The following is a 282,757-nucleotide window of genomic DNA, read 5'->3' as shown; positions in this document are numbered from 1 at the left end:
GTCTGCACCGGTTCAGAGGGGATGAAGCGTTCGGTCACTCTGGCTGCCCAGGTATCGGCAGCGGTGTGCCGGGTTGAGAGAACACAGAGCCCGCTCCGCGGACCAGGTCTGGGCCATTTGGCTCGGTTCCCTGGGCCAGGGCCTCCGCCTGGCCAGCGCCTGTTGGTTTTGGGGGCTTTGTTTCCCCCGTCAGGACCTGGACCACCGTTCTGTGAGCCAGGTCTGGGGTCTCTGTTCCTTCCGTGGGGGCCAGGGCCCCCCTGCAAATGGTGTTTGGGGTCTCAGTGGCCCCTCTCTGCTGCTTTTTCAAAAGAAAAAAAAAAAAATATTAACTAAAAAGAGTTGAAAGAGCTAGCAGCTCAAAATTTTTGCAAGCCTGTTTCAGGACAAAAAGGGACTTTCAGCAATGTCAAAGAGGAACGTCTTCAGTTTGGACTTTTTCCTGAAACTCAGCTGTTTGGACTTGAAGCAATGAACTTCCCTTGGACTGTTTTTGCATTTTCTTCTATTTTAAGATTGTTTTGGTGATGTGATGGGAATTTGGTGTTCTGCAGGTGAAGAATTTCCCTGATGGTTCCACACCAGCATTTGATTGATATTTTGATTGGCAACACATAGCCTCTCAGGTGCTTGTTCTTTTCTGCTTGGTCCAGCAGATGAAATTGCAAACATTTTTCTTTTTAATTTATTTAAAATAAAAAGGGTGAGATGTCACCGACATGCTTTATGAAAAATCCTTTCCTTAGGATTTTTCCCCTCCTGAGAAGCTGAGAGGCCTCAGGAACAAACTGTAAACAATTCTTATCTGCTGCTGTGGAATGCAACGGGGGGATCTGTGATTGGCCTCCTCAGGATGTTTCCAATTAAGAGCCAATCACAGTTCACCTGTCCAGCCGGTCTCGGTCTGAGAGAAGACCTTTGTTGATTCATTCCATTCTATTCTTAGCTTAGCCTTGTAGTGAAATCCTTCTCTCTATTCTTTTAGTATAGTTTTAATATATTATATATCATATAATAATAAATCAAGCCTTCTGATACATGGAGTCAACTTTCTCGTCTCTTCCCTCATCCTGGAACCCCTGTGAACGAGGTAACAAGGAGACATGCAAATTTCCCCCAAACCCAGACTACCTTGGGACAGGACCTTTACCAAATTCTGGAAAATACCCCAAAAGAGGCGAGCCGAAGCAGAATTGAGAGGTCAGGATGATGTCTGGACAGCAGGGCCGAGCTCCGAAGCCGGCAGAGACACTTGAAAACCTCGGTCGCTCCTCGCCCCAACTACAAACGATGCCAGTCGGAGCCAGGACCCTCTGGACTGACGACCTCAAGTGAAACCTGGGGTATACCCCTCTGCCTTGAAAGGACAGGGCTCACGGCTCTGCACCCTTGGGGACAGAGCTACAAATCCCCCTCTTCTGATTCACTGCTGGGAGCGGCGGCAGAACTCCACAGAGCTGCCAAAGCCCCCATTTTTGAGCTGATCACTTTAATAAAGGCATTATAAGGAGGAAAATCTCCTGCCCCTGTTTATTTCAGGAAAGAAGAACAAAAATTATCTGAAGGAAATTACCTTCTGCTGTGTCCTATACTAATATCTGTTGAATAACTAATGCCCACTGTATTGATATGTTCTGCTTGCCTTGCCTATAGGAGACATGAGGGCAATATTTTTTCTATGAATTATGGAATTCATTCTTTGCATAACTATTTTCTTTATTCCAGACAACTACTCCAATCCATACACAATGAGCAGCGAAGAGAGATTTGGAACTTGACAGGGAAAGATTCTTGAAGCTAGAAGGTATTTTTGCATTGACAGTTTCTCTTCAAGTAAATGGAGAATAAAGAAGGATGTGGTGAGGTTCTCTGCTGTGCTTCTGCATTTGCAGCAGGTGTTACACAACAGCCCCGTGTGCATCATACAGGCATAGTACTTTGAATCTTTACTAAATTTTCTTCTACTAGTACTATCTGCCAGTATTATTTAATTTGCTTCCATTAAAACAAATTGAAACAAGATATTACTTTGTTACAACTCAAAGTGCACTCAAATCGAGCTACTTTTGTTTTCTTTGCCAGTTTGCATTTACATTTATTATGCATTACTAGCCGGGTAATTTTCTTTTTTTTTTTTTTGGTGTTAAATACAGCTGAGAAATCAACAGGTTTGCATTAAACTACATCCTCAGGTGGTTTTTTTCTTCCTCATCAGAGGAAATCTAGTAAGACTGGGTTTTGCTTGCCTGTCTGCATTATTTTAACTTTCTGAGTGAAGAATCAACATATATTTGTTATGTTGTTACAGCGAGTACTTTCTGACCAGGGGAAAGTGGATCAATGTCCTGGTTTAGGACAAATTTGGGAGAAAACCTCTAAAGGGGTTACTCTAGAAAGAAATTTCAAGCGGCCCCTACCCCAACTGGTTCAGGAAAATATTTCTTTGGAGGAAAGTGGAAAAAACCTGTTTATTTAACAGGCAAAGCATTCACCAGCACAAAAAAAAAAAAAAAAATAACAATATAAAACAATAAAACCTCTTGCTTCTCCAAGGAGATGACAAACTCAGAAAGTACCTCCATGGGCTGTAGCTCAGCTCACTCAGTCTCTTATCAGTCCCTCCAGTGCTGGAAATGCAGAGGCCCAGGCCCGGCCTGGTGGCCACAGGTGGTGCTCTGGTGGGTGTCCAGTCCAGAGCAGGTTCAAATAGTTCCAAGAAAAAGAAGTCCAGGGAACTTCTTTGCCTCAGCTAGCTAAAAGTAACTAAAAGCAAAGGAGAGCTCTGTCCTGCTGTCTGTTCGTCTGCAGACCACACAGTCCAGGAGCGGGAATGTGGAGGAGTGAGTGCAGTGTCTGAAAACAAACTGCACACTTCTTCTCTTCCCCCTTCACTCTCTGGAACAAGTCTTAAAGGTGCAAAACTTATTATTCAGCAGAACAAGACGACTGGGGATACAAGCTTCATATAGCCAGCCCGGGACAATCAAGAAAGCACAGATACGAACAGACCTGCAATGTGACTGCTGTACTTTGGGCTGGTTGCCTTGGCGATGGAGCTGGGTTACCATGACGGCTGTAGAGGTGAAAAGCAGTATTTCTCAGCTGTGGCACATGTGTTTGTGTAGCTTTTCTGCAGGATCTGACATGGCCTGCTGGCACCTCTGGCAAAACTCCTGTTATGGCTGGACCCCCTCTTAGCAGAGTAGCCCTCAGAAGCATGCAGGTTATTCCTTGTTCTCTATGAACCTCCATTTTCCCTGGCATGACTGAAAATCTACATTGCAAATGTATACTCAAACACAGTTGTGGCCAGAAAGGGAAGAGGTTATATGGAGGGGTGTGAAAGGAGCATTTGCCACTGTGGGTCTGTACTGCCTGCTCTTGCAGCCAGCCCAGGAGCACCTTCTGTGTGGAACACCCTGGTGCTAATGTCCCGCACAGCTGGGCTGAGTCCCGGGAGCCCTAGCTCCAGCCCTCTCTTGGTCACAGCTGGCTGTCACCCTGCAAGGGCTGTGTCACTGTCTGAGGGCAGTGCCTGCCCTGCAAGGCTGGGAGCTCCCTTTGGATGCTGTTCCCTTCCCAGATAGGTGAACACTCATGGCTTATCTTCTGTAGAGAAATCAGTCGGTGGCTTCTTTCTTCCTGTGTATGAACCCCTCCCTGGGCTCAGCAAGAGCTTTGAGGTGATCCTGGCAGCTGGAAAGTGTCTTCTGAATAATGAGGCTGAATGTTTCTCTCTCTGTATTTTTACTTTTATTATTTTACTTTTCATGTTTTCTTTCCACTCCGAGAACTGTGCATTCTGTGCTGCTCTGATTATATTTATTTTTTCTTTTTTTCAAACCCTCAGTGAAATAGCAATACTGACCCGTTTTAAGCTTTTAAAAGCAGTGGGTTATTACCATTTGCAATTGCTCAAGTTTAAGGGCATATTTATTTATAAATATTTACCCAAATGATAATGAGACAAGGAGCTGAGAACGTTTTCCCCAATCCCCTATGGTACCTGGTCATGTGGTACCATTTAGCAGATTTACAGCAATTTTCCAGCTCTGTGAACTCTCCTAGGTAAGAAAGCTGCCAACAAACAGCTCCAAGATTTCCCTTCAGCCTATAAATACACTGGGGAAAATTGAAAGGTATGAAGCATCCTGAAAATTTCTGGGTGCCTATATTGGTTATTCTAACCTGTGGTGTAGCTTTATCCTCACTTACTTTGCTCAGCATAAGCTGCACCTAGCTGAAAGTGTGATCTGAGGACTGGATCAGTAAGATTAAATAGTAATTGTGGTTTCATTGCGTTAACAAATTATACACTATATTGCAAGAGTATAGAAAGTAGATCATGTAAATGCCAGCAGACGTCCTTTTTGCAAAATTAATGAACTTTAAAATGGTTGTGCTTTACCGACTCTGAGTTAAAACAGTCCTGTCTGCAACATAACCTCTTCTGGAGTACATAAAGGAGAGTTGAGTTAGGTTTCTATTTTTTTTTAGAAATCTAAAAGAAATTGTCATCTGCAAAGCATCCCGTTATTTTTACAGCAACAGAGGACTGTTGGATTTTGCAATCTCAGAAGTTGCTATATTGGCCTGTATTTTGCCCTGTTGTTTTTCACCCCCCTTCCTAGAGGGTGACTCAAACCACAGAATGCTGGGATGCATTTGAGGAACACAGTGAAGTTTTAAATTCATGGTGAACAATGCAGAAGAAAGTGCACTGTACTAACTCATGCAGTGCCTTGACCTGCATCACTTTTTGGAGAAGTAGAGATTGTTTTCTGTCTTTTGTCTCATGTCTTTGTCATTAATTAGCAACGGTTTACATGCTCAGGAACTTCTTTTCCTTAAGATACATGGAACTTTAAAAGTTTTAAGCCATCAATGTAATTACCTTGAGCTTCCTGCTTAATTCACTTGAGGGTTTTAAATAGGTATACTTTTTTAAAACAACCCTTTCACAAAGCAGACTCAAATGCATGTGAAATTATCATAATCTACAGCCTAGTTCAATTCAACCTGGGGAGTGTGATAATAGCATTTTGTGCTCTTTGGAATTTGGAATATTAGAGAGAGAGATTGCGAGCTTCAATGATTCTGTTTCTGTAACCATTTTGAGGCTAAATTCTCTCTAGGTAGAGATATCCATTTGTGTTGTTTACTTTACCACAGTCAGCCTTTGCTCAGTCATTACCAGGCTGAGTTTTCATCAGCTCCTGGATAAACTGAGTTTCTTTTCTGCTAGTTCCTTAGTTACTCCAATGCCATTTTCAGGGCTGCACAAGGCACTCTCCATTTCCTAGACATGCATTTTCCCATGGATTTTGTGAACTACTGAAACATTACTTTTGCTCCTATTGCCTTTTTTAATTTTTCCTAACCAGATTTTAGTCAGTAGTTGAATGTGCATTTGCTCAAGAAATGTTGCGAGTGCTCAAGATGCAAGACAAAAAACATTACAAGGTAACTAGTGTTTGATGCTTAATTGCTGCCCTTTTGGAATGTCATGTTCAGAGCCACTAGAAAATGTGGTGATGGTAAATCTTTTTTTTTTTTTTTTTTTTTTTTTTTTTTTTTTTTTTTTTTTTTGTTATTTCCTGCCTTGGTTTTTGCTGGGAGCGGGCTGGGATGTCCATGGGCAATAGTATCTATAAATGGATACTAAAGGACAGTTGGTTTGGGCTTATCTAACATGAGGAAGGAGACAGTGCAAAGAAGGGAAATTACAATGACCTAAGAGGTGAAGCTACAGTTAGGGGATCCCTTGATACAAACAGTAAGAGAGCAATTAGAACAAAAGCAAACCTGTCTTCAGCCAGCAGGTAGTGACCACCTGGAACTGGCTTCCATGGGGGGAGGGCTATGAGGATGGGCCAGTCACTGTGTCCAAGTAAATTCATGGACAACAGATCCACAAAGAGATGCTGAAAAGTATGGAGATGCTCTAAAATCCCTATTGTAATAGGTGTGAATGCAGAACCACTGTGAGGGGTACAGAGCAAGAAAACAGATTTTTGTGCTTTCCCTACCTGTTTACTTCACCACCACTGGAGACTGAGTGCAGGACTGAGAAAAGGCAGTACTCTGCCCCACTGTCACATTTTCTGTGCTCTTAAAAGTTTTATTTATTGCTCATACCACCATAAAATTAGGGCTTAAAAAAGCATTTACCCTTGAAAACTCTACAAGTAAGGGACTTGTATGTGTGCAAGATTTTACTAGACTCAGACCCTATACTTTATTTGGTTAGAGGACCACGAATATTCACACAGCTGTATAAATAATCACATCCAGTTAGTCCTGTCAGCTGAGCCAAAAGAGAGATTTTAAGTGCCACGGACTTCGACCCAGGGTAAAATTAGAAAGAGATGTTCTAAGTATGTTTAGAAGATGAAGCATAGATAAAATCAGATAAGCAAAATTATTTAGTATCCTGTCACTTGTAAAATGTTTATCAGTTAAAAATAAAAGAAATGAGAAAAATAAGTTAATCTTTTACAAGAAACAAAACCACATATAATGGCTGGGTTAGGAGCCTGTGTTTAATAAGCAGCAGGGGATGATGACAAACAGTCCACAGCAGCTGCTGACAGACATCCTGTTTTTGGCAGTTTGTGTTCAGCTGGCCAAGAGATGCTACCTGCAGAGGTAGAAAATCTCAATGTGTTGTCTTAGTTGGAGGTAATTAGCTGGAAGATGGGTAGAAAAACATGAATGACTCAGCTGGATACTGGAGCTGTTTGGAAGTGTTCCAGCTGATTGGTTTTCTGATAGAAAAGGCTGATTCTTTCAAAGGATAACATCTTGCTAGGATATGCAATCTCAGTAAGAATGTCTTTTGTGCTGTGCCCAGACTATTCCTACATTTTGCCAGGCTCTCTGGCAGTCACCAGGCAGGTGGTACAGAGGTGAGCACTTCCCAGCTTCCTCTGCTGGATTTTTTGTGGCTCCTGGCTGGACTTGCAGCCAGTGACCATATCTGTCCTTCCAGCCACATCAGCTGACTCTGTTGGCTGTCCAAGTCTACCATTGCAGATGATATTTTTTCATATGTTTGAAATATTTTGCAGGCTGCATAGAAAATCTTCCAGGCAGCTGCATTAATATACAAAGAGCCTGAAGGCAAGAGAAGCCCTTAAGGAAAATACAGCAGATTTTTTTTTCTCCTGCAAGAAAAATGTCAGTAGGTTCTTGTTTATTGATTTGGACATCAAGAGGGATTTTCAGTGTTTTTCTGAAATATTGCCAGCTGACCTTGGATTATTCCTGCCCTTAGCAGTGCACTAATATCTAATGGTGTATGCTAAGCTTTACCCTTATTTTGTTTATGAAACAGGACTTGTGGTACAAAAGATGCTGAGGAAGGTGCCTATACAAAAAATCTATTTGTGAGTTTCATAGCTTATGGCAAATATCAAATCTAATTATACATGCTGCTTGTGGGGAAACGGGCAGAAAAGCATCAGGAGCCATCTGAGAAGGGGAAAAAGCACTACCGTGGCACCTCAGGTGGGAAGAGGGCAAACAGGGATGTGCCAGGAAGGCACCTTGCAATACCAGGCTGCTGCATTTCCTCTTTTCCAAATCTGCTAATCTCTTTCAATACTTCATTTTTTGTCAAACCCTCCCCTTAAAAATACATGGGATTGTGCCTAAAGGCACATCATAAATTTGGATGATTTAGAGTGTTTTCTGAACCTAAAATGTCACTTTAGCTGAGTGTTTTACTGCTTTTGTAGCCATGAGTATCACTGGAATGACAGGGCAGGAACAAATGACTATGTGTTCTTCACTGGGAAACAGTTCCTTATTTTAGTTATAACATTTGTAACTTTTTTGGCTCCGAGGTATACAGGTTCTCCATCTGAGAGATTTATTTTGTGCTTGGTAATTTATATCTTTGTGTCATGGATGTCAAAACTTTGCAGCATATGAGGCAATGAAAATGTTGAGATCAGCAAGTCATATTCCTGGAAAAAGATTGAAGGAATGTCAGCCATGGACTTTCCATTCCTGGAAGGCAAGGCAAGATGTTACCTACAGAAGAAACAAAGAAGTCAGTTATGTGTGTTTATCACAGTGTAAGGACTAATTTACTCAAAGAGTGGAAAGTTTGGATTCTCTTTGTCTTTTCCGTATGAAAACTACTGTCCTAATATGGAAGGAAGAAGAAAAATGGGGCAATTGCTTGACAATTAATTTTTGCAAAAGAGAAAAAATATGTTTACAGAACCATGTTTCTATTATGGTACGGAACAACTATTTGTGACTTCAAACATGAGCCATTTCAGTCTCTGGAAATCCCAGATGTTCCTGCTGGAAGAGGCCAGCTCAGCCTCACTCCCTGTGCATCCGAAAGAGGGATGTATAGGGCTGGAGTTTCACCTGAAAGCTAAACACATCAAATGGTGATTTGTTTCTGCAGGGGGTGGTCTTGCTTCTCTGGGTCTGACCTTCATGTAGCCTCTGGATGTGATCTGTCCTCTGGCTACTCCATTGCCAAACTGGTGCTCTTGTCCCTTTCCCAGTCACTGCATCTGACCTGAGAGGAATAATGAGAATAGGGTTCAGGGTAAAGCTCCTGTGAGTGCATCTTTATGTCCTGCACTGCCTTTGCTGGATGACATTATGCCCTAAGAAATGTAAAGATTACTCCTGTGCAAATTCCTTGCCTGGAGTTTGGGACACCTACAAATTATATTTTGAGGGGCAGACATTTAGAAGGAAAAACAGGTATTTTGTTGATCAAGTGACTTATCCTTTTTGGTGATAATCGATGCAATAAGAATGAAGCCAGTTTTCAGAAGTGTGTTTTGTAACAATGAAAAACAGAGTTGGGTGGAAAGATTTGAAGTGGCCCCATGGCACAATGTTTAGCCTGCATCTGGAATCATGACTTTTCCCTTTGTTTTCCTTGGGACTCTGTAATTATTAAAAGAAAAAAGAAGTCCAACATTGCATCTGGATTAAGGAAAACATTTAAAAAAACTTCTCTGCTCTGTGAAACATTTCCTTTTAACCCTGATGGACACTGGAGAAGCTGGTTATTATTTCTTTCCTTTACAAGCAGAAAACACCAGTATTTCCATATTTCTGATCAGCAAATTTCACCATGGATACAGATGACATAAAATACTCTTTTTTATTATTATTATGTGCACCATTAAAATACACTTGGCACAGTTCAGAGTACTTGTGAGATGGCCAGGTTTTAACTTTCAAATAAAAAAAATGCCTGTGTTTCTGATTTATTTGTTCTATTTATTGACTTTTTTTTTTCCAAGATAACAAACTAGCTCTTGGGAATATAGCAACAGGTCAGAAGTGCTGTGGCAGGAATCCCAGTGCAGTGCAGCCTACACAAATGTTCCAAGAGCAGCTGTCAGCCTCAGCTGGGGCTGAGCAGAGGGGTCAGCACAGGCAGGCAACAGCACTGCTTAGAAGGTTCCTGGCTGGCCAGCAAAGCTGCCAGAGCAGGTGGTGGTGGTGTCCTCAGCTGCATTTTATTAAGAGATGGAGCTGGGGAGAGGGGCTGTAAATATTATTGAAGGACATGGCATGGCCCAAAGGCTTGGCTAACAGGGTTCGATATGAAAGGAATGTTTTTGTGTGTGTGCTATATGGGCTGCGCACTACAGACAGGATTGCAGGTACATTTCAGAAAGCAGGGGTTCCACAGCACATCCCATCTCTGGTGCAGGGTTTGAGCTTGTCATGGGTCCTGCTGTGGTTAGGCTGCACTGGCAGTGGCTTAGTTTTAGTGCTGGTTTATTATACACAGGGCACAGCAAGTTGTATTTGGGGGACTTGTTAAAAATAAAAGCAATCCACTTGTGTAGTAAAGATTTCAGTTCTGAAGCTCTCACATTCCTGCAGTCCCTGGGAAGGAATAGGAGAGGCACAAGCTCCAAGAGGCACATACATCTTACATGTTTAGAAGATACTTTGGAGAACATTAGTATTATTTTGGTCGCATACATTCCAAAATCCAGAAGAGATAAGGAGTCTCAGTGCAGGAAGATGCTAAAATAATCCAATCTCATATTTAAAAAGTGAAAAACAAACTTCTCAGTATGATATTTAAAGGCTCTTTGGGCTGCTTAAATTAAATGTTCCTGTCTCTTGCAGTGCAGTATCGAAAGGATTGACCACAGGAAGATTTAAAATAGCAGAAAAAGGAAGGCAGCCAGAGCTCCTTTTCCAGCAAAGTTTCTTCTTGCAAGTTTGATGGGAAAGAAGCAAGAAATAATAAAAAGAGTGTTGCCTTAGCTCCTTTTCTTCAAATATATTCTAAGAATGACCTGAAAAATATTCCTGCTCTATCCAAGCAGTGAGGGTGCTCTTGCATCTCCAGGCTTGCTCTAACAATGTGAGAATTGCTACAACTGGAATAAGATCAGCTCCTTGTCTGGGCTTTTTTAAACTAGAAATTCCTCATTAGAAGAAAAACTTGACACCAAATTCACAACCCAGTATTTTGAGGAAGTGTGGGATGTGTGTAAAAGTTGTAAGAATATGATCTGTCCTCTAGAATTATTGCTTCCTAATTTTAATAAGGCAGCAACTGCCTCAGAAGGTATCAACAACTACCTGCAAATATTCATGCAGGAAAGTTTTCAGTGCCTGCAAGAGTGTAAACAATCAGTGAAACTGACTATATTTTAGTTTGGCTTTGGTGGTATAAAGATGGGAGTTTTGGTTGGTTTGCTGTAAATGGATATCATGGGGATGCTGAAAATTCAAAAATGCACTGTTTCTGTCATGTGTCCTTTTCTTCTCATTGTGTAGGATCGCTAACAGTCAAACCTATTATGCTGTACAGCTTTGCTGCTTAGAGTTATTACATATTAGTGGCAAAGTTGCTTAAGGAATCCAGGAGGGTCTTCTCCTAACAGGAGCCAACCTCAATGACCAGATTTCCAGTTCTCAGGAAAAGATAACTGTTGTCTTATTTCCGAAACATTTGTCTTCCATTTCACCTATGATTGTGTGGTACTTCTGACAGTATAAGGATAAATGTTTCTGAAATCATGGGATATTCAGGGGAGTTGGAAAAAGGTTGGGCCTGGTAGGCCCTAGGAAAATGTTAGGCTTTACTGGATCATGCAAAACTGAACCTGTAGTATAATCATTTAATGACTATGATAAATGATCTGATTGTTAAATGCGATGATTATTTGGTAATTGGATATAATTATTGTTTAATCATAACAAGAATTATGAGAAATTAGGTTTAGGGGGTTTGATGGAAATTACAAAATCGATGCTCAGATGAAATCAATGTGTAAAATAGAACAATATAATATTAAAAATTAATATGTAGTTATATAACAATAAGGTTATAAAAACATATTCATCCTGCACCCATGTCGGAGTCAGATTTGGATCTGTACCCCTGACACCCAGAGCTCTTCAATAAAAGCACCTGTATATAATCATTCCATGATTATGTGTTCCTGAACCCCTCTAGGATACTTTCTGTGTCCTGAATCTCCGCTCTTCTCATAACCAGACAGAAGAGGCTTTATAAAACCCTCTTCCAGTGAGATGTTTTTTGAATAACAGTCCTCTGATACTGGAGTAAAGTTAAAGACTAAAAGCATTGTTTAGTTTAGCTTATTTTTGGGTAGTTGTTTAAGATGGGAAGATAATACACTTTTGTGCAAAATCACGGTGTTGACCAGAAGATTTAAGAAGTCCCCACTTAACATCTGTATAGTTTGTCTGTAAACAGGGGAAGCAAAGGAAAAATTATGCGGAGTCATTGGCTTAGTTTTCTTCATGCGGCTCTAGGCTCAGTGTCAGAGACATCTTCCTTTCTGAATCCCAGGGAAGGCTTTTTGGACATGAAGAGCATCATGGAGCCTGTTTGGAGAGAAGAAAATTCTTTTGTATAAGCTCAGAAAATTCAGAAGTGCCAGATACGCAAGAGAAGAGGACACACTTGGACTGTGTTAAAAAACCAAAAAGCCAAAACCCCCCACACCATCAATAAGCCAGATTCAAAGAACTGACCCTCAAGGAAAGGAAATTTTTAAAAACCAAACAAAAAACCCTAACAAGACTTCCAAAACCCCACAGAAACATAAAAAAAAAATCCCCTAAACCCCAAACCCCCCAAAACAACCAAGAAAAGGACAGAATGGTTTGCAGGCAGGAGTTGCTCTTCTGTTCTGGAAGAGGGTGGAAAGAGTGGGTGAGGTAGAAATTATTCTTCTGTCTTCATGAGAGCAAATATTCACAATTTATCATTGTCTAGGGGAAAAACTGCTTGTGCACCTAGTGACAAATAAAAGCATATTTAAAGATTATATTAATAATAAGCAAGGTGGGCTTTGTTATTTTCCAAGAACAGCCTCTCAGGCATGACCCCACCACTTTGGCTGGGGATTTCAAAACTTCTACAGTCCAGAGGCCCAGAGGCAGCTGCTCCTAAGCTGGAGGGGCCATTCCCCTGCTGGAGTGTCTCAGGGAGGTTCTCTTACCTGCCAATATTTGTAAACATTTCCTTACTCCCTGTGGATTGAATATAAAGCCCTCATGAATAATCATTGCCATAGAGATACTGAGCCGCAAAATGCAACCTGTTCACAAGTATTGTTGATGACTATAAGGAACTAATTCCAGGAAGACGATATTGTTACAGCCCTCTGTTTGTTGTCTAATTTCCCATTACCCTGTGGTCAGAAAAGCATTTTGCTTAGTCTTCTAACACTCAGAGAATGAGTCAGAGGACTTGTTTAGCCCATAAAATATAACAACTTTTTCCTGTTTGTGATTTCCCAGGTTTATCTTGGTTATCATGGTGTAAATATTAGCTATTATTTCCAGGTAAACTTCTCTGATAAATGTTACATTGCATAAAATTAATATTTTTCATTATTAATCAAAATGTTTATTTAATCCTCAGTTCATAGGGATGAGACTAGGAATCTTACACAGAAGGATGCATTCAAGGTCTGAGTGACCTCCTCTAGCATGTGTGACTAGCTTTACTAGCAAACTCATGACAAAAACATGGAACTGCTGCAGTCCTGTCAAAGTCTGGGGAAAACGTCCTTAAAATGCAGCTGAAGAGCAGAGACCTCATTCTCTGGATGAATACAGCAGTTCTTGCCTTCAGCTGTCTGCAGGGATGAGAACTCAGCTGCCAGCACCTGAGATTCTATCAAGATGCACAGCATATCAGGTCAAGATAAACTAAAATTGCTGGCTTAGCCTGTGAGGTTTTAGCAGTTGTTTCATTATCAGCTGAGTAATCCCTGCAATAGGAAAGGAAAGCTGAAAGAATAAGTTAAGTCGTGGGACACAAAATGGTCCTTCTTCTAATAGGGGAAGGATAAAATTTGGAGGTAATTTATTTGAGAACATAACTGCAAGACAGCAGAATGGTAGCAGCAAAATGTAAGAGGTAGAAAAAGGAAAAGAGACGTTGAGAAGATCAGGAAGGATGCTGGTTAAAATGTGGGCTGCAGAGTGCCATAACTTCTTGTTTTCAAGTGTGTGTATGTTTAGAGTGGAATAGGAACTGGGATGCTGGTTTTGGACAAGTAAATTTGGCAAGCAGTTCCTTTGAGGATGAATTGATTAGTTTTATAATGCTGTGCTTACAGCCAGGGTTTGCTGCAGAGTTTTGAGCTGTACATATACAGGAGGGCTGTAGGGCTTATGTAGCAATGTATCTGAACAACTCAGACTACAGGGTGCACCAGCCATTTCACTTGTAACTGTTCTTATCAGAATTTTCTCAGGGCTCTCTGGAATTCATCAAGGTTATTAAGACATAAACTGTGCTAAAGTAAGAAAGAAGCTGAGAAACTGAATTCCAAGATCACAAGGAGATAACAGAGTGCTCTGAGCCACCTGGACTGTAACCAATCACATATTCTGAGAAGTGCATACAGAATGCGTGGACAAGAAAGGCTGCAATAAGAAATGTGTGATCAGTGTGTGCAGTAGGCTTAGAATGTATAAGTAAGTGCGTAATGTAAACAATAAACAGCTTCTGCTTAATCATATTGGTCAGTCGTACAGGAGTCCTGATTTCTCACAGGCTTAGTGTGCTCTTGCAAAGGAATTTCTTTTTTCTCCACAGAAACATTTTCCCTTCCTTTTGTGATCTAAAAGGGAACTTAAGAAATAGGGGCAGTATTTGTGGATTGCAAAAATACTATAAATTCTACAGATACTGAAGATAAGCAGGAGAAAGTATACACAATTCTGTTTGTCCATTTCCATGGAGCTCAGACTGTAGGTGAGACAGTTCCTTTGTGTAGGACACTCCTGAGCTGAGCAGAAATTGCAATAAATCTTAAAAAGCTACACAAACTGAATGTACTGAACCACACAATTTATGAAAATTAGTGTTATCTCATGTTCTCTTGTAAGTTCAGACTGTTTCTTAGCCTGATGCCAGAATTTAATCAACAAGGCGTATTTTACAGACTAATTGGATTTGGAAAGAAAATATTTTCATGGGCATCAGATGCACTTTTTGTTCCAGCCCCTTTCTTAAACTGATATTGAGGATGTACTACTATTACTGGAAATTAATACATCACTTTTAGACAAAACTATATTACTATTTGGCAAGACATACTGTAGCAGCCATGTGTGATGTGAAAATCACAGCAGCTCCTTAAAATTGCTTTTTTACCAGCCAGTATTGACTCAGCCATGTGCATACTTGTCAGTTACCTGCTAAACTCCACTTTTTTGGCAAAGGACTGCTCCTGCTGAAATGATTTCTTGTGCTACCATAGGGATTTAGTTATCTGTTGTTAGCTTGGGGAGGTTTATGTTTCACTCTGCCTCCCCAAAAGCCTCCAACTTTGTGTATGAGCATGTAAGGAAATGGCTGGAATTCAGGAGAGAGCAGAGTGACCAAATATCTAATTAAAACCTTGTGCAATTGTGATTCCTGCCTCTAAACCAAAACACGTTGGAGCAAATCAAATATGGTCATACAACTATAAACACAGACAAGAATCTAAGTTTTGGTAGCTGGTTTTTGGAGAAGTTTGGCACAGTTTTCTTGAAGTGAAATGTATGAGCCATTGCTACTTGATGGATTCTCCAGGCAGGAATTGTGATGGCTGTCCTGGGATGAAATTTGTATAAAGAAAACAAGGACAGGCTCAGATCATCACATTTTAATCTCCTGCTCTGTATGGTCTCTGGACTGAGAAGGAATTTGGCCAGGGCTTTCCACAGGTCCATCTTTACTGAAAATTTTTGCTGAATTAATTGGCAGGCTCTGTAATGCTTTCCTACTTTTGCTGATAGTGATTACAAGTCAGCAGAGAAGTTTCTATTGCAAAGATTTGCCTACAAATCTTTGCAATAGAAACCTACAGATTCCTAGATATTGCTCAGCTGCTTTATAAGAAGAGCAGAGAGCTGTTTTCCTGGAGAGAGAGACTGCAAGCAGGAAGTTCTCCTTTAGGTAATGGTCCCTACCGGAAGGGCTAGTTTAGGTTTCTCTAGTATTTCAAGCTCGTTGTTATGTCAAGGGTCTTGCAAACCCAAGTTTAACACCATGTTTTCTTGTCACACCAAGGATATGTACTTGTAAATGAAATGCAGTTCTTCAAGCTAGACAGAAATAAATGTTGGAGAACACCATAGACAGGAAATACCAGGAAAAATATGCCAGAACCTTGTGAGGATGTGGTGACATCCAAAATTAGCTGTACAGGTAGTTTGAGTAAGGGTAGCCCAATTTGAAACAAGTAGCAGTTCCTGCCCCACAGCAGGTGGGGTTAAACAGCTCATTTAGCAGCTGCTGCTGCTCACAGTCTTCATTCCCCATCAATTTTGGACTGTCCTAAATGGTAAACAGGTGATTTGATAACTGCTAATTTAGCAATTAACTGCTGTTATATAAAGATGCTGAAGTTAGAGGAGGGTTTGTGTGGTGGATGTATTTGGAAAATAAGAAATTAATGTAAAGGGTTTATTTAAGCCCTTGATATAAAATATATAGTAGAGTGTTTTAAAATTTGAAACCTATGCTGAGTTACTTTTCTAATTCACTAAAAGGATATTTGCATCAAATCATCTGAGCAGCTGAGCCTAAAGCATTCCTACAGGAAGCTTCTCCAGTACAGAAGGCTAGGTATAAAATCTGCAGGTGAGTTCCATTGAATTCTAGTGCCATGGTTTTAAGTAAATATGTTGAGTAGGAAAATACAATTTAAGTAAATAGCTAAAGTAGGTGATTAATTGAATAATCTTTCAGAAGTTCCCTACAGTGTGGACTTGAACCCCTTCAGGGAGAAGAAAAAACAGAACCTGCATTGTTTCATACATCCTGGGTGGATGTCATGTCCCTCAACCCTGAGGGAAGCTGTACTTATAATAAAGCTTGTGAAGCCAGTTCAGCCCATTGGAGGTTCAGAGGAGCAAAGTCTAGGGAGCACTGAGGTGACATTGGTGTGGATATTTCAGCACCTAGAAAACCAGCAGTGGTGGCAGGCAGAAACCACCTGGCTGTGCCAATGTGCTGAGCTGTTGACAAAGGGCCTTACACAGACCCCTTGGGTACATGGGGTCTGGGGCTGCTGCAGGGCCATGAGTCTGTCTTTAGCTGTTGCTTTATAACTTGTACATCTTCTAGCACAGGCAAGAACTAGTGTCTGCTTTGGTAATGAGCCAGTCTATGGGGTTCGGCTGTTCGTCTCTGCTCCCACACACGCTTAGGATGGTTCTTGCATGCTGGGCCTCAAAAGACAAGTCTGGACTCTGGGTTTTTTCGGTCTTCAGAATTGTTTATTGTTTCTTATCTACAAAGTCCCTTCTCTGCCTGACCGGGATCTGACCAGCACAGCAGCCAAAGGCACTCTGACCACCCCCAAGGCAGGCACATCTTTTATAACAAAAACTACATATATCATATTTACTTTTTATCCCCAATACCTGTCACCCTCGTCACCAAGTACACCCTCACCCCAGACCAATCCTCAAGTGCCAACACCACAGCAGAAGATGGACGACAAGAAGAAGAGAGTCTTGTGACATGCCCCATTTCCTCCATCTTGTCTCCACAACCCCCCGTAACAAAACCCCAAAATCTGTGATTTACCCTATAACTACGTCTTCCCTTCACCATCCACACCTGAGTGATTCCCACAGGTTCCATCTCCTCATACATCAGTGGCACATCCCTAGACGGATCAAAATCAAGCCACCAAGTGCTTTTGGCAACATTCCAAGGCCCCCACGCCCCCCCCAGGGGTTCTCTCGGTAGCTCTGGACATCAGGAGTGATGTGCTGAGTTCCCACACCAGTCAAGCTTATTTTTGCTTGCAAAGTACTCTAAGGTTCAATACTGAAGGCTCAGTACAATCTGTAGGCTCAATAGAAGGCTAAGTTATGTCCAGCCAGAGCATGCAAAAGATTTGTCTTATCAGTTCTGTTTCCTTTCTGCATCTCTATTCACTTTTAATAAAGCTTTAATTGCAATGCTTCCCATAACCACTGAGAAATTAACTTGGTGGGCAGGGGTATGGATTTGAGCTACTACCTGGGAGACAGGAGGTACTCACTGCTCAGTAACTTATTAAAGATAATTAATAAGTTAATTAGCTAATTGAGCTCAGGTGGTTTTACAAAGCTGATGCTTTGAGTCTGGCTAGCAGCATTTTCCAGCACTACAGGGACCTGTTTAAAACTTGTCTTTGTGCTGTTTCTGGGGAAAGAGCTTTCAGCCAAGTTCTACATGTGCTGCCTTCTGCTGTGTGCCCTGCACCCAGGGATGCTCAGCAGAAGACAATGACACCAGATCTGAGCCCAGACCTGCTCTGAAAGCTCCCAGAAATGGCCCTTTGCTCCTTGGCTTTTAGAGAGCTGCACTGGTGCTTACCTGTGGAAGGCCTTATGTTCCTGAAGCTGTTTACCTGGACTCTGTCAAAACCAGAAATAACAGAAAATAAAGCCAGGGAAAGGGTTAGTTCTTCACTTTTATCATCTAATATGCTTTCGAAATCCAATCCAGAATCTGGAAGGGTCTCACTTAAGAGCTGCAGCATTTTGATTGTATCATAGTCTACATGAAATGATTTCTAACAGAAAATGCAACACCTGCTTTAGACTCAGTTAGGGATGGGTTTGCTACAGGTACCACTGAATTCATCACAAGACAGTGGGAATTTTATGTCATTGTGTGAGCTGTTATTTCTCCAACTACTTTGCACAGTAGGAGCATCTGCCTTTAGGAAGAATGCCATTAATATTCTTGTTACTTATATTTTCCGCTCTGCTTTCCAGGCTTGATTGTCTTCAAATTTTTTGCATCACAACAGATAAGTCAGGTTTTCCACTGAAATAAGTTTCATTTATTCAAAAAGTGCACCGCCTGCCAATGTGAACAAGCCATGTTATATGTTCTTTATTTCTGTCCTCCTTTGTGTGTTTAGTTTTTGAATTTTTTTGCCATAAATAAGGAGAAGGGGAGAAGAAAAAGAGAGAAGGTTACACCACATATTTTCTTGCATAAAAATTGGGGTTTGAGTGACTTTAAAAATGCTTTCAAAGATTACATGGTAAAAAAAAGTCATTGGGTTATGCCTTTTAGAAGTATGAGGGCCTTTAGTTGTGGACAATCACCAATGAAAATGCTGAAATTTTTTACACTAAGATTTTTCTTGAAGAAAATTAATGTTGGGGCACATTTCTGTACTTTAATCTGAAGCATTATATTGGAAAGAATTATAGAAAGGGGATGTAAAGAAAATGTTTTTTGATACTGGAAATGTATACAAAAGAAGGTTGTGGTTTAGTTTTATGTCACAGAATCATAGCTTGGCTTATCATTAACCTTCTTTGAGGGAATTTGGCACTTGTTTCATTAGTTAAGGTTGTGCATAGTTATGTGTTTTGGTATATTGCTACCATGTTGCAAAAAAGAATATCTGTGAAGAAAAACAAGGCAAACAAGTAAGTGCCACAGAGGATTGATGTCATGGTCATAAATCTGCAAGCAAATTTGATTTTTTTCTAAACTATTTTGTACTTCTGGCATTGGCAAAAAAATAATGTTGGTAAGCTGGAGCAAGTTTTGTGTTTGTGAGATTTTTTTTTTTGTTGCATGTGTTACATCTGGCAAGATCTCTGTGGTACAGCTTCTGCTTGTCAGAACCAGGTTACTGAGAAGCCAATTGCTGCATTTTCTCTCCTTCTGGAGACTAGTCTTGGTATTCCCATCCTGTTCTCTGTGTGTGGATTTGTGTGAAAGTTCTCTCATAAGCTGCCTTTAATTTCTTTGTTTACAACATAAACCCAAAGTATCCTTAATCTGCCAGGAGTCTGGAAGGATTTAGATCAGTAGTTGCTGTTAGTGTCCTGGGTCAAGGTGGCTAAAACCTATTTATCTCTTAATTATGTCTTTCTGAATGGTATCACTCACCCTTTCAAACAAATCTTCCTTTTCTAAAATATATTCAAATATTTTTTTTTTAAGTCTTTCTTTTCAGAAGCTAGAAGGGAAACATGGTTTTAAATGTAACCAAAATCAATTGATTGCAGGGGAAACCCCCAACTCTTTTCTTATTTCAATTTTACAGTGGTTTTGGTGTCTTAATCTGACACACATTGTAGCTTGGGCAGAGTAGTCAAGGCCCTGTCTTTCCCAGCTCCTGCTCCTTCTGGAGTACCTCTGGCCAGGAAGGTGAGGTGGATGTCTCTCATTCAGGGGGCTTTATCTGCCTTAGGGCCATGAGCTGCAGCTGGGCTGCTGGGATCTTTCACAGGGGAAAATGGGCAAAAATTTACACAGCAGTTTTTCCTCTGGAAGCAATGCTGGTGCAGAGGGGGGTGTAATTTTTACATCATTACTCCTGTGTTGTTTTACATCTTATTGCAGAAGCTATCAGGCTCTTGTTCCTTTCCCTAGTAAGAGGTTTTCTGCATGGCCAAGCCTGTTGGGTCTCCCCAGGTAGCAAGTGTTCTTTCTCTTGCAGTCCAGGCTTCAGGGGAGGCAAAAAGAAGCCAAACAGAAAACCTGAGAGGGATCACATGAATGGTGTTCTGAAGAAACCATTGAATAAATGTTTGTGACAGAGTTCTCCAAATGTGCAGTGCTTTTCCAAGTATCCTGGGAGGAAGCATGCCTCGTTGACTGGGGACATTCATGGCTCTATTGAAAGATGGGAGAATGAATAAACAACGCTTTATTTAAACAAACAAAACAAGAAAAAAGCAAAACTCACCTCCTGGGAACTAGGAAGCAATGGTGTTTGCTTTGATCCTTTATTTGCACAGTGGGTAGACATTTTAATCTCTCTTATTCCAATTACAGTGGCAAGTACATGCTGCCCATTTCACTTTTGTTGTTGGGTTTTCTGTTCCAAGTATTGTAATTCATGTAGGATTGCCTGGAAATGCAAAGTTTGTTCTTGATTAAACTAACTTTGCTCTCAGTTGCTTTTGGGTAGGGCTTTGGCCTGTATCTGACGGAAGGGACAGAAGGGCCCTGTGGTGTGCTGTGCATGATGAAGACCTAACTGGCGTAATCTTTACATCTCATCTAAAGCCTCTGAAGGATTCATGTGGTTCAGCATCACAGACGTTAAACTTGGATTTATTTCAATTACACCTGTAATATGACCTGTGCTTCTAAATGAGCATGATGATTCTGTATAGTAATGGTGCTCTTATTTTCCCCTACTTTGAGGGGCATGGTGATTTGAAGCTTGACGTAAAGGAGTTGAAGCTTAGCATCAGACTGTTCACCAGATCCACATGATAAGTAATGGAACAACTTACTATGGGCAAATAACTCTTGGAGATATGTGGCAGTCAGAGATGTACCTGATGAACCTCAGCTTTCTTGCCTTTCCTTCCCTCCTCGGTCTCTCACCCTGCTAATAAGCAAGATCAATAAGTTTGGTTTCCTGTGTTATTCTGATTCTCTGGCATAAATGTATCCACAAACCAAAGGCAACATTTCCATGGATGTCTTTATTACTTGCTTGCTTTCTTATCAGAAATTAAAGTCTTTGCTCAGCTGAGACGTTCAGTTGCCCTGGCTACAGGCACTTTCTATATTAATGCTTTCTCTTTATCAGAAGCTGTTGGTAGCTTTCTTTTGAAAGACGGAAATGGCAATTTCACTAGTCTTATTGGTTTTGATAAAAATCAGTGGTATCTGAGCTGCTGCTGGTGAAGATTTTTTAGCTCTTGTGGTGAAATTGTTTTCCAGAGTTGAAAGCAAAACACTTTTAAAGCCTGTTGCCTGGACATTGAGTGGCTTGACCCCCCAAAGTTCTCAATTTGTTTTTCAGAGGTCTGTCTAAAATAACAGATTCCTGACTGTCTCATCTCCCTTCTGTTCAGCTGTGTGTAACCAAATTTAACAGGGACTTTTTCTTGCACACAGCAGCTGTGGATGAAACCATCATTTCCCCAAGGTTTTGTTGGGATCTGGAAGCTCCCTGTGGCATAACCCAAAGCTGTGTATTGTGGGGATTTAAGACATCAACCTCTGGCTTTGAATGAACACAGGATGAACTGGTAGCTTGTTATTTATTGTGATTGGCTCCTGGAAACACAAGTGGGCATCCAAAACTGATGGATGTCATTCCCAGCCTGTACTCAACCTCAATTAGCACTGTTTCAGTATTTTTAAATGCTTTCGTAATGAAATTTGGCTATTAGTGATTGCACCTCATGAGATCACCTGGAGAGCTTGTTCTTGCAGGAGAAATCTTTCTGCCACTGACAAGGGGATTACAGGGCTCATCGTGGATGAAAGGGGGGGGTGTTTGCATCAGTCTTGGGGTTGAGAGGGGCTGGAGGAAATTGCTGGGGAGTTTGAGGGCCTTCCAGAGGTGAGCCCTGGATGCGATGCAGCTGAAATTAAGCACAGCCTCAGCCACTGCCAGCATCCTGAGCAACATGGATTTTATCTTATTTTGAAAAAGGTGATCATTTTTGGGGGCTACAGAAAAACTCTGCTTTGTAAATGCTAACTTGTTTTTCTGATGCTAATAATCCTGGATCTGTCTTGGATTACTGCCTAATAGACCACAACTTTGGAGCCAGTGTATCATAACAAATTAATTGAGACATCTGCTTTGTAACAGTCACATTTTCTTTCTTGGATTGATGAGCCAGCACTATGCAATTTCAATTTATTTGAGGATATATTGCCATTTAGTACTTTGATAACTTGCCAAAGGTTAGGTGACTGAGTTTTCAGCAGCATTAGCATGTGAAACTCTGAATTCCTTGGTTTTGTTCCTTTGAACTGTTATTCCATGTCACTGGCACATTGAGTTAGCTGATACACTGCAGCTATTTGGTAATATTCCTGAAATATGGTATAAAACAGTTTATTCTGAGAAGTTACAAACTAACAGTGACATATTCTCACTCTGCAGTCCTACTTCTCTTACTCATTACAGCTTATTCCAGCTGGCACCAGACACCACATGCTTTTTGTTCATTTTTTTTCCCTGGGAAGTTTCTGGTGAAATGTGTCAATTCTCCAACCTGTGGTAATAGCACAACTCTCAGGAGGTGCCATCAAGAGCCCCTGCACAGTTTCATGAGAAAATCTGCTCTGTTCAGACATCTGCATGAGGAAAGGGATCTTTGATGACAGTGGAGAAAAGGTTAACCTTCTCAAAAATAGCACACACTAGAGCCAGGGATGAAAAATGAGATTTACAAGACTGTGGGTGCATTAGAAGAAAAGCAAAACATTTCAAATATAGAAAAGTCCACTGTATTTACTGACAGAACTCCCAGTGATGTGTGGAGACACCAATAAGGAATGCATTTAGTTTTACAAAGCATATTTTGGCTGAGTTTTTATCCTGTCCCTGCTTCCTGTGAGCAATGCAAGAGTGACTGACTATGCGAAAAGCTATGGAGTGGGAATTCCTGGGATGAAAATTGTTTGGTGGCAACAACTTTTGCCAAATTAGACCCCTCAGTTTTTTATATACCCTCTAAAGGGATATGCAAATGCCTCTCTTTAAATCATAACCAGCATATTGTGGCAGTGAAAGGCATTATTTTAGGATCAGCTAGTTCTAACCCTGTGTGCTTTTTGGAAGACATGTAACTTCTGGGAGGGAAAGGATTACTTCTGAAAACACCTCCAAGGCTACTATCAGGACAGAAAAATGCTTCCGGGCTCCTTACCAAGCCCTGGGGCTGCATCTGTCCTTTTAGAGTATGTTTTGTTAATGCTAGGGAGATGGTGTGCTCTTGTATGTGTTGTCTCTTCTAACTGGAGTAAAACAAGTGACCTTTCGAAGGATAACTAATTGCATTTTCCTTCTGGTTTTGTTTGTTAGTTTCCTACTGACCCTAAGCTGTAAGTGCAAATATCTGCTGGTTCTGTCAAACTGTACCTTCAGCTTTTCAAGGCAGCAAATTACAAATTTATAGGCTATAATATCAATTGATAATAAATGAAGGACTAAGTGAGAAGTTATTTTTCCAAAATACCTAGGTATCATGCACTTGTGGAGAAGTTCTGAGTAATAAACAAACTTATAATTGCAGAATTTCTGTACCCAGTATATAATCAGGCAATAGCAAAATCTGAGGGCTCATTTTCAGGTCATTTTAATGTGGGATATTTTTTTCTTCCTTGTTTATTCTGGCAGCAATGGATGGAACTGGGGCGAGGTCAGGAATTCAGGTTCTATTCCAGGCACTAAAATACGCTTTCCCATATGACGATGGAGCAAGCTGACTTTTGTAGCAGGTAATTGGAGCACTTAGGAGAGCAGGCAACTAGTGGTGTGAGTGCTCAGAGGAGCTGGGAATTGTCAGAGGAGCTCTGCCACCACTGTTAGCAGGAGGAGTGACCAGGTGAGAAGGGCTGGAATATCTGGGTCAGAAACATGGTAGAGCTTGGTGGGGAAGGAAATGGGCACAAGTGCCATGCAAGGAATAACTGGAAGAAAAAATCCACAGAATATTCAGCTGACAAGTGATCCAAATGGAAATTATAATGGTCATGGAAAGAAGGCCCTATACATCTAGGGAACTTGCATGGGAATTTTGAAAAGTTTACTTCCAAGTTTGTTCCTTCAAACATGGGCCCTAACTTGTCTTAATATGCTGTCGTGGTTTGAGAGGAAGTGAGTTTTTGAGAAGTGAGGGATGCTGTGGTCAAACCAATGGGTGCTCAGATTTGAATATTGGCACCTGGTATGGCCACTGAGGACATAGATACGCCTCTGGGAACACAGGGGATTAAAAGCTGAGAACTCCCAGGGGGAAGCTCTCTCTTGGTTCCGGTGGGTGAAAGAGATCAGACCTCCTCTGCCTGGCTCTGGGCTGGGCAGGGGAGAGGAAGCCACGAAGCCTGAGTTGAGGTAGGCCAGGCCTGGGGCAGAGAAGGGAGGTGAAGGCCCCTGCAAGATGTAAGGGTGGAGGAGCACTGAGAGGCTTTGGGCAGCCCCCCCAGGAGAGAGAGAGAGAGCTGGTGTCTGTGCCTGGCGCCACCTTGAAATTTGATAGCACGGCAGGAGTGAAGGAGAAGGGGGGGTTTCAGTGCTGGCAGGGCAGACTTGGGAGTTCTTGACAGGCAGACCCTGAGACTTTTAACCCTTCTCTTGGAAGATGGAACCTTACAAATGCTGATTCCTCCTGGAGTTGAATGAGAAGAGAGATAGAGATAAGAGGAAATGGGCCAGGAGAGAAATTACGAAGAATCCTAGGTGGGAGGAGGTGATAGAGTGGCCTTTGGCTGGACTTTTCTTGTATAGCCATGGACAGAACCATTTTTTTTCCTGTGACACAGAGACTGCATTTAGGGGAGGGGCAAAGGCTTGGAGCCAAGAGAGTGCAGTGATGTGATGTGAAAGAATTTGTGGACAGAGACGATGGGTGAGGAGGGTGGTGGTGGGCCCTCCATCTTCAGGGAAGAAGAAGAAGAAGATCTCTGTTCTTGAGACCCCTCATCCCCAGGGGGTTAATTTGGGGGGGGGGATAGGTGCCGCAAAAGTGAGAGACTGTGCTCTTTTTTTGGAACTGGGCAAAGCACCCTTTAAAAAAGAAAACCCTAGAAGCAGCTCTGGTCCATGCACAGTGGTGAGAGCACTGGACATAGAAGGAAGCTGTCACAATGGCAAAATGATCTCTGGTGGTGCCAAGTGTGATATGGACACACAAGAGGTTCCAACTGTGTTTCCTGGGGAAGCCTATGATACAAGAGGGACTCCTCTCTCCTTGATGAACTGAGAATTGATTATCTAAAGGGTGGTGATAGACTGAGAGTTGGTGATCTAGGGGTGGATGTATTGGAAATTTGGTGGGGGGGGGGGGGAGGAGGAATGTTTTTGGAAGGTTTTCATCCTGAGTTCTGTGTGTTTCTGTTAGAGTTGTAGGTTAATAAAGTTTTTTTCCTTTTATTCCTAAGCTGGAGCCTGCTTTGCTTTATTTCTGATCACATCTCACAGCAGACACCAAGGAGAAAGTATTTTCATGGGGGCACTGGCATTGCACCAGGGTCAAACCATGACATATGCTCATCATTTTTCAGTGTTATTTCCTTTTGATGATGCCATTTTCTGTATGACTTCTCAGTTTCTTCAGAGAGTCAAGGAAATGTATCAATGGAGGAGCAGAATTTCAGTCTGTGTTTATAGAAAATTTCAATATATGCCATTTAGACACAACACTACTCTGACTCTTACTGAGCTTCCTTCATGTTTGAACTTAAAAGTTTTTAACTTTTGCGCATACATATCTGTATTAATACATTTATTTGAGTAATAGCTTGGCAAGTTTCCAACATGTAGAAGTGTCTGAAGAAACCTTATGCAGACCTACATTTTCTACAGTGCCTGGGAAGGCAGAGATAAGCTGCACTTCTGATAACAACACCTTTTCAAGGAATTACTAAAAGAAAACACAAGTGACACATCTTTGTATTTACTTGTGTTAGAACTGAGTGAGGTGCTTGATTGGCTGCTGAGCATTCTGCAATGTGTACCCATTAGGGCTTTGGCAGCGTCAGCTGTGAGCTACGTCACCTTCCTCTTGCTGAACAAACTCTCTACAATCTTCTCAAAGGGTAAGGTAAACACAAGTTTCATTCCAAACAGGTTGGTTTGACTGCCTTTTATGGATTAAACTGTGACAAAACCAAGAACAAGCTGAGCTTTTGGCAGTATTACAGTCTAAGAGGGAATGAGGAAAAAAAAGAAATTGTCTTATAAGAGTTTTAGGAGTCCATTATCAATTACTGGAAAGAATTTCTATAAGGAAGTTGTGGAGGTTTAACAGATTTTAGGTCTCCAATGAGAGTCTATGGGCAAGTCTAAGAATTAGACTTGGATGATTGCTTGGAGAGTATCTCTAAACATTTTTGGCTTGGTTCATTAACTGAGCCCTGCACAGTCCTCCAACTTCAATTAAAAGAGACAAACGTGCCTAAAATATTTGAAGACTTCTGCCATGCAGAATATTACGTAGAACAAAATGCAGACCATTCCCTGTGCTTTTCTTGCTTAACATAAATATTTGTGTGGTTGCTGTAGAACACATGTATAAATGTTAAGCATGTTAAAAATCAGTCTTACTAACAGCATGCCTAACAGCTTTAATTCATGCTTTGAAGACTGACAGTTAATTGTCTATTATTTAAGCAGCAGTTGAACCATCTTAGCATGCTGAGGCCTTCTTATGTGGTACATATTTGTAATAACAAATAAAGCTGCACTGATTTTCAAAGCAGGTGGCAGGGATAAATGGTCTCTCTTGAAATTTGAACACTGTAATAAAATACCAGATACTTCTCCAGGCAGGTAAAAGTAATTTTAAAAAACTAAGGCAAAATGAGTGACTATTTGGGTTGAGAATCTAGGGAGGCATGCACAGGAACAAAACAGTGTCAATCAGCTTGAATTAGCTGGACTATTCAGGACTTTTTTTTCTGAAGACAGATGCTTTTAATGGTGGGGAGTAGAAAAATCAAACCAGGAAACAAAAACCTTCCCTTAGGTCATTTAGAATGTACTGGTGGCTGGAGATGTTGATGCAGTAAGAATTTGAAAGGTAAAGGAAGTGTGTGAGCTTACTGATTCTCTTTTTGGTTTTGTTCTGATTTTTTTTTTGTCCACATACAGTACCTATTATACATTCCCACTCTGGACACAGTTCTGGGAATGCTTTGACATTATCTTCATTAGATGGAATTGTTTTCTTGCTTTATTATGTTATGTTACTCACAGGAGGAGGCAAAAATGTTACAGCAGCAGGTTGTGCAGGTGTGGTCTGGTTATAAAGATACAGCTATACGTGAAGTGAAACTTCTCCCATGGAAGATGCTGGATTTGAGAACTAAATTAGGAGTTGTAATTAAATAAGGAATGTTGCATATCTTTAAATGTTATTTTCAACATGGAATGAGAAGAGAAACAAGAAAATTGAGTTGAAATAAGTACAGAATTGGTTTAACAAATAACTGTTTAAGATAACGGCATCTTTTTATATACCAAAAAGGCTGTGATTTTTGTCAATGCTCTTGGTGAAGTTACTCATTTTGGAGTCCAGTTGGGGTTTTTGTGTGTGTGTGAAATTAGCCACATGTTCCCTGGGAACTGCTGTGGCAGCTGTAGCCCTGCTTTAAGCAGTGCTGCGTAATTTCTTTCTGGGAGCTAGTGAGGCCTTCCAAGTGCCTTTGAGGATGTTCAAACAGATTTTTGCCAGTACTGTTACTTTTAAAAGCATGGATTAGAAAGGGAGGGAGGGAAGCACAAGACCCACAGCTCTGTGACAGAAGTCGTGAGCTGGGTCCAGCTGTTGGCTTTCCCTTCTCTCTGGGCAGTTTGGGCTGAACAGCAATGACTACAATGGCTTTCAACTGGACTTAATGTTAAAGCAACTGAGAGATGTAACTGATCATTTTTGCATGTTGCAATCAATGCAGCTTTGCAGGGGCTGGAAAGGAGAAGTGTGAAAGGGAATAACTTGCCTGTTTCCTGATCTTTTCCCTAAGTGCTGTTCTCTTTGTGAAGCTGTCTTTGAAATCTTGCTTCTGTATCTCTGTATTCTTTTGCTCCACCATTCCATGTCCAGGCACAACTTCTTGTCCATGCCCTTCCTGATCAGTATGGATCAGTACCAGTGCAGGACTGATACAAGAATAAAATATAGATGTATGAATCATAAAATTGCTACAATATATAAAATCACTGAAGACAAGTCTGCTCTGCCTGTGCAGGCAGGTCTGCTTTGTACATCTATCAACAGAGCCGTTTGGCGAAGGAAAAGAAAGAAGAATGGTGCTTCAAACAGACTAAAAATAGCAACAGTGGAAAACAGACCAAAAGCAATTTTACTTCATTTAAAACCAAAGGAATGCTGAGTTTCTATAATGGTATTTTCCATTGGATTAAAATTGCCCCCTTTACAGCATTGGTCATAAATAATGTTTTCATTGCTTCAGTGATATTATTGTACATCTGGACTAAAGGTGATCATTCTTGGATATTACTGGTGCAATGTGTGGAATGGACTGTGCACAACCTAGGGGGGGAAGCAAACTTCTTCTATCTTCCATATGTGGTAGTTTTTAAATTGTTTGACAAAGTTTTGTGTTAGGCTAAATGGGATGCCAGATCTTTTTATAGTTTTGTTTCTTTGCTTTCTTAGCTCTTATTTCTGGTCTTGCAGGAGTGGTGTTCTAATTAAAACATTCTGCCTTCTGAAGCCTGTTGAACATATGTCAATTGTGTTTTTAAATGAAAAAATGGTCAAATAAAATGGAATGAGGAAAGTCTGTTGGAACCTTTAAATTGCTGCTTTATGTTTAGATGTTTCGTGCAGTTTGCATCTCTAAATGCCTCTGTATGATTAAATGATTTAACTGTTTTATGGGTTTTTAAACTGTACACATTAAAAATATTTTTTTAGTATAAAAATACAGAGTTATGTACTCTTACTGAAATAGAAACTATAATTAAGATGATTTGATGTGGTAATGTGCATATTCTGTCTTCAGATGGAAATCTTAGAAGAATCTGTCTTAATAAAGAGCTTTATTCATGTGTCCTAATTGTTAACCTTGTTTGTTTGAACATTAACAATTACCATTAATGTCATGGGAGTAACCCCTCAAGCTTTCCTGATGGATTCACTAAGTGCAAGACTCCATTGCCCTTTCTCGTGGGTGCCGTGTTTGTCTGGTTGGTGGTAGCAGGTAAAGAGCCCCAAACTGCTGTGGTGACTTTTCCGTTTCCACCGCCTTGTGAGTGCTGATGGCAACTGATCCAGGTGTCCTGCAGCTCCTGGATATCTGGAGGGACTCAAGTGTTTGTTGTGGCTTGGAGTGTGCTGTCTAAAGGTGTAGCCCTGGCCAAAAAGGAAGGTGGAGGGGGGATGGTCAGGTAGGGGTGAGCTGGCCCTCACCCTGACTTTTCTGCTGTTTATTTGGGGCAGTGTTCCCCTAGTAAACCTGAAATGCTCCTGTGTCTCATTGCTTACCTCTTCTGACTCTTCTACATGTAGGTTTTTGTTGGTTGGTTTGTTTGTTTTTAAAGCAGCATGTACTAATGCCCTGGGGCTTTCCATGTTAATGCTTTTACCAGCATTAACATTATGTAAATACATGACAGTCAAGTCCACTCTGACCAGAAATCCTTTTAAGTTACATCACTGCTAAAGTGTGACAGCCTCAGAATTGTGAGTGCTTTAATCAAAGCAGCTGCTCCCCAATGGTTGTAAACTTGTGCTAGTGGGGTCAGATAGCTCTTGGCGCTGGAAATGATCTTTCTTCTGCTTATGTGAAGTGCAGGTGGAGTAGATGAATACCTTACTACAAGTGTGGGTGTACTCCAGCTGGCTGGCTTTGCTTGCAAACCACTGGATGCTGGGTAGAAAAGCTCATTTTTTAGCCAAAATGGCTGGCAGACCCAGTGCAGGTGTGAAAATTGGAAGAAAACTTTCAAGATCTGTGAAAGAACTACTATCTGGATCATTTAGACAATGAGCTTCATGCACCACTGCACAATAAACAGTAATTCCAGGCTAAGCTGCTAAAGGCAAAATTATTAGTATAATCTGTTAAACATTTGCCTATTGAAACAGATAAAGTCCTTGCTAGAATTCATCTTCACTGCTTGATCGCCTAAAATAACTCCCTGAAGATTTTGCAATGCCATACTTTGCAAGTTTATTAGAGAAGCAGAGCTAGACAGAGCATAATTGACACTAGAGGTAGATTTCTCCCACTCTACGCTTAGCAATGTAAAATACCTGGTTTAAATGTCAGTGAAATGATATTTAAGTGTACTGCAATTGCAAAGACAACACAGGTTTATCATCCTCTGAGCAATTTTATTCTGCTCTAGCACAAATTGTGCTGAAGGGAAGTAATTGCCATACTGAAGTAGCACCAGCAGAAGTTTCACCAGAGTTGCCCCACTGTAATTTGGTTGGAGAAGCTGTGGAACTGAGAGTTTTGCTGCGCACTGTTTTAGTGGTGCTTTGGGACACGTTACCCAGCCTGATTATGACAAAAATGTGGTGATGTTGGAAGGATCTGTAGGGATAGAATGGAGAGAGGTCTTTAAAGTAGCATCAGGTTACTCCTGAGAGAGTATGAACTCATACAAAAGAGCTGTGATAGATGTTCGTCTGTAACGTATGCCACGTGGTTCCAGAGTTATTTAAAACAAACATCAAAGCCTTTAAAATCCTGAAATAGGTGACTGTTAAATATGCTTTAAAAAAGGATGTAAAAAATACAGAAGACAGATAGAAAGGGAAAGAATTTGCAGAGATACTGAGATAAATATATAAAGAAAATATGTTCTAGGAAACGAGCAGGGTGCCTGCCAGCAGAAACTGTTGCAAAGGTACAGCTAAAATGAAAAACAATGAGAGTGTGAAGAAGGTAATGAGGAATAAATAAGTAATGTCTGCAGTGGCATTTGAACTGAAATGAGATTACATGTCTTACTTATAAAATCCTCTTTCATTATTAAAAAGATCATTTCAGCAACATACACAATTATGAGTAAAGAAAACATGGGCAATGTTTCACAGGCTAGGTATTTCCTCCTTTTGAAGTTTTTTCATTAAATGTGGAGTTTTTTGAATTATTATATTAAAAACTAAGCAGGTATTCACTGGTAAAGTAATTAATAGAAAATGTGAATGGTTACTGCTGTTGAGAATGAATATATTCTGCCATGGTCCTGAAAGACTCATTAAGAACTGACTGGGCCATGTATTGTGAATGATAAATCTTTAAGAATTGCAAATGTCTGAAAACTGCTTTTACAAATTTTGGGAATTCTTTCCTTGAAGTTTATGCAAGTAAAGTTACAGCCCTGTTCCCTTTTCCTTTTCAAAGGCAAAGTAGAGCATAGGAAGGAAATAACTCAATGAAATAGTTGAGTACATAACAATTTCTTCAGGGGTCGGGGTGGTGTGTGGAAATCTCATTCTTGTTTACTCACCTGTTCGTTTCTGAGGTGATTACTGGAATCAACACTTGCACGTGAGGAGTGTGGGAGGAAAAACTATTTGCCATGGCTGGTGCTGTGTGTAGTGACAGCCCTTGTGATGGATGTTCTGGGCAAGTTTTGATGTAGCAGCCTGAGACTAGAGAGACAGGCAAGCCAGGACACAATTCAAGGGTAGCAAACTAATTCTGTGAGGAGCTGAACGCCATGTTCCTTCAGGAGCTAGCAGATGCAGAGGCAGTTTGCATTTCACAAGTGCCAGGAATGCCAGTAATCAGAAATGCAGTCTCCTGCTGGGGTTTGGTGTTGTAGCTTAGGCCTGGCACCATGCTCTCCCTGCCATGGCAGAGCTGGGCAGGAAGGCAGTGCTCACACCAAGCCTTTGGTACCCTCTTTTAGGGTTTAGCTTCTGCGTTGTTTCACACTGAGAAGTACAGGCTATGCATCTGTGGGATCCTACAACTTACGGGGGGTGGGGTTGTGGAAGAGGAGCTGCAGCCTTGTTCCTGGCCTTATGTAAAGCCTCAGGATTCCCCCTTATCCTTGGGTCTGTATACCCAATGCAGAAATCGAGAAAGGACATGGCATTGGAGAACTGTAGCTGGGAAGGATGGTTGTACCTCTTTGGAGGTTTGCCATGGCTGAAACCCCCTGTTTGTGTGATCTCCACACTGAGGACCTACCCCACTTCCCAATTTTGTGAGGTGCATGTCCTTACAGTGAGGAGTGGCTCCTAGTCCCTGCATAGTTGTGTCATATTTTGAGTTGAGTGAAATCTGAGGAACAGGAATCTTGACATAATTGTCATGGCAGTTCTGGAGAGAAAAAGAAGTTTATAGATGAACCATTTCTTGAAAGGCTGTTGTAAGATGCCAGTGGTAGGTAAAGGCTGGCAAATGTGAAACCTTCAGCTGACAGATTTAAGAAGCAGGCTTGATTCAGTTGTGTGAGCACAGGCCTCTGGTGCTACAGAGATCTCTAGAACCTCTTGTCTCTTGTGGCATCTACTTACTGGCAGGGCATGGACGGGATGTCCACTGACCTGTGGCAGATGTCCTGGTCCCAGGAGAAGCCCCGCACATCCCAAGGGGTTCACACACTATGAAGGGTTAGTGCAGCTCAGCCAAGGCAGAATGTGTGTGCTCGTAATGCTGAGCCAGCTGCAGAGCACAACATCCCATTTCACGTCATGGCTCTCAGAAGGACATGCAGGCCCATAAAATTCAACAGAAAGGCACTGCCTGGGATCCAGAATATGACATGATTGTACTCTTAATAATTTGCATTCCTTTCTGAAGAACCCATTGCACAACTTGGCTGCAAGTAGCTGAGTTCTTGTTTTGGGTATAATGAGAATTCACAGTTCATAGAATCTGTGTACGTATGATGTGTAGTATCTCAAAGAATGCTGGACTGCATTATTTGCTACCTAAATACATAGTTTGCACCTCTTGCATCTTTTTAACTTTCTTTGTTTCACCCATTTATTATTTCCTTTTTGATTAAAAAAAGTTGGAATCTTTTGTGTATTCTAATCAGACCCTAATTTGGGTCTGCTATTTTAAATTTGAATTTAAGTTTATATTTTCTAAAGCCTTTTTAAATTTTGAGATTAAGATTTTAATAACAAAGCTTATTAAAACTACTGACATAAATTAAATGGTTAATTCTGTTGAGATGACCACCTCTGTGAGGCTGCATTATAGGAGACTGTAGGTAAACCTGTGTCAGGATGCAGTCTTTGCCCAAAACCAGCTATGTTCTGTAGCCATGGGTTCCAGCTAATCAGCACATGCAGCAAAATGTTCTTTTTGGAGGACTTCTTCCATTGCTCTCTGCTTAGTGAACATAGATCAAGTGTTGGTTTCTGAAGGGCCCTGTGATTGCAACAGTACTGTACATTTGGTAATACTTGAAAATGCTGCAGTCATTTCCCTTTCCTGTGAAGATGTAAGTTCCCAAACATCCTTATCTGGCCTGTAATTGGTGATAAACATCACTATTTACAATTTGTTTAGATTGCTTGTCTACTGTACCAAGTTCTGTTTAATGGCTCATTGCTGCACTTAGAGACTGCCTAACATTCATTTCTTGGGAGTTGAAAAAAGGGATATCTAGAGTGAGTATGGAAGTACAAAAATAATGCGGAGAACTTGAGAGAAAATCCTCCCAACAACTTATTCTCTGAAGTTATTTTATGGGGAGACATTTTATGTTGTCATTTACTACCCATCTGTACCCAAAAAAATAGGCTATGTTATTTCTGAAGTTTTATTTTGGGTGACTGTAATTATAAGCAGATTTTTACTTTGTTTTAAAGACCTGATCTACAATCTGCATTTTTAATTCTACACTTAATCATCTATACACAAAGAGTTGATGTAAAATTCATGAAATAACAGTATAACGATAGATTATAAATTTCACACCTGTTATTGAGAAAGTAGGCCAACATAGCTCATATTTACAAAGGAAAAGAGGTCTAATTGTCAGGTCTTTTGAAAATGAAACACAAAAAAGCCCTAGACCATCTGTCCAATATGGATTGTTTTTTATGATTTTCTTAAGGGAGCCTCCATAGGTCAACAGTTTCCAAGGTTGAATACAATTGCTGTAGTGGTTTTATTAATCTGCATTTTAATTTTGCCAAATTTATTATTTGAAGAATCACCCTGTGATTTTTTTTTTCAATCTGAAATATATGAGGGAAGACGGAGAATTCTACCAATTTAGCTATTTTCAAGTAGTTTATCTTTTTTAACAGTAGCTTTGAATGATGTGAACAAATGCCTTTTAGGTTTGTCTGCCAGTGGAAAAATATACCTGAGCTCGTTCAAGTGCTGTTAATGAATATTACAAAAGCAGTGATTTGTTATTGCAGCTACCATTAGTTACTGTTTTATAAATCATATGACCTGATTAAATACTGTCTTATTGCCCTGCATCTGGTAACCCGAAAGGAAAGTCAAGCAAGAGAAAGATCTCTAGCAGTTAACAACAAATCTATTTTAGGGAAAAGACCCTCTTTTTTATCCAGCCGGGGAATGTTGAATAAACATGGGGGAGAGGAAACCAAGCCCCAAACCCCAACTTTTTATTTATTTCTACAAGGAAATATAAAATTAATAAGCCTACCAAGAATAAGAGTTGGTAGATTCATGATCTGTAAAATACCTACTAAACATTTTGTGCCATAAAAACATGTTTGTGCATCCCTCTGTGATTTCCCTCAGTATTTTCTGTGGGTAGGTTTTTTCTTCCTTCTGGATAATCTCCCTTCTGCAGGGAGGAAGGGTCTCTCTATCAGCCTAGGACCTGAGCAGCCCTTTGATTGACCCCTTTGGAAGGCTGCGCATGCTGAACATGTTTGGGTATGCAGAGTTGTTATTCTTGGTCACCACAAGGCTCTTCCACTTTGACCCAAACATGAAGGTCTTCTCAATTTCTAAGTCAAACAGAAGTGGGAAGATTTTTCTTAATGTGATCCTTGGTTTATTTACTGTGTGTATTTTGTTGAGTTTTTTTTTACTTCAGCTCAGTCTGGCTTTTGTCACCTATTTACTTTCCTGAAGGAGTTGCTTTTTTTATGAGATCCTATAATTTTTTTCTTTGCAGTGGCATCTTGCAGGCCTAATCAAACTGAAGTCAAATACTCTGTATACCCATTAGGAATTAACAGCAGCAAAAGGTATGTTATCCCCAGCTGGATTTCCTGGGGAGTCTTTTCTTGCTGAGTGGTTTTATGAGCTGTATAATCTCATATTTATATGATAATCCTTTTATATGGGGTCACTGCAAAAGGAAAGGATTATCTGTTATGGTAGCACTCCCTTTTCTTACAACACTAAATTCTCTTAAAGCGTTCTGTTCTGGTGGAGGTTATGCTCAGACTGGCTTTGAATTCTGCTATGGACATATATATGAATCCTAGCTTGAGAATTCAATAAAAAATGAAGAATGAAAAGAATTTTTGAGGCCTTAGATAACTGATAAGTTAAACATGTCCACTTCCATCACATGTTGTCATTGCCATGTTGTCATTAGGGCCCACATATAATTACAATTTACCAATATAACTTCCCACAAAACCAGACATCATATCGTACATTTGGTATTTATTGATCAGCATACTTACCTGTCATCAGTAAATCACTGTGTCTCTCTGCAGGAGTAGCCTGTGCTGTGCACCACAATAACAGTGCTGCTTAGAGTCCAATTTTAATGAGGCTTGAAATTATCAAAATGGCTATTAATGTAAACCTGTCTGGCATTCATGTTCTCTGAACAGAGAGACATAATTCTCTCTCTCAGGGTTTTTTCCTAAAGAAGCAGAGAGAGAAGAAGATAAAAACAATTCTTATCTCTATTCTCTACTCCTATTATTTTACACATGTCTGTGTTGCAGGAGGATGTTCAAGGGTCAGGCTTGCTTGAATCTAATTCTCAGGGAGTCTGAAGGAAAAGTGATGTGTTTGTGTGTCCATACCCAGAAAAACAAGCCAAAATACCAATGCATTTTATCTCTGAAGAAAAACCCAGAAGACGCTGGTATTATTTTAGTATACTGTAGATCAAGTGCCTTCATAGCACATGTTTTACATAATAATCAGCATAAACTTGACCCTACACCAATGAATACACATGAATACTATAATCCATAGTTTAGGCAAATAGCTGTATTTTATATTTATCTTTTTTACTTTGTAAAACTGTAAGACTAAAACAGCAGCAAATGCAGCTGTTTTCATCTCAGCCTCTTTCATCTGCAGCAATGCAGATGGTTTTTTCTCCTGTAATGCATAGTCAAATAAACATTTATTTCCCAACAGCAAAATGCTTTTTAAAAAATATTCTTAGTTTTCCCTAAACCCCAGTTTTTAGGGTTTTATTGTGGGGCAAGGAAAACAAAACAAGGAGACTTCCTTGGGGAGGGGGAAGATAGTGCCTTGTGAATTCTAACATCAACAGAACAGTTAAACACTTTAATAATAGTATTCCTCTGCTGCCTGATTTCTCCTGTCTTCTTTAAATCTTAAACACTTGGGTGTCAGAAGAAACCCTTTTACATTTTCAATTATTCTTTTCAATTTCCCATTGAATTGTTGCCATTAGTTTGAAGACTGTGTTTGAGCTTTTGGTAGAACTGTGATTCAAGAAATCCTGGGTAGGAATCTCTTTCCATGTGCCTGTAGAGTATTCTTTGTGCATCATCAAATTAGGACTGTGTTGGCTCTTGAACATTCCTCATACTTGCTTTCCTTGCAGGACTGTCAATGTTTATCTGAAACAAAAGCAGGACAGCCAGTTCAGTCCTGACTACTGTGGTTAGTGGAGATCAAGAGCAGCAGTGGAGTCTGTGCTGCTGGGCCTGTATGCAGAATATTGCTACAAATGTGAGCGAGTTTAGCAGGATGAGTTTGGTTTTCTCACTACTTCTAGGAAGAATAAGAGAACAGGGAAACTTCAGGCAGGAGTTGTCCTGTCAACGTGGTTTGGATGGATTGGCTGCAGTGAAAGGAATAGCTGAAAATTGCTGGTATCCAACCCTGCTTTCCTCGGCTAAGAATTGTTCCTAGAGCTACAATTAGGTTCCAGAAAAAAACTGATGAGTCCAAGTGCCTGGAGGTGCACAGTACCAGTGAGAGGAAAAAAAAAGACAAAAAGTGTTATGGCCTGAGATAAAATTGAGCCTATATATCAACCATTTTTAGGAAAAGTTTTTGGTCCTTGAGTTTTCCTGCTGTAATTCATTGTTTGTAGCAGATAAACTGAAGCTCTGCAGGTGTGTAACAGCAGAAAGGTTTAGTAGTCAGCATGAGCACCAGATAAAAGGAACCCTCTGAAAATCCATCAGCTTATGATGAGTTCCATTGGTTCAGCTGGTGTTCAGCTTGACCTTGTTTGTTAGGGTGGAGAGGAGACCTCTAAAGATTTGGTTGGTGCTGATGTCTTTCATGGGTTGAGATCTTCCTCCTCCAGAGGAGTCATTTGAGTGTCCCCTTTTTAAATACTACTGTAATTTGAATATAAGATGTGTTTCATATCCTCATGAGCATGTAGTTTTTAGAGTGGTATGTAGTTCTTGTGTTAATAGCGAATATCAAGAAAATGGGAAACTGTCCTGAAGCGCTAGAAACCACACAGCCAATAGAAAGATTCAAATACACACTATTTTATAAAAAATTGCACAGCTAATTTATAATTGTCTTGATTTAAGCGCTTACATTTGATTAATGAATTTGTGGTTGGCAATATGGACATTTCTCCTTTTGTAAGTGAAAATGTGTTTCTGAGTTTCCTATAGCTGCACATACTAACAAAAAAAAAAACTGAGAAAAAAGGACAAGAATGCATTGTTGTGCCACTTGGTATTTAAAATCAACAGAGGGAACTTTGAAATTTGCTCAAGATTTGGATTAGAGGGAGTGGTTTAGTCACTTAAAGCAGCTGTTCCTCTCAGCCAACATTTGGAAATCCAGCTGATTTGGCTTTGGCTTCTCCTCCAGTGCCAGCAGGGAGGCTGCATTTTGAGACTCTATAATAATTTCATTGTTACACATAAGCCAGAAAATAATGTAGCACGAATTTTTAGTTATGTCAGCCTGCCAGAGGCAGTGGCAGTAAAAGCCAATGTTGGCTTAGTTTTGCAAGGAGAGTCATAAGCAGGAATGTTTAAAGGTCATAGAGCATGTTTGGCTGAGCAGGAATTATTTTTTTCTATAGCCATTTGTCAGGGGAAAAAACCCAGATACTTTACATACAAATTTGCTGTTTTCCTTAAAAAAAAAAAAAAAGAAAGAAAGAAAAAAAAAAGTAATGTGTCTTGAAATCTTTCTTTTCACACATTTTGCAAAGGGGACAGCACTGGGTAGAGCGTTCACTTTGCTCAGTTATATTTACTCTTGCAAAGACCAGAATGAGATATGGATATGGATATATGTAACAATGGAATAATCCAAAATATAGTGAAGTGGTATCAATGGCCTCTGGATCTGATGTTAAAAAGAAAAAAAAAAAAGGGGAAGAGAACAGATCCATTAATTTGGTTCTTAACTGAGTTGTGCATTTTGCTTGTGTTCTTGGTGGATGTAGTTGAAAGATTTGCCTGTAGATGAGATGTGGATTCAAATATTAAAATTCTGTATTTGTCCTGGTTCAGGGCAAATTTGGGAGAGAACTCCCAAAGGGTTCCTCTAGGAAATCGGATTCTACCTCCCCTCCCCCACCCGGTCCGGGAGAAAATACCTCTGTGGAGAAAAGTGGAAAAAAACTGTTTATTAAACAAGAAAACCTAAACAATATTAAACAATAAAACCCCTTGCTTCTCCAAAAGAGATGACAAACCCAGAAAGTCCCCTCCCCAGATTCCAGTTCAGCTCACTCAGTCCTTTATCAGTCCCTCTGGCGCTGGAAATGCCATGGCCCAAGCCCGGCCCAGTGGCCACCGATGCGAGCTGCTGGTGCTCTTATGGTTGTTCAGTCCAGAGCAGGTGTGAACAGGTCCAAAGAAGGGGAAAGAAGGAAAAAAACCACAGTCCAGGGAACTTCTTTGCCTCAGCTAGCTAAACTAACTAAAAGCAAAAAAACAGAGAGCCCTGTCCCGCCATCTGTCCATCTGCAGACAACGCAGTACAGGAGCAGGAATGTGTAGGAATGAGTTCAGTGTCTGAGCACAAACTGCGCGCCTCCTCTCCCCCCTCAATCCTTGGAGCAAGTCTTAAAGGTGCAAAACTTACTATTCAGCATAAACGGAACGAGACGATTGGGGATAAAAGCATCATATAGTCAACCTAGGACAGTGTGGAAAAGAGTTTGAGGGGAGGATGGATAGAACTTTTCACTCCCTTTGGTGCAAGAGGAGCTATAGGCATTTGTTGTTGGTCTGCTGTGTGACACTTCAGGCATTTCTATGAAATAAAGACCTCGTGATCTTGTAGTCACTTCGTTGGGAGCCTGGGGTTGGATGTAACTTGTAAAGAGCTTCTTGGCCATGGAAATCCTTTTCCTCTATGATTTTATCTTCTCATAAGTTTCACAGACAAGCCAGAATTCTATGTTTTCATCACTGTGTTCTGTCTTCAAGTAGGTCTTATAGATTATAGACAAATCTGTAAATATTTCAGAACCCAAATTCATATTGCCTGTCTACATGCATTACCTTTAGAGTGCTTTGGAGGTAATAGGGACACTTCTAAAGTTGTGTCTCGGCCCTACAGTTCAACCTTGCATTTTCCTGCACATGCAGGGTTCCCTAGCAAATCTAATCCCACAGTAAATCTAAGGTAAGCGCACGCTTTGCCCACATTTCCTGAAGAGCTGCAAATGCACTGGGTTTAGAGTATCTGGCTTTTTATGTGAGTCCACCTTTCCATTTGGGGTGTCATAAAGCTTTTAAATTAATTAAAATTCACTGAGTCGTGTTTTTAAGTGCAGTGAAGGAGGCATTTTAAGAAGGGCATCATTCTGATTACTGCTGGAAGCTTAAAGTGTTTTTATTTAAAGCAAACTTTGTTGCTGGTGCAGAATTCTGGCCTTTCAAATTTCTGAAGATGTTGAGCACATCTGTCCAAGGGGGTGATCACATGTGTGCCTGCTGCTCCTGCTGTCATTTTGTCTCTTTGAACAGTTTTCTGTTGAGGAATTTTTTCCTGTGCTGTAACATACTAGGTTAAGATTTTAATGGCAAAATCTTTTAAATTACAAATGCTGTTAATCTTCATGCTCTGTAATTTTTCTGCAGTTTGAAAATAATGCCAGTCCTCAGGAGTAATTTTTAGAGGCTTTTGCTGTGACTTTTTCATCACTATTTTAAAAATGTAATTCAGCAGTGATGTTCTGGACTTGTGCCCATATGAGAAATCTGGGAGAGCTCTGAGCCCTATATGAAGGAGAGGGGGATGGAGCGGGAAAGTTCAGAATTCCTGCTGCGTCTACAGTTCTTCCCATCCCTGATAATTGGAACTGCCTTCCATGGCATTTCCCTGAATTGATAGGCCATTATCTGGTCTCTTTGGTGCATGCAGGATTTCCCAAGTGAACTTTGTCGCTTTTCTGCTAATAGAAGGTGCTCTTCAGTACTCTGAGTGGGGATGTGGCAGACAAACCATGCCCTCATTATGTGTTTTTACAGAAATGACACATGATTGCAGAAATGGCAAGTTTGGGAAAGCATTTGCAGCATGCTATGTTTATTTCCAGTGTGATGTGTGCTAGGCATGTCACAAAGTTGTTTTTCATTAGTTGTGTATAAGGCAGCATATATTATGCAGCATGAGTTACTGATTTTGCTTTGTGGGAACTATTCTCAGCAATCCATCTAGGTCACAAACATACAATTACTTACATTTGCTCTTTACCATATTTTCAAAAGACTGGGACCACTGTAGCACTTCCTCCAAAGGTATCCTTTAGTAGAAAAAAGGAGGTCATTATTGCAGGGTTAGTTGTGGCTCAAAGTATAAAAAACCTAATTACCTTGTTGAAAATCTCCCCCCTAATTTAAATATGAGGTTTATGAATCTTACATTTTAAAAGGCTTTCTTGCATCTTCCAGATTTTGAGCTTACTATGCTGAGACAAATGTTTTTCTTGCTGTAAAAAATGCAGTTCCATTTCAAGGAGCTCCATGTAATTCCTCCAGAAACGGCATTCACTTATTTAAACTGTGCTTGGGAGAAACAGAAAAAAAGTGCTGCCTTTCTAGACAGCAACTTCTTTGGAGTCAGGAATCATCATAGAATTCAGGTAATATTGATGTTTGTATTTAGTAGCCAAGTCTTTGGGGGGACAAGATCTTATTGTAATATTTCAAAGCCTTTAATATCAAAGTTGACTTATCATCTGAGAGCTGAATATAAGCTTCATGAATAAGGTAAATAATGAAAGGTTCATGCAATCTTAGCTGGAAGAGACTTCCACCTCTCACCAGTTGTTTACAATGCAGTGTGACACATTTTTACTAATCTGCACAGCCCTTGGAAGTGGCTAGAATCAGATTTTACTTTCATGTTTGCCATTCTTAAACAGTAAGTTTATAAACTTGTGGGAGTCTCATGCCTGATTCTGAGAAAGAGCATGGAAGTAGTGAGGTGAGAGACTAAACAATTTAAGGAAAAATATATGTTTGAGGGCAGTATCTCCATTTTAGTGCATGTAGTTCCATTTACACCAATATATTTTCAAGCATTGAAGTTTTAGGACACCAATGCTGGTAACTTGGAAGAGATGCTTATACTTATGTTAGTAAAAGAAAGGACAAGGGATGTATTCCAGTGGGTGCTTTTCATTATGTGTCAGCCAAATTTGGAGCATGATCCCCTCTCATTGAGTATTTGCTTTTCATGGCAGCTACAATTTTGTCAAAAAACTGTTTAGTATTACAGGGCTTTTTAAAATTTAAATCAAAATTGGCTTTGATATGAGTGCTGCATGATGCTTTATAGATTTCTGCTGCAGAACAGCCATTACCTGCTCTGTAGCTTTTTTAATTGGTAATGATTTATAATTTATTTATAATTTGATACAATTCCCTCTTTCTCTGAAAAAATACATAACTAGGTGATTATTTTCTCAGGCTTTTGATCAGTCTGACATAGTCGAAGAAATATAGAGCAAGAGAAATACTGACACCACTGTTCAATAGTGGTAGCAACTCTCTAGTAACTTTCCACTAAAAGATTTTTTTTCCTTCTTGTGAGCTATTAGCCTTCTCTCTGTAAAAACTCATAAAGCTTGTGGTTATGGGGAGTGGGACTCTCTAGTTCTTTTAATGATTTTTTTTTCTCCTTACAAACTACTTCTGAGTCATATTTGCTGTTCCTGATGCAGATAATTTTTCACCTGTCTGCAACTGCACTTGTATAGAATGAGTGACAATCTTGTCTGTCTCACTGAACATCATCAGGAGAGCCGTCTTATTTCCATTTCTGATTATTTGTCTTTAGCATTAATCTGTAAAGCAGAAAAAGCTCTGCCTGATGGGGAAGCTGACACAGAAGAAAACCTTTTTACCTTTTTACTTTCCTTTAACAATCAGGAAAATATGAAGGGCAGTAAGGGAATAGGTTATGATGATCTGTATTAATGCCTTTTTAGTAGCTGTTGTTCTGATAGTAAAGGTCTTGCTGCACTGATTTGCAATATGATTGGATTTGCTGAAGCACATCTATTACACTGAAAAAAAACCAACAACCTTTCCAAAAATAACTAAGGCTTTATAGCTGGGATTCAAAAAGTGAAATTGTAGTGTCCTGTGGGAGCTATTTCATACTTATCCTACACTCTCCACTGTGAGTGGCTCCCCTCACCACCATGGTTCAGAAATCCTCATCCAGTAGTTGGAAACACTGTCTGGATTTCTACTCCTGACTTTCACTGAAATGGCAGTTTCAGGGGTCGTCAGGTGCTCCTTAGTATTGCCGTGGGGGATGTGTCCCAAGAAATCAGTTCTGTGTCTGATCTGATACCAGCAGAAGGCATTTCGGATGGAAGCACGCCATCACCCCAATGGGACATATCCCCAAATTCCTGGCAGTGCTTGGCCCCCACAGAGCCTGGTGGCACCTGAGGACTTGCAGGAGCCACTTGGCCATGTCTCTTATGCTCTTCATGAATATTCACCCTTTGCCAACAGCCTGAATTCTTTTAAAAGATGGACCAAATATTTGGCTTTCTAATTCTTCCTAGGTCCAAATCTGTACTTAATCCAGGGGTGAGTTTGGGCTATGCCTGTGTAACATGGAGGGAGGTCCCGGTGGGACATGCCAGCATACATCCGTGCGCTGTTGAGGAAGGAGCTGCCAGAAGCTGCTTGGCTGGGGCAGCTGTGAAGGTGTTGCCCTCTTTTGCATAATCCTGAGCTTGCAATGAAAACCTCCACTGTGAATTTTGGGGGGTTTATTTCTCTACTCAACTGCGTGGACTGCAGAACATAAGATTCTTATCCTTACTTATTTAGAACTGATCCCAGTTTCTTCTGGTCTGAATGTCTTGCAAAGCCAGCAAGTATTTGGACTCATTCTCCTAAACATAGAAAATACGTGAGTTTTGAATCTGCTGTGCTGAGCTGTGGCTTTCTTAAATAAAAACGTATAATTTATACATATGGCAGTGCAATCAGTTCTAACAGTATTCTTATTTTGTACATCTGATCTTTATCTATGAGTCATTTCTGAAGCATTTGACCAAAATATATTTTGTAAAATATGAGAACTTAAAAAAGGCAAATTACCAGGCAGTCCAATGGATGATTCTCAGGGAAGAATAGAAATGTTAATAATTTTCCCTCTTTGCTTCTCCAGTTATGAAAGGAGATTGAAGGTTGAGCCTGACCCAAAGCAGAATGAAACTAGAAGTCTTTTTTTCCCCTGAAAGCTCAGGGTGACCAGGATCAAAGATCAGAGCTCAATGTAAACTGGACAATGCTGAATAAGTTGCTAAGTGTCTGAGATTAACATGGATATTTGTCCAGCATGCATCTCAAAGTCAATAAAAGGCATATAAAACTTGCCTTTATATGGATATGATATCCATAAGGGAGGGTGTAGTTTATTAGGATGAGGCAGTTGTAAATGTTTGTCTGTAAAAGACAAAATAAAAAAATCGGTTGTGACAAGGGGTATGTTTAGTGCTTCTTCTTTGGCTTCAAGCAATGGCAAATGCTGAATTTACATTGGACTGTAAGTTTGTATAGGCCTGCCTGAAATCAAAATAGCCTTATTTATTTAAACTTGGAGTTTCTTTCAGATTCGGGATTGACCGGCACTTATTATAACTGTGACCAATTTTTTCCTTCCAAATGAAGCGCACAGTAAAACACAGGACAAGGTTCTATCTCCCAGCTTTCTGAAGCTGTGATTTGCTTCCTTTGCCTTGAGTGCTGTTTTCCTTGTTTACCTGAGGTCTATATTCAATATTATATCAAATTAGGGTCTTGCCTAGTACATTTCCTGCAGGGTATTGAAACGTCATAACTTTGCCCAACTGCTACACTGCAACTCCTGCTCACATTCTCTGCAGCCCTGTGGGGCTGCCAGTGGCTGCTGCCTGCTTCAGAATTCTCTCAACTATGTTCTCTGATAGGTCTCTGTGACTTTTGAATTGTTCTACTAGAATTTACTCATCTCACCCTCTGCCTAAAAGTAACTGTCTAAAACTACACAATATTCCATATTTAAGATGAAATTATGCATTAAATTTCATTTATGGTTATTATTTGTCACCTTATTTTGGGCTATATTCTAGGCTATATCCAATGCCCTCTATTTTGAGTGCTTTCATGTTGCAATCATTCATTTTCTATCCACCGAGATGTAAATGAAATGCAGTCTTTGTGGCTTTTTTGAAACCTGGAGAAATTAATGTAGGCTTCTTGCTATACAGAGATTCTCAAGAAATATTAGATGAAGCAATATTAAGTAATCTAGTTCAGCTACTTCCATCTGAATTTGAAGTGCCAATTATTAATTTTTTCTTCAGGTGACGGCTGCATGAAGCGACTTTTGTGTAAGGAAATGTTATTGTTCTGAGGAGCCATTTTAATTTGAGTTAGAGGCTTTAAACTTGTTGAGAACACACATTTTCCAAGCATACACATTCAGGGCTTTGTGGTTCTCTCTTCTTTGTAAGTCCAACTCATTTCCTAAAAGACCAAGGAAGAGGGCATGCTGATTTTTATCTTTACCAGTGCTGATTCGGACCATCTTTCCACTGAGGCATAGTCTATGTTTCATTAGTCTGACACTGTGTTTCTGCTGACAATGGTCTTAACCCTAGAACAAGAAAGGAGCAGTACAAAAGCTACAGCACACCCTGGAGCAGGGTGCTAGTTTTGGATCATTGAACTCCCACATGTGCAGCCTGTTACCTGTCACAGTGTCCTGTTAGTGCTTTGTCATCTGTTGTAAATGGTAAACTACATCTTAACTACTTAACTACTACTGAGTCTCCAGTTTTGCAGTGTTCACATGACTTGGATCATGGAACTCTTCTCACCCAATATTTATGAAGCATAGTGTCCTTCCTCCTTGCTTGTTCTAACGAATTATTGCAACAAGGCCACAAGCTCTTTAATGTGTAGGAGCTCTGTGTTGCCTGCAGGACTGGTAATCAAACAAAAAGCCACATGGCTACAACTCTTTTGCAGAAGGAGTTGCCTGACTGATGAGAAATTAATCTAAGTGCTGAAGTTATTAATGTCTGTAAAAGATATAAGCAGTGCTGATCTGGAAATGACTGTTTAACTGTTTTATACTTTTTATTGGAGAAATATAAGGAAAACTGGTTTGGTATAGTAAAAAAAAAAAGTCTATTTAGCTTTCATATTACAATACACATTTTGATTTCTGACCACCCTTATTCTGTGACAATGATTCTGTAAACTACCAAATGCCACAGCTTTTAGTGCACAGCATAACTTTCATCAGAGAGATACTGCTATATAAAAGTTCTAACTGATTGCCCATGTAGTGTTCACACAGAATTCCCAGAATCACTGGGTTGGAAGAGATCTTCAAGATCATAGAGTCCAGCCCATGCCCTAACACCTCAACTAAACCATGGCACTGAGTGCCACATCCAGGCTTGTTTTAAACATCCCCAGGGATGGCGACTCCACCATTTCCCTGGGCAGACCATTCCAGACTTTAGGTCCTTCCGTGAAAAACTTTTTTCTGATATCCAACCTATATTTCCCTTGATGCAGCTCGAGGCTGTGGCCTCTGGTTCTGTCAGTGCTACCTGGAGGAAGAGCCCAGCCCCAGCTGAGCACAGCTACCTTTCAGGAGCTGTAGAGAGTGATAAGGTCATGCCTGAGTCTCCTTTTCTCCAGGGTAAACAGCCACAGCTCCCCCAGTGGTTACTCACAGGGTTTGTGTTCCCAGCCCATCTCCAACCTTGCTGCCTCCTCTGAGTGTCTCGAAGTCCTTCCCAAACCGAGGGCCCAGAATTGGACACAGCACTCAAGGTGCAGCCTCACTAGTTATTCAGATTATTTTGCACTGACTACTACACAAAATATTCACCTATATAGGGTCAAATCTGGGTATACAACAGAAACATTTCTAATGTGAATGCCTTTGCTATGCTGAGAACTTTACATGCCAAGAGAAAAAACTGGTGTTTCCCCCACCTATGCTACATTTTCCTGATAATATTTCAAAGTGCAAAATCTCATACTTACAGAAACTTCTTTTGGGTTATTTCCTTTGATTAAAAAGCTTCATTTAGTAGTTGCATTTGCAAGGGTATGTTTTCAAATTTCTTGACTTGCTTTTTTGTTTTGTTATTTTCTCTTAGTGTGAATGGTCTTAGTACCCACTGTCTGTGCTGCTCATAATAGTGCTTGACTCCTCTTTTATACATATCACAGGCAAACGCTGGCTGTGGTTTCCATCAGAAAAAGCTCCTTTGCGTTCCAATGCTCCACTGATAGAGCCTGTTTACATTGAAATTATCTTGGTATCTCTACTGCTCAGTTGTAATGACATGAAGCTGTACATTACTTCATTGGAATCTTGCATATATTGTCCAAGTCCTGTGACCAATTTTTCCATTCCTTTATCAAAGTTCTTTTTACGAAATCTGCAGTCCATGTTGAAATGAGACAAAGAGCATGAGTACCCTTGTACTGAAACCAGCTTTCTTCTTACAGGCAGCATAATGACAGCACTTTGAAGTGCTCTGGGAAGAACCTTTTTCTGCTCAGACCCATCAGTGTCAGGCTTTTATCTGCTCCCACCTGGCCAACCTGCTACCTCACAGCATCTAAGGAGTGTTAAAACTTTTTAAACTTCTGTGAGGTCCTCTGTCATTTTTCTTATAGCTGTTGCCCAGGTTATGGCTTTATTTTCAGTTGGGACACATTTATGCTTTGGTCGTCCTTCTCTAGCCAAGTGTTTGAAAGGAGCCATGCAGTGCAATAGCACAGAAGTTGCTGTTTGTCAGTGGAAGACTGATGCTGACTGATAAGATTTACAGTGGTGCTGGGGCTTTGAGAGTAAGCACTGGCTCAGCTGCTTGCTGCAAATTAGTCACAGCAGGGGATCTTTCTGGAGGGCTTTCTGTCCTTCCTGGAGTGGTTGTGACTTGGGATCTCTGGGAATTTGCCATTGCCTACAAGGCACAGAGTGACCCTGTTGGGAGGGTAAGGTTGGTCATGTCCCTGCTCCCTCTGACAGCCCAGCTCTGTGCTGTGATATCTTGCAGTCTTATCTCTCTGCTCTAGCTCATTTTTCTTTCCTCTTACAGAGCCTCCCAGGCAGAGCACAACCCATGTAAGATTGGAACTTAAGCTGAGGTTTGAGCCTCCAACAATGCAGTACACTCATTTATTTTATTGCAGCTCACCCTGCTGGTACACAGGCTTTGTGTATGAGTTGTGTATCCCTTTTCTCACAGCACTGCTTCTGCTGGGGAGGAAATGTGTGTGGTGTGCTCACTTCCAGCAGGACCTGGTGGCAGAGCAGGGCAGCATCACATGAGACCTTGGCCTGTGCTTAGGGAAGGGCAAATATCACAGTGATCTATTTTCTATTGACTGCTATTTCATTAAATCTCATTTTATATTCATTGCAACTCTACACAGGATTTTGGAGTATTTTGTTCCATTTCTCTAATGGGAATGGGCAGGAGCAAATTAACTTGAGCTGATTGTTCATATAATCACAACAGTGAGATGTTTCAAATTTGTTCTGTGCCTCCTTATACTTCTAATGCTTCATATGCAGGCAATTATATACTAAAGTATCTGAGGGCCAGAACTTGACATATTAAAATATGTCTATAAAGAATTTTATTTGTAGAACTCCTTAAATTTAAAATAAGAAAAAAACACCTTGTTAATAATTGTGACTCTGGAAAAGTTACAGAATGAAAATCTCAATTATGTCAATAATCTCTCATTATTTGCACCAGTATTTAACTATTTGAGATATATATTTATATATTTAAAGAAACCTTACATGGGCTTGTGCACATTGTTTTGCAAAAGCATAATTACATCTTATTTTTTACTCTAAACTTTATTTGCATTAAAGGAAAGTTCATCTAAAAATCTCATTTTAAAATGAACAATAATGAACTATTTAGGGTTTTTTTCCTATCAGCTGATGTTCAGGGGACCACATATGAGATCATATTTTTTTGAAGTTAAATTGTGTAGTGACTGATTGTCCTAGGGTGACGTTATGATGTTTCTATCCCCATTCGTCTGTTCTGTTTATGCTGGATATTATGTTCTGTGCCTTCAAGACTGGCTCTGAAGAGCAAATGGTTTGGTTTGGTTTGGTTTGGTTTGGTTTGGTTTGGTTTGGTTTGGTTTGGTTTGGTTTGGTTTGGTTTGGTTTTGTTATCAGCCTGCTCCCTCATGGCTGGCAGGACACAGAGATAGGGCAGTACATAGTGCTGCTTTCGCTTCTTGCTTGGCTTTTTGTTTTGCTCTTGCTCCTGCTTTTAGCTCCAGCTCATTAGTTAGTTTAGCTAAGCAGTCTGAATTTTTCCCTGGACTGTTTGTTCTTTCCCTTTTTTGGACCCACTCAAACCTGCTCCAGACTGGGGCCTGGGAAACACCGAGAGTTTGCACCTTGTGGCTGCAGCAGCTGCCCCAGCACCAGAGGGACTGATAACAGAGCGACCACCCCCAAGAGAGACTTTCTGAATTTCTCATCTTTTTTCAGAGCGGTGAAAGAGTGTTGTCACCCAGTATTGTTCATTTTGTGTGCTGGGGGTGCTGTGCCTGTTAAATAAACAGGTACTTTCCACTTCTCTCCGAGGAATCCTTCCTGAACCGGCTGGGGAGAGGCTGTGTGGGTTTGCTTTCTGGAGGGGCCCCCTTTTGGAGGTTTCCTCCCAAATCTCCCCTAAACCAGGACATTGAGAATCAGTAACCAATGACTCTGTGTTCAAACATTTTCTTTTCTGTATTACAGGCATTAAAAAGTGCTGTAATACTGCTTAAAATTGAAATAAACTCATCCTGGGGTTTTCTCCCTAAGTTTGTTTTTGCTATTAAACTGAAGAAAATGCTTCTGCAAACCTCTGGTGCCTTGTACATGGTGGGTATTTAGATGCAGGATTTGGTGCAATTTTTACGTTTTGTTGTATCCTTGACCGTGCTCTAAAAAAAAATTTGAAAATTAATGGGTTGCAAAACCGATTTAGCAATGTGTTTCTCTGTGTCAGCTCTTTCCACTACGATCACTTATAGCTTGATACCCAGAAAGTTACCCATCCACTTCCCTTTACAGAACATTTGCAGCCCATAAGAGTGGATAGTTTAGTTTTTAACCAGGTGTGCTGCTATGCTGTAAAGTTACACAATTTAACATAAGTCCCACCCTTCCTAGTATTGCATACAAATTCCACTAGATGTCATCAGGTGCCACACTGAAGGAGAAGGTTTGAACACCGTGCCTTGGGGAGGGTCGCTGTGGGTGCAGGCTCTGGGCGGGGACACTGAAGTGGCACCTTTACAAATGGTCCCTTTTAGCATGAAAGACTCCTGGTGAGACTCTGAGATCTGCAGGTAACTTCTGATTGGGGCCTTTTCCTTTGGATTCCTTGTGCTGCCAGGAGTAGAGCACAGAACAGCCCTAGGATCATGAAGGGATGTACTACACAGGAATCAATTATTGCTTGATTTATTCAGTAGTTGAGCTGGATGTGCTTTCCAGAAAGAAAATAAGGGAAATGGAGAAGTATCAAAACTGAGAAAATGCTTTCTTGCTATATATTTGAAAATAACCACATAAAAAGTTAGGTTCTCTGTGCAAGAAAGTTTTGCTCAGGGATGCAGGGAACATCTTCAGTCTTTACAGTAGGTCAAAACAACCAATAAGTTGTCTGCAGATATAGGGATAATGAAGTGATTTTTGTTTCTGGGTAGAAGTTGGCATTGCCTGCTAATAGTCACTGCCTGAGGAATTTGAATAATTTCTATACTCATGGCTTTTGGCTTTATAAATAAGGCTGGACAAATCTGATATTGTGACCCATTTCTGTAATCTCTGTTAACCATTGTCCTGCTGAGTGAGAGCAGACTGGAGTCTAGATAGCGCTTTTGGAAACCTGACCTCAGTTGTACTCTGTGACCTTTCTGTTCCTTTTTTTGTTCCTAAAAACTGTCAAACTGTCTTGTCATTGTGTGAGCCTGATGGTCTGTGGCCATCTCAGTAGAAGAGGAAATCATGCCATGAGAAGCTTGGTGTAGTTTTTACAGGAATTTTCACCGTACCCCTTCAGTCAGGCTTCTCGGAGGTGTGCTGTGGCTTGAATACAAAGCACTGTGTGCCGTGAGACTTTGCATTCACACGTCCACCACAGCTCAGCAGTGAACAGGGCTTCTTACCCACCCCTGCAGGTGCGTCCTTCTTTGGAAGATGCCAGTTCTTCATCTTGTCATAGTTCAGTGACAAGATTCATTATTGTCGTGGTTTAAGAGAAAATGAGGGGTTTTTTGGGATGGTGTGGTCACGCCAATCGGTGTTCAGATTTTAATATTGGCACCTGGTTTGTCCACTGAGGGCATGGATACGCCTCTGAGAACAGAGGGGGTTAAAAGCTGTGAACGTCCAGGGGAAACTCTCTTTGGGTTCCGGTCTTGGAAGAGAGCAGACCTTCCCCTGCCCGGCTCCAAGCTGGGCGGGGAGGGGAGCCATGCGGCCAGAGCGAGGTAGGCCAGGCCTGAGCCGAAGGGTGGAGAAGCACTGCAAGGCTTCAGGCAGCCATCCCCCATTCCCCCCCCCGGAGGGAGAGAGAGAGAGAGAGAGAGAGAGCAGCCTGTGCCTGTGATAGCGCAGCCAGCGTGAAGGAGAAGGGGGGGGTGCCTAGCAGGGCAGCCAGGCGTGGGAGTTCATGAACCAAACTGGCAGAGCCTGGGACTTTTAACCCTTCTTGGGATGATGGAAACCTTGCAAATGCTGATTCTTCCTGAAGGTGATGAGATAGAGTGGGATAGCAAGAAAATGGGCAAGTGAAAGACATTGAGAGAAGTTAAGAAGAATTCTGGGTGGGAGGAGATGATGGAGTGGCCTTTGGCTAGACTTTTTCTTAAATAGCCATGACAGAACCCTTGAGTTCCTGTGACACAGAGACTGCATTCTAGGGGGAGGCAATGGCTCAGAGCCAGGAGAGTTCAGTGATGTGAAAGTGTGTGAACAGAGATGACAGGTGAGGAGGGTGGTGGTGGTGCCCTCTGTCTTCGAAGAAGAAGAAGAAGAAGAGGAACATGATCTCTGTTCAAGAGACCCCTCAGCCCCAGGGGGTGAAATCTGGGGAGGACAAGTGTCCCAAAAGGAGAGGGACTGTGCTCTTTTTGGAACTGGACAAAGCATCCTTGAAGGGAAAAATCCTAGAAGCAGCTCTGGTCCATGTGCAGTGGTGAGAGCACTGGGCATGGAAGGAAGAAGTCACGATGGCAAATGTTCTCCAGGTGGTGCCACACGTGACACGGAAACACGAGAAGTTTCGACTGCTTCCTGGGGAAGTCTGTGGTGCAAGAGGAACTCCTCTCTTCTCGAGGAATTGAGAACTGAATATCTAAAGGGTGGTGATGGACTGAGAGCGAGTGATCTAAAGGGTGGTAACGGAATTAGAAATTTGGTGCGGGGAGGAGGAGGAAATTTGGAAGGTTTTCATCCTGTGTTCTGTGTGTTTTTCCTTGTAGTTTTAGGTGAATAAAGTTTTTTTTTCTTTCAATCTTAAGATGGAGCCTGCTCGTCTCTGTCTCTGATCACATCTCACAGTAGATACCAGGGAAAGAGGTATTCTCATGGGGGCACTGGCATTGTGCCAGGCTCAAACCATGACAATTATCATTATTCATTATAGTGTGGGGCAAGTCAAAAGGTTTGCCTGTGTTAGTCCAGGGCTCCCCTTTCCTCCAAATGTTTGCTCCAATGCCTGGAGAGTTCCTGGCTGGACTTTGGGCTTTGTTTGAACACCCAGAGTGTGTCCACAGTTTCCTTTAGACTGGCATAAACAACGAACATGTTCCCAAACTCATGGTTGGTCAAATTCTGTTCAGTATTTAGTCCCTTCTCTGTATCTAATGCTGCCTTCGTGTCAATTGTGGTTGACAAACCATTTACCACAGTAAATACATTACAGACTTTTCCCATACGTAGTACAGAAATTGTGGGTTACTGAGTTATTAGTGTTATGCAGAGAGTTGTTTTATTTTTAAAGTTAGCCCTCTAATAGCAGAAGCCTTCTGGCCACAGTGACTTAATAAAAACCCCAAACCTGTTGTGACTCCAGTGACAATGAGTTTGTAGGCAGCTGTTGCTGACACTTTAGTACTTTGGCTGTGTCACAGACTTTGAAGAGAAGGATTGCTAATCTGCTGTTTCTTTCTCTCTCCAAACACAAGACTAGAGTGGGCCTGAAAGGTTTACATTTCTGCATTTCATGCTCTACTCAAGATATTTTTAATTTCATTAGTGAAAGGAACCATGTCACTTTCACAGGGCAGATCACTGAAGTAGTTTAGATAAGTGCTTTAAGGCAGTGTGGTGCTTAGGCTGTGTGGTGCTTGAAGAAATCGAAGGGAAGTGCTCAGCAAAATGTAAATGTTGATCATCTTTGGGGTTTTTCAAGAGGGTAATTTCTGGGGATGTTTTGGGAAAAGAGGGGGGAATGAGTTTATTTTCAAAATAGGCACATTGGTTCTTGATTGATTTAAATCCCCTTTTAATGATCCTCCCCTTTGAGGCTCTATCTACCTAAGCAAAGCCAGAAGATAAACTGAAGTCCCCTCTGACTTTGCTTCTGAGCATCCAAGGCAATTTTTAATCATCCAATGAATATTAAGCAAGAACTTGTTTTTTGATTTCTGCTGTTTAATGACTAAAGATTTAATTTCATAAAGCTTCATCTGTAGACATTACATGCTCTGATAAAAAAACCTCATTTCTACGAAAGGAAGATGAGAGCATCTAATTTTGTCATGTTCTACTATCTATTTTTTCTTTTCAAACACATTTCACAACCATAAAGAAGGTGACATGTGAAAAGCCTGTTGCTTCAGTGTGGGTAGCGATGGGTGGCACTGAGGAGTCTGTGGTGGTGAATTTGAACTGTTCATCACGATCTCAGCTTTAATTTCCTTCCTGTTTCACTGTTCATAATAATGCAATGTTTCCATGGGTGGCCTGTTCAATATATGGGAAAGATTTATACTATGCTATACCATATTTTTATTTAGGTTAATATTAAAAATATCTGCTTCAGGTATTTAAGTCTTCCAAATTGGAGAGTTCAAAGCTAGTCTGTTAAATACACATTCAGGGTCTGCTGGACTCTTGAGTCCTTCCATAAAGCAAACTGAAACAGAGAGAGGGTAATTCACTTCAAAAGTGTACCTGAAGATTGATTTTTTCCACTGAAACATTAACAAACAATGAATATGTTTTTTCAGGAGTAAGATAGAACACTTAAAGAAAAGTCTGAGTCACTACTGTCAAATTGTAAAGCTTTCCATGTACTTCATCCTGTTTTCCTGCACTGCTCTGTAGCTGATGGACAACCTGATTCAACCATTTCTTTTAGAGACAGTGAACGAACAGCAAATTTCCATTCTCTCATGGTATATCTTTTCCAAAGAGGGAAAGTGAGATCTAGTTTAAGAAAAAGGCCCAACCCACACCTGTGAAACCAATGTGTGATCTTGGGGCTGTTCCTGAGCATGAGTGGAGGGATATGAGTGCACCCACCTTGTACATGAGCCAAGGATGACAGAAAGCTCTGAGTCCTTTGATCTGTGTGTTCTGAGTCATCCACATCCCTCAGACCTTGCAAAAACAACCACTTTGGACAGGTCTGCCATAGAAACAGACATATAATCCTGGGCTTCCAGCATCCCAGAGCCAGGCCTGAATTTCTGTTGTTACTTTTTTGGTGAAATGTGGTGATGTTGTCAGGAGTGCTCAAGTGGGCTTGAATATCTCTACAGTTAACAATCTGGGCAATTGACTTTTGCTGTTGCTATTAGGTTTGTATTGCCAATAAGGTGAGAGACTTGAAAATAGCCAAGGTTGTTGGGTTGTGCAGAGTGAAATAGTTTCTTTTTGAAGAAGAAAAATACCTTTCTCCTCTCTCACTCTACCAAATTATGAAGTAGGGACAGATGCTTGTGGAAGAAAGTCAAAAGTCTGTTCTTCCCTCCTCAGAAACTCTGGTCTATCCTAACTATGTAAAACACAGAGGTGCAATTGTGATGACAGTCTCTTCTCCTAGCAACAAGCCATTCAAAAATAAATAAAAATCCTAACTATCCATGCTATGGAATATTATTTTAGTCAGAAATTTCATATGGACGTTTGGCTAAACCGAAGCTGTGAACCACAGCGAGGGAGCAAAGGAAGATCCGGGAACATAATGATTTGAGGGATTTACAGTCAAAAGAATAAAGTTATTTGAATGCAGTGTCTGTTAAGAGGGTAGCTGATATTTCAAAGGTCTCTTTTATCTTCCATGAGCTTGAAGTTCTGCAAACAGAGACATTTGGTCCATGTAAACTGTGTTAGAACAAACATGGTTATGCACCTTGGGGGGGAGGCAGTGTTGTTATTCCTACTTCACAGCAATTAGATTTATTCCTAGTGATCCTGGAAAATTAAATCATTTAAGAGTGCCAACTGGAGACTGGTTCATGTTTTTACAGCATCCAGGTTTTGCAGTCAGACTCTCAGGACCACATAACTTAAAAATAATACAGTGAGACTGGGGTCTTTTCTTCTGCATTTATTAGTTTTGAAAGGAAGATGTAATTTCCAATGACTTACATCTACTACAGTAGGTGATAGTGGAGGCTGGCACTTTTCTGTGTTCCTTCCAGCTGTTTTGCATCTGACACAGATTTTGGTTCTCCTCTGGAGGTCCAGAGTCCCCAGGGGGTGGCAATAAGAACATGGTCTGTTCTGGCCAGGAGGTGACGTCTCTGAATTTGTAGCTTCTCCTTTTGGTACAGAACAGAGTGGAGCACACAAAGCTCATGTTATTCTGGAAAAATGGAGAATTTGCATGGGTGAGATAAAATCTTGTGTTGCCAACCATGCAATACCAGTGTCTCATGATGGGAATTCATAAAACCAAGGCATTCTTTGACTTATTTTTCTTATAAGCTCTAATGTCACAAGGTCCCCAGCACTAGAGTTTTGGGAGTGCTGTTCTTCTTAGTTACATATTTCAACCATAATCACAACTTTTCTTTTTTGGGGGTTGTGAGGATGCGTCTGTGTAAGTCAGTATCAGCTGCTGAGAGAAGTGGTGAAGGTAAAATTAGTATTTGAATATGGAGATGAGAAGTAGTAGCACAGTGAGATTGAAGGGAATTGTGTGCTTCAATATATCAGTAACTACAATGGAAAAATCACTTCAAATAAAATGTAAAACCACTATACATCTTTATTTTAACTATATTTTAATGAAGAGTTACTTATTATTTTTCAATAAATTAAACAGCAAAGATGCTACATACATACCTGTTGAATACCAACTTAATAAAAATAAAGCTTATACAAATCTTATATAATTTAAACCATATAGATTTTAAGACACATCAATTTAGACTATATTTACATAGAACAACAGCACTGTGGAACTCACACCTACTAACACTTCACAGATTTTTAAAAGAGGTGTCATTGTCTTGGCATTTTCTTGTTATGCCGAAAATTGTCAGTCATCCTAGCTTTTCTTCTGAACTTGATAATCTTTTCCCGATGCTCGGCTCACAAGTCTTGCACTACCTAACAATCAGCAGTTCTTTGGATCTAAGACATGGTTCAGTGTTCATAGTGCAGGTCAAACCTTGGTTTCCACATCCTGCCTTCACTCCATGGCATGTGCGAGAAGGGTATTTTCTCACTGTGCTGCTCCTACCCTTATGACAGCCTCACCAGCTTTTATCCTGCATCCTGTTGCCTGTGGAGCTGTTTGCCTATCCCTCATACCCCTCTTGACAACACAGGGATTTTCCTTGGCAAGATCCAACCATTGTGGAGGATCTCTTCACAGCATATTTGACAGAGTCTACTTGGCTCTTCATGCCTCAGACACTTTATTTTGAATTGTTGGTTTGCAGCTGGTTCAAAAGGTTCAGGTAGGATTTGGATTTTAAAAATCTGGGATACGAATCTCTTTCCATAAGGATGTACACTGTTTTCTGGGCTTCATCAAAACTTGTGTGAGTTGGGTCTTGAGCCTTTTTGGCTGTTGCTTCCCTCATCTGATAGTCAATATTGATCTGGAATAGAAAAAAAAAATGTGGTTTAAAACTTAACTTTGAATGTAGTCTTTTCTATATCTCTTTGTCACTACATGCATTTGCAGCCTTAGAACTCTATGAGAGCTCAATGACAGAATAATTGTAAATTGGGGGATATCAAATACCTGTATCCTCGTTAGGCACAAAAGTTGTTGTTCATTATAGAAATGTAGTTTGTTCTGGAGTCAGAATTAATACAGCTCAACTTTGAGGAACAACCTCCAGTTACTAAAAGAAATCCTGTGTTGAATTTCTCCAGTTCAGATATTATCAACATACAGAACTTTAATTTTTCCAGAAGGTCAGCACATTTTAAAAGACAATAATTATTCTGTGGTGCTTCCATTCGCAAACACAAAGAATCTCCAAATACCATCAACAACTCAAACTGGACTGGCTCAGTGAAGAGCATCATGTGCTGAGGCCTTTGCTGAGCTTCTCTCAGTACTGGGGGCTCTCCCAGGTATGGGCTTGCTGCCTGCGCCTGTGAGGTTTGATAATGTTACACTGCAGGTAGCTGTGATTCAAGAAGAGACCTGAAAGTGTGTCTGTGTCTTCTAATGCCGCTGTGTGAGTGAGTGTGTGAGCATCTCAGCGGAGCCATACTTCTCCCTTCTAATTCTGCACAGGCTGGCTTTATACATACCTGCTTAATGGCGTCTGACTGAACAAACTCCTCGTAAATCCTCTCTGCTTTGTCATGTAAGCGATCAGACTTGGTTTTCTTGTAATCCTCACAAGCCAACCAGAACTCGATGTTTTCCTCGCTGAACTCTGACTTCAGGAACTCCCGAAAGACACCTTGACCACCTAAAGCCAACACAAATAATTAATAATTTGCTGTATGATACTTGTGACCAGGGGGGAGAAAATAAATAGCAGGGCTTGTATTGAAATCTGATGTAAAATCTTGCCAAAATACACTTGTCTTCTTCAACACACAACAGATAATAGAATAAGGCTGATGGGAGTCTTCCTAATTATGTTCAGTGTTTTTAGATCTAGAGTCTGGTCCTGATCCTATAACAATGGATCCTATAACAAAAGATTGTAGTCCTTCCTAAATAAATTGTCTTAGGGTATAAGTGGAGAGAAAATTCCAGATTAAACTGATTGTCCTAAATTGATTAACCTGATTATCCAAGGATTGAAGACTGATCAAAAAAAGCTATTTGGGGGTTAATAGCTATACTGAAAATTGAAAAAGTCCCCAAAACCCAACTTGGAAGCCAAGCTGTAGCAGTGTGCAAGTTACACTAGAGCTGCAAAAAACTGAAGTGTACCTGCCCATTGTCTGACCCTATACAATGCTACAGCTTTGCCTGTTTGGTGAGATTAGATAAAACTTTGTCCTCAAAGTAAGAACCAAGTCATACTGAGGTAACAGACTTACTTTGGCTGGCCAAGAGCTTTTCCAAAGACTGTGACCACTGAATAACTTCCTCTGCAGAAAGCCTAAGGTGACAAGAAAAAGAAAAGGCTTTAGGAAAGAAACCATGGGGTTTTGTTTGTATGTCTGAAGGAGACAAAGTTTATAATATAAATGCCAGGTATTTTACTAAATGTATGGTTTTGTCATAATCTGAGATCCTGGAGACAGGCCACGTCAAGAAAAATAATCAGAGGTGGAAAAAATATGGAATTATGGTGTTCTCTTGAATTCTATTCTCAGGAAAATAGTCTTTTACTGTAACTATGATAAAATTCTTTTGTACCTGTACTTCTGTTTCCATATTTTTGCAATAAGAATGGTAATACCCCTACACCTCATTTAAGTGAAAAGTGGGTTTTTTTGTAAAACTTTAGAGAATAGCTACCATGTTCCTCTGATAAAAATGGATTTAAGTGTCTTCTCCCTCACTGTTTAATGCAAACATATCAAATCACTAATTAAAAATCCTTAACTCCATGAGTATTTTCTAATTACTAATGTTCACCTCTCTTGTATTTTGGAAATTCTAGATGCTTTTACAATATTTGTTGTTCTAGAAGTAGTTTAGAAATGAAGTCATGTACTATGCAGTAATCTAGCTATGATTGTATTTTATAACTTGGTGGGTTTCTGTACATACATGAAATTTCTGGAGCTGGAGGTCTTGATCCCAGATTCAATATGTGGCACCATGCACTTCAAATAACTTTTGAGATCTGCACCACTGAAACAATGAACAGACAAATTTTAATCCATTAGAATTGCAGTAGCACTTAACTGCTATTTAAAATTTCTTCAGACTTTCAGAGACAGCTCCATTCTATGACTGAAGTGTGGGAAGTTACATATCCAAGTAATTTTTAAAAAAAGACTGAGGGCCACCACTGTATCCAAATTCTGTTTTGGATTACTTAAAGTAAACAATTAGTTGGTATGCCTCAGCTCAAGTTTTTAAAATGATGTTGAAGTCCTGGGCTTTCAGCAGGTTTTGTTCATTTAGCCTGAACCACAGTGCTAATTCTTAATTTCTGAGATTAGTAGATTTTTATTTGCACTTCTAATATATTAAGTTTTATACTAAGCTATATATACTTACAAAGCCTTTTGCTTCTTTTTATGCACTTTGCCTTTTGCAAGCTTGCAGTCTTCTTTTCCATTTAATTCAGTCATGTTGTTGTGGGAGAAAAAGAATCCAGGCATTTTCCTTGGCTCTAATGTGAAGCACCCCTGGCCATGAGGATCCTCCAGTCCCAAGTGACAGCTCCCTGCCTCTGCTGCTGCCTTTTATTGACGCAGGCAGCCCTGCAAGCTGGGGTGAGCAGAGCTGTTTATCATCTGTCTTCATCACAAACTCTGGAAGTTCCCCTTTCAGTGCTCAGTGACATGAGTCTTTTTTGAGAAAGAAAACAGACAGCAGTGTCTCGTGGTTGAGGTTATACCAGATGAGGCTGAATTGCTTTGAGGTTGTTATGTGTCACTGTGTGTCTGATACCAAAAAAAAACAAAAACCCACCAACAAAACCCTCTAGAATTTTGAATTCTTGTCCCTCTCTGATGGGTACTTGCAAGTCAGAAGTATTTTTTTGTTTGATCAACAGAACTACAGATACTGCAGGTTTTTTTTGGCAAAATTCACTTGTTGCATGCCTGTGTCCTGCAATTTCATACTTGTCAGTTGGTTAGGTGGGCTCAGCAGAAGACAAGGGGAAGGTACTTTAACATACCCCAGTAATAAAGTTCTATATGCAACAATCTATTTGAAAGTCCCCTGCTGCTCTTCAAACTAGAACATTACCTTAGACCGGTTTGGTTGGACGAGCTGTGTGAAAATATTTTGACATGTTTTTCTCAGGAAGACGGTTTTGAAGCAGCAAGAACTTATTTGGTTTAATTTTTGCAAGTCAGGTTCTTAGGAAGCACAATGCCATATTTCAGGAATACCTCCCTAATTTTAAGTGACTTGGCATGTATAAATATTAATTAGGTTAGAGCTTTTTTTGTAAACACACTGTGAATATTACAAGCTGCTTGAGGGAGGTGTGAGTTGTTTGTACTTACTTAAGCTCCACTGCATAAAAGCAGCCATGGATATAAAGTAAGACAAAGAATTAAGCATAACTCTCTATCTGTCCAGGATGGTGATTTAGATGTTGAAATACTTAATCTAGCCCCTGAGCATCTAAATTTCTGCTAGTTTGCTTGGGTTCTTTTTTTCTGTGATGTTTAAAGGTTTTTTTGGTTTTTTTTTTCCTTTTTGTTGGATTTTTTTGTTTGTTTGTTTTGTTTTGTTTTGTTTTTTCGTTTTTTTTAAACTAAATAACGTGGGCAACTTTGATTGCTCATGAATAGTTTGTGAATGATGTGTGCAGGGCTGCACATGACGGTGATAACTGCTGACACATCCCCGGCTTCCTCGGGAGCTGCGGTGCGAAGGGCTGGGAGCCTGAGAGCTGCCTGCAGACAGATGTGCCAGGACAGACTGTCAGCCTCGGGCTGGTTTTAACCACAGCGGCCGCCGGTCCACTGAGTACTGGCAGTGACACAAATGTGTCTGCAGGAAATATTTATCTCCAGGTGAGCACTGCCCTTTGTGCAGGGGTAGAGGTGTTTACTGACTGCTCTTACCCCCCTGAACAGGGTGCAAAAGGAAGGAAGGAAGAGATGTTATCAGCGTCGGGTTTGTTTTCACATCTAACCTGCTCGGTTTTGACGTTCTGCCCCCCTCATCGTCTCATCCTCAGTTAGGAGCTGTTCTCGGTGGGAGGTTCCATCGCTGGCAAGGTCAGAGGGATGATGCATCCAAACCCTTCTCAGAGGAGGGCAACAAAAGGGTAAAAAATGCCAGGGGAAATAATTTCCCATCTCATCTCCCAGAGCTCTGTAGCCTCAGGCTAAAAATAGGACAATGTCTTGAACTTATAGTAGCTGATAATTAAAAGTAATCCTGATATTTATAAGTGAAGTTCTGTGAGAGTGAGGGTACAGGATGGCTTGCTTTTTTGCACCTGTTATCAAGGATGGGCTGTTGAGAGTTCACTTACTGGACGAGGAATATCTTTTCTCCATTTAAAATGAAATTACCGTCTTTAACTTTGGGATTTGCTAAACATATCAGTGAATACAACAGGTGTTGAGTCAGACCTTCCTGTAGAAAGGAATTCTCATGCTACTGAGAATCATTGCACTTCACCTTCTTGCAATAAATATTGTCTTGAATAAAGAAAAAACAGCATTCTTGTAATTTACATCAGGATAATGCTGCTGTCCCACAGCATTTGAATTGCTTTCCAGGTCACACAATACTTGAATTACTTTCCAGGTACTTTATTTGTTGGAGGAGACCAGTGGTAGTATGGGATAACTCTTAGGTGACTTGTTGCTTGCAGAGATACCACACCATTGGACTCTAGGGAAGGTGGTAACCTTTGCTTTGCAGTCTTGATGCGACTGGACTCAAATACAATCAAAAGTGAAGTAGGAATAGGTTGAAAACTATACTGTGAATGAGGAAAAAGTTGTGCCTGCCAAGCAGACCTCCTGGAATTAGCTGATGTCCTTATGTTCTGCTGTTCTCATATCCTGAATTAACAGTGCTCTTAACACACTGGCGAGTCCTCTCCAGTATTCCACATCACTAAACCCCAATCTCTGCATTGCTACTTGCTTTCCTTATCCCTGGGGAAATTCATTAAGAAAAAATCAGTGCTGCCTCTCTGGTTCAACCTAAGCCAGATCTATTTGTAAACTTGTGTAATGATTCATCCAAGAGTACATGTAGAAATGTCCAAATGAAGAAAGAAGACTGGGAGTTGTGAGTGTATGCTTTGGAGAAAGGATGAACATTTGCCACATAAACTCCTAACTTAGGGTCCTAGAAAGTATAAAGACAATGTAAAGCCCCAATGTCCTCCTGTCTTCCTGTAAATGCTGCTCAAACTCTGCAAAACCAAAGCCTATTGCATCCATTAGCAGACATATCAATGTGGGACTATGATTATCAGTCCCTTTTTTCCTATATTGTGGACAAATCCTTTCTTCCTCTGAGTAACTTTGATCTTCAGGCATCCTTTTTTTTCTCAATGGAATATTTTACTGACTCTGATTCACTCTTTCTATGCAAAACTACTCACCTAAGGTTTTACTTGTAAAGCCCACTGCAAATTTCCCAATCTCAACAATGGGAAAAAAAAACTGTGTACAAGACTTAGGTACCTGTACAACTGAAGTGAGAGGGAAAAGAGGAACTGTAAGATTCATAGGGCTGGCAAGAATTTTTTTAAAGCTGGGGCAACATTCTACTTCTACAGACTACAGAAAAACTAGGGAGAGACCTGCATGGAGTTTCCTAAGTGAAAAATTCTTTGCTAACTCTGACTTTGGTTATTGTAAGTGGTTCTGCTTTCTGAAAGAGTTGGACTAGGTCGCACAGGTGGATTAGATGTTGACTCCCTACAGTTTTCATGATTCTATTGTCCTTAATATTCTGACTTGACATTTCCAGTGACGAAAGTGCTGCTTATTTGAACTTTAAACTTTAAAAACACAATGCTTCATCCATATTGAATATTGGGTCACTACCCTTGTTTTCCTGTAGACAAAAATGTCTGGTGGGATTTAACATGATACCAAAAGGAATAGTCATGATCTGACACAGCAGAAAGCTTTTCATGTAACTTCTTCACTCCTAATTTTCTGGATTTCTTTCAGTTTCATCATGGGATGGTTGATAACAGACCTGCCTTTTTCATCTCCCACAAACTTAATCTACAAATACACTTTTCTCTATTTCATGCATTATAGCCGAATGCTGCTTGAAATACTTTCTCCCTTAATCACTGTTCTCTTTTCCTATTATTACAGGAAATTGCAAAAATATTTTAGGCCTTACAGTTTTAAGGTTTATTAGAATAATCCCATTATTTGATACAAAAGCCTCTTTGTCTTAAGGTTGGCATTGTCTTAGTTGTTTCTGTCCAGTAAAAGGACAAAGGAAAACTTCTTGCAGTAACAGCACCATAACTGGCTGTCACCAGCTGGTTTCTCTTTTCCAGATTTCTTGTAGGTTTGTGATGAGTAATTACTCCAATTTTATGTGCACAGAAGATGCTTACAAATATTTGCTAATATTCAGCCTGTTTCTGTGCATTGTTTTCTATTCTTTCTGGAGACTCCTTGGTAGAGATAAAGTGAAAAAAATGTGAGAAAATTTCCAAGGTTCAACACTGGACAGGTTCAGTTAAAGCAAAGTGGACAAAAAGTTCTGTGAACTCCAAGTCCCATTTGCTGGTCAAAATTATTTCTAGCTTCTGCTTCTCACTTCTTTATTTTTGTTTCTTTTTGGTCACTCTTGTCTGGCCTTACCTTCACTCATTCTCCATTTCAGCCCCACTTTGTTTCTGAATGTTCTGTTTTGGCTTAGGCAAGTTCTTGTCTTCCATGTGTGGCCAATTTTCAGCTTTGCTGCACTCTTGCTATTGAGCACAAACTTCCCTGGAGTTAATCTGACCATCTGTGCTGAGCTTGAGTGCCCAGTCAGGCAGTGCTGCCCCACTGCAGAACTGCCCTTGCCCATCACGTAGCTGAGCGTTAGATTAGCTGTGAAAACAAGTGATTTCTCTGAAATGTGTCTCTTATGTTACCTAAAGAAATCAGCTACTGATAATCCATCTGTCTAGCACTTAAGGGAAATAGAAACTAGTTTCTGTGGGAGAGGAAATAGTGTGCATTAGAAAAAAAAAAAGGGTGGTGGGTCCTTTTGAGCTGCAGTGATATTATTTTGAAGTGTTAACATTTTCTCTCATATTATGTCGTCAGTCCATAACAGAGTAGCATGGTAGCCATCATGAATTATTTTTAGAATTAATTTCTTCTACAAGCAAAAGTTTTCTGGAAAGAAATCCTGAAGCCACCAAGATCAAAATCTTGTTACTGGTTTTAGCAGACTCACTTTTGGTGTTTGAATGATTTGATTGAGAATTGGGTCTTTTTGAGGGCTATTTGTTTGGGGGTTTTTTTGAAGTTAAGATGTTCCCCATGTTAGATTTTGTTCCTGATTAATTCAATGAGTTCTAATTTTGCATCCAGTAAGGCATGAGTAGGGCTGAATGGCATCAGACTCCTCAAAATACAGGAAGAGTACTGGATTTGAAAAATAAGTGGAGCCTAATGCCAACATGCATCAGGGAAACCACAAGCTAAACTCTGAGTAATTATCTAGCACTACAGAGAGTCTTGAGGCATTGGGTCTATGAGAGACCTGACTCTGAAGGACAAGGGACCAGAGCTTTCCTGAAATCTGTTTTTAGGCTCTTTCACTTCCTCACTATAAAATGGCAATGAAGGAACATTCCTGCAAAATTCCAGTTCAGCCCAAAATTGCCCCATCTGTCTCTGAAGTATCTGTAGAATGCTTTTAGGGGATTTTTTTTTCTGGTAGGATTTCCCCTAGCTTCTGAGGGAACCTTGTGGAGTTTTGGGGTTTTTTTTTCTGTACTGGGACAGTGAAGGAGAAACATGGCAGGAGCCAAGTCACTGTGGAGAGCACACAATGATGTTTTCCCTGTTTTTATGAATCATATGGGGATTAAAATAGAGTCCAATCCCCACATCCTCTCTCGTAGGCCTACTCGCTCTGTAAAGAGATGACAACAGGTCTTTCCATTGTCCGTCTCAACCTCTAAATGTCTCCATGGGTGCTGTGTTCTCAGCTTTTGTGACTTTAGTTACGTCCCCAACCTCTCTGACTGCTTCACATGGCTGTTGTAAATCACCATTACCTGCTGGAAGCCTTTGATTTGAAACTTTGTTGAATAAAATTGTTCTTATGGTTATTATTTTTTCTATGGCATCTTTGCAAACTTCCATGACTTGACTTTACAGAAAAATATTATCAATATTTTATGATAAATGATGTTGGCACTTGGGTTGTGTTTATATGACAGTCAGTGCAAGGAAATAGATGTGTATTTCCTCACCATACTAAAGCACATTTCACTGACATGGGTATCCAGTAATTCCCTCTTTTTTATGACCATTTCTTATTAGACTGTAGCAAGCTCACACAGTTTATCAGAATCCTGATCCTTTTCTTTCTGGGGTTTTCTACCTGAAATAAATTAACTGTTGAATTTCTGTGAAATCAGGGGACTTTTGGTTCTCAGCCAGGCTGACTGACACCTGGATGAAGAAAGGAAAAAAAAAAGGAGAGAAGAATCTGCAGTACAGCGACTTCTGGGTGCTGAGGGTGATGCTTCCTGTATCTGCTGTTGGGTAGGGCAGGAAGTGTTCATCGTTCACCATCTGGGAAATGCACACATTTCTCATTATCTCCTCACGTTTTCATGAGTCCTACACTGCACTGAACCAGCACTTGTTTCTCATGTCTTATTAAGCAAAACAGGCTGAGAACAGGGCCTGTGGCACTGGGGTGTGAAGCAGTTTGCTGAGTTTCCACTGTCAGCATGGAAATGTGATATGTGATCATTCAGTATTACAATAAACTTTTTGATTGAACACAGCAAGCTGACACTCAAGGTATCACTTAAGGAATGTTTTTAAGAACTTTTAAACAGTAGAAATATTACTTGAAGCTTTTAGTGGAGTTATGCTGATAAAGAATTCTCTGAAGAATTGCACTTTAAAGTGTCTGTTTTATACTTGGTGTTATGAATTTCCTGGTTGAATTTTCACTTCAGTGCCAGCCCAGATATGGCTCTCTTTAACAAAAAAATAAAACCACCATCACAAGGCTGGATTAATCCAAAGATTGCCTTTTTACTGTTCAAGACACAAGGAGGATCTTTCCTGATACTCAGGAGAACATGCAGATGCATCAGGGGACTATCTTGGCAAAGCAAGGAACTCACGATGGTGCTCAGATGTAAAAAAAACCCCAACCAACAACAACAAAAAAAACCCTCAAACAAACAGACAAACAAAAAAAAGCACCATAAAACCATGCAAATTTACAAAATCACCACAAAAAAAAAAAAAAAAAAACAAAAAACCAACCAAAAAAAACCCCCATAAAACAAAAAACTCCACCCAACAACAACACCAAAAACCCCCCAAAACAAAAAAATAGCCCAAATAAAAAAAAAATCCTACTCAAACACCATTCAAAAATCATCTTCCCCCTTCAGGGCAGTGGAGCAGGCAGCCTGCAGTGCTGGGTTGTCTCTGTCCTTGAAGTTTTTCCAGACCAGACTGGATAAAGCTGTGAGCAATATGATCCAAGCTCATAGCTGATCCTGCTTAAAGCAGGGAGGGTTGGACTAGAAACCTCCTAATTTTGTTCCCAACATGAATTATCCTGAGATTCTATGTCTAATTAATGAATAATGGCTAGCATATAGAAGGTTAATTCAGTTAGAAGAAAACTACTTGGGAAAGAATGGTAATTGTAGAAATTATTGCAAGTTTCCAGGTTGACTTTTTTGAATGAGAACTATACACTGAAAGTGCAATATTGAAACCACCATTTCTTCTGTCTCCCTCTGAAAAGACTTGCCTGGTATATAGGTGAAATAGCAGAAAGTTGCTTCAAGAAACAGGAAAACTGAAGATAGGTACAAGGTCTCAATTTAAATCTATAAAGATTTAAAAGCTACATGTTTTCCATTATGATCTCTGAGAACTAGTTCTTCCTGTGATGAACCAGGAAAGCTAGAGAGTTTAGCTGTATTTCCAGTCATTTACTTTAAATCTCACCTGCTTAATTTCAGGTTTATGGAATTGGAATGTTGGCAACAGAAAGACTTGAATTTCTGTACATTTATTGTATTTGCAGTTTTCTGTTATGTCACAGGGACAGACCCTATCCATCCTACTGGGGAACCTCCTTCCCTTCCATATGACTTGCACATGACACCCCCTGAAACACTGGGACCTCTGGAAACGCTCAAGTTCAGGCTGAGCAGGGCTCTGAGGTACCTGGTCCAGTTGAGGGTGTCTCTGCTTATTGGCAGGGATCTGGACCAGGTGGCCTTTCAAGGTCCCTTCCAACCCAAGCCACTTTAGGATTTTATGCAATGCCTGCACTGGACTGGCTGCTCCTGGTGAGCTGCCTGCACCTCCGTGCATTTGGGGACATTCCAGCAGCTAGCTTATCGTTCCTGGGAAGAATGGGGGCAAAGGCTTGTTATTAAAATGCAATTCTACTGTAGTTCTTTGAAAACAAAACTCCTCCTGGATCATATACCATTTAGTTAAAGACAATTTGTAGTAAGAAACAAATGTTTGTTTGTGTTTGTCAAACAAACAAATCTGTAACAGTACAAATGTTACTGAATGTTCCACCCCTGTCACTAGTGCCTGTGCTTGGCACCTGGGTTCAAGAATGAGTGCATGCTTAACAAAGCCTTTAGTGTCTGAGTTTTATTGAGAGCAGCCTGATCCTTCACACACCTTCTCCTGACAGGGTTAGGAACAGAGGTTATATACGTGCCCACAGTTTTCCTAAAATAAATATATGTACTTCTTTGTGTCCCTGCATGTCTGTCTCCTCTATAAAGTATGTAGGAACTGATTCTGCTCTAATTTACATGTCAATTGCACGACATTGGCCCTTGTAATTCAGAACTGCTGCTCAGTTCCTTGTTAATTATCTATCTGGAAGCCCACAGACCTTGGCTGACAAAAGTACTGAATATAACCTTGTGCAAAAGAGGAGCTGTCATATACACAGAATGGATTTTCCTAATATGTGTCATTATGAAAAACCAAACTCCCATGTCCCACCAGTTCCCCACCTGTGGTGAAAACCCCTTATTTCAGCCTTGTTTCTCCGATCTCCACAGACAATTAGAACTGCCATTCCTGCAGTGTGGGCTGCCTGGTTTGGAATTCCCCACCAACTGCATTCTGTACATGTCAGTAAACCAGGTGAGCTTTGATAGATGCAACCACTTCCCTTTAATTTTGAAATGAATTTGAAGACGAACACAAAAAAAAAAAAATTCAGTGTGCAAAGCAAGATAACCAAATCTGGAGGGAAGGTTTTCTATGAGCAGCAGGAAACAGAACCCACTGAGTTTCATGACAATAATAGTTCTGAGTTACTCTGAAAGAGTCATCAGACACTGATGTACATGTTCTCCTAACCTCAGCTGTGGGGCCTGGAAACCACAGGCTAACAAACATTTAGAGAACTACCTGTTCTGCTGGCTGGCACTGCGCAGACAAGTGCTAAAAGGAAGCAAGAAAAGACCTCTAAAAATATTTTTCTTTTTTTAAGAGTGTAGATACTTGTAAAAACACATGTGGATATTGATATGTGTATATAGAACTTGACATAATCTCCAGCATCCCTTGAAACATAATATTAGAATGGTTTTTCTCTTTCCACATGTGATATATAACACCAGAATGCTTGTACCAGATCTGATAAATAAATACTTGTTAGGAAGTATCTGCAGATATTGACATGTTTTATCAATATTAAAAGCCACTTTGTAACTTCCAAATCACAAAGATTCCTCTCAAACACAGTTTATTCTTGGTTTTCATTTAAACCATTTCATGTTTTACACTCAGGCACTGAATTGGAACACCCTGTGCTCAGTGACGGACAGAAGGACAAAACTTGTTGATGTTAAAAAATAAAATACAATAAAATTATTATTATTCTGTATAGAAACACAGGTGTAATTTTCTTAGAATTGTTTAGAGTGTTATTGCACCCTTCAGTTTACCATGAACTCACATAATGTAGGAATAGCCACAGCAAGTGAAGGAAAGGGAAGATAACTTAGGTTTTCTGGTGTCACATTCTCATTTTCACATGGGTGTTAATGCTTTTAAAGTCCTAATGCTCACTGTATTTGGTTGGGAGTTTTTTAAACTGAAGAATAACACACCCCCCCCCCCCCAGCTATTTACTCCTAATGAAAAATTAAGTTGGGTAATGATGCAGTTTGAATTAAAGTCAGGGAGCTGGACTGATTGCTGCCAAATTGCCCCCTTAATTGTGATGGTAAGAGACACTTCCCTCAGCTTGGAAGCTCTTTCTAGTTGTTATTTCTTTCCTGTCACTGCTGTTATTCAAACAGAGGAAACTCAAATTTATATTGTGAAGTTTTTTTGTTCTGTTAAACTTTGTGTGGGAAAGATGTGTTCTAGACTTAATATTCAGGTTAGGATCTATGACCAAAATAAGTAAAGACAATGGTAAGAAATAAGAAAGCTCCGTTCTGAGCTGAATAAGACTTCACTTGCCCCAGGACACAGATAAATAGTGGAAAATTAATTATAAAATCTCTCCTATCAATACAAAATGGGCTTTGCCTTCTTTGTTTGTCTTTTTCTAGTGAATTGGCATGCCCTGCCACTTATTTCTCATGTAATAATCAGTTATGAATTATTAGCTTATTTCTACTGGGAAAAATTTTCCCATAGTAATGTTTTTGTTCAGTTACATTTTGCTTAAATCTTGCATGTGGCAGCTCCTCCCTCACATAAAAAAATATTGCTGCTTGGAAAATGACAAAATAAGGATGTTTAATGACTACTGGGCAGGGGTGAAATGTATAAAATGACGTTCTGCATAATGGGACCATTCTAACTTTGGCCCTCTATGAGAGTATGAGCAGAACACACTAAACAGAAAGCTACAATGAACCTTGATGAGCATTTAAAACATCATTCTGTGTTCTTATGGCTCATGCAAGTAACCCTGTAAAGTTGGCTGCTAATAAAACAGAGACCTGACAACACCAACTTGCGTCATTTGAAACTCAGAATACTGTTTGCATAGTTCTTTTTATAACTTGCTTTGTCTGCTATTGTAGCAAGATTTGAATTTTATAAGTCAACCTCCTTTTGACTCCTCTTACGTTCATTGAATAACCAGGACCACTTTCACTTGTCATCTGGTTTAGTCTCTCTGTGGGTTGCTATGGAGCATTCCAAATATTAGGGAACTGCGGAACTGTATAGCCCAAGGCTCCATGTGCTTTCCAGTCACAGAGCAAAACAACTGGAAAATTATGATTCCTGAACCCAAGAGTCTAAAACTGGCCCAAGGCGTCACAACACTACAACACATGGATTGCATATTTTATGAAGTTTATGGTTTATGATGGAATAGGATGCTGTTTACCTGACCTGCCCATTGACAGGTTCAGGTCAAGACCAAACATGTTTTCAGACCATTCTGCTATTTCTGCAAATGTAATTTCAGTGAATTTTGCTTTCTTGCTTTCAGTGGCTTGTACTGACACCTGTTTTCTTTTTGCCTAACTTGTACTATGCCTTGGACTCACAAAGAAGTAGGGATTTCTTGCCTGATTTCCCAGTACTGTATATGCTGCTTGTATTTTCAAGGAAAAAAAGTGAGGGCTGATGTGAAGAAAAAGAATAATTGTCTAAAACCTGTATATTCTTATGCATCACCTTGGACTTGTAGTCTATCTGGATTCTTGTCCCCTTAGACCATCAACTTTGGCTTTTCATTCTCTTCTTTCTATGAAACATCTCTTCAGTGCTCGAGACTATTCAGCTCAGCCTCTCTCTAAATGTCAAGATGATGGCAGTGTTAAGAAGGGCAGTGGGGGAGGTCAGGCTGAGAGGGACTGAAACAATGGAGATGATAAAAAAGAAAAAAGCAAAGGATTGAAAGACTGAGAGGGCACTTTTCCCATACAAGCTGCTACTGTGCTGTGGAATGAGTCCCAACCCTGTACTTTCACAAGGCAGTAATAAAAAAAAAGCTCTCACATTGATTTTTCTCCCTAACTTTTTTTCTCCCTAACATGAAGCTTGAAGCTTCATGTTCTGTGAAAATAGCAATGAAAGCTCAGTACTGTCCCAAATGGAAATCTTTCCAAGGTTGTGTGAAGTGAGGTTTTATAATATATATAAAAAACCTCTCAGTTTGAAACTCCTCAGTCTCCTTAGCAGAGTAGTGAGATCTCGTTCCCAAGGCCTGGCTCCAGGAGTGGTACAGACACCCCAGCCTGCAGAAAGCTGTTTGTTCCAGGATTCATGCCAGAGCTTTAAGGCACTCCTCTCGTGCATGGTGCTCTCAGAAACACCTGGAGTAGCTGTGGCCACCAGAGCATCCGAGTTGCTCTCCCCAGGGGCTGGCAAAAAGAAGCCACTTCAGAATGAGTGGTTTTCCTCTATCTGGGCAATGTTTATCAGCCTTTTACAAAGGTAGATGATTTCTTTGCTACAATGGCTGACAAGATGTGGTAGGGAGGGCATACCTAAGGTTTAGGACAAGCCCACTGCCAGGATTCTTTGGAATAAATTTGAAAATCTGTCACATACACACAGTGCCTGTCTAGCAGTGTCACATTCCCCTTCTTTACTTCCTTCTACATAAACGAGTCTGCCTGTCTTTGGTAGGGTCCTTGCTGAGTATTTGTTTATTGCAGAATACATTGCAGAGGCAGATGAGGAAGTTTTATGCAGCATTCACAGAACTGTAGGGTGCTCTATACGTACAAATAAGTGACTGTTGTGAGCTTACCCTGACAATAAAAAACACTGATCTTATTTCAAAGCCAAATAAAAGGATCTCTAAGAAATCTCTGATACTGCTGCAGTAGCATTAGGAAGTTTACTTATCATTCTTACTAGACAGATGTGGAGTTTTACAGCGTATTTAATTAAAAAGCTCTAATTTAAAAACAATACTTGAGTTGTACCTGTATTAATGAGGAAACTCTCTCAAAATAATTTTAGATAAATTTTCTGGTTCAATATCAAAACTCCAGCTCAGTAATTCCATAATCACTGTAGAACCTGTCTAATGGTGGTTTTTCTCTTAAACAGGAACAATTTGGAGTAATACCATGCAAGCATTCTTATTTTAACAGGCTATCCAGCCTGTTTGCCAAGGGTATAATTTATTTAACACAGAGTTCTTGTTAGTTGTTGGCTATTTATATAGAGGTATATTCTGCATAACAGAGATTTTTATTTCTTTTAATTTTGCTGGAGTTTTACGCAAAAAATAAAAAAATCCCAACACTAACAAAATTACAGCCAAGCAGTCTGGACACTCTGTTCTGGGGTATATTGATCTTGAGTCCCAACTTGTATACCACCGTACATTTGCAATGTAAAATGTGCTTTGTATATTCTTGGGACAACTGTTGAGCGTAACACAGGACATGCCTGGCGCCACTGATACAGGTTTAAAAAAAAAAAAAAAAACTAACTAAAAATGGTAGATGGTGCTATATTCTTTGGGCCTTGGGCCTGAAAAAGTTGAACCCATTTGCTTTTAAATTGTAATCTGTTTGAAGTTTTGTGAAGAACAAGTATCCAAAAGGGGAGATTCTTACACAAACTGCCTTGGGAACCTGACTGAATATCAAAGCACATTTGTAAATTGAATATTAAAGACATTTGTAATTGGTGACAAAGCAGCCTTGTGCAGACATGAGAGAAGAAAGCAGGCCAGCTTGCTCCCTCAAAATAATAAAAGGATTGGAAAATTGTGTATTTTGAATTCAAATCCATTTTGTCTGGTTTTATTTGTAAGCTAGAGTTTCCTGCTTTCTGCTGGCCCCATTTTCCCTGCCAGAGAGCACACTGCATGTGTGATGCTGCAGAATTACATTGGCAGACAGGAAACCTAGAGCTCCAAAGGGGCTGAATCAGTGTGCTGGTCGCACATCAGCATTATTTACTGATACAGCAGTGAGAACAGGACATGACACAGAACAGAACATGAGGGATTAGATCAACTGTTGGGTACAAAAATAGCTGAGAAGTGGTGTTGAAGTGATTAGAAGATAGAGTGTGGGGCTTTCGGTGTTAGAGCATATGTGTAAAACAACTGCAGTTTCTCACCACCAGAAAGGGATGATCTGCTTAAACTAGTTTCATTGCAGCAGTACCAGAGGTCACATGTTTCTGGGCTGAAACTTGAGTGAGCTGGGTCTAATTCCTCTGGCTACCATGGATTTCCTGTGTGAGTTAGAGCAAAAGTTGCTCTTGCTGGGTTCTCATCAGTCACTGGGGCAGGGTGTCTGGAAAGTCTGGGCTCACTGGCAAGTGTGACCTAGTACCTGGGGCAGCCCTGTGCTCTTCTGAAGTGCTGAGTGAAGATCCTGCGCTACATGAGAGGTGTCAGGTGTCAATACACCACTGTGTGGGCCATGGAATGGAGTCTTTGATCTTTTTTTGACTCCTGTAAAATGAGGGAAGGAGAGGTTGCTTCTTGTTCTGTTTAATTTCTCTCCTCCCTACTGAGATTGTTAAATAAGCTGTCCAGAGGCTATAGAAGATATAAAGGGACTGTGTGAACTGAATAGTAGTCTTCCAGTAGTCTTTTTCTGAGAATTCACAAAAATAATTCAGTCTCTCAAGTAATAGCAGAGAGGAAAAAAAAAATAAACAACAACCAGCCAATGCTGTCATGGTTAGTAGAAGTTTTAAAAATAGAATAGTGATGTTATATTAGGCAACATTAAATTTAGAGTAGCATGGTGTAAGCATGGGTTGCCATTTTATTCACTTACAGGGGAGGGGGTTTTAAGCTCTTCAACAACTATCAATTTTTATTGGTGGCATAAAAAGGAACCAATAGTGGGTAACAATTTGCCATCCTTGGCCAATACAGAGAGAGGTTTGGCCCTGTTTCCATACACCTTAGACACTGGAGAGCTCCTTTCACAAGCATGGAATGTTACCCCTGTGAGCCATGGAGGAACTTGTCTTCCCACCTTGTGTCTCGGAATGGAGGCCCAGCCCTAGATGCTGTACACCACTGCAAGGAAGGCAGAACCTGGCATCATTTGTATACAGGAATGAAAAGCTAGAAAGTGCTTACACCTGTACTGGCTATCCATAAGCTAAGGGGCAAGAACAGAAATTGGAGGAAAACGTTTTGTGTGGGGTTTAGCAGCTGTGCTGCAGGTAGTAGAACAATGAAGATCCAACAAAAAACTTATTAAGGAGAAAATGTGAAATGAACCTTGGCATAGTTTAATGTAAGCAAAGACCAATTTTGAGTTTTACTATCAGCATATTTGGATGTCTGCATTTCACAAAACCCCCAGGCTCTGAGTCGGTTTTGTTCAGGATATAGATGTCTAGCCTGTTTTAGGCTAGACATCTTTATGCTGAGCTTAAAAGACTAGTAATTCAACTTAATGTGGATCTGAAATTAATTAATAAGTTTTGTGAGGTTGCCAAAGGTACTTGGCCTGGGTTTGACTGGATGTTTCGAAGACTTCAGGCAGCCTCAGGCGGACAGACCCTGCATCACAGCTCACTGTCCATTCCTGTACCTTAATTTTGGGGAATACCTTTTAAAGTGTGTTTTCTCTCTTTGCTTTATTGCTCCTTAGATAATTCAAAACACAAAAGTATTATTTTTCTTTCCTTCCTTGTTTCCTTTTCTAACTTAAAACATGACTATAGCTGTTGCTTTCCCTAATTTACACCCTCTCCTGCCTTATTCAAGAGGTGAATGTGGGGGGCCTGTGCTTCCTCCATGCCATTGACATGTCCCATCAGTAAAGTAGAACATCAGAGAGCTCCTGGAGCTCTTCTGCCTGCAGAGCTTTTTTATAAATCTCACCACCAGGTTACAAGCATCGAGTGCAATGAGTAAGAGCAGTCCCTGGCTGATTAGTCAGCCTTCTAAAACGAAAGCAGACAGCTTCCACCCAGCCTCATTGCAGGGGGCAGGAAAAAGGAAACTGGGGAGCAGAAGTCTGAGGCAGTGCATTGGAGGCACACGTCCCACAGAAGCACATGCTACTGCCAGACAGAGGCAGCCTGTGCTACACACTGCCGCTCCCTCTTGTGACCAAACCAGTCAAACTATTTATTTATCTAATGGACTGCATCAAATAAATCCATTTATTTATTAAATCAATATTTATAAACCACTTCCTTTTACATGAATAAAGTGACAGCATACGTCCACACCAATAGACCTTCATAAGACCAAAAGATGTAATCTTTTCTTCAAAGTCATTTTCCAAAGGGGGTAAAATAATTCTTAGGTTTATTATTAGTGTGGTGGACTGTAGTTCATGCTAGATACTAAACCAATAAGAGTGTGTATTTTCAGTATGTGTAATTCGATTTTTAATGACTGACTTTAACAAATATTACAGCAGCTAATCCTGAAAAAAAGGTTCTAAGATATCTTAAAGACTTGGTCTACTAAATTTCTACCTCACTTATTCTAGTGTTTGAATCTGAGGATGAAGTAGATGTTAGTCCTCACTCTGAAGGAAAGATCTTTATTATATTTAAATGACGTTTCTTTAAAATGCATCAATTATGGTATTATGACTATAAGCCCAAGCTCAATCATGTAATTGTGATTCATGAACACAAAAGACAATTTCTCAAAGAAAGTAGGACTGATCAATTTTTGATTTAAACTTCTGTGATTCCCATTTAGTTGTGCAGTGTGATGTGACTTGTGTCTGTTTGGACTGTGGAGAGGGTGAGGAGGGTTATGTTTATTTGGTTTGGTTTTTTTACCTGACTGATATTTGCCAAAAAAAAAATCATGAAGTCCGCCTAACACCACCCAGTGTGGGAACAAATGTTTTGGAAAGTGAAGCATTTTAATAAAAATAGTTAATGAAAAAACAAAGAAAATCTGTAGACAAAGGATTAAGGGGATTTTCCTCCTATCAAAAATGAAGCAAATATTTGCCACTGCCCCACAAAGGCTTCCATTTACAGAGCCCTCTCTACTTCCACCTACACTTTTTTCTGGGAAAAGTGGCATCTTTTGGAGAATATTTATACAAGACTAAAAAAGGAAATATTTTAGACTGGTCAATACATTTTGAGTGTTCACACAAATCAGTAATTCCAAGAAAGAGATAATTAGACCAAAACACTGCAGTATCAGTTCTTGGACTTTGAAAGCTAATGCCTCCCTCCTAAGTTTCTGGTGTCTCCCTCCCCACAGAATTATGGAAAGGTTAAAAAATACATATTCACCAAGTCACAGAGGCCTTGGAATTTCTCTGCTTCCCCTCTCTGTAATGTTTGCCACACACCAAACTCCAGGGAAGAGAATAAAGCATTTGCTATGGGCAGACTTGCAGAATTACCTGTGAAACATCTACCTCTGGTAATACCAGTGGCTGAGAAAAAAGTTGCTCAGTGCACTAAACTGACACAGGTTTTAGTCTTATAAATATGTGTAGACACAATCAGGTTTATTAAATTTTGCCTTGGACAAGACTACACAAAAGTTTAAAGGAAATGCTAGTCATTATTGATATTTGTGGCTTGGGGTTTTTAAATTAGACACAACGGGGACACACTGTCCTGGTTCAGAGAGCTATGACTCCAGTTGTAAGTGAACTTGTAAAATTTAAATGCATTCATATGTGTTCCCTTCCATTTTAAATGCATCATAACCTGGTCATCTTTCTGGACTTTGATATTAATGTTGTAGTTCAATTTCACACTTCTGATAATAAGGGCAAGATAAGATGAAGTCTCCAAGAAATAAAATCCCCTGGTTCAGGGTCTGTAGTTGTTCAGCCCTCAGACCTTCAACTGACTTCACTGGGATCTGCAAAAACACTCCCAAGAAATGTTTCCTAACCAAGGCCATTGATCATTGCCATGATTTTCATGTTCTTACAAATCCTGCTGACAGTGAAACAATACAGCTGCCAGAAGCTTAAGACTGTTTCTGGCTGTTAATAGCAACCAGTACATATCATAGAATGAATGTCCAACAGCCAGGGTGTTCTGTGTTCTCTCTTTTTGAGCATTATTTGATTAATTTTGGTACATTCAGCTTGCATGAAGAAAGAGATACTCAGGGGAAAACAGATGACAGGCACAATGCTGCAACTTAATGTACCTTGCGAATAGCAATAAATCAGCAACTGGTTCTGCTGGTGCTGAAGTCCATGTGAGATTCATGGGATTTATAGTACAGTGAGACTAGATGTCAGATCACAGAAGTGTTGAGAAGAGTAAAGGGCTAAAAAATACTTACAAAATAAATTCATATAGTAGATTCAAAGGTTTTTAAACTCCTAAAAGACCTAGATGACCTAGTTTGAGATGCTGCAAAATCAATGCTTTACAACTGTGTGCAAGTAAAACATTCTTTAGAATGCTATCCAATTTGTATTTAAAGCTTAGTACCAGTCTACTGTGTCTTAACATGGTCTTGTCATTAAACAGTGTCTCATTCTAGTTTGAACTGGTCCTGGTTTTGTTTTTCTATTATAGGCTATGATCACATCATTTGTTGATCTGTTCCATGACAAATTAAATTGATTTAATTTCTTTGTTTCTTTATTGGTAAGGAGATTACTGGGCCCCAATTCTGGTTCTTTTAAATTTGGAATTGATGGTTTTAACACATGGAGATCAAAACTAGGGATGGTATTTATGTCCCACTTGATATGCAAGGATGTTAATGCCCCTCTGCATGAATAATCAAAGTACAAAAATGAATTCCATGATCACATTTGGAGTGCACATGCATATGCTATATTGCATTTTGGGATGTTCTCATTAATTTCTCCAAATTTTGAGATTTTTACAGAGTAGTTATTGTTTTTTAACAAAGTTAAAATGTCTTATTGAGAGTGTTTCAGAAAGGATGCTCCTTATTTGCCAAGGTTGAAAAGAAGAACCCTTGATTTCCCCATGTCTTTTCAAGAAGAAATCTCGTGTCCTGATTTTTAAAGACACAATAGAGTTTTTGTTAATTTGTGATGGGGGACTATGTAAATGTTGTCATTCCTTGGTGATCAAGTGTCATTAAGTCTTCTGGAATATGAAGTCATGGAAAAGGAGAGCTATGATCAAAAATTACTGTGTGCCTTTCAAAATTTCTTCCTCATCCCAAGAGCCAGAGAGTGTGAGGCAGCTGCCTAAATATAGGTTCATACTGTCAGTGCCAAGTGCCCTAAAATTTTGAAGGTACAGGGTTGTCAGCTGTGACATTGAAATTGCAGTTTCTGCCCTTCTGAAATAGCAACTAAGGGCAAGTAGGAACCCATTCAGAATGTAAAATAGCACTAAGTAGCTTTAGTAAATAAAAAATAATTCTCCTCCTGGATACTTTTGGTGAAGTAAAATAGTGTGTTGTGTTTCTAATCCAAGATTGGGCCTTGTGATCCATACTCCAGGTCTTTATTGTTGTTATCCCACAGTTCTGGCTGAATTTGAGCCCAGCACTGAAGGCAAACAGGATTAAGAACTGAGGCTTTCAGTATCTAGATGATGTAACAGCTGTGCCAAGTGGACGGCTCCATCATTTCTCAAGAGGTTTTTGCTCCTGGAGCACATTTATGTACACTCTTGACTCGTTCCTCTTTGGAAGCCTTTGCCTAAGGATATCTGAACACTGACCAGTCACTTCTCCCAGAGCAGAGAAGCAAATCAGTCTCTCTGCGTGTATAAAACCTTGCTGTCCTCTGCTGGTAACTAATACAAACAGTTAAGTTTTTGAAAAAACCTTTAGGCTTGTTTGAGCCTACATTTCTGCAAACTACTGTTTGTTGTATCCCTTTAAACCTTGGTAAATTTGGTGTTTGTTTTATTTTTGTGCCTGTGCTTGAGTGACTTGGGTCAATGAGGCCCCAGTGTGTCTCTGACTCTCCTGCTGCTGTTGCCTTGCCAGAGGTCTGCAGGCAGCAGGGAGAGAAGGTGTGAAGGAGAAGGGTTGTGGGTGCAAGGAATGGAACCTTATGTAAGGGTGAGGTGGTGGGTGGAAGCAGGGCGAGACTTTGTTGTGCTAAGAATAGACGACACCAATTTCCATAGATAAAAGAGGCTGCCCTGGCCTCTGGGTTCTCACATCAGCTTGTTAAAAAGGGTGTTGCAAATGCTGTAGTTAGATATTTACTCCTAGACTGGGAAGGAGATGTCTTTGAGCAGCAAAGGCGATTGTGTCCCTGCCTGGGCCAGGATGGGCAGGTGAGGAGTGGTGAGGAGGAGAACACTCCAGGATGACTTAGGCCTGCAGAACAGCTGGGCATGTTGGCAGAAACTTTCCATGCAAGTCACCACCTTCTTTCTGGTTTTTTGAGATGGCCCTGAAACCCTACAGTTGTGGAAATATCACAAGTATACATCTATATATAGATGGAGAAGCTCAAGTGTGGGCCAGAGTGCTATCTCCATCACCCTACCCCATGGCAGACAAACCAAAAAAAGCACATGAGACCACAAGTCCACCCCCAGGCTAAGTAACACTCAGCCTCTGTGGGCAGAGCCAGGCATGGGATCGCATCACCAGGACCTCAAAAACCAAAGCGCTCCAAATCAAGGAAAAAGGCAAGAGGGGGTAATGGGAAGTTGGGGGACAAAGAGTTTGGTGTAAAAAAACCCCAAAGCTAGAAATGAAAGTGTGTTCACAGAGGAAGCCACAGCACTCAGACAGGCACCCATTAGTCACAAGATAAGCAGTAGCTGGAGTGAGGAAGACTTGAGATAGCTGTCCTGGGCTCTGTTGCACCTCTACACATCCCAGCTTAGCTTGTTATCTCTGGTTATTTCCAAAAGAGGGAGGAAATATTGCAGTCATGACGAAAATAATTTTTATTCTTGCTCTTTCCTCTCCAACCTTGCCCTGAAAAAAATCTCAGGACAGCCCTTTTGTAACATACACTTTAAAATTGTTTTTTTAAGAAGTCTAGGGGTTCACTCATAGTTTTCCCATCAAAAAGCTTTTGTTGAAAAATCCTGGCCTTGACATATAGGAACAGAATTTTTTTCAGACTGTTAATTTTTATTCCAGGGTCTGAACTTATCGAGGTCTTGCTGATGAATGAGGTATAAATAAGTTAAGAGCAAAAAATATTCTCTATTACAGCAATATCTGATGAAAGCCTCCTCCAGCTCTGCATCCCTGCCACCTTTCTATGTCCCACTTTTCAAGTGGTTTGTGCTTAGTGTTTTACAGCTTCCTTATCCAACCTACTGAGACAGTATTCAGCCCAGTCTGTAGCATGGGAAAAAGCCAACCCAAAAATGCTGTGTTTTCTCAAAATGTTCTCTCTCTTCATCAGGCTTTTTCAGTGAGGACTTGACTTTCTGCTCAGCAGCTGGGAGGTGAGCACATGTTTAAACACTTTCTGAATTGGCTTTCTTTCCTGAGGAGAGGACAAGTGACGTGGTCTGTTGCAAGTACAGAGTGATAAATGGGTACTTAGTGTGTAGAGGTTAAAGAAACTGTGTAAGAAACCTTCCTTTAATTAGCTCTATATATCTTCCCTTTCTGCTGCCTCTCTTGCCATGAGTTATGAGTTATTTAATGTATCATCAAGGCACAGGCTTGTAGTTCCCATAAATGATGGATATTTTGGGAGATTATTTGACAGGTCACAATTAACATTGCCTTATAGAGTACACAGGAGCGTTTGAAAACCACGAGTTCCCAGGTACGTGAGTGCCTCCTTAGCAGAGAAATGTTTTACTGCTGTAACAGGCTGGGACACTGGGAACACAGTGGTGTGAGCCTTCAAAGGGCAGCTTTTAAAAGTGAGAGAAATAGTCAAAAAGTACAAATCTGATTATTCTGGCAGGAGCCAGCATCCATCTGGGTGCTTCAGGAGAAAGGAGGTTTACTCCTCTAATGGGCACCTTTGCACTCTTTTGTGATCTCTTTAAATATGAGGCAGAGAGGTAACACAGGCACGGGGCTGGAGAGATTAGAAAGTGTGACAGGAAGGTACCTACACAGAGAATGTTCTTTAAAGGATATAAGAGCTTTTGTTCACTTCTTCTCTTACTTTGTATTTTAGTCTCATGCTGTACCCAAACCCATAACCATTTTGTATTTTCACATTTCATCACTAACCTTAATCAATAGCTGCAATGCACAATGCTAGTGCTTCTCCCTTGGGAGTTCAGCTGGGAATGGAAAATCAGGATGCTGGAGAACCAGCTCTCACAGAGACAAAAGTCTTTGCTTCAAATTTGGTCATTTATGCCTGATTTCTGTGCTAGTTTTAGGGGTTTTTTACACAAAATTTGTGCTTACTGTTGTGAATGAAACAGAAGCACACCTGAGTTTAAACTCGGATGTGGCAAGCTGCTTCATATTTGAAGCATTAATTTGAAAAGACACAGAGCTTCCCTGTACACATAATAAACAGCTTGTGAATTCCTGTTTTCAAACACAAGAAGTTCTCCTTCCTGCTCTGTGTTTTCAAATAAGTCAAAGCTGTAAGAGATGAATTTGTCCCTAAACTTCAATACCCTGAGACAGTCTTCAACCAAAGCACAAAGTGTAAACAGATGGTTCATCTTGTTTAAGGGAAGAAATCTCATTTCCTGCAGTGCTGTATAAAAGAAGGCTAAAGATGGCTGTGGGAGGGGCAACCCAAAAGGTCCTGGAAACAGTATTGTTTGTTATACTTTGGAGTCTCTAAAAGGATGCAAAAGTAGGAGAGTACAGGTGAGCTAATGAGGTGCTGGCTCAGCTAGGCCAGCTAAAATAAATGCTTTTTCTGCCTGGTGCCTCCAGTTCGTTTAGCAGTATCTGGATTTCTGTGTTTTGCTTTCCAAAAGATCGTATTTACCATGGAAGCTCAGTTACACATCTGTTCACCTTCCAGAGCTTTCCATGCCATCCTCTAATCTTCATCATGAGAGCAGAAGCTGCTGTCTTGCTTGTGTCCTCCCTCTGTACCTCATACTGGCTTCCTTCTCCTTGCAAATCTGTGAGACTGTAGGGGCAACGTGGGCTCTGTTGGTTGCCTCTTGTGTTGCTGATACCTGCAGTCTCTCAGCAGCTTCCTGAGCTGTCAGTCCTACCTGACAGACAAGCCTGGTGTCTTCTCCCACCGTGGTGCCTCAATGTCTCTATAAATTTTTTAAATAGTGTTGGAACATTGATATCCAGCACTCACTGGAATACATTTAACATTTTCTTCAAATGTCAGGTGTTCTAATTAACGGAAGGATGGAGATGGTTCAGAACACAGCTCAAAACTTTAATGAGACCAAATGCTAACTGTTCTAATTGAATTCCAAGAAGTCATTCAGTCTTAATGCCAACAGAACTATCTGTAAAGCTGCCACAAGGTGGTACCACAGTATTTTATAAGATTTTGACATTTTTGTATTAAAACAACTATTTTCTTAGTAGAGGTGCAATGTAGAAGAGATGAGGATGCAAAAAGATACCTTTTCTTTGAAGATAATTCCCCTTTAGTGCTGCAAAGGGGCTCTCTGCAGAACTTGGCACTGTAGAGGCACCAGCAATTGTCTGTCTGACAGCACCAATTTAACTGGGCACCAATGTTTGCAATGTGCTCTCCTGCCATCATTATGCAAGATGGATTTTTTAGGTGTTGAAATTTAAGTAGATTAATGTTTTCCTAACAATGATATCTGCCTAAATAAGTAAATTATGATGTCTGTCCTGATTTTTCCCCTTTCTTCTCCCACATGTTAGCCGCTCTAAGGTTCTCCAGTTTTTCAGTTAAGGACAGCTGTGCCTGGATTGAGCAAAGACATTCCCCTGAAAATGCCCGGATGTTTAAGTGCCAAGGGAACAAGAAACCTCAATTGTTACATGATTTTCTGGGGTCCCAGGATGAGGGAAGAGACGAGACAGTTGACTCCATGCATCAGAAGGCATGATTTATTATGATATGATATATAAGATATAAAAACTATACTAAAAGAATAAAGCTAGAGATTTCTCTACCAAGGCTATCCTAAGAATAGAAAAGAATGTGTAAACGAAAAGTCTTCTCAGCCCGAGACACTGGACAGGTGTCCTGTGATAGGCCCCTAACTGGAAACAGTCCGACGGGGCCAATCACAGACCTTCCCGTCGCATTCCACAGCAGCAGATAAGAATTGTTTACAGTTTGTTCCTGAGACCTCTCAGCTCTCAGGAGAGAAAAATTCCTAAGTAAAGGATTTTTCATAAACTATGTCGGTGACACTCAATAATTCTGGTGTCTGGGAATAAAGGACCAACTTGGTGTCCATGTCAGGTGGGGTCAGTGTCCACTGGAGTACAGGCAAAAGGGAATTATTTTGTGGTGGAAGTCCAGCAGCTGTGCCAGTGAGGATTACTCCTCTGGTCCATATCTGAGTGTCCAGTCTCAGGGGAATTCTGTCCTTTCCCTTGGAACCAACACTGACAATCTTTACAAAGCTTCAGAATGTATTGTGTAGCTGTGAGCCCATTCCTCCAGTCCCTTGAATCACCTTCCATGTGACAAGACACATCCTGTCCTTTGGGTTTAAGCTACTTTAAAATTCATGCTTCACATCTCCTTGACTGAGACACCATATTTATGCTCTTCTCTTTAAAGTTTCTTCAAAAATCAAATCTCTATAGCTCTAATTACCCAGTCACTGACTTCCTGCATCTCTCAGATAACTGAGGTGCCTCCAATTTAAAAATGCCAATGTATGGAAATATTAGATAGCAGCAGTTCTCTTCCTGTTGCATGCTGACAGGATTTTGAAAAAGAAATGAGCCCTAAATAGTTCCAAACTGCATCATTCTAGAAGTGTATTGAATTCTGGGACTCTGTGTGGGTCTGTATGTGCAGATCCATCTGAACTGCTTTCATCCTTGACGAGAAGTTCAGTGGGTTGTTCTTCATGCAAGGCCATGTCCCTGTAATTGGATTTCTGGAGTCTGTGCTCTCATTGAAACCAAAAGGGGCATTGTATTAAGGTTGTCTATACGCTCAGATTGATGGCTTTGGTGGGAGTTAATACAAACATGTGAATAAACAAGGTCCTGCACCAAGGCACACAATGTCTTTCAAGAACATTGCTATGAGCTAACACCTGCCCAAGGGCTGCATTCCAAGCTCTTTCCTCAGTTATATTGGCTTAATATTTATAAAGCATTATCAAGCACTCATATTTCTCTGTCATTATCCTGCTGCCACTACGCAGCTTCTCTGCAATTACATTGTACCCACCTCCCTTTTATTCGCCAGCAGCTTCAATTTGCATATGAATTTCCCTCGCTTTTATATAATTGAAGAATTTAAGAGATCTCTAGTGGGCTGTAATTCCTTTTGTCATTTCTCTATTGTTCATATGGTCTGCCAACAAAAGAGCAATCCCTCAGTTAATTTTAAATACACAATTTTTAAAAAAAATTAGTAGTAATACAAAATAATATTGAAATGCATTACAAAAAAAAGACATGAGATACAATTTTCTTGTACAATAAAAACAGAAAATTTTGTAGCACAGGCTGCAATGTTTTGTAACACTTTGTGAACACTTTTGCTCTGTAAACACTTCAGTAAGAAACAGCCCTTTGGAAATTAAAGCTCATCAGACAATTCCTATGCATAAAGCCCTGCTTATACAGAGGACAGCAAAGTGTGAATTAATTAATATTTCCACCCATTCTAAAAGGAAACAAACCAAACTGCTCCCTTTAAGAAAGAAGCAAAAGGGTTTATTTTTGCAATTATTAAACCCATAGGTACCGTTGCCCTGTAAAATGCATTTTTAGGTTTTAAAGTAATAATGGTGGTAGGCATGTGTATTTATTAATTTGCTTCACAGAAACCTGGAGAGATTTTTATGAGCTTTTTTAAGAACCAGAATCTTCCATTTGTGCCCTTCTTTACCATTCCTCTAATTCTAATTTTGGTCCAGTTAACAGACTCATTACCTAACCATGCATGGCAAACAAAACCCAGGTTTAGTCCTAATAAAAATGGGAGAACAAGCTTGGAGGATTACCATTAACAGGCGGCTGCAACCAGCAAGGATATTTTTAAAACATCAAATTATTCTCTATTTAAAATGTATGCCAAAATGCAATATTGCTATGAAAACCAATGTCTTTGTGACAAAAAAGACATTGTCATTGCAGAGGGATCCACATAAAGGGTGAGAAAACTGGAAAAAGGGATAAATATCAGGAAGTATAAAGTATGATCCAAGTACAGTTTGTTCTGGTAATTCCTGTCTCAGAAGATATAATTTCCAATACTGAGTCACTATCAACAGTGAAAAACATTTGGGGCTGTAAAAGGTGTCAGCATTAATGAGTCTGTCTAATTTGGAATATGTTGTACTTTGCCATTTGACATGAAAAGATACCATGTCACAAAAAAACCCTTTTATGCCATTTATCAAGCTGCAATTTTCATTTTATTCCCCTAAAAATCTCAGCTCTGGCAAGAAATTCAATAAGTACAAGAGATTTTTGCTAGTGCCGTTTTATCCTATGACAACAGGCAAAATGACTGCACAGAGATCAAAATCCAGTCTATTTGTTCTGGAAATTAAATTCTAAATCAATTTGAAGCTATTCCCATCGTACAGTTGCTGATGACACTTCAAGACAATGTAGTAGCACTGTGCAAATTCAGAATGGGGTTGAAGTGAGATCAGTCCCTTCATGGTGAGGAGCCTGGGTAAGAGACCAGGAAAACAAAGCTCAGAACTCAGGAAATGCTGGTGTTACAAGCAGCAGTGTCCTACTACCAGGTAAAATGCCATGGGCTGACATCTCCTCATTCGTGTGATGTCACTTTACAGTGTCAAGAGCATTTCTTAGGTTCTCTGTTGTCTACCCATTCAGCCTGCATTTGCCTATGCATCTTTTCTCTTGAATATAATGTTTTACATAACAAACTAGTTCAGCCTTTCAAAGGAGCATGCCCTGTTCTGTGATGTGAAGAATGAGCTTTCTTGAGTTTGTGATGTTTCTACTTCTTCGTCTTCTTTCTATTTTATATAATCAATCTAGAAGTAAATGCCCCTGGAACCCTGGGTATTTCCCAAGGTTGATGGCAGAAATATCTATAAGCAGATGAGAATAACTACTAATAACATTGTTTATGAGTGGTGGGGCCTTAAAGACCAAGGCCTCTGTAGCCTGTAGTTAATGCAGTGCAGGTATTCTATATTTTGGCAGGATAAAACATAATGCATTTTAATAAAAGTCTTTTGCTGCTGGAATTTTGTTAAGAATTGAAAGGTGAATCCACTGCAGCTCAGCCTTTGAGTGATTAACCAGTGTGGGAGACTGGGCTGGGAAATCTCCCTGTATCCTGTCTTGTTGTATTCCCCATGCAGTTGGAGTCATGGAGGGGTTTCTTCAACACATTTTTTTGTCCAAAATACCAAATCATTTAACTTCATTATTTCTTCTATTCTCGCCATGAAAACATGACATTTAGAAGCACAGCAAACTTGAAATTATTCAAGAAACATTTTTATTATGGATTGCACTCCTCCTCTCTTCCCTGGTTTATGAGCCTGTAAGCTGTAACCACTGTATTAGGAAAAAAAATGTTTCCCTGCAGTTTTTACTGAGTACTTGCTTTTGTTTGTCTTTCCAGGACTGTTATGCATAGTAGGGAAACTAGTCATAGAAGTAAAAATAACTTCCATGCAAACCTAAATGGAAAGAGATATGGATTGAGAGACAAATCCAGCTCTACTCATTTTATATGCAAATAACCTAACCCATGCAATACAGGAAAAAAAATTAAAAGGCAATGTCTCTTTTAGTACAGAGAAATTATGACATTGCAGCTAGAAACCATAGCAACAATATAAAAAAAAATAAAGTAGGGAAGCATTTGATCAAGTATTGACTCATTTTTCTTACTAAAGATCAAAGCATCCAGGGCCTTCTTTGTAATATGTAATAATACATTGAGTCGAATTTCCAGGGTCTAATATTATAGAAGTTGAAAAGTTGGGGAAAAAATGGAAAAGAAACTTTGCTGGGAAGTGTTTTTTTCTCAAAATGAACAGCTTAAGAATACTTAAAGTAGAGCTTTTAGTGATAATTTTAGTGCCACTTTTCAGTTCAACAAAACACTTTCTGTTACTAAATAAGTATTTCAAATAAAATTCAGAATTACCATATCAAACAATTGCCACTCCTAGGCAGCACATATTTACTGAATGAAGGTGAATATGCATGAGGATCTCTTTTTCATTACTCTGTTTTTTGTCTTAACGAGCAGGGGCGCTTCTTGAGTTACATGAGACCTTTAATTGGTGTCAGCAACTGTGACAATGCCTCTCTTTTCAGTAAACCAAAAGGCAGAAAACATGCTTCAATTTCAGATACATAATGTGCTTTAAAATTCCACCAGCACTGCAGGGTGTAATTATCCTCCAGAAATAAAGATATCACAGTGATTTCATTAATTTAATTCCCCTGCCTTGCCTTTGCAGGAGTCAAATTACAAATGGTAGGTTTCCCTTTCTAAGACATAGCAGTAAAGTCTAGATGTAGCACCTGCTCTCCTCAAAATCCAGGGAGTTTTTAAATCAAAAACGGTTAATTTTGGCATGTAGTCTTCAGGATTCCTGGAACTTTTAAATATCTAGTTCAGGCTGGATTTTATTGTCTTGTGTCCGATATAACCCCCACAGAGGTGAGCAGGGGCCCTTCCCCTGGCTCATGGGCATCGTTCACACGATTCCTCACAAGGTGGAGCATCTCTAAAGCTGTGTGGTGCAGAGAGAAGATAAAAAACAGGACATGCACATGTAGGGAAGTTGTCAAATGGAACATTTTGTAACTGCTGCTCGCTGGAATGGTTTGGCCACACCGGTGTCATTCGTGTTTGGATAAATTGCAGCCATTGCTGAAGCTGTTTCTGCCTCTTTCTGTGGCTGAGGTTCATTTCAAAAGATGAATCCTTCAGAAGAGGCGGACAGGGTCAAGAATCAGCCGCCAACACCTCACCAAGAGAGAGCTTTACGTACAGAAAGTGAGGGCAGTGTGAGAAGGACACTGTTTTCCCGGTGGAGAGCTCAGGGAGGAAGAGGATGAGCAGGGTGTGGATGAACCAGGGGACAGGGTCCTGGGCTCTGACATCAGTCCAAATGCCTCAGGAGAGCCTTGCACTGAAAATGGCTCGCTGAAAATCCTCCTCCTAGGTTAGGAGCTTAGGTTCTTAGAGTGAGGGTTGTCTTGCTTAGAAGCAGATACTGCTCCAGGAATTCCACCTCCTGATCATTTTTGTTTGGATCAGGATCCAAACAAAAGCCTAAGAGGTTCTCGTGCAAAGCCTGTAATTATGTGTGGCTGTTCAAGTACGCTTTTGCATTACAGTGTTAGTAGAGAATTTTCTGGCAAAGAGGAAATACTGAGTTTTCTTCTCCAAAATTTACAGAAATGTGTTGAATTTAACAAACCTTTGACAAGACATACCAAGGAGTGTTATATAATCCTGTCTGCAGCTGAAAATATACCTGCCTGCCTTTAATCTGTGGTCCTGAGCTTCAGAACAATCCTGATATTCATCCCATGTTGAGGACTAATTTGCATTTATTATTTTATGTACATGCCTATTATTTTTATATAAATATAAATATAAATATAAATATAAATATAAATATAAATATAAATATAAATATAAATATAAATATAAATATAAATATAAATATAAATATACATATATTGAGGGAATGAAAACATAGACTATGTGCCTTGAAAGTTAAATCTGGGACAGTCCTGTCGTGATGGAAGTATGATGGATGTGGTGGGATCTCTGAGTCTAGATGCTGTTGGAGCTTCAGGATTGGCACTGCATGAAGAAATTGGGATTTATTTTTTTTTTAAATATGTGGTTTTCACTTTGCATTTTTTACTCTCATTTATATTTGGTAGGATTTTTTGCTAAACCTGCCTTTTTGTGCTGACCAAGATTGAGTCTTTTGGGCAAAGTTCAATCTAAATCCTCTAAATCACACTTCTGTTCTTGGCCTTTCTTAAGTCAAATTATCAGAACTTGAATGATAAGCTGTGACCTTTTTTTGGTGATGTTGGAGTATGAAGCAGCAGTTTTAAAGCTAGGAAATAAAGAGAAGCAAATACTACTGCCTTCCATTTGCTTTCACAGCTGGGTGTTTTCAAATACCTTCTGAAATAGATCTTTTATAATGTTTACATGATAAGTTGCATTACAGAAGTTTTCAGAAATTTGATTGCTAAAATCCAAACCATTTCAATATGCTGTACGTGTTTCTGTGTAATTGCATATGATATAGGCAGATAGTTCTCTGTGAGTTTGAAAAATTACTTCTGAATGGCAATCAAATTTCCTTTAGATATATATGAATTTATAGTGATAATTTCTTTAAATTCTCCAAGTTTCATCTCATGTTTAGCATCTGGAAGAGATTAATAAAAATGTTGTGAGGCTTGATCAACAGCAAAAATTTCATTAACTTGGTGAATTAGAAGTACCAAAGTTTTCATTAAGAGGTTATGAAAGAATTAGTACTGTTAATTCACTCTTGAGTCAGGGATATACCCCCTAGAAGTGCCATTTCTTTACATTTCTCATAAAAACATTATAAATTAATTGAAAATTTGTTAACATTATTCATGGTTCTTCACAGTGCAATTATTAAAATAATGTCATATGTGAAAATGTCAAGGATTATCACCTCTTTTGACGATAATGGTGTTGTTGATAACAGCATTAGCCAGACATAGTGTGGACATCATGCTTTGTGATACTGTTCATGCAGTTATCAGAATAATGGCACATGTTATTTTTATCATGTTTGGCTATTTTATATATGCTTGTAACTTCTCCTTAAGCTGTGTTTTCAAATGGTCAGGAGCTGGAGCTCCCTGGCAGCCATCATTCTGGTACTTTCTATCTCTCCTGGGGTAGAGGCAGAAGTGGGAGGGTTTATAGGGGCACAGAGAGAATTGTGAGATTTCATGACCACCCATTTGTTTTCAAGCACTTTTTTATCCTCAGCTTCCAAAAGATTGGTAGCACAGAAATTTTGAGCTTCTACTTGCTTGACCTTGACCTACTACGAAAAGTGGTATGATCCCACCTCTTCCTTTCTGTGGGAGTTTTCTGTTCTGAAAACGTGAATGGGGTTTGTAGGAAGGGAAGATGACTTGCTACACTTTTGAGTAAATGCCATAATTTGGGCCCCCCTGGCTGATGCCTGCGCTGTGACTCCAGGCAGCAGAAAGGGCCCCGAGGCTGCAGCACAGGCAGGAGGAGTGATTGTCCCCAGAAATGTCACTGTGAGATCAGAGGCAGCTGTGACATGGCCAGAGGAGCCCACATCCTCCTTGCAGCTTAACCTCAGCCTTCCTATTCGTTTCTCTACTAACCACCAGTACTGGGGAAAAATGAAGAGAAAAAGAAATGCAGACAGCAAAAATTAAAACTAGGTGATAGACTAGAAGTTGGGTATCAAAGAATAGATATTTTTCAAGCTGTCTGCTTAAGATGTGGCAGCATTTTAACCTCAGTTCATAACCTGAGGAGTGTATTCAGGCTACTTAATATTCTTTATTGTGTAAATGACTTGGTTCCTTAATGCAGTTTGATAAAGTGGGATATTTTGCATGGAGGACTGCTCTGGTTCAGGGCAAATTTGGGAGAGAGCCCCCAAAGGGGTTCCTCTAGAAAAGCAGATTTAATTGGCCCCTCTCCCAGCTGGTTCAGGAAAAACACTTCTTTGGAGAAAAGTGGAAAAACCTGTTTATTAAACAATAAAACCCCTTGCTGCCCCAAAAGAGATGACAAACTGAGAAAAGTCCCCTCCCTGGGTTGCAGTTCAGCTCACTCAGTCTCTTATCAGTGCCTCTGTGCTGGAAATGCCGCTGCCCAGGCCCAGCCCCGTGGCCACAGGTGGAGCTGCCAGTGCTCTGCTGGTGTTCAGTACAGAGCAGGGTTAAACAGCTCCAAAGAAAAGGGGAGAAAACCCCACAGTCCAGGGAACTTCTTTGCCTCAGCTAGCTAAAACTAACTAAAACAAAGGAGAGCTCTGTCCTGCTGCCTGTCCATCTGCAGACAACAACAGTCGAGGAGCAGGAATGTGAAGGAGTGCAGTGTCTGAAAACAAACACTTGTTCTCTGGAACAAGTCCTAAAGGTGCAAAACTTATTATTCAGCATAAACAGAACAGATGATTGGGGATAAAAGCATCATATAGTCAACCTACGACAAGGATGTGGTGGTGTGTAGAAGGTATGAGCAGAGCTCCAAAGAGGGCAAGATTCCTGGAGATTTATAGCACCTCAAAAGCTTCTAAGTAAAATTAAAGATTTTTTTTTCCTTCTTGAAAATTCTTATTGCTGTCTCTTGTATTTAGAATTTTTTTCCATAGCAAAGATTGTTTCTTTAAAATATTTTTTCTTCAATACCATGACACAACTGTCCTCCTTTCATCTAAATATGTGCAATAAATCCTCCAAGAGCAGTGAATTTGATCAGTATGTGCATCTGTAAACACCTGAAGATTGCAGGTTCCAATCATATCTTGCTGCTTTGAAAGATAACACAGTGATTAAATCTTGATTTACATGTTTACTTTACAACCTAAAACTGTTTCTTATGCCTACTTTTCTGCTTATCTGTATTTTATTGAAATGAAATTAGTAAATGAATTTCATTGGTAGCAATTAATTAAATTATTTCATCATATGCGGGGGGACAGTACCACCAATATATCTGGAAAAGCAAAGAAAATTAATTCATTGAAAATGTACTAAGGAAGATTTACTCAGTTGTGGTTTTCTTCCCAAATGCCTATGCCATTAATAAAAGAGACTTTTCAATAAAAAATTAAATTAACACAAAGAAACTTGAAGACCTTCTTATTGAAGACAGCTGTATTGTGAAATATTAATTTGCTCTGAATGCCAAGAACATTTATTATAAAGCAGCTGCTTATTTATTAAATATTATCATAGTGTTTTATCGACCATATTTCTACATCTCCTGCTTTGAATTAGCATAAAACAAGTTTAAAAGAGGACTGAAAAATTTTTGCAAGCTTCAGATAAGGTGACAAATGAAGGAGTAAATGTATTCAAGTCTTCTGAAAGGGATTTACTTTGGAGGCTGTACTTCTAAAGAGGAATCAACAGCAAACAAGAAAACCAAAACATTATGCTTAAAAATGTTAAATCTCTTTGAAAATCAATGACGCAAACACTGGAAAAAAAAAACAACAATGGCAAATTCTTTTATTAGGAAGGTAGCTCAAGTGTCTAGCATATTCCATCCTGCTTCTTGAATATTTCTCTACTTTTATTAGAAAGCATCACATGCAATTTGTACTTAAAAACAAGCTGGCACAGGTGATTCTTGAAAGTGGCTTCTGCAATCACTTTAATAATAAATAATTATCTGTACTGAATTGCAGTGGGAGACATTATCAATTCCTAAAAGCCTCAGTGTTTTTCCTCACAGAAATGGGAGCCATCTTTTCTGATTTCTGTCCTGGTACTTCTTCACTAGTTCCTTGTACACTTCTGACCTCAGAAACCTGGGAAAAGAGTCCTTTGCCATGAGACAGTAGATTGAGCTCTGAGCAGCATCAAAGCAGCTGAGGGTGGGCTCAGAGATGTTCTGGGAGATGTTGTTTTTGGTATGGAAGTCAATATTAATCTGTAGGAAAAAAGGAGCACGAAAGCAGTGTCAGTTTGCTCAGAAAGCTGAGGTCTGTTTGTGTCCAGGACACAAGCTGCATTTGAATTTCCTCCCAAATAACCTGACTGGTGCAAATAAACAGGAAGCTCATCTCATCCTTTTCTAGAAGACTGAATACTTAATTTTATTTGGCTCTTAAAAAGATGGCATCACTGAAAAAAAGAAGGGAAAAACTTGCTTTTCCTTCTCATCTTTCTGCCAAACCAAATCCTATGAAGGACTGATTACCAAAGTGTAAATTAGAAGCAAAGGGACTCAGCATCATTTTAGACTTTGGCCCTATGTATTTTTAAAGGATTTTTTGTTTTTAACAATAATAAGATGCATTTCAATCATATGTAAGACATGGGAATGTTTAAAGCACTCTTGCTAGCAAAGGCAAAAACATCAGTGTAAATGTTTACGGTGCAGAAAGTGAATAATGATTAATAAGCAATTTGTTCTTCCACAGTAAGCCTTTTTGAAATAATTATAAAATTGAATTCTGTGATGGAAATTTTTGCATTCTCATCATGTCAAAAATACCTACACAAAACAAAAAATGAAATCATAAACATACTAATGTTCTGGTACATTTAATACAGAAGAGATGGTGCTTACTGCATTACAAAAAATGCTTAGAGAAAACAAATTATATTGAGCATAAACTTCCTTAAAACTTCTGGCAGAAATTTCAGAAGATGAGGTAAACTTATTCCCAATGGGAAGAATGTAAAGAACGTGAAGTGTAAACCATAACATCTTTGCTTCACAGAGTTGCACAGGGTATTTATGTGGTAAAAAATGGATATTAAAGTGGGAGTTACAGCCAGGCTGAATTGTATTTTCGGTCATTCTTTGAGGTCTGGATCTGAACTTTACACTTCATCCCTATCCTCAGAACCCAAAGCACACACAGAAAAGAATCTTTACCTCCTTTGGAGCATCAGCTTGTATAAAGTCAGAATAAATCTTCTGGGCTTTCAAAGCGATCTTGGTGGAGGATTTGGTTTTCTTGAAGTCCTCGCAGGCCAGCCAGAACTCCACATTCTCCTCACTGAACTCAGACTTCAAAAATGTCCGAAAAGCTGCCAGGCCCTCTGGGGAAAATGCATCAGATAGTGGATGGAGGAAAATTGAAAGGCCAGTGCAATATATGAGTGTGCATATTCACACATGTGTGTTTGTGTGTGTGTGTATATAGTGTGGTGGGGGGTTTTTTTTGTGTTGTTTTGTTTGTTTGTTTGTTTGTTTTTACAGTATGTGTATAGTGTAACCTATGTACCTGCCCCTCTTTTACATGTCAGCCAGCAATCAGGTTTGAGAAGCTGCTGCAGGGAAATAAATAGGAGATTAAATTACAGTGCTGATAAGGGGTCTACTAAGAGAGTTTTTCGGTGAGTTGCCAACCAAGGATTGCTCCTGACAGCTCCCTGCTGTGGTTTGGTCTCTTTAGCACTGGTACATTTGTTAAAAGGGGATCCTAGAGGTTTTGGTTTCAAAAGGATTTGTAGTGGCTGAGAAATCAGAGATTTGAGGCTGACTCCTAGGCTGAGAAGCAAATAGAAATGTAGGTCACACTGTGCTAGTGTGCTTCCCCCACGGCTGAGGTTCCCTGCCCAAATGGGGCTTCCATCTCCTTGCAAGGAAAGATTAAGACCTGGATAAAAGATGGACTGCTTGTTACTTTTGTTACTTCTTTGTTCCTTTTTTTTTTTTTCACTTTAAAGGAGAAAAAATGAAACAAATAAAGGTTTGTTTGGAATAAATGGTTTTAAAAATTAATCCAAATCAAAAGCTCTGAGTAAAGAAAGCTGACAGTACCCAAACATAGTTGTGTTAGTCAAGTTAATGCTATCCAGGAACAGTGTGGAGGCATCCTAGGGTCCAGGCCACAATATTACTGCTGGGAAATGGGGCAGGGGCAAGGAAATTTCCAAGTTGCATGTGGTTTGTGGTGTCAGGTCTATAGAAATGGCATTTCCAGAAGAACTGACTTTAGATATGTCATTTTTTGTTTGACTGGAAGTCACTGCACAATGCACATATTTCTCAGGAATACCTATCAAATAGGTTTGTGGTTTTTTGTGAAATAAATTATGAAAAATGAAACCACTGCAAGGGGAATTTAGAAGTTACTTTAATAAAAACTATTTCATAGCATTTCTGCCTGCCCTTGAGCCCTGACCAGAAGGTATATTGTGTTTGCAGCTTGGACAAACCTCACAGGATAGCAGCTCCCCCACATCCAACAGCAGCTCTGGTCAGTTCAGTGCATGTGGGGAGCTGAATGGAGAGCAGTGTGAAAACCTGGCAGAAATGTTTGGCAAATGGAATGACAAATGTTTTAAAAGCACATATGTTTTTCCATCACTTCTTACCTTTATTGGATAGTACTGTATCCACAGATTCAGACCAGGCCATGGTTTCCCCAGCATTTGACCTGTGGAAACAACATCTACCCTTGAAAATAGCATTGTGGTCTCTGCCCTGTGCAGCCTGGGGTGGCTGAGAGCCTATGGTGTGGGTGGCTGCTTGAGAGAGGGGCTCAGCCTCTCCTCCTACCCTACACACAGCAAAACAGGGATATTGGCGCTGCTGACTTTATTGTTCATCCTGGAAATACTTGTAATGCTTGCAGCTGGTGGAGCTCTAATAAAGCACAGGAGAGGTAGGAATGTTCTAGAGAGTGCACTGAATTTCTTCTTGAGTTCAAAAGGATTAGGCATTAATTTATATGGCACTTTTTGCTTGTAATGACAGGAATTATCTAAAAAAATTACCAAGCTAACACTAATAAGAAACATGGGCCTCATACGAGCTTCTCAGTGGCATAAATAATTGAGTAAATTCATAGTTTTGACTCTTCCCCTGCAACTTGCTGTAGGCTTCTGCTAGATATGAGGGCAAACACTTTCTTCTGTATAAAATAGTGCCAGTTTTCTGAAAACAAACAAACAAACCCCACAAAAAACCAACCAACCAAAAAAAAAAAAAAAAAAAAAAAAAAAAAGCCAACAACTCAGCATTTTAAAACAATCACAAGTACTCTCAAGCTCTGTAAAAAACAATTGATGTTCCTAAGGGGGCTCTGAGAGCTCAGCTCTCAAAATCCTGCTCTCTGAATTACAGAGGTTGGTTTGAGAGCTGTGTTGCACAGCCACTTCTCAGCATTATCAGTAATGGTATTTTCTAATTGCAAATTTATAAAGAGATCATTTAACAGTCTCAGGATATTATGTGGCTGTAGTTATAATTATTACAAGGGATGGCGACAGTGACACCTTAAACAAGCAAGCTTTTTTGTAGCTCTCCACTTATTTGTATCCAGAGTGCAAAAATTATATTGAAGCAAGAAAAAAATTGTGCATATTTATAAGTATATATAAAGACATACATTATGGAAGCTGGATTGCAAATATAGTAAGTCTGGGAAAACACAAATGGAAACCAAACATAGCATTAGGTTGTACTTTGTGAGACATCATGTGATGATGGCATTAATCAGCAGAGAATTTGTTTTAGCAACAGTAAGAAACTTTTATCAAATATATGATAAATTTTCAAGATTTTTATTAAATGTTTACTAGCTTTCTTGTCAAGCAAAAAAGGAAAAAGAAAGACCAGGATAAACCAGACAGTTTTGCTTCTTGTTCTTCTGGGTAATATTAGTTGTTTTAATATTAACTCACCACTCAGAATGATCTCACTGACCGTATGGGACTTACTTGAATAGGAATGGCAAGCAGAATTGACAACAAGGAATCAGAATAGTCATATCCCCTTCAAAGGGGGAAGGAAAATAAAGCTGTACAGATTATTCAGACTTGGTCATCCCATCACATAAATCTCCTACCATTAAAATAGCCATAAACAGCAACTCACTTCACTGGCATTTTTTGTTCCACTGTCTGACTGTCTCAGGGAAAGCAGAGTTTCCTTTTCTGAGTGATCTTCAAGCTGCAGGTACTGCAGGAACAACAGTTAGCATGTGAATAACCAAACAGGACAATGCACACTGACAAACCTTCTCAACATTTTCTTTAAAACTATTTCTGGCAGAAGTGTGGCCTATTTTTAAGCAGTGCCATTCTCACCTAATAGTGGCCATAATACAAAAGGAATGGGGCAATGGCAACACATTCCTGCCCAGGGTCACGTGTGGTGGAGCAAGTCCAGAGAAGGGCAGCAGGTGGTGAAGGGGCTGGAGCACAGGTCCAGTGAGGAGCAGCTGAGGGAGCTGGGGTGTTTAGCCTGGAGAAAAGCCCCAGAGGGGACCTTATTGCCCCCTAGAACTGGCTGAGAAGAGATTGTAGTCAGCTGCTGGTCTATGTAATTTGTCTCACTCTTGATAATTATTCTTTCATCCCCAGCTCTTTGCTTCTTCTGTATAACCCTTACTGTCCCTCACTCTCCTGAACAAGCAGGCTTACTTATTGATTTCTTGCCCCCCTCCAAATCTTCTCCTGAGGCCAAATCCTTTACTCAGATTACCCATATTCCTGGTTCTCAATGTCTCCACTTAGAATAAACTTCCAGTGGTTCAGGAACTGGGATCCCAGCTCTCCCAACTTGCTGACTTAGCGATTTTTGTCTTCTCAGTTAAAATATTTTACACCTAAGAAATATTTTACACCAGAGCAGTCTTAGGAGTTTAAGTCCCATTTGATTTTCCTCTGTGGTAAAGTCATGAGCAAAGCTGTCTCCTGCCTGCCTGAGAACATCTTTCTTATTTTAGCCATGTCCACCTTCTAAGAGCAGAAAGAAAAACCCAAGCACCACATGCCATGTTTCACCCTTAGCAATGTTAAGAGGTTATTCCTTATCCTTACCCTTTTGTAGATCTGTAAAAGAAGTTTCAGGCCAATCTATTTGATGAACTTCACATGGGACAAAAAAAAAAACAGTGAATCTGGTCAATTGTGCTCCAGGAAGATGAAATCAGATGGAAGCAGACATGGGGAAATGCATTACTGGGACAAGCAGGAGAATTGAACTCTCTGGCAGGAGAAGAAGGAAAGACCAGTTTGTCTCTAAGATGAAAGCAGAGAGGAGCTATGATTGCCCTCTGAATACAGAGAGGTAACCTGGTGAGAAAAAATAATTATTTTAGCATAATTGACAAAAGCAAAAATGTATAGAAGCAGCCAGTGAACAAATTCAGACTGAAAACCAGAATAAGGCTTCACAAACTGTTGTTTTTTGCAGTCTCCTAGTAGAATTTTTTGCCCTCTCTATTATTCTGTACTTTGAAGATAGAGCTTCATATATTTATGAGATTATTTTAAATTATTGTCTTCATTAATAGAACACTAGAAATTATGACCTAAGATGCCCTTTTAGTCCTACATATTATTAAAAAGTATTCTTGGCAGCAAAATACTAATACTTTCTGTAATTCCTTAGCTTTGCATCTGCTTGCTTCGAAACATTATAGCAGAATAACAGAAATGTTAACTGGTAATTTTTTCTTATTTAGAGAACATCTTGTGTGCCAGAGTGGACCAAGGCACTGTTCTCACTGTGCTCATGAGACTAATTTCAGCATTGTGCTCATGAGACTAATTTCAGCATCTTTACAGCTGGGGAGAAAACTTTCAGCATCTGCATTGAGATCAAATCCTTTGTGCCTGATTCAGTCTCAGGCTTGAGCTTTGGCAGAAGGAAATAAACATCATACGAAATCCAACCGATATTTATCAGTGGAGCTTCTGGCAGGGCAGAGCGTAAACAGCTACAACTTGAATTTTTTAACAGTGTAATGCCAGAAAAGTCAGTCCAGTTGGGAGGACAGAAGTGACACTAAACTAGGCAACTCATAATTTATGGGTGGGTCTGTTAATTTTTCAGTGTTTACCCTGTGTTTAATCCCAATGGTTCTTCTATTTACCCACCTTAGAACTGTGACCATAAATTGATTTATTTTGCATTATTAAAGGCGGTTTTATCATTGTTATATCATAGTTCCATTAAGTTCAGTGAAACTATGAGAGAGAAGGTTGAGGACCTGTGCCTATTTTTTCTTAAAATCATCAGATGATATACATTTATTTAAAAATAAAATTCCAGATGGTGCCACGCATGCATTTTTAAAATTTCTACCTGATAGCTTGTTATCTCAATGAAGCAGACATGAACATATCTTCAAGATTTTTCCGGAATGATGGATATTTTTGAAGTCAGTCTTAGCAGCCACAGAACTATGCTAAAACACAGGAATATGCTACACACACAATAAATGGATGGATGCAGTCAGATTGCTTTTGCTTTTTATGGGGTGCTGATCACAATCCACAAAACCATAAAGAAGCTGTGAGGGATTGTCATCACTGTACAACATTCTGAGCAGTTAGTGATTGCTCAGTCTATGTAAACTGAAAATATTTCAGGCACACAGCAATAGAATTGTTATGATATTTGTACTGGGGCAATGAAAATAAGTTCACTAACCAAAGTTAGGCACAGCCACTTCTTCCCATAGAAACCAGCTGGTTGTATTTCTCTGTACTTCCTCTGCTTGGAACTTAATAGTGTCTGGAAGGAAACTCTGATATTTCACTGAAATGTCATAGGACAAAAAGTGATCTTAGTATTAAAACAAATGCATCAGCTGCTTGTGCAAGTGTGTTGGCTATTCATAATAAACAGCATCAAGCAAACAAAATTAAATATGTAGTAGAGATGGGATGGAAATTGCACATAGAATCAGTGCTAAACTTTTTGTGAATCTGGACCCAGATGACACACAGAGTTATAGCTGCAGTTCAGTCCTAGCTGGGACTGGACCTCCAGAGTTACTCAGGCCCTTATTTGCTCAGCTAATTTGCAGGGTATTTTTCTCTTTATCTGTCAGGCCTGTGGCTTAACCTTCCAGTACTCTGAGGACTAGGCTACGGATTTCTGAGTCCTCTGCCTTTGATGACATGGGAGAGCTGAAACTCTAGAAAAGGGAATGTAGATCTGACTGAATGTTCCCAACTTTGCCAATATTACTTGCCAAGGACCCACATTTATTAAATATTTAAATCCCTAGAACTTTTAGGCTCACAGCTTGACTTCTACTGATGTTCACCTTTTGTTCTTTAACTGTCTTTAAGGATTAGTTTTGCTAAATTAACTTCCTTTGTGAAAAGCTATTGGCTGTTGTGGGCCATAAGACCTGTAATTTTTTGTTCATCTGACCTAGACACTAATCACAATAGACAGTCTAAAGCAATACTACATATTCAAACCATTGCTTTATTAACCTAAGTAATCATTTCCATTGACATATGTTCCCAAAAGAGCTGCCTTGTACTCACCTAAGCACAAAATGAGAAAAGCTCACTCTCCAATGGATGTGCTGGTGTTTTCCAGCAGTTCAGTGTGTTAATGCTCCTCAGCACTTGGCCTCTGTTAATTCCATTCCATTCCATGCAGAGATTTGCTTGGGTAGTGCTGGCTTGTACAAGGTAACCTCAGCAGAAAAAAAAAAAAAATAATGTTCTGCTGCCCTGAGCAGTCAAAGCCCACAGGGACTTGGGTGCATCCCTTATGTCGGGAGAAGCCAATGTGATCCAAGCACTGCTGGCATCCTAAGAACATGGAAATGCCAGTCCCACGGGGATGCAAATACACCTTAATCACAGCACTATGTAAATGCCCACCTTCCCACAGCATTGCACAGCATGGGCAACTCGCAAAATAATTTATATTTTTCCATGTGAATAACTCTGTGTGCCTTCAGTATGCCACAGAGTTGTTTTGCATAAGAAAATGAGATGTTATTTTCCATCCAAGCAAACTATGCCCTTCAGGTGAAAAGTTTTGATTTCAAGAACAAGCTGTCAAAATATTTTACAGCGCTCTGGGCTCCTCATATTCGTGATTTCCAAGTGCTGTACAATCACAAACCTTCAAAAGAAGGTTTTCTTGAGAACTGTTTCCAGTTCTGGAAAAGAACTGGAAACAGTTCTCAAGAAAATGTGCAACCAGGAAAAACTGGAATAGCATTAACTGCAGAAATTTAAAATGAGGCCGCTAAGCTGCGAAGAAACAAGAGTGTCTTCATTACGAGCAAATTTTATGGAGAAGAAATGAGAGTTCAGAGTTGTCCTTTTTTTATGCTTCAGCCTTATCTTCTGTCCTGGTTGAAAACTCTCAAATGGCTGCTGTAGGATAGTGTTTCTTGCTAGTTAATTTTAGTTACCCTTCATGGAGAAGGCAGTGGTAGAGGCTAGATTGTAAATCTGGGAGTCCAGATAATTTCCTGCCAAGTATAAGGGAGAATTAGGAGGAGGTTACACAAACAGATTATATTTAGGAAAGGAGAGAGAAAAGCTTTGGTATGAAATCAGAGAAAGCTTTTATGAGACTAGCCCTAAGTGATAAGAGCACAACAAATGGAAGATGGCAACACATTTACATTGAGAAAAGTAAAAATGGAAACAAGCTTGGGTGGTGGATAGAGGAAATACATTTTTTTCTTTGGCACAGAGCCACACAGGAGCTTAAAGGGCATTTGATTGAGGCATTTGACTAAAATGCAAAGAACAGAGTGGGATCTGGGATAGGCAGCTGAACAAGGTGTAAGTTCATGAGCATATGAATCACTGATGAGAGGAAGATGATTTTCTGCAATTTTTTTCTCGGCTGATGTCTTTGGCAGCATGTGTAGAAAGGAGAAGGAACTGCATTCAAATCAGTAGCTATTTAAGGCAGGCTGAGCAGCTGGGGACAAAAGGAGAGGAAAATGATCTGCTGTTTGTGAGTCACTTAAAAGTTGTAGCATGTAAAAGCATGTAAGAGCTGCGTTATTGATTGCCTGCTTCACTAGGAAATGGAAATCGGTCTTCTTCTGTGAGATTCTTTATCTTAGATTTCATTCTTGCTTCTTGTCAGTTGAAAAATCAGTCAAGTTGTGTTTTGCTCAGTAACAAATCCACAACCAGAAGATATTTGGTTCTGTGTATTTCCACCTCTCTCAAATTAAACACCTTCAGCCAATTTAAAGCATCTAATTAGACTGAAGTGTTGAAACAGAAGAAAAAACTTGGTGCCACACAAGTCAGCAGATTTTTCCCTCATGCTCTGTGTCTTCAGACTTCACCTATGTAAAGAGTAAAGTGCAATGTTTGGGTATGGTAAATTATTGTGTTGACAGGAGGAATATTTTGGGAGCTCTTGCTGAACCATGAATGGCACATATAAATATAAAAAGCTGCTACATAAAACAATCTCCAGTAACAGTACTTGCCCAACAGTCTTAGTATATGTATAATTTGCATTAGGGCAACTCAGCAAGAGGATTTACACAGTTGTGGCAAGGATTCTGCCAAAACTAGAGAAGCTGGACTGTACTCTCTGGTACTACCCTATGATTTGTGCTGTAAATGACTCTGTGCAGGGCCAGTTCTGAGTCTGATCAATCCTGGAACAGCATCACAGACTTGTACTAAATCCATGCCTAGTTCATCTTTAGGACTGCAGCACAGCACCAAATAGTAGAATGCTCATTTTCCCTCACTAAAAAGGAGCCTCTTCTAGAAAATAAACCATTGCCAGATAATTATGTCATTTTGGTTTATCTTTGTGTCCTTTGCCTTCCTTTCTCTGAGTTTATCTTGACTTTCTTTTTACAGTAGTTCCCATGGCACTAGTCTGCTGTAAATTCAGCTAGGGTTCATAATTATCTTTGGAAAACACACACACACAAACAGCCACCAGGAATATCTTATTTTTTTGTTTTCATTATAAAACTCATAAGAAGGACTAGCACTGTCACTACCGCAGAATGATGGGTTTGAGGAAGGCCTCCTTGGAGACAAGCAAAATTTTCCATATGCCTGTGAAATGAAATAAAGGGCACCTGCTGAGTTCTATTTATCATTGCAGACCCTTCTGACTAGCAGCTGGGATTTTGCTAACATGAAAAAGTCTAAAAGGGTACTATATTTGTAATTTGGTTGGATTTTGGAACAGTATTAAAAATATGTACTTTTTTCATTTCTTTCCTTCATGGCAATCCACCCAAGATATGGATTCTTTGCTGATATGAGGGGACATAATCAAAACCTGCAAGTGTGCAGGTTTTATGTCTGTGGGGCAACAAACCCAGTGCCAATACTCAGGTGGGGCTGTTCTCAAATCTCTTCCCTTCCTCCAACATGGATCCTCATACACGACACAGGAACATGCATATTTTAAATATCTGAGAACTGGCATTCAGACATTGGTGATACTAGAGACTCCCTCATCACAGAATCCCCAAGGCTGGAAGAGACCTTCAAGATCTAATCCAATCATTAACCTTCCCCAACCACAGTCACCCCTAAGCCGTAGCCCCAAGCACCACAGCCAGAAGCTTCTTGAATTTTTCCAGAGACTGTGACCCCACTGCCTCCCTGGGCAGCTCATGCCAATGCCTGACCACTCTTTCAGTGAAAAAACCCCTTTGCCCAGGTCCTGACTGCTTTCACTGTCAGAAAGAGCCTGTGCCTGGTGTTTTGAGATCAGGGGAGGGTGATGAATAAACCAGCATGGATCATCATTACAAATGTGTTTCCTCTCTGTTCTCCAGGTAAAGGTAAGACCTTGGAGATGGCTCCTGGGTCCCTGTGGCTCAGCAGCATTTCCATGTGAGTTTGGATCTCTGTGGACAGTAACAATTTGATTAATGTGGCAGTGATTACAGCTAGAGTTGAACCCTAGGTGAAGTCTTCCCAGCTTCCTCATCAATGTACTGATGATAAATCAAATCCTGACAACTCTTTAAGTAGATCAGATTTATTGGAAGTTAATAAAACAGGGAAACCTGCAGATCCAGCAGTTCATATACACCCCAAATTAACAATGAACACAAAGTCCCATCCTCAGGAACTGCACACCTCTTCTCCTTCACCACTTACAGAAAAGGGAGGGAAAGGGAGGAATCTTAAATTCCACAAGAAACAACATAATATACAGGTCATAGTTACAGATAAATCCTGCAGCCCCTTCCTAAACTGAACCAATGTTTAAGGTTTTAAGAACAGCCCCAAACTTCAAGGTATGTCTGCATCAGCTGTGAAAGAAAAGGACAGAATGACTGTGTGCACTGACTATTAAAAAAATGTTTTGATAGTAAAGAAATAAAAAGATTTCTCCTTCCTGTTCTATAACCTATAGAGAGGATATTAATGTCCAATGGAACTGAAAGTTGCTCTGCCCAAGTCCAAGAGCTGTTAATTTTCAAAACAAAAGGCAGAAAAAAAATTAGAACAAAATTTAGTTACAAAGTTGGTATACCACAACTATTTATAAATAAAAGTAGAAATATTTTATATTTATATACATAGACATCACCTGATATTTAAGGATACACATTGTGTTAAAATAGCATTCTTGTCCCTTTCCTGCTGCTCATTTAGTTGCAAAAAATTAGAATACACGTATTTGATGCCAAAGCTAATATATACATCATAACTTAAAAATAGACAGCAGACATTGGAATAGGAAAAATGTACCCCCCAAAAAATTAAATAGGTATTTTTATGTTCTTCTTAAAATAGGCAATGGCTACATTTTAATTATAGATTTAATTATGCAGTATCTTTAGTTAAAATTCATCTAACTTTGCATTATAACTAATAATGCTCCTGTATGTTTTACAGTATCAGAAAATACCACAAATTCTCTGTGCTTAGTGTAGGAAATATTGCGAAAACATAAATGTGTGCAAAGACTGGATACAGATATTCTAACTGTGATGAAACTATGGCCTAAAGGTACAGGCCCAGGATATGTGTTGGGTAATATCAAATGGCACTATATGAGATACTTTTAAGCAGGAAAATGCTTAAAAGTAAATGCTTAAAAAATGCTTAAAAAAAAATTCCTATTTGATAACTCCGCATGTTATGACTTGCCAATACGTCACCTACTTTTTTGTGAAAGTGAGATTCTGCTCCAGAAATCTGGCCTGCTGTAAGTGAATTTTCTTTTGCTTCATCACTTAGTTACACCTGCTGAGAGTTTGGGGTTTAAAACACATCCGGATTGCTGTGGGAGCTGGGGGTGAGGAGGGCTGAGCTGGGCTGTCACCACACAGATGTGAGGAGGGCTGAGCTGGGCTGTCAGCACATGGGGACACAGTTGTGAGGAGGGCTGAGCTGGGCTGTCACTACATGGGGACACAGATGTGAGGAGGGCTGAGCTGGGCTGTCACTACATGGGGACACAGATGTGAGGAGGGCTGAGCTGGGCTGTCACCACACGGTGACACAGATTTGAGGAGGGCTGAGCTGGGCTGTCACCACACGGTGACACAGATTTGAGGAGGGCTGAGCTGGGCTCTCACCACACGGTGACACAGATGTGAGGAGGGCTGAGCTGGGCTCTCACCACACGGTGAGGTCCGGCCGCACGCCCTTGAAGTCGCTGACGGTGAAGGAGCGGGAGCGGCGGCGCAGCGGGGCGCGGGCCGCGGGCCGGCCCTGCAGCAGGCCCCGGTAGGCCGCGGAGCACAGGAAGCGAGGGTAGCTGTCCTGCTCCATCAGCCGGTACACCGTGCTCTGCGCCGCGTCGAAGGTGTTGCGCAGGGGCTGCCCCATGCTCTGGCTTGTGGCTTCCTTGGTGTGAAAGTCCAGATTCACCTGGGGGACGAGGAAAACGGTACTTGTTTAATGTACATTCATGCATATCCAGTATTATTATCTACAGATACTGTACCCTAGGAAAAGATTTTTCTGATAAGAGTGAAGCCTTAAGTTTGAGCCTTCATATTTTCCAGATTCTGTGCTTCATTAGTTTATAATTCTGAACTTCTCATAAAGCGTTGGCAAGTTCTTTCCACAGCTTAGACAAAACAATCTTTTTCCAACCCCAGAAACAAGGACACTGTTGCAGCTTCAGGCCCAAAAAGTGCAAAAACCAGGGAATTCAGGAGAGCAGACTGGGAGGATGGGACTGGAGCACCTGGAGCTGGAATTGGACAATTAACCCCAAGATGGAAATGGACCAAAACTTATAAAAGTGTAAAAACTTGTGACTTGTTGTCCGTCTTGGCTGGAGCCACACCCAGATCTTGTACTGCCCAAGGTGTATCCTGTGAAGGCCTTTAATAAATCCCTACTTTATTCCTTTAACTCTGCCCAGCCTCTGTTCTAGTAGCCTCTCAAGGCATCAGGAGGACCTTGAATCCCCCATACAACAGGATATTAACACCACAAAATCGGTCTGTTCGCCTTCAGCGGTGGCTCTCAGAAAGTCTCCACAAATGTATCATTGGTACCATGGAAAGCTGGGGAAACAGAAGAAAAACTCTGATCTTTGACTAAAAGTAGCTTTCTAACAGTGATCACTGTATGGTCACAGCTTCCCAGCTTTGCAATACCAGACTATTACAGATCTCCCCTGCTCTCATGTAGGATTAAAGTAGAACTTGTTCTAGTGAGATGACATTAGTGAACAGTTAAAATTTCTGGTTTCTGTGTAGTTTGTGTAGTAGGAAGGTGAGAACATTCTATTTTTTTTTTTTTTTTTTTATTTAAATGGGTCTCTGAAGGCTTTAGATTTGGAAAGCATATCAAAATGACTATTTACTCCATGTGCTGCTGCATTCACCCTGGGAAATGTTTAATATTATAAGAATTTTAATGAAGTGACAGGCACTGGTTCAAGCACATTATTTTGAAAAATAAGGTAGAATATATATAAAAATTGTTGGCCCAATCAAAAAGTGACTTCTATAATGTTTTTCTTTTCCTCCCTGAGAGGCACCTGTCATTTCCATACAACTAGTCCAAAGAAATAGTCTAGATCTAAGAGCTGAAGGGCAATTAGTGATCAGAGAAGGGTCCACTCATCCAAAATTTTATGATCCCATCAAACTGTAGGCTCAGAAATATGTGTAAAAGAGTTTTGCTGGACAAGGAGTTAGAGGAGATGTGCAAGCTCCAGAGCTGTGTGGTCTCCGCTGAACCCAAGGGAGGAAGTCAGACCAAAGCCTAGTGTCCAAGGTGAACCACAGCATCTACCCTGCCTGCACCAAGCTCAAGCATGGCAGAGAAAGAAATTTTATGTTACTATGACTTCCCTGCCCTGTCTTCTCAGCTTTCTCCTGCTCATCTCTTTGCTTCAATCACTGTCTCAAGCATTGACAGTGTCAGTGCTTGTTACCTGTCCAGGGCTGCTTCTCCCCAAAGGCACACAGCAGGGAAAGGAATGGAAAGGGACATATGTCCTTCAAAATGGGCTTTTCCTAGGAAAAGCAGATCTGAATCCTAATGCAATCTATGGGAATTGCAGGTGGAAACTGCACCACTTTGCAATCCTTTCCCTAAAATGAGAATTATACCTTTTTCACCCTTGTTACAAGGAAGCAGAAATTAGTGTTTAACTCCTCCTATTCTGGCAAATAAAAAAATACAGCTATTGGCAAGTGACATATTTGATCTACTCTAATGTGACAGAATTAAAGGAAACTGTAAGTCAAAAAGACCTACAAGCCTCACAAGAGGCTGCTTGTGATTTCACTGAAAAGTTGATGATCTCCCAACCTGTTCACCTCCTTTTTAAGGCAGGCAAAAAATGATTTCTTTTGTTCATTTATAAACCCTTTCTAACACACTTCAGTAAAATGAAGAAGTTGGAAATATGAAAACTTTTTTCATTCTTAGGATACTAAAAAAAGGTCTTAGTGTTGGTGAGGATTGTCATATCAGCATTGTTGTGTGACAGTAACACACCAGGGGTATTCAATTGGAGATGGAGGGGTGGAAAAGGGAGAGGGAGTCAATCAAGACAAGACCATGCTCCTTCCAGAGTTTTGACTTTTATGAAAGTCTTCTCAAATCAGAGGACTGCAGGATTAGCTCTTGAAGCTGCTTCTGGGCATGCACTTCTTAAAAAAAGAGTTTCACCAGATGCAGTTGTGTCAATCAAACACTGTGTATAATGAGGAAGCTCTTTACCTCTTTTGGAGCATCTTTCTGTACGAATGTTTCAAAAATGGCCTTGGCTTTTGGCAGAAGTTCATGTGCACTTTTGCTTTTCTTGTAATCCTCGCAGGCTATCCAGAACTCAATGTTCTCCTCACTGAACTCAGTTTTCAGAAACTTTGTGAAGGCATCCAGCCCAGCTACAAAAGAGAAAGTTTGAACTGCATAAAAAAAATATGTTCTTATCAGACAGTTACTCTTTCAAAGAGTCTGTGCAAGGTAGTAAAATACGTTTCGCTCCCTTAGAATAATACCACATTATAGATAATTATCCTAGAATACATAAATGCTTTAAAATAAGTACAGTTTCTCCATTATGATCCTGCAACTCTCCTTACAAAATTCTCAGCATCAATAAAAAAATGCTACCAAGATCTCCTAAATTTAGAAAAAACATTAAGCAAAACATGTGGGACTATGTGTAAGTGGTGAACTTTATTCCAGCTGAATTCACGTTGAATTTGAATCTTTGCTCATAAGTAAACTACTCTTCATCAACAATTTAAAATGGATGGCTTTCAGCATCTCTGTAACTAGCTTTATCCTACTGTTGTTATGCTGTGGATATTTTCTTTGCCAAGCATGCTTCATCTGTGGCAATTGTGTGGATGTGAACTGTTCAAGGAACAGTTGAAAAGCCCACAGTGTCCAGCATTGTAGCTAAAACATACCTGTGCCCCTCCAAAATGAAGGCAGGAACATATGTGCATTTGATAATTATGGGAGCAGCAGGGCTTCTCAAATGATGGCCAATTTGTTTAGATACCCCCTCCCCAGCCAATTTTGGATCCAATCACTGGCTTAGAAACAAATTGTCAGGAGTGACAAAGTCTTTTCTTAAGTACATGGAGCATATGCAGTCAGGAATATTTGAGCAGTATTATGGTTAAATGTTCCTGTTTACTGAAGGGACTCTTTGTTGTCTGCTATATTACTTTGTTCAATAAAATACCAAACACAAAAATGATTTTAAACTATTTTCACAAGTTAACAGTAAGCTATAGCCGAAGAAGACAAGAAAAGCAGGAAACACATGCTGCCATAAATGACCCATCATACCTAGTTTAGGTAACTGGCATGTCTGTTCAAGGGCATAACTGGATTTTGTAATTTTCCATCCTTTACCATCACTTTTCCATCCTAACAGTCTGCATGGAGAGAGAAAAAACTACTGACCTTTCTCAGAAAGTAGTTTGTCAAAAGACTCTCCCCATTTCACTGCTTCTTCAGGAGACACACTGCTTAAGAAACAGAAAGGAGTTTTGAAGAATTGTTCATATTGTGCATTTAGGAAGCTGTGAAATACAGATTATCTGTCACCATTGTGGCTCAGGACTGTTCCACCTAGCCTTTGATTAGATCTCTTCACTAAGGGAGATCATTCTCTTAGGGGCTTCAGGAACATTTCCTTTAACTCACTCTCGACATTTTTTCCTGCAGAGTTATACTTCTTCTCTCTTTTTATAAAAACATCAGAGCAGAGGCTTTTCACTGTGGTATTTGTGTTGTCCTACTAATCTTTAAGGGAACTGAGACCATGTAGCATAGTAAAAGCCACAAGGGAAGCAGGTCTTGTCAGCTATTTAAACTTGAGATAGTCATGCAGAGATGTAGTTTTGAATATGCTCACTCTGAGGCTGTTACCACAATCTGCTTTTAATGAAATATGCAGAATTCTGTAGCCTGAAGACAAAACTAGCAATATGGTTTAGGTGTCAGTCTTACAGGACAATAGCACCTGTAATCTGGTTTGTTTACCACAAACATTTCAAATGCCATGTTATTCTGAGACACTGTGCCTCATTAATAAAACTCCTCATGTTCTTCATCAAGTATGTCAAGTTGCACATGTTTCACTTCAATTTTGAAAAATCTGCCCTAGGAAACAGCAAAGAAGGAAAAAAAAAGCAATTTTTATCTGTTGCTTTGTGGATATGAATGTTTAGAACCATTTTCGTTCCAGGACAAATCACAAGACACTGAAAGTAGCAGTAAGTGACTGGTCTGGGATTGATCAGACGATGGACTGAACATTTCTGGAATATGATCCCACTTCCTCATCAAGGCCTGCTGTTCCGTTTCCTGATTTATATACTTTGGGCTCCCTTGGCAGGGAGGAGGCACTTGAAGTTAAGGTGAAAGGAAATTCCAATCTCTTTGGTAGGGAATTTAGGCCAGTAATGACTCTGGGTTTGCACAAAACTCGAAAGGAGGCTTTTTTTTTTTTTTTAATTTTAATAGGTGCCGCATGTTTAATAGCTGAAGTATTTTCTTGCAGGAATGAAAACTTTAACTAGGGAGAAGAAAACAGTTCATGAGGAGAGGTACAAAGGTTGGAGAAATTAAATTTGAGAAAGCAGGGGGATTTTGGAGTCAGGGAAAACGAGACCTCACTCCCTTACAGCATTCATTAGTTATGAGAATTACAGAAAGTACAGAGAACTCTGTCAGCTTCAGGTTCCTGTACCTACAGAAATTATTTTGGCCATAGTGAAATATAAAGCCTTATGACTTTAGACCACATACTCAGTTCACAAAGGCATAAAAGGCTGGAGAGGATCTTTGCTGGGTTTGGAAACTCCTACTGTGAGTTTCTGGTTGTCCTTTAGCATCTGAAACAACCTGGGAGCCTCACAGACCCCCAACACCACAGTACAGCAGTGAGCTTGTACAATAATAGACAGAAACCAATATTTGTTCTACTTTGCCACTTTCTAAATATGAGAAGAAACTAATTTAAACTAAGAGATAGACATTTAAACTAAAAATGAACTTTTAAATGGACAGATTATTTAACTTTCCTACTATCACCCCAATTTCCATCTGCAGTGTTTTATTAAAATCTCTTCCTACTTATTTTAGTAACTCTGTGTGAAATATGGAAATCATAAAAGCTAAGTAAATCACTTAACTAATTTCATACTATTATCTCACTTTTTTATTTGAGAAAGTGTAAATTTGTTTGGTTTTCTTTCCATTTTTGATAAATATAATTGTCACTTAATTCCAAATATAAGACCAGCAAAAATCTATGAGTTTCTCTTCCATACAAGAACAGTCAAAGCTCTTTTAGTCAGGCACCAGCTGAGAGTAACATGGTAAAAGAGAGCTGGATGAATGAGGAAATGATGTTAAAAGGGGGAAATTCTTCAGAGAATTGTTACTGCTCTGAAAGTGCTGTCTGGCAGATTGTAAGAATGCAGTGAATGGCTGTACTTTGCATTAAATACTTGGGTGTATGATGTGAGCCACCCAGCACTGTCTGCCTCTGCTTTCTCTTTACAGATGCAATCTTAGAATGGTTTGACATGTCTGCAAACAGGATATCTCAAAATTTGAGCATTAAACACAGCCTGGTTACTCAGATGCACCAGTGGGATTGTATAGATACCCCCTCCCCAGCCAATTTTCCACGGGTTCTGGAAGCAGACTTTGGGCCTTAGGTGACTTCTGCCATGTGCTCATTAGTTAGCACATTAATGGCTTGTAGAAGCATCTCTGGTCAAAGCAGGCAGCTTGGTTAGAAAGTGGGAACTGCTGGAACAAGAGAAAAGGCTGTGGTAAGCACTGAAGTGTTCTGGAGTGATTTGTGGTGGAAAGAAGGGGCCAATACATTTTTTAAGCCACAGTGTTGTAGAATTCTGCATATTCCTTCTTTTCAGTCAGGACCTACAAATGCAATTCTTAATATAGCAGTGACATCTTGGTACTCCATTGAAGTGCAGAATTAAACTCTTATGGAAGTCAGTAAACCCAAGATTGTACCCTGCATCTTTATGGTAAATACTAGGGACAATACTACCAGAGTGTATGAATGTTGGAGACAAGAGTGTTCAACCAATTACTGCAGCTACTGAAGAACTCTGCATTCACTATTTAACACAGCTATGGCAGTAGTACATCACAGAAGTCTTTGGAAAACCTGCTTTGCCAGGAGCTGTATGACTTTCCTGCCAGCTGCATTCTGAGAGGATTATTGCTCTGTACAGTCAGTGGACCCGTACCAAGGCTGCTGGCACAGGGTTTAAAACTCTCTGCAAATATATGGGGACCAAGTGGCGTGAAAACACTGCTGATTACCTCAATGCATACCGGGTAATTCTGTAGTGTTTGAAAATTTATCAGGGTAACCCAAGCATGCAAAGTGTTACTCTGCCCAATATGAATGCACACACGGGTACAGGAAACATCCGAAGTCACACAGGTTCTTCTTGGAGGGAATCCCCAACCAACCCAGTCTTTTACAATGTTTACCTTGCTGCTTTTGTCAAGTTTCCAGGTTTGCCAAGGTGATCACTTTCATGGAATTCAGGTTTCTGCAGGAGCAGGCTCAGCCTATTTCTCTTCTGCTTAGCTCTACAACAGAATTGGAGTAGCTTTTCAAGAAACGTTGTAGAAAGTTGGTTTTCATCTCTCAAGCATCCTCTGCTTCTGCATTATAGAGCTCCCTATTTTCACGTACAGTAATGCTCGTGTTACTTCTCCTAGATATATTATTATTATTAATAGTTTTTTTCTTCATAGCTTAGCACATATGTTGCACTGACAAAGAAAAATGGAAATCCTTTGATTTTCAGCATCCTTATAATTTATTTTAAAGATGAAGGGCCAAACTTCCCGTTAGAGAATGTAAACAGTTGGCTAAGCGTCTTCTACTTTTAATGTTTCACAAAGAAAAAAAGGAAGTATTGCTTCCTGGCATTTGAAATTTTTGAAAAAAGCTTTCCCGGATCATATTCAGGCTTTAGAGAAGCATTTCTCAGAACTTCTTGCAAACTCTCTTTCTTAGTATTTTTAGATCATTAATTTGGTATGTTTCTTGTCCTCAAAAAAAACCAATAGTTCTTTGAATAACTCTTCTTAAAGAGTTAATATTTTATACATACAGTTTCTAGGACTGCAGTTCATGAGTTCTCATATATATGTCAAAAATAAAATTAGCTGTGCCCTAAATTCACCCCCAAAAAACTATGCTAGAAGAATCCTCCATGTAAACAGAACATGCAGAAGGTCGGCATGAGCGGAACACTTACCCAGGCTTGCTTGCCTTGTGTGGCTCTTCCTTAATCGCTGATTTCATGACTTTGTGATAGGGTTTATCCTTTGAAGCAGAAATGTTGAGTTGGGGGAATAAAAGAAGTGGGTTCTCCATCTCCTCTAGAGAAGCTTCTGGCAAGGTTCCCTTTGCTCCCTCGCCCCCGGTGCGTGCTGGCTCAGGCTCTCACATGCTGCAGCAGCCTGGACTGCCCTGGCCAGCCCCAGCCCTGTGTCCAGAGGAGGTGGTGGCAGGAGGTGGCTCTGAACTGGCCACTGCAGCTGTGCCCATGCCGGGCTGTAAGGGCAGCTCTGGTTGTGCCCTCGTCCCTTGGGGAAATGACACTGCAGCTCCGCAGGGCTCACACTGGAAACCGCAGCCCAGAGCGGCGGCTGCTCTGCGCAGCTCAGCTCTCACTCGGGGTAGTGTGACACCAGCCCGTGCTCCCAAACACCAGTACATGCCCTAGGCTCCTAAAATTAACCTTAATGACAGTAATGTCACATGAAATAACATCCAGCCTTCTCTTCAGCTCCCAGAGGCACCCCATCTGCCCTTAAGCTGCCCTCTGCAGCCTCAGTGCCATGTGCTGCACACAGCTCCATCCACAGCACCCTGACTTCAAACTCAGAGTTTCTCAGCGTCTCCTCCAAGCTTTGGCTGATCAATCATTTTGCAAGCAGATATTTTAATTTTTGCAGCATTCTTCAGAAATGACAACAACCCACTTCTAGTTTCCAGTTTGTCCAGTAAATGCTCCCTCTTTCACTTCTCTGTCTGTGGATTTATTTTTACTTGCAATCTCCCACCCAGGATAGAAAGTCTTTAGTTCAGAAAAAAAAATAAATCTGTGTTTTTCTAAATGTTATTTTGTTACTAAATAACCCAAAACTTCTCATTTCAGTTTTCACAAGGTAAAAATGTATTAATCTTTGAGGTTCATCAGCACAAGTTATCTCTCCACATATAAGTCTATTGTCAGTTAAGTTTCTTGGGTTTAAGTTCAGTTTCTGTTGGAGGTGTCATTGGAACAACACATCTAATAAAGAAACATCTTCAGTGTTAGCTGAATGAGGCACTAGAAAGGGTTAAAATTACTGCAGTAGTTAATTTAATAGTTGTCATGTTTTTAATGGCAGTGTCTCATTTTGATTTCTAAGGTAGGGGACAGAGCTTCGAGGAGAAGACATGACCTCTGTCCTGGTTTAGGTCAAATTTGAGAGAGAATCCCCAAACAGGGCTTCTCCAAAAACAAACCCACACGGCCCCGCCCCCAACCGGTTCGGGAAGAATTCCTCGGAGAGAGGTGGAAAGAACCTGTTTATTTGACAAGCACAACACCCCCAGCACACACAATGAACAATACCGGATGACACCACTCTTCCACTGCTCTGAGAAAGATGACAAATTCAGCAAGTCTCTCCTGGGGGTTTGCTGTTATCAGTCCCTCCGGCGCTGAGGCAGCTGCTGCAGTCACAAGGTGTAACCTTTCTCTCCGTGTTCTAAATCCCAGTCCGGAGCAGTCAGCAGGTCCAACGGGGTGGGGGGAACAGTCCAGAAAGGAATTTGGACTGTTTAGCTAAAGTAACTAATGAGAAGGGGGGGGAAAAAAAAGCAAGAGCAAGCAAAGCAGAAGCGAAGCAGAAGCAAGAGTGAAAGCAAAAAGCAGGGCCAAAAAGCAAAAAAGCAGCAACATGCACTGGTGCTATCTGGATGTCCCGCCGTGGCTGATAAGAGGCCCAAAACAAAACTCTCATTCTGCCAGTCTTAAAGGCACAGAACATAATATCCAGCATAAATTACACACACGAATGGGGATAACAGTCACCCTAGGACAACCTCATTACCTCCCATAATTTTATTACATGGGTACTTCTGGTGAAAGTCCCACTGTGGCCTTTATTGTGTGGAGCTGAGGAGAATGGGAATGGGAAATACTAATTTTCAAAAGAAATGAAAATAATCCCAACTCTGCTGGGAATCCAAATTTGTGAAACATTAAAAGAAGAGTAAGATGTAATCTGTAATGATTTTTTTTAAGAGTTAACTGAAAAACTCTCATGTGCTGCATGTGTGATACAAATTTTAAAATCAGACTGAATGGGGAACAGTGCACAAGTGCCTTTTATAACCTAAGGGACTTTAGGAAGCAGGGTTACAGTTTAAACTTAATTTTCAATTTCAGAGAAGGCTTATATCATGCATATTTTAATCTGGCTTTAACCGCAGCTGTGTTTAATAATTTATTCTGCCTTTTACAGATAAATAAATAAAAAATGACTGCATGATCTTATTTCACTTTTCTGCAATAGTGGTGGTCACATGAGCTTTTTTTACCTGTTACATTTATAAAATACTGTCTGTGCTCATCTGACATAATTTTGTTACCTGATTGTTTGCTGATTTCAGCTCCCAGAAAATATTTGTAATTGTAGCTTCTGCATTCCATCTAAGCTGATTTAAGAAAGATTTGGAGCATGGAATATAATTCAGAAGTGAGTTATGAGGGGCCACTGTGCCAGGCACCTTCTAGATGGGGATGAACAGCTGTGTCCCATCTTTCAGCACCCACCAGCCATGGTCTGAAGGGCCTGTCCAACTCACTCTTCAATGACCCTAAATAGGTTTTATGCCTTGGATGATTGAATTATTCCTGTACTACAGTGCAAGCAATTGTGTCAGTCCTGACTGCAGCAGTGTTCTGTGCACCTCCTGAGAATTCACTTGGAAATCTGGAGGAGCCAGGGGGGGGAATAAATCACAAACAATTTTTCCCCCACTCACTCACACTTCCCCCCCCATTAGTAGAAAGCTTATACTAAATCTAGGCCATGAAGTAGCAAAATTGCATCCAAGTCAGTCTGTGTTTTGTCAGCACTGCTGCTGCTGCTAATGAGCATCCTTGTTTTGAACTGTAAGCTGCAATAGTTATAGTAACAGTATTAATGACCCTGTAAATGCTTCTGGGCCATTTTGCGTGCTGCAAGATGACAATGCAGGAAAATGAACAAGTTATTTTAAAACCAGATAAAGCAGACCCAGAATATTATGTTGATGACATGACTAGAGATCTAGAAAACTCCTAAGAAATTTGTGATGAGAACTAAATGTCCTGTTTCCCAACCATTTCTCTAACCACTGAAATACATTCACCCATCTGTTGGGAAGGAGGCTACTGATTTTTAAGCCCTCAAATCAAGATTCTGAAATGTGAGAACAATATTGAGTTAATGTTCTATTACTTGCAGAAATACATTTTTTAATGGTTTGATGAATACTAAATGTATTTTCATAGCAATCTTCATGTGACACAAAAGTAAAATTGAATAGAGCATAAAGTGCAGGATGATGAGGTGATGTCCTGATCTTTTGGGCCTTCCTGTTCTTTGGCTGAAAAGTATCTGCGCTGGCTTCTGTTGGTGTTTGATAAGGTCCTGTCACAGCTGATGATCAGGTCATGCTTGATTTGTATAGACACAGCAGCTGCCCTCTGTGAAAGAAATATTGACTGACAGTGTTAGCAACAAGGCCATTGTATTGTACACTGAGAATGTCATATTTCCTTTTTACAGGGACTCTCTGAGAGATTCAGGCTTTCAGTCGTGCTGAATAGAAGTGCAGCCCCAACTGAGCAGTTCAATTCAGCACAAAGACCTGGAGCACAATGGGAAATCCTCCTTTGTCAGTAATCCCACAGCATCTCTCTCCAAAGCTGTTTTCCTTACTTCCCAGATAAATGCAAACTTTGCCTCTTCCATTTCCATTCTCATGTTCTGGCACTGCCCAGGCTCCTCCACAGCCAAGTTTCAGCACTGTTCTTATTCAAATCCAGTCTTACCAGTATGGCTTTTGTTGGGTTAGGTTTCTGCTGAAGGGAAGCAATATTTATAAAAAAAAACAAAATACCAAAACCAATAGTGTTTTTAATGTTTTTTCTAACAGGAGGAAATAAGCATGGAAAGAAACTTCACTGAAGAGCATGGGCTGAAAACATGAGTTTCCATATTTCGTTTTCATGTAAAGACATTTGAACACTTGAAAATTAAAATTATGTATTTTGAACTAATTTGGTTTTAATTAATAATTCTACTCTTCAGTCACTTCTGAGCAATTTATCACTCCTCATATTTATGTTGTTTATTCCTTATTGGAAACAATAATTGGACTTAAAATTTAATAATAATATGATTCAAGTCATGGTTGGTTCTTTCTCTTCCCCATGAAGTAAATCCAAAAGGAAAGGAGATCCATTGGAAATGTCAAGTAGGGGATCTTGCTGTCTGCTAATTCAGGGAATTTGTTTAGTGGTGCCCTTAAAAGATGCATCCCAGGGGAGGAAGTGGTTGTGTGGGGTTCTTCAGTTAGATAAGGAGGACCATTGCAACGCCTGCACACAGCTCACGTTAAAAAACGTGTTTTACTCCTTTGTTGCTGCTGTATAAAAGGAAGGAAACAAAATTGCATTGTTTTAGATATGAAGCACTGACAGCAGGAACATAACACTTTGCTTTTGGCGTCTGCTAACCAGGCATTGCTAAAGGATTTTTTAAGCCATTTCTGATGAAAACTCAAGAGTAGCGCAGGGTTGGGTGTCCTTGTAGCTTCATCAGAACTTCTGCTGAGGAAAGTGTTTAAATCCATGCTAAGCTGAATTAATTTTTTTGGTCTTTTGAAAGGTCAGAATAAGAAAGTGAGTCTGCAAAGTTCTCAGCTGTATTCATTTCCTGCCTGGCCCGTGGTTCCCGGCCGGCATCTCTGATTAGCGCTGTTTACAAGTGACATACGTCACTGTCACCATTAATCTTCAGGCAGTCGTTTCCTTGGCTGAGCCCTGCGGTGTTTGCAGCCAGCTTTGACATCAGTGTTCATTAGACAATGGCGTGTTAATGACCAGCTTCTGGAAAGGCTCACCTTCCACACTCACAGACCTCTTTTAAAATGTGGTTTTTTTCATTGTGCTGTTCACCGGAAATGCTGCAGGTGGGTATGTTCTCTAAATCCTGCCCAAAATATCCTTCCTACTGGAGTTCTGCACCACTGGATTTATTTCTGTTTTACAGAAACCCAGAACAACTCCTCACATGACAACCTGATCTTGAGGGTTTTTTTAGGTTTAAAGACAGATGTTATCAACCCATGGCAATGGAGCAAACAGCAGCTGAGAGTTTTCTGGTCCTTCTGGGAAAGGAGTGAGACTGTTGCTTGGTCATGCACAAGAAGGCTGTGACTCCTAATCCACTGACTATTAACCATAATATCAAACTCCCTACAGATAGGGAGTAATATCTGCTCCCTACAGAGCACAAGGGAATGAAATCTGTGTTGCATCAGGACTGAGTCCGCTATTGCTGAACCACTGGGTGGTTTAAGCAGAGCCAACATGCTTAATGCTGGGCATGTTCTTCTTCTGCTTTTCCAGTCAGACTATCAGGAACATCTCAGGATGCTGCAGCCCAGGCTGACCTACCAGGGCAGGCATTGCCAAACATCCACAGTGATTCTGCAATATTTTTTTTCAACTTATATGTTATTATATTTTATTGTTACTTCTTCCTGATAACACTTTGTTCTTGCATCCTGAATTTAGCTGAGGCAAATAGTCCAAGGGCTTACAAAGGGGTATGGTGGATTTCCCATCAGAGCAGTAAAAAAAATTGGTACCCAAAAAACTTGAAAATGTATAGCTAAATTTCCATATATATGTAAATATATTATCTTCAAAGTCTGTCAAAAGAAGACAGCATCTGAAGATATAAAAGCTACATGTCAGTCTGATCTTTCTCTTCAGCAATTACCCAAAGACATTAATCACGAAAATTAGGTAAAAATATTAATGTTACATCACATTTCAGTGCAATCTTCAGAATGACTGAGAAATTTTCCAGGAAGGTTCAACTGATTTTTGAGGACTGAAAAAAGTTGTATTCTAAAATGGAAGCTGGAACAGTTTTATTTCCTAGATTATGGAAGTTTTGCAGTTGTAGTTTTCTTTTCCTCCTCCCAAACTTAGAAATCTAATGAGGAGTTTGGCTTCAAGGCAGGGATGTTCCTTGTCAGCCTTTACCAGTCAGTCATAGTCTCTCTTCTTCTTCTTCTTCTTTGCTAATACCAGAATTTCCAACAAAAGCCTTCTGTCACCAGGCATCAGGGTACCAGCTTTCCCAAAACTGCTATCCAATTTTTTACAGATTTGCAGGAACCCTCAAGAAAAATTGCTGGTTATCTAACACAGTGAGAGGCTGAGGGCTGTGAATCCTGGAGAGCCTTCAGGGAAGCTTCAGGCATAGCAGAGACAAGGCTTTGCTCTAGTAAAGTCCTTGTGTGAGTGTTTAATTCCAGTCATGCAAGAAATCTTATCTGATTCATTCGCAGAGTTGTGTTGGAGACTGTGTGATCTGGCAAAGATCTGAGACATTTTGGGACCCAGCAGATGTGAGCAGCAACAGCAGAAACAATTGAACCCATCCTTTGTTCTGCTAGGCAGCAGGATGGATTTTATGAATTCCTCACTGTCACCCTGTGCTGTTATTACCATGACAAAGACCTTGCCATTTGGGCACTATCCATTCCTCTAATTTTTCAGGCTTTTAGCCTGAGTTGTGGCATGCTTCATGATTGTTGTGGGTTTGATGATACACTTCTTAGCTTTTGCAGGAGTTGTCCTTGGTGACCTCTCTTTTCACACCAGATTCTCATCAGGCCCAATCTGCTGCTCCTGTCTTTCTCCTCTGTGTTTTTCTGCCAAAACTAGAATAACTGGAATCACAAAAATAAGTTTTGCAAAGTTTGCCAAAAATGCTTCCTCAAAACAGAGGAAGGATGATATTTGCAGTTTCATTATGCACACTAGGAAGGGAGCTATTCTAGTCTCTCTGTTGAGTGAAAACAGGTGATCATTTATCAGCTTCTGCTCTCAACTTGATAAACATGAATCTTTAATAAGTTTAATATTGCTGTGGTCACCAAATCTAATACAAATGTTGCACTTCATCTCTTGCTGATCAGCCTAGATTGCCTGAGGACTGACCATTGATCTGAAATGTGTCCTTGTGGCATGTATGAAACAATTTCCATTCCAGTTTGCGTGACCACAAGCCATTTTTTGCAATTCCTAGGGAAGGTCTGCAGATCAGGAGACCCTTTGCTTTACTTGATCCACAAGCGCCTTTCAAATCTCCAAATTTAGAGATTTTCACTGAGGCTAAGTAAGTTGGTTTTTTTCAACCCAGAATGATCTCCAAGTTTAAAGTGTTTGCTTTCAGATTATCAAATTGCACTCATCCTGACAGTGTAAATACATGCTGCCCAGAGGATGGATATATGGGCACCCAGCCCTTCCAGCACCAAAATAAGGCACCCCAGCTGGTGGCTGACAGTAGCCACGGCTGTCCCAGTGCTCCCTCTGTTGGAAAAGTTCTGACATGCCCCTTCTCCCTCGCAAAAAAGGGACATGAACACCTCTGCCTGGGAATCAACATCCTACACGTTCTCCAGTCAAACCCAAAAGAGCTGTGTGCTGTGTCCCTCTGCTGCTGGTACCTTCCATCCTCCCCAGCTCATGCTGATGAGGGGGGCAATGAACAGAGCAGCCTTTCTAAAGGACTAAGAAATAATCTGTGCAATAGTCTGATATTTTGGAAATCTTCTTCCCAGGTGCTTCCCTGGTGAAAGGAGTCAGTTGTTTGGGGTTTTCCGGAAAATTCAGAGCCTGATGTCCAGCACAGGGCACAGGCTGAGGTGCAGTCATGGAGGGCACGGGACTACACCTCCTCCCAGCCCTCCTACCCCCCTCCCTTTCATTAGCATGCTTTCTTCTCTACAGGTAATTTAGCCACAGCTTGCCTCAGGTTTCCCCGAGGTTCATAGCTCTCTGTGAGCAGGGTCAGACCTGCAGCCAGCAGAAAGAGAAGCTTTGGTACCCCCATGTGTCCATCCCACACCTCCAGCAGATCCCTGCTGAGTCACACAGAATCACAGAATCAATTTGGTTGGAAAAGACCTCTGAGATGAGTGAGTCCAAGCTCTGACCCAACCACACGTTGTCACCTGGACCATGGGCACTGAGGGCCATATCCAGTCTTTAAACACCTCCAGGAGCAATGACTCCACCACCTCCCAGGGCAGCCCATTCCAGTGTCTAATCACCTTTCCTGTGAAGAAATTCTTCCTAATATACAACCTAAACCTCCCCTGGCACAGCCTAAAACTTTGGTCCTATAACAAGTAGCCTGGGAGGAGAGGCTGGACCTCACCTGGCTCCAACCTCCTTTCAGGCTTCCCTTTGTACCTGCAGCTTTGCTGCCTGGTTTACACCAAGTCTCATCCCAGACATGTGCCATGATGTGAAGATCCTTGTCAGCTGCCTGGGCAGCACAAGAGTTGGCCCTAATTACTGTGCAAACTCAGACCATCAGCTCTCAGTTTAAAGATCATCTGTATCAGAGAGCCCTTCTGTTCCTGCTGAGAAGGACCTGGATGCTCTTACCTGCTCACTTCTGATGGATCTCCAGTATCCAGAGCTGAGTGATCATGCGCTGCTGTCTTGGTCACCAATGACAGACCCATCAAGGACAAATCTCCATTTCTGTTGATGGGCACAGGCCCTGTTTGTTTCTGTTTCCATTACTTTTGTGGCAGGGCTGTGCAGACGTGGCCAAAGACACAATTTTTTGCACCTGTAATCATTATCTGGCAGCTGAGTGCATATGGGAACCTGCATCATCTCAGCTGTAAAAAACCAGGTGGGCTGGGACCTGGGGTCCTTTTCTGGCTTCTGAAAGATCATTTGGCACTGCTTTGCCCCAGTGCTTGCCATGCTGCACTCATTTAGCTGGTGTGATGGTTATCTGAGCAGAGCTGAAAACAGTCTAGGGGCAGAGCTAGAGCAGATACTTCAAAGCAAAATCCCAGAGCCAGAGCAGATACTTCAAAGCAAAATCCCAGGCTTGTGCCTAGGACCTGTGAGGGAAAGTCTCCTGTGCACAAGTGAGCCTCTCTGAAGTCTCACTCTGGCTGCTGCAAAACGTGCTCCTCTTCAGGTGCCTTATTTATCTGCACTTTCTGCTTATCATCACTTGAGGGCAGTTAACCTCATGACAGGTCTTGCTCTAGCCAAATGTGATTTGATCAAATGTTAGCATTTTAGCTGTTAAAGTAAAATCCAGCAAAGCCAAGGAAAAAGTTGCTGCTTTGGGTCTGATTGTGTCCAGGTTGTGCAGTAGCAGTTAATCACCATCTTCCTGGGAGGGAGAGGATGCTCTCCCTTTGCTTGAATACAGCCTTCCATAGTAGATTAGCTGGTGTCCCCTAAGATCAAAAATGCTACCTGTGAGATTATCCTGCAGCATTTCTTGACACAGTCTGGCCTGTGCAGGGCTAGAATTCTTGGACAGAATTTGCTAGCAAACCATGTTAGTCATATGAAAAAAATTGTGGTCCAGTGACAAGTGTCCATCTCTCAGTGTGTAACTACACATGAATGCCACAGCAGTGACAGGAGGCTGAGTAAGTCCAGCCAAAATCAGTTTCTTGGAGAGCATGGAAATTTCCTATTTCTCATTCCCGGTCTGAGTGACTCAGTGGCTTTGTATGGACACTGTGTAGGGTGTATGTTGGCACATGAGAAATGAGCACTGGAGCTCTCCAAAGAGAGGGACGCAGGGTCCAAGAGGGAAGGCCAAGATGTTTGGAGGGCCATGAGCCTTCAAATCCCACAAGGTGTGTGGTGAAAACCAGCCTGCACCAAAGTGATGCTCAGTGGTGTTTATCTACCCTACAGCAGGCACACAGCTGATTGCTGCCTCCTTGCTTCCCTTCTGGCAGCCCTGGTAGTACCTTCGCCTTCCATACTACACTACTGGAATTTTTTCTCCTGAATTTTTCCACTCCCTTCATTACCAGCTGTGAGCTTTGGCAATAGACGTGTGGGTGATGGACACACAGAACTCCTAACACTGGCCTTAGGGATAAACACTAAGATAAAATAAAAGGTGAAGTCTGCAGTGTGATCCGAACTGATACTGAAAGAATAAGCAATATTCCTGTGGCCCTGCAGAGCTCTGAGTAGGCTAATTAGTTAGGATGATGGCGTGGCTAATTGGACAAGGCTGGGTGTGGTGACGGTACAGCTGTTTTGCTCATATATACAGGGAGGAACCTTCTTGATTGAACTTGATCTGCCTGTGGATCCTTCCTAACATTCCTGATTGAAGTTTCCTTTTTGAAATAAACAGGGCAGGAGATTCTCCTCCTTTTAAATGCCTTTATTAAAGTGATCAGCTCGTCGATGGGGGTTTTAGCAGATCCGCGGAGTTCTGCCGCCGCTCCCACCAGTGACTCAGAAGAAGAGGATTTGCAGCTCTGTCCCCAAGGAGGCAGGGCCGGGAGTCCTGTCCTCGCAAGGCAGTGGGGTATACCCAGGGTATCTCCGTTTGGGTTATCAGTCCAGCGGGTCCTGGGTCTGACTGACATCGTTTATAGCGAGGAGTGGCCGAAGTTTTCAAGTGTCTCTTCCAGCTTCGGACCCCGGCCCTGCTGTCCAGACACCACTCTGATCCCCCAATTCTGTTTCGGCTCGTCTCTTTTGGGGTATTTTCCAGGATTTGGTATAAATCCTGTCCTAAGGTAGTCTGGGTTTGGGGAAAATTTGCATGTCTCCTGAGATGCAAATATCCCCCTCTCCTCTCACCGTCCGGGGGGGGTTGTCGTCTTCTTGGCAGCAGGCTAGGGTGGTGCTGAAATAGACAAGAATCTCCTACATTGAGAGTCAAATGACGATACTTAAGGATACTTAACTGGCGGTTACAACATTTCCCTAACAAAGAACTCTAGGCCAACGGTTCACTCTCAGATCAACTCAAAAACTCTTCTGCTGCTCCTTTTCTTAGGAAAAAAACGGTAACCTTTTTTTTGTTCATAACACTTTTGGTGGTACCAGCTGCCACCTAATCTATGGAAAGGATATAGGATGTCCTATCTCTCCTTGCTCTTTGTGAATGTTGGACCAGATGGGTTCTAGCTCCCTTCCAGACCTCATTTACTCTGTCAAGTAGGACTTGAGAGTCTTCCTGAGAACAAACAAGCCAACAAATTGCCCCAGCAAACCAGAAAATCGTAGACCAACACAAACCCCCATGATCTTTGCCTCAACCCAGCATAGAAACTGAGGACCTGTACCTTGGGCTCTCCACCAGTTTGCTCTGGGACACATGTTCCAGAGGCTGCAGCTCCCTGGTTTGGCAGGGAATATGCATGGCTCTGGCTGAACCAGGTGCTACAGATGCTGCTGCTGTGCCTGAGTAATGGGCAGAGGCTTGTGTTTCAAGGAGCAGCTGTTGAAGAGAAATCAGGGGGGGCATTTAGCTGAAGTTACAGCAGAATCAAACAATAAATCCTCTGCCAGATCAGCTGTGTTGCTGCAGGCAGAGGATTTATTGTTTGATTCTGCTGTAACTTCAGCTAAATGCCCCCCCAGATCAGCTGTGTTGCTGCAGGCAGGGTTGTGCTGTGCACACCAGCAGTGGGCAGTCAAAGTCCATCCCAGTGTCTACCCAGTGTTCACCCCACCGCCGGGGGTGGGGGGCCTGGAGGGGTGTCCCCCACAGCCGTGAGAAAGCAGAAGTTTTGTCTTGTGTTAGATTTCCCCTCGGTCTTAGCACTGCCCTGGAAATTAGCACCTGATAGGAGTCTGCTGGCCAGGCAGGAGCTGGGAAGATTTCAGTGTAAGAGGAAGGTAAAGCAGCTTTGCTTTGTTTTCTGAAATGAGTGAGGTGATTTCTTCCCTCCATGTCCCAGGCTCTTGTATTTTTCATACTTCATTAAAAGTGTTTGTAATTATATGAGTGGCTTCAGAGGCCAATTAAGCCTTCATTTGGAGGCTGCTCTGGGTGCTGGAAGCCCTCCATTAGGCTGGGCTTCTGCCAGAGAAAAACACTACACAGTCTTTAACAACTGTACCAGCTCCGATCTGCTTAATGTTGATTTTCCTATTAAGTTCAGCTAATACTTCTCTAATTGTGTGAGCTGGGCCTGAAGCCAGGCCCAGTGACTTTTGCCAGCTGCTTTCAAGGCTGAATCAGAGATGAGCAGAACCCTCCCAAACACTCCCTGCACATGTGCTTGGCCCCATCTGAACAGCAGTGGGTGACTCAGGCTCAGCTTTGTGCCCCAGCTGCTGTTGCCCAGGGCAGGCTCTATCCAGCCAGGAGACATGGATGCCAGGGTGTACACTCAGCAGAGCACCACAAGCCTGGCACTGCATGGAACTTGCCCCAGGAGGTGCCAGAAGGGATGCCATGGACTCAAAGGCCAGCCCACATCTCTGCCTGTCGATTAGCCACAGAGCAGGAATTATTGTGTGGCCTTCCTCAGGCAGGTGATACGGTACAACCTGCCCAAGAGGGGATATTTGCAAATAGAAGGACATTTACAGCTCTTCCACAATGTGGAAGGAAGGATGCTGGCATGTTGTTGGGGCAGGAGACTTCAGGGATGCCACTCACCTGAATCTGCTGCCACTCACTGTGAATCTACTGCTCACGGTGAGTGAGGTGGTGGTATGACAAACCTTCCAACCCAAACCATTGCTTGATTCTGTGAAATTTAGGCAGATGTATAAACTCATGGCTGACCAGCAATGAACCTAAGAACATCTGATTTTATTTAATAATTTAATTGCTTTCTTTAATTAAAAATGGCAAGGCAATTAAATAATTTAATTTTTAAAATCTTATTTAATTTCAATTAGCTCTGATTAATGGCTATTCCTTCAAATCAAAATATCAATATGATAGAAAATACTAGTTTTGAATTTTTCATTTCAGGAACATTACTGTCTTTTAACTTTAAAACCCTTGCAGCTCTAATAGAATTATCATGTTCCAGTCAAGTTTTAATGCCTTATTACATGTTAACACTGACAAATACAAGAGACTCTGAGCTTGTGTTGGAGCCGATTTGTTTCTGCAAAGCCCCTTGTTTGTAGCCCCTGTGGGCTGCAGCCAGCCACTCACAAGGGAGCCTGGGCTGTGTGACCAGGTGCTGGCCAGGGCCCTGGGGTGACAGCAGGCCACCAGAGTTCACTGACAGCCACATGACTCCCACGTGCTTTGACTCAGCAGATCTCCTGGAGCATTTGTTTTTTAAGAGTTTATTCCTCTACTAAGGCATGATTAAGAATTACACATTTGAATTAGGAAATAAGGTCTGGAAGCCAAAATCATATTTCTTTTCTTGACCATAAAAATTAAAATTTAAAAAGCAGTCTTATAACATGTTCAAACCCCAATTCATCATGGAATTTCTGCTAGCAAAACATGGCTTCTGTGTAAGGTGTTTGGTACACAGGAAGGGAAGTTTAGAGAGCTCGTAATTCACTGCAACACAGCATTAGACATCCAAGGAAGTCATTATTGTAGATGGTTTCCTGGTAGCATAAAGAAGCAGGTGGGAGCCAGGCTGTTTCAGAGCAAAGCTGAAAACACTAATTGACTTTTACTCACTGGGAAAAGAGATGTAGCATGACAAATGGCTTTGTGGTTTGAATCATTAAAGACCACAGAGAGAGCTGCTGGCTAATGGGGCTGTACTGAGCTGAAATGGCTATGTTGGGGTTGCTGTGAGCAATCTGCAAGGTGTGTTCATAAAGCATAGGAGGAGTCAGCAGGACCCTGGCTGATGCGGTGTGCCAGGGGGAAGAGGGGCTGGAAAGGATCAGAAAGGATCCAGCCAGCACCTGTTTGCCATGGCCTCTGGGCAGAGCACAGCTCCTCATGGGAGGGCAGAGTTGGCTCTACGAATCTGGGAGCAGACTCAGGGTGCAGGGCAGTGTATCAGAGCTCCTAAGGGCACTGACGGGCCTTAGCTGCCCCAACCAGCCCCAGGCACACCCTCTGCTCATGGACCTGGAGCTCCATTTAAACTCAGGTCTCAAGCTTGTTGTAGGTGGGTCTGTCTCCAGCCCCATCTCCTGCTATACCTCTCTAAATGGCCTCTCTAAATGCTCTGTTCCATTCCAGGGCTGTGGATGGCCACTGGTGGGTCCCTGTGTAACCTGCTTTGCTCAGGTGCTGTGGGATGGTGCCCTCAGTGAGGACACAGCCAATGCTGGGGTCATCCTCAGCTCCTGCCTTGTCTCCCTTTGGGCAGCATCTCCCCTGCTGCTGCCTCCTTACATGGCACATTTGCAGCATATCCTCCTGAGAAGGTCACTGGAAGTCTGCTGAGCTGCACAGGGCTCACCAGACAAGCACTGGGAGGAATGGACTGCTATGTCTTTGGCCTGTCACCTGGAGGAAAGGTGCCTTCTCCCTACAGCAAACACATTTCTTTGCTGAAATAATAAGGTATAAATCTAGTGCTCCCTATTTCACGTATCATAAACACGTCAGGGTTTATTCTGGCTCTTGGAAGTAGTGAGCTCAGAAATAATCCAAGGGTTGGTTCTCTAACATTAAGCTGGAATTGTCTTTATTTACTTCTACAGACTTGGCCAAAGCTCAAGGCACTGTAATGCTATGCATTCTTCAGTAAACACAATTAACTGGAAAGTTAGAAACATTAATATCATCTTTTCCCTTGTGACTGGTCACTGTGAACTGCTGTCTCCAGCCAGAAATTCAACTTCCTTTTCCTCCCGGGTTGCAGAGTAGGTGGAAATCCATTTAGCTTAAAAAAAAAAAAATTAAAAAATGAACTATTTTGATGATGCAGTTTAGCTTGGTTTATGGCAGTGGTCAAAGAGTAACAAAGCTTGGGAAGAATGGGAAGGTCAGAATTGTACAGAGCCAGTGGGTCCCTGCTATTCAGCAAGAGCTGTGTGTTTGTCCCTGAGGCAGCCAGGTGGGATCATTAGGATCAGGACATGACATGTCCCCAACATTCAGCCACAAATGTCCACCAACATGGAGACCAAAGCTGAACTTTAAACTCCTGTTTAACCATCTCCCCATAAACCCTCTCTGAAAGCATGCAGAAAGGCCTTCTAGAGCTTCACCAAGCTCCAAGGCAGAGGCAGATGAATTATATTTTTAGTAGGAGCTCTTCTATGTGGTGTTAAAAGCCCTTCTCCAGATGATCCAGTCTAGTACTTCATGATCTTATGGCTGGAAAAATCTTGTCTGCTGCCTAATCTAATCCTTATTTGGTGTAATTGAGGGCAAACATTTCTTGTCCTTACACAGCATGGACACACTAGCAGTTTATCATCTTCCTCTCCATAACTGCAGCCTTTTATGGCTGTGATGTTTAAGTACTTCATGTATCGTTACCCTGTGTCCCTTTGGTCTGCCCACTTCTAGATTGAACAAACTCTCATTCTTCCATCTTACCTTTTAGGTCTGCACTCTGGACTCTTTCCAGTCAGTCTGCAGCCTCCTTGAAGAGCAATATCCATCTTCCAGCCTCTTACTGAATGTCTGAAGGAGACAGAGCCCTGTGATTATCCCACATGTAGGGGTGAGATTTGTAACAGAAATACTAAGATTGAAGTGAAGCCTGAATTGTAGTGTGTGAAAAGAATGGGGGAAAAACAACAAGGTGAGGGTTGAAAGAATGACCTGTACTGATAACGTAGATCACTGCTCCCAGAACTGGGTTTCTAGGATGCCATTCCTGGTTGTAAAACTGAAGAATGTGTTTATATCATGACCAAAAGACCTGCAGTCTGGTCAGATCACGGCACAGACAAGGAAGGCATCACAAGACCCTACGTCCCACCAAGAGAATGGCAATTCACACACCACTGCATTTCCTGATGGGCCATGTGTCTACTAGGAGAAGAAGATAAGCCTCAAATCTGAAGAGTTTAGCCTGAGCTGTTGGTGACAGGAAGGGCAATGTGTACAGTTTAAGGCTCCAATTCTGCACACTGTTCTGTGCTCTTGGCAGCATGGTCCCAGCCTGGTAGCCTTTTACCTCCTGGGAAAAATTTTGTCTGCTTAGCCGTGTAGTTGATTGAAAGCTTCTGTGTCTCATCCATTCATTCTGCACTGTCCTCCAGCAGCCTGTGTATGTGCATGGCACACTCTGCTCTCCCTCCCCTCATTCCCTGGGCAGGATTGCTCATGTTCTAAATCTCCATGCTTTTCCTCATTACCAGTCTGTAGTTAAACTGCTGCTAAGCTCTGTACATCCTAGGTTCACCACTGCTCTTCCATGGCTGCATATTTGGGGATTCTGGATGGATTGGAAAGGATGAGAGTGTCTCCAGACAAGCCCTGGAGGTTTGATCATATGTTCTTGGTGCTAAACAAAGTATTTCAGTATTCACTGAATTACAAACCCTGGATAGTTAGGCCAGTTAGTTCATGAGTGGAGGCTGGTTGAGATAGTCATGTTTCTACAGCAGTATTGAAACAGGTTAACTGAAAACGCATTAGCAGCTGCAGAACACAGAATAGCTGGATAAAAATCTGATGGAGTTTTGGCTTGAAATAATTTCCCTGTCCTTATATAATAATACCTGATTTTATGTTGCAGGTCTGTAACTGTTTTGTTGTGATATGGTGAAAAACAGAATTCGAGATAAAGAATTTTTGTAAAGTTTATTAAGGCATAAAATAAGAGAGAAGAGTCCAGTGCTGGGGTGCTCCTGGCTGGCAGCCAAAGAACATGCCCTATCCTGACAGTGTTATCTTTATATGGTTACATCCATTACATTATTACATCGCTGAAGTACATGCATATTCATGTGTTTCACTGTCATGGTTTGAGCCTGGAGCAATGCTGGTGTTTCCATGAAAATACTCTTTCTCTGGTATCTACTGTGAGATGTGATCAGAAATAGAGCAGAGCAGGCTCTAGCTTAAGAATGAAAGAAAGGAAACTTTATTAACCTAGGATTATAAGAGAAACACACAGAACACAGGATGAAAACTTTCCAAATTTCCTCCTCCTCCCCACACCAGATTTCTAACACATCACAGTAAAACAAAATTTTGGATTTTCAATTCAGTTACTACCCCTTAGATCACATACTCTCAGTCTATCACTACTCTTCAGATAATCAATTCTCAGTCTCTCAAGAAGAGAGGAGTCTCTCTTGCATTATGGGCTTTTCCAGGAAATACAGTTGAAACTTCTTGTGTTTTTATGTCACGCGTGGCACCGCCTGGAGATCATTTTGCCATTATAATATCTTCTTTCCATGCCCAGTGCTCTCACCACTGTGCATAGACCAGAGCTGCTTCTAGGGTTTTCTTTTTAAAGGTGCTTTGTCTAGTTCTAAAAGAGCACAGTCTCTCACCTTTGGGACACCTGTCTCCCCTAAATTTCACCCCCTGGGGCTGAGGGGTCTTGAGAACAGAGATCATCTTCTTCTTCTTCTTCTCTGAAGAATGGAGGGCACCACCCTCCTCACCCATCGTCTCTGTTCATGCACTCTTTTACATCACTGCACTCTCCTGGCTCTGAACCATTGCCTCCCCCTAAAAGCAGTCTCTGTGTCACAGGAACACAAGTGGTTCTGCCCATGGCTATATAAGAAAAGTCTAGCCAAAGGGCTACTCTATCATCTCTTCTCACTTAGGATTTTTCTCAGCTTCTCTCAAACTTCTTTCACTTGCACCAACTTGCACTACACTTGCTTATCTCTTGTTATCCTGCTATCTTATTAACTCTAGGAGGATCAGCATTTGCAAGGTTTCTATCATCAACAAGAAAAGGGTTTAAAGTCTTAGGCTCTGCCTGTCTATGAACTCTCACGGCTGGCTGCCCTGCCGGGCACCCCCCTTCTCTTTCACACTGGCCGAGCTATCACAGGCGCAGGTTCTCTCCTCCCTTCTGTCCAAGGCCATGTCCTCCGGCCGCATGGCCTCCCCCGCCCCAGCTCGGAGCTGGGCAGGGGAGGTCTGCTGTCTTCAGGAACTGAAACCCAAGAGAGCTTCCCCGGGGAGTTCACAGCTTTTAACCCCTGTGTTCTCGGAGGTGTATCCATGCCCTCAGTGGACAAACCAGGTGCCAATATTAAAATCTGAATACCTATTGGTTTGACCACACCATCCTAAAAAAACTCATTTCCTCTCAAACCACAACATTCATACATTATTCAAACATTCTTGTAAATTTTCTGGTGTTTTGGGAACTTCTTTGGGTTCTTCACACTCCAGCTTATCTGCATAACATCCTGTGTGTCAGGTCAATATATTTTATTTCGTCTTGTGTCTCCATCCTGCTGTTTCACATCCTCTTATAAGATTTTGTATGTCCTCCTTAAATTTAACATGGTATTCTTTAATTGTCCTCTGGTGCTCTGGTTTGTGTCACAGTTAACTTATTATTTGGAGGATTCAGTCAATGGAAAGGGGAACAACATGATCACTTTACACCATTTGTTTGGTTACATAGAGGTATTGTAACAGCTAGTGTTCATCTAAGGCCTGTAATATAGTATATTCACCCTACTACTATTTCTATAGATTGCGCAGTACAAACTTAAACTTATAGATTTTGTTATACTGACAAACAGCTAAATAAAGGTGTACATTATATGATATCTGAATACTTATGATCAGTGCAAAAACTAATATCTATAAATGTGAAAGCTAATATCATATTGCAGTCCTCTTTTTTATTAACAATACTAAGCAGACATTTGACTGAATTATATGCTGCAAGACTGTTGGTCTAGGGCTGAGGGCAGAATATCCTGCCCTCTTATGAACAACTCTAGGCAATACATGAGAGGGAAGTTGCAGTAGGGGAAGAAAAATCCTATTTTTAGCGCTGTCCCCATTCCCCTTTTTATTTGTACTGTATATTACCTTGTGTGACTCAGATAGAACAAAGACAAGTAGGATTTTATAGAGATAATTTCTTCAAAATTTGAGCCTACTTTGGTCTCTGCTGCTGACAGAGTCCAGCCTGCCTTCTGTACTGCCCTGATGGGGTTTGGACCAAGTATGCATATACTGGAGAATTTAAAAAGCACAGTGGGGTTCAGCCTCTATTATCCAGGAGCTATAAATAAAGGCAATCCACAGCTGGATTTAGGAAAATGGAAAAATACAGCAGCAATTCTACTCTTGTCAGCACCAAATTTCTTGCAGCAAAGCAATTCTGAGAAGCTCAGCAAGATTACAGTGATGGACCTTGGACATGAGAGTGCACAACATGGGTGTCATCTGTTGACAGATCCTGTTCCCTCTTAGTATGAGCGTCATGGTGGGAAGTGCTTTTTGAAGACCATCCCTGGGGAGGTGGCAGCAGGCTGAAGATGCTACAGTGGGATATGCTGACTCTAGGGCAGTGGATTCTTGAATGGGAGCAGTCTGAGCCTGCATGAGAAATGCCTTGAGCCTTCAGGGATTAGGGCACTTCTCAAGCAGGTCATGCCCTTGGCCACAGCCGTGTGACTTTAACCTTATGTGATGGGGATGCAGCTGGCAAGACAGCTGGCCTCTGTGCCTCCTGCTGCCTTCCTGCACATCTCATGGAGCAGTCTGCTTCGAGAGGTGCTCATTAACCCTCAAAGAGAAAAGTCCTGTTTGAGCACAGTTTTTGCTTGTTACAGAAAGTATCCCAGTGCTCACTGGGAAGCTGCAGCAGAACAGCTCTGCAGACCAGAGAAACATGCTCAGGGTGGTGCCTTCAGACTAATGTAGCACAAAGATCTGAGCACAAGCGATTAGCAGGGAAACCAGGCAGCTTCGGGGCTTGTTTTGATTTCTGCTCTGTCCTTCCAGTCTAATACACTTAGCACACATCAGGGAGCAGGGCAAGGAGACACTCTGTTCTCACATCTTGTGAAGTCAATCAGTTGCATAATATGAAACACAGGCAGCAGGAACGTGATCAAGTGCAGAGAAGGGACACATCAAGCACTTTATTGCAGCTGTGGGAGGGGTGAGCCAGGCCTCTCTCTACCCAATTTATCTTTTCCAAACTGCCTTTTGAGCCTGTTTTGCATCAGCTGCCTGTCACTCTAAATACAGCTCGGATTTCAAGTTACCTTCCCTGGAGCCCTTGTCTACTAGAACAGGAGGGGTAAACACCCCCTAAAGCCACCGGAGCGATTCAGAGGATTTAGAAGACCCAACTTCCTCTGCATTGTACTCGCAGCAGGGCAGGGATTGCTCAGGGGCAGTGCAGGGCTTGAAGAGTGTGGGGGGAGCCAGCATGTGTGTGAGACAGGTGAGAGAGACCACCAGGGCAGGGGTCACCATATTCAAAGTGCTCCTACGAAGGGAGGGAAATCTCTTTTTTTTAAGATAAGGCTTAAACTCAGGGATTCTGCAGCTTTTGAGAGGTCACTAGGCAGCTAATCCTGTGAGGTGTAAGTAGATCTTTTTCTGTGTATGTGTCCTCTTGCAGTCAGGAGTACCATTTGCACCATCTGAAAGGAGTGAGCACCAGGGATTGGGGTATCATGGCAGCCTGAGCTCTTGGTTGTTTCTGCTTTCGAGCCTTCTGCTTGCCTCCCATCAACAAGTTCTTAAAGATTTCACAGATCCACAGTGCTTATTCAGAGATCACGCTGCAGATGCACATGCCCACATCAGAAGGGACAGACCCTCTGCACATGGCAGAAACTGCACCACCCTGAGGGTGAGCCTGAAAAAAGACAGGGAGAGTTGCCTTGTTGATGCTGACTTAGAAAATTACAGATGCCATTCTATTCTGTGCCAGTGAAAGGTTTAATGTGATGGCTTACCAGATGCTCTGCATGCCTGCTGGCAGGTCAGCCCCATATATTTTGGTTGAAGGAAACAGGGTTAAAAGATGGAGAGCAACAAGGTATGTTGAAGGAAGAGGGGGCAAAAAGAAATCACTCCAATATGAAGCCTTCCAGGCATCTGCCACTGTCACAAGCAATTTGCCTCTTTTCCTAACAAACAGCAACAGGATTTCCTGTTCAAAGCATGTCTGAGAGCTGTGGGAATATATAATGATCGTGAGGGGCTTCTGGGTTTTCTTGCTCCATTTGGAAATTCATCTCTCATCCTTGTTATATTAGCACTATTTTTAGCTGCTCGAATATAAGTGATTCTCCATGATGCATCTCAAGCACAAGATGACAGTAAAGACACTTGGGTGTTGCTGAGCTGAAGAATCATTCTGACGCTCATATGTGGCACAGATTTTAGAGATCCTACTACACTGTCCTAAAGCACTGGGGAGCGGCTTTCAGCTCACTGTGACCTCTCTTGCAGGTCAGCAAGGCCACTCAGCACATGCAGATGCTCCCTCCAGGGACATATGAATGTCCCTGGAGATCCTTGGCTGCTGGAAAGTGTTCCCAAGGATTGTTTTGTCCAGATACTGTGGGATGTGTCCTCTTCCTTCCCATGGCTCATCTCAGGGCCTCTCTTCACAGAGCTTCCTGCCCGTACATCAGTGGGTATTCTTTCCCTTTCCAGCTCTCATGACCCCAGCCTTTCCCATTCCCAGGCAGCATGTGTCCATCCCATTTCTCAGCCTGGCCCTCCCTTCACAAGCACCACAAGATGCTGGTGCTCACAGGACAGGGAGAAATACAGCTGGTGTCTGGCAGCAGCACAAGGGCAGGACAAGGTCCATGGAGCAGAGGTGAATGCACAGGGCAGCATGGCCGTGGTGTGCAGCTGTCCCAGTGACATGGGGAGAGGACAAGCAATGTCCAGGCAGGATTTCCTGGCTGATGGGATGTTGGGCATATTTTGATGGTCATCTAGTGCTCTGTGTAACAGCCCAAGGTCTGTGTCTGGCAATCCTTTCCAGGTGGGACAAGTCCATTAGAGAAGTTAAACTGAGTGGCAATCTCATGTTAGATTTCAGTGTGTGAGGCTTAGCTGGACTGACTGGGACTGCAGCATAATTTCACAAAATGGGGAAATGCAATTTGTCACAAACTGCAATTTCTTATGATTAACAAATGAGATAAACACTCTGTACATATGGAATATAATACTCTTTGTGCATGATTTATACCATGACAATACTGAGCATTGCTGCTCTTTTCAGTGTGATGCATGTCTTTAGAGCTGACTTGTCTTTCTAGTGATCAGTGTCCTGGAGCCGAACATAGTTGATCTGAAGAAGTCCAGGTCCATAATGTACCTTTGCGGCTCCATTTATAAGGTTATCCAACAGAGTATCTCATTTGACTTTTTGCATTACATCCTTAGAACCACAAGTCCCCTGTGGATGACCATTTAGGATTGCTGCAGTAAGTGTTGGTCAGATTCCTGGGTGATCCAAGTGATCCTGTGTTACATGAGCCAGTTATGGATACACTGGAGGGTTGATTCAAAACACGTGTAGAAGCCCATATTTTTTCCTCAAAACTTATTTCTAGCTGAAGGAACAAAGCATGAATGTGCCTTGGGATAGCAGCTTACTGGAGGCTCATCTGCTGAGCCAGTAATTGCAGTGCTTAGCATCCAGCCTGCATCTGGAGTACCAGAAAGACTGGTTTCAGAAGAGACACTAAAATCTCAGGCACTTGCATTCTGCTGAGAAGTTCAGAAGGATAAAATGTAACAACAGGAAGCAGTTGTTTCCTCTTTTTTTGAAAAAGCAGAAATTTCTGAGTGATAAGGCATTGAATGTTGTCCCTCTGAGCTTCAGCTGCTGGGCACAACCATGTGCCATAGATTTTGCTCACAGCTCTTTCTCCATCTTATTTTTAAATCTTTCTCTCTGGCACAGTGAAACTCAGGTCTGCCCAGATTTTCAGCACTCCTGCAACATAAATTTTAAATAGCAAGATGTCCTGACAAAATAGGGCTCGGCAAGCGTCATCTGTTTTCCAGAAGCCTCTGCATGACTGTTACACAGGGTATGCAGTCCCATGCAACCAGTCTCTGCAGCAACTCACATTTGCCTGCTCTAGTAATTCCACATTTCTGCTACACTGGGTGTTTGCCACTTGCAATTTAATTTGTCCACGTCATCTCCAAGACAGAGGTCAAGAAACTTCAGGCAAGGATCAACTGCTGTCAGCATTTCCTCTTCTCCCTGTTTGTGAGGTTTAAACCAGTTGCACATCAGGGCCGACTGATCCATTGGATACCTGGCACCTTTCAGAATTGTCTCTCAGGCTGGGGCTGCATGAAGACCTTTTACTTCTTCTCAAGTCATTGTATGTAGTATGCTGGCATCACACAGTGCCTTTGAAAAGGTGCTGTCTCTCTGCTTGTCCTTGCTTTTGTGTTTCTTTAGCCTGAAATCGTGATTTTTGCCACCCATTCACAGGCTTGGAAGAAGTCACCTTTTAAATAACAGGCATACCCTTGAGACAGGCACTAACAAATGCTTGCTGCTTCCAAGCTACCGTTTGTGAGCTGCCTTAGAGAACTCAACAACTGAACTGTGAGCAGAACAGCAAGCAACGTGCTTGTGACATGAGGCCATGACCTCACTGACAAAACATCCCCTGGGCTTTTCACGAGCCAGTAAAGCTCTAGATTTTGTTCCCTGGCATGGGCCTTGTAGTCGGGCACCTCTAATCTTTCTAAGCTGCCACTGCAAAGATAAGAGGGAAGGGAGCAAGAAAGGTCCATTTGAGGTTAAGAGAGTACATCTGCAGTGATGAAAGATTTTGTTTTGTAGCTTGTAACTTCTCATCCAGCAGCGCTTGTCTAGGCAGAAGACAGCTCACTCACATTGAAGGGTTGGGCTTTTTAAAGCTGCAGAACAGGAACTGCTGCACAGCTGGGTTGCTAGGGTGCAGAAGGCACAAGAAGTGGTTTTGTTGCACACTGTACATAAAGACATCTTAATTTCTGATGCATCAACTCTCTTCCTGCCTCCCTTGATGCCTCCTCCTACTCTATACCTTGGGGAGATGCAATCGGCCCACGAGCGAGAGGTGTGTGCCAACCACTGACTGTGAGCAAACTGTGATTGATGGGCCCCACAGGGTCACTCTGAGCAGTCCCACCACCACCCTTCACAGCTCCTGGCTCAAGGGTGCTATAGATGGATAATGAGATGATTGGCTCTCACAATTAAAAGACAACTATTGTGTGAATATTAAGAAAAGCTTTACTGATGTATAGTTATGTTATTGTAGTTTAGATGTCCTCTGTTCTCCCTGCAGTTCCCTTTCCCCTCTGTATTGTTGCCATTAGACAGCCTGGGTTGTCTAGGATGGGTAAAAGAAAGCTGCACATGTGCCTCTTGCATGGGGCGGTTGGGAATGGAAAACCTAGGTGCTTAGGGGGAGCATCATGGCAACACCTGATCTCCAATCCAGTTACAAGGAAGCAGTCTCTACCTATAAATGGCAAAGAGCTGACTGACAGACTTTGGGAGGGGCCAGGGCTGGCTGATGCAACCCCCAGGGGTATAAAAGACTGAGCATCCACCTTGAAGAGGAACCAGCCATGTAGTATGCACATGGGCAGTTCCCAGCACTGTGAATTTTTCCTTATATAGTCCTTTTGTTTTATTTTTGTCAAGGTTTAATAAACCTTTTTAAATTTTCAAAGTGAGCAGTTGTTTCTCACAAGGGGACTACCCCGTAAGCCTCAAGCAGTCAGTGCAAACAGCACATGAAGAGACAGAAGGAACACAGAACTGTCTATTTAAATAAACAGCAGCTCAGTGTCCATTGTAAAGACAGCAAATGTCTCCCTGCCTGGGGCTACAGCCCTGGGAATGATCCACACAGTCTCAGCTAAGTGCAACTGGCTTGTGCTAGGATTCTTGGAGGAGTAGACCAAAGACCTCTCAGGACAAAGAGTGATTCTTTTCCATTCATTTTAAAATAAAACAATACTGGAATTGGAAAGCCATGCTTTCTGATTTTCCCCACAGCATTTTTCCTGGAGAAGCTGGAAGCCTGGGGCTTGGACTGGTGAACTTTTCACTGGGTTAAGGACTGGATGGCCAGGCCCAGAGAGTAGGGGTGACTGGAGTTACATGCAGCTGGTGGTCAGTCAGCAGTGCAGTTCCCCAGGGCTCACTGTTGGGCCCAGTCCTGTTTAATATCTTTATCCATTATGTGGAAGAGGTGATCGAGTGCACCCTCAGCAAGTTCACAGACACCAAGTTGAGTGGGAGTGTTGCTCTGCTGGAGGGCAGAAAGTCTCTGCAGAGGGATCTGGACAGGCTGGATCCATGAGCCGAGGCAAGCTGTATGAGGCTCAAGAAGGCCAGGAGCTGGGTCCTGACTCTGGGTCACAGCAATCCCATGAAATGCTCCAGGCTGGGGCAGAGTGTCTGGGAAGCTGCTGAGAAGAAAAAGACCTGGAGGTGCTGGTCAGTAAGGCTAAGGGCATCCTAGCCTGGATCAAGAATAGTGTGGCAGCAGGACCAGGGAAGGGATTGTTCCCCCTGTACTGGGCACTGGTGAGGCCACACCTCAAGTACTGTTTCCAGTTCTGGGCCCTTCACTACAAGAAAGACACTGAGGTGCTAGAGTAGGTCCAGAGAAGGACAATGAAGGTGCTGAAGGCTCTGGAGAGTACAAGTCCTGTGAGAAGCAGCTGAAGGAGCTGTGGGTGTTTAGCCTGGAGAAGAGGAGGCTCAGGGGTGACCTTATCACTTGCTACAACTGCCTGAAAGGAGATTGGAGCCAGGTGGGGTTTGGTCTCTTCTCCCAGGCAACTAGTGACAGGATGAGAGAAAGTGGTCTCAAGCTCCATGAGGGGAGGTTCAGTCTGGACATCAGGGAGAATTTCTTCACTGAAAGGGTGGTTACGGATCAAGGCAACCTGCCCAGGGAAGTGGAGAAGTCACTATCACCAGACAGGGCACTGTGTGCTATGGTTTAGTTGGGATGGAGGTGCTTGGTGGAAGGTTGGACTTGCTGATCTTGGAGGTCTTTTCCAACCTTAACAATTCTTCATGATTGGTCCTCACGATTAAAGTGGTCCCCTAGGAGAGGGTGAGCTGTCCACTTACATAGCTCTTAATATGTTGATGAGTTCAGGAGCACTGTTAGTATGGACAATAGGGGACACACTGGAAAAGGCAGTGATGTCATTGATATCAGCTGACATGATCTAATGGAAAAATAGACCTTTTCTAATGAGCTTAATAGCTTTTTCATGAGGAAGTTATGGTGGTGAAATAGATTCATAAGTGAATATGACATGCTATCAATATTTGGCTTAAAGGATCATAAAATCCATACTAAATGCATTACAAGTGGCTAAATGAGACATTTCAAAGTGATTTTTGTATGAGAAAGCATCAGTGAACAGCCATATGTTGACTGGTTTGTAGTGCAGTGATTGTCTTAGTGATTAGCAGGAAATGTTTAAGGGGCTGTTAATCAAAATGGATGAGGAGACAGAGATTCGGGAAATTGGAAGGCAAGTTACTCAAATAACAGATTTTCCTGTGGTCTGATGGCCATGAAAAAAGAACAATAGCCAGACCAAAAAAAAAAAAAAAAAAAAAAAAAAAAAAAAACAAAACAAAAAGACCAACCAACCAATCAACCAGAAAACAAACAAAAAACCCACCAAAAAACCATCATACAAAATCCCAACACATATTTCATTAGCAAATCCAAACCAGGAGAGGGAAAAAACCCATCCACTTGGGCTGAACAAAATTCTTCCTTTGACACAAGTTGAAATATTTTTTTCTGGGTACTAACAGGACAAGTAGGCAGCCCAAAACCTTGGGGTTGAAGCAAAGAAAAATATGACTCCCACCAATCCCTCAGAATGATTAGGAAATTCCAAGCCCTTAGAAATGACAAAAGGCCACTGATGCTGTTGTCGGTGCACATACAAGTAGGAAACAACTGAGAGCATGGGGAAATTGCCTGGATTGCATATTTGGTTGTATGAACTGTGCAAAGCTGGAGCCAAGGGAGGCTCCAAATGAATGTGCCTACAGAGCATCATTTCAGAGAAGAGAAGACTCATCAAGAAACTACGACACCAAACTAAATCTGCTTTCCCTTTAAGAGTTCCATTTTGCCTCGTGCATGCGGAGCAGAAAGGGGACTGGGTCAGCCTGGAGATACATCCATGGAAATCTTCCATGTGAGCGGCAGATGACCCATATTGCAGAAGGGTGACTCATCCCTCCTGCCAGGGCTGAGTTGGGGGGGGATGGCCACTCCTCAGGCCACCTCCAGGGGTGGCCATGAGAGCCAGGGCTGTGCTCACGCATGGAGTCACACAGTGCATTGCAGAGCCATGGGAAAGGACAATTCCCTCAGACTCTTCTGTGGGACACTGTTTCTGGAAATCCCAGCGCTGGCTGGGGTACCCTGTGGGGATAAGTGTGGCCTCTCCGTGTGTCTCTTAGGGAGGTCAGGCCACAGTCAGTGCCCTGGGACAGGAAATGTGGCTGCATGCAGTGTCAGGCTCAGATATGCGCTGAGTTCATCCATCCAAGCTCAGGCCCCAATGGTCATTCCAGGGTTCTCTGCTCCCAGCTCATTAGCTGTAATTCACTCAAGCCACATGCCTGCGTGGGTAAGATGCAGTCCTCAGTGCTGGAAAGAAATCTTACCTGCTAACAGGTGTACAGGTCCCCTCCCCACAGCAGGGCTCAGCACTGGGGCCACTCGCCTGGGCAGAAACGTCACCAAAGTGGCTACATGTGGAGGGCTTCTGCAGCCTGAGGGCTTGGGCACTAGTGCCACCCCCACTGATGCTTTTCAGCTGTGTGGGAGCTGCTCCAGTTCCTCACCAATACTGTCTGCCAGACACGTATTGGATATGGATGGCCATGGGAAAGATGTGCAGGGCCCTGCCCAGTGTCCACTGTGCACACCTGGGCATTTGTTCGCCCCTTACCAAGGTGCCTGGCTGGCTGTGTAAGCGATGGCACAGGAGCAGGAGTGTCTCACAGCCCCTGCAAGGCAGGCTGGGGAAGGAAGGCAGCTGTGGCCGGAGAGGCCCTGGCCCAGCAGCCCATCCTCGCAGCCCCACATCATGCCCTCCCTCCCCGTGCCAGCTCCCAGTGCAAAGCAGCAGCAGCTGCCTGGTGCTCTCCCATCCCACAGCAGCTGCTCTGGGGTGGGAAGGGATGGGACTGGGGCAGGAGGGCAACAGCCTGGGGCAGCTCAGCTGCGGGCAATGACCACGGGAGCAACGGCGCTCCTCTGCTCCCTGCCTCCTCCCACGGGCCGCCTCTGGCTGTGGGAGCCGAGGAACATATCCCACAGGCACTCGTGTGCGGGGTGAGCACACGTGTGTGACGTTCTTCCCTGGCAGTGGTGTGAGGGAAAGCTCCGTTCAGAGCCTCGTCTCCAGTTGCTGGAGATGCAGCAGGGATGAAGCGGGGGGGGGGGGCGAAGGATGCCACGGTGGGTACCACAGACATTTGCAATTGTGCTGCCTCCTGAGAGCCCTGGGTGCCTCCAAAGCCCTGCACGGCCCAGGGACGGCCCAGCCCACCCCCAGCCCTGCACCCAAGCCCATCCTCACTGCTGAGCTCTTCATGAGCTGGTGAAGCAAGCCAGGCATGACGTGCCAGGCGTAAAACATGGTGTGAGCTGCTGCTTCACGAGCTGGCAGGGAGGAGGAGGAGGAGGAGGAGGAGAGTTTGGGGTTGAGCACAGCACAGTCTGTACCCTAGAAGAAGCCTGCCTGTGATGGTGGGAGATGGAAGGGGATACTTTAGATTGGAGACCAGCTGGGGTAGCTGAGAGGATATTAAACTGCGAGAGCTGGGAAACAGCTTAGAGGAGAAACAGTGCACAACCCAAACTCCTCTCATGGGGTCCGGGCTGAGCCAGTCAGTGTTAATGAACTGGAAAAAGGGAAATTTCAACTGCAGCATTTCTAGGAGTCTCCATGCCCAGTCTAGGGAGCATAGTCTTAATTTTAAAGCCCTTTAGGCTGGCTGTTGTGATGGCAGTGCTGGAAATTCCTGATTACAGCCTGCTCACACAGAAGTTGAGGAATGCAGAAGGTGACCTGATGTCGACAACACCAGCATCTGAGTGTCATTAAAGCCATGCAGCAAACGTGCTTGCAATCCACAGAGAAGTGTGACATTCCTAAATCTGGTTATACAACATTTTGCAGACAAACTGCAGAATTTTTGTGTTCTGCACAGAAGTTCCTTTCCCTAGCAAGCAGCCTTTGTGACCTGCCTGAGCCAGAGCTCTAACCTTGCCAGAGACAGGGGCAAGGTTAGAGTTTGCAAACACCTTGATTGTGTCAGCCTGTCAGTAACATTGCACAAGTTTGATAGTCAAATTAAATTAAATATATATAATTAAGATTTTTCTGTTGGCCATATTCTGCCCTTAGACTTCTCCCCGGACAGAAGACACCACAGAGCTTAGGCACCAACTCTGCCAGTGCTCAGTTGCTTCCTACAGATCCACCCAAGCGCTGTCAACTCACCAACACTAAAAGGACGAGGGCATTCACTCAGGTAAAGTTTTACACTGCCCTGAGCTGGAGCTGATTTTTAGTCCAAACAGTGCAGGACTCGTAGGCTCATTGCCTCAGGTTTGGCAGCAGGACAGTCCCACTCCTACAAAAGCATTTTACAGTTAATTAGAGCATTGCCTTTCAGCACAATTAATGATCTTAGAGGATGCAGTATGCCAAGGCAGGTAAACTCTTTGGGGATTTGGACTCGATGCTGCTGGCTGTAGACTCCAGAGACACAGAAGGGAAAGGCTCATCCTGCAACTTCTGCAGATCGTGAGCAAAGCAGTGAAAGGTTTCTGGGAGAGGGGATGCAGCAGTGGATAGTGTGGGCAGGCAGCCTGCTACTAATCAGAAGCTCCTTTATTTCACAGTGGGAGCAGGACTTAAAATGCAGCAGCCCATATGCACCTCCATCTGCCCAAAGACTTCCCCTCTTTGATAAAGATGGTACAGGCTGTGCTGAGCTGCAACTTGATAAATATCAGCCAATTCTCTCCCTCCCTAGAGAGGCAGGGAGAGAGATGCGTTCTGCACCATCCAAGGGCTGAGGACAAGTAGCTGAAGTCATCCTGTTCTTGGAACTACAGCAGAGCCAACGCAGTGCAGGCACCCCCCCAAAGTGTTTCATGGGCTCATTCTTTAGCATAAAGTACCCTCAGAACTGCTTCAAAGACTTCTCTGGGCAGGCACAGTTAAGCCTTTTATTTTAATTAACCATCTTGCCTTGGTGATACCAGAGTGTCCAGGTCTGGCTTTTGATTTTGCAAATGCAAATGGAGAAGGTGTTGCAGTGATACCCATATCTAAGGCAGATGTGCTGCCAACTTCCTCAATTCCTTTTTTCCGTGCATGTATGCGAGCTGTCCTCAAATTTATGTGCTGAGAAATGCATATTTTATATTCCAATAGTGCCTTGCACCCCCCTGGGCTTTTGCTGCAGCCTCACCAAAAATATATATTCACATGACTCTGGAATAAAACAGGAAAGTCTCATCTGCCTGGGTAGTTCCCTGGTGAATTTACATACTTCTTTCCTTAAGAGCTCTATTTTCTACATTCGTTTGGATTATGGTAACATTTTCTGTTTAAAATTCTTGTCCCTTTCTTGTTGCAGGTTACTTTAAATAGAAGAGGAAAGGAAATTAACAGAGGAACCAGCAAAGCTCATCTCACGTCTCAGAACTGATTCTCTGACTTTTTTTGCTCTCTGTGTACCCCCGCGAAAATCTGCTTTTCATCTGCACCATTCCAACCTCCTGCAACAGAGGAAGTCTCCGAAGCTTTTTGAGCCCTTTTCAAAGATTCCACCTCTGCAGCCAGACACCGAGCTTCGTTTCTGGTAAGGTTTTCAATCTCTCTCACCCCTTTGTCTGGGTTTTATACGTCACCCTCTTCCTCTTGGGTGGGCAAAAAGGGGACGGGTGCTGCTGCTGTGCTGACTCCTGACTGGGTCACCCAGCGCTGCCGGGCTGGGCTATAAAACCGAGCCAAGGCAGCGCAGCTGCCGCGCTCACCGGACTGAACCCACAGTCGGCGCAGGACCGTGCGCAGCCTCTGCCGCTCCTGCCTTGTTGTTTTTCCTGGAATACTGATCCGACCTCGGGAGCAAGATGTGCAAGGGACTCGCTGCACTGCCAGCCACTTGCTTAAAAAGGTACTGTTTATTTCTGAGCATCTGGTAATGGTCTTGTTAGCCCGGAGACAAGCTGATGCATTGCGCTTTGTGTCCGAGGCAGGAGGACGGATTTGGCTCTGATTATTTTGCAAGATTAGATACAAATGACCGCTTAGAGGCTTTTGTGGTTTTTTTTTCAGCTAGAAGCAGAATTGCAGAAAGGTTTTGTACGGAGCTGGGGGAACTCTAAAGCCTTCCTTCCCATCATCCCCATCATCAAAACCAGCAGCTTTTAGCATTGCAATATTTTGATATTCCTGTCAGCTGCTTCTGCTGCAGTCTTGGGACCCCTTTTCTCCTTTGGCGCCTCTCTGCTAAATTGTCTTGATTCTTTTGAGGGGGAAGCAAGGCAGACAGGATAAAAATTAAGGATTATCCCCTGAAATACATTTCAGATGCAGAAATGCAGCCTGGCAGCACCAGAGACCCGTGTGCCAGCAGGCAGGGATGCGGACACGTTGGATGTGGATGCGGCACCAGCTGGTGTGGGATCAGCCCGAGTTCCCTGGGCGATGGTTAGGGGCCAGGTTAGGCTGGCCCAATGCACAGCCATGTGGGGGTGGTGTGGGGCTCATCACACCCCTGCCGTGTGGTGCCAATCCGGATGGGCTGGACCATAGCCCTGCAGGACCTGGCTGCACCCCGGTGTGTGGGATCAGCAGAGCAGAGCCTGCACAACCCCAAATGTCCCCTCGGCAGCATGGCCTGCCCCATAGCCCAGCATGAGGGGTCTCTAGGCTGGTATGAGCCCTCCTGGAGGGGTGTTACTCCCTTTCAGGTGCTCTGGAGCCTGGAGATGCCCAGGAGGGAGCCACAATACTCCCTTCTCATCCAGCCCATCCAAACTCATGCGGCTCTCTGCTCGTGCAGTGCTGCCTTTCTGCCCATCCATGCCTGCAGCAGCACTCCTGAGGCCACCTCCCAGCAGATGTGCAGTGGCATGCGAAAATGCAAGGAGAGACTCAGCTGGCTCCCATCTGAGGATAAAGCTTCCTGCTTATTGTTGGATTTAAAAACAGGTGCTGAAAATCTGAGGAAAAAGTGCTGACACTTCCAATTTGCAGGACATTTGATGAGGATAAAAAAAAAAATGAAAAATGCAAGGAAAAATAGTTCACATCTTTTAAACTTGTACCACTGTCCAGGATTCCCAGCAAAATCTCTCTCTTGCAGAAAGCTGTGGGACTGGCTGCAAGCAGCAGTGTCTCGTTTCCTCCTGCTGCCACCCTCCTGCAGACCTGAACAGTCTCCTTCTCCTGGGCAAGGAGCATGACAGCACCAGGCAGCCCAAGCCTGGCAGCCCAGAGTCCCCATGGGTGCCTGGGCAGAGCCTGGGTGTTGATGTTGGCCACAGGCACCCTACTCTAAAGCAGCTGTGAGCTCCCTTTGCTCTCCCTGAGTGCTGGAGCCATAAAGGAAACATTTCTGAGGCAAGCAGCGAGATCAGGTATGGCCAGGAGCCCTGACAGAGCACTGGAGCAGAGAGTAGTGCTGGGGAGCTGAAGAGCTACCGGAGCTCAGCCCTATGGCACAGCCTCTTGCCCTTTTCCAGGCTCAGATCTGAAGAGAAGGAGAAGAATTTCCTGCTTTACACTATGGCTGCACCTTGGGGCAGGCCAGGGCTTGTGCCCCTGAGCAAGCAGGCATAGTCTACCTACTCCCCATTCTTAAACTGGAAGGAAACCCAGAGAGGTGCCAAGGCCAGTATCAGCTGCATATCTAGAAGCTGCTGTGGAGAAAGGATTGTCCTGAGCTGGAAGGTGGAACAGAATTAAGGATGAATCTTCAGAGGAGCTTGCTGTGGAGCGAGAGAGCAGCTTGCAGCCTGTGTGGGCTGGTTGTGGTGGAGCTCTTGGCTCATCCCCTGACCTCACCCCACAGTCTTGCTCCAAGCCATTGACTTCCTCCCTTCCCTCTGTGTCATGGGCTTGGTGGGGTGGCCTGGCGTGGCCCTGCTGTTCCTGTGGTTGGCTGATGAGGTGGGGAAATGGCAGGGGCTGCAGGAAGGGTTTAGTGAGGGTGTAAGAGCCACTCATTGGCAGCTGGGCAAATCAGCTCAAGGAGAGGTGACACACACAGTATGCTGATGCTTTTCTATCACAATATTTGTACTGTAAGCAGTAGGAAAACAGCAGCTTCTCCCCCTTTGCCACCTGCTTCCAGGCTGATGACCTTCTCAGGAAGATGCTGTTGAACATGAAAAATTACTTCTTTGGCATTGTTGTCTTTGTCTAGAATGAAAAATATGCATTATGCAATGAGTGGAAAATCAGCACTGGAGTCCCTGTCAGTGATCTGCATTTGTGTCACTGAGTAATGCTGGAGGAGCCTGTGCAGTGAGGAGGCTGCAGAGGGGGGGCAAAGCATTGTCTTCATCTCCTCCTTGATTTTTTTCTTTCAGTGCCAAAGACATGAAGCACCGTCTGGGCTTCTTGCTGCAGAAGTCAGATTCCTGTGACTACAGCTCTTCCCAGGGCAAGAAGGAGAAGTTATCTTCAAGCCAGAGGTAAGAGCAGGTGCTGTCACCTAGTTAATCCCAGAATGGCTGCAGCATGTTGTTTATTCCTTCACCAAGCTTGACTCCATTAGTGTTTCTGCTGCTGCTTCTCAGTTCTTCACGAAGACCTGGGCTTGGATCTAGCATGGCAATAGCCCTCATGTGTTGATAGTCCTGTCAGCTGACTATTAACACCTGAGGGCTTCAATTTCCATGAAGAATACTGAACTAGAGGTCCCTTCTGCTACCACTTCTGTGATTCAATATGAATGAGCACAGGGGAGGGTGTGTACAGTGTCCTGCACAGGGGAATGATGCCGTTCCAGACCCAGTGCAACTGGACACATTGCAGAATCAGCATCCCATGCCTCTTTGGGCTGTATTTGTGCAATGGTCACACACAGCTGCACAGAGGTGTAGGCACACAAACCAGCAGTGTCAGGGTGTCACTGCTCTCCCCAGTCTGCAAGGAGACAGTGTTCTCTCCAAAGAGGGGTCCAAAAGCCAAGGTTTGCTACTGGAACAGATGAGCCCTAGGGTGTTCTAGTAGGGTAGAGGGAATGAATGCAGGATGTGCTCCCTGTGTGTTTCCAGTTCCCACATTGCTCTCTTCCGCATAGCTACTGTTCCCCTGACAGGTTAATGGAACCAGTCCTTTGGAGTTCACTGATATGACCTGTAAGAGTGATTCCAGATCTGTGTTCCAGCAAGAGATACAGCCAGGAACCAAATAAATATGAACTCCACAGCAATTTTTTTCCAGGAAAATTCATTTCTAGCCCATGGCTGGTGATGAGGATTGCAAACCAAAATTTCTGTAGGTTAGATCTGGGATCCCTGGGGGTATCTGTAAAACAAGCTGATATTTCATTCTTAATCTCTTGTGTATGCTCTTACAACAATCAGGGAAAAAGATTTTTCTAGTGGTGTTTAGAAACAAACCAAATTTGTCATTTCTGTATTCTCTTTAACTCAGCCCTGTGTTTCTCCCTTTGTCTCTTCTTAGGCTTAGCCAAGAGGAAGTCAGAAAATGGGCAGAGTCTTTGGAAAATTTGATCCATCATGATAGTAAGTGAAGAGGGCTCTTATGCTGCCTGCAGAGCATGTGTGCTCTGAGCAGTCCTGGGAAGGGACACAGGATATTATGCGATTGTCTCTTAGGGGCACACAAGAGCTCCTTTGGCCACACAGACCTCTAGGAGGGGTGGGGAAGGGGCCTCTTGCTCAGATCTAAGGCAAGGGTCAATCCCAATGCATCATGAGTATGGGTTTGGCCTACTGCTGAGCTGTCTGTTTTGTGAAAGCAACTGGTTTAACCCTTGTGCAAGAGGAGGGCAAGACCGGGACACACAGTTAGTGGTGGGTTAAACAAGAACCAAAAGGTGGAGATATTATTTACAGCTGAACCCATGGGAGACTTTGCCTTCCCATCAGCTGTGGGCTACACTGATGTCCTTGAGGTTTCCTTCACATTGTTCCCATGGTCTGAGACTCTGTGGAGCATGCTGGCTGTCTCCTCAAGGCCTCCTGGGAACACACGAGTTGCTTGTGTTCCCCTGGCAGGGACTCTGAAGGTCACAGAGGGGGAACAGGCAGCTGGGGCCCCACATGTGACATCCCCATGGGACCTGTCTGCATTCCAGCCTCCCCACTGCCAGCCCCAGGGCAGCTCCTCACTCAACTCTGGGAAGGAGAACCCACAATCACTGTTTTCTGGGATTCAGGGGTGCAAATGTTCAGGGACCAACACTCTTGCCTGACCTGGTTTTCCTCTGAACAATCCGTAGGAGGACTGGCTGCTTTCCGTGCCTTTCTCAAATCTGAGTACAGTGAGGAAAACATCGAGTTCTGGGTCAGTTGTGAGGAGTACAAGAAAACCAAGTCACCAGCAAAGCTCAGCCCCAAGGCCAGGAAGATCTATGATGAGTTCATCTCAGTGCAGGCCACAAAAGAGGTATGTGCACTGAACATTGCTTGGGTGAAGGCACCACCCTAAATTCTGAACCAGCAGCGCAGCCAAGCAGAGGTCAATAGTTTCACAAGAGATGAAGGCTTCTGCTTCTCTGCTAGTTAGCAAGGACATGGTGGGTCTTTCATTGATTTTATATTAGATTTGGCTAGAGAGAGAGTGTGTTTAGTTACAACCACGTGGCCATTCCATGCGCACACTGAAATGGGGGAAGCCCAAGAGGATCATGATTCCCAATGTTTCAGCTGCTCCCATGCAGTTTGAGTTTCCTGGCTAGCTGCATTCCAGAGGGATGTGTGTCAGTCTCCCCTGACAGCTCTTCTGGTAGCCGAGATGCATTGGTATCCAGCTGCACAGATTCTGCTGAGGCTGCAGGGTGTCAAACAGCCATTTCGGACAACTGCTCAGCAAGCACACATGGCAGAGAGACACTTGGCTTTCCCTTTCCTACACCCCATCATGGACAGGTTCTACTTACACTGTCCCTTTGGCCCTTTGACAGGTGAACTTGGATTCATGCACACGGGAGAAGACGAGCCACAACATGCTGGAGCCTACACTTTCCTGCTTTGATGAGGCTCAGAGAAAAATATTCACCCTCATGGAGAAGGATTCTTACCGTCGCTTCCTCAAGTCCCCTTACTACCTGGACTTGATCAGCCCACCTGGTGCTGGCTGTGGGCCCGAAAACTGCAAAAGAAACCACACTCACAGTTTAGACTGCAACTCCAACATCATCTCTCAGTGCGCCTGAACCTGCAGCAAGGCAGGGGCGGGCCGGGCTCTTGCAGAATATGTGGCAGCAAAAGCATTCATTGGCATGAAGCAACAGAGCTGTCTCCAGTAGCTGTCTAATGTTCCAGTTGTATCCCATGTCATGCAGCAGCCAGCATTTGTAACTCAATCCAGGCTCAGTGTGTGTAGCAAACCCTCCTCTGATGGGTCAGTGTAGGAGCACTGGGGTCTGTCTGGCAGGAGCTGGGGCAGTCGCTGCGTGTGCTGGGGCTCTGCCGAGCCCTGTGAGCCCAGCAGGGTGCTGGGGAGCTCCAGTCAGCCCTGGCTCTGCCCACGGAGGGACCAGACTGGCAAGGTCACTGTGTGACACCCAGCGAGGTGCAGGGCAGAGAGGAGGCCAAAGGAAGTGCTGGGGACAGTGATCTCCTCTTTCTAATCTGCAAAGTTTAGGTGAAAAGGGCTGGCTCTGGTTCTTAGATGTTCATAACTCCCAGATGTCCAGGCTGTCATGAGTGTTTGCTCAGAGCTCAGGCTGTGCTGCATTGCAGCATCAGGCACAGGAAGAGCTCCTACTCTTTCTTGAAGGGAGACCAAAACTTTTCAGACAGCCTCCCTCAATCATCACAGCCACAGTTGCAGAGAAGCTCAGCCTCCCTCAACCATCACGGGAAGCTCTTCCCTCTGGCTGCTGCTCCCTCTGTAGCACCCTGTTTATGCTGGCCAAGGATCTTCCCTAGGGATGTGCAGAGCTGTCACTTTGGGGGAGGTTCATTATTTCCTATGTTGTTAAATGCAACCTTCACACTCCCAGGTTGAATAGTCCAGCAGAGCAGAACAGAAACATGTTCCTTCTCTCCCAGACAGGTTTATATTCCTGACTCTGGGAGTCCCATTTCATGTTGGCCTGTCCTGGCTTGAAGCAAGCAGTTTGTGAGGGAATAGGACCACCACATCTGAGGAGGAAAGGCCCTGCTTGGGAGTACTTGAAAATGCTGGAGTTTTTTAAGGTGTTATGTATTTCAGTAATAGCATGGCTCACTTTTCCTGAAGATGGTAGGAGGAAGGTGTCTGTCTCATTACTGCTCCGGGGCTTTGCCAGAAGGCAGCTGACTTTTTAATTGCTGTGGTGAGACACGGCCTTTGCTGTGGGCTTTGGCACTGACCCACAGTGGGAAGCACAGGAGGCAGCTGCAGGATTGCTGCTGTGAGCTGCAGCACGAGGTGTCTCACTGTCCCCCAGCCTTGGTCTCTCCTTCATTAGGTATTGCTACTCTGGCCACTGCGTACCCGACACTCTGCATCCCAGTCCAGACAGCAGCTCTCACACCGGGGTTTTGGCATGGCAGGAGGAGGCTATGGCTCTCCAGGCCCATAGAGAAACTTCTTTTTTAACATGTGCTTTATTTTGCATTTATTCAATGTACCGACACCTATCACCCTGCATGCTCAGCTAAGAGATGGAGAGGCTTGCTAAAGTGCTGAACCTAGCCAAGCATGTGGCTATGTTTTATTTGCCCCTGGTACTTGGGAACTCTTGGGAACTATTGCAAAAACTGTATCAGTATTTAAATAATGATGAATGCAGTCTAAATAAAAATGTTTGCGTTAGTCCCTTCTAAAATGCTATTATGTAAACAAAAGAAAATGCATGGAGGTCCAATTCATTGGACAAGGTTGCTCTTGAAATTTTTGTTACAAGTAGCTTCACTCAGAGATTGTTTTAAGTCACAGAAAGATGAAACAGCAGAAGAAGCAACAACAATTTTATCCTTCAGACACCTTCAGCACCCTGAGCCTGGGGGATAAGGGGTTTTTATGGGTCTATGCCTTGCCTGACCATCAGCTCAGCATGGCGATTAGCCATCCTCACCAAGGCTCTGGTGCAGATGATTTGCAACACTGAGCAGACAGAACGCATTTTATCCCAAAGCTGAGCCTGTCCCTGGGCCATGCCCTGTGGCTGCAGAGAGCAGGGCTAGCTCTTGCTCAGCCTCAGCCCCTGGGACAGCCCAGCTGCTGCTTCTGGAGCCTGAGGTGACCCTGGGAGCCAAAGCCTGAGGCAGCATAGGACCAGGGGTGCCTGTGCTGCACCGGCCTTGGGGTGTTTCTTCTGGATCAACTCCCTGGGGTGATTCCCTTTCCAGTTCATTGAGAAACCACTGCATCGTTGCAGCAGAAGCTCCCAGAGACTTTTGGTCTTGCCAGGCTTTTGGGCATAAGTTTTGGGAGTGCTCTGTAGTGGATAAGAAAGTGGTGCACCTTCAGAACAAAGAGACAAAATGAACAGTCTATTGAGACAGTAGCAGAAATACATGTTTATGTGTGGATTACTGAATGGTACATGAATATGGGTTAACGCAACTCCTTGGTGCACACCAGCACCTCACATCTTCCCCACATGAGTATCTCCAGTGGAAATCCCATGGAGAGCTCCAGACTGAAAACCTGCAGCTCACGGGTGGGAGGAGCTGATGCTCCCTCCAGCCTTTGGTTCAGCCCTTGGCTAGAGCATGCAGCGCCCTCCAGGGAGTGACCAAGGCCTGAGGGGAGCCTGGATGAGCTTGGGGACACTTCCAGCCACTGGGCTTTGGCAGTGCCCAAGTCTGGGTCTGGGCAGCCCTAGTGGTGCCCAGCCTCAGCACTCAGGGCAAGAGCTGGGTGGTTCTCCCTGTGACTGATGAGTTGCAGGACTACCGGTTGCTGAAGTCACCATAAAACACACATCAAACCATCCTCTGGTGTCCCTCTGGGGTATGCAGCTGCAGGGAGCCATTTTCCACGTGTGCCTGTGGCAGGGAGTGGGTGCCAGGGTGGTGTGGAGTCAGTGCCTGGTGCCCCATGCCCCTGGCTGCAGCGTGGGGTTGCCTTGCCCCACGGCAGAGATAGGGGTCCCTCGAGGGACACAAGACCTGCCCCCTGCACAAGCCCAGGTGCCAGGATGGCACACATAGGATATGGGCGCAGGGTGATCCTGAAGGATGCACCCTTGTGTTCCCTCAGCTGGATGGCCAAGGTTTCCCTCAAGAGGGTCTGGAACAATGCAAAACCCACACACACTCCTCTCTGTGATGGATCCCAAGCACCACATCCAGAAACTCTGCTTTTTGGCTCTCTGACTCTCAGGGGGTCAAGATGCCCATGTTACAAGTATATATGTGTGGGTACATGTATATATGAATACAGGAATACAGATGTACATGTTGTGTTTATATACTGATATATATGACAAATTTCACAAGAGCTAGAGTGATTAATACATGAAGTATCTCCTACCTGAAATATGATGGTTAGCATCAGCCCATTAGCAAATACCCTTGGGCTGGTGGAAAACAGGGCCATGGGGCTGGTACAGCTGTTACCATCTTTCTGGGCAAGCCTGCTGGAGTAATTAGCCAAATGGCCCTTCTACACAAACACAACTTCCCTAGATCTCCAAAATGCTTCAGTGGCCACATTTTCTGGTCACCCAGTAGATCATGGGCAGCCCCCAGAGCAGACTTCCAACATTTTAACAGAAACTGAGCCAGGGAGGGGTTGCCAGCAGAGCTGTGGCATTTCTCCTGAATCCAGCCTGTGCCTTTCTTTTCAGCACTTACATACCCAGACGCCTTCTCCCTGCCCCATGTGTCACTGCTGCAGCAGTGACGTCCCAGGATTTGATGGTGCATAGCAAGAGCCTCCAACAGCATCCAGACCTTATTATGTCAGTGGTGGTGATGGCATTTAACTGTGAAACATGTGAGGGAATCTGGAAATAGCTGCCAAAGGATTAAGCAAAAATGAAAGATCCAGGTCTTCCTGCAGGGAAGCTTGTTCAGTTTTGCATTTCTGAGTCACGCTGTAAATGAGGAGCTTGAACATGCTGAACCCACTTGAATTGACACCGGTTCATTGAGACTTTGGAAGGGTGTAGGGAGCGTATGCAGGCAGAGGTGGAAGGAGCACCCTGCAGCAGAGGGGCTGGCCAAGCCCCCATCCTACATCTAGCCCTGCTTCTGCCTCCCCCTTGTTGCCTACCTGAACAATGGACACTGCTGGGGGGTGTCCTGTGCCCTTTTGAGAGGACCCTCCTGCTGCTCATGGGCTCCCTTGGGCTCTTTAGGGTCACCCAAGCCACCCTCTGCATTCACCCCAGGGGAATGCCTGTAAGCATCGACCCTGCTGCTCCACCACCGACTTTCCCAGGCCTTTTGCTCCAGAGCTTAAAAAAAGTCACATTTGTGACTGCCTCCATCCTTCCCCTCTCTCCCCACTCCTGCCTGGAAAACACAGTCCATTTCCTGCTGCTTGGGGTGTATTTTTCTTCATTGCCATAGTGACAACGTGTAAATATTTGAGGCTGGTAGGGTTTTGATCAGATTTTGAAAGTCTTGAAGAGACTGGCAAATCCATTGTTTATGTTACTGCATTTTGCATAGAGTCCCATGACGCAGTGAGGCAGAGCAGCCCGGGATGCCTGGGGGCAGCAGGGCCACAGGTGTTTTGCTGGCACCTGTCTGGTTGCTGGCTGAAGCAGCTCTTTGCAAGCCATGACCCATGGATGATGCACCAGGAAACCAACACAGGGATGAACCCTCCAGGCCCTGTGGAGCAGGGGTTTATCACATTTCCCTCAAGGCTGAAATGAGACCCTGTGGGCTGCTTTTCATGTATGCCCTTGCCCTATCCTCAGGTGCGATTATTAGCAGAGGGCTGGCTTTGAATCATTAGAAAGCAGCTAGTCCTTTTTAGAGACAGCCTATAGAAGCACATGGCCTGGGCAGATAGGAGGAGACAGGAGAGAGAGATGAAGGCTACACAAACTCAGCAGGGTCTACACTCTGTTCTAGAAGCCAGGGGGTTAATTTTCATGTTTCCAATGATGGGTTCGTGTTTGGTTTGGACTTTTCAAATTGGATCTGAACAACTGGAATTTCAGCATTCTTTTCCCCCAGCATGTCTTCCTCCCGTGCTAGATGCTGGGTTTGTACAGCATTGCTTTGGCGTGCCTACTGCAGAGAGAAGCAACTGAAACAAGAGAGCCCCGTGGCAGCCCTCGGAGCTGCATCCCAGCACATCACAAGGGCTGTGCCCTGGGATGTGGCACAGGATGTGCCTTGGCAGCTCAGGGCGCCATGCAAAGGCTGGAGTGAGCAGGGGCTCTGGGTTGCTAAGCAGTCCCAGCATTTTGGCCTAACAGGTCTCATTTTATCCTCTTGGTTTTGTTTTTCAAGGGAAGCAAACAGGCTGACTCTGACAGGCTCACCCTGCTCACCCCTGGTGCCAGTCAGGCATCTGCTTCTGCCGTACAGCGGTCCCTGCCCTCCTTGTCACAGTGCCATCCTTGCTGTACGTGTCAGTGTCACTGGTGTCCCTGCCGTGCCCCCGTCCCTGTCCCTGGCTGGCTGTCACTGTGCCTGCTGCTTGGCTGCTTTCAGAAGGAAGGTGATGCCAGTTGGGCAGTGGATGTGTCTCATGTCACCTTGGCCAGGGAGGGGAGCACCTGCAGAGTACCTGTGCAGTCTCAGCAGCACCCGGGGAAGGTGGGAGAAGGAAGCGAGCCTGGGCCAAACTGGCCAGAAGAAAAATTGTGAGAAAAATTTTCCTATTTTAAGGAGCCCTAAGAAGGCAAAGTCAGCACCTCAGAGCCTCCAGTTAATGCCAAGCTCCACAGCACCAGGGATGTGTCAGTTGGCCACATGGCTCCTGGTCACTGCAGAGCTGGGGCTGCTCACTCACCCTTCTGGGTCCCAACTCCAGGGAGTTTCTGCAAATTGGTCTTTTGTGGGAGAGGAAAGAGATAGTAAGAGAGGAAACAACAAGACATCAGACAGTCCAAAGCATGGGAGAAGGAGCTTAGCAACACCTCGGGTGCTCTAGGTGGCATTGAGAAAGCAAAGCAGCTGCAGGAGAGGGGGCAGGTGTTTAGACAGAAGCAGCAGGGATGCCTTGCACAGCCCTGCTGCATTGCTACTTGATTAACTCATGATAAAACTCCGACCGCACAAATCTAGGCAGGGAGTCTTTTTCCATCAGGGCAAAGATCCTCTTCTGGGCCATGTCAAAACTGCTTGGTGATGGCTCCACCAGGTTCTTCATGGTCACAGCCTTGGTGAAGTGGTCGATGTTCACCTGTCATGAGAGTGTAAGAGGGATGGGAGCCTGCCTTTGGAGGGCTGAGTGATGGTTTCCCCTTGCCGCTCTGTCCCACCAACAATCTCGCAAAGGGTGAGGGGAGGGACTGAAGCAGATTCATGTCTCTGGTAGAATTATTGGTGGCAAAGTTGTCAGGATGAGCTCTGTCCTGCTGCAAAGCTAACTTGGGGAGGAAGATTACTGTACATTGTCATCCCTTATGACTGATGTCACGCCTCCATGGGGAGAGGGGGGACAGGCATGTGTTAGGGGTGCCCATGGCTGGAGACAGCCCAGCAGAGGCTGAGCATGCAAATAGGGGCTCCAGGGTTTTTTGTGAAGGATGGGAGTGCAGCACATGGGGATGGGGCTGCCCCTTGACAAGGATACAGCCCTCTGAGCCCCTCAGCCACAGCATGAGGTGCCCTGCAGCCATCGCTGTCCTTTGGGATGGAGGCTGACAGGGCTGCAGCCTCATCCCTCCCAGTACAATCTCCTTACCCATGGCCACTGACCTCTTTGGGTGCCTCAGTCTGGATGAACTCCTCATAGATCTTTTTGGCCTTCTCTGCCATCTTCAGAGGGGACTTGGTTTTCTTGTAGTCCTCGCAGGCCACCCAGAACTCAGCGTTCTCCTCACTGAACTCGGAGCGCAGGAAGCTGCGGAAGCTGGCGAGCCCATCTGGGGGGCAAGGGGGAGGTGAGCCCTTGCTTCAGCACTGGCAGTCAAGGGGGGCCCAGCCCTCACTGAGCACCCCAGGGGATGTGGAAAGAGGGAAGGTGACCCCGCAGGGGGATGTGAACTTACAGGGGTTTTGCAGGAGCTTCTCCAAGGAATCGCGCCACTGCAGAGCCTCCTCCGGAGAGGGCCTGAGGAGAGTAAACAAAGCCCAGGTGGTCCAAGGTTAGCCCGCAGCCAGGTTTTTTAATAATTCCTTTAAAAAAGAGGAGGATCGGACTAACAAGTTGCAGAGTAACAAGTTGCAGAGACTCCTCAGAGTGGAGGCGCTGGTCTGGGGATGGAATGGGGATGCTGCTGCATCACAGCACAAGGGAGGGTGATAGACAAGTGCAGGGAGGGTGAGGATGGGGCGGGGAAGGCGAATTCCCCCGTGCTTGGGCAGAGAGAGTCCCTTCTGCGGCCACAGTGCTCCTCCTCACCCCAGCGCCCACACTCGGGGGAGCAGCGCAGGGGCTCTGCGGGCGGCTGGGAAGCATCCCTTTGTTTTCCTGCTGGGGCGGGGAAAGATGCTCTGCGCTGGTCACTGCGGCCCCGGTCAGAGCCCTGGGCTCTCACTGCCCGCCCGCCCCGCTCCCACGCCCTGCGGCGGGCCGGGTCACCGGCCTCGGCGCCCTTCCCTCTGGAAACCTCCGGCGCTTTCCCTCTGCACGGCTTTTCCTCTGATTTTTTTCTTTAATATATTTTTCAATGCGATGTTTGCAGTGAGATTGAACGGGTTTGTGGGGTTTTTTGTTGTTGTTGTTGTTACTGGTTTTGTGGGGCTTTTTGTTTGTTTGTTTGGGTTTTTTGGTTTGGTTTTGGGGTTTTTTTTTGTTTTGGTTTTTTGTTTTGTTTTGTTTTGCTTTGTTTTGTTTTTTTTTTTTCCCTTTTGCTGTTGTTGTTGTTGGAGGAGGAGTTTGACCAAGCTGCCCTAGGCTCCCAGCTCCTTCCCTGCACCCCTGCCAGTTTTGGGAAGCCCCCCTGCCTGGCATTGAGTGCTGGGCTGGCTGTGGACCTTCTCCACCATCACTCCTTGAAGGCAGTGCTGCACTCTCTTGTTTTGCTGCTGCAAGGGCCACACGTGGGAGTTGAAACCCCTTGCCTGAGCAGAGCATCCCTGGGAGCAGAGAGGGAGAGTGGGCAGGACAGCCTCTTCTGGACCTGGGCACCCAGGAGCTTCAGTGGTGGGTCTGGGGGAAGTACAGGTGCTGATGCCCAGCCATGTCACGCTGCCCAGGTGGCTACAGCAGGGAGAGGAGAGTGGCAGGAATGCCAGGCTTGCTCAGGGTGGGTACCAGCCCTCACTTGTCACCAAACCATCATCAGTAGGCAGCATGACAGGGGGTTCTTATCCTTCACTTTCTGGACCTTGAACTGTGTTTGCACTTCTGTCAAGGATCAAAGCTATCCCTGCCCCCATGTCCCTGTCAGGTGACTTCTCACCCCAGTGAGGAGGAGCATCACTGCAGCAACCTAACACAAACCAGATTTCCTGGAAACCACCAAATTCACTTTCCCATTATCTGAATGTCCCTGGATGATATTAACTGCGAGTGAGATGCTGACAGGTGAGTGATGCCAGGGCTGCACAGCGATGCAGTGCAGGAGAAAACAGCTCCTCCAGAGAGAGGGAAGTGGAGATGTTCTCTGGCTTTCTGCAGGGATGGCTAATGGAGATGAATGTGTCTCTGTCACAGAGGCATCTGGGGCATGGCAGTGATGGAGTGAGAACCACAAAATCCACCGGGCTCTGCCAGCCCTCCTTGGCAGGGGCAGCGCTGTGTCAGGCAGGCACCATGCTGGTAAACATCCCCCTGCGTATTGCCCCCTGCACCCTGGATTGGCAGGCAAAATAATTAATGTTTCATGTGCTTTAAATAATGTTGATAAGCCAGTATCATACACCAGCTTGGTGCTGGGGAGCAATGGTCAAGCCAAAGGCCATAGGGTGAGGAGGTCCCATCACCATGAAGCTGCCCCGAGCCAGACTTCATGCCATGTTGTGCACTCAGGTCAGGGACATACTGCCACCCCAAAGCTGGATGGCTGCAAAGGCTGACACCTCTGGGTTGAGGCAGGTGACTCAGAGAAGTCCAAGTGTCATATGCCTCTGGGAAAACCTTTATGGAATAACATCTCACCAAAAGTAAACTGAGTTTCCATGGGAAATCTAGTTTCCATAGAGCTGTATTGTCTAGTGTGTCTCATGCTGCCCTGACATAACTTCCTGAACCTGCACCTAGCAGGCAGGTCACGAGGAGCATGCCACAAGCTGCCAGCCATGTAGACCCTGCTGTGCCAGCCCACAGCAGGGCTCAGCTCCTCTGCATCCCAAAAGGGCTTGTATCCACCCCAGTGGCTGGGCACACATACTGCTACAGCCCAGCCCAGTGCAGTACTCACTTCTGGGCCTTGGGTGGCTTCTCCGGCTTCTCAGGGTAGGGGATGATGAAGTCAATGGTTGAGTCAGGCTTCTGGAGCAGTGTGCCCAGCTTCGTCTTGATCTCCTTGGCTCTGCAGCAGGGGAGGAGCAGAGACAGGTCAGGCAGAGGAACAGGGCAGTGGGGCAGTCACAGTCCCTGCCCTGCACCCTCTCTGTAATTAATTCCAGATGAACAAATGGACCCTAATGCTGTAAAGGCTGAGTCTGTCTGCGGCATTTCTAAACAGGCACTGCGCATTAGCAGCAGCTCTTGATCTTGATCTTGATCTCCTGCTCTGTCCCCATTTATGGCCTGGATAATTGTATCAGCAGGGCTGTCAGGCTGCTCTGGGGCTGAATTAGGGGCGTATGTGCAGCACTCAGTCTCTATAGAGATGAGCTTGGAGAGCAGCTGGCTGTGCCACCAGTCCCACGCTGCTGACAGCACTCAGAGCCCTTACACAGATATATAGCATGTTTGTCAGTAATATGTAAGCCTTATATCTGCAATGGGAAGGGTGCTGTAAATGGGTACCCTCCAGAGCTCCAGAGAAGGGTGCTACCTTCTCTGGGCAGAGAAGAAAAAAATGTTGTAGGAGCTGGACTGCCAAAGGCTGACTGCCACTTCCCATTGCACCAAGGCCATGCTCCAGACCTGCATCAGGAGGATGCAGAGAAAACAAGGGGTCCTGGGGCTTGGCAGCAGGCCCAGCTGTTTCCCAAAACGTTGCCTTTCATGCAACACAAGTAGCAATTAGGTCCTGAGCATCTAAAACAGCTAAGGAGGCTCCCTCCCACCCTACTGCATCTCAGGGGTGGCAGCAAGAGCAAGCTGAGCTTTTGCAGGGAACACTCAGGTGTGCTGTGTGAGGCTGAAGAAATAAAGGAGTGAAAACAGACACCCCCCACTCCCAGTTCCCATCTCTGCAGGGCAGGGCTTTTCCCTGGCACAGCAACATTTGGTGGTTTCCAGGTTATCTTGCTGGCACAGGAGGGGGACGGACTGCTCCTCACAGGATGACTGGGCTGACCTTTCGGCATGGCTGGCAAAGCTGGACTGTAGCTCCCTGCGGGGCTCCCTGCAATTTTCCTCTCTGCTGTTTATTTTCATAAGCCCTCTGTAGATAATCACTCCATTGCTATATCTGCTATTTCATTTCAATTCCTTTGATTTTTTTTCCTCCTTGTAAAACTCTCTCTCTTTGTGTTTTGGTTTCCACCCACCAGTCCCCACGGGTGACATTTGGAGACCTGGCACAGGGGTGTCTGCTCTGCTCTGCTCCCTGCCAGCTGCCCCCCATTTCTGCTGCAGAAACTTGCCTCTGAGCAGCCTTGCTGGAGGTGGGCAGCAGAACCAGGCAGAGAGAGCATCCAAACCTGAGGCTGCGGGGAGCACCCGCAGCGGGTGTGCAGCACAGGGCAGTGCACACCCAGAGACGCAGCTGCTGTCATGGACAGCGTCAGCAGCCTCAGGGACACTTTCCATTGCCAGTGCTTCTGAGAAAACCTGAACCTTGGAAAGCTCAGGACCTCAGGAAAAGGGTGATGAGGTCACCATGCTCCCACACTGAGCATCTGGGACAGGGATGCTGCCCTTCATCCTGCTGTAAGTAAATACGTAAAATGCAGACAAGTGCTCTGAGACAGAGCTGGCTCTTGATGTCTTGGGCCCAGCTCTCCAGCAAGCCTCAGCTGCCTCTTGGCACCCTGCTGGCCAGTGCTGCTATACTGGGACCACCTGGCATCCCCTGACCCATGGGGATGGCACAGCTGTAGGGATGGAGAGCAGGTGAAGTGGGAAGCCCCCTTAACACCAAAGCAGTGGGTAGGTGCAGAGGGAGCCACAGGAAAGCTGAGGGGACGGGCTGGCCTCTCCCTTGACTCTCCTTTCTCAGACATCTGCGCTTGTGGCCACAGGTTCCTGCAGGAAGGGGACACATGGGCTCAATGAGCATCTCTCAGGAGGGGCTGAGCAAAAAAGCTGGGTGCCACCTTGTCCCTCTCCCAATGCTCAAGAGGGGTGAGTCAGGATGTTGCCACATTCAAACCCCTGACAGTGCCAGGTGCTGTGCAGAAAGGACAGTCCCTTCCAAGCAGCTAGACTATGTGTCCCATCATGGGCAGTTCATCCGTCAGGAGCAGGGGGGAAGAGCAAGGGGCCAGGGGCTGCCCACCGCAGAAGCAAGGACAGTGGCTCCCAGGAGTTCCTGAGCAGGCAGAGGGACAACACAAGCTGTGCTGGGAGTAGGGGCGTCGAAAGTTAAACTTAGCCCATGATGACCCAAGGAGCTGGGAAGACAGGAGCAGGACTCTGCCTCTGTCAGAGCAGCACCTGGGGACCCCATGCCCTGGTGCAGATGAGGCCAACACCTACACAAGGTCTGGATGCAATTGATTGTGGCTTCACACAACAAGTGCTCAGACCTGGCTCAAAACCTTGCTCTCTGGTTCCCATCCTCTGACAGTGACTCATGGCCAAGAGCTGCCAGGCTCAAGAGGCACTGAGGCCCTCAGCAGTCCCATCCTGCTCCATCCCGTGGTATTGCCAAGGGACCCTCAGCAGCTGCCCAGTCCGCTGGAACCCTCCAGGTGTGGGGACAGCAGCAAGACCCTCCCCCCTGCACCAGAGCAATTCCCTGGCAGTGGGACCTTCATGACATCTGTAGAGACAGCAGAGATAAGGAAGGTTGTTAAAAGGAAGCAAGGAAGTACAGGAGCAGGCTGAAAGCCTGGAGGCTGAGGGAGGGAAGGGCTATTTAAAGACACCATCCTGGTGTCCTCCAGCAGATGGATTACAAGCTATCAAGCAAGGCTTCAGGGAAGGCTAAACAGCAGGGGGGAAAAGGCAGCTATAAACAGAAAAGGCATCTTAAAAAAAAAAAAACAAAAAAAAACTGGCCAAGTGAGAAAAAGCAAGAGGACTGTAAATGGTGGAAGGTCAACTGTGAGAACATATGGGAGCAAGCCAAGAAAAAGTCTGAGAAATAGCTTCCAAAGAAGCATTAATAGAAAATATGGGCTCTGTCAAACATATCAAGGACACGAAGGGCTGCTGGGGAGGGCCAGGAGAGACTCCAGTTTTAAAAGCAAAACAAAAATAGAAGCTCAAAGGAGTTTAAAGCCATAGCTGAAAGTTAAAGGTGATGCTGTGCCTGAGGGCAGGGAGGTGCCAGGGGAAATGCCCCTTCACCTGCAAAAGCCTCCCGAGGGGGTTTGAGGAGCCATAAAGCTGCAAGAGGATGCTGTATGGGCATGTCAGTGGCAGCTGTGGCAGACCCGTGGTGGACACATGGACAAATATGGTCTATTGGAGAGGAGTCAAGGCTCTTCTGGCCATAGGAGGGGATTCCTTTCAACCTATCATCTCTCTCTTTAGAGGCCAGAAAACACATGCTGTGGGGAGAGCCGAGGGAGCAGCTCCTTGGGTCGGCAGGGCACCTTGGATGGGCTCTGCAGACCCAGGCAGCTGCAGGGGAAGGTCAGCCCATGGATGGCAGTGTGGGAAAGGTAGCACACACCTGTAGGGATGGTGCTGGGGAAGGCAGATCGGAGCGTGCCGTTCAGCCGGCGCTGGGAAGAGGTCAGTGCCGAGCAGCAGATATCGCTTGGGAACGGGCTGGGAGGAGCCGCAGGAGGGTCTGTGACACAGCAGTGAAGCTGCTGGAAAGCCTGGTAGAGCAATGCAACGTGATCCACAGGGGAAAAATGCAGTCCCGACCCCGTGTGTCAAAGTGTGAATGCAGCCTTCAAGAGTGAGGGTTTGAGGGCATAGCAGATGAAAACATCAGCATAGCAGGAGTGGGAGAAAATCTTTATTAAGAGAATTTACTGTTAAGAAGTGTCAAAAGAGTGGCAACAAGGGAGATAGCAGAGCAGAAACATGTGGATCATCCACATGGAAGAGTGCTCTTGGCTGCCCATGGCACAGGAGCAGGAGAGCAGGCAAGGAGAGCATGGATACAGGAGCATAGCAGAAAGACAAGTTTCCAACAACAAAACCATCACAAGCCGGTGCTCCTGTTTGTGCTTGTGGTGAGAATTTGCCTTTTGGGCAAGCAGCATCAGCCCTCAGTGGCACAATTTCAGCTGGAACTTCCCTGGAGCTCTGCTCAGGGCAGCAAATTTCCTACTGTCCGTCTCATCCAAAAAACAGTGCTAAGGCATCTGCAGGTGTGAGGGAACCCTCACTGAGGGATTCAATTGACTCTATTTTTAAGTTTCCCACTTAGGTGAAGCATTGAGTGCCCTGCTGCTGCAGTGAGACCTCAGGTGCTTGCCCCTCTGCTTCTCACTGGACTCCTTCAAAACCCTTGGGAGCAGAGGAGAGGACAGGCTCCAAACAGCATGGAAATGCCAGGGGCTGGAGCCTGTCTGAGCTCCCAAGAGGGTGAGAGGAGCCTGTGCCACCATCAGGGGTAGGTTTTGGGGCAAGAACCAGGGTGGATAGGGATGAAGATGAGGATGGGTGCCACAAAGGGGGGCAGAGCTGGTGCTCTGTTCAGGGCTGAGCCTTGTGAGAGGGGCCAGGTCTGGCTATTCCATGCATGAGTTGCACGCAGGCAATTAAAAGAGGATTGTGAGGCACTTTGGAGACAGGGCTGTTTCCACCTCAGAAAGGCAAAACCTCTGTCCTGATTTTTTCCTCCTCTCCTCCCCATCTTTTGTGGAAATTAAGATCTGAAGATGAAGCACTCCTGCCCAGAATGGTGGAGGGCTGGGTTTGGAGCAGCCCAGACTCACCCAGCAAAATGACTCCCAGGGCAGAGTGGGGAGCTTGGGTCCGAATCAGAACTCATCCCTCCAAGGACCTCAGCCACTCGCAGCACCCACTAAGCCACCCCCAGCCAGCTTCCCTTCCCTCCTTGTCAGAGCTGGATCACGCCAGTCCCCATGAGAGATGCCCATCACGGCGATGTGCTGCAAGAAGAGCCCCTGTGCTGCCCCGGCAGAGCCCTGCGGGAGGCAGCCCGCGGCATCCCGCACATCCCGGCCACTCTCACCTCTCCAGGCACGTGTGGGGCAGCGCTGCTAATCCTTTGCACATCTTGGCACGCTGTAGTTCCCTCGGCCGTGAGAAGAGTGTGAGTGATGGCCAAAGCGGGCAGCAGAGGCAGTGTCTGCCGCCCGGCTGCCTCCCCTGCTCCTATATAGCGCCGCAGCTGGACCCCTGCCAGCCCTGTGTCCAATGCCGGCCGGCCTGCTGCAGCTGGCCCCAGCCCCGCCGGCTTCTGGGTTTTGTTTTCTTCTCTCTAAGCTCACACGGTGGGGGGGAAGAAAAATGTGGATTTGTTGGGGTGAGATCACGTAATCAAATTGGAAGGGCCAAGCTGATGTTTAGGGGGCTTCAGGAAGCCCACAGCATTTATTTTAATGATGCATCCAGCTCCAGGTCAGTATTTAGAAGAGCCAGGTAGAAATGCTTCATTCAAGTGAGATTTTTCAAGTGAAAGATTGAACTTTCAGAAAAATAAAAGTGCTAGTGAGAAGTCTTGCAGTTGATCTCAAGGCTGTGGCTAAATGTCAAAATATCCACCGCTTCAACAGTGGTAGCGGCTATCAGTGACTTTTGTTTCAGACCTTGGCTTCTGGGTGACTATGAAAATGTGCCTCTCTGTGCTTTGTTAAACACTGGGAGCTGGGAATAGGGACATTGCTTCCAACCTGGCTGTCCACACCCAGGTGCACTAACAACCACCATTTCCCTGGGTGAAACCCAGGATTACATTTAAGCTCGGCTCTTGGTCCCTTTCCCTTGTGCTGTGTTAGAGATGGCACAGACATGTGCCTGCCTGGCTCTGGCTTCTGTCTGGATTTTGGGATGTTGTGGGATTATGCAGCACCACACTGCCTGCCTTCAGGCATCTGAGTACAGTAAGTGAAAGCTAGATGTCTGCTGGAAACTGTGCCTCCCTGGAGAGCTTGGGCTGGCTTTGTACTGGTTTTAGTGGAAACTGAATGAAAAAAGTACAGCTGACAGTTTCAGAGGATGAGATGCTCAGATAATAATGGCTTGGGCTGATTAGAGCCCCCAAGATGCGCTCAGGCAAGGGGTCAGAGCCAGGGTGTGATGGCTGCCCTTCCCTCTGCTGGCATGGAGGTGCCCACCAGCCTCCCTCGTGTCTCGCAGAGTGGGGAAGAGCAGCACCCACAGAGGATGGAGGTCCTTTACTTTTCCAGGCTGTTCTCATTCTGCCCTGTTCCCAGAGGACTCAGGAGGAGCCTGGAAGTGCCTCACCCCAACAGGGGTAGCACAAGGCTCAGTGGCCCCATCTCCCAGCAGCTGGGGTGCAGCCCCTGCTCTCTGGAGGAACATAGCCTTGCAAACTGCTCCTTTGCTGGGCTGTGCCAGTGCCCTTGCAACCAGAGTTCATCAGGGTCACACATTTGCTAGCAGGGATGCCACCAGGATGTCACTGAATGCCAGCTCAGAGACCGCTTTGAATAGCTCTTTTGAAGCGCGGTGCTGTTTGCAGGAGGCTTTGCCGGCTGCTCAGCCAGCCCCTGCCTCGGAGGGAAGGCAGTGGCAGCATGGGCCGGGCAAGAGGGGCTGGCGGCTCTCACAGCTCAGGGCTGGGAGGGGCAGTGGGGCCGGGGCACCTCCTGGGCAACGCCCACTGCTGAGCCCTTGACAAGGCAGCTATCATTTCATCACGGATCTCCTGCAATAAAGCCAGCGTGGGAATCCCAGGAGAACGTGGGTCTGTGGGACCGGGTGGTTTGTGTTAATGCTGCCCAGCAGCCCCTGAGCACCCTTTCCTGCCCTGCTCTCCCCCCAGCTGCAGCCAGGGCTGTGCGCCCTTAGAAAGCCAAGAGCCCCGCCAGGTGTGCAAAGGACGGGCTCCATCTCTGCAGACTCCTGCTGCTCAGAGAACCTGGAGCTTTCCCCAGTGAGAGCCCCTGGAGGGACTGAGTCTCTTCCCTACGGACTTTAGTCTCCTTCACCTCCTTCAGTCCTACGTGATCAAATCCCCTCTGCTGTAATTCAGCGACCAGTGGTGTAAAATCCCTTCCAAAGCTCTGGGGTGGGGGTTTAAGGAGTCCACAGAGCAAATTGGACAACCGAGGTCCAAAGTGTGTGAGGAAACTCCATGTGGAGGGTGATAAGGAAGCTATACTGTGCCCTGGGATTGGAGCATTCTAACAGAGATTTATCTGAAACACTGAAAAAGAAACTTAGCACTGAGCAGAAACAAGGGTTACACAGATATAGCGTGTGTTTTCCACAGACTTTTGTCCAGCAAGAAATGTTTGTTTTGTGTGTTTCAAGACTTTGGAGTGCTAAAAAAATATTTCCAATAAGAAACTACACAGACCTTCCTCGTCTTCCCACGATAGCCTAAATTCTTTAAGAGCCTTTCTGGGAGAGCTTTTTGGAGATCTGAGTGCACTCTGAGGAGCAGATTGTCTTGTGTACACAATGGCTGGTTTCCTCCAAGAGGGCTCCAGGCTTGTGCCTTGCAACTGCCCCCTCAAAAGCCACGTGGAATCTCCATTACACCCTATTTATCCTTGGCCCTGTTATTTCCAGACTTTATTTTCCTTTCTAGCAACGTGCCTTTTATAGAAGGCAGCCTAGCTGCTTTGCTGTTTCCTGGTTCCCACTGGAACTTTTTAAGACCTAGCATCATATTTAACAATGTTGACCTTTTGGTAAAGGGATCGCTGCAATTCTCACCCAGGAGAGTATTTGGACATTCATCTGAGTGCTCCTTCTGGCAGACTTTTAACCACATGTTCTAAAAATGGTGTTAAAAATATTTTTTTCCATGCATGCTTTGGGACAGTAATGCAAATGTGTGTCCCCTAAGGAACAATGGTAGTGTGAGCTTCCTAACAGCAAATGGCACTGCAAGTAACTCAGTGAGGCTTTCGGTGATGGCTCATTCCTTCTTATAGAGCCTGATCACATCCTGTCCTTGAGCCTCCCTGGGGAACTTTCTGCTTTTCACATAGTCATAATTCATGTTTATGCCTTTAGGATGCTTTCTCACATCTTCTGTGGCTTGCTTTTCACCTGTAACTTTCCAGAGCTTGAATTCTTTTTTTTTTCCTCTCAATTTTCACTTCTTTTAAGGTCTTACCACTTCAGGTGTTCATTTCCACTCCTTTGTATAAGCACACGCCCTTTTAAAAAAAATCTCCTTGAGCATTGAGTGCACCATGCCTGTGTAACCCAGCTTTGCAGGTGACTAGCCTTTGTGCTCCTCATACTTGCGTGATGCTGACCAGCCTACCTCTCATTTCCCTTTGTACATTAAATACTATTCTAAAGGTGTTGTTTTGCTCTCACTGGGACAGTCTTTATCAGTAGCTGTGGCTCCGTGGTCCCTTTGAACTGAGCCCCTCATGTGGCTGAGGAGTTGTCTAGGTGCAGGACCACACCATCTCACTGCCTCCACCAACTTCCTGAAGCCCAAGCCAACGATGAAAATGCTTGTGCAGAAGGAGGAGATGAGATCTAGGCTCCCACTATTTACCATATCCAAGTCACTAACACAGGAGCCGTGGGTGAGGTCAGAGAGAATCCTGGAAAGCAGTGTTACCCGGAACACTGGGCCTCCGGCCAGCAGGGAACTTGGGAGTCACGTCTGTTCTGCATCCCCTGTGAGGAGCCACCGAGTTCCTCGACCCCGAGCACGAGGCCTGAGAACAGCCGGGGCCTGGGACACTGCCTGGCTCCTCCTCGTGCCTGCTCCCCTTCTGGCACCTGGGCAGCAGCAAGCCCCCTACAAGGTGTGCACAGGGCTGACCTCAACTTTTGCACATGCAGATCACTCCCAGGAAAACGGGGCTGGGCTCAGGCTCTTTTGTGCCTGCAAGGAAAGCCCAGAGGGATGAACATTTGCAAGTATTTGCATGGTGCTTTTGTGACTACAGGTACCAAGTGGCAGGCCAGGTGTGAACAGCAGCATCCCTGGAGCTCTGCACCCTGAGCAGATGAGGCCAGGAGTGTCTGCATAGACCTCCTGCAGGCAGAGCCACTACCCCTGGCGCCTCAGCAGCTGCTGCTGAGCATCCAGAAGCTCTGCTATCCAAGCAGCACTGGTGCCACCATGTGCTCTGTCAAGTGCAGCCTCCACACAGGCAGCTGAGCTGTGCCTCGTCTCTGCCTTCCTGTGCCTGTCACCTGCCTGTGAGTATTCCCTGAAGAGACATGATCTGAGCACATGAGCCTGAGGCTGGGTTACTGGCGTGGGGGTGACAGACAGTTATTTCAACACAAAGCTGCACAACCAGATCGGTCACAGGGTTTTATTCAAGGCCTGGATTACATTCATCTTTACCCATACTCGTAATATGGATCCAGGCAGCAGAGCACATTGTTTATTCCCAACCAGCAGCCAGCACCTGCATTTTTGATCCCTTGACAGAATCAGCCAAAGTGCAAAGAAGTGGATGTACCTCTGGCTTCACGCTGGCCATGCAAGCACCCCACACCTCTCCCATGTGTGTGTTCATCCTCAGCCCAGAGAGCAACTGAAGAGTAAACCAAGCTCCTGCCTGTCGTCCCTGCTACTCTATGTGCCCTGCTGTGGCACTGCCTTTCCCAGCTCATGGATGGCCCCATTCTCCAGCACCTTTACCCTCCCTTTCCCCGGCTGTAGTGCGCAGGCCACCATAGCCCTGGCCACCATTTCAACAGGCACTGAGTAAGCAGTGGGGAACAGCAGAGCCACAGTGCCCAAGAACTGCTGGGCTATCCACTCCATGGGCCGGGACTCCTGGCGCTTGCACAGCAGCACCCTGCAGAGCAAGGGTCAGCATGAAACGATCCAGGGTGAAAGCTAGAGACTGAGGTCTCCAGCTGCATCCTGGCCCAGATAAGCTCCCTAAACTGACACGGGCTTTGGGGCTTTGGCAGGGTCATGGAACGTGACAGAGCTGAGCCCTTGGTCACTAAACTCCTTTCCCCACTGTGCTGATGAAAGCAGAATTCCACTTCTCCTAGGTAGCAAGAGCACAGTACACCTGAAAGGACACAGGTGAGTGTTCCCTCTGCATAAGGTCAAGGTCCATCTGGAGCTAAGCTCTCACCTATGTGCCTCAACCCATGCTTTCAGCCCAAGGCTCCTGCCCTTGCAATGGCGCATGGCACATGGCACTAGCAGTGGGATGGCCCATAGGAAACTGCAGAGCTTGCTCCCTGCAGCACCAGGAAGCAGTCTGCTCATCCATGAGCTGCATTTGCAGCTGCTGGCATTCTCCACTTCCCTTCCCAGCCCTGCCCTTATGTATCCCGTCTCTTCCTCCATCCCCCAGTGAAGCATCTCCCTGCTGCCCTGGCAACCCTCCAGCTTGTGCCGTCCCTCCTCCACCACTACTCACGCTGGACGGAGAATGGTACAGTGATCAAAACCAACAGCCTGGACCAGGTTTTCCACTTCTCCCTGTCAGAGCAGCCAGGCAGGACAAAAGGAGACAAGGATGACTGCAAGCACCATCCCTGCCACCCCATGAACAGGCAGGAAAGGGCTGCTGAGCCAAGGGCAAGATGGCGCTAACACCAACGTGAGGCTGGAACAGGCCAGGCAGGGATGAGCTCTCCAGGCCAGGCAGCCAGGCCAAGGGCCCGTGGTGGACACGGACCACAGGTCAGCAGTGTGCCCTTGCAACCATCGGGCTAAACTGCAACAGGCTGCTCCGGAGAGCATCTGGACTCAGCATCCAGCCTGGGGATGGATCCAGGCGGCACAAGACACTGCCAGGCAGCTCTGAGTCCAGCAGGTGTCGGGAGCTGCAGCACGCAACACATGGAGAAAAAATCTTTTGCGACGGGTGTGGTCCTCCCTGGGGAGCCTGCAGGCTTTCCATCACGAGATAGTTCATGTCTCACCTGGCCACAGCCCTGAGCCTCCACACATAGCTGTTAAGCTATCCCAGCTAAAGGCTGGGGAACTGTTGTTGGGCTGGAGACCCCAGCAGATGTTTCTGGAGTTTGAGGAGGGAGGCAGACACTGCATGCAGGTGTTGTGCTGCTTTATAAGAAGCCAGTTGCATAGCTGTCCAGCCAGCCACTTCCCTTGTCCCGCAGTGGCAGGAGGACCCCCAGAGCCATTTGCATCTCTAAACCTCAGCTCTTGCTTGCTTCCCGAGCATCCCGCGACTCCTGCACGGGCATCAGGAGCCCACCCCAGCAGCCCACTCACCTTCACGCGGAGGTAGAGGAAGCGGCTCTGTGCGTTTGCCCCCCGGGAGGACTGCAGGACAAAGTGCTTGCAGCCCCCTGCCCTCGCCAGCTCTGCTGCCTGCGCCACGTAGTCCCGATCCACACGGACAAAGCCATCCTGCGGGGACACGGGAGGGTCAGCGGGGCGGGGAGCGGGCAGGGGAGGGGACAAGCGGGACCCTCGGGGGTCCCCACTCACTGCGCCAGCCCTGGCCCTGGTAGTGCCCAGGCAGCAGAAGCCCACGTCGTGTCCTTGGAAGGCAGCGGCGTGCTCGCCCAGCCGCTCGAAGTCCACCACCGCCTGCTCCTGCGGGGAGGCCGAGGGTCAGCGCCGCCGGCCCGGTCCCCGCCACCACGGCCAGCGCTGTCCCCGGCCCGCGCACCACTGCCGCCTCCGCCTCGCCCAGGCTCAGCCGGCGCCGCCCGATCAGCGTGATCCGGGCGAAGGCCCGCCGGTCCAGCAGCTTCCGCAGCAGCACCCGGCCCGTCTCCCCTGAGGCGCCCAGCACGAAGCAGCTCCGGCCGCCGCCGCCCGCCGCCGCCATGCCGAGAGCAGCGGGCGGGGCTGGGGCGGGGCGGGGCGGGAGCGGCTGCGCGGACGGGCGCTCCGTGCCCGGGGAGCCGCGGGTGGGCTGACGCGACGCAGGGCCGTTGCCAGGGCCAGGGCGGGGCTGTCGGGGCGGGGGCAGCCCAAGGACCCCCGCTCAGCCCGGCCGCTGAGCTGGAGGGATGCTCGGAGGGGTCTGTGACCTGTCCAGCGGCTCCTCTTCAAACCCCGCTGGGTTCAGCACGTGCTGCCGGCCGGGGTGCTCGGCAGCTCTGTCCCCTGGGCAGGAGGTGGGTCGCTTTCCGCCTGGCAGCCTTGCAGTGACTCCACTGTGAAGCAGTCCCTGATGTCTGAAGAGCAAGGAGATGAAGTCCACTTCCTTAGGAACTCTCGCTGAGCAGGTCTTGGGATGTGCTGGCAAGCGCAGAACCCCGCTCTGGACGCCTTCTGTGCTTTGTCCCTCTGATAGGGGCGACGCCAATCGTCACCGAGGCGGTCCGGGTCCCACTGGGACATAGCTCTGGAGCAGGCATGCCGACACCCTGCGGCTCTGCACAGCCACTCCCGTGGGCAGCATCAAAGGGCCCCGCGGCACCACGATCCCGTTTGTCCTGATTCCTGGGGAGGGAGGTGCAGAGGCCTGAATGGCTGCTGTCGGGATCAGCCAGGTGGTTTTCCAGCCTGGTGTGTCTGTCAAGTGCGCTCCTTGGCCGAGGGCTGAGGATGAATCCCAGGTGCACGTGCCGTTTGCGAGGCAGGACGCGCGTCATGACAGTCACCGGGTTAATGGCTGGCATCCCGCTCCACCTGCCAGTGTGCCGCCGGCACCCACGGCCGTGCCCAGCTCATTGGGCTCTGCTCCACAGCCACAGGCAAACCCAGGTGCGTGAATGAGGGGGAGGCTGGGGCGTACTAGGGCTCTGGGGTACTGGAATCGGTGCTTGAGAGTGGCAGGGGAACGGTACAGTGTGACAGAAGTACAGGCAGCAAAATATATGGGGCGTGTGTGGTTATAGGGTGTGATGTGTTCTAGGGTTTCATGGTACGGTGGGGATGCCACTGGGGAGAGTGGGATCGGGATGCATGGGGACCATGCTCCCACCGCTCATGGTCTGCTTCTCCTCCACGGCAGAGCTCTGGGTGGGCAGCCAGGTGCCGGGGTGCCCGCTCTCCCGGTGGCATGGAGACATGGTCCCGGCGCAGCGCTGCCTTCGACTGTGTGCCCCAGCCGGCAGCCTGCTGCCCTGACTGGATGGCGGAGCTCCCTGACGCCCTGCCCCTCTCCCGCCTCTCAATCCCTGGCACGCACGACTCCCTCAGCCTGTTCGGTGGCCGGCGCCTGCGGTGCCAGAGCTGGGGCCTGGAGGCCCAGCTGGCGGCCGGCATCCGCTTCCTGGATGTGCGCTGCAAGCTGTCGCGGGGTGAGCTCCGCATCTACCACCTCTGCACCTTCCAGCGGGCCAGCCTGCGCGGCGTCCTGCGCCGCACCCTGCACTTCCTCCGCGCCCACCCCGGCGAGGCCGTGCTTATGCGCATCAAGGAGGAGCTGCCCATCTTCTCCCGGCCCGGCTTCGCTGCACAGCTGCACCGCTGCCTGCTGGAAGAGGGACAGGGCTGCGTGTGGTGCCGGGAGGAGGTGCCAACGCTGGGCCAGGTGCGCGGGAAGATAGTAGTGCTGGAGGCGCTGGCGCGGGAGGTGCTGGGCATCCCCTACGAGCAGCTGAGCATCAGCGACGCCTGGAACGTGCTGTCACTGGAGCGCAAGTGGGCCCGGGTGCGGCAGCACCTGGAGAAGGCGGCCGGCGGAGACCCCAGCACGATGTACCTCACCTTCTGCTCCGGCAATGGGCTCTTCACCTGCCCAGAGGAGGTGGCCCGCTTTGTGAATCCCCGCTGCTGCCAGCACCTGCGGCGCCGGGGCGGGCAGCCCGTGCGCTGGGGGGTGGTCATCATGGACTTCCCTGGCGCAGGCCTTCTCCGGCTCATCGTGGAGAGCAACTGCCCGCGGGCCAATGGACACTGCACAGCGGCCCCCGGCACCCCCCCGGTACGGTCCCGCCGCCGCCACGGCAGACGGCACGGACGGCGCAGCCCGCACAGCCTCGCGCGCTGCCCGCTCCGCTGTCCCTCGGGGAAGACACTGACACTGCTCCCGGCCCCGCGCCTCTGCCCAAGGGCCTCAGGGCCTGGAGGGCAAAAGCGGCTTTCTAGGTCTTGCAGAGCACCGGGAAGCCTTCGTGTGACGATGGTGTGACAGTCGCAGAGACAGCAGAGGAGGCCGGCTGCGGCCGGAGCCGGGCAGCCCGGGGAGCTGCACCCTGCCCTGAGAAGTCAGGTACGGTGCCGGTACGGGGCTGGGCCATCTGAGTCCACTGGGCAGCAGGGGTGGGTGGGGGTAGAACATCCTGCCTCACCTCCTGTCGAGCCAGTGAGTCCTCCCAAGATACCTCTCTGCAAAATAGTCCTTTTCCTTAACGGTAAATAAAAATAAAAAGAAGCTAGGAAAGCACTGCCGATGTTGCCTTGCCATTTCCTGTCAGAAAAGTGGAGAAAAGACCTTTTGCTTTTGCTGCTTAGATGTGAAGGAGCTTGTAGCCTTCTGCCCATGGATGAAGCGCTGTTAAATTGTTGTCTGTGACCATCTTGCTCTTAAAGCAGAGCTGCAAGAGGTCACAGGAGTAAGAATTAATTTTAAAGGTGGCAACAAGTGTCTAGGAACAGCCCTCCTCTCAGTGTTTTAGCTTCTGTTTCTTTCTTGCAGGGGCTTGCCCCAGAAGTCAGGACTCTTAGGAAGAGCCAGCTTCAGCAAGGGCCACCCACCCTGTGCATGGAGCACTGGATGGCTACAGAAGCAGCGACTCAGACAGGGCTACCCTGTCCCTGGGGTCACACACCAAGGGATGCTGCACTGGGCAGAGCCCAGCAGTTTGCAACAGCTGGGGCACTGCAGACAGGGCACTTTGTAGATCTACAAAAGCGAGGTGGTTGAGGCATAAAAAAGACCTCAAAACATGTTGTGCCGGTGCCTGTGCTACCTGCAGATAATAAAACACTAATCCAAATAAACAACACAATAACTCCTTTGAGCAGAAAGGTAACCAAATTCCAAGGGGAGAAATCATCACCCAGGAGGGTGTCTGCTGCATCACTGGCAGCAGCTGATCCAGACAGGCTGTGTCCTGAAGCAGGGAGGTGAAAAAGAGAGAGGAACTTTTAGAAGAGGAAAGCTCAGCCCTAGCCTGCCAGAAGGTGAAGAATGTCCTCAAGTTGCACAGCTGGGTACAGCTGGAGGAGATGCACAGGATTTCCTGGCCCAAGGAGAGGATGTCTTTGGCTGTGCAGGGGCTGACCCTGGCTAGAGACACGGCTCTTTGTGCTGAGACTATTCATCTGCTGCCCAGGGAGGGGAACAGGCAATAGTTCACAGTGGGTGACAGAGGTAACAGGCAGAGGAATCTAGCTCTGGGTTTGCTATGTGAGATGGGAGAAGGTTGAAATCTCTGCATTAAACCAGATGTGCTACAAAAGCACTGGTGGTGTTCAGGGTGAGGGTGGCCTGACTCACTGGCTACCAGTGCCTCCTGTGCCTGGGCTGCCTCTGCACCAAGCCAGTGTGGCTGTCAGGAGTTTGGGTTCTACTGGGGCAGAGTCAGGTGAGTCAGTGTCTTGTCTCAGCGTTCCAAGGGTGCACAGTGTCATGGAGAGCCAGGCAGGGCAGAAGCAGAGCAATCACAGTTCCTAGGAGCTGTAGGCTGAGTGGTTTGGCTGTCACTCAGGGCTGCCGCTGGATGTGGCACATCCCTGCAGCTGCACCCCAGCAGCTTGTGCCCACCCTGTGCCCCAGCTCTCTGGCAGGGCAGAGGTGCCGCCTGGGATTCCCCGGGTGGGCAGTCACTTGTTTACTCCCCATCACTCAAGCAGTGAGATAATGTCGGTGTTATCTATGCCCCAGTCATCCTGTTTGGCAAACCTTTATCTGTGCCATGCACGTGTGGCTGCTGCCAGGGAGCCGGCAGGCAGCACAGGCAGGGGTACCCGTGTGACAGTGATGCCCAGTGAAAAGGCTCTTCAGCACCAGCTTTGCAGTGAAAGGCAGGAGGCAGAGAACTGTCCTACAGCTGAGGTCAAAGAAACATCTCTGAGAGGGTCTGGATAGGGTGGGCAGGAGCTATTTGCCCCAAACTACCCCTATATTCCACAGCCAGGGCTGCCCCTGTGGGTGAGGGGTACGGGGTACCTGCCCCTGGACCTCTGGGGCCCGGCTAATCATCTCAGTCCCTCCAAGCCAGGGTAGCACGCTTAATGCGTCTCCCGGTGTCCAAACGCTTTCAAATTGTGAGAAAGATTTTATCAGGAGCTGCTTGAGGCGGGGCAGCAGTTGATAAAAGGGTGGAGGAGGAGGCTCCGGCTGCTGGAGCAGTGCGCTGGCAGACTTGCCCAAAGGCACTCTGCAGCTCAGGGACACCCTTTGGGTCAAGCACTTCCTGAGGACCTGTGGTGGAAGGGAATCTCCTGCCTGCGATCAGGAGATGCCTCTAAAGTCTCAGGGAGAGCCGCCCGTGTCCCCTGGGAGGAACGGAGGGATGGCAGCAGCGGGGCTCCACCCAGGCGTGTGTGTCCTCGCCGGTAGCACCCCACAGGCCTGGCGGGGCGGGATCGGGTACCCCCGGTGGGCTGTTGAGCCCTCCCCGGGCTCCCAGGAAGGTGCCCGCTGTATCGCGGGCAACAGCCGAGCCGGCCCGGCAGTGTCGGGTGACTCGGTTCCTCTGCGGTTTTCGGAGACATTGCACAAGGAGGGGAACAAGCTGTGCCGGCCTGGGGTGGAAGCCTCTGCCCCAAACAACGCGCGGCCGTGCCCCTTCCCTGGGGGCAGAGCCTGCGGCACGGCTCTACGGCGCTGATAGCATCGCCCCGAGGGCTGCTCAGCACTGGGGCACAGCAAAGGAGACGCTTCTCCATTCCAGTGCCTGGGTCCAGAGGGATAGGGCGGAGGTGACATAGGAAAGTGTCTTTGTACCTGCTCCCTTGAGCCCACGCTGAGCAGCCCTAGCTTGCAGCTTGCCTTGTGTCCTCAGAGGGATGGCTGGGGGGACAGGATGCACCATCCTGACACCTGGGAAATCTCCACACTGCCCAGGCCCTTCCTCGGTGAGCAGAGCAGGAGGAGTCCAGCGGGAGCATGTGCCCTGCAGCACCCTGAATCCCTTCCAGGGAAGCCACCCTTGAAAATAACCTGAGATGTGAAAGGGCTCCTGGTGATTAACCAGCTCCCAGCTGAACTGATTCGGGTCTTCTCTCCCTTCTACCTTGTGTACCTTTTTCCACTACCTGAAAAGCAAGCTTCCAACCTGCCAAGTATCCATCCTGCCAAGTAGGACCCTTTCTCTGAACCCAGGCATGGGGCACCTGCTTCTGAACAGAGCTCGAACTAGGTCATGTTCTGTCTTTGCAGCAGCAACAGCCTCTGCATCTCAGACACCTTGATTCCATTTTTAAAGCAATACCAACAACTATTTGTAGTTACAAAAATAAAGGTGGGAGTATTTTTTTTTTCTACCGTTCTGCCCTACCACTTCTGCTTGGGTTCCAGCAGAAGTGAAACTGGCAGGGGCACAGCCTGCTCTGCCCTGGGGCTGTGTACCCATGAACATCCCTCTGAGTCCCAGCAGTGTCTCACCAGCAGGAGAGGCAGCTCCCACCCTGCCCAGGTGACCCTCAGCGCTTGGTGCTGGTCTTCTCTCCAGCAGCTGCCCCTCAGCCTCTCTGCCTGCCTGCCTGCTTGTTCCCTTCCAATGACAGGGAAGGAGCAGCCAGGCAGGCAGAGAGATCACCCTTGGCAGAGGAGCTGCTAGAAAGCAAGTGTTCCTGAATTACTGGGTATGCAAGACTCAGCAATTCCATAGAAAGAGACAACTGCATTAAAACATTTTTTAAGGAAAATGTCCAGTGACAGGAAACAAGGTTCATTTATGTTGGCCAACGATAAAGTAATTGTACTGGGTTATGGCTCTTGTGGAATGGGTTCCTCCTTTTGTCTAGAATGTCCTGGTGGAGCAGCGTCAATTTCTTTGGAACTGGAAAATACATGTGACCTGCATGGGTCTTGTTTGGCTTTAGCTGGAAGTGAGCAGAGTAATTTCTGCAGAAAACCTGGCCAAGGCAATTCTACTTACAAGCAGGACAGGGTAAGAAAAGACTTAAAATGATTATAATAATCCAAGGGCGGCGGATGCAATTAGACATGTTCTTGAAACACTGGTGGAAGCTCCTAAACGATGTTAATAAGTCAGGGGGAAGTTCCTCTGGCATATTCCTGGACAGTTCTCATAAAGACTTAAAGGCAATGACAGAAAAATACATTGTTTAAGTAACTGTTTATAAATGGTATATGAAGATTCACAGCCAGAGCAAAACGCCTGCATGCGTGGAGAGTGTCTGGCACAGAGTTGGGAGGTTGTGAGCCACTCTTCCACTCAGCCCACAAGGGACCTCATCACACCTAAGCCTCTTCTGTCCTCCACCAGTGTAGGTGCTGCCACATGGACACAGTGGGTTAGAGAGGTCTCGGTGCTCTGGGCATCATGGAATGGGGCTAAACACTTTTCAGGGGGCCCTTCTTCTTCTTCTGGGGTGCTTGGGCAAGCCTGGCTCGTTGTGGGTCATCTCTTGTGGCTGCCATGTCCCCATGGCAGTAGGGATGCAGCCAGTTCCCATGACATAGGGCTGCTGCCAAGCTAGGTCCATGAGGACCGTGGCTAGTGCTGACCCCACTGTTTGCCTCCAGCCCCGGGCTCAGAGAAGGGTTTCTTGGGGCTAGAGAGCCCCGTGGCGGGGGAGGCGGGGGTGTGGGGCAGGATGTGGGCTGGCAGCGGGGCTGGGATGGGACGGGAAGAGGCCGGGGGCAGGGAGCGAAGTTCTGCACGCTCGGAGGAAGCGTGAGCAGCACTGCCCCCCGAGGGACAGCTGCCGCGGGCGGGGCACGGTGCAGCCGCGGCACCAACATGGTAAGTCCTGCTCCTTTCCTTGGGCATGACTGAGGGTCTGCCTAGACAAGGGGATTAGGGGAGGGCAGGGCTGTGGGCAGGCACTGACAGGAATCACAGGGGCTGTGGGACACGCGTAGGCTGCCCTGGGGACACTCTGCCCGAGCGACCCCAGGCTCACGGGACACTGCCATGCACACACGGCACAGCGACTGCAGAGGTAGATGGCAGCCCTGGCTAGGCAGGAAGGGGCTCGGGGGGCACAGGACTTAGGGGCTCCCCAGGAGTGAAATGCTCCCCCCAAGTGCCTTGCTGCAAGGAGCCCTTCCTGCAGCAGAGCCGTACCTGGCCGGGAGCACCGTGTGTGCCTGCGTGCCCGTGCCATGAGTGACCGCCCTTGTGTGAGCCAGGACTGCCTGGCAGTGGTGTGGTTGCATGTGTGAACCTCTTGGGATGTGCACGTTCATGTCTCCCTCCCTGTCAGGGCACTGCTGTGGGACTGCAATCTGCTGGGAGGAAAAGGACTCTGGGCTCTCCTGGAACCTACCTGGGCATCACTGCCATCACATGGGGTAAGCCACACACCACCCACTCAGTAAGCCCAGTATGACCCTGCTGCCAGGAGTCTGCAGGTCTGAGAAACTGGAGAAAAGTAGCATTGTTATTTTGGGGGCTTATCAGCCCATCCCCAGGGCTGGATCCTTCTGGGCTGGGAGGGGGCTGCCCCTCCTTGTGCCAGCTCCCTCCAGGTGGACTGTGCTCCCCCAGGAAGGGCCAGGCCATGGCTGAGGTCCCTGCAGGATGTTTGGTTCCCCAAATGCAGCCTGGCAGCTGGTACTGTGAACTGTACTGCGAACCGGGGAAAGGCAGGGGAGCTGTACCCACTGCCACACCCATGCTTGTGCTGGGGAGTTGGGCACGGATGGAGTCACAGGTTCATAGCACAGCTGGGGCAACATCACACAGAATTAGAGCTGCTACTTGACATCAGGAGTACAGATACTAACTTGGTTTTGCTGCCTGTAGGGTATTTCCTTCACATGCTGGCATTGCACAGAGCAAAACTTACTGGTGCCTGCTCTGTCCCTGGAAATGCTCTGTAGGCCGAATTATCTTCCTAAGAACCTTAGTGACTGAGCTAAGGAACAGAAGTGAGGTAAGTGCAGTGTCAGGAGGAGGCTGAGATTTGGCTCTGAGAGAAAACAAAAAGGCAAAGGCACCTCAACTGTGGAGGGTGCTGAACACCACCCTGGGAAGAGGTATCAAGGCTGCCACAGGAACCAAGGGGTCAAACCACAGGAAAACAGCACTCATTTGGGGGTTCAGTACCAGGTGGGGCAGGGAGAGGGAGCACAACACTGGGGAGATGAGCTGTGCCATGGAGAGGGTGTAACTGGTGGAGCTGGAGGAAGGAGGTAGGAGGGCATGCGGAGGACAGACACGGAGCAGGTGTCAAACTTTGGTCTTCTCAGTTTGGGGATGGGCTGTGTGAGGGTAGCAGGCAACTGAGCCGTGCTGGAGAGCAGCAGGGGCCAGGAGGAGGTTGGTGGGAGCTGAGGACGGGGCAGGCTCCCAGAAGGTGCCCTGAGTTCCTGTCCTGCAGCCCCAAATTCCCAAAAGGTAAAGAGGGAACCACATTTTCTCCAGCTTCAGTTCTGTTGAACAAAGAAAATAGTTTGCTCTCTCACAAGAAAAACCAGACAAATTATGGGAAATTACTTACAAAAATGTATAACAATGGACCAAAGTGCAGCCCTAATTAGACTTTAGAAGATGTGTATTTGCATCTAATCTGCAATGCCTGGATCTTTGCACAACTGCAACTTGATAAAATGCTCTCCTGAGATACAGCGTAAGCTAGGCTGGTTGTTTGGAGAAAACATTGATCCTCATCTCCCTTTCTGCACAGATGGAGATATGATATCCCCACATCACTTTCTGCAGCTGTGGAGATAGCTGCTCCTGGGGAGAATGGAGGAAGCTTCTTTCTGTGGCTAAAACCTTTTGATTGCATAAAGTTGTGGTGTGAAATGCTGTAAATAAGAGCAGGGTTTCAGCAAAGTGCCCTTCACTTCTGGGTGTGGGTTCCAGTTACTTTCTGGCTTTGCCCTGCCTGCTGGGTATGATCATAATATGAGCTTGTTTTTGAAAGACCTTGTTTTGCAACACTGAGTTTTACAAGACTCTAGACCATCTCTGTCTCAGATGAGCAGGTTGGGGTCCAAATGCTTTTGGGGGCGAGGGCATATTGGCTGCTCTGCCTTGCTCCAATCTGCCTCTCATGTAGCAGGGTAAAGCAAGAAAACTGAAGTATACACACCCGCACTCAAGGAAGGAACTGTGTTTATGGAACCATCTTAAAGTGGGACTTTCCTCTTTGGGAAGCTTTTGTGGGCAGGGGAACAGGGGCATGGGGCTGAGCTTTCAATCCTTATGTTGGAGGAGGGTTGGCATCACTGCTTGGGGCTCTTCTCTGTCCTGTGCTCTGCCTGCCTCATCCCATGCTGCCCTATCTCAGCCTTCACCCTGTCACCTCCACTTCCTCATCCCTGTGCCATTCCCCTCTGTCCTCAGCTCCTTCTGTCACGTCTTTGTGTACCCATGGAGTCCCATTCTCATCCACACTCACCCCTTCATCCAATCCTTTCACCGAGCCCGTCCCTGGCATCCCTTGGCCATGATGCCAGGCTTAGCCCACCCTCATGCCCCAAGGGATCCCACCCCTGATCCAGTTCCCATCCTTTCTGCATCAATCCCAGACCTCATCCTCTTTCACAGGCATGGTGCTGTGGGTGCAGGTGGGTGCCTGGACCTACCACTACAGTGACCAAGGGGACTACACATGGGAGCAGGCCAGGAATTTCTGCCAGACCTTCTTTACTGACCTGGTGGCCATCCAGAACCAGCAGGAGATCGAGTACCTCAACAAGAGTCTGCCCTTCCATGGGCGCTACTACTGGATTGGCTTACGCAAGCTGGGTGGCATCTGGACCTGGGTGGGCACTGGGAAGGCGCTGTCCAAGGAGGCAGAGAACTGGGCACTGGGGGAGCCCAACAACCGCCGCTCCAACCAGGACTGCGTGGAGATCTACATCCAGCGGCCACAGCAGGCTGGCAAGTGGAACGATGAGCCCTGCAACCGGAAGAAGAAGGCGCTGTGCTATCGGGGTGAGCAGGGGGACTGCGGACCAGAGCTGGATTGGGTGGGCTGGGGACCTCGGCAGGGTGGTCAGCAGCTCCTGATGACCGTCCCCTGTGTGTGCAGCCTCCTGCCAGCCCTTCCTGTGCAGCCAGCATGGTGAGTGTGTGGAGACCATTGGGAGCTACCGCTGCAAGTGCTACCCTGGCTTCCATGGCCCTGAGTGCACGGATGGTGAGACATCCAACCCCACCCCTCCTTCCCTCCTGGAGAGACCAAACCCTGGCATCAAAGCAGGGTTCCGGTGCTCCTGATGGGCTGTGGCACCTTGTCTCTCCCAGTTGTGCAGTGTGCCAAGCCGGAGCCGAAGGGAGTGCTCGTGAACTGCAGTCATCCCTACAGAGACTTCAGCTACAACTCCACCTGTGAGTTCAGGTGCCCTGAGGGGTTTGAGCGGCAAGGGGCGGACATGCTGCGGTGTCTGCCTTCCCAGGAGTGGTCAGCAAACATCCCCACCTGCACAGGTAGGGCCTGACAGGGGCTGGGGGTCTCAGGGATGCAGCATTGATGCTTTGAGGGAACCAGCCCCGTGTGCCCAATGCTGTTCAGACAAGTGTTACTGCGCCCTTACTATTGTGGAAGCATCTCCTGGTGCTGCACCGCAGGGTGGGATTCCCTGAGGAGGAATGGGAATTGCTCTGCAATGGGCAGAGCAGGTGTGAGCTGTGAGGCTCTGTTATGCCTGGCTGTCCCTGTGCCCATGTTTGCTGCCCTGAATCCCACTCAGATATCAGCACCCTGTGTGCACCAAGTGTGGGGTCAGGATGGTGTCCTGGCTCCGCTGTCAACTCTGCGGCAGTGTCGCTCTCCCCTAGCCCACCCTGATCTGCGTTGGGAAGGCATTTGCCATCTTGGGAAAGAGAAAAGAGGGGCTGCTGTCCCACAGCCAGGGGAAGGGTGTATCCTGGCAGGGGTGGGCCACCTTGAACAGGGAGAAAGACTCATGAAATGAGATTAGATATAAGCTTGGTGGGACAGAGTGTGACAGGAAACCAGAAAGGAGAGAAAGCTGTGGTATGTTATTCTGCAGGGGCAGAGAAAGTCTTCCTGTCAGTGGCTTGAGGGTTTGCAGCCAGGCACTAGGCATCCCAGAGAACTGCCAGGCTTTTTTGGGGGTGCAAGAGTCTTGCTCCACCTTTCCTGTGCTGCTGTGTGGTACACCTGCAGCCTTGCACAAGGATGGGGTGAGTCAAGCAGACATGGGACACATCTGGGACTGGGAAGGAATGGGAGTGGGAAGCATCTTTGTATATATATTCTTTTTAAAAGAAGCCTGCTGCTGCTGCTGCTGCCTGTGCTGGCTGGGCCTGTGGTTCAGCCCTGGACCTTAGGTAGCTGAGACCAGCAAAACTGTCTGCAGCTAAGGGGAACAGGAATGGAGATGTGATGCTACCGTTCTGTAACCAGTATCCCCAGCAGGGACAGGGGCAGGAGATAGCTCCCAATTTTGCAAAAATCCCCACAAACAAGCTGGGCTGAGCCTGTGTGCTCCAGGCTTTTTAGGCTCCCAAGGGCTTGCTTTCCCAGCTTGTTGTTTTTTTCCTGCTGGCTGTAATATGATTGATTTTTGTTTTATTGCAAACAATCAGATGAGTCAGTTGGTCACCTGTGCTGATAACAAAATGGTGTTAGCAAGCATTGCCAGCTGGGCTTACTCCAGAAATGAGCGGAGCAAGACTGCAAGCAAGGCTAGTGGTGCAGCAAGGACTGTGAGGGGCAAGGCTGCCTGTCCTGCCTCAGACTCTGCCCCATGCCCACCTGCAGCCATTGTGTGCCCATTGCTGGCTGGCCCCCAGAGGGGCTGGGTCAGCTGTTCCCACCCACACAGCACGTTCACCAACAGGCACCTCTGGGTACTGGGAAACCAGAATTGCCTGTAAAATAGCTACAAAATTAAATGTCTCCCCAGGAAAGTGCTTGGTGTCAGTTTGAAAGCAGAAGATGCAGTGAATGAAGTCTGTCTCAGCTGGGCTGGGTGGTGGTAATGCCCTGCTTGCACTGACCTTTGGCAGCAGAGCCATTCACCCCAGAAAACCTTGGGTATTGCTCTGGCATGCAGCAAAATACACCCTGGGGACAAGCAGAGGAGGCTGGTACACAGCCTCTTTAGCCATTGCAGTGCTTTACAGTCCCAAAGCCATCCTCCTGCCACTGTGACAAGGACAGAGGCTGGTCTCTGCTCCAGTAAAGGGAGGGAGATGAATGGGACTGCAGCAGCTGTGGTCCTTCCAGGGGCTTTGGCCCAGGGTAGTGAAAGGGATAAACAGGGCTCTGGCTGAGCAGCAACTCTGTCCCCCAGAGGAAATCACTTGTAGGGCAGAATAATCATTGCACCAACTACAGTTTTAAAGAGGTAAGTGTGGGTAAGATTTGATTTGGATTCAGCCTGAATTATTAAATTTAACCTCACCTATCCCATCTCTGAGCTTTGCCATCTCATTGCAGCCGTCACCTGCCCGGTGCTCAGTGCTCCAGAAAAGGGAGAGCTGAACTGCTCCCACCTCCATGGGGACTTCACCTTTGGCTCCACATGTGCCTTCTCCTGCCAGAAAGGGTTTGTGCTGATGGGGCCAGAGAGGCGTGAGTGCACAGCCACAGGGACATGGACAGAGGATGCCCCACACTGTGAAGGTAGAGCTGCTGCTGGAGTGCCAGCTGTCACTAGCCTTGGGGTAACACATGTGGTGTTCCCCAGCCCCTTGGTCCCAGAATTTTAGTCTCCCATTTCTCAAGCTGCTGCTTGATGTGTACCTCTTCACTCTGCAGCCATTGCCTGTCCAGTGCTCAGTGCGCCAGAAAAGGGAGAGCTGAACTGCTCCCACCTCCTTGGCAACTTCGCCTATGGATCTGTGTGTGCCTTTTCCTGCCAGACAGGATTTGCCTTGGTGGGGCTGCAGAGCCATGAGTGCACAGCCTTGGGGACTTGGACTGGGGACACACCACACTGTGAAGGTATTGCTGCTGCTCAAGGTCTCACAGGCCTTGTGTTGAGCAAGGGATGTTTGCTAGAGGACCCTCTTGGTCCTGTTCTTTCAACAGTCTAGCCCTGTAGTACCCTTGAAAATGTTTCTCTGTCCTTGCAGCCATCACCTGTCCAGTGCTGAGAGCTCCAGAAAAGGGAGAGCTGAACTGCTCCCACCTCCATGGGGACTTCACCTTTGGCTCCACGTGTGCCTTCTCCTGCCAGACAGGGTTTGTGCTGATGGGGTCAGACAGTCGCAAGTGCACAGCCACAGGGACCTGGACAGGGGATGCCCCACGCTGTGAAGGTAGAGCTGCTGCCACAGCTCAGGGTGTCACTGGCCATGGGGTGACACTATGATATGTCCCCTAGCAGTGTAGTATCCCAGGCTCCTTTCTGAGCTGTGCCTCTTTACCCTTGCAGCCATCAAATGCTCAGCACTGACCACCCCCAAGATGGGCCAGGCTGCCTGCTTCCATCTCCATGGGGACTTCACCTTTGGCTCCACGTGTGCCTTCTCCTGCCAGGCAGGGTTTGTGCTGATGGGGCCGGAGAGCCGTGAGTGCACAGCCCTGGGGACCTGGACTGGGGACCCCACACATTGCAAAGGTAAATCCTCTGATCTCACACATGTCTGTTGATGCAGAGTGCTCTCCCCAGCATCCTGGGCTATGTCAGTTTATCCCCTGGCTTGCCAGCCCACATATCCCCATCTCAATGCCATCAATCCTGTCCTCTTGATGCTCCTGCTGTGCTTTATCTGCAGCCATCAGCTGCCCAGTGCTGTCCCCCCCCAGCAGAGGCCAGCTGAGCTGCTCTCATGTGCATGGGAACTTCACCTACAACTCCACATGCATCTTTTCCTGCGAGGAGGGGTTTGTTCGGATGGGAGCAGAGATGCTTCAGTGTGAGGCCACGGGGAACTGGACTAGGGATTCCCCTGTCTGTGCAGGTACCCCAGCTCCTCTAGCACTGTGGAGGTTCCAGCTTTGTTCCAAGCACCTCTGGAATATGGTGGAGGGGGACTCCCCAGGGGCTGCAAAGTGCCCTTCCTAACGCGTGGCTCTGTGGCTTTGTTTCAGAGGATGGTGCCTTCGTAAAGCAAGTCCTGGCTTACAGCAGCGGCGCAGCCCTGGCAGTAGCTGGTCTTGTGCTCTCTGGGGGGCTCATTGCCTTCCTTGCCAAGAGACTCAGTGACAGAGGTAAAGAAATGCTTCCTGCAGCCCACTCTAGCTTTGGTCAGGGGCTCTCAGGCAAGGCAGTGACAGTCCCAGGGGAGGCTGGGGTGATCAGAAGAGTACCAGTGTGACTGCCTCCATTCACATGTTTTATTTGCTGAGTTGCTTGGGTCCTTGGCAGTTGGTCCAGCTGAAAATGTCAGCAGCCAGGTTTGGAGGGCAGAGCCAAATAAACATCATCACTCTGAAAAAGGCAGCAAATGCTTGTTAAGGCAGCCCCACCTCATGCCTGTTCAACTCCGCTCAATTTCAGATGCTGCTGCTGCAGCTTCTTGCGACCTTCACTAAACAGATCTGGTTATTTCTTTTCTATGTGCTTTATGTCCATGGACATTTCAACACTGTTATCAGAGGAGAAGAGGAAGCTCCTGAAACCCACCAGGTGAGAGCTGTGCTCTGCAGGAGGGTGGCTCTGCCCTGTGACTGTCACAGCCCTATATTCATCCTGCTGACACCCAGATCTGCCTGTGTGAGGCTGGTTTTTTACAGGAGCATCTCTGGGGCTGACAGGGCTCAGCAAAACCCTGGCCTTCACACACTCCTGCACTCCCCAAGGTGACATCCTTGTGTTTGCCTTCCAGTGACCTGGGAGCGCCAGGCACCTTCACCAACTCAGCATATGATGCCAACCTGTGAGGTGAGGGTGGAAGAGACCCTCCCAGCACCCTGTTCAAAACTCACCTGGGTGGCCATCTTCCTGGCTGGGGTGCTCCTGGGTGGGGACACCCCTTGGGACTGAAGTGGGTAACACCAGCTCTATCTCTCCTGTGCTTCCAGCCTGCCTGACACTGAAATCCACCATGTCCCCCAGGGTTGCAGGCCCAGCAGGAGCTGCTGCCGGAGCACAGAGGGACTCCATGCCTGTGGTTGTAGCCTGGACCAGAGCTGCCCCTGGACACTGCCGCCATGTTGCATGTGCAGCATTCTCCTGGGAAGGGGAGCTGCCGCCAGTGCAGGCAGCTGGAGACCCACCAGAGGCCAAGAGCTGGGGGCAGCCTGCCACCCAGCCCTTGGACATTCCCCCACCAGGAATTTGGACACGCCCCAATAGCTGCTCCACTCACGCTTCCGCCAATGAGCTTGTGTCAGCAGGGGCTGAATAAACGCCTTAGTCTAACTAATGCCTCCTGTGTGCCTGGGGGGGGGGGGGGGGGGGGGGGAGTTTTCATTAAATAATGTGGCCAACACAATTAGGGAAGTGATTCTTCCCCTGGACTTGGCACTGGTGAGGCCACTTCTGGAGTGCTGGTTTGGGGCCCCTCAGTTCAGGAAGGATGTTGAAGTGCTAGAGCATGCCAGAGAAGGCTACGAGGCTGGTGAAGCACACCTGATGAGGAGCGGCTGAGGGAGCTGGAGTTGTTTGGCCTGGAGAAAAGGAGGTTCAGGGGTAACCTTATTACTGCCTGAAAGGAGATTGTAACCAGGTGGGTTTTGGCCTCTTCTGCCAGGTTATTTTTGAGAGGACAAGAAGACCCAGCCCTAAGCTGCGCCAGGGGAGGTTGAGGTTGGACATGCACAGGAATTTCAACACAGAAAGGGTGGCTGGACACCGGAACGGGCTGCTCTGGGAGGCGGTGGAGTCACCGCCCCTGGAGATGTTTAAGGACTGGACAGGGCCCTCAGTGCCATGGTCTGGGTGACAAGGTGGTGTTGGGTCATGGGCTGGGCTCCCTGATCTCAGAGGTCTTTCCCAACCGAACTGAAACTACGATTCTCTGCGGAGCACGGAGCACGCTGAGCGGCCGTGCCAGCCCGTGCTGCCTCCGCGCGCCCGCCGAGTGTCCGCCGGCGGCAGCCGTGGCGGGCGGGCCCGGCCCGGCCCTGCCCTGCCCTGCCGGAAGCAGACGTGTGTTTCGGGAGGAACGGGAAGCGATGGCGGCGGCCGAGGCCGAGTGGGAGCCGGCGGGTCTGCTGCCCGCCCCGGGGGGCGGCCTGGACTGGGGTGAGCGCGGCTTCGGGGGGCCGGGGCCGGGCCGGGGCGGCGCGGAGCTCCCCGGCAGGGCCGGGCCGGCGCTGAGCCCTTTTCTCTCCGCAGAGGCTGTGCTGGGCGAGGAGCTGAGCGAGCTGCTGGGCGCCGCGGCCCCGAAGGACGAGCCCGACGTGAGTACCGAGGATGGCGGGGGCCAGGTCCGCGCTCTGCTGGCGGTGAGAGCCCCGGCCCCGCTCGGGGGGCCTCGGAGGAGCTGGGCAGGAGAGCGTGGCCGCCCGGCCTGCACCCCGCGTCAGCGCTGGAGATAGCGATGACTGGAGCACTGGGGCACAGCTGCGGAGCCGTGGAGTGTGCCAGGCAGGGGGGTTAGGGTGAGGGTGCGAGGTGCCGGTGACGAGGAGTGGCGGCTGTCACTGCCCCGGTGAAGGTGAACCCCGCAGGGCAGTGCTGGGTAGGCTCAGGGCTACCTGAGGAACGGTGGGTATGTTACACCTACATCTACCCGGGCTGTTCTTTATCCCTTTGCCTATTCGATTATTTCTTGTTTTATTCTTTAATGTAGGATTCTCTCAAAAAACCTTTGCTTGCAACCTTCTGCATTAATCCTTGTCGTTTTCACTGCCCACTTGTCCATAGTGCTTTTTCTCTCCCGGGGCATTTACCTCGTTTATTCTCCTCTCCACGTTCTTCCCCTGCCGTGTTTCTGCTAACTGTGTCCCAATCCACCTCCAGCACAAGCCCAGGTTATCATCTCATGTAAACCCCATGGTTTAAGAGCATTTCTACACGTGTAGAACCAGTCAATGGAGAAAATGTGGGAGCAGACTGATTGCACAAGGGAAAGGTATTCCCCACCAGTAGGTCAGCTTCACTTGCTTGGGTGAGAGCTCTTAATGCACAGCTCACATTGTGGTTTTTTTGGTCATTCTTCCTTTAAATGTGCTCTGATGAGCTTTCTTTTCATTCTAACTTACAAGTACCATTATCTATGCAGTTTGCAGGCTTTTTGAGATGGAGAAAAACCCCAATTGTTGTTTTAAAGGGCATATGATAAATAATATGTATGGAGTGATTTTAGCCTGTTTGTTCTGATTTTTTTGGAAAGGGAAACTGGTGTCCTTGGCTTTAGATGTTGACCTTGGTGTATTCAAGTATAGGGAGACCTAACACATACCATTAATCAGGTCTTGGGCAAGTCAGTCTTGTGTCTGTTTTCCTGCTGGTAAACTGTCTCTGGTGTGCTTTTATTTGTAAAGTGCGTTGAGATGTAATGGTGTGTAGCAGACACAGGGCTGGCTACGGCTCCATAAGGGATGTTTAGAGATAGGTATTTGCTGAGTCATAGGAATTGTACCAGGAGTCCTCACTCTGGTCCTCCTTATCTCTCTGTGACCCCACAGGCTAGTTTCCCTAACCCTTACAATTGGTCAGTTTTCAATCCTCCCTAACCCTATAAAAGAGGCTGTCTGGGCCCATTTTCCCCAGAAGAGCAGCTTCAAGACCCTTCGTGAGACCCTCAGAATAAACCATCGTGGAACACTCTTGGCCGCCTTCTCCTCTCTCATTTTCATCTGCCTTCCAGGAGCCACGGCCAGCCGCAGCCCCTACAGCAAGCTAAGAGCTGAAATCACAAAAGAGCTGACTTTCACTAAGAGCTGACAATCACTGAGCTTGCTCGGGGTCTCGGCTGTGCGGCAGTCTGGCCTAGGGCACCCCAGCCTCCAGAGGGCTGAGGTGTCTGGCCTTGGGCTGCTTGCCTTGGGTGCTTACCCTGCGGGGAACCAGCTGTCCGGCTAAGAAGCTAGCCCCTGTGGCTCCATTCATTTTACAATGGTGGAAGAGCATTAAATAAATTTTTCAAGGCAGATGAAGGAGAGGATGGCACCAGTTTCCTAAGACTTGTGGTTTTTGTGAGATGCTTCAATGAACTTAGAACTTTTTGCTCTACAAATTACAAAGAGTACAATAATTAATGATAATCTTAAACTGACTTCCCCCTTCTTACTGGTGTAAGTTTAAAAGAAGCCTTGTTTTGTGTGTTTCAGTTGAGAATTTCCCCTTTAAGGACTTTCTTCTCTGCATACCTTAAGGCACCTGAAGTGATTGATAGTTATGCTGTATGTTTTGTTTTCTGCATCTGTAGGAATGTGAACATAATGAAACACATCCTTCTTTTTGTCTTGTCTCTTTTTCTGATCTGTCATTTCAGGAAAATGATCTCTATAACTTTCATTTTGATTTGGATTTGATGTCTTGGGACTCGGACCTTTGGAATATTACAGGCCATGCTTATGCAGGTAATTAACCTCCTATATTTTGCAGATGTTGCTCTTCCCCTCCTGCCCCACAAGGGTGAGCTCTTAAAACTCATGTGGAACTGTTTGATGCCCTATAGCCTTTGCTCTGTGATGAGAATTAGGCTGTGTTTCTGTGGGAGATGGATACAGCTGGCAAGGGCTGCCCTACCAGCCAAGTTGTTTAATACCTTTAATCTCCCTACGTTTTCTGCTGTGCCTTGCTTTGGGAATTAAATATCTGGTGTAGGACCGTGTGTTCTTTACTTTTCCCATTGCTACAAACTTGTGCAGTGAAATGTCTTTACCTGCCTCTTGCAGATGCAAACGTGAAGACAGAACCTTTATCACCAGCCACTTCCAGCTGTTCGGTCCCTTCACCACCGGCTGTGGACTCTCCAGTGCAGAATGTGCCTGTATGCAAAACCCCCCATGTAACACAGACCAACAGCTCTGTCAAAGCAAAAGCCCTATGATTTACTTCTAGGACCAAATTCATGGCATAAAAGGAAACAGCTTATTTTCCCAATCCCTGCAAAAACCTGTCAGTGGTATTTTCTTATCTCTTCTCTGTGACCCGTTTGAATAAGAGCATGTTCAGCTCTCTTTCCTCAGCTATGTTCATTAGCCTTGTTGCCAAAAAAATGCCTTCTTAAGGCTTCCGGGTCTAGTAGGCTTGGCCTCTGCCTCCCATTGCTCTGCTGAAGGGGAGAAGTACTTGTTGGTTTTTGTTAGTGGCACTTGGCATTGGCCAGAATCAAATTGCAGAGTAAAACCTTTGTCCTGTTGGCTGCTGCAGCAACACAGATGTGATGAGAAGCAGATTTACTCTGAACTGCTGGTAGATACAGCTCTGAGTTTCTGAAGTGTTAATCTCCTGTGCTTTCTGTCTGCAGGATGATGTGGACTTCAGCTGTAGCTCCCAGATGTCTCCCATCTCTCTCTACAGCAAGAGTTGCAGAAGCCCTGCATCCCCTGAAGGAGATGGAGGGAAGAAGCCTGCTGTGAGCATCTCTTCTCGATCTGGTATGAGAGAAAGAGTTACTTTCATCCTGTAGATAATATGTGAGTTGTCTTGCATCCATTAATGCTAACTAACAGACACTAGATGTCCTATTATTTATGACTTGGGTATTTGACCAGATGTGTTTATTTTCAACAAATATTATAGGTGGATTAAAAAACCCCACATTAAAAGCTACTTCATAATAGCTTGAATTATGTATTTTATGCCTCTTGGTCCAGTTCTGAATCTTTTTCCTTTTCTAGCAAATAACTCTGCGAGGAGCCTGAAGAAGTGTGGTCAGACGGTGTCTAGGCCTTTGATACAACCCAAACCCCTTTTGCCTGCTGTGCCTGAAGCTCAGGCTAACATTGGCATCCCAACTAAAACCATAATTATTCAGACTCTTCCCACACTTGTGCCACTGCCAAAGAATCAGCCAGTTGTTAACATCCAGCCAGCACCTCCTAAAGGTAGGTGAATTGTCTTGACTGAGCCAGGTCTTGGTGATAGCATTGTCTGTTTGGAATGGCTGATAGAATGAAGGTAGGTTTGGTGTATGAAAGAGGAGGAATAGGAGAAAAAAGGGTCCTACATGCATTGCTGGAAAAGCTTTAGGCTGAAAGGATGGCCTTATTCCTCTTGTCCTGTCCTGTGAGAAATAGCACTGACGTGGGCATTGTGTAAAATGAAGACTGGATTATATAATTCCATTATTTGGAATGGAAGACAGAGGCTGTGCTGAACACTGGCAGCTGTGGAGGTAAAATTGCTGATTTGGAAGGATCTGTAGGGATGCTTTGCTCTGCTTGCAATGTCAGGTGGTGCATAAGGTGATTACGGTGCTGTTCTTCAGTCATAACTGAAGGAAGAGCCAGTAGAATCAGTTAGGATGGTTTGAAGGAAGCTGGAAAGCTTGGGGGAAGTGATATAAGCATTTTTTTTACCCACATGAAACTTTTCCACAGGATGGAGGGGGCATGGATTTACGACATTTTAGCTCTCTAAACAGCATTAAGTACAATGTTGTGAAATCTGCTAAAAATTAAGAGCTGTGTCAGAGGTTAGAAAAGTTGATGATGTTAAGAGGAAAGTGATTTCCTGCCCCATGATAATTCTTTATTGCTACAGGTACCCTGTTACTGATTTTTGAAGTAGCTGGAGCTTTCATTTCTGGATCCAAGGCATTGTTTTCCTCTCCAGCTGGGGCAGGAGGGACCCTGCTTGCCTTGCAGCACTTGCCAGCTGCAGTTGCTCGTTTCACCAGCTGATGGCCACAGTCCCTTGCAGTTGAGTCCACAGGCACTGAGTCACGGAAGGAAAACCAGACAAATTCTTAAGGGCACGTATCTAGAAATTACTGCAATTGGGAAAAATTTGTCTCCATTACTGATTTCTCTTCTGTCAGGGGTTCAGCCAAATCTGGAGATGCTGACATTTGGTGTAACATGCCTAAGATTGCTAGACTGCTTAAAACACAGGTCAGCACTGTCAACTGACCTAATTCTTCTGATGTTCCAGCTGATGAAATACCATCTGGAATAAAGAATGCTGAGGATATGGATTTCTTTGAATATAAGTCTAGTACTCTGAAGATCAGCTTCTCTTCCCTGAAGAAAAGTCAGGACAGTAGTTTCTGTGAGACAGTATAGAGGAAATACTTTAGAGAAAGTATGTCCATGCTTTCTTTTAACTGATGGTATGTTTAAAATTTCTTTTGTGGAGCTTCCATAACAAAAGCCATAAGGATCTTTTTTCATCTGTCTAAATCCTCTGCATATGACAAGTTGGAAATACCAGTTTGAAATATGCCATTGTCTTCAAAGAAGCATGAGAAATTTTATTTTCACAGCCCCTTTTATAAAAGCTTAAAGAAGAACGCATGGTCTTAGAGCATCATCTCTTTTATGCATTAAAAAAAATTGAAATAGTCTCAAATTCATAATTTAAGATTCTTAAACAGGGTCGTACTAAGTTATGATGTCTTCGAGATTGTGTCTGGGGGAAAAAAAAAAGTCTAGTTTTACCCCATACATAAGATCTTGGCACTAGGTAAATTACTTCACTTTTCACCTTCCAGAAGGTTGGATAAGTGCTGTAATCCATTGTCAAGCATTTTGGTTGGAATGCTCAGCTGGAATGTGCTCTTTCTGAAAGCTGGCGAGGTCATCCTGTTACAAGGGACTAGAGAGACATTAATGTGTTTTCAGACAGCAAAATATTACTCAAGCACCTGCTTGAGTTAAATGTAGTTGTTGGACTGAAATTTCTTGGAAGTGGCTGCTTTTAATTCCATGTCAAACTATCAAAATGACCTCATTTTTTCTGCTGGCTTTTCTTTAAGCTCAATTCAGCTTGTGTATGAACTTTCTTGCATAAGACATTTTTCTAAAAACATGGTCTTAGTGTGAATTGAAGCTTCAGCATAAGTTTTGAAAGAGTAACTTGCATTGCTCTTTTTTGTTCATCTTCCATCTCTCTCCTAGTTTGAATTGATCTGTGTGGCATGAGTCACTTCTGTGTTTTAAGTTTTCCATTGAATACAGCAATAAAGTACTTATGGACAAAAGGGAGAAGGAAGATTGAGCAAAGTTGGCTAAATTTTGTGAAAAGGTTGTTCAGAGTGCTTCAAGTATTAGCAATACTGAGTAATGTATATAACAAGTGTTGAATTTTATTAATTTTGAAGAGCTTTTGCGAAAGAGCTTGGTTTATTGGATTCCTTTAATGTCTGTAGTTTTGGTTTGCAAGATGGATTAAGAGTCCTGTAAACTTTGGAGCAACTTCTTTCCATTCCTGTTCTGTGCAATATACTAATGGATTTGAGATCAGCTGTGCAGGGCAGGACACTTAGCAGTATGCCCCTGCAAAGTGGTGATGTACAAATCCATTTCATCCATGCTGAGCACTGCTGTTCTTGTTTGTGTTCCAGGTCCATCTGTGGTGCTGCCCCAGCCTGCTGTGGTACAGCTCCAGGCTTCTGGGGTGCTTCCTGCCTCCCAGCCAGTCATTGCAGTCACTGGAGGGACCCCAGCACTTCAGAACCACACAGTGAAGGCACTGTCTCCAGCTACTGGGAACGGCTCCAGCAGTGGCAAAATCCCGGTGACAAAGCCCTTGCTCCAAAGCAGCTCCCCGGCCATGGGGCTGGATGTAAGTTCTGACTCTGTAATAGCTGCTAACCAAGGCTTGTGCACCTCTTGCAGTTACGTGCATGTGGGATCTCATGGTCCCTTCAGAGTCTCAGGAAAACTCTCAATAGGATTTCCAACTGCAAGCAGGGAATTTAGCAGCTTGGCACAGAACAGGGAGGAGCAGCTAAATATCTGCTGGCCTGCCTGGAGTTCAGACCAGGTGTGCAAGTGTAGTGGCAGAAGACAGTGCTGATTGCTATTTTCTGTAACTTGACTTCTCAAGTGCAAGCTCTCAGTAGCCGGACCTCTCTTACATACAGGGAACTTTGATAGATCTGATTTTTGATTAGTGCTTGTAGGTGAGACGGGGGGGTAGCACGGTCGGGATGGACGGAGATGAGAGATCTCTGAAGCCAGGTTCATGGAACTTGCGGTTTATTGCAAAGGGCGTGGGTACAGGGCCCTGCTGGGAGCTGCCAGCTGCAGCTCGGAGCAGGCCTGAGAGAAGAGAGGGGTAGAGAGGATGAGAGGGTAATAACGTAAAAGGCAAGACCTAAGAGCATAGAAAAGTAAGTAAGAGAAGAGAACAAGAGTAAGAGTATGAGTATGAAGTTCCTGTTACAATACAATAAATCATCTGTGTTGAATATACTGATTCTCACTAACTAATCTAGTACAGCATGCAAATCCTATAGCATTTACATACAGCCTATAAGAATCACTACATTACCATACTGTGCTACATTTTAAACCCTAAAAACTACTCTTTTGACTCCTTGTGCCAAGCTGGCAGGGTCTGCTTGGACCCTTGGACCTGCCTGCTTGCAGAGGGTATTGTTTCATCAAAAGGGGATTACCTTCAGCCGGCCACACCATTGTTTTCCTGTTGCTCAGTAACTAAGGGATGTCAAAGCTTGCTTTCATTTCAATCTCGCTTATAGTTTCTGTATTCTCAAAATCTTTTGCCAGGCAATCATATTTGTAAGGCTTTCCTATTTCATCTTCCCCAACAGTCCTAAATCACTTTTCTAATCCATATAGTAAAAACGTTTCTTTGGAAGCAGATGAATTGGAAATGTCAATGCCTCATTCTCATTCCATACCCATTTATCTCTCCAGATTTTACTAATGACTTTGAGAAACTTCAGTTACTGAGTTCCATATGATCCTAATCTCTTCAGGCTCCCTTTTGATCATTTATTGAATGAGTAGAAGATGGTTAAGCTCTCAACAATTACAGTGTGAATAAGTAAGTTTTTCTGTAGTAGCTCACAGTAAGCAGTAGGTGTAAACAGTAGCTTTTGAGATGTGTATGGGCTTTTTTTTCCCCTTTAGCTCTGACATCTTAACCAACTAGCAAGCTGGGTGTTAACTTGATTAAGCTTCTAGTAACTTGGAGCTGCTTTGATTGCATTTTGTTGTCAAAAGAAGACGTGCTTGTGGAAAGGACCAAAGCTTCTTGTTGGTGACTTCAAACCTCTGTCATTCCCCAGTGTGGTATTCCAAGCACAGTTGTGAGCTGAGGGTCCTATCACATCTCAGTGTAAGGGAGAAAACACTGGTGAAAACACGTGGAATTTTGCTGTATAGGCACGTGCTTATTAGCAGTGCAGGTCACTGTTTCCCAAAAGCAGTGGGAAATCTGTTCAGCTTCTTTGGAGGGATATTGCTGTATAATGTCCTGGTGTCTGGGATTGCCACTCAGGCTTGATGGTAACTTTTCCTCACTAATCATACTTGTGTGTGGGCTGTGTTTTATAATGAAGATACTGTGCTACCAATAGTTTAGCAGCCGAAGTACAGTGGAAACTTGATATTCAAAGTGCAAGAAGCAAAGGTCTGTAGTAGGCTGAGCAGTTAAGTGTGCTGCATTTTTTAATGATAATTCCCCATCATGCAAAGTTAACTCAAGAGACCACAAATCAGTGACCTGCAGTCACTAGATTTGTGACTCCCTGTAAAGCAGGGCTAGCATGACACCTTGCCATTGTCTGAATGTAAGGTTTAATTGACAAACCCCCTTTATTGTCATCATATTCCATAAACATATCTATGACATCAGGAGTCAAATGTGTAGCTGGGGTACCAAACAGGTGTTGGTTTCCAAGGGTGGTTTTGTTGTTATTTCCACCCAAAGCCATTTTAGGGAAGCAGTTTTAAGACTCGAGAAAAGCTGCACATCTTACCTGTGTTTGTTACAACATGAAAAAACAGTTGCAGCTGCTCTTTGGCACATACTGTGAAAAAGTGCTTTGAGAAGAAACAAATGTTTTGGGATTCAGCTGGGGCCAGCAGGGTTAAAACATCTCCCAACTGCCTTGGACACCATATGTAGTGCTCAGAGGGCTGCACAGAGGGAGCTGTCATTTGAGCTCTGTAACATGTGTTATTGTTTGCTAATCTAAGCAAATGTTGCAGGATAAAAAGAAACACTGCAGGACTTTCTTTCGGGTTTAGGAGGGATAAACTGTTAGCTTAACATTCAGACTGCCTGTGGATTATACTGGGATGGGCTGATGGCTAGCTGTAGGTGTCAGGCCCTCTGTGTCCTGGTGGCACATGTGCAGCCTGCCAGCTATGAGGAAGTGCCAGAATACAGAAAATCTAGAAAAGATTAATTATGCAAAATAACTTCAGCATAAGTGTGGATTTCTGTTTGAAGAATCCTCATTTCTGTGCTGTACATTGTGTAATATTTGGGTAACATAAACTCATTAAGCAAGTTGTGTTCTGTTGAGTTAGAGACAAGAAAACCCAGAAGTTTCATTAGAACAAAAAACCTTGCATATGTCTTGTATTCCTGCAATCAAAGATGTGTCTTCAAAGACAGCAGCTTTCATAAGCTGAGGTAAGAAGCTAGCTAATGCTACATTGAATGGTTTGTACTTTCAGCTCTTTGTTAATTTTCCCAGCACATGTACAAAAACTCTTTGGAGTATGAGAGACATTCTTGCTTCTAGAAGTACAGCTTGTGTTGGAAGGGAGGTTAAATTTTGCTCATAATTGAGTTTTCTTTGGAAGTAAATTGAGGTAGCGGTGTTTATTTGTAAAGTGCACGACTCTGTAAAACCTCTGAAGATAGAGGACAGTCTGAATCTGGTTAGTGCTGTTTGAAGCAAGGGTTTGCAATGAACCTGCCAGTTCTCCATATTTACAGTATTTTTGTGTGTGTCTGCTAGTGGAGGTGTGGTTTTCAAAGCTAGAAAGCAGAAGTTGCATCACTAATTACTGATTGTTTTTAAGGCAAATGTTCTCCCTCAATGGTCTGTTTTCCTTAGAACCAGGAGTTGCTATCTTGAATGGAACATAAATAGGATACAACTTCAAAAGTTGGAGGCTGTAAAAGAAGTTAGCAGAGATGTTTGCTGCCTTTAATCTTGGTTCAGCATTTGTGCAAAGCAATGTTGCTGAAGCAGAATGACATTATAAATTAGTTCCTTTCCTTCCTGAGTATCAAAATGCTCGGGCAGGGGGCATGTAAGGTAACCTTAAGGTAACCTTGGTGCTAGGCCAGCTCTGTGATGCTGATTACCATACTGCTTCCAGGTTCAGCATTCCTGTACCCCTTCACTCACACAGCTCTTTCCATTTCCTGCATCACATTTAGGTGGGATTGGGTGTGCAGTTGTGGCATATTCCCTGAGAAAAGCCAGGCAAGACCTGGAGGGCTGACCAAGAAGGACCTTAAGCTGTTTAAGGATTGTAAATTAAAACAAAATAACTCAAGGACACAAATACTGGATTTCATTTAAGCAAGGCTTAAAAATTAGTCAAAATGTAGTTGCTGAGGCATATACTGAAATGCAGATACTGCACAGAGTACCTGGAGTCAGGCTGGGGAGAGCTGTGGTTCCTCACAGCATTTGGACAACTGTGAGCAAAGTAGAGATATCTGGATAAGTGACACATAAAATGTAGATGGCAGTGTCTGAAACAGGGACAGATGTACGTTAGGATGTACTCTTAGTATAGAGCCACTGCACTGGTACTCTAACACCTTTTTTTCTTCAGGGAAGCATGTAGATTTGTCAGAGGTTCCAGACATGTAATTAAAATCTGCCCAGTAATGAATAATCCTGAGCAGGTCTGCAAACGAGAATGGATGTAAACAATTTGGTCTTTTCTGAGTTCATGATGCAGAATGTCTTTTTAAAAAGGGGAATGGAACTCCTTGTTTGGAATAGCACACAACTGGAGCCAAAGCTGCTACATGAACTCATGCCTTGTTTTTTCATCTCTGAGCGGTTTAAGTGATCCTGGCCCCAGACTGGTGTGTTCTGTACACTGCAGTTCTTGGCTAGCCTGAATCTTTTTTTTGGTCCAGTTTTCATATGTCTGCAGAAGCTTTTTTATGTTAAATGTTGTACTTAAAAAATACAAGACAAAGCTTAGTGTTAATGAAAATATGTTAAAATCTTTTCCTTCTCCACTCCCTGCTAAAGAGAGAAACTGGAGTAAGTACAAACAGCTTCACTTTCACAGATTTCGGTTGGTGAAAGCAGACTAGACATATAATAAATGATCTTTATAAAAAGCAATTAGACCAACATGGAGGCAACCCAGAACGTTAATGCACTGTAACACGTTTTCTTCGTCTTTGTCACCAAACTGCAGCATCAATAAGGATGGTTCTTCAAACAGCTTGTGGCCATTTTTTGTTGAAGATGCCAGTGCCCCAGAACAGCATATTGTCTGTGGGCAGGTAGATACAAGAACAGAGCTGAAAAGCTGTGGTGAAGGTTTTTTACATAGCTGGACTCAAAATCTGAGTTAGTTAATGTTACTGTTCTATGATTATACTATTTCCCTAGAATAATACTTCTGGAATGGTTCTCATCTTTTTTCTTTAAATGTTCCTGCTCTGAGAGATACAGATTACACCAGGGCCTATGCTGGTAGGTAGTGAAGGATATTCACGTCTATGTAAGATGGATCAATCCGTTATCTGTCAGTGTAATTGTCATTGAGGCACATCCAGTTGCAGCTTTAAATGTGATGGAAGTCTTCTCTTCCTAATGAAAACAGAGTTGCTAATCTGTGAGGGAAAGGAAATCAACAATCTAGTGTTTAAACTTAGGATTTCAAGTAGTTTTGTATAATTCTGCAGTATTCATCATTGTTATCCTTGTTGGCAGCAAGATGCTTTCGGTCTGGGTCATCCCACTCAGTGCAAACCACAAAATGAGCAAGTGGTAAAAGATGATGGAGTGCTCCTGCTTGGGAAAAAAATCAGTCATCAGGACTGTTGGAGGATGGGAAGGGGTTGCTTTGAGCTGTCCCAGTCTGGTCTTGCAGACTGAATGCCTGCTAGTGGTTAGAAAGAATTATGTGCTCTCTTGGAGCATGTTTACTGGTTGAGCTTCATCCCGAAGGAATCCAGTTTGTGTGCTTTCAGAGACTGTTCTGTTCTGTGAAGTGAAGCACTTTTAGTCGGACAGTCAGGAAATGGGAACCCAAGCCACACTCCTGATCTGAGTTAAGATGTTAGTGTAGATGCACCCAGAGACTGCATTTAAACTGTCCTGTAAGTGCTTGATACACACAGAATGTGCAATCTGAGATCAGCAAGACTATTAAAAATCTCAAAAACTGTGTAGCATAGGTGGAAAAGGTACAGAATCAGGTGTAATCAGTGTGGAAATTACTTCCATACAGAACAGACTGAAAAACCCTGGAGATTTCCTGTTAGGAAGGCAGATGACTGATTGTAGCCTGTAAAATGGTGCAGGGAGAAGTCAAGGTAAAAGACATTCTTGCTTCCTTGCAGACCTGAAGGTAGGTATTTTCTGTCTTTGTGATTTGATTGATCAAATCAAATTTGACCCTTACAAATAGAATGTTGAGAATACAGAAGAAAACTGAGACAGTTCGGGACCTGTTTTTTCCTTAGGTGTACCATGATCCTGAGGTGCCTCTGTGCTGACCATTCCAGCTCATTTGAAGCAGAGTATGAGAAGCTATCTGTGCAGACCACTGACAAAGCAGAGAAGCAGAAATTCTGCGTGGAATGGAGGCAGTTTTAACTTGTGGATTGTTAACAGCCTGTGTATTGTGTGTTCAGGTCAATGTCTTGAGGCGGCAGCAGCGCATGATTAAAAACCGTGAGTCAGCCTTTCAGTCACGCAAGAAAAAGAAGGAATACATGTTGGGACTGGAGGCCAGGCTGGAGGCAGCCCTGCTGGAGAACGAGAAACTCAAGAAAGAAAACAGCACGCTGAAAAGGCAGCTGGATGAAGTGGTATTAGAGGTAAGAGATTGTGATGAAAGTCTGATTTCATATGGAGATAGTTGTTCAGGTGGAAGGTGCTACAACAGAGTTGGGGAAATACTGACTGTCAGACCTTTGAGGGTTTCTAGCCCAGCATCCCAGTCCAAACATGACTTTCACCAACTCTAGGTCAGGATAGCTGACACATTATCTGCTAGACTTTTCATTCTTCATGGTGCTTCTGAATATATCACTGGATAGAATCTGATCATAATATGTAAACCAGAGTTTTATTTTTAAGTAGTTCAGGAATGTATTCACACATAATATTAGGCAAGTATAAATCTAAAAATCAAGTATAATTTGGTGTACTTGGCTTCTGACATACCCCTGCATATGTGTACCCCTCTTCTACTCAGTGTCTTCTTTTTTCTCTGTCTAGAACCAGAAGCTCAAAGTATCATCTCCGAAGCGAAGGACACTCTGTGTTATGGTGATACTGGCATTTATAATGTTGAATTATGGTCCATTGAGGTAAGCTGCTTAGAAATTCCTCTTTGCTTAGCAAGTTTACTGTCCTGAGATTCTTGTTTGAATCATTAATAACAGCCAGTTTTGTGTTTTAAAGCCTTGTGCCTGAAATCTGAAATCTGTCATTTATTCTCCTCCTGCTTAGGGGAAGATGCATCTGTATAATGCTTCCTCTTTTGGAATCCTTCTGGCAATAAGGGCTGGATCTTTCACATCTCATTTCTCCTGGTTTGGCTTTTTTATTCAGTGCCAGCACACAGCAGTTTGTCTGCTCCATTATACCTGTAGAGATTAAGAACTGTGTTTAGAATCCTTTTAGGAAAAAAAAGTCAGACTTGGAGAGCTTATCTGCTTGCTCATATCTCTGCTAATTTCAGTAGCTATGACTTGAAGCTGCTTTAGTACTCAAAATACTCAGGAAATCCTGCTGTACATTCCATGCCTTGCAGTCCTGACCCTTAAGATATGTCCAGCTCCCTCATTACAGAGTAAGCCCTTGTCTCCCAGGTCTGGTGAAGAAGTTGTTCCCTCTCCTTGATTAGTTGAAGTGGTAATCAGAAACTTCTCTTGTTTGAACTGTTATCAGTAGAGTGTAGAAGCCAGAGAGCAGCAGGGAAAACCTACATCACTTGCCAGACACTTTATAAAGAAATCTGTGGAAGAAAGGAGGGTAAAAAGAAATACTTCTTGCACATACCTCTCTATTTAACTTGGCTTTGGAACATAGAGACCTTTATTTTGAGCTGTCCACTTTTTCAAAAAGGCATAATATTTCAGTAGGATCCCAGTCAGCAGTGTCTGCATTTGTCCTCAAAATCCCAGTCAACCTAAAGGAATGGGATAAATACGGAGGAAGACTTTGTTTCTGACTGTGATAAATTTTGAGAAAGTGATGTTTGTATTTTTAGTATTAGAAAAATTGCGAAAGCTAAAATGACTTCTGAAGTATTTGCGCTTACTGCAAATATTGTTTATATCAGGAATTGAAAGACAGCTGATAATTTTGCTTTGATATGGATGATGTTAAGGTATACCATTTCTTAGTGTATTTAGGATTTGTATTGTGATTTTTGACTATCAGGTAGAAAAATCATCTTCCAGATGCTAAGGGATTGATTTGTACATCCCATCTGCATTTGAAGCATTACTACTCACTTGAGATAGACAATGGTTGAGAATTACTAGAACCAATCATCTTTCTGAAGTTGGGGGAAATGTACTTGTGTATGCATTGCAGTGAGATGATGGAATGCATGAAACTCTTGTTAGTGATGAAAGGCTTGGGAACACGGAGAGATGGGTGGGAAGTCTTTTACCACAGTACTCTGAAGTTTTATGGCATCTTCCCTACCCCCAGGAATGAGCAAGGTGTTGAGCTCAGTGGCAAGGCACTGCTGTCAGAGTGGTATGGAAGGTCATGTTGTATACATGTCTTTGCAGCACTCAGTAACTATAGGAATGTGATAGGGTTAACTTTCTGACAGGTTTGATGTTTAATAAAGTAGATAAAGCAAGAAGAAATCCTTGGATGTCTGACTGTTCCTGGCCAGTAGAGTAGCTAAGCATGCCAGTATAACTGCTGTGCCTGAACCAGGTGGTTTGCATCAGCACTCGGTTTAGGCAGTGAAGAGAAATGTAATTGCAGATCTGCAAGGAATTACTCTTCCTGGGGTTTTGTTTTATTTTTTTTGTCCTCCCTAGCAGAAGAAATGCTCACACTGCAATTAAAATCCTAGGCTGTATCAAGGTGGTGTAAATGTTTGATTGTGCAATACTCTTTAGAAGACCCAGAATGTGGGCTATACAGACCATTTCTTTAGATTTTACTCCTCCCATACACATTTTCTTCCTTTTATAAAGGTGTCACTGAATGGCAGCTCCACAAACATGACAGGATTGCTCTTCTGCTTAGTCCTTAATGACAGAAGCTTCCAGTATATGTCCTTTTTATCAGTCCCTGCAATTTCTTACAGAAATAAGAAATTTTTTGGTGATAATATCCATGCTAGCTTATAGTTCAGCAAAACCACTATTTTCTCCCACTTAGCTAACTGTGGATTCCCTAATTTCCATGCAGTGGTTAGCTGGAGGTAAATATGTTCTGATACCTTGTGTTGCCATTTTTGCTATGTAAGAAATCATTTCGCTTGCACACCTGAATGGAGGTGTGCCAGCATTTGGGCTCAGGTTGTTTTGATCCAAACATACTAGCAGTGAATATTTTGTTACTTAAAACCAATGAACCATTGCAAATAGAGTGTGACACCCAAAAAAGCAAAATCATGGGGAAAAAACCCTAAAATCTGTAGCAGACTTTGAAATTCCCTTAGCTGGCTTTACTGTAAGATGCTTCTTAGGTTCTTATGGGAAGGGGTAGGATTTTTTTGAAGACTAGGGGTAAAACAAAAGAACAGATGTATAGATTACCTATTTTTGTCAAATCAGAGAAAGCAGAGAAGCAGTTGGGTTGTTTAGATTTGAGGATTTGAGGCTGAAGAACAGGCAGTCCTGCAAAGCCTTCATGGCCTGCAGTGGATCAGTGAAGGTGCAGTGTTTGGGCAGTCAGCATCCCACAGAACAATCCCATCTGGATGGGTGGCTGTGTAGTTAGTTCTGTGTTTTCCTCTGCATTAGTAGATGTGTGTTGCGCTAATAAAGACTAAAACATAATTTTTTTAATCGGTCTCAAGTCTTGTTGCCTATGTGTGTGTGGTAAGATGTTTGTAATGTTTCATGGAGGACTCTGAGAGTGCTGTTCAGCTGTTTTAAGATTATGGAAAGCAGTCCAGGATGTGGCAGCCCTTGGCAAACAAGTTTAGCAGATAAAATTATTCTGCTGACACAGGTTTTCATGCTGACAGATAGCGTGGGGGTAATCTGTAATTACTGAACTTGGGAATTTGGGGGTGGGGGTGAAAGTCTGGTAGGGAAGTTGGCCTGTTGACACAAGAAATCTGTTTGAAAATACTGGAGGGAGAGTGCTGCCCAATCTGCTTAATTACTGACAAGCCTTTCAGAACCTCCTTCAGTCTTCGACACAGCCCCATGGTATCTCTAAGAAAAGAATGCAAGTCCAGTTATATAGATATTCAATGCCAGTGCAATTTGAGGATGTGAAAGGGGCTTGTGTGGAGCTAGTGGTCACTCTGCATTTGGTAGTTCTGTGTTACTAAACTCTTTGGGTTTGTTGCTGCTTTATATTGAAAACTGAAGCTTTCAGTTATTTAAAACCAAACTAACTTAGCAGGAATTCTGTTAGTGTTTCACTTTTATCTGTGTGTTTTATACTAGAAGAGAGGAGCCCAGGAATTTCCCATCTGTGTGTCAGTGAACTATTCTGTAATCTTCGTGAATTATTTGGATTTGGATTCGATACACATAAAAACCTCCTTTTATTATTATTTAAGAGTGATTGGTGAGGTGTGTGGAGGGAAAAGGGTACATTTTGGTTCAGTTCATTACTGAGATCACCCCCTTGCCCCAGCCTTGCATTCCATAAGGTGCAAAGCAGGAATTGGCAACCAGCAGCTTTTGCCCAAAGGCAGTGACCACGCAGGCCTTGGCACACGGCTGGACTGGGAGCTGGAACAAGGGCATCTGGAACTGGGTGTCCCTGGGAGCCAGGTTCTCCTGCCTCCCTATGTGCTTTCTGTGGAGCGGGTGTTGATCCCACTCCCAGCTGGCATGGCATCCCTGAGACATGGCTGGCTGCTGGCATTGACAAACATCTAATTAGCTGTGCTGGTTTCTTAGCACTTACAACATCAAATCTAGTCATGTTCAAAATATTGCAGTTCCTATATGCCTTTTTCTCCTCCTTTGATTTCCACGTTTGTGTTGGACTATGCCTTAAAGGAAACAGATCTGAAAATGTGTTAAACAAGCACAAACAAGGCTGAAACAAATGGCAACCAAGCACATGTTTTAGTCTAAACAATCCATGTATTTATTTTGGGAATATTTTTATTTTTATTCTCTTCCCTGTTCTCATTTCAATATAAATTCTCTTGTATGTTTGTTTTGGTTTTTTTAATGCAAGTCCTACATGTGATAGTAAAATATTTGCAGGAAAATAACCGAAGTCACGTGTAAAAAACAGGGAAAGGAGAACAATCACAGAAGATGCAAAAGATAAATTTTATGCCTCTCTTCTTGGGACCATAGCAGCAAAGCATGTAAGCTGGTGGCTGTAGCATTATCTTTTTGGCTATAAAAAGTGTTCAGCTAGTTATTTCTTTCCCCAAAATCAGTCTGCATAAGCTTACATGGTGGCTGTCACCTAGCAGCAATCTTAAAGCATTTATTAAGATGTCAGCCAGCCAGAATGTGTCCTAACTACCACTTTAGCTAAGTAGTGAACAGAAAACAAAAATATGAAGTTGGAGGGAGGAAAGGCAGATTTGCAAAGAGATGGGAACAGGAGGTTTGAGAGAGTGGTGGGATACTGTTTTTTTAGTATTATTATTAATTTTGTGTTTTCTTACAAGTTGGCCACCTCTGGATGGCTAGAATCCCTTTCAAACTGGAAAACAGTCTTGGGGATATGCAGAAAGATGTGTTTATGGTGCAGGATGACTGAGGTGGTGATTGATGTAGCTCAGTACAGCTGCTGCTGCTTCAAAACTTCTGTGTCCCACTGACCTCAAGCAGCTGCAGTAGAATGGCTGGCCTTTAGCAGAGATTTCATTGCAGCTCCTCTCCAGGGTGTCCTCATGGATTTTCCTCTACTTTCCAGGACTATCCTGGAAACTGAATAATCTATTAAAAAATTTAGATCCACTGAGCAGTTGCAAATAAAGACACTGGCCTGGCTGGCTGAGAAGTGATTTGTCATTTGAAATGAAGCAGTGACTTTTGATTTCTGAAGGATTTAGGGGTGTGTCTAATTTCTGAAATTGGTAGCACAAACAGGAAAAAAATCCCAGAAGTGCTAAGATTAATCATCTTTTACTAAAAATGAGGAAATTGCCCAAGGATTGTTCAGCTTGTAAGCTACCATGACCTTCTCTTTGTGAGGATAAAGTAATGAAAACACAAGTCTTTGACAGCAGAACCCAGATTAGCATCCCACCCAGTGTGCAGCATGCTAGTCAGCACTACAGGGATCTGCTAAGCTTTTGGAGCATAAAGGATTTGGGCTGCTGACAGCGCCATCCATTGAGCACACCTGTATTGGTGTCACTGTGGTCTAGTGCCCTTACCGAAGGTGAGCAATCTTGAGCTGGCATGTGGGAGAGCAGGATTATATTGAGGTGCATTCGGCAGTGATTTTGTGCAAGTTTGCTGTTGTTTGAGACTTTATGCTGGACTCCTTGGTTAAAGAAACAGACCCGTTGTATGGTCAGCAGGAGTGTAGGGATACCTCAGTGATGGGATGTTGGAAACTTAGAGGAACAGTGCCAGCAGGGAGCATTTTCTGTGCAGGCAAAGGAGCTGATCTGGTTCCTATACCATCACATGCAGCAAGTGTTGTGTTGCTGCAGAGGTGTGGGAGCTGTGTATTGGTGCTGGGGTCTGTCAGTACAAATCCCACCCACAGCTGCCAGGCCAAGGTCCTGGTGTGGTCTTAAGTCACCTCCGTGCTGCCCTGGCAGGTGACCCCAAGCAGTGAGATGGTATGTTCAAAAACATCCCAGATGTCCCCTTGAGTAGCATGTGCTGAGTAGGCTAAAGTCTGGCACCTGCCCAACATGAAGGGCAATGACCAACAGCTCAAAAAGCATTCTTTTGGCCTTACATTAGTTTGTTTCCTTAACTTTTCTTGTTAATTCTATGTGTGCTCCTTCCTGCCTCTATTCCAGAGCAAAGTGGGGCAGGTTGGTGAGTGGAACTTTCAAACTCGTAGTGACTGCTCGAAGCATCTCTAAGAGCAGAGATGCTTGAGTCTGAGAGCAGAGAGCTGCAGATCATGGGCTGTACTTCAGGGTCAGTTTCTTTTTCTCAGTTCATCCACTCCTAGGCTTTTTTTGCACTTAGTGAAGGATAGAAAAGGATTGGTTTTCTGCTTTTTCCATCCTCAATAGCCTCCCATATGTCTTCAGGAGCTGATAGGCTTAAATGTGATGTATAGTAAACCTACATACAAATGATGACAGTCAAGTGCCTATTAATTTCTTACTTAGTAGAGAGGAACTGGTGAAATGTGAAGAAAAAACTGTGAGTTGAATGCAAGAGGCATGTTATCCAGGCCCATGGCTTCCCTGCTGCCAAGGAGAGATGAAGCCCTCTGGTTTTAGCAAAAACAGCAGAAGCATTGGAAGACATTTGAAGCTCTTAACACTTGTAGTACAGGAAACTTAATATGATGTTTGTGACACTGACAGAACATGTTTCAGTACTGAGGTGAGTGTACATTTGTGTTGGAGGTGGCCCAAAGATATAAAACTGCTTCTGCAGCACACCTTTGGTCTTGTGTTGTATTTTCTCCTTGAAGACAGAGGGAGAAATCAAGAGAAAAAGGACAGGCTGAGTGGATTGGACATGGGTCTAGGTTCCAGACCTTTCAATACCTCTCTTGATAGGTTGATCCTCAAATAAAATTGGATACCTTTGGTTTTCTTACAAACTGCAACTCTGGGAGCAGGAAGGGATTCCTTCAGCTGTCCTCTGCTGATCACAGCCACAAGCTTTGGCAATAAAGACCAGATAATGGTGTGGAGTTTTGCAAGCAAAAAAAAAGTGCTCTGGGTGTCAATATTTGTTTTCTTCTTTTCTTTTCCAGAGGCTTTATTAAAAATAAATTGCTAATTAAAGCATGCAAAACACAACAAAAATACACAAAAACTCCTCTTTGGGTTGCTTTCCTCCTCTTCCGCTGCAGTGGAAGAAGGCTGGCCTGCTCTCTCCAGCCCAGCACTCAGAGAGGGCAGCTGTGGATCAGCCCTCAGGAGAAGGCAGAGCTTTGCTGTCAGCAGATGGTGCACTCATCGGGAGTAGAAACGAGAAATACTTTCCAGAGAGTGTCTGGCACTATGGCAGCCTTGTCTGGAATCAGTTAGGAAGGGGACAAGGTCTTTGGCTGGTGTCTCCTTGCAATGTCAACTTTAGCTTGCTGGAAATTTCCCAGCTCATACTGAGAATTCTGTCCCCAGAAAACTCTTTGTTATGATACCACTATTGGCTTTTGTCTACAAATTACTGTACAACTTAAATGTCAGTATTCAAAACTTGAAGCACACAGGATTTGTTCAGCCAGAAGCACAAATGAAATTTAGTTTGGGCTCCTGGCAAGACTTGCTTTCACATTTATTAAACTGACATTCAAACCAAAGAAGTAAAAAACAGCTAAAATATCAGGTGCCGTTGAATGCCTGGAGAAACCATGGCAGGAGTGCTGCTTTTCTTTCCCTCTTATAATCAAATTTATCTACGTGTTGGAACAAACATCTGCATGAAGTATTTAGTGGTTTTTTCTTCTTTCCCTGGGATCTGGTTTTCCATCTGAACAAGCCAAGAGCTCAGCCAGCTTGGACAGGGTGTTTGTGGCTTGTGAAAACCTTTTCATGCTCACGGCATCTGGAATGTCCAAATGCAGGCTCTAAAGCCTTGCTAGGCACCCCAGGTGTGTGAGTGAGTCAAACAGGAAAGATTCCAGCTTCTAAAAGACTGTCTTGCCCAGTAAAGCCCATTCTCAGCTTTGGTCTTTTTTGACTTGTAATGTGGGGCAGTAACTCTATTCCTGCAATTAGCAGGACTCGCACAGGGCAGGTATGCCAAAGTGCTCTTCCTTTTCCAGCTTCTCATCTCTTAGCTCAACAGAATGAAAAAACTATCAAGGCTTTTGCCATCTGTCATATTAAACCAGTTCTTAAACCAACTGTTGGTATCTTAGTTGAAAATACTGTTTTTCTGAAGCTTTTTTCCCTCTGAATGGGCTCTTCTACCTTTCTTTTTCACATTTTCTGGCCTCTTCTGCCTGATGCTTTTAAACGCCCAATATTTACTTCCTCTTCAGTGTCATGGTGCTGGGATCTGTTCTGTAGATCCTTCCAGTTGCTGCTTATATTGTTGCTTTTCTACTTGGCACTTGTGAAGCTCAGCATGCCTGAGGTCGGCAGATGTTTCCAGATGCAGCTTTGCAGGACAGGTCCATCATCATCCCAGCTGCTTGAAGGGATTCCTTGTTCCTAAGTCATGCTTTTCCCCCATATTAATTTGAGATGAAGAAGGAGAAATATTTCTGATAGCCTGTCTCAGACCCTCAGGTACCCACCCACATGGCAAGGAGAAACTGGAAGACCATTACATGCATGTCCTCTCCTATTTGTTCCTGAAGATGGAGCCCTATTTATAGACAAACTTCAGTAGTGTTCCTCTGGGGAGAAGGGAAGAGGAAGAAATGATACAGCAGAACAAAAAGTAGCAAAACTCCCCAAGTAATTAGAAGGTGAAAGTGGGGCAGGATTTCAATTTGTGGGGCTTTTCCTTCTCCAGAACTAGAGCTACTTTGGTTTCAGGTCATTGCCACAAACCAGAGGAGCAACAGAAGGGATTTTTACTTTTTTTTTTTCTTCAGACATATCTGAGACATTGAGAAGTCATGTGCAATGTCCTAGAAAAATAATGGGAAAGGGGAAGTGCAAAAGTAGCCTATAGAGCAGAAATTGCTGCTAGCTCTGCTTCAAAAGAAAAATTAACAATCCTCATAAAGGAAAGGGCATTGGAAAAAATACCCTGATATCATATCTTATTCTCAGGTTTGTGTTCACATTGTCAGAAGTGGGCACCATGGTTTATGTCTGTAAAGATGGGAAAATATATTCTGTTCACCTCCTCCTTCGTCTTTTGCTTTTGAAGATATCTTCTTTCAGGTTGAAATATCCCATGCTCAGCTGATGAAAAGATACAGGTATTTTATGCTTGAGAAGAGGGAAAATAAACACTTCCTCTCTTCCAGAGCTGATGCAATAAATGCGGTGTGTGTGGTTTAGAATGGGTGTGTAGCTAAAACAACTAAATCACAGAAAGGAAGATTAGCTGTGCTTGTGGAGCAGTGTGTGTCTTTGTCCTTGGTTTGGATAAAGACACACACTGCTCCACAAGCACAGCTATTTGTCTTTGTTGCTCAGAGTTCAGGGTGAGCTGCAGTAGGAATGAATTGTATGTGACACTTCACCTCGCCAAGCTGGAACCTGAAAATAACAAGAATTGCTTTTGCAGAATGAGACAAATAGGAAGGAAGAAGCATCATGGATAAAAAGGAGTTTGTTGCAGTTCTTCTGCTTCAGTTTCTTCTCAGCTTTAACTAACTAGTTACGTGCACAGTTTCTCTGGTTCTGTGTGTCATTTTGAATGGGAAAGGAGAGAAGTAGGATAGACTAAAACACCAGATCCAGGAGGTCCAGCAGCCCACTGAATGGCTGAAATACTTCAGGCTGTGGATAAGGGATTTGCAGGAAAGTTAACAAATTTCAGATCTTCTGAGGTATATTCTTGGTCTAATGAATAAAGTACCATGTACTTCTGGATGTCATGACTCCAGATTAAGTACAGTAAGGGCATTTCACAGGTGCGTGGCTTCCAGCTGGAACATGAGGCATCTGTTTAAGCATCAGCCTTAGTTTTGAGCTCTGGTTCTTGGGCTTGAGATGCTGCCAATTGTGCTGATGCTTTCATTGGCAGAGAAGAGAAGTGATCTCATAAAACCTAGCAGGTAGTGGGAATTGGTTCTGTAAAATTGGATAGGCCTGGTGTTGTATGATAGGAGGTAATGAATAAGCCATCCAGCTTTCTGTGCAGTAGAAGCAGTGAGATCTTTGGATACAAATGTACACAGGCATTACAGGAAACTGTAAGTACTTTTCTGCCCGTTGGCACAAGTGAAAGCAGAGCCTGTAGCATTTCTGCTGCCCTCATTCTGTGCTGCTGCCTAGAAACCTGGAGGAGAGGAGGCAATCAAAGCAGCATCAGCCTGAGTCTAGGATTGTCCTGACTCCTCTGGTTCGGAACATGACACAGTTGCTCACAGGGTCACTGCTAATAGAAGTGCAAAAGCGTTGGCAAAAGAGAGGGAATTTCTAGGCAATTCTGTCTGCCTTCTGCTTAGTTGTGGAGTATTTCATCTGCCCTCCTTCCAAGTTTTGCCTGTCTCTATTTGTATTTGTTGCCTGTTACAAAGTGATGCCATGTAAAACCAGGAAATACTCGTCTGCTGGACAGGAGGGGTGGGGCATGAGTTAAAATACACTCTGTGAACTGTTATCAGCATGAATGGCAGAGACCTCCTCAGCGTGCTGCATTGCATTTTTATGTTTTCACTCTGTTGCTGCTGGTGATGCTCTGCTGTTGGCAGCCAAGAAGGTTAGGATTTGGGTCTGTAAAGATGCATATTTCAGGAAGCAACTGTGTTATGAAAGAGGAAAGCCAGCCTCTGGAGTGGAGAAATTGAAGTATTGCTTCTGTGCTTTTGAGAGTTCTCCCTTGTAGCTCACCCTTCTGAAGATGCAGGTCTAGTACAGCAGTGGTGGGCTAACCTGTTCACATGTGCAGTGCTGCTCCTCTCTGTATGGAGGGCAGCACAGACACTCCTGGCTGACTGAGCAGCCTCCAGGCCAGGATCCTTCAGTCTGTGCCAGCACACACCAGATCAGGGTGTCTGGCACCATGGTCTGTTGCCCATGGGGCTGTTGGCCCCAAAATCCAAGTAGAATTGAACATATTTAGGTTTGTGTACAGTCCTCGTAGATGTCTGGCATAACATTCTAGGCTTGCAGCTGCATGGAATTTGATAGCTAAGTTTTCCTTACATGTTGTATTCATATAAACTATGTAGATTGTACTTTGAGGCTGATGAAAGTTGAAGTTCAGGCATGCTTTGACTTGATTGTAGGTAATTTTCTTATCCCTGTAGACCTGGGTTACAAGCAGGGCATTCTTAGTTTCAGCTCATGAAGTTTGTGTGAGGGAATGTGAAAACTAGAGCATCTGAATCCTTCAATCAATTAAAACTGAAAAAAGAGAACAGAAATGCTTTTCTGACTACTGCTGCTTTGAACAATGATATTATAATGACACATCAGTTTTTTTACAGTAGATATGACATGAACCTTGTCCATATAATGTAACAGCAGCCAGAAACTTCTCCACCTGAGTGTTTAATGCCTTACAGAAAAGTGCCTTGCAGACCTCTTACGTGTGTGATACATTTTGCTATGTTTGTTATGTTTTGCAGTGTATTTGAAAAGGATCCCAATGGAGTAGATTCCACTGTGAGTTCTAACCACCGGACCAGAAATCTTCTGGAGTTCTCAGCTCACCAGGAATCCAGCACAGCTCAGAAGATACCTGAGGGCATAGTTTCTGAGAAGAGTAACAGGTTAGATCAAAACCTTTTACATATTTTGCATGGCAGAGGGCACTGGTGCTTCTGCCCTCCCTGCCTTGCTCACCTTTTTGACCAGTGCTCTTGCTGCTTTTACAGAGTACCTGAGTTCTAAACACAGTGTTTTGAAAGCTTCTCAGTTTGCTTTTCAAATGAATATAATGTTTAATCTCCCAGAGTACCCAATATGTAGAGCTTCAGAAGTGTACAAGGGCTGTGCTGCACGGTGTTAGGGAAGATAGCTTTTCCACAAGTGCTTGTCACCAAGACTTTCAGGACCTTCTTCAGTTCAGCTATTTGCTTTTTTTCCTCTGATCTATATTTTAGCTTGCATAGTTGTGATAGCTGTCATGTTATCTATCTCTTCTTACTTTTCAAGCTGGAGTACTTATTTTCTTTGTTGCTCCAGAGAAGACTGGGGAAGTTCATGAGTAAGAACATACTCTGCACTTAGCAGTGTCTTTCTCATTTTAAAAATCCATCTGAGTCCATCCCTGTGCTTATCCATTATTTAATTCAATACTGCCTTTCAGGCTTCCTAGATCTCCAGCATGCAGTGCGTAAGTGAACATATAATTGCCTCCAGATTGAAGTCTGGCAAATACAGCTCATGTTTTCCCGTTACAAGATCTATCCTATTAGACTGTCCCTTTCCAGCAGAGTGTTTTGGCTGGTTGAACAAAGCCAGGCACAGATGTGCAGAAAACCCTAATGTATTTTGCCATGCAAAAAGAAGGCAATAAATCAGGAGCATTTTAAGGCTGTAGCCATGGTGAGGGCTTTGTATCCTACGTGCTGCATTTCAGACCATGACCTGTGGGACAGAAGAGTGGAGTGGTTTTCTTACGAGGATGTGCTCGTGCCTGTACCTCCTTTTCTTTCTCTGCTTCACCCTGGGTTTGGCAAGCTGTGAGCTCTTTGCTGCATATTATTTATCAGTCCTAGATGCAGTAGAGAGAAGCAGACACGAAGTTGGAGAGAAAACTGGGAAAGGTAGGGGGTTATGAGTAAGGCTTTCATAAGCTCTTATACCTGATATTTCAGGAAGAAGTTGAGGTTCAGGAGCTACAAGTCTATCAAAATCAAGAGGACTAAAGCTGTTACATTGATAACTGGTCAAGAGAGAAACCTACATTAGGTATTTGGTGATAAATGGTTAACCCCTCAGGAATTGCTGAGAGTGTTATGGATTTTTGTACTGAGAAATACATGCTCCTTTTCACTTTTTATCAAAACTAAGCTAGTTTCTGGAGACAGAGATGTAAATCCTCTCCACTCAGTTATAATATAGTTTGTGGCTTCTCAGTTATAATATAGGTTATAGTCTTTCTATCTGCATGATTTTAGTGGATAATAAATCTAGTATTTCTGTAGCAAGTCTTGCACAGCTCTGGAATGAAAAAGAAAGTTGTGTCTGCAGACATCACATAGTTTGCATGCTATGAGGAATATTTTACAGACTACATATTCTATCAATATCTGGCCTTCTTTGGAAAAGATCCAACATCTGCTAATGCTCCTCTGTCTGCCCTGCATTGAGACCTGTCAGCCTCCTTTGAGGGATTGACTAAGAACATTGGATGTTTGATAGAAATTGTTACTCACCTGTTTCAGAGGTCTCATGGGAGCAGCTGTAACATTCATGGGTCTGCTGGTGATAGTGTTCATTCTCTGGCTTTGGTCAAAGGGTCATGAAAAAGTTTTTTAAGGGATTTCTTGCAGTGCTTTTGTTGATTTTTCCCAGGTATGACCGTTCTGTACCTGATAACAAAGCACTAATGATAGTCTCAGAAGAACCACTGTTATATATTTCACCACCACCACCCCCCTGCCAGCCTCTGATCAACAGGACAGAGTCACTGAGGTGAGAAAACAACCTGTTGTGAGCATTTGCAGTTTATTAGGAGTTGATACATCAACTCTGTGTTGGCTGAGTGCCGCTGGACAGCTGAGGATGATGCTGTTGTCCATTCATGGTGTTTGTTTATCCAGTATGTGACCAGTGTCTCCTAAGTGTCTGCACTGTCCAATGCCTGCTGTCATAAGGACAGATCCACTTGGATTTTTGTAATCTTTCCATGATTTTTAGTAATGATTTTCACCACTCGCTTTTCACACTGGTCACTTGCAATAACCAAATAACAGTTTTCTGATTGTCTGGGGGGGTTTTCATTACTTAAAAGAGAAATCACTTCATATGTAGAAGTGTTAATGATATGGAAATTAAGTCCAGCTAAAAGCTTTTCCCAAGTGAGTTATATAAGAGATGGTCTTCTGTTATTCAGCTTCTGATAGAAGCAGTCTGAACCTGACATTGCAGGTGTTCTTTGTTCACTGTTGGAAAACACCTAGCTCCACTTTTTCCATAGATATGAGTCACTAACATTATCTCCATTCTCTTTGTCCATTCCTTCTCTCAGATTTATTTGCCAAAATTTATCCTTAATCAGTAATTTGTCTTGAATTGATCAACTTTTGATTTTAAATTTCAGTAGTCCTTACAGTAATTTCAAAATTACTATTTGTTGAGCAAAAGAAAGGACTGTATCTATTTTACGTGGGAACACCCATGAATCTAATACTTTATAGATAAAATTGTATTTTCTTCCTGTGGTATTAAAAATAAATTATCATAAGGTGAAATTATAGTCATCTTCAGTGTCTGTGATGCCTTGTAGTGGCTACCTAGAACAGAGGTAGATAAGATTAAGAGAGTAAAAGCAGGTATTTATTAAAGGCCTTCAATAGGTACACCTTGGGCAGTTGAAGCCCACCCAGGGCCTACACGCAAAAATGGATGACAGGCCATGGGTTTTCATACTTTTGTATGTTTGGTCCATTTGCTTATTGGGGATTAATCTTCCAATTACAGCTTCAGGTAATGAAGTAATTTACCCCAAGTTTGCATCCCCCCAACTCACTTTGGTTTACGTTTCTCAGGGCCTGAGGCAGTGAAGTGTTCTTGACTCCCAGGCCTAGAGAGGAATTGTCGTGTCTGACCAAAATGAGAAGACAGTAGCTAACACTGTATATGGAGTTTAGAGCTATACACTAAAGAGCTGCAGGACTACAAATATATGAAAAATAGAAAAGCTAAAATCCTACGGCATCATCTATATGGCAGCTAAACTGTTATATAACACTAAACCATTGTGGCAGTGTTGTTTGCAGTCTGTGCTGATGCTGTGGTTTCCTAGGCTGACCCACGAGCTGCGAGGATGGGTGCACAGGCACGAGGTGGAGCGCACGCGGTCCCGGCGGCTGAGCAACAGCCAGCAGCAGCAAGCACGAGTCCCGCAGGTGCGTGAGCAAAAAATTGCTCCATGGAACACTCTCCCTCACTTGCTTGCACTTGTCATCATAGACAAAAGTGGCCATCGTGCCTGTAATTAGGGCAGCCAACACATCCATTTTAAATTGCTGTGTTTGGTTGGTTATTATGTTGTCAGATTTGTTCTTCCATTCCTGCTCTTGGATTCAGGGTTTTGAATTGTTTTTTGCAGCCATCAAAATATGTTCAGCATTTTCTAAAATTAAATAAATCATTATCCTTTTTATGGCTTCTCTCTAAGACTAAGCAATTGCTTAATGGAGAGAAATACAACCTACAGCACATTCATCTGACTCACTGTTAAGGGTGACAGCTGATTTGTTTTGTTGACATATTTCTATTGTTTAAATTCTTGCTGGAGGGCCTATTTTTTTATTTTGTACGACTACAGAATTATGAGACTTGTGCTCATATTTCCCATTTTTTAAAATTTCTTCTATCTAGGCAGCATACTTATATCAAGGCTGAAATTAAGACAATGAATTTTCAAAGTATTGAAATTGATTAGATGTAGCGATGTTGCAGTGGGCAGTTGTCCAGAGAGCTGCGATCTTCCCAAACGAGGGTCTTGAAAAAGACACCTCGGGGGCACAGGCACATCTGTGTTCACACCAGCTGATGTCAGCTGTGCTGTGACCCAGGCGTCGCAGAAGGAGAGACAAACGCTTTGGGTGATTCCAGGGAGAGCTTTTATTGAGCTTCTTTCTCAAAGGAGTCCAGGGTGAAGGAGCCACTCAGGCAGGGAAAGCAAGGGTTTATATAGGGATCTCAGGGGGCGGGACAGAACACCAGGGCCAGTGGGATGAGGGCACAGGGGTGGAGTGAATGGGAAGGGCCAGTGGGGTCGAAGAAATCAACATGCAGTTGCAGAGGCCTCTGGGAGCAATTTTCTTGCTCACAATTACCAGAGGGTTGTAGCTCAGGGGTTGGCCCTCCAGGGGAGTGTAATAGGTTTCAGTTTTGCTGGTTCTCTGGCCCCCTCATAGTACCAGCTCTAAAGAAATTGAGCATTACAGTGTGGGAAAGACTGCTGTTTTTTGGAGAAGAAATGTTGTGTATTAAATTTCAGATCCTTCTCACTGGTGTCCAGAGCAGAATGGTAGAATGTTTAGAAATGTTGTCTGTGGCACTGAGCTGTTGACTTCAAATCTGGCTGTATTAACATTTTGCTGGGTTTTTTTGCTCCAGCTTGATTGATGACCATTTCAGTTTTTCATGTTTCAGTGGAAAAATGCACGTTTCTGGTGCAGGGTATTGATTAATGTCTGCCCCCCATTCTGTGTGTTCTATTTAATGTAGTGGCAAACCACGGAATTGCTTATTGGTTTCACTTTGTGTCATCTTTTCTTTTTTTCCCCTTTTTCAGAGCTCCCTCAGTGACAAAGCAGATTCCCAGCTAATGGCCATGCCTTACACAGACACCAGTCTCAGGTAAGGCAGAACAGCTCCGTTGTTATTGCTTTCTACTTAGTAACCTAGTTTTTTACCAACAGTTGGTAAAGAATGCCCATTTTCATCTTCTCAGGGTTCTTGTACCAAATACAGCTACTTTTCTTGATCTAATTCTGTCTCGTATCAAATAAGGGCTTCTAATTATTTAAATTGCACTTGAAGGGACCCCTGTATCACAGTTTCACTCTTCCAGGGCTTTTCTAGCTATGAATTCTAAGAAAATCCTTGCTTTGCTCTCTGGAATCCCTTTCTAAACAGATTTGAATATTTGTGGAAAAACGGAGGGAATTGACTTTGGACTTTGAGAGCATCATTAGTTTGTAAGAAGGTTTCAAAGAGCCATGAGTCTGGTAAGGGAAAGGTTTCTCATCATCTTTAAGGGTAGAGCTATTATAGCTAGCACCAAATTAGCATGAGGAACTTAAAGTACCATTGCATCTCATTTGCATTCTTTGTCTCCATAGGCTGACTTTTCTCTGGTGATTATTGCTAATGAATAGTTTCCTGATGTCCCCTGCCCACCCCTCCGCATAACTATCCTGTCCCTCTTTCCTGGTGACAGGAAGTACTGGACAGAAAAGATTTAGGAAACAAAATTTCTCTCTCCTGATCTCTGTGTGAGGCTGTTTAGGAGGCTGTCTGCTTCAAAGTGCTAAAGAGGAGTGCAAGAGCAGAATGGAGTATGGAGGGGATTTTTTGGTGAGATTACCACCTGAAATGGTGCTGTGGGAAGTAAGACAGCTCTGGCCTTCCTGTTTGCACTGCTGCTTTGAAAGCAGGATCAGCCTGGGGGAAAAGAGCAAGCTGCAGGCAAATGTTATAGAAAACAGGCTGTCAAATTTTGATACATCTTGACTTACAAGGGGAAAAAAAAAGCTTATTGAGTTCTGCAGGCAGATGAAGGATAGCTGTTTCAACTGAGCACTGATGAACAAGCCTCATGCCATAAGGCAGTTTAATATACATGCTTGCATTACTCTTGAAAAAAATTATCTGGATTATTTGAAACAGTGTGAAACATCATCCATCTGTTGTACTCCAAAGGAAGTGAGATTTTTGGGTTTTTTTTCAGATTAAGGATGTTTATGTGAACAGCACCAGTGAGTCATGGCAGCTGCATGCTGAGACTGTCCTGGAACTGCTAAGAACATAAAACAGATTTCCAGTTCCTCTTGGAGCCACCAGCTATTAGGTGCTCCATGAAATCATAGAATCAAGGGAAGTTTAGGTTATAAAGAACCTCTGGAGATCTCTAGTCCAATGTCTACTCAAAGGCTTAACTTCAGGTTTACAGAATGCCTCTGTTAGAAGAGATAGTCTCCATCTCCATTGTAATCTCCATCAGGAAGCTGAGGATTGAAAAGAATTTCAGGGAAGTCAAAGCAGTAGAGGAGATAAATTTAAGATGATTTCAAAGCAAATCATCAACACCCTTCATCTCTTTATAGTCCGTGTAGCTTTTTTCAGAGGTGATTTTGTTGAGGGCTTATGTAAGAGTACTTCTTAAGGCTTCAGGTATCAAAACAAGACTCTCCAGTTATTTTCCTAAGTTTTGCACTATTAAGATTGTGGTTCTTGATGCGTAAAGCATTGTGCCCTGCCTCATTTCTTCCCAAAACAAGCCTGTGTGCAACATCCCAGCACTCTGTGATGCATAAGAAGCAGTGTCCTTCAGAGTTTTAAAACAAAAGCTCTATTTATCTCCCAATAAATGGCCAGGTTCAGCACTGTTGTTTGGGATCCACAATTTAGGATGGTGCTTTCTTGTGATATGCAAAGTTGTTACTAAAACAACTGATTGTTTTACACCTGCTTTTGGTTCTGGAGTTAATCCCTCCCTTTGCTGGAGTGGTCTATTGCAGTTATCAGCAGATGTGATGTCTTGCCTTGCAATATGTCACAGCATACACCACAGCATATGTCACATTTGAGATGGCCATGATACACAGAGTATCATCATACAACTTCAGAAAGCTTCAACCCTTGCAGAGGAACACCATGCTGGATCAGAAGGCTTCAGGTGTCTGCCCATACAGAGTGACATTGTATCACTTCAGAAGGCTGCAAGCATCTGCCCATCTTGTTCTTTAGCCCAGCCTTTAATACCCCTCATTGTTCATGCATTGTACCTGTGTGCCCTCTGTTCCCTTCTGTGATTGGTCAGTACAGCTGGGCACTCCGTGTCTCATTGCTTTCAATACTGTTCACTTGCTTTTCACAGTTGTAGCCCATTAGGGATGAGGCTTGGCCACAGCCCCATTCCCAATTACCACAAGCTGTGTACCCACAATAATCCCCTGGTATTGCTCCTATTTGATGTGTTACACAACCAGGAGAGCTTTGGAAAGGCCCTGTGGTTTCCAAGTGCTTTGGGGCAGTTTTGTCCTGTGGCTGGTTTTCAGGTCTTATTGTGTCCCATGGACTGTAGGCAAGCACACATCTCTGTGTGCCCTGTGTCAGCTCTCAGGATGTGTTGTATGTGCAGTGCTGGTGCCTTTCATCACAGCCCAGCTCCAGTGCTCCATCTCAGGAGGGACTTGCTGGGCCTGTGTATTTTCATGGATGAGTAATCAAACTCAAAGTCTTAGCTCCAGTCTTTGTTTCCTGTGTGTGAAGGACAGGACCTGACTCCTCTCATGCATAGTTCTGCAGAAAGGGATGTGTAGAGTAGAGCTGCCTGCTCCTGATCCCCCAGGACTTACACCCCCAATCTTATGAAAGGGCAACTGGCCTGGCAGCTGCAGTCTTCTGCTTGTAACAGGGCTCGGTTAGCAGTGGAAGAGAAGATGGTGACAGCAGTTATTACTGCTGCTTGAGACAATCTCTTGGTAATAGATTTGTGCCTGGTTATATTTTATAAATGTACTAAAATAATCTAAATTAGCCCCCCTAGTTCAAAACCTGGGTCAGCAGAAGACAACTTGGGACGGGAGGAGTGCCCAGTCAGTGTCCTTGCCACAAACACACAGTGTGCTATTAAAGTGGAGGAAATTAAAATGACAGGTTGAAGGTCCAGCTAATGGTTTCCTGAGTACAGCTTTCCAGTGTGATTAAATAAGTTCTTTTGGAATGGGATTGGGGAAGTATTAATGATAGCAGTATGTGCTAGGAATTTCTCACCTTTCCAGAAAACAGTAGATAAGTACCATGATTGTAGGACTTGCCTGTATTTTGGCTTAGAATGGTTTAGAGCATCTTTTCCTTGTGTCTTATATGTGTAAGATGAGAACCGTGGAAAAGATAAGCCAGAATTATGTGAATATCTTTTTTTTTGCTCCTCTCTCTAAATTGAAATCAAGAACAAACCTTGGAGTTGACATGGGGAAAAAAAATCTTTGAGTTGACTAGAGGACACAGCAGAAAAAAAGGAAAGGAAATGTGGGTGCGAAAGAAGATGAATTTGTCATTTGACAGTAAATTAAAAGCTTTGTTTATGCTTAACTTAATAATTCTTTCAATTTCAGTGCTTTGGATTCTTAGCAGTAAAAGAAAATTATTTCATTACTAAATAGTTTGATATTTTACTTCAGAATGACATTTTAGCTTTAAATTTATTTTCAGAAGTCATCACAATTTTTCAGCCACTTTAGGTTGAAACTTTTTTTCCCTGTTGAGCTAGCAAACAGACTTTTGATGGCCTAGAAGCATGGAAAACTTTGCCATAGTAAGACCTTTGAAACACCTTGAACTTACAAAAAGTACTGAGTAGTTTCATTGTCTTCACCTGTATTTTATGTTGCTCAAGCTTCTCTCAGTGGAGGAAGAGCTGGAGTTCCTTTAAAAAGCAGGTCTCCAAAGTCATTGTCTCACTGAAATTAACTGTCTTGTCTAAAATAATTACCTTTGCCCTTCTTTATTTCAGCAGGAACTCAGGGAATGAGCTGCAAGTGTATTATGCCTCTCCAAGGAGCTATCAAGACTTCTTTGAAGCAATTCACCGAAGAGAAGATACCTTCTATGTGGTGTCATTCCGCAAAGTAAGTGTAGCAGGGACTGGTACTGGCCTTTTACTCAGGTCCCTAAGATTGCTTCTAGCAGAGATACCAAAGATGATTTAGTCAAGATTGAAGGTAAATTTGTTTTTTCTGAAATTATGTCTCTTATGTGTCCTTTACAAGTAACATGGCCAGATCATGATCATTGTAAGACATGCCCATCACATTGGGAATGGAAAGAGCTTTGCAGGAACCATTATAGTGCCAGGGCAAGACAGCCCAAAATTGCATGAACTCTGTGGTTAAACACACATGAGAGCTACTTAATAGGGGTACAAACCTTCTGTCCTTCTGGGTATAGGAACAAATATACCCGCTGCATAAATTATTACTGTTAGCAGAATACAGTTTCTGTCTTCCCCTAAAACTCTTACATTTGCAGTTTTATGTATCACATGTTGCAGCTGTACGGGACTGTATGCAGGGCTACAATTTTTCTGCTGTTTTGTGACTTTTAAGTTGACACAGATGGGCAGGTCTGCTATCTGTGCTGAGATACAGCAGAGGCTTATGCTGCAGCTTTGTCAGGCACCGCCTCACATCTGCAGTGCAGTTAGTGATGGTAAAAGCTGTTATAAAATGGAATTTCAGGTATCTGATGGCACTTTCTGCGCTGCAAGCCTGACTAGTGTCGAAGCCAGGACAGCTGCAGCAGTGAGAAGCTGTTTGGGATCTGGTGATGGAAATGATCAAGGCAGACAGTGGTTGAAATACCAACCTGGAGTTGGAGGAACTTCTTCCCTCCCTTTTGCAGAGGTCTTGATGAGTCATTAGATATGTCTATAATGCACATTTGGCTGACCCTGGGCCTTGCTGAGCCTCCTGCCCTGCCATTTTGCAGCTGAGGTGTTAGATGAGAATTGTTCTGTGCATGTTCACACCCATCCATGATCCTCCCAGAACCCTGCAAAGCTCCATTTGTTTCCTCTTCATAGGAGTGACCCGAGATGACCCCGAGGTAGTGGGGCACCAGTAGTGGCCATGACAGCAGCTCACCCAGCTAAAACCAGTTCTGTGTAAGAACACACAGATCAGCACAGCTAGTCTGAGCAGTTCCTGTGTTGTCATAACTACCAATCTATAGATGCCATAGATACATAGGTAATAACAGCCCTGTTCCACCTGGTACGCAGCAAGTTTCTTAATTTGTGAGATGCATGTCTGTAGAAAAGGTTCAGGGAAAATAAAAATAGTGGTGCTGTTCTTAGTATTAATGTTTTATGCTGAGTAGAAATATGAGGTTAGCTTCCAGTCTTGGGATTACTGGGTTGTGTCACAAGGCTGGAATTTTGTTATTAAATGCTTGGCATGTTCTGCTGTTCTTTCGGCTAGCAACACAAATATAGCCAGCACCAGGCTCCACATATCCTGAGGATGAGGAGAAGGGAGCGGAGAATAAAAGTCTTCCTGGAAACTCTGAACACAAAGCAGAGCAGTGTTTGTAGAGTTCTGCACTTTGGGCCATTGTTCCAGCCCACCTGAATGCATGTACGTGTCCATAGGTCCTGTTTACACTGTTGGGTTAATGACCTGGAAGTTGTCAGCTCTTATTTCAAGTCGCAGAGCTGTCCTTGGAAACAGTGTGCCTTGTGCCACAGAATCCCTACAGCTTGCTCTGCTCTCATGCAGGGAGGGCTGCAGGGGCCTTTTAAACCCATCTATGAAGTTTATTTGGTTGCAGAGCTTTTGATATTTCTGTTTTATGAATGAAGTGTCCTCAAATAGAAGGCAGTTTCATACATTACCTCATTTATTGTTTTAACAGGGCAAACCTGATCTAGCAGCAAGCTCTGCCCTGAGGCACTTTTCAATTATTTGCTTAGATTCTTTTGTGAGTGCAGAAGAAAGGACTCCTGCACAGCCAGAGGGGTGCCATCAGCAGGACCTCAGCCTGGGAGGTGCCCTTTCACCTCCTCCTGGGGATTGCTGACTTCATTTTTTCTGGACCACAGCTCCCTTTTCCCTACTGATTAGGAACTGTGAGAGGACTGATTCCTCCCCAGTGCTGTCCCACAGTTCACTTGTGTTGCTTGTGCTTGTCCAAGTGACGAGCCAAGGCCTGGAGATGAAATGTTTTGTTCTCCTCTCTCACTGTTTGCCATGCAGACACTCCCACATACTTAAGCTGTTACAGCCCTGTAACATAAAAACCAGAACTAGAATCACGTAGTTAAAAGGTGCAGGGAATGGGTGGTCCTGGTTGTAGTGCTCCAAGTAGAAGGTGGACTGTAGATGTCAGATGTTCCCTTCCACCTGGTGTCCCTGGATCCTCTGTCCCCATTTCCTGCTCTGCAGCCTCACAAACCCCAGCATTTCTCCTGGATACATGTGATAAAATGGAACGTTTTTGGTGTGTTCTCACTTTCACTGCAGTAGCTGTGCCCTGAGTTCCTTGGATTTTCTAAAAAATGGGTTTTGCTAGGGCTACCCCTGCCTCTTACATGGTAGGACTCAGCCAAGACTTCTGGAAGTGCAGGGCTGGGAAGCAAAGCTCTTGCACACTGCATGTTCTTCTGGTGATGCTTGCTACCTGTAAGACTGAGATTCTCATGATCTCATCAATTTTATTTTCTCTCCTTTGTCTTGGATGGCTTGCAGGTCTGCATATGTACAGTTGAAGTTTACATGGGTTTTTTTTCCTTTTTAAGGAAGAGAGAGAAAAATAAAGTAGCATTTGGATCAGCTGAGTCCTTAGAAGAAGCAGGGCTTTTGCTCTGGGTCTAAAGAAATTAATTTGTTGCTATTATCAGGGGAATCTGTAATGTCGTTTTAAACAAAAAGAGTCTGCTGCTCTGCCAACACCTTTGATTTCTGCTCTGTAATGTCTGTGATACAAGTCTGCTTGATGTGTCCTGAAAGCCCGCTGGAGTGTGGATGCAAAACCCCAGCTGGTGGATCTGAGGTGCTCTGTCAGCAGGGAAAAGATACCTGGCTGCCTCTGTGTGAGCCTGGCACCTACACAGCTCTGTCAGAGCTCACATCTGGTTTGTCACAGAGTACTCAGGCCTTGCAATTGTTTCTAGAGTTATCTGAATAGCTAGCTTAATTTGAAAAGTTATTAAGTAAATAATTGGAGAAAACAAATTTCATCCAATTTACTTTGGCCTCTAAACGCTGCTTCAGATCATTCCACCCTTGTGTGGTTAGGATCAGAGTCCTCACAACTTGGAGTGATTAAGCAGTAGATTTCTCCATCCTGGAAGGTTCACTTAGTGATGACATCTCTGCAGGCTTATTTAAGGACAGTGACATTTTTAAGGGTAAGAATGTAATTTCTGTTCTTAAGGAAAATACAGTTTAAAGTTTAATTCACTTGGGAAATTCAGAGTACTTCTGGCATTTCCTCTCACTACTTTCTCTATTTCAATGCAGAAATGTCTCCTAATATCAAAGTCTGCCACTTGCATTTATTGCAGTGCATATTGAGTATCTTACAATAGAATGTAGTAAAAAGTAGATATTAAATGATTTCTGTTTCTTAGAGAAGGCATGATGCTGGCCCTGTGGGAATCAATGGCAAAGCCATTACCAGCTTCTGTAAGACCAGGAATTTGCTTTATAAATTAATGCTTCAGTGCCATAAACCATAGAGCTTCAGGGAAGCCTCTTATTATGAAAGGAAATTTCTGGTCCTATAAGCCAACATCTGCAGTAAGCATTTAACAGCTTTTCGAGTTCTGCAAACAAGTTTTTGCCAAAGTGATTAAGCCAAATTTCAATCAGAACTTTTGTTCTTTCTGTGTTTGCTGGAATAAAAATGTCTAGGTTGAAATGTGCTTCTGTTGATAATAAGCCTGTGCTGTGCTATTTTGAGATGATATAATTTTATTTGGGATGATCTGTTACTTTCAGGAAGCAAAAGATTATAAAGCCTGGCTTTGACATGCTCGTGCAGCAGCAGTTCGCTGTGCTGCACACACTGCTGGCAACAATAATTTGAATGAGGCAGGTTCCAATTCACTGCACTCCTCATGCCATCAACATCCTGCAGGGAAAACTGCCTTAGGAGAAGCTGGCTTCAGATGATGTTTCACAGCCAGAAATTCAGTCCTAGCATATATTTTCCTCCTACTTTGTTGCACTTGACAATGGGTGGTTTTTACTGAACATGGTGTTTTCTGCTATTGACTCTTCTATGGAAGAGACTGCAGACTGGGATGTGTAATTTGGTGTTTCATTCAGATGAATTGATTAGACCAACACAGTCCTGCTGCCCCTAGAGATAGAGCAGCTATTCTGTTTGAGTGCTGTTGATTTGCAGCTGCTGTTGGTTAACATGCAGATTTTTGAAAGATTTTACAAACTGCCCTTTTTCCTGTGGAGCCTGACCTTAGTAGCTGTTCAGAGGAAAAAGGTTACTTTATCTCAGATTGTAGGATTTTTAGATCTTGTCCTATATTTTATAAATATGCTGAGAATAATATATGGCAAAAGAACTGAGGCTTAGGGCATTGTATCCATGATAAAATTGTCTGTCCTTTTCAAAGCAGAGATCACCCTTTAGCCTGTCTTCTCTGTGAGGCGGATTCATGCCCCTCTGGGAGAATCTGAGGAAGCAAATAGAATGTGTGATTGTGCTTCAGCATGCCCTGAAGCTCAGTCAGTCAGTCTCTGTCAAACTACAGCTGTATTTGACTTTCACATTTGAAAATGCATTATGTAAACCTCCTGTTTCCGTCTAAGTATCGATAGTGAAAATTAAGTCTGGCCTGTTGTAGTCTTTGTTACAAATTCCCTCTTTTCTGGATAGACTTTGGATTCTTTCTGTGTCAGGGAATTTTCTCCTTCCAAATCCCCAGTGTCCATACAAAAACAATGAAGCAACTTTCTTTCTAGTGTTTCTTAACTGTCTTCCTTTCTGTATGGAATAGTTCAGGTAGGTGGGAAAGAGGTAGAGATAACTTTCAAAAGGGATGGAGAGGTGGTGGTGGGGAGAAGGTTTCTCTGTGCTCTTTCTGTTACTCAGCTGGGGATGATGTTGCTTTTGGTAGCATCTTAGAGCTTAGTCTAAAAACCTCCAGAGAGAAATCTAATAATCTAAAATGAAGTCTAAATTTTTTTGGTTGTCTATAGAACACAAATGGCCTCACCTCTGTCCTGGGATTCTCAAAATACTTGTGTATGCAAGTTAGGTAAAAGGACGCTTGCCGGTCTGCTGCGTCGAAAGCACTTCACTCTCCTGCGAGCGGGGAGGAAGGCGGCTGTGGCTAGCTCGGAGCACAGCAGCAGCTAGCAGCTAGGGGCACTACCCGGATCCGTCAGGGAGGTCCGGGCTGCGCCTTTGGCAGAAGCAGCAACAGTATCGAGAGGAGCGGCAAAGCGGAGAAGCCAGAGAGAAAAGAGGGTCTTAACACGCCTGGTGTAGTCCAGTGGTTTTAATGTATCATTGTCTCCACTGAATCCAGCAGGAAAAGACAAGGATGAAAGGGGAGCAGCAGTATATAAAGGGGTGTACAAGAACCAGTCGGGGGAACTGAGGAGGGGAATTCAACATAACTGACACCAGTGGCAACAAGTGATACACGAACAAAGGAGGGGCTCAGGGCACCTGCCCAATCACCCCCTGTGGAAGGGAGAAGTTTCTGGAAGGATGGGGGGTTTCAGGAGATGAACGGGGCTCTGGAGGAGGGGAAAATGTAACGAAAAGGGGCAGTTGCCAGGGGAACGGGGGTGGAGACAAGGGCTTGGCAGGGAGCCCAGACAGGGAGGACACCATTCGAGGGAAAGGGGGAACTAGGACTGAACCATCGAACTGGGTATAGGGTTGTAACTGGGGGAAGCATCACAAAACGGGGGGGACAATACAAAACAGGGGGGATAACTCAGTTGGGAACTGAACACACACCACAACATCTCACTCTTTTTGTTTTAGAAAAAATAAAATTAAAACTCAGTTTTTAAAGGTCCGTTTTGGAGCTCGCTGATGTCTGTTGGTGGGCATCGTTGGCAGGTTCGGAGACAGCAAACTATTGGGGAGTGGGTGAAACTGAAATTGGTTGCATCTCCTCATAATGCGAGGTCTCTTGGTTAAAGTTCGTAGCAGTAGGGAGGGAGACGTGGTTCACTTGTGGTGCGGCGGTGGATAGAAGACGGAGGAGTAGCTTATAAATAATTGAAAATCAGGTGGGTGAGACAGAGCAACAAACTTAAACTGATTAATCGGGTTCTAACTGAAACAAACGAAGAAAATAAGTTAAAACTGAGGGCTCTGGAGTGGATGGTTCAGCCTGGGGGACACAGGATACGACATGGACTTTGCGCTTTCTCCTCAGGGCGGACTGGGTCACCTGAGGGGTGACCCTTGGTTTGTGTGACTTCCCTGGGAGGAAGGGTTTTACCCACTTTGAGGGGACCCATTTGAGCCTGGCGGGGGTGGACACGCATGCGTGTCCATGACCCCATGTTACCAGGTCAAGTGGCCCCTCAACTTTCCAGGTTTCAGGGTCGGAGATGGTGAGGGTATCTGTGAGGTGCAACCTGAAAGGGAAGGCACACAAAGCAGATGTTATCATTGGCAAAGTCACATTTGGTGAAGTAGTCGTGTCTGGTGATGATAACTTACTGGGTGGGTTGGAATGGGTAAGGGTGTGGGAATGGGGTCCCCTCCCTGGATTTTTGGGGCTGATGTTAAAACTTCCCGCCTCATTTTTATCCTTGCGCAGGGGGACTCTGCGCTCGGAATTTAGTTTTTTTGTTGGTTGTCTTTGGATGCTGCCTGCTTCTTGCGGAACTGGAAAAACTGTTTCTGCAAGGGGCAGTCAGGCATCCAGTGTTCTGGGTCGCCACACAGATGGCAGTGTCCTTGGCTGGGCCTCTTGCTTTTGGGTGACGTCGGCTGCTGCTGGGCGGCCATCACATCGCTGTCGAAATTTGTTGTTTCTGTGAATGACACGCAACGGCTTGGAGGTGGAGTTTTTGGATCCTCCTTGGCGAGGGATGGTGCCTTTTTCTGGCAAGCTTCGATCATTGATTGGATGGTTGGAGGAGGATCGACAGGAAGGCTGAGGATGACTGCTTTGCAGACAGCGTTAGCATTGGCATTAGCCAATTCTGTTAGGATCCCGAGTCGAGCGCTCTCCACTTGGACTTGATGGTTGAATTGCCCTGCGGAGATGCTCGACAAAAACAATGAAAAGTTCCCCTGGCCCCTGATGAATTTTGGTGAAAGTGGGCTCCTGGGCAGTAGGGCAGAGTGCTAAGAATGCCCGTTCGGCCATCCTTGCACTCTCCCGAAGCGCTTGACGGGGGATATCTCTAGTTTGAAAAGCTCCGTCGGCCCAATTTCCAAGACCGACCAATAGGTCAGTGTAAACCGTTTCACCACCGAGAGTTGTGGCAGTTTGGGGATTCTCCCACAATTGTGGAAGAATGTCCCTGATTCCCTTTTTCCATGCCTCCTCCCACACTAAGAATTCGGTGGGGTTGAGGAGGCATGAAAAAAGCGTCTGCAAGTCGGCGGGTACAACATCAGATTCTGATAAAGAGGCCCGAAGGAGTCCCCGGAAATATTGACTCTCCCAGGAAAACTCTCTTTGGGCCTTGCACAACTCTTTAATGGGGGAATGGGGTCCATTGCGCTCGGGAGGGCCCTATGCTTTCTTGGTAGTAAGAAACAGGAGTGGCAGTTATTAAAGATGGCACAGTAAAATCCGAATCATCTTGATTTCCACTCCCGGAAGTTGGGGCGTGGGAAGTGGGAGGCGGGGCGTGGGAACCCGGAAGCCAAGGGGAGGGGTCAGGTGTGGGAACCAGGGCGGAGCTAGGAGGTGGAGCTGATGGAGTTGGCTCCGCCTGAGGGGCGTGTTCAAAAGGCGGGGCTTGGGAAGGAGGAGGGGAAAGGGGCATGTAGGAAGGCGGGGGATTGGGAGAAGAATTAACATAATTAGGGGCGGGGTTATAGGAATGGGAAGGGGAGGAGAAAGGGTTGGCAGGAGAAAGGAAAGGATTATGGGGAGAAGAAAAACTGATGGCGGGAAAAGCCATGCGGTCGCCGCCATTTTGGGCTCCATGGGAGCCATTTTGTGAAGAGGTCTGGGAGCTGCTGCCCTCTGAAACTGCAAATCTAACTTTGGGATGCACAACTGGGGACTTGGGGGAAAAGGAATCGGGGGATTGGAGAGAGCTCTCCGAAATCTGGCCAGGACTTTGGCGGCGGGGGGTCAGGGAACCCTGAGGAGAGCCCGGCGGGTGGTAGGAAGCCGGCGCGGTGCTCTCGCGGGCTGCTCTCCTAAGGGTTCTGCTATTCTCAGGGAGAGAAGGGGTGGGACAAGGGTCTGGAACACGGGGGTAGGGAGAACACGAATGGCGGGGGTGGTTGTTCCTTCAATTTCTGTTTTTCTCTAAAAGCTGTAATGATTTGGAAGGTCCAATAAACTAATTTTTTGGTTTTTGATCTCCCTTTAGATTCTAATTCTGTTAATTTGTCTCCAACTGAATTCCAGAATTTTGTTTCATTAACTAAATCAGGGGAGATCTCTGGAAATTGAGTGAACAACCATATAATGAAGTCTTTTAACTCCCGCTTAACAATTTTAACTTTTCTACCTTCAAGGGTACCCACAACTTGGTAATAAACTCTTTTCTGGGGGACAGAGAGTTTGCAACCCATCTCTGACCCGCAAAAACGAACCTTCGGAGTGAAACGAAAAAAAACGCTAACAAAAAACCCCAACCGCTAGCCCCAACCTCACCGAGCCCAGGGCAAAACCTCGACTCGACCGGATGAAACCGGGAGATAAGGCGGGGGGGGGAACTCTCGAAGTTGGGAAGCTGGAGCGGGGAAAAAAAGAAACTCCGAAGTCCGCGGCTTCGATCCCGGATCGGCTCCTGGGTGCGGGGAGGTGTCGATCCGATCCCTGTCCGGAGCGCTACCCCTAAAACGGGGTCTGCTCCCGGAGTAGGGTAGTCTAACGACCACGGAGCAAGCGGCAGATGACGAAGAGGAGGCGAAACTCCTCTCGAGGCTGCTGACTCCTGCCGCGGGGCGAGGGGGTCTTCTCTCGCCGCACGGTGGGCGCCAAACTGCCGGTCTGCTGTGTCGAATGCACTTCACTCTCCCGCGAGTGGGGGGGAAGGCGGCTGGGGCTAGCTCGGAGCACAGCAGCAGCTAGCAGCTAGGGGCACTACCCGGATCAGTCAGGGAGGTCCGGGCTGCGCCTTTGGCAGAAGCAGCAACAGTATCGAGAGGAGCGGCAAAGCGGAGAAGCCAGAGAGAAAAGAGGGTCTTAACACGCCTGGTGTAGTCCAGTGGTTTTAATGTATCGGAATCCAGCGGGAAAAGGCAAGGACAAAAGGGGAGCAGCAGTATATAAAGGGGTGTACAAGAACCAATCGGGGGAAACTGAGGAGGGGAATTCAACATGACTGACACCAGTGGCAACAAGTGATACACGAACAAAGGAGGGGCTCGGGGCACCTGCCCAATCACTCCCTGTGGAAGGGAGAAGTTTCTGGAAGGATGGGGGGTTTCAGGAGATGAACGGGGCTCTGGAGGAGGGGAAAATGTAACGAAAAGGGGCAGTTGCCAGGGGAACGGGGGTGGAGACAAGGGCTTGGCAGCGAGCCCAGACAGGGAGGACACCATTCGAGGGAAAGGGGGAACTAGGACTGAACCATCGAACTGGGTATAGGGTTGTAACTGGGGGAAGCATCACAAAACGGGGGGGACAATACAAAACAGGGGGGATAACTCAGTTGGGAACTGAACACACACCACAACAGACGCTCAAAAGAAGTTAATTTAGGTTTGCAGCTAAAGGCCAGCAGTTCTTTAAGAAGTGTTTCTGTCAACACTTTCTCCTATTTTCCAAAAAACCTGACTATGTCATCATTTGTCACTGAGGACATCCTTTGGGGGATGAAGCAGCAAAGAGCTGTGTGTGTGCTGTGGGGAACAAGCAGCCTGAGAGGAGGGGGACGAGAAGGAGCAGGCAGTGAGATGTCCCAGATGTGTGGGGGTGGAAGACAGAGAGGAGCAGCCACAAGTGGCAGCTGCAGTGCAGCATCTCCTGCAGCCTCCTGGCTCAACCAGGTGCAACCAGGAGGGACCAGAACAGCAGTGCAGAATGGTGTTTCTGAGAAGGCAAGTAATGCCTATCCCAGCAAGTGGGGTTTTGTTTCCTTTGATCTGTTCTTAGCTCCTACTTGGAGAGCTGTTGCTACTTGGGAATCTATCCCAAGGCATTTTGGAAGTGAAGTCTTAGTTGCTCTGATTTTTATCTCCTTGGGTCCCTTTGAACCCCGCTGTTCTCCAAAGAAAGTTGAGAATTGATGTGGTGTTGAGGACAGATGTATAAGCAGAGACAGGAAAGTCAACTCGAATATGTCTGGCATGAAGCAAAAGCTTCTGTTGGATTTTGTGTGTATAGTCTTGATTCGTTTGTCTTCCTCATGGTTGCTGGAACTTCATGAATCATATTAATGCCATCACTGAGTTTCTTTACACATCCCAGATCTAACTAATACTTTGTTATTTTTAAACTAGTATTTGGAAGGACAACATACACTGCAGATAATTATAGTGAAAATAAAACATGCTGCAGGAAATGTCTCCAGAACCCAAAGTAGTTGCAGGGAGACGTGACCAGTAATAGCATACATGTATTTAAAATGTGCTGCTTGCTTGAGAGACAAAGAGCTGTGGGCAAGAAGGAAAGGAAGATTGTTGGGTTTGGAAAACCTCTGTAAAAGTCCCACTGCTTATGAAACTGGTGTGGACATAGGCTAGAGAAGTATAATTGGGAAGCGTGGGATGAAGATGTGATTATATAGTGGGAATTATGTCAGTAAAGGAATGACAACAGTATCTCATTAATGAGAGTACAGAACAGCACTAATAAGAGTACAGAACAGACAACTGCTATCCACAAAGTGAGCAGGAGCACAAGTTAATTAATTAATTAATTTGTGTTCAGTCAGAGCAGGTGGTGAAAATATGGAGCTCTGGAAATAACCCAAGTTCTATAATGCATTAATAATACTTTACTTATGCCAGATAATAGTACATCTTTCTTTAGTGATAGCATGGTGTTCATTGAAGAAAATTTTACTCAGATTATTCTGAACAGTTCCCAGAAGGGAATTATGGGCTTTTGCTTATGATCTGTGGCAGGATTTAATTATGGGATCGATGCTGACCTAACTAACTGTTGAACTAACTGTACAGAGACATAAATGATACCTTCACCTCTGGAACTGCAGTAGCCAGTAAGACACTGACTTGAGTCTGATAGGAATGAACTGCTTGAAAAAATGACCTTCATGATACTTTGTTTGCCTTGAATGATAGTACATGCAGAGAGCACTTGAAAGTATCCCTGCTTGCTTTCTTAGTCGAACTTCACACTTCCACAGCTTCAGACTAGTGATATTTTTCTGTTCGTTTTCTGGTTTTATATCCAACTCTAGAGTCTGTATAAAAATAAAGCTTGCATAATAGAGATGGGTTTGGTTTCAATAGTGTCCTACATTTTCATGAATATTAATTATTACAGTATTACATTTGAGAGCATTATTTAAAATCTTAGGCAAACATTTAGAGTTAATTCTGGTCAGATGAAGTTATTTGCTTCCAGTTAGAATTAATCCTTTTGCCAGATTTTTAGCTGGACAGCACACAAAGCTTATTTTATGAAGTAAGAGCCCAGGTGCTGTTATGAGTATGTGCAGATTATCATCACATCCCACTGGACTGAACAGAACTCTTGCAGCTTCCAGGTTTTATTTTTAAATAGCTGACACTCCTAGGACAAGAAGTGTAATAGAATTCACTCTACATTTTTATCTTTAAACTGGCTTTGACATTGCTTGAAAGTGGAACATAAAACTTGTTTTCAGCTTCTGGGTCTCCTAGTTGTTTGTGGTCTATCTACTGGAATGGTGAGGGGTGTGAGAAGAGATCGTTTTTCCTCCTGCCTGGCACAGCTTTGCTCTTCAACCTGCAGTTGGATAAACTCCAATTTTGCCAGCATTTAATAGAGACTGTTAGGCTTTGAGTTAGTGATTAGGAAGTCAGAATGCCATGGGCTGAGCTAAGAGTCCTTCTCACTGGAAACCACTGTTCAGGAAATCCTTTTTATGTTTTGATTGCAAACGTTAAAATGTGCCTGTGAATAATTCTGGCACTTGAAAGTGTTTTTCATGGAGAGAAGGCAAAGCTGTGCAGGAGGTGCATGTGCACAGCTCGAGCAGTGTGTTGCAGCATGAGGATGCTGTGGAGGAGTGGCCTGCCTGCTGAATGCCATGGGCCACTGCCCTTGGACCTTCTTGGCAAAGGGCCACCAAGTATTGCACAAGTAATCGTTATTGTTCTTGGTTTCGTGACTATCCAAAACAAGGTTGGAAGTGTCAGCTGTCTCAAAGAGGGCTATATCCAGTATGAGGAAAGTGGTCTGAGCTGTGCTCAGAGAGGTCTGTGTGGGAAGGTGCACAGACCTTCCTCTCAGGATCTGAGTCCTGCCAGGTTCCTGTGTGTTAACCAGTGTTCTCCTCTGAGACTCTAGAAGTGCACATTCCCAAGCTGTTCTTCAGCGTGGAGATTCTTAGGTTGAGTCACTTGTTAGCATCTGGGAAGCCCTTGTTTAATGTCCTTTCTAGGAAATCAGCGTGGAGCTCTTCTCTCTAAGAACAGTCCTGAGCACTTAGACCTGCAGTTTTTCATCAGGAACTCAGTAGGTTATCAGTGGGCAGGTGACTCCTGGAAAAGGTGGCTGAAAAGAAACCAGTCTGCTGTTTCAGGTGATCTGGGACCAGCATCTCCAGAAGGGCATCTCCTTAACATCAAGGAAATAACACTGTGAGTTTCTCTTTCTTTTGCTAATCCATATGTTTGGCATTTGCTAACCAGCTGTAAGCCTTAACTCTCCAGGAGGCAGCAGAGGTCCTGTATAGAATCCAGACACAAAGTTTCCTTTCCTTCTTCCTTCTACCCACTCAATTTCCAAAGTGCCAGCATAGAGAAACATGTATAAAAATGAAGCTAGACATAAACATGCTGTCATTTGGAGAAAAACAACAGATGCAGCAGTTTGCTTGGTGTAAAATTTTGCCAAAATCAGGTAATTGCTGCTCTAGGAGAATAAAAGAAAGTGTAAAGAACTGCATTTACACAACTAGAAGGAAACTTTAGGTTAAGGCTAAAAACAGGTGTGGTACTACAAATGCTGAAAAAAGGGTGTGAAGCCAGCTGGGTAAACGGCAATGTTGTGACAGGGTATTTCCATTTCAGGGTAGAGTTGGTTGGTGTTGGCTTGGTATGGCATCCAGGAGGAGGATATTGCCCACAGCATGGCACTTGTCAAAGGAATGTGAGAAATGCATGTAAAAAGCATGTCTGTCCCTTAGTCTCATTGTGATGCACACATGTGCCTGTACAGAGTGCAGGATAGGACACATAACTCCTGTAAGTTCTCAAATAATGATAATTTAATTCCCGACAGCACTCCATCCCTCCTCTGCTCTCCTGGCAGTTCTAACCAGCACTGGCCAGCAGAGTAGAACCTCTTCACATGAATCAAAATTGATACCCTTATGACTTAGTCTCTCCAAATCTTGGTGGTTGACTTGTGAATTTACCTGTTTGTTTATAAAAGTCACTTCCACTACTTTAATTCTTCTAGGAAAGAGGCCTCTTAGAACAAGACTAGTGTGCACTGAAAGACAAAAACCAGAACCCTGTACCTCAGCTGTGGCATCTTCTGTCCAGTTCTGTTACAAATAACCTCTAGCTGCTTGCAGTGCTTTTTCTGATTGAAAATGCCCTGACAAAGCCTTGGTGCAGTTGCCTGGGCTTGTAGGAAGGTTTAGTGTTGATTCTGGCCCATCAGAGGATGTGTTACTGTGCTCCTGGTCTGGCTTTCCCTCGCAGTAATGGCATGTGCAGTTGTTACAGTGCTGTGTGTGCTCTTGTTGTGCTTACAAACAGATCTGTGTGGGATCAGAGGGGCAGGAGGAAATGATCTGCAGCCTGGGGGCTGCCTGGAGTTCACACTGCCTTTGTGTGGGTCAGGCATAGCTCTGCAGAGCCACAGAGGTTCAGAGGGTAGGAGGGAATGGAAGTGAAAGGGAGCACATCCAGCAGGAAGAAGTAGCCTCAGGCTCTTGCTCTGCTGTAGACCTGCACATTAAGAGCATGATAAGGTATTGTTGTTGATGACTTTAGGTAATGGAGAGAGTAGTGACTACATATATTAAACTGGTTAATGGCAAGCTGAGTTGCCCTCCAGCTAGAAGAGAGTGTTTGGATTGGTGCCTTCAGGGTGCTCAGTACCTCTCATAATTTGCAGAAGTCATCATGAGTCCAAGATGTTCAGTTGTTTTGTGTAGAATTAAAACCAGTACAGTATTAAGAAAAGAGGGGAGGGTTCATATGGAAGCATAATTTAGGTGATTATAGAAGTGCCCATGCAATTGATGCTATCCATGTAGTGAAATCAATTATTTTGCCATGGTATTTGTACCCTCAGTGTCTAAGAGGACACTGATATATGTACTCATTTAAAACCTTTCAGGCATCATTCCTTACATCTTTGTTCTGTGATTAGAATTCTGGTAGAGCTTTCTTTGACCTGAAAGTCCCCTGTATTTTGAAATAAAAAAGCTGGAAACTCCAGTGGCTTGGTGAAAAGTTGTCAGTGGGGCATTTCATTTTTAAAACCCACATTTATGAAAACAGAGCTTCTGTGGTTCTCTGATATAGTTGCATCACACTTTGCAGGATGTTTGTAGAAAATGTGGAAATTACTTCAAGACTTTTCTTCCACTAGCAAAATGTACCTAATTAGAACAGTTGAAGGCAAAAGCCTTTACTGTAGTTCTAGATGCTGCTAGCACATGTTAAGTGAGAGGTGGATTGATAAAGGGTTAAGTTTGCTTAATTTGCAGTGTTCCTCTCATACTTCTATTTTTCTTTCTTAATTTCTTTGCGTCTGGCTTTCTTTCTTAAATAATTTCACAGATTGCTGTTGCTACTTCATGGACTACCAGGCCCCACAAATTCTCAAGCACCACTCAAGGCTCTTTCTCTGCTAAATGGAGGCAGAAGAGCTCTTCTCAATTTTCCCCACCTATCCCAAACACCTACCATTGCATGGACTGGATTTCTTTCCAGTGGTGCCTTTCCTTCTGTAAGTTTTAAAAGGAGCCCAGACAACTCTGTGAGACCACTAAACCTGGAAAAAATTAATCTCACCCTGAGCGGGGAGATGAAAGGCTTTTATTTGCTCGAGCTATTATGTTCTAAATGTGGTGGAGAGCTGGCAAGTAGTGGTAGAAGAAAACATATTACTCTGCAGGAAGAGAGACAGGCCCAGCCTGAAAGTGATAGCCTGATGGCTTCTGAGTAGCATGCAAGCAAAGATCCCCACGTTTTTATCTTCCCAGAGCTGACCTTTCCCTCTCTTTTATCTAATCTGGTGCCTGTGATCTTGCTAATTCAATTGCTGTGGCAGACAGGCAGTTACTCACATGCAATCAGGAGATGGACAAGGAGTGTGGTGCTTGTGCACCAGTTTACACCTCTGTTTATCCATTCTCAGGCTTCAGAGCAGGATCCAAGTAAACTATTGTCACACAAGAAAGCTTTCTTATGGAAACTGCAGTTTTCTACCAGCTACGCAATGGACAAGTGCAGATGGCTTGTGTGATAGCTTGTACAGCTCTGTAGTACTCTCATACTGTTCAAAAGTGGATGATTTCTTTTCTTCTCTAGCTAGATGAGCAGATCCCAGATCTTCTAAGGGTAAAGACCAGTGAGTCATTCACATGGTTTATCAGCACCAGAAAGGAGGGCTCCTGTTGTCCATGCCAGTTCCTTGGCTGTGAGTACTGAGGTCTCTCTGGATCGTTTTATTTTATTATCTTGGTGGGAAAACAGCCTGAGGAGTTGAGGGCACTTTCAGGAGAGTCTGGCAATTGCTAGAGACTGGCAAGGAAGGAGAAGGGACCCTCCTGTTTCAGGTGGTCATGGGGATCAGATTGCTCAGGCTATGCCCAGCCATTCTGAAGGGCACTTCAGGGAGCTCCGGGGTGATTAACTAAGAATTCTCAATGTCAGGCATCCTTTTTGCTTCCAAGTAAGAGTTAGTCATGTACCTTTTATATGCTTTTAAGACCATTTTCCATCAGATCGTTTTCTTGTTTTGGTTCGAGCGGTTCTTTTTAGGAGGAAATGCTGATTGTTTTTTTATAGTACTTTTTAACTTATAAAATGATCTCTGTTTCTAGAAACTGATTTCTGCGTCCCTCAGCAAGACTAGAAATTCAAACAGAGCAGATGTTTGGCAAAAAATCTGGACTCAGAATTGAGATTTAGAAGAGAAACATAGAAGGGAAACTTAGCTACAGATGTGAAAAGAAGGAAGCTCATTGGGCTGGGCTAAATACAAACCAGTAGGCAAAAAAAAATAAAGGGAGCTTCATCTACATACTCTCTTAACTGAGATTATTACTAAGAGGCAATAACTTCTTTAACATTATTATATTAAATATCTCTTTAATTAGAAGAAGCTGTTAATAGTTGATGAATCCTTAGCCATGAAGATGGCCTGGGATCTGCAGAATGAGAAACATCTTTCCAACAAGCAGCTGTAATGTAATACACATTGCACAGATTAAAATGCTGCCATCGAATTTGGATTCAGTCCCCTGCATCCTGATATTAAAACTGTGTTGTCTGTGCACCAGCATTTTGAGGGAAACAGAAGGCAGTTTGGCTTTGGGGCCCCAGCCATGGCCTGAGTGTGCCAGACCAGTGTCCAACCATGGCAGCCCAGGAACTCTGCCTGTCCCTGCTGCCAGGACGTGCAGAGACCCACCCAGCTCTGAGCTGAAGTCATTGCAGAGCTCTGGGTAAAGCTGGGGGGTTCAGGCAAAAATGCAACTGACTGGTGACTTAGAAGAGTGTTTATTTCTGTGTTTTCTGCGTGTGTTTCTTTCCTTATGTCCCGTGTTGCTCTGTTCTTGGGGGCTTGGCAGTGGCATTTGCATTGTGGGTGATTAAAATTATAAAAAGGTATTCCTTTATTCAGCTTTGGCATGATTTGCAAGGAAGGAGAAACTGCTTTCAGCAGTGAATCAGAGGACTCAATTCTTTAGGTTCCATAGGTGCTTTCAAAGCTGCTTTACCCAGCAGGTACTGACAATGCAAATGAGACCTGAATTTTTAAAAACAGGTCAAAGGCAGTTTAGTAAAAGTACTGCCTCTGTTTATAAAACAGGTTTCTGCCTATGACCATCATCATGGTGACCTAAAACATCATTTCTTGCTGCTGCCTGGGAGGTGATTATCTCTGTCTCATTGGAGTTAACTTCGTAGAGGTTTAGAGAGAGATTCAGGTACCCTGAGCATATGAGGCTAAAGAACGGGGAGAGGAGGAGATCCCCAGAAACTTAGCTCACAGTCAGTTGCTTTTTCCAAGAATTTGAGGGACAGCAAACACTTCTAAACCAGACTTTCCAGTCCTCTGATGTATTTCTGTGTAATTGATGCAACTTCCACAATTAGGAAAGATTTGTTGCTAATTTCCTGTCCATCTGCTGTGCTCTCAGAAGCAGCATCTCTCTGGCTGCAGATGTGAATCAAGCTGCTACTGTCTGCTCTTGGGCAGTACCATGGGTTACCCCCATCCACTAAATAAGAACCATGCTGCCACTTGTTCATGCCCTGTCTCCCCACCTGTGGGGAGGAGAATTGGAGAAAAAAAAAAGTACACCTTGTAAAATAAAAACAGTTTAATAATTAAATAAAATAAATATGATTATAAAAGTGGTAATAATTATAATGAAAAGGAGAGAGAGGAGCGGAGCAAATGATGCACAGTATAGTTGCTCACCACCTGCTTGACTGATGCCCAGCCTGTTCCAGGAAGCAATCCTGGCCAGTTCTCCCCAGTTTGTGTACTGCACACAACAAGGTGTGGTGTGGGATATGCCTTTGTCCAGTTTGGGTCAGCTGTCCCAGCAGTGCACCTGCTCATGGCCAGAGCGGGGCAGAGCCAGAAGTCCTTGATTTGGGGTAAACTCTCAGCAACAGCCAACAAATTGGTGTCTTACCAACATGAATTCAAAACAGGCAATGTGCCTGCTGCTAAGGAGAAAAATAAGTCTCTCCTAGTTGAAACCAGGACAGGCACTCAAAGGCAAGCAGCAGCAAGCTGGGGCTGTCCCAGTAGGGAGAGGAGAGAGGAGCACCCTGAGTTTAGCTCCCAGTGGGTTTGATCTGAGTTTAATTTAGACTTAATTTACTCTCTCTTGTCATTAGCCTTGCTTTCAGTTTGTTTGTATACCCCTCCCAGTGAATTTCCAGCAAGTTGACAGCAATCACAGATCAGTGGATGGATCAGGAAAAGGAGAAAGTCACAATGACTGTGAGATGCAAGCTGCAGTTCTCATTTTGTTCCCTCAAACCAGATGTGAATCCAGTACCTGATATCCTGACTGCAAAGGACATGTATGCTCTCTCTGCAGACAGTAAAACATACTTTAAGGTAAATCCCAGGTGTTCAACTCAAGAATGCATCTGTGTGTGCTCAGATTTTGGGCTAAGGGACAGATGGGTCCTGTTGTGCCAAATGTACCTATTGTGCACACTTTTTAGAATAAATAACAGCCTCTGTAAAATGAAGCTTTGCAGTCTAGTAGTATTTTTACTTGAAGCTTTAAATGTATATTCACCTGTACACCAGTAATATATAACATTTTTCTTTGCATGGGAATGTGCTTGGAACCACTTAATAAAAGTTGCCCTTCAAAATAAATCCTGCATCTTGTGTGCAAATTCTGACTGTCTCAGCTTCCTTAGCTGAGCTGTCTGAGATGCCCAGTCTGCTGCATTTACAACTGCAGGTGCTCTGCTTCTTGACTTGCAGCTGTCTTGCATAGTGTGGAGCTTGAATGGGAGGTTTAAATTCTTTCTGGTGCTACAGAAGGCAAGAAGACAGTAATTTCAGATTAGGGCTGGCTCTTGTGCCATATGTGTTGTAGAACTGAACACACTGTGATCAAATTAATTGCCTTGATTTAAAAAAAAATTGAAGTCTTGACTCTACTTATCAGTTGTTTCTGATTAGGATTTTAAAGTTCTCTTGAATCCCCAGCTGCCTGCATGTGGCATTTTTGCACTGTAAGAAAGCATCCTTTCTCCTGCCTTGAAATGAAATTGTTCTGCCAGAAGAGCATTCAGTCACAGTCTGTGACCTTTCCTAGGCTGTGTAGCTATTCCTGAATGTTTCTCATGTGTATTTAACCCTGATTGCTGTCTTTGATATCTTTGTAGCCCTGATTGCTATCAACATCTTTCTCACACAGTCTTTTCATGAGAGGTCAGCAAGTCAGGAAAAAGGCAAGGTAGAAGTATGGTCTTGACAGACTTGAAAATTGGAGCCCAGGTCCTTATAGATCCTGCAAATCCTGCTTAGAAGAGCTCTCTGGTCCAGCCTCCTGTGTGGAAGAAGGCTGTTGCTGACAGTGAGTTGGCTGTGGCATTGTCAAGTGGGCTCTGAAGAGCTCTCAGGATGATCTCACCACAAAGTGAGATCAAAGTGTTCTCGTACTTCACTGTCCTTTGAAGTCAGCTGGAAGAGAAAGCAGAGGACAGCTGTATTAGCAAATGGGTTTGGAACTGCAGTGCTACATTGAGCCAGCATTTGGAGAAAGCCTGGCATCAATTTCTCTTTAGCCATGCAGCTTCTGTTTCATGGGAATGTGATCTGAAGAGATCACGCCCCTCTAAGGAGTGTGCCCATGGAATGCACTGTTTCTGTGCACTGGCTGCCTCTGGGCTTGTGGCCGGCTGCAAAAGGCAGAACAGAGAAAAACCATGTTTGCTGGTAGGAGCATTCTCCTCTGCAGTTGGGGTTGTGTGTGCTTTTTGGGGTAGTGTCCAGCAGAGCAGCAATTCTGGGAATCCAGGATTTGTCTTCTGTAGAAGACCTGAGGTCATGCTGACAAGTATAGAAACTTTCAGTTAGTGTTTTGTGAGAAAAGCAGAGAATCTGGATTATATCCTTTTTGGTTTTACTGGGCTGGATTCACATGCCCTATCTAAATTACATGTTTTTGCAATTACAGATTGCAGTTGCAAAACTAATAGCCTGCAGATGCTATGCAAAAGCAGAGCTCTGCTGCAGTGAATTATAGAAGGAGGGATATTTCTTTTTATGGGTAATAGTAATACAACAATTAATTCCTTTTGGGTCTTACAACTTTGTAAAATCTGCAAAGACAGTTGACAGACTCGGCTGGGAGTTACAGATGAACTGCATTTCTGTGCTTCTGTAGCCCCTGGGAAGGACAGAAAATGGCAGAGAAACATAATTTTCAAATAATTTGAAGCAAACATTTGTAATTTTATGATGCTGGTTAGATTGAGAGAGCCTTTAGAAGAAAACCTGATCCTAATCAATATAATGGAGAAACTTTTCCAGCAGTACAAGCTGGGATTCTTTTTCATTCACTGAGGCACAGAACTAAGTCAGCTAGATATACCTTTTCCAGTTTGTTTTGAAATGCCAATAATTTCCACCAATAACACACACATGAATTACCAAACCATTTTCAAGACTGCTTTAGAACCTTCCTGTATGATTTTAACCAAAACTGTTCACTTAGATGTAGAATTCTATCCCTCACATCCTCTTACTTTGCATTTAGGAATTTATTTTTTAATCTGCTGCCAAACCAAAATTACATCATAGCAAATGCATGTATTGTTCTTTACTTTTGGCCCTGCAGAGCAGTTCTGCAGGCAAGTTTAATTGGCAGGATTTCTGTCCAGTCTCTGTCCTGTGCCATCCATGTTCACATGGCCTTTTTCCTTCCTATTCAAATCAAAAAGGACAAAACTACAAGGAAAAACACATTTATCAGAGAAATAAAGTCCAAATGCAGTTCCTTCACCTTGTTCTCCCTTGCAATTGGACTGGTGCTCGTGTGCCCCATTTGAGCTTTTGCAAACTGTGATTTCCTGGGGCATTCCCTGTCCACAGGGCAAGGCTGATGGTTTGTTGTGCGTCTTATTTTTGGATGTCTTGGAAGTCAGAAATGATACTGAAATAGCTTGGATAGAAGTGAGGCAGGTTCATCTCTGGTAATTCCAGAATGAGGGATTTGCAGAGGAACGGGAAGCTTGAGAGTAGCTGGTAATTTTGCTGCTCTGGTGTCACTTAAGCAGGGTGAAGATAGATGTTTCAGTGGGACAGGTTGATGAGCTTGTCTGTGGAAGTGCACTCATGTTCCACTTCCTGGAGGAGGGAGACATGGTACCTTCCCAGGGGTAAAGTCTATGGATACCTGATTACCAGCATATTTCAGTGTTATCTTAAGGCATCCTCCTCTTTGGCCTTGTATGTTGAACAAAGGGATTATAAACCATGAAAACAGAAAACTAAACAGTATTTTAGTATTTTTCACCTTTCTATACACCTGCTTTACAGCTGCCTTTTGTGCACCTCCACAATGCTTTGCATGTTTGTGAACCCAGCAGGTCTCTGTTATCCTTAGTAGTCTCCATAACCTTTCTGGTTCTTCATCCAGGAGAGATCCTTTGCTACTGGTTCTCCTTTACATGAGAAAACACTCCTAAGCTGAGCCCTGCTCGTGGACAAGCAGCAGTGCTACCTTTGGACAGAGGGGGGAAACTCCTCTGAAGGAAGCTATGGCAGAGGGAATTTTCCATTTCTCTGAGGTCTCTGGGATTTTCACAAGGCCCTCTGATTCCCAGTGAGGTGCTTTCCAGGTAGTTTGCTTTTGGAGTCTAGCCCATACTACATCTGGTGGCAGTAGCACAATTTACAATAAAAGGCACTAAAGACTTCTTCATTAAAAGGTCTCTCATGTGGGATCTAAACTGGATAGCAACTCCTTCTTCTGCCAGGACAGTGACTAGAAGTTGTTCCAAAGTGCAGTTAGGTTTTATTTATGAAAATTTGTCTGGGAATGGCAGAAAGGTGTAATCTTACACTAGAGGACATTTTATTGACTGTGGGATTGAGCTATTTCTGGTAAAACACTTAAATAAAAATCATATCTCATCACTTCATTCCATCGCTGTGTGCAAAGAATAGGCTGTAAAAACCACCTGTGCACAGAAATACAGGGACTGAAACAGCACTGGGGTGAAAAGGAGCAATTCTGGCAAAAATGAAAGGAGAAAACAATCTCTATTCCCACTACTTTTTGGAGCTTTCTTGTTCTGAGACAATCTTCTCCCCATCCCTTAAAACCTAGAAGAGTAGTTAGATGCTATGATTAGGTGTTGAACTCTCAATTTCAAACTCTTTTTAAATGTGCTGCAAACTCAAACTGTGTTAATGTGTGCTGGCTAACATCAAGGTTAACATAGGTAGAACTGGTACAACTTCAACTTAAGTTAAATGGTGTTGTTAAACTCAAAGTGGTAAAGCTGCCAAGAGCTGCTGCAGAGAGGCTGATACCTAGTGAAATTTTATTGTGGGTTTTCTATGGGTTCCTTGCAGTCATTATCCCATTTTTCACCTGCTCCCATACTCTTCGTGTCATGGATTCCCTGTAAGGAATCATGATGGGGTAAGTAAATCTCCTTGGATTTCTAAGGTCTACCTTTAAAAAAACCCTTAGAAACCATTCAAACAAAAAACCTCAACAGATCAACTTTTAAAACAAGCCAGCTTTACTAAGTTATGGTATGATGAGCAAGAGTGGTGGCTATGAGTCACAGTTTGTGCAGAGGTTTTAACTGGTTTCTTGGTTTTTTTTGGTTTTTTTTCTATTCTCAAAAACATCCCTATGCTTTTCAGATAGAAGGGTCAGAAATATTTCCAGAGGCACCGTCACCTCTGCATTTCTGCCCAGTTTAACATCCATTGGTGGTGAAGGCAGTGTTTCAGGAACTTCTGGCATTTTCAGATGGACCAGTGCTGCATCCAGTGTGGTGTAACCTCAGGGCACCGTATGGTTGCCATCTCCCAAATAAATCCATAATTTCCTCTACATATTTGTAAATTTTCAAACATGTCCTTTTGAAATGCAAGAGGAAACCAGCAATGCCAAGGCCTGACTCCCTTTACATCCTGCTCTGTGCTTTGCACTGCTAGGAGCTGCCTGGGTAGATAATAATCAGCCTCTTGGCTCTGAGTGCACATTGGTGAGTTCTCTTCCCCGGGGAACAGCCTCCTTTCATGTTGGGAGAGCTGCTGACATCCAACCCTGCATTCCTGAGAATGAAGTTCTCAGGTACCATTTCTTGGCCAAAGGCTGGGATGCTGCTCAGGGCCAGGTCAGTGGCCTGTGCAGAATAGGACAGACACATCAAATCTCTGGTAACAGCAAAAAGCTGGAAACAATGATCCCGAAATTTTTAAAAAGTGTGAAATCTGTAGTTTGTGGGAAAAAAAGCTGGCTCAGGGGCTCTGTCAACCCAGGGGTTTAAGAAGTCTAGCTCCTTGGAGTATTTGTACTATGAATCAGTCTCTGAAGTGGCATGCAGTATTGGGCCTGGGAGAGCATATTTTTGTTGCATATTCTTTGTATTGTCAAAAGCATACCTGCAAAGAAGGTCCAGTGTCATGTCAGACTGGAAATCCCTGAAGATGTTCAGAAAAAAGAGGGTCAAAAGACAGTGCATGGATTTGATGCACAATTTTTGTATGATCAAAAAAGCACTTGTTTTTTGTCACTCACTAGGTGTGGTCAGATAGTGAACAGATAGTGAACAGATAAGGTTTTAAGCTGTCAGGAGGTGTTGAAAACTGCCCAAAGTCATGCCATTAAAGAAAAACCGCCCCTCAGTGGGATGTGGGGAGCTCCTCTGATGCCTTGTGAAGGCTGACCTGGAACAGAGGCTGGAAAGAGCTAAAGAATAAAGTAGGGATTTATTAAAGGCCTCAATGGATCCACCTTGGGCAGCGCAAGAGGCCAGCCAGGGCCACACCCAAGATGAACCAAAATGGTCACAAAATGTGCTGCTGGTCACGGGATTACTCACTTTTATCAGTTCTGGTCCATTTTCATATTGGAGTTAATTGTCCAATTCCAGCTTTAGGTTATCAAGTCCCATCCTTCTTGTTTTTCTCTCCTCAGTCTACATTGTTTGTGCTCTTGGGCCTGAGATTTGGGTAATTGTCCTTGGTGCCCAGCTAGGGAAGGAATTGTTTTGTCTAGCTACTCTGTGAAGAAAGGAAGCTCAGAACTACACGCTTAATAGGAAGCTCAGAACTACACACTAAAGCAGTACAGAATATAAAAAATATAAAAGCTAAAACCTGAGGCATCAGCTCAGCCTGGGTCGGCAGTGGCTGTAATGTGGTCCTGGAACCACAGCAGGAAGATTCAGGCTGGAAGAGATTGAGGCACACAGTTCTCTGGGAGACTTCTTAGTCATAAACAGAGATGAAAAAATGCCCAGCTGAAGTGTTTGTTTGCTATAAGAAGCCTTGGGAAGCTGCTGGATGGAGTGACAGAGTGCCCTTTGGCATGCCTGGCTCCTGTTGCCCCCTCTACTCTGGCAGCTGCCTTTGTTGCAACATTCTAGCACAGAGAAGGTCTCCAAGGCCATGGTAAATATCAGATCTCCTCATCAAGGCAAATTACCAGAATAGCACATTAAAGTTTTCCTTTGGTATTTTAATCCAGTCTCCTTTGAGCTTTTATTGCTGTAACAATGCTGCAGCAAATGTCCCTTGTTTTTGCAAAAGTTTACCCTTGGTTTGTCAGAGATGGAGCCCTAATGAAGAGCAGGGCTCACTGGGACATCTTGACAAAGTCTTTGTGGGAAGTAGGGTGGGGGCTGTGTTCCTGAGCCTTGGCTCCTGCATGGATCACATCTGTACTTTGCAGGGTACATGCTCCAAGGTCCCCGGAGGGGCCCGAGCCTCGGCAGCGGCATGACCAGAAGTGTTCACACAGGCAGATGTGCTAAATATGCTCCAGCAAAGCACATCTCAATCAAGTGTCCTTAATTAAGACCTCAGAAAAGCCTTTTGAAAAATACTTATCCATACCTAAGCACAACAACTAAGAAGGTAAGAAAAATCTGGGGGAATTGATTTGACAGAGAGAAACCCCTGGGACCGGAGGAAGGACAGCTCATGCTGAGAATGCAGCACCTAGCAGGGCTGGAAAACAGCTCCTTTGTGTCCTCTGTCACATGAGCTTCCCTGAAATGCCTGCCCCTCTCCTCCAAACAGTCCCTGAAATATTTTCCATCATCATGGGCATACTTTGAGGGTTAATTCCTTTGTGTTTCTGTCTCACAATGAAGCAGGAATGGAGGAGATGCAGGACTGCTCCCTGGGAGGTGCTGTGGCTGATGGGAATATGCATTGCAAAAGCCAAAACAAGCACTAGTGCCAGTTCTTTTAATTTAAAAGCCAAGAGTCCAGCCTAGAAGTGATGGTAGTTTAAGAAACAAAATTAAATCAAAAAGACCTATGCCTAGCAATTTTTTCCCTCTGTTTAATGAAACCTCATGGTATGCAGTGATGATGTTTTGTTTACATCCTTAAAACTATGAATGATAAAACTAATTTTTTAACAAAAAAATGAAAATGAAAGCTAAAATGTCTCCATATCTAGGTAGGAGGGACTTTGGGTACCAGACCACATGTCATGAGGCTGAAGCTGCAGGAGCAGCAGGACTTTTGGAATATTCTAGCACAGTGGGATAGGATTTCCATTGCCAATTGGCTGTAGGGTTAGAGATAGATGAGGCTCTAAAGCTTTATTCCTGCTGGAGCCCTGATAACACTGATCTGATAGAGAAAGAAACCTCAGAATCCTTATTGCAGTCCCATGTGTTGTTGAGACTTACTAAATTAAGGTAACGTGTTCATGGCTGGATTTTTAGTATCTGTGTCTATATCTATCTGTCCATCTCATCTGGCTTCAGTATCACACAACTGCAGACATGATCAAAAGCAAAATGAGAATGCTGAAGCAAGGATCTCATTTGAAATATTCTTTCCAGGCTGATATTTTTCCAGTCATCCTGCCAGCAGTCTCAGGTCTTAGTCTGTTTAAACTGTCATCTAAGTGCAGCTCCTGCTCCAAGCCAAAGCCATCTGTTGTTGGGTAATAGTTCTGATTTATTCTTTGGTTGACACTCATGCTCCTGAGCCAGATGCTGACTTGCAAATTTTGCTTTTATTCATTTTCAGTTTTATACCATGTGTTAGTATCACAAACAATATTTTAATTTAGATTTGTTTTGGGGTTTTTTGGTCTACTGTTTAAAATTAGGGAAGAGTGATAGTGTGACAGCCCCCTCTTGGATGCAATTCAGCATCCTTCAGAATGGCACAAGACATTTTAGAAATGCATTCAAACTGTGCTTCTAAATGTCTGATATCTTCCAAATCACTAATCTGTACACTTATTTCTGTGGCTTAGAACTAATTGTGTTTTCGGGCTTGAGAATGTTGTGGGTGGCTAACTGTGGTCAGAATATCTGATATTCTACAGCATACCCTTCAACTTCAGTGAAGAATGAGGGTGGTTAGGTAACTTCGCAAGTTTTCACTGATTGCCACAATACATGTGAAATGTAAAGATGATTCAGGAGATGGATACATTTCACCAATTCCAGATTTATAAAATGTCTCTTTGTAGATGGGCAGCTTCTAGACAATGGGTGCATCTTGCACATTAGCTCCTGGTGGCAGTCTGGGTTTAGAGTTTTTTGTTTGTCTGTTTTCTCCAGAGTTGGTTTTGAATCATTGGGAGATTGGGCAGCAATGCCAAAGCAGGTTTGAATGCAACTGTAAAATCCTTATGGTAGCTCTTAATACAACTTATACATACAGTAAATAAAGGTGCAATTATAAGGCAGCATAGATTAATGCACCAGTCTTCAGATAGGTTAGCAAAAAGCAGTTGCTACTTGTAATGACTCTCAGGTGATCATCTGTGCAGTACTTGTGGTTTGGTAGGTAGTGATGGACTCTCAGAAGCATTGAAAAGGGAAAAACCAAACAGTATAAGCATTTTTTCAGGTCTGCTAAAAATTGTCATCAAATTGTGGCAAGGGCATTGTTACAAAATGTAATTTAATGGACATCTTATCTTAGGCCTGTTCCTTTGGGAATGTTGGATTTCAAGAAGAGTTTTTCTGTAAGGTTCATTGTCTTGGTGAATGTTGTCTTAATCTTAAGCGGTTCAAAAGTGAAATGGGAATTACATATGTGATCTGAGAATTATACCAGAGTGGTTTTATAATTTTGGTTACCAAGATGTTTTTTGCAGACATTTATTTAAGTAATGTTTTCTTCTCATGGTCAGTCATTTGGTGTTTTGGGGGAGGGAAATTTTTGATGGGAAAAAAAAGAGAAAGAAAGTGGTGTTTCTGCAATGTATCTACAGAATATCTTGACATATTTAACACCTAACTTTGTGTGTAACTCATTTCCCCAAATCTTGCATATAACACTGTAGTGTTTATATTTTAAAATGGCAAAATTACAGTTACCCTGACATTAATAAATTAATGTATCCTGAAGGAAGTCTAATTCAGTTTGCCAAAAAGATAACCTTGCCCAAAAGAATGAGATGTTTGTATGGGAAAAGCATGGGAAAGCATGAAAGGAGAGCATCAAACTGGCTTAATAGTATGGGAGATGCCTGGACCAGAGCTTTTAAGTTCCATTGATAAGGGAAGAACCATATTTTTCCAGGCTGCAAGTTGAGCAGCTTGAGTTCAGCAGCAGCACAAGAGCCCTGGAGAAAGGCTGTGTTTCTTCTTGCAGGCCAGGTCTGTATCCAGAGCAGGTCTGTTTCCGGCAGATGCAGCTGCCACTGTCAGAGCCAGGGCAGTTTCTGCTGCCTTACAGCAGTGCCCAGGAGTGATCAGATACTAAAGCACAGCTTCACCATCCAACTTCCCAGGACGGTGGTGTCAACAGAGTTTGTGTTTCACACCCCAGCTCAGCTCTGAGCAGTGCAGTCCTGCTGCACGAGGCATGTGGTGTAGAGCTTCACAGAGCAAGACGACTTACATGGAAAGTAAACAGCTGTGCATGTAAAAGCTTCAATTCAGCAAGGTCCTTAAACATATGTTTAAATATCATTGAAGTCAAGTTAAATTACTTTAATAATATACATCAGCACTCTGTTGAATGAGGGCTTAATAGTAGTTTCCATCTCTTTCCACATGATCAAGGCTTTTTCATATTCTTCTCCATGCAATAGGGATTTCTTCTTAGTTACAAAGCATGAGCAATTGCTGTGACTTTTGGAAGACTCCCTCAACAATATGAATTTTCTGAGCTGATGTAAACAGTTCAGTGTGGAATGCCAGTAAGAGAGAGTGGAAAGGCATTTTCCCAGCTCTCTGCTTTGAGAGTGGATTTAACACATCTTTTCTGCTGTTTTCCAGGACCACCTGCTACTGCCAGCCACCACACATAACAAGACCAGGAGACCAAAGATGTCTATAGTGCTGCCAGCTGTAAACATCAATGGTAAGTGCAAAAGAAGTAAGGGAACTATAAGAGAACAGTTTTAAAGAGATGTGACTGACTCATACATGAAAAGCAAACTTAGGCCAAATGTCTGTCATTACAGCTTTGCAAAAGAAGTCAAACTGATCATTACTGGGGTTTAGTTGCCACGGTCCCCATTGGAGCTGGAGTACTGGCAAATCTCCCATGCTTGGTCACCCAGACTTTGAGGAGAGGTGGGGACTTGGCCAGCAGTTGTGCATTCTGGCTCCTCAAGGACAGGGAGGGTGCCATCCAGTCCTGGTGATTTGTAGCCAGCTGATTAAGGGTTACATGAGTGGGATTTAACCTCTCTAATTTGGTGGCTCACAGAGCCCATGGAGACTGTCCTCATCTCCTCGTTTGGGTTCCTCCTACGCTTGCTTAGCAGGGCAAATTCCTTGGCCTTGCTGGTTTGTTAGGATGCTGACTGCCTTCACTGGCCCTCCTCAGCTGTTTACCACGCTGTTATACAACACTCAGTGTGAATGGGACCTCTCAGCATTGCCTGGTCAGGATTAATAATCATCATGTTACTGTGCTGCAGGACAGCAGAGAAAACAGCTTTGCACTGGGGCACGGGCTTATTAGTGCACAGAAATGTTCTGGATCAGCATTTCAGTCCCACACAAGAGACAGGACATGACCTGCACAAATATATCATGAATTCAGATGGTGAGGAATTGCCAGGGTGGGACATGCTTGGGACACAGGGTCACTGCCACAGTCATCGAATGCATTGAGAACCCTGAAGCAGTGTAAACTTTACTTTCTGAACAACCGTGCACATAATGCTTTTTTAAAACATCTGTGTTTTACAGTACATGTGAATCATAAACCCAAATGTTATTGTTAAATCCCAGCATGCTGGAAACATTATCTGCTGATGTGAATTTCCATAAACTAAGAAAAAAAAAATCAGTTCAGGCTTTCAGCATTTTGATAATTGCACTTTCCCATGCAGTACAGCCGAGTGTGATAATCTGTACAGTTGTCCTAGGGGAATTTTTATTAGATGTATCAGAATTATTTTTGGCATTTATTTGCCTGAAACTCCCTTTTTATGTCTGTTACAAAAATCCTTTTCTGGCTGACCTGAGTTATCACATGCAAGTGGGCACTTTATCACTGAAGTACAAACACTATTTCTAAATTACAAATTATTTCTTCTTAACATTTTACTGAGTCCTGTTTTTGCTTGAAATAACTTTTCATTTGCTGGAGTAAATATAATTTGGAAAATATGCATCAGAATCCAGTGACAAATCTTATCCATAAATAATGAAACATTGTGAAATTATATTTTCATCAGTTCTTTGGGATTTTTTCTTTGGAACATCAACATAATCCAGGAAATAAAAAAATTGTCCAGGGATTTGGGCAGAGATGTCGAAACAGATGAGACACAAGAATAGCATTAAGTAAACAACAGCATCAAACATTGGATTCTTCTGTGACACCCAGCCAGGTGTTGGGGAAAAAGTTATAAGACACACAAGAGCCAGTAGGTAACTTGGCTTGATTTTCAATTTGACTATTGATAACCATAGGAAATTATTCCCTAAAATGTTCTGTCTGGAGAAGAAACCATTTCTGTCCTTTGAGAAAATTGTTTCTCCACCCTGTTCTGCCTCTGCGGGGACTGGAGTCGATCTGGGAGTTAGCTGACAACAAGGCTTTCCTCCCAGCTGTCTGCTGTTCTTTTAAGCCCACCTTAATTCTTTGTGCACCTGTAGAGAGTTGGCTGCTGGAAAAGGATGAGTCTCCTTAGGAGAAATTGGCAAAGCGTTCAGTGTAAGAACTTGTCCCCTCTTTCCTTGTGCCTCAGCCAGATCTCTGTGCAAGAAGGGAAACCTTTTCTACTGCCACTTCCTTGCCCTTCCTTCTATTTTACTGCCACAGCCCTGGCAGAGGAGATGACAGGAATACAAGTGAAGGGGTCTTCGTTTTGAAGTTTTTTCAGAACTTCATCACTTGCTTGTGAACAGTTGCTTTGTATACTAAAGTTTACCTATGACACTGTTTCCAAAGATGAAATACTTGACAGGGCAGTTGAGAGCCAGCCCTTTGAACTACTTGGACAGTCTTTTCCCAGCAGACAGTCATCCTTTTCTGGTTACACTTAGATTGTTCTGGTGCCTTCTGAGGCCCACTAGAGACTGCCTTTAGCTGGCTTGAGCCATTCCCACCACTGGCTGCAGGGAAAGAGAACAGGTATGGACAATGAGTACAGAGTGGAATGAGTTGTCCACTGCTGTCCTACATGGCTCTGCAAGACTGACCTGGCAGTTTTCACGAGTGTGCAAAGCAGAGTCAAGGTTACAGCCTGAAGAATTTTTCTGGGAGGAAGGTGGCAGTCCTTGTGCTGTGTGGTAGTAACAAATGTCAAGAGACAATCTTGTAATTGATGTGCATGTGTGTGCAGTCATTAAGGTCAAAGTTTAAAAGGAGATCTTGTACAAGGCAATAGCAGTATATGTTATTTATTTTCCAGATAAAAATTTGCTTTCAAGTATTCGGTTGCTCTGTGCTGGAAAAGAGTGAAAACAGCCATTACCTTGTAACGTGCTACTTGCTCCTTGTCACAGTCAGCCTGAATCACCCTCACCCCTCAGAGAACATTAGGATAGAACCAGATCCTCACTGTGCAGGTGCACAGAAGTATATTTGCCTATTTAAATATGTTTAATATGTTAAATATGTGTAAGTTTAATTTTTTTAAAGTATAGGAACTTGTTATACATTATTACATGATAATCCTCCACCTCCTACTCCCTTTTCCTTCTTCCTCCCTGGTCATAGCCCTTTTCCAAGCTTGCTAAGCCATCCCCCAGTTCTCAGTCAATATCTGCTGGCAGCTCTTCCTTTTCTGCTTCCCCAGATGCTCTGGCAGTCTTTTGCCCTTGTGCCATGTCCCTGCTGGCTGCTCTGCCCTTGGCCCCTGCAGCCAGCTGTGCCCAATTCTGACCTGCCTCTGCACAGTGTCAAAGGGCCAGCGTTTGTGACCATATGCAATAGTCACAGAAAATCTGCCTGATGGTACCTAAAGGCCTCAGCACTGGTAAACCTGGAAGGAAAAACACAGAACTGGGAAGTCCTAGTCCCACTCTATGTGGTTTGGAGGCACCATTGGTGTGCCTTCCTGAGAAGTTAATCCAAGAAGAAATATCTTGCAGTTTCTCATGGGAATGAAAACGAACTGCAATCTACAGTTAAACTCAGGCTTTTGTTTTCAAGCAAGTCATGTTTGTTATGCTGGATTGCAGCTATTATTTTAGAAATCTAACTATGCGCTTGAGACCAGTTAAGTCTCCAGTAGGTTTCATTCCTAAATTTGCTTTTATTTTAATTCAGAATGTTGTTGGCTCATTACACCAATTCTAAAATGACATATAGGCGGTGCCTTTCTTGAAGTTTAAGTGAAACCATCTGCCATTAGTCCTCTATTTATTTAACTGCAGCGGGTTGGAACATGGATCTTTGGCTCCAAGTAACCTATAGAGAACAGCGTAGCTGAGCCACTCTGCCCACCCTGAGCACAAGCCTTCTGTGTCTGCAGCACAGCCCAGCAGGACTGCTGCTCTGTGCAGCACACGGGAGTGAGTGCCAGAGAGCTCCTTTCAGGAATGCAGTTCTCCCTGGGATTAGGTGAGGGACTCTCACAACTTGCTCTTGCTCATGGTAGGAGCAGCTCTAAGTGTCTGTACAGGTGTGTACTCACCAGTGGCCTTAGCAGCAACACAGAGACCAAAAAGGCCTTTTTTATTCTTAGGATTCCTGTGCAAAGCAGCTCCCTATATGTGAAAGCTTTTCCATCATTCACTTTCTTTAAACTGGGGGTTGGTGTCTGCGCTCTAGGCCAAAACAAAAGTGATGAGAAAGCCCCTGGTGAAATCTAAGGCTCGTTTTCTTGGAATTAGCAGCCGTGACAGAGAGAGTTTTGAATTTTTTATAAATATTCTGGATAGGTCCTTAGTCTGATGAAGCCCAGTGGGGCTTCTCTTCAGTCTGCCTTTGAGATAGCTGTTTGTGTGACCCTGACCCTCCTTAACCTTCTTAAGGAGCCCTCTTCTCTGAAGGGTTGCTTTTTGCCATTAAATCCAACAGCAAAGTAATCTCCCAAAGGCAGAAATGGAATGGAGTGCTGACTTCAGCAGAGTCCATGTGCTCTGTTGTGTGGCCAATTTCTGATTCGTGAGCAGTTCCATCAGCTTTCCTTCTTGCCATCCATCATTATACTGAGGTAACAGACTTCAAAAGTGCTATGAAATAATATACGTTCATTAAAAAGGTGGAAAACAAATCTAGTGGTAAGGCTTTTTGATCAAAACTGGAGCGATTTCTGCCATCAAGGAGCATAATTATTTGCATGCAGCTACAAAGAACCTCCCTTCAACTGACAACCATGTGCAAGCAAGTCACAGATGTCCCAGGCGCTGGTAGCAAACTGTCTGTGAAAAATCTGTAAGGCAAACAGAACCCACACAGGCTGAGGAGGAGAATAAAAACAAAAGCTCTTTGGGAAGTGACAATGGTCTGTAAGTTCCCATGTCTTAGGGTTGAATAAATAAAGTCTTCAACTTCCTCTGCCTTTCAGGGTCAAGCAAACAAAAGATGCTGTTTCCTTTCTTCAGAGCAAGAAACGGAATTCACAGTCAGTCATTGAGGAAGGTCTAAAATAACACGTATCTGACTGAACAGCAGCTGCCTTCCCTGAAGGTTCCTGCTTGACATTTTGGGAAGCCTCCTTCTTGCTTTGGATAGCTCCAGAGCAGTTTGCAGGAGGGTGATGGTCCCTGCTATCTATAGCTGTTGTCCCTCATTGTTCTCCCTGTGCCTGAAAGCTAAGTCATGGTGCCCATGGCTCCTTCTCACAGCTGCTGTCCTTGGCACCAGGCTGGAAAGCTCATTCCGCTCTACCAGGTATGGAGGACACATCTCCTGGCTGCACAAGCACGAGCTGTAGAGATAATTCCCTCAATATTTCTGCTTTGTATCTGCATTTAACAGAAGGTGCTGAGAACTCAGCACTGCCTTACAAGCTATAGTGTTTGACCAGAAGGCTCTGGAAGTTGTGTATGTGGGATTAGAACCTACATGTGAGGTGAAAGAAGGGTGACTGCTAAGCTTTTTTAGGAAAGTCACTGGGAGTCCATCATGTTCTTTAAACAGGATGTAGGGAAGTACATCTAAGAATGTCTCCAATGCTGTCATTCCAGTCATATTGAAACTGCCATTCTTTTGCTTCTTGAGCTGCCAATTGGGGAATAAAAGTCGTTTGGTGAAGTCTGAGGAAGAGTCAGAGCCATGATTAGACCTCATGCAGCAGCTGATTCCTGAGCCTGGGCTGAGACAGAGGGAGGGAGAGCCAGCAGTGTCCTGTGTGCAGTAATGGGCCAGCACCATTACTGTGGTTCTCCTGTAATTAGGAGGATTTGCCAATGTCAGAGATGTACTTCTGCTCCCATGCTCATGTAAAGCTGTGCTGCAGAGGTCAGAATTGAAATGATGGCAGAGCATTGTTTAGCAAGGAATTTTAACAGCAGATTTTAGTAATCTTGTAAGATGCTGCTATTCACATTTCTGTTTTCAAAGTCATGTAGAAGTGCAGTTTGTCAAAACAAAATATTCTTTAAACTTTCCTACATTTCCTTGAATAAGAATTGATCGTTGCCTAGATTAAATCCTAAATAAAAGTTTTCAACTGCTTTTGTTACCCCTTTGAAAGACTTTGCTCTCCCCAGCCATGTTTGTTAATATGTTGTCTTTGACAGAAAGGAGGAGATGAAATTATTTTAAAAAGTAAGAAAGAATTCATTCAAGAATCTCTGTGCAAAAGTAATGGAATCTGTGTCACTTGAGTTCATGTTTATTTATTTAGACAGGAAATGAACAAGAAATGAAATCATGAAGGCTTACTCCCTAATGACTTTTCATAACAAGCTGTTTACCTAAATTACTAAATGAGTAATCTATTTTTATGCATTCGAAAGAACAGGAAGGTTATTTCAGAGGATCTTCAGTGCCTTTTGCCCCTTAATTAATACAGAAAAGAGTATCTCATGGGTTTTGCTGGAGCAGGCCAAGCCCCAGCATGCCTGGAGCTCCCTGTGCAGCCAGTGTAGCTGCTGCAGATGGCATTTTGCTGGGAATACGTTGTTCGCCAAGGGGGCAGAGACTTACTCATAAATTAATTGAACTTCGTATTTAGTATTTCCAATGCCAGTGCCGAGTTGTTACAGCAGATTTTTTTTTCCATAGGAATGACCCACTTCTGTAAAATACACAAAGTATAATTAAAAAGAAGCCCATGCCATAAGCTGGCAACACAGATGCCAGTGTGGAGTTGCAGAGTTGGTTTGAACTGAGCGTGTGTGTGTCTCCTGGATGTTTGCCTCTCAGCCCTGCATGCTGGTGCTGCCGTGGACGTGTGCTCTTCCAAGGTTCATAGAGAGCACTGTGCTGAGAGCTGTGCTGCAAAGCAAAGAGGGAACTTTCGCCCCAACCTGCAAGGTTACTGTTGCCATCCTTGAGGTGTTGTTCTATGTGCAGCATGTTGTAATTCTAGCCTTCATCCCAGCCAATCTGCCTTAGTATGTCAAATGTTGTAAATTCAAGATTATATAATTCCTCTTGGTGTGAAATTATAGGTGGCAAACAGTTTTATGTTTGTGATACGCGGGTCAACTCTGGTAACTCTTCATTTCTGCAGTGATCTGAAGCATAATTACCCACAATGAGCTCACCCCGTAAAAACACAGAGCTGCAACAGAGCTGGTAGAGGAGGTTCACATTTATGAGTTCTATCTTGAGAACATCACTGGAGTAAACCTAGAGACTGGTGAAAACAGTCTGAGAGGGCCTGCTGGAGTGTTTGGGTTAGTCTCTAAGGAGACTCCTGCCAGCAGGGCTGGGAGGCTTTTCCCTGCTCCTCAGATCCTGGGTCTGTCCTCCAGGCTTGCACCTCCCTCACCTCTTGATACATCCCACCTCACCTCTGGTGCTTCCTGCTGTGCTTCTGGGCATCTTATGGGCTTGGAAACTATTTGAGAAACACATCCTGAGTTCCTGAAGGACAGTTTTGCTCATTCCCCACTTCATAAAGTAAATCATCTCCCTCCATCTTGCCTGAGTCTGTAGCAGCTCTAGAGGAGCAGACTGTGCCATATCCCCATCTAGCACAAACACCTGGGTGAATGTGGATGAAGAAATGACTGCCAGCCCAGCTGCCCCTCTCCATGGGAAAGGAGGCACCCCTGTATCAGAGTAGGACTCACACATGAAAGCTGTCAATCTCCTGTTGCTGTAGCTGGGAGGCAAAAATGTTTGCAAGGGCTTTGTCTCTTTGAGCACGCTGTGTTCACACAGGCTCTGCAGTGCTTTCATCGGTAACTCACACAGGCATTGAGTCACAGAAGCTCATGTGCATCAGAGTGCGCACCCCACACAGACAGAAGATGGTGTTAAAAATACACTTCTACAAGCAAGAGCTGATTTCAGTATCTAAATAAATGAGGTAACTTTATGTACTCAAGTTAGACAGGTGGAAAATTCGGCTCACTCTTTGGATACCGTCCAAGCTATAAAAATGTTTCAACTGTAAGGGAATATAGGCTCTCACTGGCCTGCAGTCTTAAATCAGTGACACACTTTAACACCAGGACACAAGTGATACTGGGTGATAGGCAAGGTCCATGTCAATGCAAACATGATGTTACCTCTTGAAAATAAAAATTAAGTCCAGTAGTTAAATTAATTTTATCAGTAAGTGCCTGCAACTTAAAATGCCACAGTTCAAAAGAAGGGGCTAAATAAAATAGGGAAACATTAAAGGAAAAACTAGTGGGGTTAAAATGCTGACAAATTAAGACTGATTAAAGATTAAAAACTTGCTTAAAAAATCTTTAAAAGAAGACAAAAAAATATAGTGGGCTTAAGCATTAAAGTCAATCCATAGAAGTAAGAAGATATCTTTTAAACAATGGACATTGTAGCCGATTGAGGGAATAGGGGAAAAGAAGAGGATAATTTGTGGCAGACTAAATGTCAAACCATAAGAAGTTAATCCAGAAAAAGATACTGAGCAACAGCATGCCTGAGGCATAAAAGAAATAGTAAAAATATTTTTGAGAAGAGGCCTGCCAGGGAGTCTCTAATGCCTGTGGAGGAACAAGGTGTTAAGGAGTACTTAAAGTAGAAGTCAGCACTGCTGAAGGAAGGAGTAAAGTGTTCTTGTGCTGGTATTAACCACTGAGGCTGCATTAATATCAGACAGGTGACAAATAAGGCAAACTTCTAAAAAATGGCTTCAACTTAAGTCTCAGTTTTGCACCAGTTGGCAGAATCTGTGAGAGCTGAGTGTGTCCTGGCACATGCAGCAGATTGGGAAGAGAGCACAGCTCTTGCAGAGGAAAGCCCTACCTTAGTGCTCCATTGGAGGCCCCAGAGGGAGAATGAGTGAGGATAAGGGTGCTCCCTTCAACACAGCAACATACTGAGTGACAAACCTTGGGAAAATATGGTTCTTTGAGACTGCTGAAAGGAAGCAAGCTTTTGTGAGACAAGAGGGAAGGCTCACTCACAGATTAGTGTCTCTGAAAGGTGGAAACAGATGGTCTCATTTTGCAGTGAAGGGGTTGTTACCAGTAGATTCATACACAGGTCTGTGCTGGGAGATGCTATGGCTCACACTCCCTGCTGCACTCAGAGGGAGCAGTGCCCTGGTCCTGGGACAAGCCCTCCAGCCCTAGTTCTTGAAAGAAGCCTTTACTGGAATGTCTTTCTAGGCTACTCTTTTGTGTGCAGTTTTATGTCTTGTAAAGTGGGTAGGTCTGGATTTGCAGGCAGTGTGGGAAGTTTGTTTATCCTTTTAGTGCCTCCCAAGTGGGCATAGCATGGTTCTGACTAAGAGCATTGCTCTTCCTCTAGCCTCTTTCCTTCACTCCCAAGAGTTTTTTGTGCAGCAAAACTCCTTACCCTCGTCTTTGTTTTCTCTTTGGGTTTTTGCCTCTTGTCATTAGCATTGTCACAGATGGTTAGATTTTAAATAGGGTCATCGTGCAGCAATGCTACCCTGCCAACAACACACATATACACAACCAGAGCTTTCAAAAATGTCTCTGTTTTCCCAAGAAATATTCCATCTGAGGGAGTTTTAAATCAAGTGCCTGCAGGAGTCAACACTGGTGAGTGTGGTCTTCTCTTCCTGAGGTGACCATTGGCTCCCTCTCCAAAACAAGAGCAATCACACCAAGTCCACACTGGGCCATCTCCTCAGTAGCTCATGTTCTTTCTCTTAGGGAAGCGATGCAGCATGAAAGATTGAAAAGGGAGGTGGGCAATCCAGTGGGACATGGTCCCTGGGAAGAGCCAGCTTTCCTTCCCTCTCCCTGAGACCTCCCAGTCTAGAGCAGGTGCTGCAAAGCACCAGCTGGCACAGATTGGCCACTGACTGCATTGCTCACGGAGGCTGCTGGCCTCTTCCAGAAACCACACAGTGGTGTAAGCTAAGGGCAGGTGATGCTCCTCACTCACAGCAGTGCCAGCCTTGCTGGTGGCTCCATTATTTACTTCAGAGACCACTGAGAGCTTGTTTCCTCTGGTTTTCTTGCTTACTTCTCGTGCCTGTGCATATCTCCCTTGGATAACCCCTGACACCACTGCTCCAATGGATTGGGCATGAAGAGAGAGACCCTGTCTCCTGCTGTCATATCATGGCTTGTCAGGGTGAGTTTGATGGTGTGGATCCGGTGTTTCTATACTCCTAGAGATGCCTGGCTCACAGTTGGAGAGGAGGTAGGAGACCTGGAGACTGAAATGCCAGGATCTCCCTTAGTCTGTGTCCGGGACTGAGGACAGCTGAGTTCACAGAGGTGAGACCACTGCAACTCCTCTGTTTGGAAGTAGTTCCAAGTGGGAATTTGCTTTTAAAAAGGGAAGTTATTTAGGTCACACCATAACTTTCTCCCTTGCCTCAAACAATCCTGTCCAATAATCCAATCTGTAAATGTTTTAGCAATCCTGCTGCGTTGTTGCAGTGAGTGTATTTTTAGTGTGTAACACTGCTTCATTTATATACTTATTTGGTAGTGTATGCCAACCCTTCAGATGGAAATGTTGTCCAGATGTGCTGGGTAGGACAGTCAGGGCTTCTCAACGGAGATGAGATGGAAGATTGCTGCAGTGACAATGTAGAGAGAGCCCCGTGAGTTATGTGTAGGGACAGCTGCAGCCCTTCAGCACGCCAGTGCAGCAGAGTGCAGCTGGTGCCTTCAACTCCTGAAGCTCATGCTTTCTGAGCCCTGCTACCCTAATCATAAGCTCTGGATTGGGCCAGGGCAGGTTACAATAAAAACTATTTGGATAATTAGGTGCTAAATCATTCCTAAAGCTAAACTTTATCATTGTCGGCTTGACACAGCTCACAAAGCACCCAGGTGCTGGAGCACGTTAGTGGCTCTTTGAAAGCTGCACTGGTTTCTGCTGCTGTGAGAGATGGGCCACAGAAGAGGCTCCAGGTGTAGATTAGTGCTGACACAGACTGGAAACTTCCTCTTTAGAAGGAATTGTGGAAAGAACAGAGTGTGAGTAGTTGTTCAGCAAAGATGGCTTTAATAAGTTGGTGGGTTTGGATCACCTTACACAGGGGTGATTCACTATCTCCTATTTTGAAATCAGTTAAACTGGTTCCATGGATAGCAAAGTCACCTTCTGCTCCCCACCCCCCCACACAAGGAGGAGATGATTCTCTCACTTAACAAAGACAAAGACAGGTAGTTAAAGTAAGGATGGGGCGAGTGATTGCTCTCTCTGTACCTTAGCAGGAGTAAGGACATGTCCAGGTCTGTGTGGCTGACAGCACCTTAAATGTGTGTTCAGTGAGCACAGCAGGTACAGAGTCAGGCAGGTTCTGACCATTTAAAGTCACCTACTCAGAAAGCAGCCAGTAGGTACATGGGTTATCTGCTTCAAAGGCAGCTAGGGCCTCAGAAAAGGGCCTGAGGACTGAGGACCTCACTGAATGATAGAGTATTGGTCCCACTGAGTATTTTTTTTTTTGTAATACACTGTGATATTGCCCAAAGTGAAGTAAAATTCATAGTTCTGATAGAATAAGGCTCTATAAATGTACATGTGGCATGAGCGCACCTCCAGAAAGCTGTTAAGCTTTTCCATAGTGTTTGAAACAGTCCAGCAAGCTCAGGTGGCCTTTCAGGGGAGCTCTTTTTCAGTTTCTCTGCAGACACAAATTTTCACAGTGGACATTTGCTGCAGCAAAGCTTTTGGGGAAGATGTAAGTAGGAAAGCATAAATTATCAGAATTACATATTCTTTAAGACAGATGTGTCCACAGGGCCAAACAGCCTGATGATTTGGGTAAAGTTGAAGTCTGTGGAGACAGCTGATATCACCATTTGTTCTTACTAACTGAAGAACAAAAGTTTCATTGCCTGCCTTTCAAGCCCTTTGCCTGTCTTCTTCCTTTCTCTGAGAGACTATCTCCCATAGAAGTATGTTCTGTCTCACAGACATTTGAACAGCCGACTGATTGATGAATGTCAATGCTACTGAGGGAAGAAGGATGATTTTGGTTTTATGGCCTTTTCAGTAATACAGTTTTAAAAATCTAGCGCTTCAAATATGAAGACAATCTTCTATCATCCTCAGAAATTTGTAGCAGTAGTTAATGCCCTCAGCCCTGTTTGGTTTTGGCTTGGACTACAGACTTCAGCTTTCATCTGTTGGATCTTGCAACATGATTGTTTTTAGAGGGAGTGCAGCGCTGGGAATTAGGTTTCTGTTCCCTAGACCAAGCTCATGCTGGGAGTTTGGTACAGCCCGAAAGAGCCAGCAAGGCTCTTTGGGAAAGTGCAGTCAGAGCTGTAACACTTGGCACAATTACCTTTGCTATTAATTTGAAATAGTCAGTCATCTGAAACATGGCTTTTAAACCTGTTAACAAATAATTAACTGCAGCACAGGCTCTTGGCCCAGCAAGGATGGCTTCTTAAGCCTGAGTCTGCACTGTGTGAAAAACTGTATGTTCTGAACTTTATAAAGGAGCAATAAATCTATTTATTAATCTATCTCTCTATTAATCTATTATTAATCTATCCTCTACAGGAGATCTGATTTCATTTACATAATCCCAGAAAACATCAGCCCTAAGTAATTCAGGACAGTGAAGATCACTGTGTGTCAGCATTGCTCTGGGCCCTTGGGCAGCCCTGTGTAACGCACACTGGCAAGTGCTGACCTTCCAGCCAGCACCTGAGCAGCAGGCAGCAGCCTGGGGCTGTCACTTCTGCTTCACCTGTGCCTCGCTGGTGGCTGTGTGCTCACGCAGGACAGTGCAGGCTGGCCTGAGCACTGGTTACACACGCTGACCTCTCCAGGGATCAGCCGCAGGCAGCTGCTGAGCTCAGTGCTGGGCACAGCCTCTCTGGAAACCCACCCTCTGCCCCAGTGGTGCCTCCAGATGTTGGTACTGCACAGGAGGGGAAGGACAGAAAGCCTGACAAGGCTGTTTTTGAATGATCTGACACAGGAATCACCAGGCAAAATTGTTTGTTTGTTCTCGGAATCAGATCAGACCATGGAGTGCAGTGGAGAGCCCACAGCTCGAGCTGCTGCGTTTGGGGAAGGTGCTGACCACAGCTCTGGTCAGGAGCAGGGTCTTGCAGCTCACAGAGCGGCAGGACCAGAGGGATCAGGAGTGAATGCAAGTGTCTGTGGAGCTCTGGTACCCAAGGGCTTGATAGGCAGCTGCTCCTCCAGCCTTTCCTTAAAAATTCTTCATTGTGAAGATCCTCTCATCTCCCCAAGGTACTTTCATCCAGGGCTTGTATTTCATTATCATTAGAAACTTGGTCAAAGTTAAATATGTTTCTCTTGCAGTCGAGCTGTTGTTTCTAATCCTGTCATTCTGCTGGCTTTTCCACAGTGATCCTCTGCAGCCCTCAAGATTTTTCTGTAGTACTTCTGCCCAGCTCCATTTTTACTAATTTTCCAGCTCTGGCTGTGGTTGAAATGCATTCTGAAAATTTTGGACAGCTTCTCTCTTTTATCAAAACTGCAGTCTCATCCAATCTAGCCACTCCAAGGTTGTTGGAATCTCTCCAGTTTAGCATATTCCAGAAATCCTCTAAGTATGCTGTCTATTCCTCATCCAGATCATGAAGCAGTTTAATGGCATTGAGCTCAGGACAGAGCTGTGTGCAATCATTTTTTGCAATGACAGTGAGTTAGTCTTTCCAAACAGGGGCTTGTGCCAGCTGTACTCAGGTCAGGTTTGCCTGTTGTTCTGCTGAGACCATCTCATGAGCATTCACAGAGCATCAGCCCTTCCCTGGGCTGGGGTGGGCTGGGTGCCCCAGGGCTGCCACTGCTTTCAGACCCCTCCTTAGAATGAAGCTGGTCCAGGTGCCTGGCAGCAGCACCAAGCAGTAACTGTGGTCTTTGAGGAACATCCCACCTCCTCTTCTGTGTCAGTTTGGAGCTAATGGTAATGAGAAAGGCTGCTGCAAATGCCTGCAGTGGGCATTGAGCCATTACCACTGCTGCCCTCACCCCTGTGAGATCAAAGCCTTTGCAGAAGTTTTCTGCAGCAGTTCAGTGCCTTCACCCCAAAAAGGGAAAGAATCAGATGCCAACTTCAAACCTGCCTTTAACTCCTGGGCTAACTCGCAGGGCAGGATTTGGGTATTTTTTGTGAATGTCTGTGGGGGGATTGTGCATCCCCTGTGTGCCTGCTGGCCAGAGAAGCTCATCGTGGGAGTGATTCCTCCCAGCTCTTGCCACTGTGGTGGACTCAGAAGACAAAGCCCCTCCTACCTTGGGGTAGCAGAGCCCTGGCTTTCTTAATCCTGGCACACTTGGGAGGGAGCTGTGTCAGCACAGGGGGTTTGGAATCCCAGCTGGCCAGAATGGGCTGGGCTGGTTCCCCAGTGCCACCCACATAGCACAGCTCCCTGCTTTGCCTGGGCAGCCCTTGGGATTTCTGTTCTCCTTTGTCTTGTGCAATGCCCAGAACTTAATGATAGCCCTCTGTGCTGGCTGCGAATAGTCATGGAAGCTCACTGCATTACCAAGATGTTTTCCTGGCCCTGGCCACCATCCCATCCCACCTCACCCACTTGTGGCTTTGGAGCACTGTTTCTCACATAGCTGGGGTTCCATCAAGTGCAGCATGAGAGCTGAGGAGCTGTGTCCAGCTTGCTGTGTCACAGGGAGTCCATCTGTGCCCATTTGCTGGCTCCAGGCTCTGTGCCCTTCAGGTTCCCCTTGTGCCCCTCTGCTCCCCTTTCCATCCCCCTCTCCTGAGTGGCACCGGCAGCTCAGCTCCCTCTGCTAACTGGTCCTGAGCCTGTGGGTGGGAGCCAAGAGCACCTCCAAAGGCAGAGAGAAGGGGTGACCTGGAGGGATGGCTCCTGAAAGGGTCCCAGCTGGGGACACAGCGCCTAATGTCATAGCAGGGCTTTATCAGCAGTGCAGCACCCAGGAGGGGTGAGGTGCTTGTCAGAGGTTTGGGTCAGTGGCACAGTGACTTGCACAGCTGCTCCTGGCCTCAGTGTCTTGGTGGCACATACAGAGCTTTTTCAGTTTCATTCCTTGCAGGTGCAAGCTTTGATTTCCCTTTCAGGCTCTTATCCCCCCTAGCAAGGGTTTGCTCCTGCCTTTCATTACTATACCAGACATAGTTGATCTAATGGCTTCTGCAGGTGGCGTGGGGTACAACAGGGTCCTGCCACGGTCTTCAGCTGTCATCCAGAGTCAGAGTTAATCCAGGAAAACAGTAAAAATTAGTAATGTATATTGCATTCCTCCAGTCCATACGCTTTCCATTAGGTGATCTTCCATCCTCCTGAGCACAGCAAGGAAACTCTGCCAATGGCAGTCTTCTGGCTCTGAAAAGATTGGTCTTGCCTGGAAATCCAATCTCAGCTCTTGCATTCCTGGGCACACTGTCTGTTCAGGGAATAGTCTCCCACCTTTAAATCCAGGCAGCAGATGCTAGCCATGTGCACAGCCTGAAAGCCCAGCAGCTCATGTGGCAGCAGATGTCCCGGGCTGGGGGCTGCACTGGGGTCCCGTGTGCTGTTCAAGGTCTTCCTGTGTCCAGGGCTCTGTCAGGGGAGTGGCCTTGCCCAGTGTCACCACATCACTCAAGTACAACAGCCAGGTCAGGATGGGAATGAGGCACAGTTAATTCTTTCGGGAGATCACATTTTAGGGTTTTTTTGTTAATAAACTGGTGAACAAATTCCTCAAGATCCCCAGTGTCAAGAGGTTACAGAAAGTGAAACATTCAGCTTTCTTAAATAAACTTTATTTTCAATTACTCCCATACTTTAGTGGCTCAAGAACAACAGTTCTGTAATGAATGTTACACAGCGCAAACTCCATCAGTAATGATGTGCAGCTGAAGAAGGGGAAATAAAAGACATTAATTTCTAGGTGTGACTACACATGCTAAGTGTAGTCTGGTCTCTTTGAGGTGTCATGAGCAGTCTGGGGCTCTGCTGTGTGAGATGGAGCTCCATGTGTGCAGCTGCAGAAAGGGAGTTCCCCCACTGTAGCTCCTGCTCCAGACAAAAAGGGGTCCAGAAAGCTCTGCTTTTAGTGCTGTTGCATCCCTAGATTGCAGGGCTAACTCTGACCTGGTTTTTTTATCCTTACTTTTGCAGAGAATGTGATCAATGGGCAGGACTACGAGGTAATGATGCAGATTGACTGCGAAGTGATGGACACCAGGATCCTCCACATCAAAAGTTCATCTGTCCCTCCATACCTCCGAGAGCAGCGCAGAAATCACACCGACACCTTCTACAGCTCCTCCCCTTCCGTCCCAGAGACACCCCATGCCCTGAGGGCCATTGTCAAATCCCTGCAGTAGCTCTTGTGACAGGGCACAGGGGAGCACCGGCATGCAGCAGGTCCTGCCACCAGCCTGAGCCCCTTCCCTGGCAGGTCCTGGGGCTGCTGGCACATGGGCACAGCAGGGAGAGCCCCCTTTAGCTCATTCCTGTGCCTGACCTCACCCAATGGCCGCATCCTGCCTGGGGATGATGCAGCACAGCTGGCTCCTCCCCAGGGACAGTCCTGGGGGCCCCTCACAATGTGGGGGACAAGGGCCATCCCTGCTACTTAGGCACTGTCCAGAGTTGTTGGTTTTCATTTTTGTCCCTGTTAGGCTGCCTGAGGAGGGCTGATGAGCCAGAGACAAGGCACCAGACACCCACACTTGGGATGGGGCTGCTCTCCCTGCAGTGTGCTTGGGCAGCAGGAGGAAGTCCAGCTCCCAGCTTCGGGTGCTGGGCCTGACCAGACAACCCCACTCCTCATCATTCCCTCCCAAATACTGCCTGTGCAGCCTCCCTCAGCAGGAAGCCCTGGGATGCAGCAGTGTAGTGGAGCAGCAGCCCAGCCCAGCCCCTCAAGAGGGTGTTGAGGCCCCTCACTCACCACTAAAGCACTACGAGCAGAACAACCCCACTACCCCGGGGCTGGGCTGCCCAGTGAGGCAGTGCCCACCCTGCACCTGCCTGGCTCTCCAGGATCCTGCTGCTGCCTTCCCCAGCCCATGTGGCTGCACGGCTGAAGGCTTGGCCCAAAGGAGGTGATTTCATGCAGCAGATGCATTTGTAAAGTTCGGGGGTTTTGAGTTTTGGGCTTTTACTCTTCTTGGTTTTTGTTTGCGTGGGTTTTTTGTGTGTGCTATTTAATACTTTTCACTGCTAACAACTGCCAGTGGAGCAGTACTGGCCTTGCTGGGGCAGAGGGGATGCTTCAGTTCCATGGGACAGAGCCACAGCACCTTCTCCTTAAGCCACACACGCGTCACACACACTCAGCACCACACAGCCCTCTCTGCCTCGCCAGCACAGCCAGCCACTCGCTAGGCAGCAGGGGAGCATTCCATTGGCCCCAAACACTGGCCACAGCCAAGTGCTGCCATTGCAGAGCTCTGTTCACTGCTCCTTGTCTGTCAGCCGAGCCCCAGGCCGGAGCTGGGCCCCGGAGCTCCAGCACATTGCTGCTCAGCTGGGATGAGCCACCAGCAGAGCATCAGCCTTGCATAATGACTTCAGCATGTTGTTACATTACTTTTTCTTCTATGTGCAATTTGTGAAGAGGATGATGAGCTTCAGTTTGCCAGCCAGCCAGCTGCCTTTCCTTCATGGTTTGAGCGCTAACTGGCTCACATGGGGTTATTAATTATTAATTATCAGTTATTATTATTGTTATTATTAATGTATGTGTGTGGCTGTTAGGAAATACAGGTTGATCCCTCAGCAAGACAAAGAGCTCCAGGGGCAGTGAGGAGGAGGATGAGGGGCAGTACACCCCTGTGAAGTATGTGCCTTTCAACAGCTCGGGGAAGCTGTGCCCTTTGCCACGTCCCCGGCAGCACAGGCCCCATCCTCGCAGAGGGAGCCGGGCTTGGCTGGGCTTGGCTGCGCTGCTCTCACCAGTTCATTTTCCTGGCCTGGCCCCACCTGACCGTGGGCCAGCTCACAACAGTCAGAAATAAAAGCCCCAGCGGTGCCCCAGCCAGAGGCACACAGCTCCCCCGCAGCCATGGGTAGGGGTGCTGGCTGCTCTGGGGGTATTTGCTGCCAGGGAGCTGGGGAGGGGACTCAGGTGGTGGCTGGGCTTGGCACAACCTTGAGAAGGGCTGCTGGTGGGGGGCTGGGGACACCTTCTATCCTGTGTAAATCTGTTCTCTGTGTCCCTAGTACTGAAGGCAGTAAAATCCTTCTTTTATTTATTACTAATAACTTCATTATTGTGCTTGTTAATATTGTTTTCCTTAGGCAAACTACTGGAACACCTGCCTTGGCTGTCATCTCTTGGGCTGTGCAGTGTGGCTCTGCTTGGCACAGTGTTGGCAGTGCCCATGGCACATCTATCCTCTCCCCCTCCTGCAGCTGGAGAGCAGGTACCCTACACGAGCTGCTCACCCAGAGCCTGCCAGAGAAGCCCATGAGGGCTGGACAGGGCATGTCACCCTGCCCCAGTACCAGTCCCAAGCAGCCTAAAGCCCTCTGGAGTTTGTCCCCATCAGGTGTATAAACTGGCTCTCCCCAAACTAACCAAAACCCATCCAAAACACCCCTGTGCATTGTCATGCCCCCAGAGGGTGAACCAGAGCCAAAGAAAGCCCTGAACAGCTGCGAAGGTACTGGATCCTTTATTACTGACAGCAGGTAAATATAAGATGCTAATGGGCAGGAGGGCAAGGGCTGTGCTTCTCTGAGGGGATCCTGATGGTCCAGGACCAGGGTTGGCATGGGAATTAGAAGGATTGTAGGAGGTGGAGTGGCACAGCCCCTGCCCAGGCAGCCCAGCTGAGCAGAGCCTTCACCCAGCAAATGCCAAGGGGGACTATTTGGGTTACAAAATGAACAAACAAAAGCCATCTATACATATTTACAGCATTCCCCTCCTGCCACCAGCTCCCTCCAGGCATGAGTCAGGGCTCGGGGTGCGCTCAGCCCCCCAGAGCAGAGCCCCAGCTGGAGGGGACAGTCCTCGACAAAAGTGCCAGCACCAGGGGCTGCTGGGGCTGTGCTCGCAGCCCCATTGTACAGCAGGATCTCCAAGGGGCCTGCTGGCCGTCAGCTGGGAAGATGGTCCTGAGAGATGGGCCATTCCCATGGAACATGCAGGTCCTCCACCAGGACAGGCAGGCAGCAGCATCCTGCTGGGCCCTGGTACGTGCAGCTTTGCACTGGTTCAGGGTGTCTTGCTGATCATCTCCAGCTGAAATCATCCTCAGGAGGACCGTGTTTGGGCCACATCCTCTTCCCTGGGTAGGAGAGCCAGGCCTGCCCTTCCAAAGGAGGACCTCAGAAGGAAGGAAAATCGGAAGCAAGGATACAGCAAAGACAAAGGGGGTGCTTCTGGCCTGGGGATCGATCTACAATCCACCATAAAAAACCAGTTTGAAACAAAACCCATCATTTACTCTTCAATTTGTACAAAATAACAATAATAACAATAAAAATAATAATAAAAGGTGCTGGTGGCCCCTGGCTTGCAGTGCCCCACTGTGGTGGGGGGGGGTCTCAGTAGGCAAAGATGACATGGTAGGTGACTTGGTGGCCATTGTCCCAGGCATAGAGCAGGCGGTCCTTGGGGTTATAGTCTATCTGCGTGGTATAGGCATACTCGTTCTCAAAGAGCAGCCTGGGGATGATCTGCGTGTTGGTGTGCGTGTCAAAGGCGTATGAGATGTTGGCGTTCCTCTTGTTGTAGCTGTCGACTGCATACAGGACCCCACAGATGACAAAGCAGTTCCCATAGAAGTTCTTGCGCAGCCCCGTCCGCCATGTGGTCTCCTTCTGGGTGCTGAGGTCGGCTGCGTTCAGCTTGCTCAGCACGATCACCTCCTGGTTGAAGCCCTCATAGCTGATGGCTGGGTAGATGACCCACAGGCCGTTCTCATCCACGGCAAAGTCCACGTCAGAGTGGCCTCGCCACCGCCACGGGGTGGACTCCTCGTAGGCCACGTCGTGCAGCATGGCCCAGGCGGCCACGTAGCGCTGCTTCAGGTCGTACTTGATGATGTTGCGCGTGAAGGCCCGGTTGTAGTAGAAGGAACCGTTGTAGACAACGTGCCCTGTCCCAATCCAGCTGTACGGGAGCTTGTAGGAGTTGCTCCAGCGACCTGCAGGGCAGACACACCTGGCTGCTGAGACTTCCCTTTGCTGTGGGGTGAGTGGCCATGCCAGCAGCACCCTCTGCCCACAGCTCTGCCTGCACTCCCTCCGTGGCTGCCAGCCACAACCTGAGATGTCCCATGCACTGTACCCCACACACCAGGTGCCAGCACCCAAGAGTGGAAGGTCCCTAGGCAGATCATCCCCCCATGATGCAGCATCCACAGGAACGAGGATGCTGCTTGGATCAGCTGAGTGGTGGCTAGCATGGTATCAGAGATGGTGCAAACTCACCTTGCTTGAAATTGTCAAGGTTCCTGAACTCCACCAGTGTGTTTCCATAGTAGTAATTGGTGACATAGATCCGCTCCTCCTGGGCCAGGGGGTCCTTCATCCAGGCTCCCTCGTTGCGCCCGTAGGTGTTCTGCGTGGTGGGCCCGGAGATGGTGGATAGCGTGTCCTTGCAGCGCCCTGCGTGGGCAGGGAAAGGCTTGTGAGGCCAGAGGCAGGGTGGCCATGCTCTCCCTGAAGGCATTACCCCCCACCAAGTCCCTTGCTCACCCAGCAGGTACCCCCTGCCACCTTGGCTCTGGTGCAGCTTTGTGAGGCCCAGCAGGACTGGCCAGACCCCATAAACATCTCCCCACAGCCCCAGCCGAGGCTGCTGACTGACTGAGGTCCCATCTCTTTTTGCTCTGCCCAGCCCAGCCCCTAAAGGTGGGAGAAAACTACAGTAGGTTCCAGAGTTAATAATTAAGCCTGGCACCTCGGTGAAGTGGTATCCTGCTGCCATCTCCATGACACCTTCCACCTGTGACCAAATCCAGGTGTGCTGTGCTTTGCAGGACACACTGGGGGCAAGAGCCAGCCCCCCCTCACAAAGCTGGATGGGCACAGAACCTGCAGGCACTCACCAATGATGTTCCTGATGTCCTCCTCCTCCAGGCCCTCCTTTGGGGTGGCAGGGATGGCCAGGCTGACCGGCATTGCAGGGGTGTTTGCCTGGACCCAAGCTCCTGGGCTGGGCTCCATGTCACTCCAGCCTCCAGTGGGGGTGGCAACGAGCAAGCTCTCTGTGGCTGTGGCCACCACTGTGCTGGCCATGCCTGCCGGGAGCTGTGGGGTCCCCTCCTCCGCCAGCCCTGCCAGGGCAGTCATGGACTCCGGGGCGGGGATCAGCCAGCTCACGGCGTTGGGGTCTGGCGTGGCAGGGGACAGCGGCACCGTGGATGTCACAGCAGTGCCTGCAGCTGGCAGGGTGGTGGGAGCTATGCCAGGGGTGGGTGGCCACCCCACTGGGGAGGGTTTTCTCATGGGCTCGCCTGCCCTGCTGCTGGGCCTCAGGAGCTGGTCCTCTATCAGCAGATCCACCGTGTTGTCCCCGCTGAACAGCTCATCCGCTGCCAAACACAGGCACAGGTGTCAGCCCTGCAGCCAGGCTCCCTGAGCCAGGCCCCTCCAGCCGGCTCCCTGGGCACTGCTGCAGGCTGGCTGGTTCTAAATCCATCTGAATTCCCTCTCCATGTCCCCTCAGAGAACTGCAGAGGCTGACTGCCCATGTCAGGAGGTGAGTGAGGCCCCATCATGGTGACATCCACCACCTCAGGCCAGGCAGAGCGGGAGGTGATGGAGATCAATTCTGCCCTGCCACCTCCCAGAGACAGGGCAGGATGGAGACCCAGCTGCATTCCAAACCAGATCCCACTCACCTAACCCAGGATGCCAAAGCAGGAGCCTCAGCCAGGGCACGGGGATCACTGGGATTCCCCAGCCAGCACAGGCATCCTTTGCTCCTCCTCATCTCCAGGAGCTCACAAACCCCCACAGGGCAGGGCAGGGCTGGATGTCCTCGCTGCTGAGCCAGTCTGCACAGCGAGGGCACTCGCCTTCCTGCCCTGCCCGTACTGCCCGTCCTGCTGGTCCATGAGGGCTCATCCCCTGCTCCCAGCACGGCCAGGGCCATAAGCCCTGAACTGCCTTCCACCACAGCAAACACTGCACAATCCTCCCGGGGTGCCATCGGGCGGGCAGGTTTGAAACACAAGGATATTTAATAAACCTCCATTTACTTCTGGAAAGGTGTTGATGCTGGGTGTTTTGAACCAAAGCAGTGAGCTATTTCCTTCGCTACCAGGGATTTTCCATGGAATAACAATGCTGTGCTGCCCTGCATGCACAGCTCAAAGGCTGCACAGCAATGAGGTACCAGCTGTCCCACCTCCCCCTGCTGCTCCCACACACTTTGCCCCCACATTCCCAGGGGATGAGGCACTGGCTTTGCTGCAGGATGCAGCCACCATCCCACCATGGCTGCATACCCAACTCACGTTGCTCCTCGATGTCATTCTCTGACTCGGTGGACTGGGCTTTGTAGTAGGTGACCCCTCGGACAATGGTGGGCTTGGAAGGAGGCCGGCTCCTCACCCGCAGCTTCCTCTGCAAGAGCTGCTCAGGCTTCTTGTCCTCCAGAGAGTGCTGCAGCTCCGAGAGGGATTCCACAGAGTTGATCTGCTGGGAGATGGTTTCATCCTTCAGGAATCTTTCTTCATATTTTCCCTGGAAGAGACACAGGAGGTTGTTATCAGATAGGCTAGAAATGCCACGTTTTGGTGAAAGGGCAGGTCAGGCTGCACAGCCCCATGCTGGGCAGAAGGATTTGAGCTCCCTCCCTCCTCAGGGTCTCCCTCAGTCCATTCTGCCATGGGAAACCCTTCAGGACACAGCAGGGTGGCAGACCAGCCCTGCTCCTGCATATCCTTGGTGCCCCCCTGCAGTTCTGGGACTCGGGGCTCCATAAGGCACACGCTGTGGGGTGCAGGGCAGGCAGGAGAAGTAGGGTCATTCCCTGGACCCTACTCCCTACCGTACTCACTGCCAGGGGCTGGTTCCAGCAGCTGATCTGCAGAGTGTGCAGTGTGCACTGAGCTTTCACAGGGCAGAGAGGCTGAAGGCATCTTCCCAGCAGGACGGGAAGCTCCTAAGGCAGGGACCAGGAACCCCTCCAGGGCAAGGACCAGTTGCCACAGCTCAGGTCCTAAGGATTTCATCTCATTAAAGAAAATCGAAAAGCCAGCCTGAGGGTTGAAGTGGTGCCCATTTGGCTGACAAGATGGGCCTTGCTGCAATTAGCAGTGAGAAAAGGGGAATATTGGGAAATGAGGTCACTCAGGGTAATAAAAGCCCCATGCTCTGCTCCCCTGCCTGGCTGGGGCTGGCTCCTCTCCAGCAGGCAGCAGCTGCTCAGCTCAGAGAGTGGGGAGCAGGGGAGTGGGGCTGGGAGCACAACTGGACACCCCCGCCTGGGCATGGCTCTCCCTGGGGCAGGGAGCGCTGGCACAGCACAGTTGGTGCCATTTCCCCACCTGCTGACACACAGTGCACGTGTGGGAGCCCACCCCTGTCCCCAGGGGCTTGGGGAGCCATCACCACACAGGATCTGCAGAGCAGGGGTGGAGGGCAAGTGCGGGCTCTTGCCATCCTCTGGAGATGAGCACCCCTGCTTGAGCTGGAAATTATGCACTAACTGTTCCCCCCCTGCCAGACACCTCCTACTGCCCTGCAGAGGGACACTGGGGTGAGGGCAGGACACTCCAAGAGCTGCCCAGCAGGGATCAGAGGAGCACAGGCCATCCTTGATAGTACCACTGAAGCAGCAAGAACTGCGGGACACCCTGGACAGACCTTTTCCCAAAACTCCCCACTCACATCTCTCTGGGGCTGCACAGAAACTGCTGCCCCAGGCAAAGGATGTCCCCATGCTGGGCAAACCCATGGGGACCCCACAGTCTGGTGCTGGGTGCCAGAAGCAGGGGGATGCCCAATCCCCTGCCCAGAGCCTGCCAGGCACAGGGGCTGCTGGTGGAGGGGTAACTGCATGGCTGGGAGAGAGAGGAGGCAGGCGACAGGCTGCCCCTCCACTGAGCCCCAAGCCCTGCTAATCAAAGGCTCTGTTTCCCAGCGCTTCCCAGCCGGCCCCACAATGACATCACGTTTTCCAAGCAGCTCAGCCACCGCTGACCTCGAAAACCAACAACCCCGTGGGAAGGGGGGAGGCCGAGGGAGCAAGCTCCCTCTGCTTCCACCGACATCCCATCCCAGCAGCAGCTGGGCTGTGCCGAGACACACGGCTTGGAGTTGGAGGCACATAAATGGGAGAAGAAAATCACCCCAGGGCAGGGGCCATGTCCAGAAGAATCCCAGGGCTGCGTGAGCAGAGCAGTGACACCGAGCTGTACCTCTGAGTGAGCAAAGGCAGCCTCAGCATCCCGCTGCAGAGAGCTCTCGATGTCAGCCAGGCTGTTGGTGAGGAGCCTGGAGCAGTTTTCCCTGCCAGGGGGATCAGGCAGACCCTCCTCCCCGCTGGCTCCTGCCTGCTGGCTTTCCTGCGTCAAGTTCCTGGACATGCCCTAGGAAAGCAGGAGAGGACACTTTAACGATCAGGGATGTTCTGTGGCCCCCAAACCACAGGCCTGGAGCTCTGTGCTGCCATCCTGGGCTCACAGCTGGGGATTCTCCATGAGGCTAGGCACTTCAGCTGCTAAGAAGATGCCCATGACCCCAGTGGGATCCAGGAATCCCATCCCTGGTGTACATATCCCAGATCCACTCTTTGCTGCAGGTTCCCATAGAGTGGGAGAGTGGCCTTGAGGCTCTTCAACCCCCACCCTCAGCCACATTTGCCAGCTCACAGAAGGAAGAGGAAAAGACAAGCTGAAATACCTTAAGTCAGCCTGGTGCCCTTTACCTGTGGCAGCAAGTTCATCTTGCATTTATTAATCCCACTTTCCTGGCCTAGCCACACAGTGCCTGCACTCAGGGACTGCTGCTCCCCGACACCTTCTGCCCCCACAAAATCTGAGAATCTGGGGACAGGACAAGAGCCAGTGACCCTCAGAGAGCTGTCCTGTGACAGGGACAGAACTGGGGCTGGTTGCAACTCACCCAGCAGGCAAACCTCTTCACCCTTCTCAGTCCCCCAGGCACAGGTACACCCTGTACCCAAGGGATTGTTGCAGTCTCTGCTCATCACTCCTTAGGCTTCTACACCTCAAACAGCAACTGCTTTGGATAGGTGGCACATGAGTCAAAGCACTTTAGCACAGGCACTGGGGATGGTTACCCTGATCCTTCATTTTCAGTCTGTTCTGTCATTAATTTCTCCTAAACCCCACCGTGACCTCCATCTGTGACCTCAAAATTGCCAGCTGATGCAACAGCTGTGAGCTGAAAACAAAGCAGAGGAGCTGCCTCACTAGAGAAGGCACTCCACAGATGAAGAATTGGGGATTCCTTCCCTCTACCGACACCGCTGGTCTAAAATACCTTGTTGTACTGCAAAGAACTCATGAAACCTTCCAAGTTCTGCAAACAGAGGGTCAAGCCTCAGCCCCCTCCACGGGCATCTGAATTCAGAGTCTTTACTCAAGAATCATGAGTTACCGGGACACTTTGAGGCTGAGTCCAATGGCACAGGAACTCTCCAGCAAGCGTTTTGTTGCAGTCAGCAGAGGAGCAGGGCATCTCATGATGCTCTCCCAGGAGCAGCGCAGGAGCAGCTCTCAACACCATCCTCTTTTGGGGAGGATGACTGATTCCAACAGCCCCATGTCCTAACTGCTTCTCCTCTGCAATTTTTTGCTTGTAACCTGCTAAGGGATGAAATCTGCTTCCCCTTGAGTGGAGAGGCAGCCCCAAGGCCTGGCCTGTGATGCTGCTGAGGCTCTCAGCTGCTGTGCAGGGCAGCAGCTGCCAAAAGCACACCTGCCTGGGAGGGCGATGCTCTGAAGCCACGCCAGGCTCCAGTTCAGCATCTCAGCTGTCCCTGCTGTCACAGCCCACGGCCCGTGCAGGGCATGATCCTCCTCCACATCCTCTCAACAGGAATTCCTGTGCTAAGCCAGCAGCAGGAGGCATTTCACACCTGCTGCCTGCATCAGCTCGGCTCTGCCCCAAGCATTGGGCAATCTCCTTCTAACCAAGGCCTCTCCTGCCTTTTTCCATCCTGTCCAAGTGCCCGCAGGCAGCTTCTGCTGTTTTTACATGATACTGCAGCCTCACTTCTGGGAAATTAGAGAACCCTGTGAATTCCCTGCTTCTACACCTCCACAACTCCATCCCAGGCCACACTCCTTCAGCTCTATGGAGCTTTCGGCCCATCTGTCTCCCTGTGACAGGCTGTGAGCGGAGTGACCAGGCTGCAAAGGTTACCCCATGTGCCCAACGTGCCACCATCACTGCTGGCTCTGAACCCCCTGCATAAAGTAGCTGGTATGCAGGGTCACTTTGGTACTGGAGCAGAGTGCAGTGATAACCCCACCTGAAACAATCCCTTGGCAAACCCAAGTAATGACTGAAGAACACATTAAACTACAGAAAGAGGGTGGGATTGCGAAGGGGAACATTGGTGCTTTGATATTTTCAGACCTCAAAACCCCTTTTGGGTCAATTTCCATGCTTGGAAACTCAAAGCCCCCCAGGCAAGTGTGCTCCCCTCAGCAGCCTCCTTCCTGACCCCGGGACGGAGCATGCCGTGCCTTCCCTGAACACTCTGCAAGTGGAATTTTGGCTTCATAAATCATCATCGCCTCTCAGCTCCCGGCTGGAGACAAACAGGGCTGCTCCACTCCGACAAGAATGTGGAATTACCGTCCCAGATATGGACCACGGGAGAAAACTCCACTATTTAATCTGGCAACCTGTTGCTACACAGCCGAGCACAGCTTCAACTGCAAACCCTACTCTGTGCTAGCCAAAGAAATATTAAACTATATGGAAGTGAAAATTATTTCACTGGAAGTCTGCTCTAAAATTAAATTGAAGGTTGAGGGTTCTGCTCTGTTTTAACACAGGCCAAGACGTAACTTGGTCCTTCAGGAATGTGAGCTCCTTGGCTCCCCACAGTCCTGCTGAGTGTACCCCAGCACCAGCCTCGAACCTCTCGCCCCCACATCAAACAGCACAAAAGCTCCTGGTTGAGAGCAATCATCACACCAGCACACAAGTAAAACTGAGAAGAGGAAAAACTTAACAGCAGGGCCTTCTGACCCAAAGGAGATGCTGCTCCTGCTGAGGCCACAGCTGGGATCCCGCTCCCAATGTAAGCCCTGAAGGACTGTGAGGGCTGGAGAGGGTCAGGGAAAGCTGGTGGGGTGGGGATGCACTGAGCACTGCCAGTGATCCGGTCTGGTTCAGACATCTATGTCTGGTCTGGTTTAGTTTCAGCCAAATAGTTAATTAGCATTTCTTCCCAGGCAATGTGGCTCTGAATGTACCAAAGGTAGAAGGAACTTGGCTGGAGGCCAGTCCCACCAAGGGCAAGGACTTTGAAGGAGAGCAGGACTCACCTCCTCGAGCTTCTCCACCCGACCCACCAGTTTGGTTGTGACTGAGTGCAGCTTCAGAAGGTCTAAGCCATAAAAGGCACTTTCCAGCATCTCCATGATGGAGGAGAGCTGCAAGGCAAGGGGAGAACAGTCAGGCAGCAGCACTTGCTGTAACATACCCTCATGTAGCTTCTTCAGCCGAAAAGTGCACTCCACCTGAGCGCAAGAATTTGCATTAAAAGGCAAGATTTCCCTTACACAGCCCTGCTGCACTGCTGCCCTGGTCAGAGCACAGCATGCAGAGTGACACTCGCCACCTCCACAGAGCCTCAGGGCTTCAGGAGCACATTTTGGGTGCTGGGATTAGTAGCAGTGCAAGGTGAAATGCTGCTCTCTTTGCCAGCTCTAGGCAGGCTCTCCCTCAAGCCCAAAGGGAAAGCCCTCCCACATCCCTCCACCAGTGATGTGACTGCCAGCAAAAGAGGCAACAAGAAAAAGGTAGCTCAGTTTGAGATCAGACTCTGAGTTCATGCCATCCCGTGCTCTTTTACCTGGAAAAAGAAGAAACTTGTTAAAAAGTTTTAAATTACTCTCAGATTGCAAGAGTGAAGTAATAGGAATTGGGTGCCAGCCTGGCAACAGTCACCATCAGAGAAATGCTGCTCTCTTCTGCAGCCACTCATTTCACCAACACCCCGTATTTAAGTCACGCCTGTGCCTGTGTCCTGCCCAGCATCAGCCCTAGGTCACCCCAGGGAATCTGGACAGCAGAGCCCTTGTTCTGCATTTTGTCCAGTTTCTGGTGCTGCGCCATAGAGGACAGTGCTGAGCATGGCATGGCTGGTGGGAAGGGCTCCTGGGCCACCTCCTCCTGGTCCCACGTGTCCCCACCATGTCCAGCGTGGTGCTGGAGACTCTACAACCCCAATGGCTGAGCAGGATTTTCAGTGCATTGGAATTACTACAGGGTGGTGACATTTTCTCCCAGCCGCTACAAACTGGTCAGCAGAGCTTCATAAACATGGGAGAATCACAGGCAGCACTGCTGGCAGCACTTGGAGTTTCCACCCCAGCCTCTGTAGCCTCCCTGTGGAGCTGAGAGCAAAGGAAAGATTTTTTGGGCCAGATAAAATGACAGCATTAAGAGACAAGAGCTGTTTTATGGCTGTGCATCCACTTTCCACTGAGAGCTGGATGGAGACGACCGATACAATGCACACTGCCTGCCAGACAGCCACTGGAGACAACCACTTTCCCTCCAGGCTGGAGAATTTCCATCAATGCACAAAGGTTGCAGACTGCATTAACCTTCTTCCAAAGGATCCTGAGCACAGCCTCCTTGCACTGACTCTGCACCAAGACCCCCAAAACATATGCTGTGCCTGCAGGCAGCATGCTGCCATTTCCCAGAAATAGATCTGAGATAAAGCTACTCCCTGCCAACACCATGCTGACCTTCCCCCAAAGACCACACTGATGTTCCCATCAACTCACTGCTTCCCTCCCTTCACCCACCGTGGACTTTGGCTCCCACTGGTCTGATGGTCCATGAATTCCCATTGGACCTTACTGAAGGCAGAGATGGGACTGAAACCTTCAGCTGGGAAGCCCAGCGCAGGCATTCGACTGAGTTTGGTTGCCCTGGGCTGTGTTCCTGCTGCCTGGATTTCTCTCTCTTTCTCATCATTCCCTCAGGGACTCATCCTCCAGGGACCTTCCCACGGCTCTCCCACATGTGGAGTACCCAGGGCTGCTGTGTCAGGTAATTCTGGTAAAACACAACATACAAATGACCCTGTGCCCTTCCTCCTGCTGGATCACGCAAGAGCAACACTTGTTGCACCAGCAAAGAGAGTAAAACCCTTTGGGGCTGCTAGAGTTGCGGGGTTCACTCATTGATAGGTTGTGGGGGCTGTTCCTCATAAGCAGCTTAAGAACTGGAGCTGTGTCCTCTCCTTCTTCCCAGCCTCTCCTATAAGAAGGGGCTGTTCCCAGTGATCCTGACCCCTGGAGGGGCTCTGTGCTTGGAGGGAAGCCAATCCTGTTGCCCAGCTCCCGGGCTGGACACTGGCAGCACAGAAAACCCCCGAGTGTGTGTGTTTGGATAAACCTTGTGCAACGCCTGGCCGCCAGCCCTTGCGAAAGGAGCAGAGGGGCCGAGGCCAGTTCCTAGAGGACAGCCTTTCACACCACAGCTGGCTGCAAGCAGCGCCCGGTGGGAAGCACTGCCAGAGCCAAGGGACAGCCAGGCAGTTCTGCTCCTCCTGGAGGAGGATGAGGAGGGAGCTAGGAGCTGCTGGTGCAGGAGCTCTGCCTGCTTCCCGGCAAGGGACCACAGGGGTGGCTCTGTCACCTCGGGGGTGTCCCCTCCCCTAACCGCAGAGAGCTCACGACTCTCATCTAAGGCCACGTGGGACCTACTGGCTTTTCCCCAGACGAGGAACCATCAAACAACTCCAGACTGGGACTCCTCCTCCCCTGGAATGATGGATTGTCTGCCTGTGCCTGTTTATCTTCCCTAGCTGCAGGGGAGCTTGGACATGAAGCTGCTAACTGTCTGCAGTCGGGCAAGATGAAACACATCCTCAAGCTCCAAATTAATTAGAAAAAGCCCATCGTGGTGGCCTCAATGGCAGCTGCCCCATGGCACCTTGCAGACCACCCCCCTTCCCACCCAAGAGGGATTTAGGGGCACAAGTGCCACCAGTACCCAACCTGCCACTCCAGGGACTCGCCGGGACTGGACCAAGCCAGTGGTACGTTCTGCTGCCCTGCACTGGAAGCAAACTGGAAAACCCAGCAGGGTCTGCTGCCAGCTGCTACACCAGCAAAAGGAAGCATCCCGTAAAAGTCAGGAGTACTTAAAACAAACACTGTCACTTTTGGAAAAGAAGTATATATTACTAGAGAGACAAAATACTAAAGAGTAGAGAAGTGTCAGCATTTAAAACAATAAATCCATCCTGCCATCAGCCAGCTGTGCATCACACCCTCACGCTGACGCATCAGCAGCTTTCAGACCATGGAAGCCAAATCAGCTTTTTTGCGTGGGTCCTTGGGAGTCCCTGTCTGCAACAGAAAAAAGACCTGGCAGCTGCTGAGGGGAGCAGAGCTGTCCTCCAGGGACATTTGGAGCTGGACAGAGGGCAGGGAGCAGCCCAGTCCCTACTGGGCTCTCAGCACAGAAAGCCGCAGTGGACCCCAGGCAGCACAGGATGAATCAAGTGAATCATCCACTGCAGCTGCTCAGCTCAATCCCTTAAGCTGAGCTTGATTTCTATATCAAACATGCAGATATAAATATAACTAGGAGATGGTTTAAGAAAAATGTTCGGAAATAGAACTTTTTTTCAGAAAAAACTCTGTAAAAAAAAAAAAAGGGTTCATAAGATGACCTTGTCCCCAAAGAGTCAGGAGCTGAAGCTGCTCTCCTACCTTCAGGTCGCTGCTTTCTGCCTCCCGCAGCTTCTTCAGCCTGAAGTCGCCCTCGCAAGGGTTGAGAGCTGATGGGGGGGCCACGCAGGCACACTTGCAGCTGGGTCCTGACGTGATGGTTTCCACCGTGTAAAAATCCTCAGCTCTGAAGGCGCCCTCGTTAATCCTCTGGCAGGCGCCACGGCCCAGGGGTCTGACCAGGCATTTGCAGCGGCAGTCGGAGCCCTCAGACACCGCCTTCACCTTGTCGTAGTCACCTAGCAGCTGAGCACAGGTCACCAGCAGTGAGAAACCTCCCGTCCTCCGCCTGCACGCCCAGGGACAACCACGGCCTAGAGCTCAAGGTCCAAACAAGGACACTCTTGATACCCTGAGTCTCGAGGAAACTGGCCAGCTCTTCCAGAATCTGCCAAGCCAAGGAGCTTTCTAGAGAGCGCAGAGCTGATCACTAACTACAAGGGGAAGAAAAACTGCCTTCTTCCAAAGGCGTATTTTTTATTGCACTGTGCACAGAACGCCGCTTTGAATTTTGAATACAAGAATTTTCAATTTTTCTGCTTTCTTTTAATGCTCTGTGTGCAAAAGACCCAATAAGTCACCTGCTACCCAAAGCAAGACTGTTTTACACCGGCCAACAGGGCAAGGGTACATTGGAAGAGTGATTAAAAGCCACCCTATAAGCAGTGTAACCTGGTGGTGAAGCAGTACTTCTGATTAGCTCTATACAATGCCAGGAATTTCCTTTACGGAGATTTGCAGACAGCGCTTCTGGAAGCCCAAGCACAAAAATAACTTTGGCGGTACATTTGCAATAGTCTCTGCGTTAGCCATTTCCGAGGGCAGATAATATGCTGCCTGATCAGCCAAATCTAACAGAAACCTCCACCGCATCCTACTGGCAGGGAGAGAGCCCGGATCCTTCCCCTCGGCACACAAAGAGGCCCCACCAATTCTCCTCTCAAGGAGTTTCCCTTTTTCTGAGTCTCCCCGGAGAAATGATAGGATGGAGTCTGTGAAGTGCTCCCTGATGGGCTTCAGTGATTTCACTGCGCCCTTCGTAATGAACTTCCTCCAGCGCACATCATCACTGAGCTCCACCGAGAATGTACACCCAGCACCACCCAGGATGTGCGCAGCATCACCCAGCACCACCGACAACCTGCACCCAGCATCACTCAGCGTGTGCACAGTATTACCCAGCAGTGCCGAAAAGTCTACACTCAGGAGCACCCGGCTCTGCCGAGCACCTACAGCACGCAGCACCAGACAGCGCCCCGCAGGGCGCGCACAGCCCCGCCCGGCAGCGCCCAGCCCCGCGCCGAGGCGCCGCAGCCCCCGCGGTACCTGCGAGAGGATGTTCTCCTGGTTGTCCGCCTCGTCCTGCAGCGGCTCGGCGGAGGGCCCGGCCGTGCCGGCGGGCTGGGTCCCTGCCCGGCAGCCGGCGCCCAGCGCGGCCAGGCAGAGCAGCAGCGGCAGCGGCCGAGCCATGGGCGGGCGTCGGAGGGGGCCGGGGCCGGGGCCGGCGCGGAGCCGCCGCTGCTCGCTCAGGTGCGGAGCGGCGGGGCGGGCGGGGCCGGCACGGGCTCCCGCCCCGCTCCTCCTCCTTCCCTCCCTCCCGCTCCGACCTCCCACCCTCCGCCCCTCCCTCCGTTCCTCTCCCGGTCCTTTCCCCTTCGGCGGCGGGACGAGCTCCGGGCGTGCCCGAACACCCGACGGCGCTTCCCACCTGCAGCGGGGGCTCCCCACAGCCCCAGCCCGCTGCTCGGGCTCCGCGCGGCACTCGGGCATCACCCGCCCGGAGAAGGCTGCGGGGAGCCCCGGCACTGCTCTGGGGAGCCGCCACCCTCCTCCCCAAAGGGCCTGCGCTGCCAGTCGGCACTCGGCGAACACGAGCATCCCATCCCTGCTGTGTGCCAGGGAGCTGGGGTGAACGGAGAGCCATCCTTACGGCCTGTCTGGCCCTTTTTCCAGCTCCAGAAACAGTCTGGCTCTCACCCTCCATCCTTTGGGCGGCAGGGAAGTGGTCCCGATGGCACGGCTCGGCACACCGCGGCTCTCAGTCGCACTGCCCACACTGGGGTCACACAAGCAGCGTGTTCCAAGAAAGGCTCCCAGCCATGTGTGTGGACCTCTGTGTGCTCGCTTAAATTCAGGCTGACGCCGTCGGGAAGCGGCTGTGCTCTGGCAGTCCTGTATCCTTGTCCGCCTCCTGCCAAAAGGAAATGTTCTGGACTCGCTGTTCCCGGGGAGCGCAGGCTCAACATCTTGTGCTGCGGAGGGCTCTGCACTGCTGTGACAATGGCTGGGCCTCACCGACACAGAAGGGAACCCGAGGTTTGTAAGGTGCCCTTACAAACACACCAACCCAGGGCAGCACAACACCAGGTATGGCACACGTTCACATTTCCTCCCAACATGCCCACAAGTTGCGGGCAGAAGTCACACGCACGGCAAGTGGCACGAGAGGCCATGTAAGCTCTTGCTGAAACAAGGCTGTGCGCAAGCCAAGCGCCCCCGGTCCCTAATGCACACATGTTCCAAAACCACCCCAAATCTGGTGCCTGCAGCCCTGGGACCAGGCTCCCTCCTTGGGGGGACTCCAGCGCCTCCATTCCACCCCTCTCTCCCACGGTAGCTCTGCAGGGATGGAGCTGCCAGACACAAAGAAAACATCTCCTGTGAGAGAGGAAGCGGCTGTGGCAAGGGGATGGTAGACGATGCTGACCTCAGGATTCGTGTGGGATGGCGCTGTGCCTCCCTTTCCTCTGGCCTCCCTGGGAAGGGAAGCCTGCGGAGAAGGGGGCAGGGCCGTGTGGGTCCCTGCAGCAGGGCTGAGCAGCACAGAGCAGGATGGGAAGCAACAGGGAAGGCTGGGAGGAGGACAGTCAACCTTTGGCAACTGGAGAGCAGTGGGAGGCAAAGGCATCTCTAAAAGCCTCACCCGACCAGCCTCTCTCAAGGAGAATTGGTCCCTTGAGCACAGGCTCTTTCACTTCTGTTTCCATGGCTCAACTTCCCTGAGGACAGCTACCCCATCTGTCAGCACAGGCTGTCCTGAGGCTGCCAGGCCAGCGTTTCGGGAGTCCCCAGCTCATGCCCAGCTAGCCCAGAGCACCAGACCCCCGTGCAGTCATGGCACTGCCAGGGCTGGCAGTGACACCAGCCCAGAGAGCTGCCACAGCAAACAGCACCTAAAACTGTGGAGGCCTCTTCCTAATGATCACTTTCAAAGGCTGGAAAAACATAAGGAAAAAAAATCACCCAGGGTATTTCAAAACTAAAAGGAAGGATTTCACATGTTACTGACATACCTTGCTGATTTCTTTTCTTTCTAAGGGGAAGAAAGCATTTCTTATGGTGATATTTACTTTGGGTTAAAGATGGGTTTAATCCTGTCCTTTAGGGGCAAGGAGAGAAACTGACAGGCACTTTGGATTCAGAGCAATCATCTCTAGAGTCTGAATATTCCTCCTTCAAGAAAAAAAACAAGACAAATCTGCAGATTGCAGAGGACAGCAGAGCAAGAAGGCATGGTTCTGGCTTTTCTGTCTTGCTGATGGAGACTGGCCCAAACTTTGATGAGAGCAGGAGGCCCCAGTATTGCCGTAGCTGACCCCATTCTATGTTATTGGGCTCGAGCAAAGCCAGAGCTGCCCAAAGATGCAGGTAGACAGTGCTCTTCAAAGTGTAACAAGAACAACCAGCCAGTCTGGGTAAAAGGGAATTTAAGTCTCAGGACAGGCAACGAGTATGTCTGTGGCTGGAGCAGTGAGTGCAAAATCCTGCCCCCAAAAGCACGTCCTTGGTGCCTCGCCTCTCTGTGCTTGTCTGGGCCCCTGCGAGGGGGCCCTGCAGCAGGGGGGGGACACCGTGGGTCAGGCTACGGCAGGGATGCAAGGACCGTTCTTGTGATGCCAAGGTGTGCTGAGATCGGCAGGACAGACGGACGGCACAGGCAGCACATCCTGCCCCTTGAGGACACCTGAGGCTGCCGGGCCCCCGGGGGCGGGCAGGTGCCCGGGGTGGGGCCCCGCGGGATGCCGGAGCTCGGCCGGTCCGTTCCGCCCGTCCCTCTGGCGGGGGCGCAGCTCCCCCGCGCGGCACCGCCCGGCCCGGACAGCCGGGCGCTCGGGGCTGCGGCTCCTCACAGCTCCTGGCGATTAAAACGCTTCCTGCCGCGGCCAGAGGGCCATGCTGGCCTGACCGCGACCCGCCGAGCCTCCTCCAGGCGGCACAAGCCCCAGCGCGCCCAGCCTTTCCTCGCAGGAGAGATACTCCAGTATCTTCTCCATGGCAGTGACCCCCACTGGAAGCTCTCCAGGGTTTCTCCTGCTCCCGGCCAGCCCCACACAGCATGCAGCACTCCAGGTGTGGCCCATGCGGCCCTGAGTAGAGGGGAAGGATCCTCCCTGTGCCTGCTATCAGCCCTCAGCTAATGCACCCAGGACACCATCTACCTTCTTCCTTGCCTAGGTGTGTTCCTGGCTCCTGCCCAGCCTGTTCCCTGCCAGCACCCTCAGGCTTTCTCTGCCAAGCTCCCTTCCAGCTGGGTGGCCCAGCGCATACCGGTATGGGGGCTGTTCCTGCCCCTAGCACGACTCTGCAATTCTCTATGTTGAGCTACATGAGGTCCCTGTCACCCCATATTCCCCAGCCTGTCTCTGCAGGGCAGACCAAGCTTCCAGCTTGCCAGGCACTCCTGCCAGTCCGAAAGGACACGTGTCAGAAAACTT

General features: G+C 45.1%; 11 protein-coding genes across 22 annotated transcripts; 4 read left to right on the top strand and 7 right to left on the bottom strand.

Annotated features, from left to right (window-relative positions):
* Nucleotides 1–36,519: 36,519 nt before the first annotated feature.
* On the bottom strand, nucleotides 36,520–43,854 carry RGS13 (regulator of G protein signaling 13). Its single transcript, XM_050977779.1, is given in 5 exon segments — nucleotides 36,520–36,717; nucleotides 39,378–39,544; nucleotides 40,780–40,841; nucleotides 43,389–43,457; nucleotides 43,820–43,854. Coding segments are annotated over 4 exon segments (492 nt in total). The 5' UTR covers nucleotides 43,454–43,457; nucleotides 43,820–43,854.
* An 11,410-nt stretch (nucleotides 43,855–55,264) lies between these two features.
* On the bottom strand, nucleotides 55,265–59,466 carry RGS1 (regulator of G protein signaling 1). Its single transcript, XM_009099576.4, has 5 exons — nucleotides 59,226–59,466; nucleotides 58,770–58,853; nucleotides 58,091–58,152; nucleotides 57,344–57,507; nucleotides 55,265–56,676 (listed from the first exon to the last, which is right to left on the bottom strand). The coding sequence occupies exons 1-5, from the start codon at nucleotides 59,327–59,329 to the stop codon at nucleotides 56,491–56,493; spliced, it is 600 nt and encodes a 199-aa protein (XP_009097824.1). The 5' UTR covers nucleotides 59,330–59,466; the 3' UTR covers nucleotides 55,265–56,490.
* Nucleotides 59,467–92,052: 32,586 nt separating this feature from the next.
* On the bottom strand, nucleotides 92,053–96,362 carry RGS21 (regulator of G protein signaling 21). Its single transcript, XM_018924657.3, has 4 exons — nucleotides 96,352–96,362; nucleotides 94,848–94,924; nucleotides 93,400–93,566; nucleotides 92,053–92,445 (listed from the first exon to the last, which is right to left on the bottom strand). Exons 1-4 carry the CDS (start codon nucleotides 96,360–96,362, stop codon nucleotides 92,242–92,244), a joined length of 459 nt encoding a protein of 152 aa, XP_018780202.2. The 3' UTR covers nucleotides 92,053–92,241.
* Nucleotides 96,363–103,214: 6,852 nt separating this feature from the next.
* RGS18 (regulator of G protein signaling 18) lies at nucleotides 103,215–114,147 on the bottom strand. Of its 4 annotated transcripts, none has more exons than XM_030226791.2 (5): nucleotides 112,457–114,147; nucleotides 111,678–111,779; nucleotides 108,600–108,664; nucleotides 107,397–107,584; nucleotides 103,215–105,077 (listed from the first exon to the last, which is right to left on the bottom strand). In XM_030226791.2, exons 1-5 carry the CDS (start codon nucleotides 112,573–112,575, stop codon nucleotides 104,823–104,825), a joined length of 729 nt encoding a protein of 242 aa, XP_030082651.1. In that variant the 5' UTR covers nucleotides 112,576–114,147; the 3' UTR covers nucleotides 103,215–104,822. The 4 variants fall into 4 exon arrangements, with proteins under 4 accessions (XP_030082651.1, XP_030082652.1, XP_018780219.1 ...); XM_030226792.2 differs by having other exon boundaries at nucleotides 108,600–108,661; nucleotides 112,457–114,146; XM_018924674.3 differs by having other exon boundaries at nucleotides 107,397–107,563; nucleotides 112,457–114,143.
* A 28,719-nt stretch (nucleotides 114,148–142,866) lies between these two features.
* Nucleotides 142,867–150,218, top strand: RGS4 (regulator of G protein signaling 4). 3 transcript variants are annotated; one of them, XM_018924672.3, is made up of 5 exons: nucleotides 142,867–143,073; nucleotides 145,811–145,915; nucleotides 146,913–146,974; nucleotides 147,694–147,860; nucleotides 148,378–150,218. In XM_018924672.3, the coding sequence occupies exons 2-5, from the start codon at nucleotides 145,821–145,823 to the stop codon at nucleotides 148,627–148,629; spliced, it is 576 nt and encodes a 191-aa protein (XP_018780217.1). In that variant the 5' UTR covers nucleotides 142,867–143,073; nucleotides 145,811–145,820; the 3' UTR covers nucleotides 148,630–150,218. The 3 variants fall into 3 exon arrangements, with proteins under 3 accessions (XP_018780217.1, XP_030082149.1, XP_018780215.1); XM_018924670.3 differs by lacking the exon at nucleotides 142,867–143,073 and adding an exon at nucleotides 143,159–143,388; XM_030226289.2 differs by lacking the exons at nucleotides 142,867–143,073; nucleotides 147,694–147,860 and adding an exon at nucleotides 143,149–143,388 and having other exon boundaries at nucleotides 148,378–148,448.
* Nucleotides 150,219–150,901: 683 nt separating this feature from the next.
* Nucleotides 150,902–163,035, bottom strand: RGS5 (regulator of G protein signaling 5). The gene is made up of 5 exons (XM_009099569.4): nucleotides 162,868–163,035; nucleotides 157,849–157,959; nucleotides 155,533–155,594; nucleotides 155,240–155,406; nucleotides 150,902–154,721 (listed from the first exon to the last, which is right to left on the bottom strand). The coding sequence occupies exons 1-5, from the start codon at nucleotides 162,909–162,911 to the stop codon at nucleotides 154,560–154,562; spliced, it is 546 nt and encodes a 181-aa protein (XP_009097817.1). The 5' UTR covers nucleotides 162,912–163,035; the 3' UTR covers nucleotides 150,902–154,559.
* A 4,070-nt stretch (nucleotides 163,036–167,105) lies between these two features.
* HTATIP2 (HIV-1 Tat interactive protein 2) lies at nucleotides 167,106–169,598 on the bottom strand. Of its 2 annotated transcripts, none has more exons than XM_009099582.3 (5): nucleotides 169,418–169,598; nucleotides 169,234–169,341; nucleotides 169,015–169,152; nucleotides 168,194–168,255; nucleotides 167,106–167,611 (listed from the first exon to the last, which is right to left on the bottom strand). In XM_009099582.3, exons 1-5 carry the CDS (start codon nucleotides 169,577–169,579, stop codon nucleotides 167,386–167,388), a joined length of 696 nt encoding a protein of 231 aa, XP_009097830.2. In that variant the 5' UTR covers nucleotides 169,580–169,598; the 3' UTR covers nucleotides 167,106–167,385. The 2 variants fall into 2 exon arrangements, with proteins under 2 accessions (XP_009097830.2, XP_050833471.1); XM_050977514.1 differs by having other exon boundaries at nucleotides 167,473–167,836.
* Nucleotides 169,599–169,785: 187 nt separating this feature from the next.
* On the top strand, nucleotides 169,786–171,912 carry LOC108963561 (1-phosphatidylinositol phosphodiesterase-like). Its single transcript, XM_050977513.1, is given in 3 exon segments — nucleotides 169,786–170,463; nucleotides 170,714–171,659; nucleotides 171,662–171,912. Coding segments are annotated over 3 exon segments (1,236 nt in total). The 5' UTR covers nucleotides 169,786–170,304; the 3' UTR covers nucleotides 171,793–171,912.
* Nucleotides 171,863–185,080, top strand: LOC103824329 (P-selectin-like). Of its 4 annotated transcripts, none has more exons than XM_018924665.3 (14): nucleotides 176,443–176,585; nucleotides 177,049–177,136; nucleotides 179,343–179,732; nucleotides 179,830–179,937; nucleotides 180,045–180,227; nucleotides 182,209–182,394; nucleotides 182,530–182,715; nucleotides 182,847–183,032; nucleotides 183,149–183,334; nucleotides 183,492–183,677; nucleotides 183,808–183,927; nucleotides 184,315–184,345; nucleotides 184,545–184,600; nucleotides 184,775–185,080. In XM_018924665.3, exons 1-13 carry the CDS (start codon nucleotides 176,583–176,585, stop codon nucleotides 184,597–184,599), a joined length of 1,908 nt encoding a protein of 635 aa, XP_018780210.1. In that variant the 5' UTR covers nucleotides 176,443–176,582; the 3' UTR covers nucleotide 184,600; nucleotides 184,775–185,080. The 4 variants fall into 4 exon arrangements, with proteins under 4 accessions (XP_050833469.1, XP_030082629.1, XP_018780210.1 ...); XM_018924664.3 differs by having other exon boundaries at nucleotides 184,741–185,080; XM_050977512.1 differs by lacking the exons at nucleotides 176,443–176,585; nucleotides 184,545–184,600; nucleotides 184,775–185,080 and adding exons at nucleotides 171,863–171,916; nucleotides 184,453–184,537.
* Nucleotides 185,081–185,786: 706 nt separating this feature from the next.
* ATF6 (activating transcription factor 6) lies at nucleotides 185,787–266,627 on the top strand. Of its 2 annotated transcripts, none has more exons than XM_050977236.1 (16): nucleotides 185,787–185,905; nucleotides 185,999–186,063; nucleotides 188,103–188,190; nucleotides 188,509–188,603; nucleotides 189,084–189,213; nucleotides 189,457–189,663; nucleotides 192,123–192,343; nucleotides 198,386–198,571; nucleotides 198,975–199,066; nucleotides 210,234–210,377; nucleotides 212,128–212,247; nucleotides 213,581–213,683; nucleotides 215,081–215,145; nucleotides 219,032–219,143; nucleotides 247,501–247,585; nucleotides 263,290–266,627. In XM_050977236.1, the coding sequence occupies exons 1-16, from the start codon at nucleotides 185,836–185,838 to the stop codon at nucleotides 263,496–263,498; spliced, it is 1,992 nt and encodes a 663-aa protein (XP_050833193.1). In that variant the 5' UTR covers nucleotides 185,787–185,835; the 3' UTR covers nucleotides 263,499–266,627. The 2 variants fall into 2 exon arrangements, with proteins under 2 accessions (XP_050833193.1, XP_050833192.1); XM_050977235.1 differs by having other exon boundaries at nucleotides 219,029–219,143.
* OLFML2B (olfactomedin like 2B) lies at nucleotides 265,778–279,512 on the bottom strand. Of its 2 annotated transcripts, none has more exons than XM_050977234.1 (8): nucleotides 279,369–279,512; nucleotides 278,025–278,288; nucleotides 274,611–274,718; nucleotides 271,503–271,673; nucleotides 269,586–269,823; nucleotides 268,182–268,667; nucleotides 267,562–267,738; nucleotides 265,778–267,275 (listed from the first exon to the last, which is right to left on the bottom strand). In XM_050977234.1, the coding sequence occupies exons 1-8, from the start codon at nucleotides 279,510–279,512 to the stop codon at nucleotides 266,674–266,676; spliced, it is 2,190 nt and encodes a 729-aa protein (XP_050833191.1). In that variant the 3' UTR covers nucleotides 265,778–266,673. The 2 variants fall into 2 exon arrangements, with proteins under 2 accessions (XP_050833191.1, XP_009097828.2); XM_009099580.4 differs by having other exon boundaries at nucleotides 269,595–269,823.
* Between the last annotated feature and the right edge of the window lie 3,245 nt (nucleotides 279,513–282,757).

The sequence above is a fragment of the Serinus canaria genome, chromosome 8 (assembly GCF_022539315.1).
Source record: "Serinus canaria isolate serCan28SL12 chromosome 8, serCan2020, whole genome shotgun sequence".
NCBI lineage: Eukaryota > Metazoa > Chordata > Aves > Passeriformes > Fringillidae > Serinus > Serinus canaria.
This window is presented reverse-complemented; position numbering and strand designations above follow the sequence as displayed.

Coding starts and splice junctions, on each gene's coding strand:
- RGS18 (XM_030226791.2), bottom strand. CDS start 112,575: ATGGAGAACCCACTTCTTTTATTCCCCCAACTCAACATTTCTGCTTCA. Junction 111,780..112,456: donor CACAAGGCAAGCAAGCCTGG/GTAAGTGTTCCG, acceptor ATTCTGTTGTAG/AGCTAAGCAGAAGAGAAATA. Junction 105,078..107,396: donor AGAAAGATGCTCCAAAAGAG/GTAAAGAGCTTC, acceptor CTCGTCCCCCAG/GTGAATCTGGACTTTCACAC.
- RGS1 (XM_009099576.4), bottom strand. CDS start 59,329: ATGCCTGGATTCTTTTTCTCCCACAACAACATGACTGAATTAAATGGA. Junction 58,153..58,769: donor TCCAGCTCCAGAAATTTCAT/GTATGTACAGAA, acceptor TTGTCACCTTAG/GCTTTCTGCAGAGGAAGTTA. Junction 57,508..58,090: donor AAAGCTCTTGGCCAGCCAAA/GTAAGTCTGTTA, acceptor TGTTGGCTTTAG/GTGGTCAAGGTGTCTTTCGG.
- RGS5 (XM_009099569.4), bottom strand. CDS start 162,911: ATGTGCAAAGGATTAGCAGCGCTGCCCCACACGTGCCTGGAGAG. Junction 157,960..162,867: donor CCCCACACGTGCCTGGAGAG/GTGAGAGTGGCC, acceptor CCCCTGCTGCAG/AGCCAAGGAGATCAAGACGA. Junction 154,722..155,239: donor AGACTGAGGCACCCAAAGAG/GTCAGTGGCCAT, acceptor CTCTCATGACAG/GTGAACATCGACCACTTCAC.
- RGS21 (XM_018924657.3), bottom strand. Junction 93,567..94,847: donor TACAGTACTATCCAATAAAG/GTAAGAAGTGAT, acceptor CATTTTCCCCAG/AGGGCCTGGCAGCTTTTCGG. Junction 92,446..93,399: donor AAGCTGATGCTCCAAAGGAG/GTAAAGATTCTT, acceptor TTTTTCCTACAG/ATTAATATTGACTTCCATAC.
- HTATIP2 (XM_009099582.3), bottom strand. CDS start 169,579: ATGGCGGCGGCGGGCGGCGGCGGCCGGAGCTGCTTCGTGCTGGGCGCC. Junction 169,153..169,233: donor CCAGGGCCAGGGCTGGCGCA/GTGAGTGGGGAC, acceptor GTGTCCCCGCAG/GATGGCTTTGTCCGTGTGGA. Junction 168,256..169,014: donor TCCTCTACCTCCGCGTGAAG/GTGAGTGGGCTG, acceptor CTGCTCTGACAG/GGAGAAGTGGAAAACCTGGT.
- LOC103824329 (XM_030226769.2), top strand. Junction 179,733..179,829: donor GAAGGCGCTGTGCTATCGGG/GTGAGCAGGGGG, acceptor CTGTGTGTGCAG/CCTCCTGCCAGCCCTTCCTG. Junction 182,716..182,846: donor GGACACACCACACTGTGAAG/GTATTGCTGCTG, acceptor CTGTCCTTGCAG/CCATCACCTGTCCAGTGCTG.
- ATF6 (XM_050977235.1), top strand. CDS start 185,836: ATGGCGGCGGCCGAGGCCGAGTGGGAGCCGGCGGGTCTGCTGCCCGCC. Junction 198,572..198,974: donor TGGATGAAGTGGTATTAGAG/GTAAGAGATTGT, acceptor TTCTCTGTCTAG/AACCAGAAGCTCAAAGTATC. Junction 210,378..212,127: donor GTTTCTGAGAAGAGTAACAG/GTTAGATCAAAA, acceptor GATTTTTCCCAG/GTATGACCGTTCTGTACCTG.
- RGS4 (XM_018924670.3), top strand. CDS start 143,345: ATGTGCAAGGGACTCGCTGCACTGCCAGCCACTTGCTTAAAAAG. Junction 145,916..146,912: donor AAGTTATCTTCAAGCCAGAG/GTAAGAGCAGGT, acceptor GTCTCTTCTTAG/GCTTAGCCAAGAGGAAGTCA. Junction 146,975..147,693: donor AAATTTGATCCATCATGATA/GTAAGTGAAGAG, acceptor AACAATCCGTAG/GAGGACTGGCTGCTTTCCGT.
- OLFML2B (XM_050977234.1), bottom strand. CDS start 279,512: ATGGCTCGGCCGCTGCCGCTGCTGCTCTGCCTGGCCGCGCTGGGCGCC. Junction 269,824..271,502: donor CTGCCTTTGCTCACTCAGAG/GTACAGCTCGGT, acceptor TGTCTCTTCCAG/GGAAAATATGAAGAAAGATT. Junction 267,739..268,181: donor GGACATCAGGAACATCATTG/GTGAGTGCCTGC, acceptor CTGCCCACGCAG/GGCGCTGCAAGGACACGCTA.